At 41.4% G+C, this 288358-nt stretch overlaps 1 protein-coding gene across 2 annotated transcripts; it reads left to right on the forward strand.

Annotated features, from left to right (window-relative positions):
- Positions 1-63535: 63535 nt before the first annotated feature.
- Positions 63536-229895, forward strand: tafa5a (TAFA chemokine like family member 5a). 2 transcript variants are annotated; one of them, XM_030439818.1, is made up of 5 exons: positions 63536-64696; positions 161440-161589; positions 212289-212416; positions 222081-222296; positions 228525-229895. In XM_030439818.1, exons 1-4 carry the CDS (start codon positions 64594-64596, stop codon positions 222087-222089), a joined length of 390 nt encoding a protein of 129 aa, XP_030295678.1. In that variant the 5' UTR covers positions 63536-64593; the 3' UTR covers positions 222090-222296; positions 228525-229895. The 2 variants fall into 2 exon arrangements, with proteins under 2 accessions (XP_030295678.1, XP_030295679.1); XM_030439819.1 differs by lacking the exon at positions 63536-64696 and adding an exon at positions 120174-120895.
- Positions 229896-288358: the final 58463 nt, after the last annotated feature.

A 288358-nucleotide genomic window follows, 5' to 3' on the forward strand; every position in this document is an offset into this window, starting at 1 on the left:
CTGCTGAACTACATAATCTATCCATTTGGAGCGTAATCGGCTTTTCTTTTTTCGTGCTGAGCAACATGCCCGGCATACGGGGCGCTGAGTCCGGGGACCTGACTTTGAATAATGGTCCTCCACAGCTCCATGTAGATAAGACTGGCCAGAAACGTACTGTAGGGATCTATCTGAGCAGCCAAATGAGACACCCTAGTTTGCACAGTCACTGAGCTGCAGCCAGAAGGAAAATGTGTACTTTTCTGCAGCCACAACTTGCTAGAAACATTCTCACAAGGCGTCTCTATTATTAAGTCCTGCTTGTGGGGGGCTGTTATGTCAGTAATGATTAAATGACCTCCACAACGAGGTGAAGTTGAACACGTAGCCCGAAAAGGAAAAGACCAATTACATAAACAAAGCAAAAAAGTACAAATAAAATCTGATCTCGAGCCACTTTATGTTCACACGTAAATAAGTGTAATTCAAAATGTACCTTATTTTCTTTAAGATTTTATGGGTGAACTATGTAATTGTTTTTACTTTTGTTGCCTAAAAAACTAAATAAACAAAGTGACCTTAAAGGATCATTTCATACTGTTTTACTTTGTTTATACTTGGCTGACCCTGTCACCTTTTTAGCTTCAAACAGTGTTCTGGGGACCATAATTTCCTCTGAGCCTGTTTATTCAGCTATGGAATAAGTAACTATTACTGAGTTTCTATTATTACCTGATCAATAATGTAAATACAAAAGACTGAGTTTGAATTTCGTCTCCAAAACAACATAGTGTCCCTTTAAATGATGACATTAAAAAGAGACCTGTCTCTATATTTTGTTTGGCTGGTTAGATTTTTACATCCAATAAAATTCAGCTTTTAAGGTTGGTTTTCAAATGTGCGATCTGTAGTGCCTCAGATTAACAATCGCCTCAGCAGTGTTTGGCAAAAAAAAGTGTTTGAGTTGAACTGAACTAGTTAAATTCAGCTGAATTTGAAGCCAAATCCTCACAGGCAGTCACAACAAAGCACTGTGACTGGCAGAACACACCAGCGCCTCCAACTCAAATGTAGTAAAACCTGCTGAGCGGTTTTTCAGTCAGTGTGTCAGTTTAGATGCTGCAAACTGGCCTGATTACAGAGACCTTAGTAGTTCTGAAATGAGAGGGAAAAAAACTGAGAAGTTATGATGCGTTTACAGGAGTCTGTCCACAATTGACTATTTAAGGTTGCCATATTTTCGTATATTCTGCAGTCTTAATGACTAATGGACTGACAGGCTCTGATTGTTATTCTAAGTAACTGATAACGGCTGCTCTTTGCTAGCTATCTTTGGCTGTAGCTAGCTACTGTAAGCAGTTAAACTCATGGCTCAGTCAGCAATGGAGCCCGCAGATCCCGTGGATCCCCTCACATCCCAGGGGGAGTCGCTGTAGGTTGACGGGGCCCAACTCAACTGGATTTAGCCAGCCAATTTGAAAGTGAACACAGATGGACACCAAACTCGGACTGAACACAGCTTCTGAGACTGACTGAGATCAATTTGAAGAGAGGAGATACAGTACAGAGGTGATTTACAGTATCTTTGACCAAGGCTATTACTTGACAGGATGATGACAAGACACGACAGGCAGGGAAGGGAGAGGCACTTAGTGGGAGAGAAGTGACAGTGTGATTGTGGAGGTCGAATATTTACCCGTTTTGTCGAGTTTCATTTTGTTTCCTGTCAAATTTGAATGAAGTGTATTTAAAATAAGTTAATTAGGCCTGTTAACACGTCTTTGTTTGGTAAGTGAGAGAAACTTGAAGTCAGGAGGTGTACAGTTGTATTTTTCTTTGTTAAGCAAGGAAAACAGCGGATGAGAGCCCCCGCCTGGGGCTAGCTGATTAGCATGCTTATACACATCAACATCTTTGACATAATGTCAGAACACAAAATGAAGCCATAATTCTGGCCATGTCTTCAGATGCACCTTTAAAGCAACATTATGTATAAATTGGCATTTTGTGCTATTTAGCACCCCCCAAGGTCTCTGAGTGCAACACTATTGTTGTAAATACAATCCCAGGTCTGTAACGATTCATCAGACATAATGTAGGTGCTAACTGCAAACCAAAATTACGTCATAACAATGTTTTGTTGAAAACTTGTATGTTGAAGTAAACATGTATGTAACGCTGCGATCATAAACAAGTGATGGAGGGGCAGAGTGACTGAGACAGAGACACTGTACCATCAACATGATTTTGAAGCCGCTAAATACTGTTGCTTTAAAGGATAAACTCTAATTTGTTAAACTGAAAACAGCTGTTAATTGCTCTTTTCAGGGCCACAAGACTCATTCACAAAATACAGCATTTTATTCCTCGCGGAACAGTTCTGCTGCCTTCATGGGTCCATTTGTTTTTGCTGGTCTGCAACTTTTTCCTAATAATAAAGTGAATTTATTTCTGGTTCCGTCTATTTGTGGGACAAAACCTGCAATCACAATTTTAACCTGCAGTATGCTCTGGGAAATTATAATGATGACTCTTTCTTTGTCAGATTTTAATTAAGACCTAGGTTATTAAACACATTTGATGTTGTCTGTTTTAGAAATTTAACTTTTGAATCAAAGTTGATTTTTTTCTTCTCACTCCTCTGCTGGTTTTGCAAAAGTAACTGAAGCTCATCTAATAAATGGGTTTATGTGTCAAAGCCTCTTGACCCCGTAGCTATATACATTAAAACTATATCTTGGAATATTCGCTTAAGTCCCTGCCAAAAACCACCATAAAATGTAAAATATCCCTCTCTGGTGACAGTTCTGATCTCCCTTTAAATCATAAAAGTAACCTGGCACAATCAGCAGTTACCCTCCACAAACCGCCAGTGAGCAAGTGGAAATTATCACCATCTATCATTAATTTTGAAGCAATGACAGATTACTTTAACTGTGTCGTTGTCCACATCAGTGCCTGGCGTGCATTAACTGGTGAAGATACAGGGGGCCACACAGATGTAACTGCTTGGAAGGGGCCTGTGGGGTTTAAAATGCCAGGGCGGATTAATTCAACTCCTGCCATGACGGCCGCCCATAGTTTAGATCCACAGCCCGACAGCTGTCCTCACTGGCTTTGATATGAGAGGGCTGGGGGAGGCCGAGACGGACAGGAGGCAGAAAGAAGGAGAGGATGGAGGGAGGCGAAAAAAAGAAATAGAAGGAGGATGACTGCTTTCTATAACCAAGGACAAAGTCCAGATTGGAGGGGCGTGTGAATGATTGACAGTGCTTTGCTGTTGATCAGCCAGGGGAGAAATGGGATGGGACAAGTGTGTGTGAGCATGTGTGTGTGTAGCTAGGAGACAGTCCCCATGGAGACAGCTAGACTAAGCATTCAGTCAAGAGAGAGGAAGTGAGCATATATATATACTCACACACACACACACACGGATATATATATATATATATATATATATATATATATATATGTATATGTATATATTTATATATATATATATATATATATATATATATATCTGTGTGTGTGTGTATATCTGTGCACAAGTGTGACAGTGTTTGATCCTTTAGTTCTGGTCTGTGGGAGCCTGTTTTCGGCCGCTAATGGAAACCCAGTGCTAATGCAAATTCATACATACAGTATAGTGTACACTGTACATGTGGTTTTGCTTCCTGCTACATGATGTCTCAACCTGTCTCAGTATGTATAGTGTGCACAAGCCCAAACACTTAAGACCCACTGAACAACCAGCACAAACTACCAAAATTCCTAAACAAGTCTGTGTGCCATCACTGATGTTTCTCATTTGAGCCAAATGATATCCTTTAAGTTACTTAGAAACACTCTCCCAGAAAATTGCAACCTAAACATCCTTAAAGGATAGGTTCACCCCCAAAAATGAATATTTAGTCGTTATCTGCCAACCCCCATGCCAATGGAAAGTTGGATGATGAGTCGTGGTCCACAAAACATTTCTGGGGCTTCGTAAGTGTAACAGCATTCTCCTGAACAACTGAAGCAGAAAGGGACAACTGAACAAGATGAAACAAAACATAAAGTTGTTCTATACAGTCTTAGTCCGATGTATTCCAAGTCTCCTAAAGCTCAGAGATCTAGAATTCAATCAATCAATCAATCAATCAATCAATCAATCAATCAATCAAACTTTGTTTCTATAGCACCTTTGAAACAATTCAAAATGCAGTATAAGTGCCTCGCAATTTATTGAAAAAAAACAACAGGTTTAGAGACAGATGCACATCGATTGCAATAAAATTAAAAGTTAAAGAAAAGTAAGAATACAAGAAACAAAGCAACAAAAATAACATTTTCTAAATTGATTCGAAAGCATGTTATTTAAAGCTGTTTAAAAGCAGAAACCTTCACTGTACATCAGTGTTAGCACCCACCCTGTTGGAAGTGGGTGCATGAGCTTGAAGGCATGTCGAGGGTCTCAATCAGGGGTCGACCGATATGACTTTTTCAGGTTCGATACTGATATTTCGGAATCAAGGAGACCGATATTTGGACCCAATATACATTAGATCCAATAAAAAAAGAATGATAATGAAAATCTTAGTTTCAAAATTTAGAATAGCCAAAGATGGAATGTAACTAAGTAGGCTACAATCAAGACACATATAGTAACATTTCAAGATATTTTACTGCGTCTCTATACTTCCTCGTCACTGCATCTATTTGATAAATGAAGCCTGGCATTAGAAGTCCTACGCCCCCAGCTGTAATCAGCTGACAGCCTGCCAATCAAATCACCATTACCGATCAATCTCACGCCAATCACAGCTATTCTCACCACAAGGCGGTCCATTTAAAAACTTGTGATGTGTAACCAGTCAGACAGTGTTACCGCCAGGTCGTCGTGTAAAAGGATGCTGCGTCAGCAAAAATAACAATTAATTAGGACAAAAACATCATCAATAGCAATAATCTGAGAAATGCATAATATTGGCCCTGACAATCGGCTAGGCTGATAACTGATCTATTCCTAGTCTTAGTGTCATCTTTTTCACACTGATTTGAGATCTCTGGGCTTCCGTAGACTTGGATTACACCAGAAAAGCTGGATGGAGCCATTTTATAGGTCCAAGTCCAGATCTACTTCACGTGTTCAGGACAACGTCGCAACGCTGTTTTGTTGTGACGTTCAACAGAAATGTTTTGAGGACTCCACCACCAGGGGTGACGAGATAATGACTGAACAGTTTAATATTAATATGTCCAAACATTCACAAATGTGACGGTGTGCTGTTTTACATTTTATTCTTGCAATTATCAGACAAAACTACAACATTTTGAGGATCTTTTATCTACTTAATCAGTGTTTTTAATTCCTTTTGCTGGTGGCCTCCCGCCCCGCATGTTGTCACATGTTCCCCCTGGCTCCAACGCACCTGATTCAAATAAACGGCACATAATGAGCCTGAGTCATTTGAATCAGGTGTGTTGGAGCCAGGGGCAACATCTAAAAACATGCAGGGCAGGGGTGTTCCAAGAAACCTGGATTGTACCAAACACTGTACTTAATGAAAAAAAAAAAAGAAAAAGGAAAATAAAGCTGAGGTTAGTATCATGAGATCAGAATGAGCCTTTTTCCAACTGAATCCTTCAAAAGCATGCCTCCTCTAACCCTGCAGGGAAATCAATACACGATCAAAAGCCTTCATACACGCCGCGGAACATCCCATCATGCCCCCATCTCATTATCCATGCTGCTAAAAAGATGATTTGATCCCTGATTCGGTGAATCACAGGGCTGCTATACATGACACTGGGTTGTACAAAGGGGCAGAGCGACTTACAAACGCCTCTGGGCTCCCTTACAGCTACATTGTAGCAGCACATGCACCTTTTGCTTCAAAGTGCTCAAAAACAGGGATCAATAGTTCCTGTATCAGAGATGATGATGTCTGCAACACATCTATCAAACCTCTAATGAGACCTTTGATGGTTTCTAAATGATGTAACAGAAAAGAAAAATCTCAATTAAACTCTTGTGCTATAGAAGAATGGGCCGATACATTATTTATTCTGAAAATGTATTATTAATGCAGGTTAATGAATAAAATGGCTACAGCACATTTTAACATGAAATGCATGTTGGGTTTTTAATCTCATCCGTGGCAACGCTGGTTCCTGCAACAAGTTTTCTTTTGTATTTCAAGACAAGGACAGAAACAGCGCAGCACTGATTTGAATTGATTTTTAAGAAAATAAGCTCGAGGAACAATTCAACATCGGGACGCGACAAATGAACCACATTCATTATGCACGTCATGCTGTTTGATTGATGCGTGGATGGAGAATGATGAGCTCGACCCTCTCATTAATGCTGTTTATGGCGGCACCCTTTTTGGTGTGGTTCCAAAGGAGGTTGTTGAACAGGTGTTTAGGTTCCTATTTCTGAGCAGGGACCATGAAAGAAGGACTTCCAAATAGTCTTATTGCTCCAGAAATTAAACAACAAAACAAAACTGCTCTCTAGTTTCATCAGGTCTTCCACGCGTCCCATTCACTCCCCATCAGGCCCATATATTACACTTAACTGCCGTTTGGCAAAGTTTAATGCTGTGTCAGCAACTTGGAGTTAACAAAGTGATGGCTACAGGTAGCCAATTAAAAAGCAAAGACCAGACTGTGTTTGAATAAAGGGAGAATCCCATTTCAGTCAAAGTGCCAATGTCATCAACTTTAACCCTTCATGGCAATTAAAAAGTGATGTTTAATAGAGGCAGTTAATTCTGTGCTGCTAGGGAATGGTAATCAAGCAGTGTCCCTAAACTACTACTAATACTCTACACACACACACACACACACACACACACACACACACACATGGCATGCTTACGCAAACTTGTACATAGCATACTAAACAGGACAGAGACTAGATTATTAGTCCACCTGTTGGTCCATTGAAAGGACTAACAGGTGATGTGAATGACATTGATCATGCCATTACAATGCAATGCTGTCTTGGGAAGCTTTGGGTCAAGGCAATCATGTAGGTGACTGACCTGTAGTACACTTCCCCATGGAAACTCCCAGTTGGCAGTGCCCCCCCACCAGCAGGACAATGTGCCCCACCACACTGGAAAAACAGCTCAGGAATGAGCTGAGGAACGTGGCAAAAACTTCAAGGTGTTGACCTGGCTTTTGAATTCCCCAAGTCCCAATCCGATTGAGCATCCCTAGGACACGCTGGAACAAGTCAGATCCATGGTCCTGTAGGTTCCACATTGCAACCAAATGGACATAAAGGGTCTACAGCCAACCCCATGGTTCCAGACCACCACAGGGCAACCAAAACCCCTTGTGTCCCAGCCTCAAAAGGTCAGAGCACAACTGACTCAATGGACTCATTCTCCTTGGCTGACATTGGGTGTCTTTAAACTTTTAAAAAATGTTCACCAAAGTGAAATTTGGTTTTCCTGTATTTTGATCCAAATTAAGATCTTTTATTCTAAACCTAACTGAGTAGTTTTGTTTCCTAAACATCACCAAGTTGTTTTGTTGCCTTAACCTAGCCAAACTGTGAATGAAAACTGAAACACTGAAATACCAGATCATGTGCAAGATCCATTCATTCAGCACAACTGGATGCTGAAAACAGAGTTTTTCCATCTTGGGGCTTGCGTGGATTTAAACTTTCTTGGAGCTCTAGTGAAAACAAAAGATTTAAGAGAGCACAAAACAAATCCAAACAGCTCTACTTTTTTATCAACATGAAATTTTGTTCCCGAGATGCCCTGAGACTTTATTAACAATTTATTTGTTAACAGCGATATTTGGTGAAAGAAATAAGAAAACCCTTTACAATCCATATTCTTTGGGGAAGACCTTGTTTTGAATGTCATATACATGTGTGAGGCAGGCAAGATATATTACTGTTCTCCATGTACCCTTACATGCAGTGGTGGAATCTGGCTGTTTGAGGGGCATGCAGTTGGGTACCAGCACCCAGGAAGCTGTGCAGCTATGGTGAAACAGTTCCAAATCTCTTTTTCTAGCATGTTAGCATGTATGGCAGCTTGTATCATGCATTGCTTTTCTCCATTTTAAGGAAACCCATTAAAGACTTGCGTCAAGTTTTCACCAACGGCGGAGCGCCTTAGAGGGCACTTCATTGGGATTTCTTGTACATTGGGCCACTGCAGAGGGCACCTTTTAATTCCAGACTGGGAAAGCAAGAATGTATGTCCTTTCAGTATTTTCTGCATTCACAGTGCACCAGCTGAGCCACAGAAGTGAGAATGTGAATGTGAATAATGTTTTTGTCAAAGATAACAGTAAATCAGCATGACAGAAACAGAAACGGGACAGGAATGCAGAGACGAAAAAAGGCGACTGTGTTGTCTGTCGAATGTGACAGATGTGTTTGCATGGTAAAGTCCCCCATCTATAAACAGAACACAAGGACGAGAGTTGTAATCACTGAATAATTCAGGATGAGGCGCACCTCAGGCACACTGTAACATGAATTTTATACTTGGCATTATGTGTAGTAAAAAATTAAAACTACAAGGGGAACACTATGAATAAAGATAATATAAAGTAAGGCAGGCTATTAAGGAAGTATGAGCTTATGCTTGAAAGATTCCCGGCTCATGTCAGATCCTTTGGGAGGCTCGAGCTATAAGAACACAGGATGTCTGCTGCGTCGTCAAAGGTTTCTGTTCTACACTTTGGCTCAGCAAAAAGTCAGCTCCCATCGGACCCAGCGGACTCTCACTGCTTCAGACAGTGACAGCTTTTCGGACATGTGCTACTTTTTTAATTCAAGTGAAAAATGTTATATTTTTCCACACTTAAAATATATTCCAAACCCCAGCCAGGTGAACATGTCCAATTATTTCAATCACAGAGTGAGGTTCATTATGGTGATTTAATTGTTATGGTTTTCGTCAACTCTTTTGTCCATACGTCAGTCACTGATTTGTTATATAACACAAATTTCTTGCTCATTTTATCAGCTACTGCAGCTTTAAAACATCAGGCTGCCGAGCTGATTTATCAGCACCGCATGCAAGCCTCACACTTTCTTCCCCTTAAACACTCACCAGTTCTCCTCTTTGACTCTGACACTCTTTTTCATCTGAATCTGCAGCACTTCTTTCTCGCATCTTCACTTTTTTCTCCCACTCAGCTGATCTCCTGCTCGCTCGTACACACACAAAATCTTTCTCTGAACTCTTCGAGCGTTACCAAACTCTCCTGTAAAAGTAACCCAGTTTCGCCGGCTGCCATTTGAAACAAGTTCGAAACACGGCATAAAAAGTGTATCAACATAACACCTGTCGCTGTTTACCAACTTGCAACTTCAAATGGGAAGCCGGCATGGAATAAAACACTTGGCATACTGGCCTGAATTCCAATCATTTCTGCTTAAGGTGCTTAAGGGACAGATGCTTCATAACGTCTTTGATTGCAACCTTCTGCTTGTTAATTTTACAAGATATGTTTTCTAATGTAAATGAGAATTAGGCTTGTAGGAGGCGGGGGTGTGTGGGGGAACAAAAGACACCTCTGGGAATAATATGTTGGGTAGGTTGTTTATTGGATCAGAAAACACTGTATAATTTACCCTTACAACACTCCGTATGGGAGCAACCTGGCACCTGTGCTTTTTGTGTGTATTTTTTCACTTAAATATTCTAATAATGAGCTTCTCAAACAACATCATTCATGTTAACCATTCCGTGTACAAAGACAAGCTAGTGAAAAACTATTTCTGTTTCTCATCCTGCCTGCGATAATTAGAATCTTTATTATGGAGCAATTTTCTGAACCCACGTCACAGAGTCGTCCACACAAGACAACAACACAACCACCTGAATGTGTCTCAGACATCTCTTCAATTGTCATTTTTTGAAAGTAAACGTGGGTACCAGCAAACTAATTACTTAAGCACAGAGACGGCATTATGCAACAACAGCAGAAGAACTGTTGAATAAGAATGTGTGTTGAGAGAGAAGCCAGAGCTCACTAAAAGTGAATGATCTGTGAGGAAAGCACAGAAAGCGTTATCATTATTGAAGAGTTGGTGTTATAAGTGACTTGTAGGCCCAACTGCTCAGGAGTGCAATTAACTTTTAAAGCAACATTATGTAGGAATTCATATTTTGAACGTTTCGGCACCCCCCTCACTGCCTTGAGTACTATTCCTAGGTTTCTGTCACAGTTTGTCAGATGTAATGTTAAGTTACCACTGATAAAACTAGGCATGTCATAACAATATTATGGTTTAAAAATGTATGTCTATAAGTAAACACACATGCTCTGGCATTTTTGTAAGGGTTTAGTCAAAATTTGCACAAACCTTGTGCACAACATAAAACAGTAACGCAAGCTAACCTGATGTGATAATAGCCAGCTGACTTGTCTTATGATCAATAACTACCAAGCTGACAACCCTGCTACACAGCAATAAGCAACTGCTCAACATCTTTTTTGCAAAAGTCAAGTGTCGCTCTTGTCCAGCCTCTTGCTCAGTTAATCTTTCTTCTCGTCTTAGCATCCTACGTCAGCTTCCTCTTCGGTCTCTTCCCTTCTGCCTTGATGTTCATGGTAAGAATACTGAGCTAGCTTCTTCTTATAGCTCACTGAAAACCTGTTGTTGATGGTGTGTGAAGTAGAACCATGAAGTCTTACGCACTTGATGGAGCGATCATACCCGTTGTGGAGAAACCATTATTCTGGCTCAGAGTGTGGAGGAAAGTCCAATTATATCTTCAAAAAGGATTTTTAGTCGTGGGTAAAATTGTTGCATAACGTTGCTTTAATTTGCTGCTGTAGGTACACATGTTAAAAAAATGACCTTGTGGTCCCAGGCGACAGTTCTACAGTGTTTGGATCGATCTTCGTCCATATTCAGAGCAGGAACCCAGCAGAAAACACTTGTCACCACCCACATAGGTACAAGTAAGCAGTACTCTGCTACAGTTAGCCTACTCAGTTTTGTCGAACACAGAGTATTGAGGTTGTAATGCTTCCACTGCAATCAGTGTGCAGTCTGTCATGGGTTTGGTTTATATAAAAGACATGAGTGGACGTGGGAGGGAAACTAGGTAAACTCTGAGCAGGGCACTGGTTGGACTTGTTTGAGTGGAAGTCTTCCTTTACTGGAAGCTGTGTGATGTACTGTAACACTGAAGAGTCTTCTAACACTGAAAAATTGCTTAAGATTTGGTTGTACTGTAGCGACAAGTTCTATGGCCTTGAGCATATATGCAACTTTATGGTAAGTAATGTGGTTGATAATCTGTTACGACATATGATTATGCTGCTCTTGACATAAAAAATACATTAATTGATAACATAAAGGATGTGTTTCATTTAGTTGGTCCAATTTCAGAGCCCTGGTATTGTACATACTGGCCCACTGACATAGAAAATGTATGGAACAAAGTCCTTATTAATGCAATGAGTGAGACATCAAAAAGGTCTATATCTGTAATAGTGAAAAGGTGATTGGTATGTACATGTATATGTTATTGGAAACAAGCAATTAATAACCTTTGGCTCAGTTCCATGTCCTGGATAAGTTATTCCGTTGAGTTAGCATGTAGCATGCAGCTATCATTTAAGGAAAGTTCAACATTTTGGGAAATACTCATATTAATTTGTACACATACATATATATATATATTAGGGCCGGGACTTTAACATGTTAATTACGATGAATTAATTACACAAAAAATAACGCGTTAAAAAAATTAACGCATTTTAATCGCACTAATTTTTGCACCGTGGAACGTTTCTCACTGGATGAGTTTCAGGGGTACCGATTATACTGGAGCACCAACTAACGTTCATGCATAGCGTTCATGCAGTATTGGGCAGTAACGTCGCTACAACTAGCGGCGTTACTACAAGTAGTGGCGTTACTAGTTTAACTACATTTCTCAGTAGCGTGGTGGTAGCGTCGCTACTTTCTGAATGAAATAGCTTTTCAGTAGCTTTGCTCTTTTATTGACCAAGTAGCGCGGTAGCGTCCACATAAGCTACATTTTTATGAACACCTCTGAAGTTCAGCGCAGCGGAGCTTTCTGTCGCGGTCTGAAATGAAAGGATAAGTCGGTGATGCCACCGCCACACATGGCCGTGTATGTGGAGCCGACAGAAGCACTTGTAGCACGGTGACACCACGGACTAACAACGTGTCTGCTGCACAGACAGGTTAGCTTGAGTGAGTTACGTTACTTGATTGAAAGATGGCAGAGGGTGAGGAGGACGGAGACGAGTTGATCCCGAGGGATGCAAAAGACAAACTTGGATTATAAACAAATACAGTAACAGAGAAACATTACTCTGAATTGTTACTTTTGTAATTTTTAACCAGCACAGGATACAGCAAAAATGCAATTTCTACAAACCAAAGTATGGTGATTAGTCAAAATGATTAGCTTAACATGTAGATATAGCTACTACTACAGAGTGGGCTTAATAAAAATACCACTTTTGAAACTGCCAGTTATATGAGACACTGGTTGATGGATAGAGTACTTTATTAATCTCAAAGGGAAATTAAAGTGTTACAGCCACTTGACATAAATCAAAATCCAAAAACAATGAGGTAGGTAAAAGAAACAAATACAATTAAAGGCTGAATTATATACAATAACTAAATAGACTAACTCAAATGTCAAATATAAATTATAAAGCTAAAACTAGAAGACTAGAGAACCTTAACGAAAACTACAACTATAAACTATGAAAAAAAACAAAAAACAATGTTTTGTTGCTTAAGCTTCTGTATTCAGTCATTATTCAATTCTATACTAAAATCCATGTGAAAAAAATTGCTTCTCACTGTTCTCAGGTCAAATATTTATATGCGATTAAAATGCGATTAATTTCGATTAATTAATTACAAAGCCTCTGATTAATTCGATTTATTTTTTTAATCGAGTTCCGGCCCTAATATATATCTGCATCTTAAGTAGCTGCGAGTGTGCAGATTTGCGCTGTTAGCATTCTGCTTGCAGTCTTTATATATATATATATATATATATATATATATATATATATATATATATATATATATATGTATATATATATACATATATATATACATATATATATACACGAGTGTGCAGATTTGCGCTGTTAGCATTCTGCTTGCAGTCTTTATATATATATATATATATATATATATATATATATATATATATATATATATATATATATATATACATGTGTATATATACATGTATATATATATATATATATATATATATATATATATATATATATATGTATATATATATATATGTATGTATATATATATATATATGTATATATATATATATATATGTATATATATAAAGACTGCAAGCAGAATGCTAACAGCGCAAATCTGCACACTCGCAGCTACTTAAGATGCAATATGTTGTTTGTACTCAAACAATACACTAAGTTGTGGTTTAATGGGCAGTATATTTGAAGTTGTTGCTGTTTCCTGCATCCAGTCTTAATGCTAAAGCTAATTAACCTCAAGCTACAGTTTCATGGTTAAAGATTGATTTTCCTATCCAACTTGCAACAACACAGCGAGCATTTCATCATCAAGGGGTAATATTAATTTAGTTCATAATTAATTTTTTGAGTTGCATTTAGTTAGCTACCTGTGATAGGAAAGAACTTTATTTTAAAAACCTTTGATAACATCAGCATCCAAATATAATGTATGTGGACAAAACTTCATCCACTACAAGACACTGTTTTTTTCCATTTGAACTTTACCTTGCATCACCTTTCCAGCTTGAAAAGAAAAAATGTGCAATTTTGCCTCCCTTGTGGCAGTATCTTTAGCGCACGGCCTTGGTGCTGACATACGAGCTCCATTAATATCAACAGATGGGAATGGGCCTTGACTCCCAGAGTTTTTTCCTTTTTGAAGGATTTTGTCCAAGGTTAACCTGACCCTTTATTCCTCAAAGGGCCAATTCATTTTTTTCCCAAGAACTGCTGGAGCAGTGTTATTGTTGAATGGGGTGTGTGTGTTGGCTTTTACTCATTGTGGTATGAAAATTCACCATTCTGCTTAACAAAAGCTGTTAAATAAATAAAAAATGTAAAAAAAAAAAAAAAGAAAAAGAAAGAAAGAAAGAAAAAAAAACCAGCTACATAAAAGAGGAAAAGATAACAACCTTGGCCAGTGGTGGGGGCAGACAGGCATTGATTGGGATTGTGTCACTTTGTTGCTGTCATTGTGTAGTGCATCAACATAAATTCAAAAAGACAGGCAGGTTAAAAGAAATGTCCTCGTGCAAAAGAAAATGGGTCTTTTCACATGACAAAACATTATTATTTTATTTTTTTTGGCTGGTTTCCTGAAACATGGCAGAACTTTTTGGCCGTCGCCCTGTTTGCAGTGCACTTCTGTGTCTGCTGTCCCAGATGCCGTGTTTGTGTGACGGCATGATTGAGTGAGCATGTGCATGTGCCTGCGTGTGTGTGAAAGTTCATCTCTTTAATGGGACCCATCCTTTGTCTACCACTGACAAGCGTGACCACTGTCCCAATCCCCCTCAATGTAGTTTCATGCATGGATGAGACTAATCATTATGCATGTGGACACAGTGACAGTTTCACAGGAAACGATGGAGGATATTGGCGGTGGCATGAAAAAGAGAGAGCGAGTCGCTGCTCTCTATGTAAATGCCACATTTTAAAAATAGCTTTGGTTTTAGTCACTTTCAGCTCAAAGGATTAATTTTTCATTTTTCATTATGTAAGTTTAACTTGTGTGCTTGTGTAAATACAAAGGACTACTGTGATCTAACTTTACTCTAATGCTGTGTTTCCTAAAGTTGTATTATGAAGCTTAAATTTGATAAAATGGGAGATTGTTTATCCACAAGGAAAAACACTAAAATATCAAGAATAATGTTGGCATGAGATAAGCACTTTTCAGTACCGACTTTCAGACTTTATATAATTCTATAACAAGTCATTCCAATTAATGATTGAAGTATTCCTATACTTGCCAGCGCTCTCAGTATCTTCCCAGCTGCCTTTACCTCTACAGTCCACTGAAGTATACTGACATTAACGGGCGATTTTTGGCTGAGATGCGCTTTGCTTTCTTCTCTCTCCATGCTTGGCAGTGTCACTGCAGCTCAGTTTGCTATTTGAGTTTCAATTCAAAAAAACTTCCCAGTGGGACATCATGAATAACCTCGCATTTTAGAAGCCCAGGCTGGTGCTGATAGTGCTGCTGTCTGGCTAATGGCCAGGTGTTACTGGCAGAACAGCTAGCTGGACAATAAAGAGAGCTGCTTGGAGCCAACAGGTAGACTCAACTGGTTATATTAATTTATGGTCTTTTCGGGCACCAATTGTAATGGACCCTGAAGCACAATGCTGCAGAGCTTTTTGTTAGCATAGCCACTTGACCCTGGCCCATATAAGACAATGGAGATTATTCTGCTACTATTACACTGGCAGAAGTAGAGTTACTCACAAGTAAGGTCAGAGGAAGTGTTCTGTATTGCATTTGGATTTAAAAATGATAAATACTGTTGGTATTTTTTTCAAATTCATCCAGTTTTCCTCTGCCCTGACAAAGCCTGTAGAAAGAAAAAAAACTCATTTTATGAATGGCGTAGCGTGCTGTAAACTGTAGGGGGTTCATTTTGACCGCCCATAAACCTTGCATGACTTCCAATGTGGGAACCCCATGGATGTAGCAGAAAGCCGCAACACCAGGTTCCAACATGACGGCCCATTCGTTCCAATATGAGTCGCTCTCTGGGATGAAAAATCTTTTCAGGCTTCCTCATTTTTGGGCCGATAGGAGTAGAGATATTTTGGGGTTAAGCCAAAAAAAAAGCAAGGCTCCAGACTATCCTTTTAAACTGGCTGCAGTGGTGCGCCTAACCTTTTCATCTAGTTGCATCAGCACATAACTGAGGTGCACCCAATAACACTTTTTAATTGAATTTCTTAAGACATTATGTAATGCACACGCAACAAGAAATTGCAACAACTTCAGATGTTTTTTTAAGCTACTTGTTTTCCTTGACATTTCCTTACATTTTTCAAGAGTCCTGGAAAAGCATGAACATATTTTACTCTGTAAGACTTTTCAAAGTAAACCGGATCGAATGGATATAGTAGGTTACAAGATAAATGCATTTTTACTTTTTTAAACACAACTGTTAAACAAAATTAAACTTTGTCTGTGTCCGTTGTGCTGCATCTATTTAAATCTGCAGAGTTGAGCACTAACATAGGGGAGGTGCGACTGCCAATCAGTACTCTCTGAGGTCTGCTTGTGAAAAAGTCCAATATGTAGTTGCATAGTGTTGTACTCAAGCCCAGATTGTTTCCAAGTCAGCTACATGAGTGAGATGACATTGAATGCTGAGCTGAAGACAACAAACGGCATTCTGATGTAGCTCTTTCTATTCTCTAGGTGTGTGAAGACTGAGTGGAAGGCAGTGGATACGGCATCCTCAGTGGATCTGTTGGTTCTGAAGGCATACTGGCTAGGGTCCATGATAATAATGAGGATAAAGATAATCTTCTCAGGTGTCTTCTCAGTGTGTTTAGGTGTCTACGAACGAATAACGTGACTTTAGACTTTTGAATTGTGTGCAGTACATAGGTCAGAGTCCAATATTGTGTAAATATGATCCACCAATGCTTCCCATTTCCAGTAAGTTCTGTAAGAAACAGATGCATCCATATACCATGCATACAAAATTCCAGGTGATGTAGTATAAAGAGAGAGAATGTCTTATAAAACTTAGAACTTAGCAAAGAATCTTTTTATAAAATAAAAAAATAAATCCAAACAAACAGCCATGTGTTGATCATATCAGTGCTTTGCATTGTGGGATACAGTATACGGGAGGTAGACTGGTCCGATGCAGACTGGTGATATGTTCCAAATCAGTAAGACACCTAGGTATTTTTACAATACCGCAAATTTTGAATACTACTTGCTTTATTCAACATACAACCATTGAAGGCTGTGCTATGTAGTTTTGACATAATTTACCATATTTTATTTGCTGTGGTCCAGTATGGACTGGCATTAAAGTCATCAAAGTCAGAACAGTGTGGGCATGTTTTAAATAATTAGCAGGGATATATTCCTTTAGATCATCTTTCAAAGTGTAAAAAGTGCTTGAGAATGGAAAACTATAATTTATTACTTCTAGCTGTATTTTATGTTTGCCCTCGAGCATGTTTCACATGAGAAAGTTCAACTGCAGCAGGAGAAAAGCCATGGGGACAATATGACTGCAGTTTATGACAGCAGGGACATGATTGATGTGGCTTAGCCTGTTGGGAAGATTGTGTTCGACACAGTCAGATAATTACTACAATATGGATGACTGCATATAAACAAAAACATTAATGGGATATTCTTTTCGACCAGAATCAACACACAGTAATAAAACACAACATTTGTCTTTCAACAAAGCAATTTCTTATTTACCAAAAATATTACACTCTAAATTAATTATATTTCCTCCTGCACACTAAAAGGCAACATGAAAAATAGATTCCAGCTAAAAAGGTAAAGATTATCATAGGTCTGTTAATGACGTGCCCATATCTCTGACTGATTGCTCATTTCCATTTCTTGTGTCTTCATTAGGCCGGAATGGAACAAGTGTAGCTCAGCAACGTATAGCACACGCACAAACACGCACAATGCTGTAAGCACTTAAGAGAACAATGTTATCTTGATCAGCTATTTGAACAGCCGATGTCAGTGCATACGTGGCTAATGATAATGAATTGTGCTGTGAGTTAGTGCAAGGCTTAATGAGCACCACGTGTCATCACCTGCAGGCACATTCAAACTTACAGTTCGAACACTTCGAACAATAAACAATGGAAAGGTCAGTTCAGTGGATGCCATCATTTATGATTACTATGTGCAGCATATTTGACCCATTTAATGGCATCAATCTGCATACTGTGGTAAATACTGTTTATGCAATAAATTACAACGCCACTCTTTACATATCATAATTACACATTATGCAAAGTACAGGACGTCAGGAATGGAGATTTTCACCACAAGCTGATTAATTGCCATTTGCTATCTTTTTTAGAAAATGGCATAAACTGTGTATGTTGACTTCAAGCTGGGAATGCTAAAATTGTAGAAACCAGCAAGAGCAAGGTACATCTTGAAAGTAACCAACCAAAAAATCTGAAATATTCCCTCCAGATTAATTCTTCCAAAATATACATAACACACGTGTTAGAGGCTAGTTAGCTACATTCGACAAGCGCTTCTAGCTTTTTTAATAAATATAACATCAAAAAATGTTTTTCGATTAAATGCCACACTCATAAACACAAGCAAAAAAGATGACACAAATATAGCTCAGTTCGAAAAAGGCTAGCAATGCGGTAGCTAACTAGGTTAGTTGTTAAAATATGTAGCAGCTCTGTTCTTTTACTTGGGTTGTCTCCTTTGTGCTAGCTGAGTTAGCTGCTGAAAAAGTCTTTTGCTGTCCCAGAACGGCTCTGTTTTGGCTCAGGTGCTGTGTGCTTTGTGCGACTGAGTTGGTTACCTGCTCAACAATACATTCAGAGCTAACTGATTAACTAACTGGGTTAACTGCTGAAATCTGTCGCTACTTCAGCAACTCTGCTCTTCGACTTGGGCTGTGTGCTTTGTGCGAACTGGGTTAGCCACTGAAGGAGTCTTTTGCTTCTGCAGCATCTCTGTTTTTAAGAGGAGTGTTTGCTTTGTGCTAATGAGTTAGCTAGTTGTTCAGTGACATGCTCAGGGGCTGTGTACGGTGCATGCATTGCATTGTTGTCATTGCTAACCATATCCAATGACCTAATGTCTCACTCGTAAGAAAGTAAGAAAACAATTAACAATATAGTAATAGACGTTAACAATGAACACTTTCTTTTCCATTTTTGCGCAACTAGCACAGATAGGTAAGGTAATACATCCACCTTGCGTCCAGTCATTCACACTGAATGCATGGGCAGAGTAGAGACAGACAGGTAGCTCATCTCATTGTCATATCATACAGGTAAATTAGATGATTGGATGGGCTTATTAGAGGCCTGAAACAGCCACATATACTTGACAGTTTTTTTTTTTCTTGTCAGAGCATTTGATTCACTGATTGCTGACTGGATGTTAATAGTTTTTATGCAAATGAAGAAGAAAATGATTCTAACCCACCAATGGTTTAATGTATGTTATTAGCAAGTGAGAATGCATGGTCCCCTTTCTACACGGACAATTTTGCTGTTTGGTAGCTTGAAAGAAGCAAGCTTATGGCTGGAAAGCAGCTTTGTTTATTTTCTCCTAACCTAACTGGTTGGTGTTTCCTAACTGAAACTGTGCATGTAAATATGTAATAGTACTTTGTTCACTAAAATTCCAGTTCAGTACCTAGGAGCAAGACAATTAACCAACAACTGCACTCGAAAATCAAGACATTGTTTTTTATCTGCCAGGTAGCAGATATTAGTTTGGTATGCTGTTCCTTAACAAACCAATTTCTTTAGCTGTGATTGATAATATGGCTTTGCTATTTGTACATTTCTTCTAGCTTTGTGTTCTGTTGAAGAGCATTATGTTGTCAGCTGCATTGTACTGAGATATAAATGAATTTCGACCTCACATTTTAAAAGGTTTTCACTTGGCTTTATCATACCTCTCGCCTTGTTGTGGAGAGATGCCAGGGATTTGATCTTCATCACCTCGCATATAAAGAGCTAAAGCGCTTTCATTCATGGTATGTTGCCTTCTGTCTGTTTCTCAGTTTCTTTGCTTTATAGCTGCCCAGAGGTATTTGATCTCAAGTCTTTCTTTCTTTCATTCTTCCAGTTTTCTATGAATGGTCTTTCACTATTACATCTCCTAAACATTTAAATTCTTCCAATCTTGCTCTGACACACAGTCAAACAAACATGTATCCATGTGTGCACACACTCAACAAGCTGTGGTGAAAAATGAGTATTGACATCTTTAACTGAAGTAAATATAACATGAGATGGAGATTTTGCAGACAGTACCATCGGTCGATGTTGAAATCACTACATTTAGAAAAGAGAGCTTCGTCATCATGGTCACATCAATACACATGACACTGAGGTTATGAAACAATCGTGGTCATATACTTTGAAACACTAATCATTGTTGACCTTTTCTCATCACCTTACTTCTTCTTTGCTCCTGTCTTGAGGAAAATGGCCGCTGTCTAAAAACGGCCTCTTGCTGAAACAACTGATGCTGTCGTTCTACTGGGGAGTACAGTCTAAAATTACATATCAAAGCATAAGAAAAATGAAATGTTGATAGCGCCATACACCTCCTCACACTTGAGTGTAGCACAATTAAGTTTACTTGCGCATCCTCATGAAACAGGGTGTGCTAGGGTATAGGGAGTCCTCGCAGGTCTTGTGGATTGGATACCCCATTCATTGAGCCAGAATAACTCTCTGAGTTTCTTTCTAATTTCTCAGTCATCAGCAATTTTATCATAAGGATTGTGCATCCTTTCATTGAATAAAGTTACTGAGGAAGGGGGAAAAAGTTACTCTCAGCTCGCTAGATTGCTAAGTATTAGTCAGTAAGGTTGGTTGCTCATTCATACAGTCTATTGAAAGATTTATTTTCCGTTGACTCCTGTCTGTTGACCTTTTTCTCTTTAGGCAAGCAGTTTATACTCCACAGAGATGGTGGAGGTGAAAAAAACAGGATGGACCCTACGTTTTATAGACTAAATGTCCCTCTGGGTGATTTCTCTATTGGTCATACTTAAGGCTGCTGTGGTATGTGTGTATATATTATGTATAATGTTCCTTGCGAGTCAGTGTATGAGTGTCTGTGTGTCATTATGTCTCTGCGACTTGCATGTCTGTTCCATATCTTGTGATGCTTCATACTTATACAGATGAATCTTTGACCTCAGAATCAAGTGGTGCAAAAAGGTTCCATACCAGGATAAGAAAGACACGCACACAAAAACACACACATTTATGCTCATACATACAGACCTTTTCCGGCCCATTCCAAACAAAATCCTTTTCAGACCGCGGTAAACAAGATATGTGAGGGCAGGCTTTGACCTGTTCTGTGTTAATCCACTCAAACCACACACACACACACGCGCGGTATAGTTTCGATTCAGACCACATTCGTCCAATCTGATGCCGCAAACACGATGTGTTTGCAAAGCAGACAAAGAGGGTAAAGAGACACAAGCCAATAAGTCCCTCTGCTCTATTTGTATGGTCATCGGGCTCACTTCGCTAACTCACTTATCAACACTAAAACGGAGGCCTCCAAAGTGTGTGTGTGGGTTTGTGTGTGCATCTCTGTTTGTGTCTCTGTGAGCAAGAGAAAGACAGATGAAAGAGGGAGAGTCTCCCCATCATCCTAATTGTTGATGTTAAACTACATTTCTAACTACCAAGACGGAAGAGCCTCTGCCATTAAGAAAATTACACTTTTCAAATGACAACAACCACTTGAGAGAGGCTTTCTTTTGTCTGTGTGTGTGTGTGTGTGTGTGTGTGTGTGTGTGTTTTGAGCTTGTGAACCATCTTGTCATCCTAATATTTTTTTTTGCCAATTACCGTACAGCTCTCTGGAATGACAGGAAGAATATGTACTTGTTGGTAAAATGAAAACTTCAGTCCATTTTCTGTCTGGCTGTTATTTTCTTATCGTTCCACAATGTATTGGTTTATATAATATGAGGTAGCACAGCCCTGACTGTGCAACTGTGCGACTGCGTGTCTGTCTGTATCAGTACTCTCATGATCACTTTTAGACTCAATCACTCTAGCAAGCAAAAACAAAAAATAAAAAACTAAATTCAGCACATAATCTGTTTGATCTGTCAGAATTCAGTGTGTTGCCTCAGCAGCTATCTTTTTCTAAAGCTTGAATACAGACGACTATGGCGATTCTTCTGCAGTTGTAAAAAGAAGACAGGAAAAGAAACAATCCAATTTTTGTATCAATTATGGCTTGGTTAGCTCTTATATTCAATCAATGCATCATGTTCAGCACTTCCAAGACAAAACGCAGACACTCTGTTTGAATTAATTATCTCCCACAACAAGTCTTTTGTCTTTTTTTGGCATGAAAGTGGTCAGATCAGCTCCCAACACTTACCTGTAGCTGCTGGAGTTCGTACTGTAGAAAAGATCTATATTTGTCAGCAAAGTGGAACAGATGGCCGCTCTCTGTATGATGTATTAAATCCGGAACCAGAACCATTGACAGTTGCATCCGTCAGGCTGCTTAAAAAGCTCCTTTGTCTGCTGCCTGCAGCACTAAGCAAAGGCGAACACAGATCAACCCTTGAAAACTTGTTTGGGCTTTAACGTGTTTCTGAAGTAATAAAAACAAGTAAATTCAGGTTTAATTCTTTTCAGGAAAATAATACCTAAAGAGACCTTTGATGGAACCTTTTCATAACATTTTAAAATTTGAACCATGTACAGTGTTGCAGGGGTTTGTGAGCTAAAGTTAGCATCGCACTGGTTCTCTTGGCTAAAATTCGACTGGATTCTTCAATCGGATTTTGGATATTTGCAGACAGAGGAATGCGCACTGTGGCAAACACAAGGTCTTGACACTTGACACGTTTAGCTCAGCAAGACAATCTTCATAGACGAACACCGCTTTTATGACTTTTGAAGCCTAAATGCAATCACCAGAAGTAAAAAGCTAACATTAGGCTGCAAACGAACAACATTAGGGCTGCGTAACTTTAAGGTCCCGCTGCTATCAATCAATCTTCAAGATGTTAAGTTAAAAGTAGTAGGAGTTTTGCAACTAGTGAGTAGATTGGGTCCCTGTACCCGATGTGTAATGATATACATATCCTTGACAACTTCTGTAATCCCATTTAGCCACTTGTTAGTAATTTCCTCTTTCAGACATGTAGTTTAAACACTTGATTGAAAACATGGGGTATCTACTGACATTTTATGTTGTAGAACAAAACTTGAAAATCTCTTATACTCGTGGTAACCACATACCTTATTTCAGGCATTTAATTGAATCTCATTAAAAAAAAACCCATTGACTTCAAGAAGAAGTAGCTGGAAGTTTAAAAATGCTAACTTATTTCCAGGTTTCAGGACTCATTTCTATATAACACATGGCCAACAATACTAGGACTGAGCTAATCGGAATTGAAAACAAAACATTTCTATAGATGGTCAAATGGGAACCTTTGGTATAAGATAGCGTGAGGTATAATAGTCTTAGACAAGATGTGGGGTAACTGGGTCATGTCTTGGTTAGAATCAAAGATTGTGTTATTGTGCATTCAGTAGAACTGTTATTTGGATGTGAATAGGCATCTGGAGCTGACATCTCATGATATGAGATTGTGCAAGGCTCAACCTTTAGTGCAGAGGGAGGAATACGGAGCTCTGCATGGGTCAGAGGCAACTGAGATCGGCTTAGACATGGGTCTTAAGGAATTGCATGTCAATTAGCACAGATGCAAGGCAGAAATTAAGAGCAATCGAGGTAGATGTAATTGGATTTAATGACGTCTGGAAAGCGCATAGATGAATGTTGCTCTGTAAGCGTGTGTGTGATGGAGAAACCTGTTCCATGTGTCTTGGGGGGGATTGAGTGTAGTGTGTGCAGTCAATGCCAGTGGGCCCACGCAACAAAAAAGAAGAAATCCTGCTTAAGGTTGATTAAAAGAAAAAAGTGGAACAACTTGCATAACCACCACACGCTATCCACGTTTTCACAGAGGCTGCAGACCGTCTGTCAAGATGGTAACAAGAGGTGCTCAGAAGGCAAGTGATTGGAATATGGTGCAGCAAATGTTAGGTTGAGTGGTTTGATTATAACTCCAGGTACCCATACCAAGAATAAACATGTGGCAATGTCTCAAAAATTGGCCACTAAAATTCAGAGAATCACACCTCAGAGCCATTTCCACATACCAAGAAGCCTGCCTATTCTTATGTCTTTGAAGAAGACCTCGTTCCTGTGATTACGCTCATTGTCAGAGGCGCTGAAGCAGTCTTCAAGTGGTTTGATTACAACACACAAATGGAGGCTTTTAGCAAAATGTCATGGAAAATGAAGACATCGCAGTCAATTTCAGTCAGATCTCGGTTTCTCAGATTGACATGCAGCTTGCTTTGTTGGAGATTTACATATGTGTTTATCTGAGCGAGTGGTGTGTTGTTTTTCAATGTACTGTATGTCAGCTTGGACAGATTTCGGTGCTATGGTGGTTTATACTGAACCCTAGGTAAATTTCCGCTTTATGTGATTTATGTGGCATACCCCCTTGAGCATTTGTTGGACTGACCTAAACAACTGATGTACTGCTCGCTCGACTGTATAAAAAAAAGATTAAAATGGAAGTGCCTTAACCCAGCTCGTTTCTTGTTTTTATGGTCAGCAGGGGGCGAATTTTCCTGGTGTCAAAAAGAAGTCTGTTTGTATGTAAGCTTATGGGAATTGACCTTAGTTCTCAATTGATTTATTACCTCAGTAACTTCACTAATGAGTTTAAGGTCTCAGTCCCCACTTCCTGTGACCAAACATGCCAGTGGAAAAATGGATGACAGTTTCAATCTAGCTCGCTAGTCACTTGACATACTTTCTTTATGGCATGTCACACAGAGTTGAATCATTTATGGGAGCATTTAGGCTAATAAATCAGATCCGACTATACATTTTTTCTCTCTCAGATTTCCGATCCAGTGATTTTGGCCAATATAGGACCGATACCAATACTGGATATCGGATTGGCGTATCCCTAGTATAAACAAACCTTAGAGTGGTGCTGTAGAAAAAGGTCAATAAGATCCATCCTCCAGAGATCATGAATCTCTGCAGATAGTATGTCTTATAAACATAAGAACTCATGAGTGCAGATTTTGAAGGATTTTCTACAGTATTTTTAGATGGTGTTCTGCTTTGAATTTGTTCAAACCCTAAAAATGCAAGCTACACTTGGTTTGGTGTATTCCTTCCTGAAGCTGCTCTAACATGGTTTCATATATTTTCCATGACTTTTATTCCATCAATTTCCATCCATTTTTGATCATAACGCAGGGCTTTCAGGTTCCCAGACAGGAAGTCAGTGGGGCTGTGCAACAATGCTGGTGCAGCAACCAGAGCCCTCCCCTGCATACTTACCGACTTCGCCATACAGTTTGTGCGCACACATGAGACCAGTCATACACCCAGTGGTTTAGAAAATGACTCATTCTGACCTTAGTCTCCACTAACGGTGTGTAGGAGCTGCATGCCCTATAAACTGCACAATAGGCCCAGCGGCTGGCAGGTAAACACAGACGCACCGAGAAAGGTCATCCCATGCCGCTCCTAACAAGATTAAAAATGATTCATGAAACCTCGGTGATGCTTTTCACCCTCCTGCAGAGAATACTTCTTTGCTCCCCCAGCGGAGGGGGCGGAAGAAATATATATTCTTAAACTTTTCAAACACCAAACTATTACAAAGGTGAAGTGGTGGCCTGATTGCCTGGTAAGTCGATCTTGAGACAGACCTTATTGTAGAGTGTATTCACTGTGTGTAGCAGTTTTAAACCCGACCTAGAAGCAGATACTGACATATTCCTTCCTCCACTGCAATCTGTTCACATCCACCCCTTTCAGATGAGGCAGGTTTATGCCTGTTGGGCCGGTTTCAGTGTCTGCGCACATGAGCCTGTGAAAATATTGTCCTTCTTCCTATCTTCATGTGTCTGGCTGTGTGTGCATGTGTGCATACACTGCATTTGCATCTGTATGTATGAGTCCCGAGACTGCGGGCCATTTTATTATCTGAATGGGCCCAGGCAGCGCTGGGCTGGAACCAATCACACCAAGCTGCTATGATATGAATCCTAGGGGAAAGCATCAACCAAATTCCTTCACTTTTCCATCTCAAATGTGGCTCTTCTTTACTTTATATGCACATGAATCAGCCAAATATGACCATTTAAGATAACTGTAGTCATCAAATTGTCAAACAGAAGAACACCACCTGCATACACATTGTAGTGGAATATTCACAAGTACATTCTTACCTTGCATCTGCATCCAAACAGCCAATGCCTATATTGTTTTTACGGATTTATGTTTCCAAAATAGATAACCAAGCACGTCGACCTCTTAGCTTAACTGCCATTGCCACTAGAAAGATAAATCATCATGAAGACCAAGCAGTTCTTGCACAATTTGCTCTTTGATTTTCAAAAACTGGCATTTATTTCATCAGATTGGTTGTTAAAAAAAAGAAAAAAAGCTTTTTGTTTAGTTTGTTATCACAAACTAGGTGGTGTTTTTTTGCTTAATGCTAATGTCAGCAGATGAAATGCTGATGACTACAGATATAATTCTCACCCTGATCATTATGTTATTTTACGTGTAAGCATGCCAACATTTGATAATTACAGTGTACATAAACTACAGCTGAGGATGATGGAAATGTCATTCTTTTTTCAAGTGTGTATATTTGCTACCGCCAACTTCTTTTCAGTTATACACACAACAACAACCATCACTACTGTGTTAAATACTAATGTCAGTATGCAGATGTAATCCTTGTTTATGCTTAATGTGTTAGCATGCTAACATTTAAGTATTAAGTAACCATGAAAACGTGTCGGTAAACAGGAAACCACGTTGGCTACGTAAAAGAGGGGTACATAAAAGAGCAAATGACAACACCTGGCACAGTTGGCATAAATGTATGTCCTCAGTGAACGTACTCAATGTGCCTACTGCACAGAAGGAACAGAAAAAGCAATAGACAAGAGGTTAAGAGGTAACTGCCATAAAATGCCATGGCATGTTAAGCTACAGCTTCAAGCTAAAACTGGTAAGCCAGTTTGAGTTGGAGTAACCCCAAACAGAAGAGGCCAGCACTCTTTTGTTGATTCTTGCTACATTGGCCGCGAGCTGCTTTATACTGCCTTTTGCACGAGTGCAGATGTATTCCTAAGGCCTGTAAGCTACGTTAGTATAACTGTATGTTAAAGTTATGACAATCCACCCTGAAGAGGAAATGAATGTGTCTACCAAGCTTTAAGGAGTCATCACCTGTTTTTTTACATACCAGTCCCTCTTGGATCGCTTTGGATCAATTCTTAAAACTTATTAGAAAAAAATAAAAAAAATAAATCAAACATAGAGATTGTTCTGACACTTTTTCATACCGCGACTTTCTCACGCGAGATTATGCGCGAGGTTTTGACCGGTCCGGATGTGCATTGTATTAATATGTAATGAGGCGCGCGTTGATTGGCCGCAGGAAGGACAGAGCCAGAATCGGAGGCTAGTCTGCATGCACACAGACTCCAAAACATAAACAGCCCCCTGTCATGGCGCACACACTAAATGACGAACCTCACGGAATTCAGGCATATATGTACGAGCCGGAGTTGGAAACCGAACGGGAGAGTGAAGAGGCAGAGACGGTGGAAGAGACACATTTACTGCAGGATGTCTCTTAATGGTAAATTCTTTTTTTTTTCCTTCTTACTTTTAACACTCGTGTTTTACATGTAAGACCTGAGTTTTAATGCTGGCGGTCACGATGTATGGCGTGAAAATGACAGAGAAATAAGCAGATTCGGCGTGCTCACTCAGAGTCTGGCTGAGGACGACTGTGAGCCGATGCTTATGCGAGTAGCCTAAGCCTAAGCAGGGTCAAAATCTTGTGCTTTAGGAATGCGCACTATTGTGCGCTATCCCTGTTCGGAAAAAGAGCCAAAGCGAAAAAAATTAGCCACTTTCAAACTCCAGCTTTTCAGGCAAGTTTCAACAGAGGTCCAACACCAATATGCATGATTTAACGAGAGAAATTGCAATTTCCGGGTGATGACTCCTTTAAGACTTTTATTCTGGTACTATTTGTATGGGTGACTTATGTGCACTACAAGTTTCAACAGAGGTCCAACACCAATATGCATGATTTAACGAGAGAAATTGCGATTTCCGGGGGGTGACTCCTTTAATGGCAGCCAGCCCAGTTGTTGAGACATTTCATTATCAGCCTTATGGTGGGGCTAAAGAGAAAGTGTGTGGATCCCTAATGTCATATAACCAAATAAGCACAAACATAGACCTACAGCTGATTCCAAAGGGAAAACCAGTGGGGTCATCCTTTAGGAACCATGTTCACCAATAAATGCAAAATGTAACTCTATTCAATCCAATAACTGTCAAGATAATTCAATCTTAATTAAAGTGATGGGCTGGCCAACAGATCCACACTGCCATCCATAGTGTGGCTGGAAAACATTGAGTATTTGCAAGCCCCTTCTTCAGAGTCTTCAAAAAAGAAAAGAAATAAACTCCTACAAAATCTGTCCCCAGCCTTTGTTTATTACATTTACAATTAGAGTACACTCATGACATGCAGCAGCCGTATTACTCATTCCAATTTTAAAGTGGTTGGAAGGCATTAGAAGTATGAAAGCAGATTTCTAATCTCAATAAACACCTGAAAAGCTGCTACTTAGCTTCAAGGGAGTTCCAAATTATTCCATATTAGTAGCGATGTCGTGACTGTGTCTCCGGTTATGATGGGCTGAGTGTGTGGAGGGAGGGCTTCATGAATTTGTGCTTTGTTTGCTTTGCCTCCGCACATCGATTAAGGATGGAAACTGCACCGAGCAGTTGTGCTGCTAAATGTTTAATACGGCATGAATTAGGAATGTGAGGATCCCCAAGGGAAGACAAAATAAGGCAGGAGGATAGCGGGAGGAAGAAGCTATTGAACACTAGGAAGGCTGACGAACAGAGGTGTGTGTTCGTGTGGCTGTGTGGCCCCTGGGTTAGTTTTCCTGGAAAGCCTCGCATGCTGTACGGAGGCACACATGCAGACTAAATCACACACGCAGGCACACTTAGTTAAAGTCCACTCATGCATATCAGTAAAGCTGATGATCTTAAAGTGTAAGCCATCCTGAGCAGCAGCTTCGCTCCCATCTTCGGAGCTCATCTCAGAGCATGTGCTTCTCAAAAATGTATGCCGGGATCAAATATCCATTTAACCATGTTTTGAAGCTCCTTAATTCGAATCAATAACACAAAAAGCTCAGGAAATCTCCACAGGCCATTTCAGAGGGCAAGAGACGAAGCGAGAAAAGAGATGGAAGAGAGCGATGGGAATACTGCAAACAAAGAAACCAAGTGACTGGATCAAACTTTATTCAAGAATTCACGCTCCGGCACATCTAAGGAAATCTTTGTGAACACCAGGGACATTTCCCTTTTATCTAATTCAATTAAACTAAAGTGAAGTGGTAAAACACTCAACCCCTTCACCCGGTACAGTGAGTCATGTTTGCTATCACGACATTGCATCTTGTAGTCAGCGTCAAGGTTTTTAACATTTGAGCCCATGACCCTCAGTAAAACTAGAGCTTTATTTAATGCCTCTGTGTCTCTTCAGGTCATGTCACACTAAGGTATCACCTTTCTTGTTTATAGACAACTGAACCACCACTAGGCCAAGGAGAGAAAAAATACACTTGATCTAAATGATTGCTGAAAGAGTGGGAGGATTGGGCTCTCCAGGAAAGTGGGCTTTCTTTGAATTCAGTCAGGGAAATGAGTGTTGGCTGTAATGGGTTCATTAAAGAGTTTGCCAGCAGCCCGCGCTCTGGCATGGCTGCTCAAATTGTCCTCCTTTCAGTGAATTCCGGAGAGTTGCTTTTCATTGAGAGGAGTGGTGAGCGCACAGGGGTGAGTCTGAGAAGACAACCAGGTGGCGCGAAGAGGTCTGTGGAAGTGCAGGGACAAACAGGCACACAACAGGCAGGCGGAGAATTAGCTCCATGATTGAATTAAAGTCGGGCAGTAGATGGAAAAGATGTCTGGCACGGTAATGCACCTCTGAGATGCAGAGGCTGAAATCCAAAGGAAAAAAACAAAAAACAAACATGAAACAGCTTTCACACCGGCATTTAAAATGCCAAAATAGTTTTGCAAAATCTTTTCATCCAATCTAATTCCTGCTTTTACTGGATCGACTAATATATGTAAATTATTTGTAGTTAATAATCAGTATCAAAATGACATCTGTCTTGCAAGGCCCAATCCCAGTTTCAAGATTTACCCCTACCTGTGACAGTTTAAACAAAGGGGACGCTTTATTAACACAAATTTGCAGTCAAAATGCAATACATCCGGGAATTTTTCAGTGTAAATACCAGCTAACGTGCCGGTCCAAAATCTCCATAGCATCATTTGCAAATAATTTTCACACTCATCAAACCATCTCTGTGATCCCTCATTCTTTACCGCACTCTTTTATTCAAATCTCCTTTAATTTGACTGAGGCTTAATAAATCCTTCAAAATCTAATGACAAAATGCATTGTAATTTCCCTGCAGGATGACACACATGAGAATATTTCCTGATCTGCCCACACTACCTGCAGGGTGACATTTTTCTATGCCCTCCGAAACAGAGAAAAAAAAAAATGTTTTTAATCTAACACCTCTACAGTGAGGATTAGTATTGGCACCGCAAATGATTTGTAAGAGCATGGTTTGGGTTAAAGTAACATTTTTTATTTTTATTTTTCAAAGTTATTGAACGGTTGCTGTCAAAGTTGTGTGGGCTTATGAGAGTTGCTGTCTTCAACAAAACCACCATTGCTGATAAAAATCTATCAACATGACTCAGGCAGAAATGTTCAGGCATGAGGTATTGTTCTAAAGTTGAATTTAACGTTTCCTCCTCCCTCTCTGGCACAGGAAGGTACTGTTTCCTAGAGTTAAAAATACAGATTTCTCTGGATTTGAACATTGTAGGACAAATTGGGATTATGTAAGCACACAACTCAACAAAAAATGCAACAAAGGTTTTTCACATTGTAAAGCATAAATGTTACCAAACATAGTTTACATATTTATTAGGGCTGTCAAAGTTAACGCGTTAATAACGCGTTAACGCAACATCCTCTTAACGCCGTTAATTTTTTTAACGCGCGATTAACGCTCGGTATAAAGAAACAAAAAACAAAACGCGCATTGAAAGATTTACGGCCGTCAGTGGCACCTGTAGTCTTGATCCAGAGGGTGGCAGAAAGGGAATCAGAAGAAGATGCAGCAGGGTTGGCGGTTCGGGAAAAACACGGTGGACTGAAAAATGAGGAAATTGAGAAAGGACATACCGTAAAATACCAAATAATAGCCGGGGGGTTTAGTTGTTTCAATCACTTAACAGACCAAAAGGCAATTTGGGACAGGCGTTTAATTCCTTCCTCACAATAATCCTGGATGAAAATGTCACAAACTTCTCCAGCTTCTCGGTGAATTCTCTGGCATCCTCCTGTAAGTGAAGCTGTTGCGGCGGAGGAAACGATTCAGCCAACCAGCACTCGCTGCAAACTCCTCATCTCTGCTGTCACTCACGGTGGCGGACATTTGTTTCTCCATCGTCCTGATCATTCTGCGGGACACTCTCTCGTGGCGTGCCCGTTTGCTGATAACTCATCCCCGCATGTTTATCTCAGGCTCCTCGCTAGCCTTCTTCCTCCCTCCAGCAGGCAGCCTGGCCCTGTTGCTGTCCTCCTCGGACAGACGCTCAAGCTCCGTTTCTCTCACTCTCTTCTGGTCGACAGAGAAACATCTAGCGGCTGCTTCTCCCGAGTTTTCCTCTGCATATTTTAACAGAAAGTTTGAATTTCAAGTGGTACTTTTTATTGTTTTGCTGCACCGGAGCCATGGCGATCATCACTGTGATACTGACTGACAGAAAGCAGCACACTGCGTGAAAAAGGCGAAGAAGAAAAACGTGCAGTGTCAGTGGACACCTCTTCTTCCTTAATTTTTTAAAAAATAAAAAATTAGACCCGACATTTATTTGGAACCGGCGGTTATTTACCAAAATATACATCTGCACCGGCGTTTAAAGGGACCCTGTGGATAATTGAAACCCGTATATTATTTGGTCATTTACGGTATGAACGGCAAACTACTTTCGAAACACTGCCAGATGGTTCGGTCGATAGGACAAAAGTTATCTGCATGTACTATCGACATGAAATGACTTACCATCGAAGTACATTGAGTCTCAAATATCACTTGCAAGCCAAACACAGGGCAGATGCAGAGAGCCCCCCCCCCGCCAAAAATGTTCATAATGCAAGCATATTTGCCCTTTCTTATGTTGTTAAAAGTATTAAGAACATTAAAAAATACATCAAGGTACATTTAGAACAGAAAAAAATGTGCCAAAAAAATTGCGATTAATTTGCGATTAATCGCGAGTTAACTATGGACAAAATGCGATTAATCGCGATTAAAAAAATTAATCGTTTGACAGCCCTATGTCTTCATATCATTTTGTTATGGCAATAGCAATACTTGCAGATGCAGCCATCAGCAGCTTCTTAAATTTCACTAATGCCAAACAGCAAATTTGTATTTTTTTAATTGTATTGCTGCTGAAACTTCCATCAGAATTGGAGAAGAAAACACATATTTAGTAGAAGAGCAATGGACTCTGAGACAACCACTGTCCAAAGTATCCATCAACCACCGAACCTGACCCCGACTCCTGGCTGCTGAAATGGACAATGGGAATGGCTGGTTAAGCAACGGGAAATCGGGGAGCGCTGTGCCTACATCTTTACGGAGACCTGTCTCAACATCACATATCAAGCTGTTGTACTTGATGGGCCTATCGAGTTCAGAGCCAACAGAGCGCAGGACATGGAGGGGTGGATTTATGTTTATGCCGTCAACACTTGATGCTCACACGTGTTTTTAACTTGTTATTTTTTTTGGCATTGTTCATGAACACGTAGAAATCCATCACAGGATCCCAGGTCAAACTGTTGCACTTGATCTGCGGGTTGCGTTACAAGCCGACAGAGCGCAGGACTACAGCGGGACGAGGGGAGGTGCAGTCTGTGTTTACATTATTGGTGCTTGGTGCTCACAGCCAAAGTTGACAGACAGTGTTTACCTGATAAACATTTAGTACTAAGATGCCAACTACATTATAATCACCATCTTGTTTCCGCTCTTTACATACCCAGAGATGCACATTTTTTTAATGTACTACAGAATAATTCCCTCCTTTAATTCAATGTTTCAAAAAAAATTATTTTGTTATGCAAGCCTGTGTTGCATAATGACCAATAAATCATTTCAACAAACAGCAGTCTACCATGTCCAAATTCAATATTTTCTTGGGTCATAATCTCTACGACAGGTTTTTGTCACTGAATCTAAAAGTGTTTCATGTTTGTGCATTCGCTGAGACAACTGCTGCTGTCCGTCTTTGAGGGAGGACAGTCATTGGTGCATGTCCAAAACACACAATGTAGGACTGGCCTGCTCTTTGAATACGGTGCTCTCATATGGCGCACACAACCGGGCATCTTTGGAAGGGGGCATGCAGAGACACAGTGTGTCATTTTAGGAAGTCTTGCAGTCATTCATTCATTCCCCATCCCTCCCCAGCTCCCCCACAGATGCTCTCTATAAACCAATACTGAGCCCGAGCAGCAGAGTGGCTGACTGAATGCCTGTCTGGTAGACATGCCGACTGTGCCCAGTGGTGGATTAATGTGGTTACTATTGAATATCCTGGTTAGGAATCGATCTGTCCGTTCGTGTCATGAATGTGTAAGGAGGTGGGATCAGCGCTCTGGGGTGTGTGTGTGTGTGTGTGGATTTCTCTTTGTAGCTGCAAGTATGTGCACAGTGTAGTGAGTCTTTCTTGAGTCGTCATGACCTTTAAACTGCTCTTGTTTGTCTGGTGTTGATGTGCGCATTGATTTCAATACACTGGCTCGTTCTAGTCTTTCTGTTTTTGAAACGTACTGGCTCTTTGTTTTTTTTCCCACAAGGCCACCTCAGCATGTGCGCACATTTTCTAGCCTCTCTTGTTAATTGTATCTGTGGGCCATGTCTTTGCTGATCACCTGTCTCCATCTGGACGATGGACGGAGGGTTGATTCCGCGATAGGTTTCTTCATTGCCCGATACAGCTCTATTAAATCTAGTCTAATTTCATTTTCCTTGGTGATTTGGCCACATGTCTCCAGCGCACAGGTCTCAATGAGCTCCAGATTGAATTGGATCAAGGCATATCAGGCTCTGAAGAGATCAGACTTAGCCTTAGCTCCATGGCAGAAGGTGTGCGGTTTTGATCTGATTTTGCTAGGAGGTATCTTTTTGTGTGTTTTTGTGTGTTGTGATGTCCCAAAAGTGGTATATTTGTTATTTCTGCACCGATATTAACAATTTTTTTTATGCCCAGTTGCAAAACCAGAATAAGAAACAGATCAAATTAAGCATACGTACTGAAAAAAGGGAAGAATGATAAATGGTTGTGGCATTAAATCCACTTATAATTGTGTTTTCTCTGTTCTTTTAGTTTTGCACCAGCTGTTTTACTTGCACAGTCACCTCGGAGTTACTTTATTAAGATTTCACGCTTCATCTTCTCAGGTGTTCTGGGAAAATGGGTCACACTCTGTGGTTGCATCAAAATGTGAGCTTCTAGATGAAATCAGTCCTAAAATCAAATGAGCTGTTTGAAAGTTTGAAAACCAAGAAGAAGGGAGAAAAAATCGAGTCCTATCTAGTGTGTTGAATCAGAATGAAATATTACCAGTGATAATGGCATTTCTTTTCATTTATTGTTCAGTGGGTTAATTATTTTGCTTGAGTCCATTGTAACTGGGGCAATCAGACTGGCTTCCTTTTATTTATTCAAATGTTCAGTTGGTCATCAGTAAAAATTGAGGGATAGGCCTCATTTAGGGGGCTATAACTGGTGTATATAATTGAAATAGCACGAACACAGACAAAAAAAGTTTTAAACCTAAATATATTTATATCTAAATCTGTATGATTTAAAGGAGACGTATCATGCTCATTTTCAAGTTCATAATTTTATGTTGGCTTACTAATACCATAGGTTTACATATGTTATGCTCAACAAAATGCATCAGTTTTCTCATTCTGTCCAGTGCTGCAGCTCTGTATCACCCCTTTATCTGAAATGCCCTGTTTTAGCTCCTGTTTCTTTAAGGACACCCCACCCTAACCCCCCTAAACACCCAGTCTGCTCTGATTGGTCAGCTCAGACACACCTGAGCCAGCACCACTAACAACAACAGAGCAGCTGAGCTAAATCGATTATTATGCGCCAAATTAGCCACGAGTCATTAATTATGTTTGACATGGTGATGTAATGTGATGTAACAAAGTCACGGAATTAAAGGCGGGGCCACTTATGAAGCCTTTCAGCAGCAGTGTGTTCTGTGGGATAGAGGAGCTTCTGTTGGTGTGGACTCTGACCTTTTTAACTTTCAAGATATTTTACATATACAAGAACAAATCTATAACACTGAGGGGAAGGAAAAATTGGGCAGAGCATACTGGGTAACCTTTAATATGGATTCTTGTTATGCAACATGTAGCAGGTAACTTCTGTTATCATGCACACGCACACACACACACACACACACACACACAATGATACACCAAAGATACAGTGCGCACACACACTCACACCCCTACAGTGATCCTCAACAATTTTCCCCCAAATTACCGCCTCCCCCTCTTGCTCGCCAGTTATCACCTCTGGTCTCTAAATCAGCGCCTTCTGGGTGCTTCCTTCCTGCCTGCTGCCTCAGTATCTCCATGGGTGGGTTCCTTTGACTAAGACCATGCAGCAGCATGCAGCCGTTGGTGATGGATTGTCCCATTACTCAGTGACTTCCCTGCTGTTTGCCTGTGGTCGACCACAGTGTTCAAGTGGATTGTAGAGTGTGTGTGTGTGTGTGTGTACAGGCACATTTATATTCCTATAGTTATGGGGTCCAAACATCCTTATGGGCATAAAGGTATGAGGAAAATCTTTCAGAGTAAAGACGTTTTTTAAATCCTGGTTTGGTTAACTTTACATTTAGACTGCAAATGTTTAAGCAAATAAATATTTGGCACATTTTTTTCTGTTCCAAATGTACCATAATGTATTTTTTCCATGTTCTTAATACTTTTAACAACATATGGGCAAATATGCTTGCTTTTTGAAAATGTTTATTCAACACTTCAAATCATGCAGTAAAATAAAAGGCTCAAAAAATATCCCCTCACCCTAAATGGGATCAAAACATGGTGATGTCTGCTTTTGGCGAGGGGGGGCGGTGGGCTCTCTGCATCTGCCATGTGTTGGGCTTGTATATAATATTTGAGACTCGACGTACTTCAATGGTAACTAATTTCACGTCTACAGTACATGCAGATAACTTTTGTCCTATCGATCGAACCATCTGGCAGTGTTTTGAAAGTGAATTTGCCGTTCATAAGTCCTTTCTCCATTTCCTTTCCTTGCTTTTCAGTCCACTGTGTTTTTCCCAAACACCAACCCTGCATCTTCTTCTTCTGATTCCCTTTCTTATTCTTCTGCCACCCTCTGGATCAAGACTACAGGTGCCATCGACGGCCGTAAATCAAACAATGCACATTTCTTTTTTTTTAAATACCGAGCGTTAATCGCGTGTTAAAAAAATGTACGGCGTTAAGAGGATGTTGCGTTAACGCGTTATTATATATATACATATATATATATATATATATATATATATATATATATATATATTTTATTTTTTTTTATATTTTTTTTTTTTTACAATAAGTATTTAATAAGTGCATTCCTGCCCTGTTTATCCAATCAGGAGGAAGAACTCCATAAAGATGCTTGTGATCGCACACAGAGCAGGATCCTCCTGTTTTCTGCTCTGTCTGGCGATTGCAGCTCTGCATAAATGTGGCGAAGAAGAAAAGAGAGAAGGGATTGCTAACAGCAAAACGGACAGGAAGTTAGCAAAGAGGATGACAACACTTTAGGATGACAGCAGTTTTAACCTAATAACCAGCACTTACCTTCGTAAAACCAGCATTCAGTTGAAGTTACTGTTGTGGCAACCTGAAAAATATGAACATGTTTTTTTTTTAGTTTGGTGCTGATCAGATGGGTTTATGTGTAAAACAGAGAGCCGAAGTAATAGTCATAGTCCATGGTCATAGTCACATAACGACACATGACGTTTGCCAATTTAAAAGATAATTTTGCATTTGTTGTAAAGATAGTAAAGTAACATTTATTTTTGTGTAAAACAGCTACATGAACTACATCGTCTCGCTCGCTATACACCAACATGGCCGTCAGCTCGGCACAGAAAAAGGATTTTAAAAATGTGAAACTCAACATGCAGTAAGTCTGGCCATATTGACAGCTTAAGTAATTTGAAAGGAGAGTTAGCAAGTTCGGTGAATTAGCTAACACGCTAGACTGGCCCTATAAGATTTCCGTTATGGGTTTCCATGAACTTTTAATAAGATGTCACTAAAGCGACTGCTGAGTGTGTCGTCTTTCTAATTATGTATTTTCACAGTCTTCAACAGCTTTATGACTATCTGCAACATTCTCGACTTTAAAAACTGTTTTTTAAATGGACAAACATCATATCTGTAGTTCATGTGACAATTCAAATGGGATCACAAAATTCACTTCCATATATTCCTATACGATAACTAGACTTCACGGCACAGATAATATTTGTAAACATTAAAAATATCACAGTTTTAAAATTATCTGCCAAATGATCCTGTTTTTGATCAAAATTAAAATAAATATAATAATTTATTTTACTTGTTTTTAGTGCTTACTTACACAGCTGTTTTCATGTTCCGTCCCCATTCACCATTTCTTAACCCAAAAAGACAACAGCACCTCACGTCTGAATTCAACACATGATTTGTCTGCACATGTGTAAATCAAACAATGTCAAGGCCGTTGCTATAGCCTATGAGTCATAGACGATATTCACTGGCTTTGATGCCTGGGGCTATTTCTGACTGGACCCGTCATCAGGCTCAGAGTTAGCTGTCACACACAAGTGAAACTCTTTTCTAAAGAGCAGGAGGCAGAACCCGGCAATGAGTACAATAATTGCCTCTCATCCTCATGAAAATGACTATGGCATGGGCATAAGTGCATTTAGAGTGTGCGTGAACATGTGGTACACTTTATGGTTCCGGTTTGGGAAGTTTGAAAATATGCTCACCCTATTATAAGAGTGTTATTGCTGAAAACAGCTGCGTGCTGCGGCTGTATACAAGGCTGATGTGAGCAGAAAAACTTGGTTGGGGATGATGCTCTGTGGTTTGCCACTGTCATTGACCTGTTTCATATTACACAGTCTCTTGATTAATCCCTAATGTAAAGTTTTATGAATAAGTGCAGCTTTAAAGATCAGGGTTAAAGGTAAAGTGTGGAATTGGGATTTATCTTGTATTACTATGAGAGTAAATTACATTCATGTCCAAGTGAGGATACATGGAAAGTAAAGAGCTGCACATGTATAGTAATTCAAATGTGTGTTTGAACATCCATTATGTAAGTGTGTGCACTACAGGGGTGCTAACTATGCTAACTATCTAGGATAACAGAAACTAATAATTCACTATAAAGGGAATGTCTGCGCTCGTGTGCCATTAAAACATGACCTTTTTTTGCAGGAATCAGATCGACAGCGAAATTACAACCTGTCTGAACACGCCTGAGCACGCAGTAACGCACTAATCTTCTCCTCCATTGTCTTTGCTGTATTCCATCTTCCGGTTTGTGTTGGAGTAAAGTCGCAGGTCTGGTTTTGAACGCTGCACACATCCCCTCTGTTTGATTTTTCACCATAGCAGCCCACACTCATCGGAGTGATTCTCCTACACCCACCCACATCCACATCCACTCGCACCAAGTCCTCCCACCAGCCGGCACTGTCAGATGTCATAAATTAAATGTTGGCCTTATTGACAGGCTCTAATGGACATCTCAAATGCTGTTTTTCCATCAGACAAAATCAGCCCTTTTTATTCTCCAGCTTGCAACAACTGTGCATTATGAGGTGCCCACCTGCTGCTTGAGCAAATAAGCTGTGGGTTCTGCACACCGGTGGGCCAGCCCACCCAGCAGAGATGTCTTTTTCACTCTTATAAAAAAGGAGACAAAGAAGAACAGTCCACAGCCAAAAACACAATGATTTTTGGTGCCTTTTAGCATTTCCATTAAACTGGAGTGCAAAAAGAACAAGTCAGCTCAGTGGCTGCCTCAATCTCTTTGTTGCCCTTTGTCAGTATTAGATACTATGACCCTAATACTAAACTAAAATTTAAATCATGTTACAGACACTGAGAAATGTATAAAATTATCCTTAAACGCCTATCCGAGTCAAGCCCAGAGTAAATTCAAAAGCTTTTGTTGAAACATTTGCAATACAGTCATGGTTTTGGGCTCTTTTTCTTTGAAATCTTGACTTGAAATGATGACTTGCTGGCTGTTTCAGACCACAGGGCAGGCATGGAAGCTTCTAACTGGTCAAATGAGGTGTCGATCAATGGCTCAGAGGTTGGCTGCCACCTTAGGCAACTCTGTATTGCAGTTAAATTGTTTTTAAATAGTCCAAGTTTTTGACAGAAAGAAGCATTCTGGATCGCAGTTGATCACTGTTTCATCGCCATTTATGCATGGAATACTGTGTTTTTGACTAAATGTTTTACTGAAATGGATCTACTGGACATTTGAGAATAAAACAAAACAGCTTCTGTTGGAGTTTGGAACATGACTCAAACACCAAGATCCTCCATCAGTGAGTGGCCAGAAATGTGTAAATGCTTGCTTGTAGGCCAGTTGGTTTGTTTGTGAGGTGTTAGCCTGTTTGCAAAGCATCGTCTGTATTCTTTGGCAAATGAGACGACAAATGGTATCAGGTCAAGAGCAAACACCTTGTTACCATTAGGAGACGGTTGGTAAATTGGACCCAAAAGCGAACACCAAGACGGGGATTAGCAAGGCAGCATAAGGAACTAAAAGTAAGATTTCTTTAACAAGAAGCTGAGCATCCAAAGAAAGCAAAGAATCCAAGACGTACCAACACAAAAGCTTAAACAAAGTGGCAACCAAAAGGAAAGTACAAATCTCTCTCGCTAGACTCTCTCTCCCAGTCGATGACAAATAATGAAGAAGCAAGGATTCTACACTTAAACTAATTTTTTTTGACTTTTTTCACTTTAAAATATCTGGTGGGTGAAATCAAACCTCACGTCAGGCGAGCTGGTGACACTTCAGACAGCTCTGCCCTAACAACGTGTCAACAATGTGAGATCATTCAAGATGAACTGACATACTGTACTTCATCCACCCTCATCTGTTCCTCCATTCATCACCTTCTCGGCGCCCCGGCTGGTCTCTATTCAAATTTCTCCCTGCTTCTCTTTATAATCTTATCGGCTTATATCTGACAGGAAACTCCCCCCTGATCTGGTCCCATCAAATCGAGTGAGCCTAAAGCCTCCACTCCTCTCACTTACTCGCACAGGAAACCAATCACTAATCATCGTTTCTCTTTATCAGTCAGCTTAGCCGCACACATACAGCACGGCTTCCAGCTCCCGGTGCTAATGCAAACACCCAGCTGTGTTCAGATTCATATCACTGCCTGTTCTTCTCACCCGCGGCACACTGCTGCTGTTAAGTGCTGTTTGCTGTGCTCTGTCATCTTTTGTAACGCCAGTGAGTAAATCTCCAGGGGCACCGCCTTCAACCTCGGCGTAAACCTCTGCCGTTGAATCCTCTCTAATGCAGCAGAGATGTCTCTGCCTCAAGGAAGCTTGTTAAGGAAATTGAACTGCTTGCACCGCACACCCTGCTGCTGTTGCTGCAAATAAAACAACTTGTTGCTCACAATGTTCAGAAAAACCGAGCTTGATTTGTAGTTACAATCCTACGACCCGAAATCATGCGGCGGGGCCTCTCTGAGACTTGCGAAAAAGTTCCAATTTAGCTTTTATATTCAGTGCTTTCTATGCATGAATCAGTGATTAAAAATACAGCGTACCTGCTACAATAGTCATTCTGACAACCAAAAAATGTGTTTCTCTGCCATTGTTGCTGACTCCGCTGTGGTGTTTTGCCCAGAGGCAGAGAGAGAGAGAGAGAGAGAGAGAGAGAAAGGAAAACTTATCTCAGCCAAAACCCCCGTCATTCTAATGCCATCCATTTTGTGTGCAAATTCGACCATGAATACATCAGTGGATGGATGGCAGAAGAAAACTAAGCTTCCACAAGCAGTCATGGTGGGGGCTATGAACATTTCATAGCTGTGAGTCATACACAGAAATAGAGAGAGGCGGGGATAGCTTTTGTCAGCTAACCAGAGAGTCAGCATAGCCCTGATCGACAAAACGCCTATGGGATGTTTACCTGTAAAAAAACACAAGAGGGAGAGGATGAGTCTCTGTGTTCAGCATATGGCGTTAAATGGTCCCGTATAACCTTTAGCCACTGGTTAGCACAACAAACACTGTTCACAGCTGGGGTATTTACTGATGTACTTTCACTTTCGATTACCCATTAGGCATCTTGATCTTAAAAAAGGCATAAGGGCAGAAACCTCGATTAACGATAACTGCTTTTGGTGCCAGGGTGTGCAACAGTTTTTTCACTCTTTACCCTTAAGGCATCGACCCGGAAAACCCATTCAAAACACCTATCAACTAAAAAAATGCTAATTAATACCCTGGTTTTAGGAGTCCTTCATTAATTTCTGTTTTGTCTCATTTGTGACATCCCCAACTCGACCCATGAAACAATTAACAGCTCACGCTAGCTAAACCCCGTCCACTTTTAAAAAGCAGGATGAGCACAACACAGTGCGTCAGAGCCGCCAATGACTCAGCAGGTGTTCAAATGCCACGGACAAAAGGAAATGCGTGTTGAAAATCTGTTTGAACATGAGCAAGCTTACTCACTAGCCTTTGCTTTCTGAGTTGAAGCTAATTAGCCTAGCTTGCTAGCTTTGACTTTGCAATTAAAACACATCATCTGTGTCATCATCTCCCATGTTAACCTGCCGTTTCTCCCTTTTCATTAGCTAGCAGCAGATCCTTTATCAGACTGACGTTTGTGCAAGTTACATTCCATAGCCCAAACCATGATTCTAAGACCAGAAGAACCAGTCTGCAGCTGGTTAGTCACAGGTGAATGAAATTAAACGGGTCCATTCTCCCTGTTAAAAACAGGACAAATGTCTTGTGTTCACTAAATCTGAAAATCTTACACTTTGTTTCCACAGAAATGTCCAAAAAAGAACTTAGCCTTGCTGGAAAAAAAAGGAAAAATTTGCACCTTAGGTAAAGTATCATTATAGTACTTCCCTACGCAAAAAGTTGATTTTGTTTTTAAAGATGTAATATGTAAGAATTGACCACCATTAAAATTCATACTTCAAACAAATAGGGGGCAGCATAATGGCAGAGTTACTGCTAACTGCTGGTAACTGTATCTGGTGTTAGCTAAAGTAGTTAGCTTAGTTTGCCGTGCTGCTAGGGATCCTGATTGGAAGCTTGTAGTGGTATTATGAAAAATGACGTGGCTGTTTAGCAACTTCAGCAGATAACTCCGCAACACAAGATGTGTAAGTCTGCTAACATCAAAACTGTTATTTCTTCAAATTCTGTTCATTATTTTGGTTATTTTTCAAGTGTTTTAAACTACAATTCTTGAATGTGGTTTTGGGGAAGAAATTTTGATTGATGACTCATTTTTCATACCTAAAGAAACAAAACAACAGAGGAAAGTGAAGAAACAAACTGACCGTAAAGGACAACACAATTTCGTACTGTTATACTTTGTTTATGTGGCGGACCCTGCCACCTTTCTAGCTTCTAACTGTGTTCTGGGGACCTTTTTTTCCTCTGAGAACAGCTTGTTTATTCAGTTATGGAAAAAAATATAGCTAAATTTTACTGAGTTTGTATTATTACCTCATTAATGTTAATATTTAAAAAATTCTGATATTTAATTGATCCTCCAAAACTACATAGTACCCCTTTACAGAAAGAAAAAATAAATTACTCATAAGTTGTACCACAGCCTTCTACGCAGAGACAAGGTAAAGTATTAAAAAAACAAGGAGCTTTTTCCTTCTCTTTTGGATGAGATGATGAGAAATAATAATTGCATGGAAACAGGCAGTGAGTTTCGAAGTGAGGATGATGAGATGGTGGCGAGAAACCGGCGGCTCACTCACACAAAGGTTCAACCTGTGATTGGTGACCAGAGTGAGAAGTGTGGCGTAATGATTGGGGAGCTTTTTCTACCCGTGAGCTCAGCCCAGGAGAGTAATGGCACGGAAATATAGACTTTCTTTAGCTTCCCGCTGTGGGTTTCTGGCTCGGGAAAAGGCTTTGCGGAGTAAGCTCCTCAAATATTTGGACAGTGACACACTTTCTTATTATTTTGGATGTGAATTGACAGAATTGCTGCTGACTGCCAGCTTTAATTTCAGGGTATTTTTTTTCTAACGCACCAGTTGAAAAGCAGCGAGCTATTAGTCCTTATTTTCACATCACCCCTTATTACACTGTGCTTTGGAAGAATTTGAACAGATTAGGATGGCGATGAGTTATCAGCTATCCCCTCTTTTTTTTCCTTTTTTTTACTTGTCGAAATACTTCATGTGCAATAACTTCTGGGAGAGGAGACGGAAAGGGAAAGGCAGCGCTCAAGGTGACGTGCTGAAAAAAACAAGCGATGCGGAGACTAAAATTAGAGATGGAGCGGTGAAGGGCAGAAAAAGACAGATAGGCAAAAAGAGGAAACACCTGACAGCTCTAGCCCTTTCACTCCACTCTGCCAGTGGGAAGCTTTACACATCTGCAAGATATGCCCCCCGAAAACAGCTCCCCCCGTGGGCTGTCAGCCTCGCCTGTGTCCCTCCTCACACCCGGACGCTATCCACTGCCTGACAGGTGTGCACAAAGCCAAACAAACAGGCAGGCAGGCATACACAACCACAGAAAACTAGTACACAGGTATGCTGTCAGGTATGTGTATGTCCCCTGATGGGTGAAAACACTTAAAAAAAAAAAACCCACGCAGATGCACTCATAAGGCCAAGCGAGGTGTAAGATTCCCGTCAGCCGTCCATATACAGATTGAGGGAGGCTGGATCCTCACCTGGGAGATGCAAACACACACACACACACACACACACACACACACACACACACACATACAGATGCAAACTTGTCACTTTAACAGCGCTAACCTGCTGAAGCTTGCATCTGATGGTGGAATGCGGATGACAGTCTTCACCCCCAAGTCCTCCGCTGCTTCGGTATACAAACAAACAAGCGAGGGTGAGGTAAGTGACAGTGTTGCATTACAGTAAACCACAACCAAAAAAAAATAAAAAATCAGCTGCTGGAGAAGAAGGATGAGAAAAACAGGCTTCTCCAACTAATTGTCTGAATCGATTGATCTCTGTGAAAATGTTGTACAGGCAGAGGCAATTTCAACCCCCCGCTCATTGTTGATTCATTAAATGAACGAGCAACTTACTGAATGAACGAATCAATCACATTTTGACTGCCGTTTGGTTAAAAGTTGGCACTGCCTGACAACCCGAAGATCTCACTCCGCGCTGTACAGTGGGTGCGCAAGCGATTTATGCCTGAATCCGATATTCTCTCTCTCTGAGATCGTGTGTCACCGAGTGAAAACGGCGGCTGAGCGGGAAGCGTGATAATTCGTCTTTGTGACTGTGTTTGATTAAGCCCACTCTGGTGTTTTTGGCATTTGGAAATAAATAATGAACACCATGCCCAGTCAACAACAATATGCTCCACTGTTGTGCCAAATTGTGTGACGCAGGAGGCATTATTAATGCAATTATCTCCTCTCATGCACAGGTTACAATTTTCTGCATTATTCCACTCAGATCAAATCTAAATCTGGATGTGAATAGAAACATTGCCAAAATGGGAAAACACGACTTATTGTCCATTCTGACATCGATCAAACAAATAAAAGGAAATGGAACGACTACATTACTGATAAATAAGGAGAATGAGGTATTCAGGGACACAGCAACACAAAAAGTGTAGCATGATCTGTGTTGGCTTCCTGGGGAGTTGAAAGGAGATAACCTATAGAGCCTAAAAAAGAAGGAAGGTTCATTGTGTCACTGAATCTCGCTTTGGGGCCAGACAGTGGTGTCACCCGTATTGAATTCTAGGGGACATGCATGGAGAAACACACTGAAACCCACCGTATCTTCGTCATATCGACTTCTGATAAAGAGCACACCTCAAGAAAATTAAAGAACCCACTCCTGAAAGTAGGTTAACCACTGATTTGTTCCTTCAACATGATTGACAGGGCTGATAATATTGTGATCAAACGGGGCAGGTCCGACTGATTTCCACTGATGAGACTGCAATCGCGCCGCCAGTGGGAACCTTTCCAACACAAATTCGAGGGACGAATAACATGTTGATTAAAGGAGTCATAAGATGTAGATATGTAAGGTTTTGGTGTGTTTACCCCATTGACTTCAATACAACTGGCACCATAGTCTGATTTGGTGATGTAATGACTCTCCCTTCTTTTTTAGGGTCCTTGAATTAACCCAGGAAATCTTCTTTGGTGGTTATCAAGGTCTTGGGGAAAAGAAAAAGAAAACAAGGGAGATCTATTTCAAGCATTGTTTACTTTGTTTAAGTCTGTTTTACTGAGATACTCCGTGCATAGAGAAGCAGGCTGCTAGTTTGACTGTAGATATAAGCATGCTAATAGCATAACGAGTAGTCTGGTGCTACTTTATAGAAGAAGAACAACCTTGGTTGTATCACTTACAACACCAGATGATGTACAACACAGTGAAACTGCTGCTCTGCATTCCAGGGAAGCAGTGAGCAGCCAACGACTGCCCAGGGACCGAGTCCAGATCTCAGCCAGTGCTTTCGACAAGGACACTGACCGGAGAAATGACGGTGGGGGAAACCAGAGCACCCAGAGGAAATCCAGGCAAGCAAGGGGAGAATATACAAGCTGTGTTTCGAACCCCGGAGGCAACAGTGCTAACCACTGCACCACCATGTTTTTCCTGGGCCTCTGTATGCATCTAAATGTATCTGAATATTGCAATCTTGATTTTTTAAAATAAACTGATTCAATACTCAAATAACAAAAACCTCATCAACTTAGTTGGTTGCCAGCAGCATGCTGATACACGTTGTTAGCTGGTTGATAGTTGTTGGTTAGCATATTGTAACCTTTTGAGAGGTTACAACATGCCAAAGGTGACAAGTTTCAGCACCCCTAAAGCGTATGATTGACGCATTTAATTTGACTGTCTCTTTATTTAAAGCCCCTGATAGTAGGATAGTAATAGTGTTGCTTTTGGTTTCCCAATTTGCCAGATATTGACGCTTATTACACGGCTCTTCTTAATGCTGTAGAATGCTCCATTCACTTGAATGGGCCACCCCAATGTTCGGTGGTCAGTTATTTTCGTATAATGGACCGCTGCTAAGCATATTTGACCGTTATCAAGGAAAGTGGCCTTTTTGCCTCTGATTCACGTATTTCGTAGCACTCCGCGCTCTAAAATCTTTGCTCCGCAAGTAGTCTGGTCACTTATCACCCCAACATCTTCGGTCACTAAGTGACGTCAACTGATCCATAGTCTACTTCATATTGGAAAAAACGTACTCCTAGGCCACTAGTATGGGTGAGTTTCACATTAACTGTAATATTCTTGGAAAATACGATGATTTCACCTCTTGGAAAAAGGCTGAGTTGAAGAAAAAGAGAGGAAAGCAGCGAAGAGGGAGAAGCGAAACGGCGTCGGTTTGGTGAACTATATTTCTCTGCTGAAAAACACTATGAACGGTAACAAATAAATTGTAAAAAGACACACTGTGTCAAGTTTTTTTTTCGTGTTGGCAAGTAACATTGTAATAGGCGGGATAATGTATAGAACGGCGGTCACTATAAGGAAAATAAGTCCTGACAGGGATAACCAAACCCCGATGCGAAGCTTCGTGTCCTGTCGGGACTTATTTTCCCGATAGTGACCGCCGTTCTATACATTATCCCTTACTTAGGGATTGTAGAACAGGTCGGCCGCCAAAAGCGAGTTGGGGATGGGACTCAAAAATCATCTCTCTCACCTGCAGAAGCTGAAAACTTCTTAAAGTTCTCATGAAGTCAATCTCAAAGACTTTTCCTGCTGGGCTTGTTGCTAAAGTGCTTTAGTTACTAGCTGCTGCCTCAAATAAGTTTACTGCTTTTGGCTATGGTAAACGGCAATGAATATTCATGACCAGTCCCTCCTTGGCTGACTGTTTTTACGGGAAACTGGGAGCTATGCTGAACAAATGGCATTCCACTAGCCAGGGTGTCAGCTAAGATAAACTTACAGCTATAAAAAAATATATAAATCCTGTTCTTTGACAGTAAATTACTCCGACAGAACACGAGCTATGAGCTACATTTGAATTACCAACTTTCAGAGCACATACTGCACAGTTTAGCTCTGTGACTCACCACAACACTCCATTTAACCAATTTTGCATGAAACAAACAGTCTGTACTGGCTTTCCAGAGACAAACAGTAACATCAGACAGTCGGCTGCTACAAAATAGGCTTATTCTCTTCTGCCATTATGCACAGCGCATCTTCCCATTAGCAGACTGAGGTCCATACAGTTTGAACAGGATTGCCAACTGTGGACGGACATAACAGGAATATCAATAATCCAGGCAAGACTTAACAGCAGCTCCGACGAACTATAAGCTCATCTCTCAAGCTATGAAAACTCCTGATAGCGGTCATTAATCATTTGAGTAATTACAAGATGGAAGAATAAACAGAGGGCGTGCGGAGCCCCTTCACTCTGGTCATCTTTCTGCCATTCACTTAATCTCATCACTCCTTTGAGTATCACGTGCACAGGTCTCCTTCATCCCTTCTTCTTGCTCCCACTATCACTCACTTATACCCCTCGTCTCCCATTCTTTCTCATCCCTGCCAGTGCATTGTTTCTGTCTAAGCGACAGTGAAGCCATTGGCAGGTAATTTGAGCGAAAAAAAAGTGCCTCTGTTCTATAGACTCATATGCCAAAAGCGATGCTCACCAACTCAACCTTCCCTAATTACTTCCCAGCCAGATGTAGACACTTTGTTGTTTTACTTGTGTGTGTGTGTGTGTGTGTGTGTGTGTGTGTGTGTGTGTGTGTCTGTCTGTTTCTTTGTGCATCCCTGCTGCATTGTTCGCAGTTGGGCATTTTTCACCGGAATGGGACTTTGTCTCCAGAGCTCAGTGGCTAGCTTTGAGCCCGGGCAGTAAAACCCATTTGGGGGTATTATGGACTGAGCAGGAAAGGTACTGTGAATGGTCGAGTAGATTATGGTGCGATTCCCTTGTGCTCTCCTCCGCCTCTGAACATTACACAGCTAATACACACAGGCTCTGTGGCATTGCTTGTCCCTTGGATCAAACCAGGTTTTTATTCAGTCAGCTGGGAGCCTGCCAATTCACACTGCACTCAACAGCATGGCTCGGCAGACTCTTTTGCCATGCATTTACATTTGTTTGGCCGTCAACCAATTCTGGCACAATATAAGACCAGGTTAGGACTTGGCAAGGTTAGGTTTTGTTGCACCACAACAGGAAATCACAAGATAATGCTCACAACTGCAAACACTCTTGCAGCTTTCCAATCCTAAACAAGAAATACCCACTGAAATATCAATTCCTCCTGCATGCTTTCATCCCCTGTGTTTACAGTATATTGCTATTCTAGCCGACTGAGATTGTTAGATAGCTCAGACACATATCCCATATCCCCGGATCTCTTTCGGGGGTTATTTTGTATTTAGCCTTCTAGTGGCTGGTCTCACATGGCTGCACGAGCCTCTTGCTCAACGCTGCACCAAGAATCCATAAAGCCACCCCGAGGAATCAGGCCTGTAAATTCGTGCTTTTTCCCAGAGAATACTGAATTCTGCCCTTCATGCTTCTTCTCTATTCCTCAGTCAGAGGGTTGAGGACAAACTGAAGAGGAAGAAAATGTGTAAAATGAGCAAAAGGTGCTGAGGACTGCGCCAGACAGACGAGGAAGCTGTGGTGTGAGTTCTAAAGTGCAATTTGGAAGAGAGTTCCTCCAAAAGGGCCGTCCTGAAGTCTGACAGACAATATGGAAGATAATATGGAAGGGCGCAAAGTGGAGGTCAGGGGATACTAAAACGCTGTGGGAGAGATCTGGGAGCAACAGAATGGAAACGTCTGAAGTGTTGTGTGAAGAGTTGATCTAGAAACACGGCATCGGGGTTGGAAAAAAACAGAGCTCGGATTGGAGATGGTGGTAGGCGAGGAAGGAGGAGATGGGAAAGGCTCAGTCAAAGGGTTTAGGAAACAACTGAAAGACAGAAAAAGAGTAAAATGTGCAAGAGACTGGGCCAAGACAGATAAGCTGTCAAACTCCAGGACTGCTATCCTGCAGTTTGACCTAAAATATAGGAAGGGTGTGAGGCAAAGGCCTCTGATGTTAAAATGCTCGAGGAGAAATCTGGAAGCAACAGGATGGACGCAGTCTGTGATGTGTGGAGGAAAAAGTTGAGGTAAAAGCATCGTTGGTTGGAAAAACGCCATGGAAAGGGAGTGAAAGTGGTCAGGGAAGTAAAAAAAAAGTTCTCAGATTGGAGATGGGGGGAGAAGGGAAAGGCGATGGCCGGAAGAGAGATTAGACCGCTGCCTGCCTGTCTAGGATTGATCTAATACACAACAAGGTGGCTTTTCCTGATAGAATATGGATGATGAGCTAGCAGATGGCCAAACAGCCCAAAGCATGGCAGGAAAATGAAAGAGAAAAGCACTTCCTCTCCTCCACGTCTTTAGCCTGGTATTTGTTTATGATCTAATTCAGAAAGTTCTTAACCCATTTAGAAATCAATCATGTTTTCAAAAGGGGATTTGTTTTCACCGGGACACAGTGTTATTACAGCGAAACAATACCCTCCAGTTAAGCTTCTGTAAGGAGGCACACTTTCTCGTCTATAAATGGCCCCTTTTACAGGCTTCAGACCGAGCTTGGCAGATTTAAACCAACGGGAAATGTACACACAATGGCTTTGATTAGACTCTTGCTTCACGCTCACCTCCTATTCCCAGACTTCTGTTTCCAAGTCTCTCAGAGCGTCGATTCCAAAGAGCTCATGTGGGATCGTTTTCAGATTTCCCAAAGAAATATATTCATTACCATGCAAATTAGTTTGGGAATCGTTGACTTAAAGCATTCGCCATACTTCATTTCAGAGTCTGTAAATGCAATTAATGGGACCTCGTTCACAAGAAAGAGAATCGCCTGCAGATAATCGTCATTGTCTGGATCCTATTAAAAAGTTCCTCCCTCCCCGTAAAACATATTGAGAGGGAGCGCTAGCCGCCGCGTCACTGCGACATCGGCCCCATAATGGGATAATAAAACCTCCATTCATCCGCTGTGAATAGAGCGATATTCACAACAAAGCAACACAAAATGATTTCCTGACATGATTTCTGAGAGCACTCCTTTCAATTACCATTCCTGAACAATCTATGCAAATGGGCTACCTGCGGCTCCCAGATGCGACGGGTGCCGTGTGAAATCCTACTTAGCGACTGAAGAGGGATTGAGGAGGAGAAAATATTGAGATGGTGTAGAGACATAAAGGGATGTATGGAATTGGAGGAGGGAAGAAATTCAAAAAAGGAAGGATTCAAATGCCGCACAAAAGAGGAGACAGTGTTACTTTTTCCGAAAAACAGCTTGTTTCCATGTTGAAGTGTCAAATCTTGAGGAGGAGCAGCAGAGAAAGGAAGAGACGGAGGCTTCACGTTTAAATGCGGTGCAACCAGTCCATCGCTATGGTGATAATCTACAATCTTGTGTGACAGGGGTCAGACGCAGGTGACAGACAAAAAGCCCAGAGCGAACACAGATAGAGTCACTGGATGCATGTTGTGCATGCCTGAGCTCGGCAAATCTTTTTTTTTCCACCGAGGGCAAACAGCACATAAGCTGAGATATTCTCTTACATATCGGTTGGAAAGTTGAATAAATTGGAATTATTGAGTCATAAGATATTGAACACCAAACTCTTCAGCTCATTATTTTGGTTTTGGAGTAGATTTGATGCATCACCTTTTCTTGCAGAAACTCTGTTTCCAGCAGCAACAAGCTATCTTTTTACACCAGGCAACCTCTGATAAAACTGACCATACGCTCCCTACCCAGTGGTAAACTGCAGAGAGAGTTGGTGAAACAGAGTTTAACAAAAAAGAGTAAAGTTAGATTTCTAGGCAGTGACCCTCCACAGTAACACTTTATAATTGTTTTTCGAGAATAAATGGAACTCAGGATTTTAATATTTACAAATACTAATGAGATAATTATACGAACTGACATTTAAATTATTCATAATCACCATGCAGCCCCACCTATATGGTGGCCCCAGCCAATAGGAGGCATTCACATGAGCCAGATAATGACATGCCAGGTGAAACAAACTCAAGTTTCAATGAAGCAATGACATATCAAATAGACACAAAAAGGCATACAGGCTTAGAAAATACAAAACAGAAACCCAAATATATTATATAATACCACAAATAAGCTGTGAAAAAAGGAGGGGGAAGCCCTTACAGAAACAACAGATTACAGGAAACATGTGAAATCGATGTCAGAAGCATCCAGTCTGTGAATCCAGAGAACCTCCCTTTGGTTGGTATTCAGGAAGCTTGCTCCACTAAAAGCTGCTTCACCCTGCTTGGTAGTGCATTAAGCATTAAGCGAGCATACACTCTCACAGACAAGTTATATTTGTATGCAGGGCTGATAAAAAAGCAGATATAAAAGTGATGTAAATGCTACTTACTTCAGTAATGTGTGCTTTCACATCCGGAGGCTGCTTGAAAAGGAACGTGGAGAAGCTGTTGGGCTGTTTGTATTCTTTCTTCGCGCTGGTGATTGACACATCTGGGTGATGCTATCTAATATATGTTAGCGTGTTTGACATGTTTCCACCCACTACCAAAACATACAACTCTCTCACACAGCTAGTTAGAAAGTAGTGAGGAAGAAGTGGGGCCTTTAGCTTCACGTGTAGTCTCTCGTAATTGACCACATCGCATCACGGTGTCTTCTTCTTCGTCTTCTTCATTTATCGTGTCTCCTACTTCTTCTTTTGTTGTTTATTTGAGGTTGGTAAACAGCTTCTAGCCACATTGGCACCAATTACTGGGTTGGAGCGTCACCCAGAATGGTTATAAACTCGCTCTAGCTGTTAAGTTTAGTTATCATAAAGTGTAACACGTAAACCTTTTTCTAGCCAAGAGTGAGACTAGAGAATTGATACTACCAGAATGAAGCTGCAGCCAGCTATCATTAGCTTAGCATCAAGAAACGGTGGGAATAATGGTTTGCCTGGCTCCAAAGGTAAAATCTCCTTACACAATCGTATGTATTTAAAAAAAAAAAAAAAAAAAAAAAAACATTTTAGTGATGCTGGTCAGACTGGCATGTCGCTTCCTGACTTTGTGCTAAACTAAGCTTACCATTTTCTGGCTGTAGCCTCACAGGGAATGGGGAGATATGAGAGCAGAATCAATCATCATCATTCTCAGTTACAAAGCTAATTAAGCCTTTTTTTGCAAAATGTATTTCAGGTCAAGGACCCCTTAGCTGAAAGATAGATGGAGCAGATCAAAGTGGGCCTGCACTTACGTTTAGGGTGAGCTCGCAGCTGTTGTAGCATGGCTAATGTTAAGCGCATTAGCCTCCCCCTCTGCAATTTCTTCGGCGGTTTATGAAGTGGAGTGTAGGTCACAACAATGCCTGTACACTTGGAATCCTAATACAGATAACTGACCAAAAAGTTTCAATGATATGTAGCTAGCTGAGTAGTTTGCCTTTCTGGATAGGTGCCGTGAAGTGACTTAGCATATAGTTACGTTAGCTTGCTCACGTGAAATCACCAATGTTGTATGGATTAAATGTTTTGTTTTTCTTATCATACTTATCTTTGCTAATAATATATTAGATCCATGCTAATGTGAGTTTTCAACACATTTAAATTCTTAGAGATTAGAAATGTGGTTTTTTTGGCAGCCCCCTGCAGTAGCGCCAAGGACCCCCTGGGGCTGGCAGACCCCCTGCTGAGGACCAAGGATTTAACACAATGATTTGTGAAGGCTGTGTGGCTGTCATTTTGTTCTGGAGTCAGCCATAAATTGATCAACGCAGGGTTGTGTTGCCAGTGTTGATATTTCACTGTTAAAAATAAAGCTTTTCAGGCAAGTATACATGTATAAATTTGCCAACACTCTCCAAACTTCATCATTTGCAGCAGCACACGGATCATTTACATGCAGTCTGCTGTTTGTGTGTCCCGTTTTTCAGGGTTGTGCACCCTTTGCTCTGTGTTTACTTTCTTTTTCTCCCTCCCACAGTTTCAAGATTTATTTTCAGTTTACCTTTCACCTTGTTTTGCATTTATTAACGCTGAAAATATCATGTGCCGAGGTAGTTTTACTGCTTCAAAGGAAAGTAGAAAATGTAGCATGAGAGTCAGACAATCTAATGCTGATATTATAATATTTTCTTTCCGTTCAACCCTTGCCCTTTGACAAAGAAAAAAAAAGATCTGTCTTTGTAAGTTTAGAATTGATTTAAACAGTATGATGGCAAACTTGGAATTGTGTATGATTAAGTAACAATGTTTTCTTGATTCTAATTACAAATCCAGCCGTATGTGTTCCTCTTTATTGAATTTCCCTCTGGCTCTGGGCAAAGAGCCAAGCCGGGAGGCAACACAAGCAAATGCACCTGTTAGCCATTTGTAAATGACAGCAGAGAGCTCGGTGCGGGGAACAGGTGGGTCACTCTGTTCCCGCCATGTTGTTTACCTGGGATCAGCATCCACCCCTGCTGCTGGAAGGCTTTTTATCCCTTAGCTCTCTTTCCATTAGTCAAATGCTCGTGCTGAAATGTTAATTCGCTGCGAGAAGAGAAGCGTGGGCAAGAGGGGGTTCACCGGCTCCCGCACTCCGGTCATCTTGACTCATGCAATGGAAGATTGAGGAGCGTCGGGAGGGCGAGGACATTTATCTCATGCGTGTAATCACCGCTGTCAGCATCATCATCTGCGGAGGTAGAAATTGATTTTTTTCCCCGTGTGGGAGAAGGTACATGCGTGCCATCACACGTGCACATGCATTCCTCGTACGTGGCCGCTCCCTATGGGATCTCTTGGTAATCAGAGATGTCAGCGAAGGTCCTGGAATGGAGCGTACTTTGATTGTAGTTGCACATCTCCATTAGCAGAGCGGGTAATTGCACTCTATCATATCATCTCAAAGCTGGACGTTCGGTCAATGCTGTGGCTTGGTTATGGGCAGCTGACAGAAAATGTTAACACTGAAGTGAAGAGTGGACAAATGATGTTTCAATTCTGCGGCGTTAACGCAGCGGCGCGTTACGTGACAAAAACGATAAAAATTCTATTTTTCACAGATTGAAGCAGGATATTGAGTACTAGATTGAAAAGTTTAATTATGGCTCTGGCCATAAAATTACTTTGTTTTTATGTTCTTTTGAAATGTATCTCCAAAGTTGGTGGTAGTATAGATTTCCTCTCGCACCACAATGAGACTGAAATTGGTTTTGAGATAAATGTTTCCTCAAGGATTGGATTGATTGCCAGGAAATTTGGTACACACATTCCTTATTTATCTAAAACTTTGGTTTATGACCAAAAACCTTCATAGGACAGCATATTAGGTTTATAATAAAATCTCCCATTTACGTTTCCAAATATCAGTTGTAAATTTACAAGAAAAAAAAAGATATTCTCTGGGATTAAAGTGGGACATTTCTGAGAAAAAAAACAATCACATCATGAATTTACTACCTTGATCTTGGACATTCAGAGTTTTTAACGGTGTTGACTGGCAAATGTCCACATGCTAACACCATAATGTTCAACGAATTTAGCCCAAACCTTTTGATACTGTGTCGTCGTCCTTTGGTTCAGATAATATTTTTACCCCCAACGAGTTGGAAAAACCGTTGAGGTAAGTACTGGATTTATGAATCCAAGTCAGTAAAATCGGAAACTTTCTGGAAGCTGGAAAAACTTGGGGAGAACTGCAGAAGTAGACAAACATCTCAGCCTGGCACAATTGCTATATTCTTGGCTACAGGCGTTTACAACAAATACAACTCCAGTGTTAACACTACCACTATCTGTTCAGATCATTTGAAAGCAGCCATACAGTTTGCTCCGTATCTGCTAACATTTTAGCATGCAGCTCAAAGAACTGCTGTGCCCGATAGAGAGCAGGTACCATAGCTGTTGCCTCTCAGTCAGGTTGGGGGGGGGGGAATGCATTATTGAAGGGAAGAAAATCTTACTTGACTTATTTTGAAATTGCTTTTTAAATTCACTTGCTCCATTCAAAGGAACAATGCTGCTGTCAGAAAAAACCCTGACATTTTCCTTTTTGTCTGTAGTCGATAAGCTTTTCTGTCACACTGATATTGTTTTCATTGAAAGTCTAACTGAGAAGAGAACGTCTTTGCTGAGGGGCCGAAATGAGCAATATTACCATTATGCTGTACTATCAGAACAGCGATTAACTTGCTGTCGAGCTCCAGTATTAATTCTACGATCTCTTTCTTCCCTCCTCTTGGTGGTGAACGACTGTCTCGGAGATATTCAGAAAGCTGCTCAGCTTCCTCTTTCTCTTAATCCACGACAGTAGGAGAGAGAGCCTGCTGTGGCGCCAATAAGAAGACTTTGTTCACTTAAATCACCGAGCGGCAAGCTAAGTTCAAAGCCCCCCTTGGTGGCCCAATAAAGAGGAAGTAGCTTGTGTCTGGATGGATCAAAGGGAAGAGGCACAGAGAAAGGTCAGGTCTCAGATGCTTCTACAATGAGAAGCTCAGTGCAACGCTGCGAAAAGGAGAGGCTCCCCACCACGTTTTCTATTACTGACACATGGCTGCTGCCAGGCTCAAGCTAGGTGATATGTTATTGTTATGTGGGCCTAAGTCACCATTGTACAAAAAAGAGAAAAATCCACAGCAGCACAGCCATGGCTTCATATGTCCTGATACTTAAAATACATCTTTATTTATTGGTTCCTATGTCAAAGTCAGAAAACAAAATGGTGCCACCGTAGAGACAGGCCTCCTGTACCCATTTATTTAGATCTCACTGATTCACCTTGTTTCATCAGAAAAACAACCATGTAGGTAGACTGAGAAAGCAGCTTCTTACGACCAATATTTACATTTCTTGTTAAGCAGCAACCTCTAGTGCCCATAGTTATTATTACTAAGTCCTCAAAGGAGGAGGTCAGGGGTGAATGGTTGAATCAGATGAGCAGAGGACTTTTACCCAAGAGTATGCTGTTCATGTCCAGTGTTAAAGCAGATGTAAAGGGTTACATATGGCACATATGTAAATTACCCACATAATTTAGTCATTTTAAGCCAAGCCACAATGTTTGCCTTAACCTAACCAAGTAGTTTGGTGCCTAAACCTCACTAAGTAGTTTTAGTGTCCAAACCTAACCAAGTAGTTTTCTTGCCTAAACCAAAAAGTTTTAGTGTCTAAACCTAACCAAGTAGTTTTAGTGTCTAAACCTAACCAAGTAGTTTTAGTGTCTAAACCTAACCAAGTAGTTTTCTTGACTAAACCTAAGCAAAAAAATTTAGTGTCTAAATCTAAGTAGTTTCCTTGACTAAACTCAGCTAAACTGTGTGCATACAACAAAGGTCAGTGGTACACTGTAAGGCTCATGTTGTTATGGGAACAGTGATACTGTATATGTCATTTTGAAAATCATGAGCAATCGAACCTAGTCAGTTGTTGAGGCATGAAGATGTGTTGAACAGGAGATCCTGACCGCTGTATCTCCCTGCTGTTCGTATTGTTAATTGGCACATGTGAGAAAGTATGCTTTTTAACATCTTGGAAATTCTGCGATGAAAGGAAGCGTATGCCACTAAAGTTTAAGATTCTTGGATACAGCTTGTTGGGCACAAAGTATGCAAAGTGGTGTCAGTTGCTTCCCCATATTAAATCATGTATTGCAAGAATCTTGTGTACTGGCTCATACCACCAAGATAAAATCAAATCCAGGCTTGTAACTATAAGAGCTAGAAGGTCAGTCAGTCAGTCCCATGCCTTCTTTCTCTATTGTAACAGAACACTATTATGTTAAGTTTTTCCCTGCTCCTCTCCTTCACCTTAAGTCCGTTTGACTGACTTGTGAAATTTTTTTAAATCAATAAAACATGGTGTTGACTACTGCCAATAAACAGTAAGAGTGCTGTCGCAGGAGGCTCATCAACGGGGGAGGCATGAAAACTGAAGGAACTAGCATGAAATGCTAGTTTTGCATTAAGATCTGGAGCCCAAAAGTGTAAACAGTTAAAAACTAGGCCTGCCAGGACCTTGTACTAAAATGCTGTTTTTGTTTTGTGTTATTGCTGCTGTTACTGTTACTATTGTTATTGACTTTTCTATCATTTTTGATCTATTGACCTGTGTCTTGTCTGTATCACTTGATATCTCTGCATGCTCATGTGCTTTGGTCTATCTGTTCAGTTTAACTTCGAAATCCAATACGAGCAGTTGAAACAAATAAAACCAACACTTTGCTGTATTACACTGGGTGCCATGCTACTTCTTGGTCAGGACAAGTTGCCAAACCGGTCGAGACTACAGGAAGATACTGTTATTTATTCATTATTGAACACTGCGTATTAAGAGAGTGATTGATGTTCACAGTCCCGTAGCCACTGGAAGCTTCTTGAACGGGGAATCTGATTTCCCCTGGGCGAGGATTTTTTTTTTAAGCATTTGTTAATCATTAAAAATTACAATGAAAAATTATGGAAATATTGTTGGATGGAGTAGAAGAAGTTAATTAAAATTTGTTAAAGGCCTTTTCATCATGATCCTTATGCAAAATAAAATTTTCCTTTCAATGCAATTCCATTTTGTTAATTGAATTTGTTCAAATTAAAAACTCCTTACAGCTGCACTTGATTACACTTCTGTGCAAAAGACTTTGCCCTCGCAAATTTGTCAGTCACATTTTGACAGTGCTGTATGTTTCAGTGTATGTTTTCAATATCACGTGTGAAAACAGCTACATTGACCACACTGTTGTCATACTGTACATGACAACATGTGTTCAACAGCTGCTCTTGGTTGAAAGTTGCGATTTGAACTATATTTTGTCCATGATAAAGAAGCTAAATCTGGTCCAAACCTTCCTGCAACAACAGATCGAAATGTCTACAGACAAGGCCAGACACATGACACAAAATATTTCAGGAAAGATAGCAATAATCAGCGCCCTCAGTACCTCTCCTTCCCATGGTTGGTGTGTCTGTGAATCTCCACAGGACCATACGTGCACAACGTGTTGATTTGCAGCTGCCAGCAAAAACTTGAATTAAAAACCCAAATACATGTTTTATGCACTGCAGTGAATGCAGCCATTGTTAATAAACCAACTTCTTTTTCTTTGTATTTGAAAATGAAGTTTTGGGAGGTGAGTGGAGCATTAAGGGGGCGACCCTTGACGATGGGCCCTCTGGTTTCACATCCTTTGAAGACTGTGAAGAATTGAAGGTCATTGAATAAAAACATTTTTTTTTTTTTTTTTATGACAAACTCTTGGAACAGAAAGACCTTACTGGTCTGATTTCTTCTTATTACTTCCACAAAGAAGGTTGTTTTAATCTGTATCCATTTGCTGGTCAGTCCGTTGGTTTGTCACCAGGGTTACACAACAACTACAAAGCAGACCTTCATAAAACTTGGAGGATGGCTCTCGGCCCAGAATAGACCCCCTTAGCTTTTGGAGCAGATCTGGATAAATAGACTGGTCTAGGACGATTGCCGGCCTTCCTCTTAAATTGCGAAATAGGGCTGTTTTTAACATTTCTGTCCCATTCTCAGGGAATAATACAGAGATTTTCATGAAAATATGCGAACACACTTGATGCAGATCCTTCTAGTTGATTTAAATAAGCTTTTATAGCAGGCAGTCTTAGCTCTACGGCAAAAATAAGGACAGGGACCTGCAACTACACTGCTAAAAACGGAAGATCTCACCAAGTGACATAGTCTTATATTCAGTTTAAAAATGTCGTTACTCTCAATTTTAAGTATAAATGGACAATCTAGTGAATTGTCACTTGCCTTGTCTTGACAAGCACTTTGATTTTTATTGATTTATCATAACATCATTATATTTTCCACTAAGTGAGCTAATATTATATCTAGATTTAAATCTGCTCTGTCTTCTTTATCCTAATTATTATTTTGGTCTTTTAAGGCTTTATTGTTAGGACAGCTAAGAGATGACAGGATGGGCGGGTGACATGCAGCAAAGGGTTGCAGGTCGGACACGAACCCTGGACCGCTGCAGTGAGGACAAGGACTCCCTGTACATGGGATGCTTGCTCTACCAACCATCCTAAAAGGCTCCTCCTGGTTGTGGGTCCAAATCCCAAATTTTGACATGTTCTGGTCCTGATTTAAGATATTTTTCTTAGATTAAAATTAAATTGTGAAATGTGAAATTTTATGTTTCTGTGGCCAGATAATTTTGCTTAATTTAAGGAATGTTTTCCCAATTTTACTGCTCTTTGTAAAAAGTGTAAAAAGTGTATGAGTGTATGAGCTCCACTGAGTGCCATTCTAGTTGCTCACCTGTTCAGAGATAGTGATTGTTTTAGCCCATGGCTTGATCATGTTCAACAGGCTGCCAGGTCCTGATCTGAACTCTCCTTTTTTGGTGTTCCAAATTTCCTTTTTATTTTTTACTTTGGTACACTTGCATCCATCTGGATTCTAAAGATGTATCGCTTATACATAAATCTCCCTAATATTTATATTCTGGTACCTCGGGTGTAAAGGCTCAAATGAATCTGACCAAATGTAGTGTTTTTTTCATGTTTTGTTATTAATTCTGAACTGTTTTGGGTCATTGTCTAAATAGATTAAAAAACATGAATTATCCAGCTGTAATAATTTGACATTTCTGAAACTATTGAGCGTCTTTCTGTTTTTTTTCCCACCAATTTCTTTATTAAACGCCATCTGTTGATTTCATTTGGCGTGAGTGCTCATTTTTGTGAAAAGGAGGTTTCGGCTTAATTCAAGCTTGAATATTGCCATTGGAAAAAGCCAGTCTCTTCAAAAAATATCATTAAGAAGCAAGTAAACACAGAAAAAAACAACAGCACTCCCCTCGCTGCTGGCGTATCTGTCTGTGCTGCATTAGTTACAGGTATTGTTTGCTGCCTCCTCTATGCTCCTCACATTCTCTACCAAAGGAATATGTTTATCTGATTTCTCGCGGCTGTTGCGGTCGGTGTCAGCTTGTGAATGTTTCACATGGAAATTCCTCATCTGCATTCTTGTAACACAATCTAAACTCTGCAGATATTTGACAAATCCATCTGAACTCCAGCAGAGTCCAGAGCCCGGGACACTAAGCGCCAGTGAACACAGAGAGTCGGCGCAACCGGTGCCACCAAGTTGATTCATGTAGAGAGGGTATAAGATGATATTTTATTATGGTTCACAGCCACAAAAAAAAAAAAAAGTGAGTCAGCCACTGTCTTTTTGTTCAACTTTGAAGGCTCTGAAGGGAGGGGTTACATCCTCCAAAATAGCAATATCCGAGTCAGTGTTTTCATATCTTGTGAGCTGTATTCTGTTTGGAGTTTCAGAAAATGTTATGTAAAAGTGAAGGAGGGGGGATAACATATGTAGGCCACGGCTCAGGAATTATATCTGAGCTGAAAGCAAATGGCTGCTTTTGTGAGTGTGAGTGTGCGAGAGAAGAACAAATAAAGACGGAAGAAAATGGTAAATATGTCGCTTAATTGGACAATTTGCATTGAAAGAATGTGAACTAATGTGCGTGTGCAAGGGCCTGTGTGTGTGTGTGTGTGTGTGTGTGTGTGTGCGTGCGTGCCTGCGTGTGTGCGTGCGTGTGCGGAGGCTTTGGCCTTGTTGTACAGTTGGTGCCACAGACATTGACACAACTCCTTGTAGGAGGCAACCTGCCAGTGATTTCCAACCAGGGCTTTAATTGCCTGTCTGTGTAAAGGCTGCTGCTTTTTAAGATCAGCAATGGAAACGGAGAGAAGGCAAGAAGAGGGAGGGAGGTAGATGGGAAAGGGAGGGAGGGGCATAGATGTGTTTTGTTTGTTTTTTTTTTGGGGGGTGGGGGTGTCCATTGTTCACATCACTATGAACATAAGTTACAGAATAGAGCAATTAAAAACAGATTTAGGGGTTTACGAGGACTGATAGGGACACACACAGTAATTAACCATTTTATTAGACCCAGTATGGTTTACAGTCTGGTTTACAAGAGCACCAGTCTAGTGCACATTACTATGGTACAGCAAGGCTAAGCAGGGATAACTTGGAATCTACATAAAGGAACTTGTTGGAAGTGACAGACTGGCTGACGGAGAGAGAGAGAAGCAGAATCTCTGGCTCGGACTTACTCATGCCTATTTGTTCCCTCAGGAGCACAAGATAGTGTGGGCACAGACTTTGTGCTTCATATGCATGGCGGGGTGTGCTGAGGTGAATGCACACAGGCCTCCAGAGCCTCGCTGCCAGCAGACAGAGCCAGCTCCAGCCTGACAGGAGCAGCCAGAGTGCGGAGCTCTCAGCGGTGCTGTCCGTGGTACCAAAACCCGCGGCTGAGCCGAGTCCCTGGAGCTGTCTGCGGTTGCTAGCGTTCAGTGGCGCTGTCCACGGTGCTGGGGTCCAGGCACTGGCGCTGTCCGTGGTACCAAAACTCCAGCGTATTAATGACGGTCCTGAGCCGAGTCTGGAGCTGTCCCTGGTGTTAACTCTCAGTGGTGCTGTCCACAAGGGCTGTCAGTGGTGCTGAAACTACATCGCTCACTTCAATGTCCACTGGGCTGTTAGTCACCGAGCCTCATTATGTTCGTGCAGCACTGAAGGAACTGATGTGTATAAACATTTACACTTGCTTAATTAAATTAAACCATGTCCTTGTTTGTTAACAGCTAAGTAAATATTACTTATTAAGTAATTATGTGTTACTTACTTGCGTAACTCAAACGCTACCTGAACAATCACTTTCCATTAACTTCTTTGTTTTTTGTAAATATCTTATTTTTTTCTATTTATTTTCAATCTAACTTTATGCATATTTGTTACTTAAGCCTGCGCTTTTTAACTGTTAAACACAACACAGATGTGAACTGATATGTTGAATATGTACGTATACAGAGGTTACAGGTTGAAGCAACACCATCGTTCATTCCGAGTTGTGTTTCTGGCCCTGTGGTTAGTGTAAGTATGTATTCATTATTCAATAGTCTTTCAGCTGTTTCTGGGCTCCCTGGAGGAAATATTTTGCTCTTTTTTGCCTCCACCGTGTTAGCAACTAATTGCTAACTGTGTCTGTGCTCTTTGATGCTGAGCAGGTCATGTACAGTTGGATTTTAAAACATTTTTTTTTAAAGGTTTTCCACTTAAAACAGATGCCTGCTGTGATCAAAATCGATGCAACGAGAGCGAAGGAGAGTGACCAAAGCAGACCGGACAGGTAATTAATGAGCTGAAACTCGCCTTAAAGCAGAGAGGAGCTTAAATTTCTTGGCTGATAATTCTCTGTGGGTTCGTCTCTATGAGCGACCCCCCTTGTTTTTAGCATGTCAGTTAAGACATTGTTGATATATGAATGTTGATTATAAGATGAGATGAGACAAGATAAGATGTTCCTTCATTGATCCCCTGTAGGAGACAATCAATTTGGCACAGCAGCAGAAGGGAACGAACAATGAAAAGAGGAGCATCACAAGGTATGACTTACTTAATACTTAGAGAGGTATAAAAAAAAGTACTAAAATAAAAAGAGTACAGTACAATATGATTGCTATATCCACTAGATTGATCTGTGTGCATGTATACCTATGCAATGTTCATGATGATATTAAAGCATATAAGCAAAAAGTATATTAAACTGTGCTGCAGTCTAGTTTTAAAGGGGCACTACGTAGTTTTGGAGAAGAAATTCAAACTCAGCATTTTAATATTTACAGTATTAACAAGGTCATAATGCAGAACTATTTATTTTATCCATCACTAAATAAACAAGCTGTTCTCAGAGCAAAATAAGGTTTGAATCTAGAGAGGTGGCAGGGTCCGCCACATATAAACAACGTGAAACAGTATGAAAAAGTGTTGTCCTTTCAGGTCAGTTCGTTTATTTATCCAGTCATGAAAACTGCATAGTGCACCTTTACTTTACTGGGCATAAAATGGCAAGAAAGCGCATTGAACATTGACTTTAGTGCTCTTCACGATGGTTATCGTACTATTCATTGACGTACACACTGTTTTTATGGATTTATGAAAAAAAAAGAAAAATGGGACAAACGCCTGGTGAACCTACAGAAGAAAAAATAAATAATAATGATGATAATAACAATAATAATAATAATAATAATAATAATCAGGATTAACACTGATTCTGTGCATGTGTGAGTGAACTGTGCGTCTGTGTCTGGTGGGCTCATGACGCTCAGCCACCATCGACTGATGTTAGGAATCAAACAAACATACATCATGCGCAATATCAAATCAATACTGAACACTGCGCGTCTCGCCTCACGCTGATCTCCATCATGTAAAAACCATTGATTCGGTGTTCAGCGGCGCGCCGTGCCGAATTCACTGAGAACCGCGACCTCAAGTGGCACACTGCTGACGTAATATCGATTATCCGAATGTTTCACTTTGGACAAAAATCACTTGGAGTCGCACGGTGCGCACTTTTCCTCTCCCACAGCCTCTCCAGTCTCCATCCTGCCTTCTTCTTCTCCTTCTTCTTCTTTTTCCTCCCCACCTCCTGCGAGCGTGCAGTGATCCCCACCTACTTCGTGCCCAAACGGAGAGCTTAGAGAGGACTTTTTCTTTTCCTCCTTCCTTCCTTCCTTCCTTTTTTTTTTTTTTTTTTTTTTTACGACCAGATTCTCCTTCACCCACCCGGGAGTCCACTCCAGCGGATTTTAAAGGACAACCCCCACGTTTGTGTCATTTTGATTTTTATTTTCTTCCACGCCGGTCTTCGGGCTATGCCGTCGGGGCTAGAGAGGATCGAGGGGGAACCTACCACAGGTGAACGGAGGCTCTCTTTACGACGCTGCGGTATACGCGGCTGAACACTTGGAGCATTAACTCTCTGTTTCCGCGACACGCAGGACGGGGAATTGAGGTGGACACACTTTGGCGCAACTAAAAAATAAGGACGTTTGCCAACTTGTGTTTTTGAAGATATATAAATATACACTGTGTTATTTCCCCAACCTGGGATTCCAAAAGGAAGATGTGACCTTTTTTTTTTCTCTCTCTCTCTTTCTTTTGCGCACCGGCAATCCGACTGAAACCTGAGGAGCACTCGCATTTCTTTCTTTCTTTCTTTCTTTCTCCCCCCCCAGTCACTTGCTCCATCCTGACATGCCTTTTTGTGGGATTACACGCGGAGATACGAGCACTGTCAGAGACCGAGCTGGATTGTGAGATATTTGGCTTTTTTTCCCTCTCTCTCTCTCTTTATTCGTCACCCTCTCCCCCTCCTTAGAAAAAAAAAAAAAAAAAAAGAGAGAGAGGAAGTGCTTCTGTTTTGTGTTCAATGGCGAGGTTGTCAAGACGCAAAGATGCCACTCGCTGGCCGAGGATGTCGTCAACTTTCTGGGCTGTGCTGCTGCTGACAGCGCTGCTGCTCCTCTACTGCGGTAAGTCTCGCTTTTTTATTTTCCTCCCTCGGCGGCGTTTTGCGGACGCGTTGGAGACGGAGGTGCGCAGCGGGGGGAAGCTGGTGTGTGTGTGTGGGGGGGGACGACGACTGTGTCATGTGGGAACGCTTTGACGGCGATGTTATGCAACTGGTATTGGCAGTCGCTCCTGGCGTATTGATCTCACTACTTGTGGCCCCCCCCCCCCCACTCGCGTTCCTATGAATTATTGGAAAACACTGCGCGTAAAACAAACAAACAAAAACAAAAACAGAAAGACCCACCTTTAATCTGTCTCTTCCTGCAGACACTTTTGCAGCAGAGAGGGGCTGGATAAGGGATGTCTGGTGGTGGAAGTGGGAACACTTTCCTTGAATGGGAGGCTGAACTGTGTCCTGTCCCACAGGCCTAATTAAGCCTCCTGTGACTCCTTTTAATTCTATCTCTCTCTCTCTCTCTCTCACCCACACACACATGCACACACACATGCGTCTGGAGGGCTATGTTGCTGTCAGACTGACTTACCGAGGTCAGACAGTCATGTGTCTGTCATATTGACTCCGGTTTCAGGAGGCCGTTTAGAACCAGACTCTGTTGATGTGAATGAGCCCGGTTTAGTTGGGCAAACAGCGAGTCTTACTCCAGGCTGTCGCCCCAGGATAACCTTATTAGGGAAATGTATGCAAACACACACACACACACACCCCTTCCCCCCTTCTTCGTCTGAGGGCGACTTCTCTCGCCGAGGGTGTCTTTTCGTTTCTCCCTCTTCGTCCCTGGCACCCTCACACCTTCCCTCTCCCCTCTAGCCTCCCTTCCCACGCCTCCGTCTCCTCCGAAGCTGCTTCTGACTCACATGTGAAGGGAGGAATCCAGCTGGCATGCTGCGCTCCAGTCTGCTACGCGTGGAAACACACACAAAAAAAAGTCACCTATAGCCACGATAAGAAGCCCATTAAAAAGAAGGAAGTGGGGGTTGGGGGGGCTATTTCATTAGCCGCTGAGCTAAAAATGAATATAATCATCTTCCAGTTTTTCGCCTTACAGCAACCGCAACCCTCTGCTTCCATCGTCATCTTTTTACCCCCGCCTCACAGTGGACACCAGATTGAGTTTGCTTTGTAATCACAGCAGGTTAATCAATGGGGAGGGTAGCGGTGGTAGTGTGGTGGTGTGGGGGTGGCTTTATATGAGGGAGAGCTTCTGGATATGGGGTCTTTTTCTGCTTTTATGGTGCCTTGACCATGTCGATTGATCTCCTGCTTGTGTCCAATCAATGCTGCTTGGATGTTTATTTCACTCAGCAGTCTTTCAGTGCCCCCTCCTCCACCACCACCACCACCGCAACCGCAACCCCCAGCACCACCTCCAGGACCTCGACCTCCTACACCGGCAACACCTGCAAAACGATAGAAGTAGCGATTCTTTGATTTCTTCTCCTTTATGATCTCTTCGCCCCACGCTCCCAATCGTTTGGTCCCCGTGATTTGAAAGAGAAGGTGCTATTTGCGCAGTGCTGAGGCTGAAAAAATCGCTGTCTTTTCTTTGAGTGTTTGAACTCTGTGGAAAAATGACAGCAGCCAAGTGAAATAACACGACGTATGCGTATATATAGTAAACCGAAGCCCCAGTGCCTTGTCGCTTTCCTCCTCTCTTCCCATTTTGTCAGGCTTGCGCTTTAGTCATAGCTGGTGGTCTTTTCGGGGCTGATGAATCAACTGAAAGCTGCAGCTCAGAAGATTTCACCGCTCCCTCGTTTAGTTTTGTCTTTTCTTCTCGTCCGTTTCCATTTTCTACGACCTTCCCTCTTCAGTGCGTGTCTTTCTGTTTTGTCCTTTTTTTTCATATTTATCTCACCCTCTCCTCCTCTGCTTTGTTCTCGTGTCCTTCGATGTCCCGGTCAGCTGTCTGCTACTGTTCTCATTTCTTATGTTCTCTTTATTTGACTTGAATTCTTGTGCTCAATTTTGATGATATCGTGTCTTCCTCTGTCTTTTCACTGACTCTCCTGACCCTCGTCTCCTCACTGGCAGCAATGGAAGTCTTATTCAATCTGATGGCTATTGAATAATTTTGGATTTTGTGAAAAATTAGGTTCAGTTTTACATTTTTGTCCTTTTATGTTCAGAGGTCTGTATATTTAAGGGCTGCAGCTAACTTTCTTTTTTGTTGCATTTAGTGATCCACCTATTATTTTCTCGGTCAGTCCATTAATCCACTGGTCTGTCATCCAGCAGAAAACAGCGCAAAAAAAGCCTGTGAGTGACAGCGATAGCTCATCGATCGTCTCGTTTTGTCCGACCAACGGTCAACCGTGGTGTGTTGTAGAACAAGGGAAAGTGGTCAATGCTCACATTTTCAGGAGCTGTTACTATCAATGTGTCACGTCAGCTCATTCATTTATTGATTTATTGATGAATCAGTTTTCTACACACAACATTATTGAACGTGCCTTCACATTCAGATCCAAACACTTATTGTGTTTTCCAATGTCCTCTTAAGTATAGTGTCATAAATCAGTGTTTGTTTTTTTTGTTTTTTTACAATTCTACATACCATAATGTTATATGGAGGAAACCCATGTAAGCTGAATGGACCAATGAGTTGGCTATAAAATAGAGCTGCATTGAATAATCAATTAAATGCCAACTATTAAACATAGCACCAACTATTTTGGTAATAAATAAATCAAGAAAAGTCGCCATTCTTTGATTCCAGGATGTTAAAGGTACATTATGCTGGAATTCTAGTTGAAAACCCTCAACAATTAAAGCTGCTGTAAGTGATTTCTTTGAATTAAATAATTGTTAAATTGCTCTTCATTCCAACAGTAATTGATGTTATGGAGTATTGGGTATATATGTCTCCCCTCCCCCTTGCTCAAGCAGTAAAAGAAAAACAATATCTGGTATCCCTGCCCTCCTCATCCAATCAGGACAGAGAACTCCAGTAATTGCCATTTGTTTTCAAAATCGCTTAATCGGTTTGAGTAATTCTTCAAGAAAACAAAGCCAAAATTATCTTATTAGATAATTAGATAATTATTAAGTTCTTATGGTTGCAATATGTTGGAATTTTAAAAAAGAAAAAAAAAAACTCAAATTCCTCAAAATTATCAACAGAATGTGAAGAAATAACAGTCTGACATTCTGTCCTTTGTGTATTTGGCTGTATTTGATTTACTGAAGTTAGCATGCTAACTAGCTAGCAACAGCACGGTCTGCTCCAACATTCCTATGCTAGCGGCATAAACATTAAAACTCAGTGCTCCTAGCTCTCAGTCTGGACCACTAGATGCACCGCTATCAAGCTAATGGCAGCTACAGGTTACTTCGGTGATATGCTGCCGCCTATTTGTTTTAATTATGATTTCGACATGGTGGCCAGCTCTTACATATTTCTACTTTAAATAAGAGTATTTTCTGTGCTCTTTTATTATAATTAAGACAGTAAAATCTAAAAATCTTTGGGTTGTGGACGAAACAAGACGTTTAATGTCATCACCCTGCGTTATGGGGAACACTGATTGACATTTTTCATCATTTTCTGACATTTTGTAGACCCAACAACCAAATGATTAATCAATAATCTAAATAATGTTGTCATTAGTTGCAGCCCTACTATAAAAAGCCATATACATATGCACTTTCCCAGTACTTAGGCATACATATGGCCAGAAAAACAACAACTTAGATAGATGTATTTGCACTTTTCACCCTTTTTGAGGGACTCCCTGTGGCATTCCAGTCTGTGAGAGAGGGAAACAAATACTGTACGTATTTGAGACATTTACATGCATGGTGTGTACTGTATAGCTATTGTTTGTACCGAGGGTGCTTTTTGCTTTGCTTTGCTGTGTTGCTGTGTTGTGCAGCCAAAGGGGGTAGGGTGGGGTGGGGTGGGGGTGGTGGCGGTGGTGTGTGTGTGTGTGTGTGTGTGTGTGTGTAGAGGGGAGCTCTGTGATTATGGCTATGACTCATATGGTGCCTGTCACCTAGAATCAACATCCAGCTTCACACGATCCGCCGTCCTCGCTCGGGCCCTTCTGAGAGGAGAGGACGGGAGAAAGAGAGAGAGAGAGAGATGTTGTTGAAAGAGGTGAGAGCGGGAGGTGGCTCGATATCCTCCGCTAATGCCTTGGTAAGGAAAAAGGAGGTGAAGGGAAAAACGGTAGGGCGAGGGGGTAGAGGAGAGGAGATGAGCCCTGCTGGGGGGTGAAGAGGAAGGCGAGGCGGGGAGACGTGAAAAAGCAGGGAGAAAAAGAAAGTGAAAAGAATCCAAAAAGAGGGCGAACACAAACAGAGAGAGTGGAGAGAGAGAGGCTCAAGATAAATGGCAGCGGCTCGACAGTTTAACCGTTCATACCGTGTTGGAAACTCTAATCACACGAGAATGCTTCAGTACCCTCTGATTATATTACAAAAGAGGAGAGAAAAAAAAGAAAAGAAAAATAATAAGAGCATTGTATTCTGTGCACTAGCTCCCTCGCCTGGAAGCTCTCAGCCATGCATTCTGTTTGCCGACAGCGCCATTATGTATTCATGAGGCTGTAGCCCCTGCATGTGAGCCCGCAGGAAAGATAGAGCCACAAGGCTAGCTAATCAGTATGCTAATCTTAGCTTCGGGAGAGCTGAGGAATGTTTGCCGCGGCTGTGGTCCCGGTCTGAAACTGCAAAGGGGGGGGAGAGACAGAGGGCTGGAGGAGGGGGGTGGGGGGTGTATATAGAGGAAGAGGATAGGAGGAGAGGTCATGTGCGACTCCTTTCTTACAGCAGCCTTCAGCGTCAAAAAGCCATTGGTGATTCACTCCAGCCTTTTCGGTGTAATCCTGCGTGCACGCGCGCACGCCTATATGCTCAGACGGATCTACACACTCAAGGGCAAACACATACATTAGAGATATTAATGAATATAACATCAGAGCAGACACACGGTGCTACATGCGAGCGCCGGTGCATCCTGCGTGACTCAGGGTCACGCAGGAAAAAGAAAACACCCCGTGACCCACTTGCACATGCATGAACATTACCCTGCACAGATTTTGTTTGAGAATGCAGAAAGGTCTCACACACACACACACACACACACACACACATGCAAACATGCATGCGTGAACACACACGCCGCTCCTGCCGAGGACGAAAGCGCCAAGCCGTTTCCCCCATCAGGTCGGCCTGCCTCTCAGCGTGGTCTCCCCTGTTCCCCCACCCGCCTTGTTTGTTTTACTGAATCGATGGATTGTTGACTGTTACGGAGAACCGCGGCTCGGGGGCATCCGCGGAGAAAGAGACAGTGCGACATGCCCTACGAAGGGCTTGAAAACACGTAATCACGCACGGGTTCACCCGCCGCACATTTTTTTCTGACTTACAAGCTGAGAAAGTGGGACTTGGCTGCCACCTGAAAAAAAAAAAAAAAACGCAAGAACTTGTGGCTGAGCACATGAACATATTTGAATATCTTATCTTATTTTCAGCGTAGCCTCGAGCCTCTTTTCCTCTGCAGGGAGGGAGAGACGGGGAGTTGGGCAGCAGCAGAGGGGGCCGCCGATGGCCCGGGGATGTAAATTCATAAAAGGAGTCAACCTGTTGAGTTTTTCCACTGAGGAAGCAAAGAGCACCGTTATGGACCCCCGGAAATGGGGCCAGAGACTGCATACATATTTGAGCAGCTTTTTAGAAAGGCGGCTTTGCAAAATTTAAAGACCCTGATGAGTGTCATTTGAAGAAGGGGGAGTGGCGGTATCGCTGTTATTGCATAATGAACACGCCACAGATGGAAAGCGTCGAGTTTTGTAAGGCAAAGAAGGAATAATAAGAATTTTGCGACCGGCGACATGAAATATTAAGCAGCGAGGGGATCATTTTCAGTCTGTGCAGGGACCCATTGACATTAAATGGGAGATGGCATTGTGGCCACAGGCGCTGTGTTTTTCAGCTCAGCCTGCACTCATGTGTCAAGCCACGCTGCTTCCTGTCATCTGGCAGTGAGTGAATAGAACATTTTTTGAATTAAGGGAATGCTTGATAGGGATCTTCAGGCATATGGTTGCTGCTCTTGGCTCTCGCCGTGAGGCAAAGGGCATCCATCATCCCAGAAGTTTCGAGAATGTGTTGATGTTGCATTTTGGACTGTGGACAGGCAATTACATCAAACCAGGGACGCACAGTGACAAAGCGCTATGGTTGACAAGTGAATTGCCTCCTTTTGAACAACACTCTCCAGTTTTTACAAGGAGCATCTGTTGAGTTTGCAAAGGTTTGCTGACTGAAATACCGTCATATATCAACTTTCGATGGGTTTTCATCAAATTTTCTACCGACAGTAGTTGTACCCAAAAGGACGTATACTGACTTTTCTGACTCATGTCCTGAGTTTTTGCAAGTTGGCACTTTTTGGTAACATTTATCAACTTTTTGCTACAAAATGCTGTACTTGTGATATCCTTTTTGTGATTTGGGATATTTTGTGGTCACTAACTGTAGTTTGTTCGATTTCTTTCTCAGCGTTTGCATTCAATAAGTGAAAAAATCTCCTCATACCATCGCTACATTGAGTGTTAGCCTATAGCTAATAGCCTATTTAAAATACAGTGCTTATATAAGCTAGTTTTGTACTGAACTGTTGGGTTAATTGCCCATTGGGCTGTCAACAAAGACAGATGTATGTTTTTTATGATTTCTGAGGCTTTTGTGTTCTCTCTTTCAATAAGCCGTTTCCAGGGAAGTAAGGTACTGTGTGTCATGGCTTTAGCTTACAACATGAGCTTCGTCACCAGCGAGGGAAGCTCAACTGCTAAAAGATGCTGACTGCAGCAATTAAATCAAGTACATTCAATTTAAAAATGTGCTGTTGAAGATTTATTTGCACTTGCACTGACAAGCTCTACGTATTAGCAAGTATTAGCATGCTAACAGGCTAAATTAATATGATAAACATGATAAACAATACACCCGCTTAATGTCAGTATGCTAGCTAGTTTATAATTACCATTGAGCTCAAAGCACAAACTCAGTCGCCAAGATAAATATATCTCCATGCAAACTTAACATTCCTTTATGTTGTCAATTTCAATTTCAATTTATTATTATTGTAACTTTATGTTCCTTTCGGTTTGGGTTAACATTTTACATGCACTTGCTGTGATGCTATCACCATCTCCATCCCCTCCATCTCTTGACACAAAACTCAGCTCATATACCAGAAATACGGAATCCAAAAATGTAGCGGCAAATGGCAGATAGCAAAACAGGAAAACCAAGCAACCAGCAAAACAAAGTAAAAGCCAGAAATAACGCATGGAATCCAAATGCCTGGAACACACGACGGGAAGATGGGACAGGGACCAACAGGAACGGAAGGGCAAAACAGAACAGATGAACTCGCAAAGAGACAGGGGAAAACAGGGACTTAACAAGGGATGATAACAAACAGAACACAGGTGAGGGGTGAAGGAGGCGGGAAAACAGACAAAGGGCGGAAATGAAAAGTAAACAAAAGACACAGACCTTCAAAATAATACCATGACAGGTAAATGGGCTGAAAAAGCCTCGGGTGGCTGCACACTCTTGGTCTTGTTCAGTAATAGGCCAGAGTGAAGATAAGCAGCTCCTGCAAGAACCCTGTTGATTCACACAGAAACACAGAAGTCAAGCAGAATTATTTTGAAATTACATCGAACACGGTGCATTGTTCTCTGGCGCCTCTCACCGAATCAATGAACGCTGGCCTTTCAGTTGACAGGCCTAATACACACAACACTTATAAATGCAGGTGTGCAATCAATTACAGCCTCAGTGCCTCCTGTTTCAGTATTACAGCTGTGCGTGCCTCTTGTTAAATCTATTGATTTTAGGTAAACACATGAGGAAAGACTGCTTAATGAAAGAGGGATGTAATGCCAAAGACCATATCACACACAATATACTCTTGTGGCGTGGAGACAGTGGAGAGTGCTTTAGAAAGTATAGTTGAGTTGTTGTATAGCTTTTTGCTGTACTTTACAGTAAATCCTTCCTGCCTGTGTTGTGCAGTTTTGTTATCGCGGCTTCATCTGTGGTGAAACAGCACGCAGCCTGTTCCTCCGCAGCTGCTCCACGGCCTCGGAACAGTTTACAGCTACAACAGTTGGCGCACTTGTTTACACCGAGCTGCAGTAAAAGTTGCATTAAAGCTGCTTTCCTGTCTCACTGACTCTGTTTCTCCCGTCGTTTCGTCCTTTCCTGTTCCCGGGTTTAAACTCATCTCTACCTCCACCTTTTTCTCTAACCAGAACCCCACTGTGTTGAAAAAAGAAAAGAGAAAACATTGATGCCATAATAGCATGCTAATACGCTCTGACATTTACTTAATGTGAAAACAAATTGTGAAGCGCTTGGAGTTTGCGGCTAGGCGAAGTATCGCCGTCGCCCGCCTCCATGGCTAATTGCACCTTAAATGCTGCGTGTCCCATCATGAATTAATTTGGTGTCAATGCGACTTTAATTACCATTAAAACTGCATGTGTAATATTTACATATCATATTCCGAGTGGTGTATGACTGCGGAGCTCAACAGGTCTCAGTCAGTAGACGGGCATCAGCCATGATGGCATGCAAATGATGATACAGCTCGGGATTTTTCTGATTAAAAGGAAGAGTACAAACAAAATTTGAGATTCAGGAGCCTCATTTGGAGCCTGTGACAAAGAAAAAGTGATTAACGTTGGGGCTTTGAAAGCAGCGCTGTAGAGTGTGCGAGACGGCTTAATTGGGTCGGAATCCGGACAGTCTTGTGGTGCGCTCCCGCCTCGAGAGGATTCAGGGATGTGCACTTGTGCTTGTTTTGCCTAGGGCCAGTAAGCCCATTCAGAGAGAGATGCTAAAGCTACTCCCCCTTTATTACTGCAAAAAGCAATTGCTTGGAAGAAAATGCCAGAATGGTGCTTTGAATTCCTAGAGGGGCCCATCACCGAGACGCGGCCCACAGAGCTGAGACAGCTAGCATCTGGAGCAAAGACATGGCGGTAAAGTGGAGGGAGAGACAGAGGGAGAGAGAGAGGGAGAGCGGGGATGGGAGGCGGAGGTGGTGGGAGGGGAAGCAGGGAGGGATGGCAAAGAGGCAATGAGAATGAGAGAATAGGAGAGGGAAGGGAGACAGACGGAGAGCACAGGGGAGGCAGAGAGATGTTGGAAAGGGGTTGACGAGGGAGCAGTGGAAAGAGCTCGCGGAGGGAAAAAAAAAGGACAGAGCAGGCAATGAGACAAAAGACAGACAGACGAGAACACTCAGACGGTCCACCAATTGACAGGCGGTCGGGGAATAAAGTCAGCTAACACAATGAAGCAGTCGGCAGACAGACTCGCCGCGGAGTAGCCGAGAGGCTCTCAGAAGTAGAAACAAATATTACATTAGAAGAGACAGAAGCCATTTGTCACAGTGGGAGACCTGAGAGGTAGTTAAGCTGCAGAATATCTGGACCCCATGGCCTGGTTGATACACGTCGCCACGAGGAGGAAATTGTGCTGAAGTCAACACCGTTCAATCAATTGTCTGGTGTCCTTCAACGACTCCGGCACTTAACAAGATGACGCTGGAGCAAAGTTTTACCAGCCTAACTCTTGAGAACTTGTTACGGCGCCTTCAGGGCCTCCCCCTCGCTCCCTCTCTCCGTCCATTTTCCTCCCCGCTTTCATACGCCGTTCTCTCGCTTCCTGCCAGTTCCTGTCAGCCCTCGGCACCTCCACATCAAGGCCCGGTGACATGCATGCTGACAGCCGCGATCCAATGTTAATGTTCCTGGAAGATAACTTCGTCAGACAGGTATGGTCTAAATGACAGCTGCGCTCTCTTTGCGACCGTGGACGTCAAAGGCGGTTGAGATTCTGAAACCGTTTCAAGGATTGTTAGAGTCAGTCAGTCAGTCACCTGGTCATCAGGTTGGCTCTGCGCCACAAGGTGCATTACCTGGTCCCGGCATTTCAAATGCGCTTCATTAAATAAAAGCCGGCGTAGATTTTTCACAACAACAAAAGCATCTATTTTCTCTCTTTCTTTCCTCTCCCTCTGTTTCTCCCCAAGTTAAGCCCCTGACGCCAGCCGTGATTGATATGGAAATTACAATGCGCCTGCCCTCATTTATCTTGCACTATTGCTTGTTGCTGCTCCAACAACCATTTTGGGATGCAGAAACGATGAACTGATTTGTGGGCTGCTGTTGTGGAGAGCAAAAGGGATATATACTGTAAAGATTCGATTGGAGACACGGCACAGCCCACAGGATGAGGACGGCTTCCTGATTTAATGGGAAAAAAGCAACCGGCGTGCACCGCGAACAATGCTGTAACTGCAGTAATTTCTAGAGGCACGTATGGACTCCCAGAAGCTGCGTCACTAATCGGATAAGTCAAATGTATACTGAATACATGAATAAATAATAGAATGCAGTTAAATAATTTAAATGTATGCATGTAAGATTATAAAGCCTCCCCAACATTTACCCATGACTATGTAATCCTTACATTTTATCTCCTCACTTCCCCCTGTTTTGCAGGTCATTGGGTTAGGGTGATGTTCAATCTTTTTAATATTGTGCCAATGCAACATTTTCCGTTTTCCTTCTTATTTTATATTTTATGACACATCAGTGATGGCCAACAGCCCTGTAAGATGAACTCATCATCATTCAATTGGTATAACGTGTAATCACTTTATCTTCCTAAATATTTATCTCTTTACAACATTTTCTATTCTATGAAATTGGACAAGTTCAGATTGGTTTGGTCAAGTTTGCATTTACACGTTGATTGACTTACACTGGATGTCACCTTGATTTATCCATAACTTTTTAGCTAATAATGTTAGCCATGTATCCATTAGCCTACTGTTATCCTTTTCAACGTTTATCCATTATGTTGAGCAGATGTTTCAATCGTTTATCAGTGTTGCCATCTATTTGAACCATTTACCAATTACTCCTCAGCTGACTACTTCAACTGTGTTAAGATAGTCGGCCTACTTTTGGTGGACTATTTTAACTGCTTGTTTATCACACATAGCACATCGTTAGAGCCATTCAGCCATTACTTTAAGCAAACTATTAAAACTTTTCATTCATTATTAGTTAGCTAATTGTTTGAGCCATTTATCCATCGGGCTACTTTTAGCAAACCTTTTAAACTATTTATATATTACAGTTAGCTAACCTATTGAGCCATTTACTAAAAAAACTGTTTGGTTATGGCAGCTAGCTATCTGTTTGAATCGTTTATCCATCAGGCTACTTTTAGCAAATTATCTAATCGGTTTAGCCAACCATTTGAGCCATTTATCCATTAAGCTACTTTTGGCAAACCTTTTAAACTATTTATACTATTATAATTATTTGACCCTTTTCAATCATTTATCCATAATTTTTGCAAACTTTCCAGACAACTCTACTAAGTTGCTAACTAGCTGTCACGCAGTCATGCAGTGTTCAGGTGTTACAGCGGTCTTAATATGTGGATTTGTTCGTTACAGTTTAATTAGCTGAGCTTCTCCTCTATCTTTCCATGCACTCCCTGGTAAACGCAGAAGTTACAACTACTTCATTGAGAATCACCAACATTTACGTTGTATAGTGTCAAAAGTGTCGATACAGCTGTAGTGTGAGATATTCACCAACGTAGAAAACCACCAGTCAATAGCTATAGTAAATTATTAATTGTCTTTTAACCTTTAAAATATGTTGTATTATCTCAACTTCTTTTTTTCCCATTAACATTCAGACGTCCAAGGTGGTGATGCAGCACAAGTGGAAAAGTTTATTACAATAGGGCCAGGTCGGCTATAATTAGCAACGAGTTGATTCTGGCATAAAGAAAACTCAGTGAAATCACTTGTGTTACATTCCCACTGCATTGACGATGTCGAAGGAAAAGTTAAGATTAAAAATCCTTGAACTGGATAAGCCTGATCTTCACGGTACAGTAGCAGAAAGCAAACTGGCATGACAGAATACAGTGGAGGAGGAGGAGGATGCCTGGAAAGACACAAGGCAGTCGGATGAAATAAGTAGCTTAAATAAGAAAACTCCTGCAGTGTCTGTCAGAGCTTTAACATACACTCACAACAAAATTCTCTCTTAATTTGGTAGATGGAGTGTGTTCATGCTTCATCAGCCACCACTGGTTTTGATGCTGAAATAAAATGCACAGATAAGATTGGTTTGTACAAGGTTGTTCCAGGAAATAGCCAGTGCCTCAGACTCTGACCTTTATTAGCTGATACTTTAAAGGGGCAATATGTTAGAGTTTTAGTGTCAAACATTAAACAATCAACTAAAAGATATCAACAGAATGTGAAGAAATAACAATCTGACATTATGGCGGGGACATCCATGTGTTGTGTTGCTGAGCTATGTGTTGAAGTTAGCACGCAAACCAGTTAGGCTCCAGCCCTAGCTGGTGCTCTGAGCTCCCTGTCTGGGCCTACTGCTGGCTGCACAGCTAACTGTACTCGTTAGCTAACCGCAGCTAACGTTTGAAGCAGTTAGTGTTTACTCTGGTGCCCCCTATATGCTTGGAGTGTGAATTGAGGTAAAATCAATGTATTTATTTATAAATGTATTATTTTGTTATTTAGTTTTGATCTGGGCAGTTTCAGTCCTCTGTATTTTTCTTGATTATTTATTATTATTATTTACAAGAAGATTCAACAGGATTGATCATTGACACTTCATGATTTCAATATGTTGACTACAACTAAATGACAGACCGTCAAGCTGAAATTGCTTCTACTCCCTTTAAAGTCATCGTTTTGGCATGCCATCCACATTTTGAACCCAATCCAGAATCCAAGAAAACCTTGGTTTATTTAAGGGTCTGTTATATATACAGAGGCAACATTGCAGTCAAACTTCCTGGCTATTCTGAGGCGTGTTTGTCATGCCTTTTGTCAATGCTCGCCTCCTGGGGGGCTTTGTCTTCTAAAAGGGGGTGAAGATGATCCCTGTCCACTCTATTTCTCTTTACCCTCCTGACACAGTCTGAGGGAGAGAAAAAGGAAACCACATGCAAGAACACAGGCAGAGATGCAAGAGAGAAAGCCAGACGTAGACTGTCAGAAGAGAGGGTGGGACAGAAGGTTAGCGCTGCTGCGAGGGACACAGTGGGAAATGTTGCCTGAAAGTGCTCAGCGAGCTGCGGCAGCGTAATTCCACTTGATACTCCTCTACATGCTGAAACATGGCTCGGTTATGAATGCATGGCAGGCTGGAGGAGATTTTTTATTTCTCTCGTGCTCTCACGCTATCTTAGTCTCTCTTTGTATACAGTATATACTACTCTCCCCCCCGATCTCCCCAGTGCATCCCACTCACACTCTCTCCCCCAAGCCTTTGGCAGTGATAAACCCCTCCATTGTCACAGTGACAGCAGAACATGCAAGTTATGCCTGCCTCTTTGGGGTTGAAGAGCTCATTACGTCTTCTCAGCAGGGACCCTATCGGCAACAATATATGTGATGTGCATGTGACACAATGAGTAAAATTCATGCAAATGCACACTGTTATGAATTATACTGCTGGATGATATGACAACACACACATTATTGCAGGCGAACCCCATATTTCACGTGGAAACCTCCATTTTACACAGAGCCATGTTACAGGCAGCATATTCAGATAAAAAGACAAACGTGGTTTCTTTTGATTGCACTGCATTCCTACATTTTCTGTCTGGCGTCCTTCCACGCATGAAATCATCTTGGGATTTTTTCAAATGGTGCAAGTGTCTGAATGTAGGATCTTGGTGCCATTTGTGAAAATGACACATTTCCACTCAGGTAATTGGATCTGATATTGGACTTGAAGAAAACACCATCCAACCTCAGGCGTAAAACCATAACATTATCCATCATTATTGTCCATAACAGACACCATCTACACATTTTCAGTACTGATGCAGACACGATGGACTGAATATGACAGTGAAAAAATATTAAGTTACTCATTGGTGCTCAGCTATTCAGACAGTATCTTGTTTAATACACAACAAGTTGTCCTAACCAGACACAAGTTTAAAAGGGCGAGTTCATCCAAAATATAAAAACCCCAACACATTTCTAGTAGTATGGAGCCATACAGAGTTTTGCTTTCATTCCGAGGTTGGTTCTTTGTAATTGTGATTTCTCACTGTTTTCTGACCTTTTACAAACCCACCAAGCAATCAATGGATTATCTGAAAGTAGAAAACGCCAACACATACCCAATGCTCCAAACTCACAGTCTGGGCAAAGAAGGCTGATAAAACTGCTCGCTGCGCTGTTAACTGAGCTTACTAGCTGAAGGCAGCAACATTTAGCATCAATTCTTCATTGCTGTGGGGATACGCCGCCCCCTGTTTGTTTGGAAGGTGGTCAATTCTTACATATTTCACCTAAAAGTAGATTTTCACAATGATAGTCCCATTATTTTGAATGCAGGACTTACTTTAAATGGTGTCCCTTTTTTTAATTGTGTGGTATTAAACCTTGAAGGTGCAGTATCTAAGAATTTCGGGGGAAAACTTTCAAGACTTTACGAAAAGTGATCAACAGAATGGAAGGATAACAGTTTTGATGTTGACATCCATGTATTGTGTTGCAAAGTATAGCATGCTAACAAGCTAGCCCTGGCCCGCTACTGTTCTTGCAGTTCTAACTGCATGGCTAATTGAGCTAACTAGTTGAATTTGCTGCTGTAACAACACAAATCATGATTTATTTTTCACAATACTGTAAATAGAATAAATGTCGGTGTCAATGATTTTTTTCATGTTCATTACAAAAAGTTACCCTGCTATGTTGGTGAAAAACAGAATTTGGGCGTAATATGATATTTTTCAAGTGTATTTGCTGTCGCAAATTAGTGTTCTAACTGGAGACTGGGATAAATTAATTACATGTTTTTTTGTTTCATTTTGGTAAATTGCTACTTTCTAAGACGGAACATTTACACTCCAGGACATCTCATGAATGCTTAATTGGCCTGCCTCCACATTGTGTATTAACTGAAACATCAATGATGAGGTATTTCCACAGATTTTGTCTCATGTCTGACACAATAATTAACAAATTGCAGCATGTTTCTTGTTACTTACTTACTCTTAAATGATGAATAATTGTTGGGGATAGATTTTAGCATAAACCAAACTGTATGTCATCGGCTCAGGGCTGCATTGATTTCTGTGGCTTATATCGGGCAGTGATTTCATTTTGATATCACAGGAAGATGCATGTGTCACCAGCTCCCCAATTAAATCAGAGGCTCTCGGTAGCAAGTGTTTGGCTGATGAATCAATCCTACACACTCACATGAATGTAATTACTTAATTTGTCAACGTCCAGGGAGACCACATCGAGCTCCATGTGCCCAAAGCCTCTATCGGAGAAAACGAATAGACAGAACTCCTCGCCATTTTGCCCTCCTCTTCATCTCCTGTAGGGTCCGTCCCGTACAACTTAATCACAGCTATAATCATTCCGTAAGAGCAGAAGTTATCATTTCATCAATTCCCTTTGGCCCGTGGAGGACATTACAAGCAGGATATGGGTTTCAAAGTGGATAGTGCTTCCATTCACACACACACTCTACAAATTATTGCTGTACAGTCCTTTCCTGGAGAGGGGCATGCATTATTCAACAACATGCTAACATCTATTAAAAAATTAGTCTTTTTTTTTCTTTTACCTCAGAGCTATGGAGGTGATGGTGGAAGGTGGCTGACAGCTGTTGTGGGTGCTGTTGCGGATAGAAGGTGATCAGACGATGGGCGTTATTTTTTTTTTTGTTTGTATTCTAATTCCATCTTGCATCGGGAGGACAGATGTTGGCAGGCTAATTAACAAATCCTTGGGCGATGTCGAAGTACGTCTTCGCATTCAGAGGCTGTGGGAGGGGAGGGAGGATGTTTTGTTGGATCATACACAGTCAGCATCTCAATGCACGAGAATGCACGTATCACTAGACTGTGTGTGTGTGTCTGTGTGTGCATGCAGCAACGTTCACGCTCTCCCTCCTAATGCCCTGCTTTTGGCGTGCTACATCCTATCTGAGCGTGTGTGAGACCAAAGTGAGGTGGGCTGACTCGTTTCTCCGTTTCCTGTTGACGTGATGTGTCATCAGCAGCCGTCAGCAGCCATCCACTGTTTGCTATTTTATGTGCGATGAGGCGTCATATTATTGCTTTGATAATTCAGATAAAAGTAACTACTGAATATTTCAACGATTTTTGCATCAGAGAAGTATGTAATAATTATGAATCCAGTCTCTCAGCAGTCGTAAATACTACGTTTTAATTGGAACATAACTGCAGATTGAGCAGTTTAATTTAAGTTTATTATTTATATCTAACTCCAGTGGCTCAGCTTACTCGTCAAGCGGCAGGGAGCAGCTCGAGGATAAATGTGTGTTTCTGCAAACCACAGCGATGTTGAAACTTTATATTTTCTTTATGTTGCAGATTCACATTTCGTTAGGTTCAGTTTTCTCTATGTTCTGGCAACGATGTGTGTGTAATCAGGTTCGGTTTAGGCATAAAAACAGAATAAACAAAGCTTGAAAATGTCCCGATGTCTCCTTAAAGTTACCCAGAGGTTTCACGCTTGCAAATGTTGAAAACTTGCCTCAAACAGCGGCCTCTCGTGAATTAATTGTATCGCTTTGTTTCCACTTAAACAGCTAGAGAATGTCCCTATGTCCGTTTAAAAATAGCCAGCGGTTTCACGCTTACTAATACTGAAATGCCACCTTGAACAGCGGTCTCTCGTTATTAATTCTCCGGCTTTAATGCCACTTCCAGGCTTGGAAATTGTCAAGACGTCTCCTTGAAATACACAGTTTTTTCTACCTCAAACAGTGGTCTCTCATTAATTAATTACCTGGCATTGTTGCCGCTTACATGGCCGGGAAATAGCCTGATGACGCCTTCAAATATCTAGTGGGTTCACGCCTACAAATGTTGAAATGCTGCCTCGAACAGAAATCTTGCATTTATTAATTATCCAGCTTTGTTGACACCGAGACGGCCGGGAAAGGTCCCAGTGTCACCTTAAAGATATCCGGCGGTTTCATGCTTACAAATGTTGAAATGTTGCCTCAAACAGCAGCCTTGTATTTAGCAGGCGTCTCGTCTAGTTGTGATGTCATACAACACATCTTTTAAAGACATGTTGTGTGTTGTGTTTTCAGAAAATGTAAAATTCCAATGCTGTATTCTAGTGACTGGGCTGTAATGTTCTGTGGATTCATCACTATGAGCAACCCCCTTCACACTTCAAATGTCATTTGACCCATTATTATTTTAATGTGTACATGTGTAGCCTATTAAGCAGGCAGGGGAAGTCTTTAAGAATGCTGAGTTGCATTATGGGAAATGTAGGATCAAGCAATTTTTTAAAGCTTGAGCCATTCTGGGGACTAAAAAATGCACATCATTGCCCCCTGCTACATTGATTTTGACTAGAATGTGTCAGTTGCAAGCTCACCGACACTGAAGAGATGTAGTACCAGATGAGTCATTCGTGTAATTATATTGTCGTTATTTGTTTGTAATGGTTCATCAATGTTTTATTGTGTCTTTATAAACTGATAATGACTTTCGTAATGAAAAAGAGTAGCAAATCATGAAGCTAAGCTCAACCTCTTCTATGTGTGTCATACCGCACATGCAGCACTTAATATGATTAAAGATCCGTGTGTGCTGCATTATGCTCGGTCTTTTAAGTGCTCTACCAAACTGTATGTTCATGAATAGTTAACTTAAAACAACTTTTTCAATAATACAACTGCTCAAACGTCTCTTAAAATGTTTTTCTATCCCTCTCTTTCGCTGCTGTTTACTCGCACTGCCCTCTGGGCTTCGAGGTTAACACCCGCTTTTAACGCTGCACTTCAGTTGCCTCAGCTGTGAGCACCTGATCGCAGGGCTGAACCTTCAGTCACCCTCGCCAGGAACCTGGGGATGCCCTTTTCGTGGTGGGGGCTCACGGAACCTAGAGCATTCACACTGAATACACACATACTGTATGTACACATTCATGCACGTAATCATTAGGGACGCTGGAAGTCATTCACAGTTGGAGGTGCTGCGAGTACAGTCTATGTTATGGCCAGTGTTGGGAAGATTACTTTGGAAATGTAGTTGGTTACAATTACAAGTTACCCTGTTGAAAATGTAATAGTAGTGTAACTATTTCAATTACTTTCTCAAAGTAATGTAACTAATTACATTTGATTACATTATGATTACTTTTCTTTATTTTGAATGAAATCTCTCAACTGCTAACCATTTTCACATTTTAAGACCTATAGTGTGATTAACCTTTCAGTTCAAAGGTTTAACCATATATTATGAGTCTGACCTTAGGCCTGTACTGCAAAGGAGGCTCACTTCCTCACTAAATGGAGCGACAACGGGCTGATTTCGGCCAAGAGGAGCAGGTTGTTTTAATGGAGAGAGTATGAGCGATACAAAAAAGCCTGATCACAGCCTGAAGCAACATTGTTGCTGCAAATATGACAAGAGGAGGCTGATTTAAATTTCTGACAGCTCTACATTGAGCTGCTTTTAAATATGAAGCTTTAGAGCAACAACAACTGTTGTGTTAAACTGTGTTTTATATTGTTTTCATATATTTCACTGATCGCAATTATAAAATGCCAGTGTGTGTTTTATTGAAAGCGAGGCAGGGTGTGCGTATGAAAATAGGTTACAGTGGGTTTTTTAGGTGCTGTAGCTACAAGCAAATCTCATGTTGTCTCTGTACAAAGACCTTCTTAAATGTGAGAAAACAGAGTAGACCTACTCAAGATTTGCGTTTGGGCAACACATAACAGGCGAAACAATGAATGTATTCATGGCCACGTTAAGTTAAATTATCTGTCCTGCTGCGAGCGCACAACTTCTTTCAGTGGTGACTGACTGTATATAAAAGTAAATAGGCTATAGCCTAATAAATGACCTCCTGACGCGAGTCGGATCAACAGCTGAGCAGCGTTTCCCCTCAGCTGAACATCTGTAGGCGGAGACGCTCAGAGAGAAAGTAAACAGCAGCGGATCAGCGCGATCTCTCCCTCCGTACAAATGCTCCGTTCTGATCCAGCTCCACTGGACTTTCAAAGTAAAGGTGACGCCAGTTGTAAATGAGTTAAATAGTGAAACAGCGGTGCTTTTATAGCCGATTTTATGATTAAACTCTGAACAGAACCTGGTCGGGACCAGGTTATGAGCTAAGCATAAGTTACCATGGTGATCTAGCCGGGTTAAAAGAGAGCCACCTTTGTAATACAGGGAAGCCTGGCTTCTGTCTGTATGAAGTGTTTTTTGTATTTCCAGCCCAGGAACATCTTGTGCGCCACCGACACTGTTGCTGCTGAGTCTGACTGCCGCCGTGCGGTTTGTAGGTTGAGTCGAATGGCACATGACTAGACAGAGCCAATTACAAGCGTCAGTTTTGGCAGGAGGATGTTGATATGAAAATAACTAAAAACAAACATGAATCCAGGGGGCGAAAAACTATTTGATAAATCCGAGCTTTTGCAGCGATTTTTCAAATGTAACTTAAGTTGTAATCATTGAAATTTCCAAAAGCAACTGTAATTTAATTACATATTTTCTCCCAGTAATGTAACGGATTACAATTACGTACATTTTGCAATTAAATTACGTAACGTCGTTACATGTAATTCGTTACTCCCCAACACTGGTTATGGCGTCACAGTAAACTGTGCATGATATTAATGATTCTGTATTCATTTGAATGGCTGGGAAAACTTAAATCTAATACTGAACAACATGATACAGCACTGAGCAAACCTGAAAACCAGCGTACAATAGGTCAAAGCAAAACAAATTTTGTGAATTAGTGAGTTAAATGTTGTCAAACCCTGACTGACAAATTCTTAATTCTTTGGGCTTTTTAGTAAATTTGACCAATGACCAGAGGAGACGAGCGTAGACTTGGATCTGCCTGCATGTTTGTAACTGTTGAGTCCAGTCTGCTGTGTAGTTCATACACTTGACTGATCAACCACATAAATATAGAGTGACTCTAGGCTTCATGATCACATAAAATTTTTCATGTCATGTCGTCACTTCTGCTCATATTCTCATGCTCGCTCTGTCTCTGCTGCAGGTCTGTATCATAATTTTTAAATCAATTGATTTATTTTATATTGTTTCATTTTAGGGGGCTGCCACAGCCCCCTCTGCACCCCTGTGTCCATGGTAACGATGCATCTGTTGACACCCACTTGCTCTCTTGGCGGTCCTCCACACAAAACATGGTACACTTCACGCGTTACGTTAGCCTGCCTATTCTTCTGACGACACTGTTTGAAATGATGTTAATATTCTGGAGGTTTACCTCGACCTGAACCTAACCACACTTTTAAACCCAGCTGCAGTCTTTGTCCTTACAAGTACAGCCACCACAAAGATTCACACACATACACACACACACACACACACTCACTCATCCATATACGCAGAGTATGCAAATTTCTAAGATAGTGAGGAGAGGGTACCAAATAATGAATCCTCTATTGCGACTCCACTATTGCAGGGAGATGAATGGCCAGGAGGGTGGAAATAGAATTTTCTCGATTTCATAACCCCGTTCTTTTGTTGTATTGTCATCCTCCGTAACGAGGTCACCTCAAATCGCTCCTCACCCGCTGGAAATCAGGGAACGGGAGTATGTTAAGAGAGAAAAGAGGAGTGAAAGAGAGCGAAATGTGATGTCAGAAACGCGGGGGTTTCTCGAGGGGCCAATCTTAAGCGCGTGGATTCAGCGGGGCGAGCGTGTTGACGCCTTTGAAAAGCCACCGTCTGGATATGAGCACGAATTGTGCTCCTCGTTTTTAATGTTGAGTTTTGTTAAGGCTCGCGCTCGGAGCGTACGGATGTGTCGGACGACTGAAATGAATTATCGAGAACGCCCTTTTGAACACACACACCTCTGTCCCGCACAGACGCACGCCTCCTCCGCCCTCCGACTACAGCCACAAGGAAGGGGGCCGCTAAGTTCTACTCCTCTGGGAACCACCGAGAGAGATTAACGTGAGGTATTTCTCTCCTCCGCGGTGGTTCACTTCTGTAGCGCCGCTAATCTAATGCACACATTATTCAGCGAGGCCCGGCATCTATTAATGGAGACCGCGGCCAGATTTATCGCCCAGGTTTAACTGTATAGCAAAATAGCGCATTAAGCAGATGATATCACGGCACATATGAAATGATTATGCGGGCTAGCAGATAGAAAGAAGAGAAAAAAAAGAAAGAAAGAAAGCGGCTGAGGGGACCTGCTTAATTAAATGCGAGGTCCACTGTTATACATCACTGGTTTTTAACGCACGCCGACCACTTAATGTAAACTGCGAGAAAGGAAGCTCTTTTAATAGTAAAAAGCTGATCTGCAGTGTTTTATCCCTCCTCCTCCTCCTCATCCTCCAACTCTTTATTCTTGTTCTCTGCTGTGTCATCTTGAGAAGCTGCTGCGCCCAAATTATGCCTCCAAATTTCCTCCTGCCTGCCGGATTTCCACAAAAAAAGGGGCCAAATGGCCTCCTCTGAGTCTCATTCCAGCGGCATCTGTAATCTCCTCCTCGCCACAAGAGAATGTCACTTCAAGTCCATTAAAACTCAAGAAATCTTTAGTTTGATATTTTTAAGAGCTCAAGCTGACGTGTTATTGACAAAAAATGGCAGTAATTACAGCTCCCGCTGGAAGCTGCGACCTTTCCCACGAGGACATGCACTCCGCTGACCTCTTCCCGTGCTTTTCCAATGGCCAGCCACACCCCCCCCTCCTCTGGCACAAGCACTTCTGCCTCACAATCCGACAAAACATCCCGACCACCGGCGTCACACTTAACAATCTGCTGCGCCGCTCTGTAAAGCGCTGAAGCTGATCCCTCACGGACATGCAAAATTCAGGTTCTGTTTGGGGAAAGACAGATTCGAAGCATGATGCAGCTGCCTTTAAATAAGCCATAGATTTCTTCCCCAGTTTCTTTTATCAGGGCGAGGACGCAAACCCTGGGATAATTCAGGCAGAACTGAATGCTTACTCTATTCCTTTCCCCGTCCTGCTCCTCTGCGCTCCCGCAAGCTTCTTTATTGAATAGCCGGAGATGTTGTAAAGAGGTCGAAAAGTGGGAAGGGACCGCCAGCGCTGCCAAAAATGCAGCGGTGGCTCCGGGGCTGAACCAGTATCAGCGTCTGAAAGTGCACGCGAACTGTACTGTAAATGATGAAGTGAGTATATTATATTAAGTGCAGGTCTTATGCGATTTGTAGAGCATACATAATGTGTCTGAGCACAAAGTTAATGGCAACATGAGAGTTTTCTTCTCCCCGTTCGTTTACAACTATTGGGCGTCCCAGTACCATTACTGATAATAATATAATCATTCAATATTGATATTGTGTTAATAATACACATGTGATAGTACAGCAGATTCTAGACCTGGTGGATCTTTTGTACATCAGTCACCATTCATTAAGTGTAATTGTTATTTTTGGACCTTCAAGTTGATTTGCCTAACCTAACCTGTAAAGTTGTGTTACTTTGGTTACTTATGTTCCTATTTCTTTTTTTTTCACAATTCAGTTGTTGAAGTATAAAGATGTGTTGAAATAGTTAAAATAGTGGAGATTAATTGTCTTCCGATGGACTGATTGATTAATTGATCATTTGAAAAGTAAAAAAAGTTAATGGATGTACTCTTATTTAGGATTCATAAGTAATATACAAAAACACCCTATTTTTTAGTTTAAAGCAGATTTAAAAACATGCTCTAGTTAGGTCTCCTAAAAGCAGCCTTTTCACCTGTATATCCACCATCATCCCCTTCCGCTCCCGATATGGAAGTCAGTTCATGAACATATCATACAAATGTCAACATATCAAGGGTTGCGTAAACCTTTCACTGCTAACATTTTATTCTGTAGACTGGGTTGAAACAAATGATATCATCCTCTAAAGACATATTTTACACTCAGAGACTGTCTGGGGGCGCCAATCGTGCAAAATGCTAATTTCTACATAGGTGGCCAACACTTAAAATTCATACTCCAAACAAATAGGGGGCAGCGTTACACCATTGTTAGTGCTTACTGCTGCTAAATATAATTGCTGTTAGTTCATTTAGCCATGCAGCTAGTGAACCAAACTGCAAGCTCAGAGTGGAATTACGAAAAAGGGCAGGAGAGGGCTAGCTTGCTCGCATCGTAATTTCAGTAAATATCTCCGCAACACAATACAATGTCAAAACTCACGTCCTCTTCATAATTTTACTTGGTTAGGAAAATACTGTAAGGTCCCCAGAACACTGCTTGAAGCTAGAAAGGTGGCAGGGTCCACCGGATATAAACAACGTCATACAGTGTGAAAATGTGTTGTCCTTAAAAGTCAGTTTGTTTCGTCAGTGTATTCAGGCATTAAAAACAAAGAGTTTGTTTATTTAGTCTTTTTTTTAGCCATAAAAAAAAACAGTCATCAAAGATCCTTCTCTTCTGATTAAAATGTCTTACCCGAAACTAGATAATGCACCTTTAATATTCCCCAACAACTTCGACTTCCTTCTTCATCTTCTCTTTTCCTTCTCTATGTGTCTACTTCTGTCCTAGTGCCTAACAGGGCACCATCAGCAGCAGCACAGCCATAAAGTACTTTATTTTACGGTAAGCCTTCTGGCCCTGAACAACTCTCGGACAGTTTTGCCTAGTCATGCAGTTAAAATCTGTGTCACAATTGCTGTCCAAAAACATCAGTTCCTGTCACAGGCAGCAATTTTGATGTGATTTAAATGGTGAGGAAATGTGTACAAAGGCCAATTATCGCTGTGTGTTTTTTTTCACACTGAAGGACCTAAGGTGTTCTCCCCTTGTCTTCCCTTTCTGTATTTATCCCTTCATCCAAATCATTGGAGGAAAGAGGAGCGGAGAGTTGATAGCAAGAAAGTGATTGTGAGGAAGATAAGAGAGGAGTAGAGGATTGGGGAAAAAATTGGATTAAAGACAAATAATGTAAAGAAGACAGAATTGGATGAGAAACAGAAGACACAGGTCGATACAGCAAAAGGTGACTTCTTGGGTTTACAAAACAAGGTTGCCAATTGGCCGTTCCACTTGTTCAGCTCAGAATCAGGATGAGCCCATTCATTCCTTTGGGAGCATGCTTTGCACTGAGTTGTTCTTTTACTGTTTTCATAAATGCACCATTTTCTACACTCTCTAGTTCTGTTTAGGGGTGTGAAGCAAATCCACTGTCTGTGTGGATTAAAGAGGTGGGTGTGTTTATACTGAAAATTGTCAGTAGTGCTTTATTTGCTACATGCGTAATTTTCTTTTTAGGTGTAAAGTCTATATAAAGAAAGATCAGGCAAATACAGGTCATAATAGCGGTTTTCAAAGGAAATATTTGCAATTTTTCATAATAGCTCCGGTCTCTTCAAGGCCCCTCTTCCAAATACCCAGTTTCCTCTGATTGGTCAGCTTAGCCAGCCCTGCTAACAGCAACCGAGCAGCTGTGCTAAATCAATTCCTATGTTGCGGACTACTGACGAGGTGTTTCATGAGCAATGTTTTCTGTGGGAGAGAAGAAATTCTGTTAGTGAAGACTTTGGCCTTTTTAACTTTCAAGATCTTTTACGTGCACAGGAACTGAAACAAAACAGTGGACAAAAGAAAACCAATCAAAAAACATAATAGGTCTCCTGTAAAGGAATACTGTATACATAGTAGCTTATTTGAATGCATTTTTGAGATGGTACCTATCAGCCTCCTCAGTGTCCTGTCAACTGTTTACCGGTTTAGTGTCTAATCATGAGGTAAAAATAATGCCTGAGCACCAGAAGCTTAAGCTTCATCCTAAACAAATCTGCTAAAAACAGATAAAAAAAGCTATTAAGCATGAGTGTCCCTGAAGGTTTGCATATCATACTACAAGACCCACAGTTATTAGTTTACATTTTGGCATCTGAGTCATGAAAAGTGCTGCTTCTCTGGCTACAAGCGCTCTTTGTCCCACTGTTCAAGGTGCTTTATTATGAAAAAAAAAGTTTGAATATGAAATATTTATTTTCAATTGGATTTATCGACATTGTGATTGGATGTCAGGGATCCTGGTGCCCATTTAAAGACTTAGAGAGGTGTGATGTGTGTCATAAATACAGGTAACATTAAAACACATTAATGTTGGAACATTGCTTTAAGAATATCATCCTGGCCTTACACGAATCGTCCTTCACCTGCCTGCCATACAAGAACAATATTACAGTAGAGTCAAATTCATTGTCTTATTGGTCAAATAGTGTACTGTCCTCCCAAAATATTTAGAGGTGTCCTGGCAGTGACACAAAGATCTTGAGTGTAACAAATCGAAGCAAGGCCTAAAGTCCTGGTGGCCTCCAAGTGGCCCAGTTAAACAAAGCCTGCCAAAAACAATGACTGTAATGGCTGATGTCAGTGTCCCTGAGATAATAGAGGAGATGAGGTACAGGACAGGACAAAGGAGGAAGGTGTAGGAGAGGACAAGGAAAGAGAAAAGGCTTAATTTTATGGTTTTTGCCTTGAGAGTGTCCTTGCTTTGCATATTCATGATGGTGAGGGGACAGGTAGAAAATCAGAGTCAGGATTTAGAATAATTCCCTGTTGACCCCCTTGGCAGTAAAATTGTAATAATCCAGAAGCCATTTGATATTCAAAGGTATATTAACTGAGTGGGTTCACTGTCCCTCCTCTCAGCAGCTGACTATCTCTCCAACTGAATGACTGACTGTGTTTGACTGTGCTGTTGCATAACCTTCAGTGGAAAGTGGAAACACTCATTTTGTCGTATTTAACATATTTTAGTTCATTTCTATTTCATTTGAGCATGGTGATGGTTCTTGGCTTCCCAACCATACACTATTGCTTTACCTAATCAAGGTAAGTGAAAGTGGTTTACAAGAGACAGAAAGGCATTAGGAAATAATATTTCAAAGAAACCAACATGATCCAAAAACAGATTTTTAAAAGGTTAATGGAAAAAAAGATAGAAAATTAATAACAGGCTTAGATAACTTGAGAGATGGAACAGACCTCAAGTTTGCTGGGAGTAAGATAAAAATAAAAACTGAATTCTCCTCTGTGTTGAGTTTTGACCCTGATAACAGTGAGCAGACCTGTCCAGTACCATCTGAGTGACCCGTAAAGACAAAGCTACAGTAGTCGAGCCTGCTGAAGAGCTGAGAAAGTTGATTTTCGAGTCCCGTTCCCAACTTGTCAAATATGATCCTTTTGGGATTGCAACCGACCCGATCCAAAACTCCAAGCATCGATATTTGATGAGCTGGGAGAAAAAGCTGATTGTTGGCTGGCTTCTGGCTAGGTTTATAGTTTTTTATGGTGTTGTGCTTTCTGTTGGATGCACTTACTCAGTAATTGTTTGGGACTGTAGTCACCATCATGATATAAATCTATATGTTGTCTACAACATCATGTTAAGATTCTCTAGTTGGGAATGATACTCAAAAATCAACTGTTTTACCAAGTAAACCTTAAAAGGGCGCAAGACCAATTTAAACCTTTAACCTATCATGGAGAACTGTCATCTTGTCAAATTTTCTTGACAATGTCGCTAAAGAATTAGGTACATTTATTGTATCACTTCAGTGGTGACTGACACAGGAGGGTTTGTCAGCCTGTCAACAATAGCAAATAAAGCAAATGCATTTTTATCGTTCTTGGCAATGATGTCAGAGAAGGGCTGTCTACGAGTGATATAAGATATGAATGCAAGTATATGATACATTTGCAGAATTACTTAAGTGCATTTCAGTCATTCCCGACCTGTCAAAACAGTGACCTCAAAAGAGGTGGTGTTACAGAATGTGCTTGCTTGGCGTGAAGGCTTTTTTGTTGGATGTGGCAGTGACCGTGAGCTGAATTTAATGCCACCATTAACCAGGACTTCCATTTTGTCAGTGAATCCCAAAAGGGGTGAGGCAGTGGCAAGGGGAAAGTGAAGGGAGGAGGAATTAGGACACTGATCCATGAGCTGGTTGTCAACACGCTGACACCGAGGCTGTGATGTTCGGTCTTTATGGGGCCGAGGCTGATGTGTGTCAGGTTGCACTATCGGAGGCCTGGCTGATGGGTGTTGCAGACTGAACCAGAAATGGTCCATCGGTACCTTAACTACAGATCTGCTTGGGTGGAGGCCATCAGCCCCAAAAAGATGCCCAGATCCCCAGAACAGATTGATGTTATTAATGTGGTTGATCCCTTTCAGACTCAGGGTTTTGCTGAGCGACGTGTTCAGTCCTAAGAGTCTCCTGAACCTCTTGATCCCAGTGTTAACCACTAGTAAAAAGCTGGACTTTCTAGAGAGTTTGTCAACAGTGAAACAGTTCAATGAAATCCTTATTTAGACCGTCTTATTGCTCAAACATCATTGCCTCCCATGTGTAGAATATGTTTTGTTTTACCACTCATGTTTCAGATCATGAGACAGCATCTCCAAAAAGTTATATACAGGTTGAATACTGTCTTTAGATGACATTTTCCTGTTTGTGCTCTTTTCGGTCAGCTGGCACTCGTCATGATACTCCCATGTCCAAATTTATCAGTGGCCATCTCCACTTCTGTCTCATGGATATGTATTAAAGGTTTAAACCAGTTTTTCGAATGTAATGTCTGGGTTGACTATAGTTCTTGTTTATGCCCCCCTTGGCTGAGCTGAATCTATAAATTGTGCCTCATGAGAGTGAACTCTCATCAGGTAGAAATCTCATTCACGCCACATGACCTTACTGGATTAGTTCCAGTGAGTCTTGGTAAAGGCATGGTGTCATTTAGAGATAGTGATCCGGTTTGATCTTGTTGAGTTGAATACAATACCAGTTTTGGTCACCCAAGGTCCCAAGGTCTTGCCAACTGCATTGGTGTTGCAGACACCGGCACAGCTGGACGTATCCCAACGTCCTTTAAAAATAACTGTTTCTTGTCCCAACAGACATGGATGGAAACTGTCTCCAGGTCTCTTTATAAATATCCAGTAGTGTCAGGCTTACAAATGTTGCGGTCACCAGCTTGGCAGCCTTCTCGTCTGTAACCCCACCAGCGTCCAGATATTTAAGTCAGTCCACAAACATTTAATGTGAAAGTGAATATAGCCCATTACAGTTCAACAGAAATCAAGGCCTTTCCCTAACCTTTACCATAGATGTGGGTGTATGCACACCATCCAACCTAGCCACAACTCCAGGACTGTGCATTTTATCCACTCAAAGAAACATTGTCCCTCAACACAATCCATCAAATAAGTTTTTTGAATTAATAATGAAGAAATTAAATACAAATGGAATTTCTAGGAGACTGGATAGGTAGTTGACTCTGTTACTGTTTGGGTTGTGTTAATGTGGTAGCAGAAGGCACTTCAAAGCCTGGAATTGTCAGATTATCCTCTAAATGATTTAGTTGTTGTCGGAAATCACCTTAAATGTGTTGTACTTTGAGACAAGAAGGAAAAAGTTGCATTAGGCAGAGAGCAAGCGAGCAGAGTGTCTGCACTGTACCAAAAACAAGGAAGGAAGGCAGCAGAAACAACTCTAAGCCCTTTTGTGACATTACTGGGTCACACTATTAATATACACCACAAGGGGCTTCGTTGCCTCATTGTCTACTTCTTTTAAAATATTACTGAAATCCAAAGAAAGCTATTTTTAGTGAAGGTGCCAAAAGCAGTGTTTGTCAGTGACCAAATTATGGCGGGTTATGCCAAATGGAGCAAGCTCATGTTTGACTGCTTGGATCGCACTCAGGGTTTTCTTAATACACACTATTTTTGTGCTAAAATTGAACGTAGCCGCAGACATAATATTTATTCAGTACTACCGGAGCGGGATCCTGAAGCTAAATTGCTCGCTGAAAAAGTCATTCAATTGATATTTCTTTAAAAAAATCTAAACGGTCTGACACATTTACGTCACATCAACATCATTCCTCTGCCTCATCAAAATCCCCTTCAAACTAAATCCCTGAGCAGGAACCTGTCAAGCAAACCACTGAGGAGTACAAAGTGCATTGAAGAACCTCTTCCCTCGTACAGATCAATTTTCTTTGTGATCAGCCGAGCCTGATGAGATAAAAGTGTTTCAAAACGTTTTAAAGCCAAAGCTGTTTCCCTCTCTGTCTCCCCAGTCAGCCACTTTGAAGGCTTAGGGCTCCTTTTTCCCTCTTTTCTTCTCTTTTGTTGACTACACTGAGGGTGTAAAAGTGGGCTTCTCATTCCGCGAGCACAGTGTGGAGCAGCACAGGGCCGCCATGCAAAATATCACACTTAACAGTCATTGTATCAAACACAAATTTCAATTTTTGTTAAACATTCAAAAAGAAACCTTAACTGGCAGTTGTTCTTTTCTGTTAACCATGTTCAGATCTTATATCAAAGCACTGATTCCCTCCCGAAATATTATCCTCTCTAATTCACACATATTTTCCTGTGAAGAGGGAAGAGGCTGGATTGTGGCATCACAATGTGGTTCAGGATTTAAACCTGCCCGGGTGGTGGCAGTCTGTGCAAGTGCCAGGCTCTGGTGTTAGCTGCTTGCTCCTGCCAAGCGAGGCCCCGCCACATAAACAGGATTTCCCCCTTGGCGGGCAGGCTGGCATAGCGGGCCCCGCGGCCCCTTTGAAGTGACAGGCCCCCCCGAGTCCCCTGGGAGAGGCTTGGGATGTGATCCCTCTGCTCACCCACACATGCCAGGAAACAAACACACACATATTTGCGTATTCGCATTTACGCTAGGCGCACCCGCAAACACATAATCTGCTCCCGCTCAATCAGGCACTCAAAAAAATATGATCGGCCCCCGTGTCCGGCAAATACACACAAGTTGCAACACACAAAGCAGACTTACATCTATGTAGCCAGCGCTGATAAAGGGCAAGCAGGAAGCTCCCATAGTGCACCTGGCTCTGTGTTGATAAAGGAGCAGGTCACAGCTCCCAGCATGCATCCAGGGTTGGGCTTAGAAAAGGGGGATGAGTTGACTGACAGAAGGAGAGAAGAGCAACAATAGATTAAAAAACAGATTCATCTTATCCATTTTCTAAACTGAGTTATTTATCACTTTCATTTTCATTTTTATTAAAGTACTCATACACATTTTCTAATGTCTAGACAGATAGATTTGGTTTTGACTTATCAGTCTCTGAGCTTTTAGCCTCCATCACATCACATCACACAAGAAACGTCTCTTGAATTTAATCTCTTTTAATCCAAACTGTAATTGACGAAGAGACAGCAGAGATATTTTGACTTTGCTTAATATCCATACTGTATGTGGCCAACGCCAACTGTGTTACATTCATAAACCTTTAAAGGTGCAGTATGTAGGTATTGACCACCTGTAATATTCGTACTCAGAACAGCTAGGGAGCTAGTTAGCTCAGTTAGCTGTGCAGCTAGCTGTCCAGATTGTGAACTTGGACTACCAGGGACGTATTGGCTAGCTGGTTGGCATGACATCATATTGTCAAAACTGTTATTGTTATTCTGTAGTTAATTTTCTTTTTTTTAATGTTTTCAATTAAAATTCTTAGATATTGCACCTTTAAATGAGACCTACTATGCATATTGGATTATTTTTCCCTTTCCTTGAGTGTGTTATATATGTTCTGCATGTAATTGATCTCGAAGGTTACAAAGGTCAAAGTCCACACCAACAGAAGCTCCTCTCTCCCACAGAAAACATTGCTCCTGAAATGCCACGTTAATAGGCCCGCCCTTAATTCAGTGAACCTGTGTCATCACACAACATCACCATGTCAACATTTGCATAATGTATGCCTTACGGCTACTTTGCCATGTAACAGTTGATTTAGCACAGCTGCTCTGTTGTAGTTACCAGTGCCGGGTCAGGCATGGTGTGAGCTGACCAACCAGAGGAGACTGGGTCTATCGGAGGCCGGCCTTAAAGAGACAGCTGAAACAGAGCGTTTCAGACAGAGGCGTGGATACAGAGCTGCATCTCTGGACCGTATAAGAAAACTGATGTGTTTTGGGGCATTAGAGCATGAAAACCTGTTGTAGTAGTAACCCAAAACAAAACAAAAAATGAACCTGTATGATATGTCTCCTTCAATGTGTAACAACAAATCATTTTAAAAGCAATGTCATTTAGCCTGCATCACATTTTTATATCAACATCATTAGTGACATCCAATGACATTCAATCGTTTTTCTATCATATCAGCAACTGAAGAATAATTGAAGTTGTTATGGCTCTTTTTAGGCGCACAAAGCATCTGGTTAAAGGGGAGTCATAAACATTCTTCTAGTCATAATGGATCATGTGACTCTGTGTTATGTGGAAGGGGTCACTAATGGTGGTGAGCCCACAAAGAATTATTACCCTCTGCAGAATGGTTTATTGCCTTTCAGCTCATTTTGGGGGTTTTCCAGCCCACAGCATCCCTGTTTTAGTTTAGTCTCTCTGCTCTCACCAACCAGGCACATCAGCTAGCAAAAAATGTCTAAAAACAAACTGTATACTAGCAGCCAAATGGCTGGCAAAAAAAGATAACCACTTTGCGACTGTGTTGACAAAGTGGAGCATTTAGCAGCTAAATAGCCAATGGAAACAGTAACACAGCTACAAAGAGAGTGATTAGTGGACTTAAATTTGTTAGATGGCCACAAACATTACTCCCAAATGAATGGTGATGTTGCTCTGTGTCTGCTAGACTTTCGCCAGCTGTAAAGTTGACAATATGTTAGTGTTGTTTTAACAGGTTTTCTGCTGCCCCAAATGGTCAAACAATTTGTTTTTGCTGTTTAAAGGTTAAGAAAGACCACAATGTTGATTAAATATCTAAAGGGGACATGCCACACTAATTTCCGGGTTCATAATTCCATGTTGGGTCACTACCAGAGTAGGTTTACATGCTTTATTGCCCAAAAAACGCATCCATTTTCTCATACTATAACTTTGAGGCAGTCTGCTCTTATTGGTCAGCTCACACATGCCTGAGCCAGCACTGCTAGCCGTTTCTTCGGTCAGTTCTGTCTTGTTTTTAGCTTCCAGTTAGCGTCACTTCTAGTGCCAGTACAGGCAAGATATATGCAAATGTGTGACATGGTGATGTAGTGTGATGTCAAAAACTCACGGAATCAGAGGCAAGGCTACTGATGAGGCATTTCAGGAGCAGTGTTTTCTGTGGGAGAGAGGAGCATTTTGTCAAAGAAAGAGATTTTTTTTATGAATTAATAAACTGAATAAACAAACTGACCTTGAAGGACAACACTTGTTTATATTTGGCGGACCCTGCCACCTTTCTAGTTTTAAACAATGTTTTGGGACCTTATTTTCCTCTGAGAACAGCTTGTTTGTTCAATTATGGAAAAAAAATTGTATTACCTTATTAATATTGTAAATACTCAACTTGACTGAATTTGAATGTATTCTCCAAAACTACATGCCCATTGAATCACACAATCTGAACCCCAGTCTCAGATGTCAAAGTCAGCACCTTACACAAATGAGTAACAACCACCCTGACCTTCCTGTGACCTCTAGTGAGTTCAATAATGCATCAAGCAATTACATTCACGCCTAAAAAAAAAGAAAAAGAAAAACGTTTTGCAGTCAATGATCGTTATTTTAGGAGAAAGGGTTATGGAGGCTCACCCACATGAATCTGCGCGTGCTGTTCTGAGCTTGAGCATTGCACACAAACACATCCTTTCAACTCCAATGTGCCAAACAAGTTGTTGGAATAGTTTAATTAATTGGCCCTCTCTGTCAAGTGTTTTTCCTACATGATTTAAACACTTCTTGGCCTCTGGATTTGCAAATTGACAATTATAATTATTGGATTTTGCCTCAGGGAGAAAGCTAATGATTTCAGCTCATTTTATTGGGATTAATTCCATTTATATTTTGAAGATTGTGTGTACTAATTGATTAGCTTTAATCTATCTAATTGTGGGAGTCACTTTGCTAGTGGCGGTGTGGATTATGTCAAGCCGCTGGGGGCTCTCGGTTGGGTTATTACGCTACACACTTCTTCTAAATCTGTTGAATTACTCATCTGCCCACAAACTGATAGGTGTTTGTTATACACTTCAGCGGAAGACAGTGAGATTGATTACGCCGCGAATGGTTGAAAAGATTAAGAGAGAGGCGACGACAGAGACATAAATAAAGACAGAGCTGGGTGGGAAATACAATTGAGGAGTGCACAAGAGTTAAACAGAAAGATAAAGGGAGGGAGAGTATAGAAAGAAAGGCCAGAAATCACAAGATAATCAATGAGGAAAGAGAGGCTATCAAAAGCTTTCAACTCAGCGCCGAGCTTTGAAAGGGACTTCATCAAAATTGCCCTCCTCCGAGCCCCCTCCTGAGCCACCACCTTTCCTCCTGTTGACTGTGGGGCGCTCCATCAGCCAGGGGCTCGGCGGTAGTGATGGTAATTGAGTTGCCTATTATTGATTAGCTCATGGCAGCCCTCCTTCATTCTATCTGTCACTATTAGCTCTGTGAGTGCGGGGACACTGGGAGTATGAAAGGAATGTGAAGTTTGGATTGAGATCTGTGAGATATCTTCAGAGAAGAGAAGGCGAAAATGGGTATATAAGTAGAATTAAAATGTTCCAAACAGTTGTTTTCTGGATCATTCCACAACTTCTGGTGCAGTTGTTTTGTTGCCCCTGTCCCAATATGTTGCTAGCATCCAATTCAAAATAAGCTTATATTTACAAAAATCAGTGAAGTTGATAAGGCAAAAGATTTAATGTATTGTCTTTGTGCTGTTTCCAATTGAGTATATGGCAAAAACAATATTATTTTGTGTATGCATGTTGACTGTAACAAAAAATAAATTAAAGAAAAAACAAAGCTGTGACACCCTCACCCCATATCCCAAAAGCATTAAGAAACACAAGAGTTATAACATTTAATAGCCTACAAGACCATTAACTTTCACAGTGTGCACCCCCGAGATGCACAGGAAATCAACAATTTGGGCCCAACAAAGCAAACATAATAAAATGAATCATCCCGCTTCCCAAATATTCATGCTGCTCTCTATGTCTGGACCAAAAGCTCCAAAATAAGCAGTTATATTAGTCATGTTCGGAACAGCAACACGAGTCATTTCCTTTTACTGTCCAACAAGTGAAGAATTGAAGAATTAAAACTTTCAGAATCGTATTGAACTTATGTACACAATATGAAGGAACTGTTTTACGATATGTCTAAGGCATTTAGTCAAAAATGTTTGTTGTGTAACAAAGATATCTGCGTAACCAAGTATGCTAACCAGCTAGCCACAGGCCTGAAAACCTCTTTCTCCCAGTGGTTCGAGCTCCTGTTATAGCATTGGAAACACCAACAATCCTCCAGTAGTCAAGCTAGATGCATGACAAACTGTGCTAACTGAGCAGCAAACAATAGTTGCAGTCATGGATGTATAAAAGAATACAGTCAGCATTTACTGGTGATATGATACCCCTATTGTTGGGAGTATGTAATCAACAGGTCACCAGCAAGACAGTGACTACAGTTTGAGTTAGAAATTGCTCAAGAAGATCTCGAGACAATGTCCAGCTGTGTTTGTGGCAACAAAAACAGATATTTTAAGGCCAATTCCTGATATTTTCCTTAGCCTAACCGAGTGGTTTTCTTGCCTAAACTGAACCAGAGCATGGGCAAAGTGTTGCCACAACATGAAATTGAAAATTGAGCGTAAATAAATGTAAAGTTGCAACAAACAGAAATATAAAGATTTAACAAACCTGGTGTTTGCAGAAATAAACAGTGGCAACATTTATTGTGACGAATGGGTCAGCTTTCTGTAATGGAAGCAACCACAGTTTCACATTCACACATAAGATCAACATTTGTTCAAACCAAAAAGAATGGCCACTCGTTCACTGTGATGACTCACAGGGGAAAATGAAAGCTATCTGTTGGATTTTCTTTATATAATACATTGCGTAGGGAAAGTAAATAAAATATAAATATGAACATAAAAACCCATCGACTCCTCTACTACCGAAAAATGAGGATGACCTCACTTCACCAAAAATAAAAATGACAATATCCTCCTCCTACCTGACCCTCAACCCCTCCCACCGTAATAATTCTCATACAGCCCCTCAAACAAGGTACAGTAGTGATATGTTCTCTTGGTGAAGTTCATGTTTCAGTGGTGCCATTATTCCCTACATAGTTTATGAGCAGTTTCATTTACTTTTTTGCCTTCTTATTTCTTTATTTTCTGTCTCCTCAACCTCACTTTTCCCTTTTTTTGACTTCACTTTCCTCTTCCCCCGCTTCCTCTCCTCTCCCCTGTCTCCATCCTCCATCTTCTCCTGTCTTGTCAGGTGATTGAGAGGCATGATGTGAAGAAGGGAACAGGAAGGGAGGGTGTAGGGGGGGTAATAAACCCAAAGATGAATCAAGCACTAGGCAGTGAAACCCACATCTCTCCCCTCTCTCTCTTCAGGCACAGAAGGGTGTGGTGATGAGGTTGGCAGCAGAAGAAGCAAGAAGTGCTGAGGACTCACAAATCCTTGCACCTGTTTTTATTTTTTTTTTAAAGTCGCTCCACTGTTAAACGCATGTAAATAGTCGTGTCTTGTAAGCAGTCCAGATGACAGGCGGCAGATGTTTACCCCAGGGCTCAGTAAATCACAGGTTAGTTACTTTGATTGTGGACCCTTGTCGGTCCCCAGGAGGAATAACTTGACAGGCTTTAAGGCAAGCCTGTGGCATGAATTATAAATAACACAGTTGGTAGGCTGCTGCTCTACGCAGTCATCCAAGTGAAGTATGAAAGTCCTTGCCTCAAGAAATTCAAGTTGAAGGTATATATGTGACAGATTTACTGATATTAATTAGCATGATAAGAATATACTTCCTTCCCTTGCTCCAATAAATGTCAAATATGTGTTTAACTACCCTGTCTCCTACAGAAGACATTTATCTACCATTCAATTGTTCAGCCACCTTCTATATGTTCTGGAGGTGTTGTCTCGATCACTGTCAGTGGGTTTTATGATCCCATAAATGTGATGTTTCTATGCTGCAGAGAAGTCACAGAGAGGGGGTTGTGGATGGACGCCCAGGTAGTCCAATGTTAGATGAGTTATGATGTGAAATAAATGATCACATGAGGAAATAAAGAAAAAAAAATCTTTTAATATCTAATGTAACTTTTCATCATGTCATTAATAATAATAATTCATGATAACAAGAAAGATCAGTTATGCAATTAGCTGTTTGCTAATAAGACAGAAACAAGTGAAAATCACGTTACCTTGTTGTCATAATGTTGTGGAACAACGGTGTTGTGACAAAAAAAGGACCTTTTGAAAGTAAAAACAGCTCAAATTAAATTAAATCAAATTACTGTAATAAATAAATAAAATTATAATATTGTTAGAAGAAGCAGGATGAAATTACATCTAGTAAAACTGAACTGAGTTTCAAAATATTTTTTGGGATTGTTTAATAACTTTTATGCTCTGCAGTCCATGTCATTTAATTTATGATCATATTTTTGTCTAATATTACCACTTTAGGTCTATATTTGAGGCAGATAGTTCGGGGGCATACGATTTTGACAGTTTGATGCTGCTAAAACATTTGGTCAAGATTAAGGAAATATTGTTTTTCCCTGTCAGCTTTCCAGTTAACTTGAATTGTTAGCTTAAACAAAAGCTTTTGTGTTGCTTAAACACAAATGTAAATCATGCTTTGTATGCTGTTAGTGGATACTGAAGGGAAAACCGCTGAATTAGTGGAAGACTGCAGATCATTCTAAACTTTTACCATTTAACAGTTGATGTCAACCTTTTCTAAGTGTGTTGCTTAAAAAATGCTAGCCTAACAGCATTGTGTTAGCTAAGAAACGTGCATGCCAATACAGATTTTTTGTCCATCTAGCTATAAAGCAAGGCATCTCTGTCTGTATGTGTTTAGCATATCTTGAGAACCATTTATCTGATCTAATACACACTTGCAGAAGACCCAAGGAAGTGTAGTTTTAATTTGGTGCAGTTTGGACACCCAAAAAGTTTAAAATGAATACATATTGAAAATACAGTGGACACCGCTCTACGTAGCAGCGGGGGTGTGGCTTCAGCCGTCTGGCTTCTACAGACTGAAGGTGAGCTCAAATTATAGGACTTTGACCAGACTCCTTAGATGTTCTTCTTCTTTATAATAATTCCATATCGCACACTACCGATAATATTATTGTACCAGATGGAGCGTTGCACCATCTCTCGTGACCTCATGGGAAAACTGATGCAAGCAATTCAATTCAAAAGCTATATTGGCATAAAAGTTTCAAAAACAATTTGGCAAAAGCAATACGGTAGAATACAGCACATAGGAAAATGTTTGCAATTAACAAATTGAAGACGCTGCTCAAGTTTATAAATAACAAACATGCATGAATTTTTGGAGTGGCCCTGATGACCTTGTTAGCAGTTCAGGAGGCTTCAGACTGAATTGGTAAACCCCTGACGTTGAGAGATAAGCTGTGCCGAACAGCATATTTTGCACTAGTTAATCTAATTTTTAGCAGACTGAGTTGGTGGATAGCGGGTGTTTATATTCAGCATGGATGTATCACTTGATCCGGTATTTTCCACATCATTTTTCCCAGTCTTTCTGTGTTTGACATGAGACCCTTAAAGCAGCCAGCGTTTTCCTCCTCACAGAAGAGCTTTCTGCTCAATAGGTGGTAGCACATGAAGCCAGTACAAAGTGCCCATGTGTGTGCGTGTGCGCCAGTGTTGTCTATGTGCATGGGTGTGTGGCAGCCAAGCAGGCAGTCAGGCATCACGCTGCCACTGTATCAAACAACAGCAGTGGATGCCAGCAACACTTCCGCTCCTCACATGAAAGGAGGCAGGATGGAAATGGCTGTGGTTCGAAGGGGGGGATGGGGTAGCAGAGATGGGGGGAGGGGTAGTTGGTCAGGTTGGAGCAGGGAGGGATGGAAGGGGCGGATGAATGGCCGAGCAGCCTGAGGAGGCTGCCAGGCACCCAACTTCCCTGCACAGATGGAGCCCAACACTGCCCAGCACGGGCCAAGTAGTCCACAGACTGTGTGTGTGCGTAAGATGCATGTGTGGGGAATTTTAAGGTAATGTGTCTCTACTATATGAGTTTTTTATGTGTGAATATTGGATTTTTAGCTCAGTGTCTTTGAGTGTGTGTGTGCAGGATTTGCTGAGATATGGGGAAGGGTTATTTGTACAGTACAGGAGGAAGGAGGGGTGTTTGGAATGCAGATGCCCTTCCGAAAGAGAAAACTCAGGCCTCAGCTCATTTTTATGCATTTTTTTTTACGCTTACTGTGCTCAAATCAATCAATACATAAAGCAAACGTGGGGAGAAGAGAGAAAAAAGAAAAAAGAAAACGTGCATTTGTGGGCAGAAAATTGTCGGTGGATAAATATGTAAATGCTCGGTGCCGCTGTGAAACATCGCCATTGCCCTCCAAGCATTTCGGGCCTACTTTAGATGCAAACACATGAGTGATCAGAGTCAGAGGCTTGCTTGATAGCGCTCCTCTCGAGGAAGCTTTCATGACATCGACTCTCTTTCTTCTCCCTCTCTTTCTTCTTAATCAGTTTGCCCCTCTCACTTTCAATTAATCAACTTCTCCCTCTCCTCTCTTTCAGTCTTCCTCGCTCACTCTCAATCAGTTCCTCTCTACCTCTTTCATACATTTAATTAACAAACCGCTTTCTTTTTTCAGGGGCCTGCAGATTCTGGTCACACAAACAGTATGTTGTTGTCATCACTCCTGCGGTTCATGCAAAACCTGCACCTTCCTGCACTAAGGGGTGTGTGTGTGTGTGTGTGTGTGTGTCTGTCTTAGATAGTGGAGAAATGTAGTGCCCTGTTGGCAATATTGACTGTGTCTGTGTGTGTGATTAGACCAGTTTAATTTACAGCATATGATCAGAAAGGCCTAACCAAACCAAACATCAAAGTTAAATTATCAACTTTTGAAGCAAACAAAGAAAGTCTTTTTAATAAACAAACTCTCATTAGGTCCCCTATGAGACATCGCTCAAGGATGCAAGCACCCTCTTGGCAATTTGTTTAAATACATTTGAAAAAAAACAAAAACAAATTTGCAGTAATATAAAAACGCCTTTAAAGCAAATTTTCTATTCTTTTTTTGTTTTTTCAAAATGACCGGTAAAACTGAGGTCCACACTTTGTTGGTGTAGAATGAGAGTCCATGCTACACTATATAGGGATGTTTTTGTGTGTTTGTGTGTGTGTGTCATATCAAAGTAAAACATTTGACTCCACCTTGACTCCTGCATGGATCAGCCTCTGCCATGAAAGCAAGACCAGACATTTGTGCCCTTGGCGGCTACAAAGAGAGAAGATTATCAGCGATTTAGGCGACGTGTTTGTGTGTGTCCATAAATACCCTATGTATACGCGTGCGTGTGTGTAGGAGAGATGTGATGATGAATATGTTAGAGGCCGCATTTGACTCATGCAGGATGCAACCTTGTGTGCCGCTGTACCTGTTCATCTGGGCGGGAGCGCTGATCTATAAATTCTCCCGTGTGTGATAATTCTCTCCTCACACACACACATATGGATATATACAGGCTGCAGGGGAGGCAGGCCGGTGAGTAAACATGTGGCACTTGCCAACACCCTGCAAAACTAATCTCATATCTACTTTTGCTGCTGGGAGATTGTTTGTGTGACGGCCCTAAGGAGAGCCGAGGCGGCAGCGAGGGGATAAAATCAAATCTAGCTCTTGTCACCAGCTCAATTCTCCAAGTGATGTGTGTGTTTGTGTGTGTATGTATGTGCAAAAATGACATTAATTCCATGCGGGAATCAACACGTGTGTGGGCAACACTTGCACATCATGACTCCTGAGAGAACCCAGTTAAATGTTTTCATTGCTATGCCAAAGTTACAGAAGATTGTGAATTAGGCTGCTGCTCGAAATGAGTGTCATCCATTCTCCGCTCTAGTTCTATTTGCCCTTCAACTAAAGAGCCTCTCGAGCCTATGAGAATGGGTGAGAGATTTTTTTTCTTTTTTCTTTTAAGGCCGGAGCTTCTATATACTCTGTGCAGGTGATGCCACACGCTGCGCAATAAGATATGAAGATGGAGCCCTCGCATCTCTATAGCCGCGGATAATGGGATTCCAGGCCATATTTTCATGGTGTAAAGAGACAAAGCCTGGTTGGAATCAGGGTTGATCCCCTTTCTAGTGCTGTCAGAGGGAGTCTGAGCCCCAGAGAGGCCAGAGGATGGTGCTCCATCTTTACAGTGTTTATCTTCATTCTCATAAATTCTCTCTTCCTCTGTCATTGCTCCCATTGCCCGTTTTTTCATCCATGTCTATCTGTTTCTCCTTCTTCCCTCTTTCTTGTTGGTTCTTTGCCCTTGTGGTCTATTTCTCACCCTCTCACGATATGCAGTCACACCTTTTTTTTCTCCCTGTTAGACAATCTTTTAAGGGTTGACCTGTCAATAAATAGCCAAAATATTAATCTCCTGAAGGGCCTGTCAAAAAGGGCCTTTATTTAATGGAGCAAACCAGTGTGCCTGTACAGTCATAACTGATATGTATATAACTGATCATTTTCCCATGCATGGGATTCTTCTTTCTTCTTCTTCTATTCATTCTTTAATGTCACTGAACACAAAGGTACAACTTTGTAATTACCATCATTAATAAATGGCAAATCTGTAGTTAAATGAAATTTATTAAATTGTTATTTTACTGTTAACAACCAATGAAATACTTTATATTTACGTTACATGTCATTATTTATAAATAGTGAAATAACTGTTAAGTAGAGTTCATTTATATGTTTTGGGTGTTTGTTGACCTATCTGGCAAGTTGCTACAAACAGACGCACTTGCAAAAATTTATAAAGTTGTATAAAATTGAATTGAAAGAGCTAGATTTCCATTCATCACGGTTATGAATGGAAACAAATGGATACCAAAAATGCTAAAATCAGCAAGCTAAAACTTGCAAAAAAGGGTTAGGGTTACACACTAATCAATACTTGTATATTAACAATGGATCAAATTTAAAATTGAAAGGGGTCATTCGTAGTTAACAAAACACACTCAGCTCTGCACTTTGTCTTAACTCTACAAAACAGTTTAGCTCCTTTAACCTCATTGTTTTGGTTTTATGGCCCTGAATTTCACTGTTTCAGTTCGGTCTCAACACTTTAATCTACCAAGTTTTCAGCAACAGTTGCCAGTATCAGTTCAGTTTAAAAGCTCTGCACACTACTTGCAAAACATCAAATAAGAAACGGACAAAAGTAATTACTTAGCAGGTGAATGAAATGGAGCGTTTAGCGGTAGTAATATTTTTCACTTTGGACTTGGTGGAGACCAAAACAGAGCTAAAAGCAAACTTAACACTGGACATGGTGTATATTCTGCAGATGGCATATAAAATTACAAATAAATGTTAATGTTGTACAGTATCTATTGGATGTTTAAAATAATCACCTGCTTGCTCACAAGTTGCTAAAGTATATTTTTTTTTATGGTGAAGTGACTTAAACATACTGCAGGTTGTAAATTAGATGTAGCTTCCCTTATACAGCACAAATGCATGAACACGGACATCATTTGCCTGAATTTTATGTGGCATATTTTGCATTGCAGAGGCTGTACTTAACCTGTCCTCTGACTTTTTATTTTTATTTTTTGGATATATCTTTTTCTATCTAATCTAATCTTTATCTATCTAAGGACGGCTGGCTTATTAGGCAATCAGCACAGAAAAAAACAGACAGACAAAAAAAATCTTGTATTATCTCTGTATTAGCTCTCTTGTCACCATTTTTTTATTGAGCTCACAGTGTGTACTCTTATCCCCGAACAAACCCTCTGGCTGCTTAACTGAGGGCCATGTGTCTACACTGAGGAACTGTGAGTGAGCAAAGAGGCGGTGTATGGATCCAATAATGTGTGTCCATCAGCAGCCTGTGGTGACAGACAGACTGTGTTAGTGTCTGACTCTCTGCTCGAGCGTTGCAACAAAATTGTGAATCATCTCAGCCTGCATGTCACTCTATACACTTTACTCCCTGTCTTCCTCGTGCCCTGAATGACAAAAAATTGTTTTTCTGTGTCTGAGCCCCCCTTCTTTTTTCCTCTTGCTCCGTTCTTTTTTTCCTCTCTCCACATGCCTTCATGTAATAATCACATTTCTTTTCATTTGCCTCTCCATTTTTTCCACTCATATTGATGCAGACGAGCCGGGGTGACTCAAAGACATAGCAATCTGGAGAGGAGACTGCTCCTTTTTTTCTCACCGTGTTGCCAGACAATGCTGCCACCAGATACTCTCATCATCTGTGCTATTTTCACAATTGGATTTTGTTTTGGTCAGAGAGGCCACAACCTCTCCTGCTTTAATGCCATTGCTGCTTTTCAATTTCCGTTGTATTGCTTTCCATCTCGTAGCAGGTGAACACAGAGCCCGCTGTGCATCATTTATTTAGAATGGGCTTCAAAGCCTCACTGAAATATACACAAAGCGTGCGGTAAATGACCCACCGGGCATAAAAAATACAAGACATGTTTGACATATCTGCTTTAATGTTCAGATTCCGCCTGACGTGATTCAAAATAAGGTGTCAGTACAGCATTTTCTATGTGATAAATATGCATGTCCTGCAAAGCACATGTGGAGTTGTTATTTATCGTAACTGACAAAGTGGCATTTTAATGAACAAATCAGTATGCAAGCAAATCGGTGCATGCAAAGTGGATACAGACGTTATGAATTTGCTATTTAAAGGCCCAGTGTGGAGGATTTAGGGGCATTTAGGGGTAGTAATGAAATATAATCTTCACAATTATGTTTTCATAAGCGTTTAATCAACCTAAAAATAAAATCATTGTGTAATTTTCATTAGCCTAAAATTAGTTTTTTATATTTCCAGAAGGAGTGGGGAAGTTGCCCCAACATGGTTGCAGAGTAGCCCACAACAGACAAAGTTTTGTGTGGATTTAATGGAAAGTGCAACAAGGGGTATTCGGCTGGTTGAAATCGGGACCTTTTAAGGATGATTGTGATAGTGTGACATTTCGTAAAATGCATGTATTTCCTTTCTTGCCAAGAGGTGGAAGTTATAGGCAGAAGGTAGTTGTAGTAGTAAACAGGGAAAGATTCCCCATGTTTCCCTTGGTTTTACTAAGCTAAGCTAACTGGCTGCTGGCTGCACCTTCATATTGAACTGCCGTTATAAGGGAGTTATTAATCCTCTAATTTAACTTTCACCAAGAAAATGATTACGTGTATTTACTTACACTTTGTTTTGCTTCTTTGTTCTTCTCCTGTTTATAAAAAATACATGAAACTATATGTTAAAAAATTCTGCAGTGTATTGTCATGCACAAGGTTATATTTCTGTTTTCAAGGATCCTTTGCCACGAATGCCATGGTACTCTGTTGTGTTTGTTCGAGGAAAACGTTGACTTGAATGTTTCATGACTGTCTCGACCTGACCCATTTTTTTATTGCTTTCACTGGGGCAAAGAGACATGCTATCACCTGAATCAATGTCTCACCTCTTTCCCTCTTTTCCCTCTGCCGCCTTTCATTTCTCCTTTCCATGCATACATTTTGCCGCCTGCCTGCACGCACAAACCCCTTGTTGTGTTCACCTATTTGCTCTGAGAGGAGCTCTTCAGTATGCCGAGAGCTCAAACAGAAGGCCAAACATTCTTTTCGAAGGCATCTTTTCTTTGTGCCTCTTCCCTCCGAGTGCTCTGTGAGCCTCAGTGATCTGTTCCTAAATGTGCTAGCAGGAGGTTTTAACCACATTTAACACCAGTGAGGATCCGTATATGGAAGATTGGTATGAAAATTGAGACTCTGGTCTATTAACTCTCTTTCACACGACTCAGAATCAAACAGAAACTGCGGTTCATTTAAAGTTGATAGGGTATTGATTTTTGATTACATTGTAACAGATTGAATATGACATCCTCATTACAAAAGTTGATCAATATTCAAATGATGGAGTCAGCGTTCTTCCCGAATCGCCTGCATTGAAAGCGAGCTGATGTCAGCCCGAGTGCGACTTCTGTGGTGACACTGAGGCGAGATGCTTTTGTGGACTCCATAATCAAGGCAATCTGTCAATGATGACAAGCGTTTGGCTATAAAAGCAAAACAAAGGCAGAATAGTTAATAATAGTGTTTGTGCTGCAATTTGGGCTTGACACTGACTGGAAAACCACTGTCATTTTAATCATTTATAAGGCATGATTAATATATTACGTAGCAACACTTTAATATAGATTTTCATCCTGAAAAAGATTTTTATTTGGTAAGCATGTAGTCAGTAAGGGAAATAACATTCAAATGTCTGGTCAGAAAAGTCTGTTTTAATATACTGAGTGCAGCTTACAGACCAATTCAGGCTGTAATGCATGAAATAAATTCCTGGGGTGTAGCACAAGCAGTTTTTCACACTTCGTCCAATTAAACAAACTCGTTTAGCAAAGATTGCAATTTCATAGACTGTGTTCACAATTTTTATTTACCCCCCCAAAACAATACGTACAAAAACTATAAAAGCAAGCAAGGATTCGAGCGGAGAGCAAAAAGGCTCTTCTAGTAAAGTTCCACTTTTGTTTATTTTGTTCTTTTTGATCGTGCAACACTTTTTTAAATTTCAGCCACATACTTTGTCCCCCCCGCAAGTGTCTTTATCCACAGCTCCCAATGGAAAACACTCTGCGTTGTTTGGTGTTGCTCGACTTTGTTGTTGAACATTTAATTGTCGATCCTGTTGCCTTTATTTGTGTTCTGTCCATTGAGATGGCAGATGAACAGGCAGCAGGAGTCCACTGCACAGCAAGACATGATTTCTTCATTAGTCATCCGTTTGGGGCTTTGTTTTTTTTTTTATCTAATAAGCATTTAATTGTTATCCATACAAAGTTAGTTTATTAACTAAATGGTATGCAAAATGTAGGAGTGCATTGTCTAAAGGCACACTGTAGGAATTTAACATTTTTAAAGCAATAAACTTTAAAAGTATTCTCAATTAGACTAACCAAATTACTAGAGTTTTTCATTTCAATTTATCAAACTCAGAAAATACAACTTTACATTTTCTTTTATTTTAATATACTCCCAAGTTCTGTACATTATACTAACATCTTATAGAGTATATTTATTTGAAGTTGTGGTGGATGCTTTCTCAATTTCCACCAGAGATGAAAGCGTATGACTCTAACACGTGTATAAAAAGATTCATAACAGGCAGCGGCAGTGGCTGTGACACACAGCTCCTGGAGGCGATTAAGATGCTTTCAAGCCTTATTGCTGCAATGATCGCCAAAAATCGTACTCCTTCTCTAAGTCATATTGCACATCATTATCATCAGTGTCAATCATGAATAAATGGCCCAAAATCTGCTTAGAAATCACATTTAAAAAAGACCCAGCTTAGTCCAGAACTTGCCTTAAGATCTTTACATTTTTAGTCATTCTTCAGTTGCAAAGCAATCCAGTGGCATTTGTCTATACACCCATGGGTACATTACAAACATGAACTACTAATATGTTACCCTGCATACCTTCAATGTTTCAATTTGACAAAATACGAACATATACAGGCTTTAGTTGCAGCCCATACATAAGTGATTGACCCAGTGATAACAGTTGCAACAGTCAAATTCCTGTTCACATCTACAAAATCCACCAAATTATGACAACTGTAGTTCCCAAAACTTAGAGGATGATTGCCCTTAGTCAAAATAAAAAAAAAAAATAGTTTCCTAAACTAAGGAACAATTAAGCAGAAACGTGTCACTTGTGTTTAAGTGACTACGTTAGTTTGTCAGCACAACTACTAATAGTGGGTCTATTGTACTACTAGTGCCGTTTTTAAAGTCAGCTTTGGTTTTATTTTTTCCTTTACTTAGCTTCAACGGCAGCAGCGACGTGGATTCACATCATTGAGGCTTTGGTACGAACATGCAACTTCAGCTGTGTCTCGAGTGACCACTTGTGATCGGATCTCACTTCCTCACTCTATATGCAAATGAATACCTACACCACTGGAAATAACCCATACCATGTTTGTACACAAATGAAGAGATATCTGCATGTATAGCATTTGCAGAATTCACAAGGGGGCACAAGTGGTTAAGAAATTGTGGTCGGCAGCATCTCACAATTTTATTAAAGTTCTGTTAACGCCGCAGCTCACAAAAATGGGCATTTTTTTAAAGGAGTCTGGGGAGACTTTCTCACGGGCATCAAAGAGGTTGCCTATATTTGTTATTGTTTACTGTATCTGTAAAAAATGTGACATGCTTACCATCAATGAAATGTCATCCTTTCATAATTTATGTGTAAATGATGACATTAGTTGAAACAGTGTGATCAAATGGTGTGAAGTGATGCACTTAAGACAGGGACACTGACAGGCTGGTACAGTGGTGACACTTTTTACAAGGAAAGAAACAAATTAGTGTAATGTATTTCATGCCAAATTTACAAGAAGTCATGAATTATTTTGAATTTTGTCTGTGCAAAGTTTCACAAAGTTTATTAAACTTCTCACTCAACAGCTCTCAAAATGACAATATTTGTAAGGAAGTCTGGCGATATTGCCGTAATCGACTATGCCTGTACTTGTGGCTTCTTCTTGTTGTTTCACAGAGGACATCAGTTGAGTAGGCGGTCCTTCATTGTGGCCATGGACATGGGGATGTACACACCTGTACTTGGAGCTGTGTGGCTGTGATCGGATCACTTAAGACAGATGGTGTCAGACAGCGTCTCTGACAGAACTGTTGATTCCATACTGTATGCGATACTTGCCTGGTGAAAACTGATGAAAAGGCAAATGAATTATTAATCAGGCAAACTAAACGTGGCCTATAATGCCAATGATTCATGGTGCTGCTGTAGCACTTAACAGGTAACTAATGGAATCAGGCCAGGTGAGCCTTCAGCGCCGAGGGATGATGGATGAGTGAAGATCGGGCAAATGGAGACTAAATGGAGAGGAAGCTCACCGGATGGGTGAACGTGGGAGCTTGTTTGTTTTTTTCTCCGACTACAGGAAATGTAAGGAGCTTAGTGGAGGACTCAAGAGGATGAGTCTATCGCCAGTGTTCTCCAGCTCAATATTTTGCATTTCCCATAATGACACTTAATTAACTGTGCATTTCTGTGTGTACAGTTAATAATGAATAATATAATGGCTTTGCTGCTTCAGTCTGTGTGAGTGGCACTGCTTGCAATTAAAAAGAGCATTGTATGAAATGTATGAATGTGTTTTCACATAAAGAATTAAAGCACATACAAATGTTTGACATTTTCCTCCAAATTCTTTCCATTTCGCCAAATCTGGCGAGGAAATGAAATTCTTTGAGACCAAATATGTGAAGGCTGAACAACCTTGATGGACACCTCCATAATGTAAATGTGCCATAAACTTTTGAAACCTTTTTAGATAAGGTACAATAATTATGTCATGTTCTCCCAGAATAGAATAGAACAGAATTAAGGTCAATTAAAGTAATCTGTCATTTCTTTTAGGCTAATAATAAGCCCTTCATAGAATTAAATGAGCTATAAATGACACTGTTATTTTCTTTTTATCTCAAGTATGTCTATCTTTATATTTAGCATTATATACTTTATGAAAATAGACAATTTTACTTAAAACCACCAAACTTTAGGATGTGGACAATTACCTGACACCCTGGCTATCGAATATTTCTTAAATACAAAGACATGACTGTGACAGATGTCTGAGGTGACATGTTTTTGATGGATTATTTCCTGTCAGACGCTTTGTTTCTGTCTTGTGGGTGTCAGGTGATTGACAAGGAAGCAAAAGGAAACACAATGAACGACATATTAAACACAAGAACTTACTGATTAAACAGTGAGTTTCTACAAAGCCAAATTGTTGCTTTTATGCTCTCCTGAAGGAAGATTGATCCGTGGTTTCTCTAACAATGGTGGCTGAGTGCAGATGGAGCTGGGTACAAAACTTGAGGTCTTATTAAGCTCATTTTCAGGTTCATACTTTTATTTGGGGGTCTTAGTTGAATGAGAGTTGCACATGCGCATTTCTAAATGGGCAGGATATAGCCAATCAGAGGCAGAGCAGAGCTTGTCATGTCAAGCAAGGTAGTGTGATCTAAAATAACACTGCTACAGCGATAGCAAATGTATGTCTGGTGACTGACTGGAGTGTATATATTTTATGCTATGCTATGCTTATGATGAATATATATTTGTATAATGCCAGTTACATAGTGACACACATGAAAGTAAAGGTTTGACTCCAAACCAGGTGTATCAGGCAGTGCAGGAGCAGTGTTTTCTTTGGGAGAGAGTAACTCCCTTGGACTTGGGGATTTTTCACTTTGCAGACCTTTAACAAGGACAAAAATAACACAAACACAATTTCCTTTCCTTTAACACAATAAAGGAAAGGCAAAAACACCCAAAAAGGCAAAAACACCCAAAACATTATATGACCTCTTTATATCACAGTCCATATCAGCCACAGGAATATATATATATAAAGTTTCTTCGTACCGAGCATTTTGATAGGTCATGTCTTTATATAAAGTTGCTGCAAATGTGTTCTACTGTTACTACAAAGCATTCTCTACTGTGCAGTCTGGGATAGACAGTCTGGGATATATATACATATATATATATATATTTTTATTTTTTTTATTTATTTCATTTTTTTTTTTTTTTAATAATGGCAGTCCTTAACTCTTCACAGCATATTGGCATATTGCTCAACTAATGATCAAATATAGACACGGGTGGCATACAAAACACAAAACATTCTCACTTCTGGTATCAATGTTTCAAACTCAGATATGACAGACAGAAATGTTGGACTATGCAATCCTGCTGCAAAACTTGGATTCTCCACTGGGTAATTCATGGACTATGACATGTTTATTCAATTATCCATCTATTAGGTCCTTAAAGGACTTAATTTAGAGTTGACCTCACCTCAGGGGCAGCCATCATTTCATGACAGACAGGAGCGATGTGTTTATCTGCCCAAAAAATAATGGCTCCACCTGACAGAAGACAAAGTGGCTCACAAGAGAAACCATACTGGTGGCTGCTGCATCAACTTTTATCTCTGATTAAACCATAAGAATCTTTGTGTTGGACACCCTACTGGACATGTGCCGTATGTTCCTGCTTTTCCCTCTGATTAAGCCCTCCTTCAAATTTATTGGCCATGGGAAATAATGGGAAACACAGCGAATGTAGAAGTTTTAGGCCATTACTCATGGATTTTATTGGCATGGGCTCTGTCTGGCACACAGCCAGTGACCTGCACAGAGGACAAAGCAAGCAACGCCTCTCCTGGCTTCTGGCAAGGAAAATCAGCGGTGAGGGGGTGGCGGTAGGAGAAAGTGAGAGAGGAGACGTGGCAGCAGTGTAGGTGGGTGGTGTGAGGATACAGGAAATAGTTTAATAATTTACAAAAAAACAGAGAAATAAAATTATTTTACAGTACGCCAAAACGTATCCCAAAACATATTTGATATCTCGTTGTAATAAAAAAAAGGGGTGTTGGAAAAAAATGAAAGCAAATCTGACAGGGATTTTTAATGGTGTCTAGACAGAAAAGTTTGTCCCCAAGGCAGCAGCACAGAATGAGCCCCTGTGTGCTTTGTGATAAAAGTTGCGAGAAAAATCGCTGGATATAATATACCAATAAATGGATATTTATAGATTTCCACAAGTCACATAATTGTAAAGGTAAAATAAAACCTAATTGTTTGGGGTCCTGGAGACCTGGAGCCTTTTTGACCAAACAGAAAGTACACTTAATATTGTTTTATCAGCTTGATACCTCAGGACTTTTGGTAATTGTAAACAGGATTCTGAATGGAGGAACACTGCAGAGATCATAGTGGGGCTGCCCAAAGAGGTGCCAATGTTGGCCTGTTATAAAGTTAAATATATATATATATATATATATATAAAGTTAAATTCATATATATATAGAGTTAAATATATTATATATAAAGTTAAATGTATATACTGTATATATAAAGTTAAAATGTTATATATATATAGATAGATAGAGAGAGAGAGAATATTATTAATGTTTATGCCTTTCTAATTTTTTTTTTCCTTATTTACGGCTCTGAAAACATGTAGGGACCTTAATTATAATTTGTTTTATTATCTAAGCACTGGCTGAATGACACTTTTTGTAGGAAGTCAGGCATTTAATGGAACTGTATTGGATCCTAGTGCCATTTCCCATCTTGCAAAACAATTGTTCTTTTGTTCCGTGGCCACCCATTTAGTTTACATTTTGGTCCCCCCAAGGGAAAAAAGTTTCAGCGCCCCTGCTCGAGGGGTCTAACTTATGGTCTGTGAATGACTGTATGGACATACATGTTCATGCATGAACATATAATAAATGATCAATTACTTCTGCATCTGATTCCATAACATGTGCTTTACAGTCCATTCCAAGTTTTGACAACTTCATCAACTGCTCAGTTTGTAGCAAAGAGAGCATTTGGCAGTTGAATATTTTCTACATAATAAGTTTAAATAAGGTTAGAGGAGAGAAAAAAGAAGACACTTGGTACGTTTTCACTTAATTAAACTTAAGTTATTAGTTATTTGATATCATCAGGGTTATTCTTTTCAAACTCTGGAAAACTCAAAGCTGCTACTGAACTGGAATTATTTTTGGAGGTTGCACATACAACATTGCAGCAACAATAGGGCAGAAAATCCAATGCAGAGAAGCATTGACTAATGACTAAATTAAATATGTGGACAGTTGTAACCAGGTTAATTGGATGTGGCTCAGCAAAAAGAGCAGGTCGTACTCTAATAATAAATAATAATAAATTTGACTTGACTTGACTTGACTTGATTCTGTGGATCAGTGTTTCGATCACCAGCTCTGGCTGCATGTTCAAGTGTCCTTGGGTAAGATACTGAACCGCGAAAATTCTCCTGCTGGCTGCTCCATTGTTGTGTGAATGGCTGAGAATAGAAAGATTGTGGGCTGTTCGGTGAGGAAGTGCTGTATCGCTCCTAATGAGCAGGTCGGCACTTTGCACAGCATCCTCTGCCATCGGTGTATGAATGTGCATGCAAACGGGTGTATTTGGCATTTGTCTGAAGGCGCTTTGAGTAAAAAGCACAACATTAACGTAAGTCTAAGTATACAACGGTAACGGAAGAATCCATGCTAGCCTGGTTTGCTGCTCTATTATCACTGCAAATTCCTGGTGACACTTGACCTATGAGGAAATAGCATCGACATGTAAAGGAAGCGGAGTGCCAGCAACGTTCACCCTGCGTCCTCTCTGTGCTCGAGTTTATACACTAAGCCAAAGACACACTGCTTGTGGGGTTTGTTGCAAGCCCAGTGAAGCTACAGCTGACTTAAAGGATAAGTTCACCCAGAAATGAAAAGTCCATCATTATCTCCTCCTACTGATGCCAGTGGAAGGTTGGGTGAAGTCTGCAAAAACATTTCTGGAGCTTCAGAGCAAAAACAGTGTTGCAGCATTGTCCTAAAAACTCGACGTAGATGGGGACTTGTTTTAAAAAAGAAAAAAAAAAGATGAAAATCAACCAGAAAAAAATCATTAAATGTTTTTTTTAACACGTTATTGACAACCTTTTAGAGCCAAAATCTTCACTGTAGCTGCTGAGCAAAAAGCGTTAGCGCCCACTCCGTCTTACGAAGGCGCACGAGGTCTACCACATGTCGAGGGTGTAATTTATGTGTTTTCAAATACATTTGGGACCGAGCAGATTCAAGAGACTTGGATGAGCAGTAGGGAGCCATTTAATGCTTTGTTTTTTATTTTATTTATTCCATTTTTAAGTCCCCATCTACTTCAGTTGTTCAAGACACTCTGTTAAACCGTTTTGCTGTGAAGCTCCAGAAATGTTTCTCCGCTGACGAAACTTTATCCGACTCCGAGGATGAGATGATAGCGACTTAATTTTCACCTTCCTGGTAAATATATCCTTTTAAGTGGGTGGCGAATGTCGATTTCTGCTTTATAAATAACTGAACAGAAAAGCCTAATTACTGGGAGGTGCTGCGTACTTTTCGAGTTCTAAATATTTCCTCACAGTTACACAAACAGCCATTGACACCTTAAATTGGTGTTAAAAAAATGACGTTTCCAAACAGTGTACATATGGTTCGGGTGCCTTGGGAGCACTTTACAGTTTCAATATGGCAACCTTGTGAATAGATGTAATTGGTTCCTCTGGCAAACTGTGCCATGCTCATCTCAGTTTTCCAAACGGTCTCTTAATTAGGCTTTATGCACATGCAAAGAGTTATGCGCAGCTCGCCACTCTTCTGGTGAGTAAAGAGTAGTATATAGGCTGAGCAGATGATACATTTAGACATTCACGCACATCCATACAGTCACAAGCGCACATACAGTCTTAATACTCCAAAATCCTTGTAGAGGTCAGGTCTCTGATAATTGCTTTCCATGCAGAAGATGGATGGATCACAGCTTTAGAGGAGGAAGCTGGGAGGTGTCAGGCCCTCTCCAACACACACACACACACACACACACACACACACACACACAAACACACACACACATTCACATCCATGCAAACTTGCTATAAAAAACACACACAAAACAAAAAGGCGTAGACATTCACAGCATGCGCAGTAAAACACATGCACAGTCTGGCACGCATGCCAGCCAACAGAGACTGTTATCAGCTAATTAGTGCTAGTAGCTGCAGGGGCCAACCTTATTGACAGTGCAATGACAGCTCTCCGGTTTGAGTGGCAGCGTCAGTCGCTGGACCGTGTCATTCTGATTCAATTATAAACACACAGATGCTGGGATCAAACTCGCGAGTGGCCCCCCGAGGTGGAACCGCAGCCTTGAAAAACACCGCCATCACTTGAGCGGACATATGGGTATATCGTGTGCAAACTGACCAGTCTCGTCCAAATGGCTGACTGACCGACTTAGCCGTTCAGTGAAGTACGTTTCAATTTGCATCTCTCGCCACGTCACACGTCAGCATTGAGATATACATAAAGCAGGAACAATAGCTTCGTTAGCGCGCAGCGGGAGTGGAAGGGGGGATTATACAAGCTATTGTTGCCCTCCTCCAGTCCGATTGCTTCTACTCACAAGATCCAGATACTCTTTTTTTAAACATCAAACTGAGAACAGAGCAGAGGAGGCCCTCTTTAAGAATTTGCAATGGCATAAATTCTTTATGTTTGTAAAATGATGAAATTTTAGGCTACATGTGTAATGGGTTTCAGGGGGTGTTGAATATTCTTAGAAAAGGAGCCTCAGGCCGGGCTACCCAAAGCTATATTGCTTGTTCCAACAACTGGGAGGCTTGGCTAACAAGGAGGTGCACAATTTCCTTACCACACATTTTACATTTTCTTTCTGCAGCATCCAGGGATGAGGTGCAGGAAATCTACAATTTGCATCTTTTTAAAAATATCTGAAATGGAAGTGGCCACCTTTTTGTTTTTATATCTTTATGACTTAATTTTAAAGGAGAAACAAAATGCTCATTTTCAGGCTCATTATTTCATTGTCGAGTTACTGCTAGAAAGGGTTTCACTGTGAGAAATGTCCCTGTTTGATTACAGTAAAATAAACTACAGCTTATAATTACTGTAAAAAAAATAGTTCTTGTGCGGCACAGACACCTTACAGTAAAATACTGGCAGCGTAAGTAACAAGCATGTTACTTAAGTGTTCCTACTGTAAAGTTTATTCATGTAAAAAAATATTTTAGCACTTTATTATGTGATTACTGTAAAATGTTGTACTGTATAGTGTGCTCTTTACAGTATAATGCTGCTAGAAGTTCATGCTTTAAAAAATTGGAAAAACACCAACATTTACTGTATTATACTGTATTTACAAATAGCAGTGCCTTACTGTGCAAAATGCCCTGTACTTTTACAGCAACTTTTTACAGTGTGGTGCTCAAAAAAACACATCAGTTACCTCAAACTGTCCACTGCTGCAGCTCTGTATTCCCCCTCTGTCTGAAACACTCTGTTTTGGCACATGTCTTTTTAAAGCCCGCCTCCTTAATACCTACTCTGCTCTGATTGGTCAGCTCACACACGCCTGAGCCAGCATCACTCACCCTGTCTCAGCCGGCGCTGTCTGTTTGCATAAATTCAGAGATGGAATATAACTAAGTACATTTTTACTCAGGTACTGTGCGTATGTACAATTTTGAGGTACTTGTACTACACTTGGGTATTTCTGGTTTCTGCTACTTTATGCTTCCACTCTCTAACAATTTGGAGGCAATTGTGGTACTTTACTACTCTACTGCATTTATTTGATAATTTTAGTTACTAGTTACTTTGAAGATTACATATTTCCAAAAGTAGTGCGTTTTTATCAATAATCAGTCAACCCTGAGTATACAGTATATATTTACATGTAAATATGTTTATAATGTACTTTCACTTTTGCTTTTGGTACTTAAATACAGTTGACATCAGATACTGTTAAGACTTTTACTCAAGTATTGTTTGCATGGGTGGACTTTCACTTTTACCAGAGTCACATTTTAACATGATATCACTCAGTACGACTCATGGGTACTTTGTACAACATTGCATATGCAAATGTTTGACAATGTGATGTCAAGAACTCACGGGGAACGGGCGTTTCAGGAGCAGTGTTTTCTGTGGGATAGAGGAGCTCCTGTTGGCTTCTTAATTTTCAAGACCTTTTAAATGCACAATATACAATAAACCGGGGGGGAGGGGGGGGATAAATAATAAAGCAAGTCCCCTTTAATGGAACAGGGGTTAGAACTGAACAGGCAACACTCTTACTAACTTAGTCTAGTTCAGCAGGATCACGCACCGTTTGCTCACTATTTATCAGTGGAACGATCCTTTAATAGCAGCACCATCTCATGCTTTGTGGCTGGAGGAGATTATTTGGAGGAGTTGTGACGTAAACTGGAGCTAAGCAGAGAGGAACAAAACAGTCAAACCCGTCTGAGGAACACACACAGAGGATGGATGGAGAGAGAGAGAGAGAGAGAGAGAGAGAGAGAGAGAGAGAGAGAGAGAGAGAGACGTGCAGACATTCATCACGCCTCCAACTGTTGTGATCCTTCTGCGCAGCCAGGTCTGTGCTCAGTCTGATTTGAGATAAAGTCGGGGGGAATTCATCCACACACACACGCCTCTGGTTTGGAACCCCCCCCCCCCCCCCCAAAAAAAAAAACAAGGCTTTTCAGGAGCTGTGACGTTCGCAGGGATTAAGCTGGAGATGCATAGTTTATGAAACTGGTTGTTCTCGTGCGTAAATGGCAAGAGTTGCATTGGACTGATTCAAGAGGGGAGAGAGAGGGGGAGGGAGGAGGGAGGGAGGGAGAGAGAGAGAGAGAGAGCGACAGAGAGAGGGAGGGAGAGAACGACACATAGAGAGAGACAAGGAGAGAGAGAGAGAGGCTGCAAGGCGACTTGGCTGGCAGTATTTCGCCTCTGCCTCTCCAGCAGTGGGAGAGATGTGCGTAACATGCAGCGGAGAGCGGTGATCATCATCTGCGCGCCGCATCGCCGTGGAGCCGCCGTGCGCACTCGAAGACGGAGACACGCCGAGGGGCGCAGCCCGCTCTGAGCCCGACGCGAGCGAGCAGCCGACACGCTGCTGAGGGGAAGAAGAAGAAGAAGAAGAAGAGGGGAGAAGATGTGGGGAGAGACGTCAAGCCTTCAGACGGTGATCGGGGGTTAACAGCCCTGCTGTTTGGAGCCACTCTGACGCACTCTGAGCGCAGATCCGTCGCTGTTAAACGGAATCCTTTCCCGCTCTGTCACATCTGAACCTGGACTATCACGGGAGGATCTTTCTTTTTTTTTGTATCTTTTTTTTTTTCTTCTTCTGCTTTTGCACGAAGGGAATGAATGCTGAATTTGGCCGGCAGAGTATGAGCCAGTGCGTGTCTGTGAGCTGAGGTGGAGTGTGTCTCTCCCGCCGCACGGCTGTCTCGGTCCGCCACAAGCCTCCCTGCGCCAGGATGCAGCTGCCCAGAGTTGCGTGGGCACTGACCGGAGCGGCGATCTGCTGCTTTCTCATCCTCCTTATCCACTCCCGCCTGCTCAAAGAAGGTAATCACTCTCAACTCCGCCTGGTTACACGCCACTTTTTTTTTTTTTAATTTATTTATTTTTGCACTGTTCCAATGCGCCGCGGCGGCTGTAGTTCCCATGAAGTTTTTCGCGGCGGTTAATCCAATGCGGAGCGTGCACGTCGCAATCGTTGAATTAAAATATAGCCTTTTTTTCTTTCTCTTTATTTTATTCGCCTTGAGATAAAAATCCAATCAGAAGCAGACGTGTGTGTGTGTGTATGTGTGTGTGTGCACGAAGCACAGGTGGTGATCCTGAGCAGCCTCATCCGCAATTTTCCTTATCAACAAGTCATTGAGAGGATGGTCGATTGATCAATGTTTTGCCCGATCGAAGGAATAAGTTGAAGCTGTGCAGGAGGGAGGGAGGGAGGGGGAGCGGTATTAAAAGCAGCAGTGCTTGTGTAGAATACTGATTTGTTGTAAACGTTCTCAATAGATGGCACTAGAGTCTTGCTTTAGGGTAACATTGAGGTCAAGCGGCTCTAATGTTGTTCCATTCACCTTCTGTTGTCGTTTCTGGCCCAAATGCGTTCAAGACGGGAGTGAATTTCAATCATACCATCCACGCAGCCCGACACACACCATCCACAGTGTGTCTGTCGCCGCAGCCGTGCTGTGTGGACGGCACAGCCTGCAGGCATGGCTGCATTGTTTGGGAACTGGTTACCGAGTTCAATTTGCTGACATTGGGATGAATCGAAGGGAGTCAGGTGTCGACCGATGATTCAGTGTGCAACAAATCATTAATTCCGCCTACAGTGTGGCATAATAAATAGGAATTGGTACCTGTCTGCGGGGAGACCTTCACGCAGAGGTTGAGTACACTTACAGCTCAAACTCCTCATGAAAGTCAAATGGTATAAACCTGGGAATTAGTGTTCTGTATGAACCTGGCACAAAAAAACAGCACTTAACTGCTCCCTTTCTACATGTATGCCCCCCGGGCGAGCAGAGCCTGTTTGGCACTTAGGAACTGTCATGGGCTTCCTTTGTGTCGGCTTGGAATGGCCTGCCATCCCCTCCCTGCCTCCGGCCCTGGGCAAATATTCAGGTCAAGCAGTGGCAAACACTCTCCTCGCCGCGGTGAGTCCATGACCACTGCGGGGTCGGAGAATGTCCAGTCATACTGAAAAGGGGTGGAAAAGAGAAAGAGAGAGAGAGACGGGTGGCGGGGGGGGGGGGGGGGGGGGGACTTGTCCGTCAGCCAAAATGGGAAACAAGGGGAGTTGAGGGGTTTTGTACTGGCACATGTCCCGAAGCCTTCCTTTGGAGTTTTAATTTACTGTGGCGTGCTAGCCTGCTCCACAGAGGTCAGAAAGAGGATTGTGTGGCCACCTAACAAACGGAGCAAAAAAAAAAAAAAAAAAAGTGCTGCTCGTGGCGGTGTCAACGCGAGGGGCTCTCATTAGATTCGGGCCATCAGCACTGTCAGGCTTGTTGACCGGCAAGGCAATATTTTTGACCTTCACCGACCGACTTGTTTGTCTGTATCATGTTGTGCTTTTTTCCACAGAGGTGTTTTTCCCCTAAGCCTGCATTTTCTTTGCTTTCCAACTTGACACCGAATAGCTTTTAACTTGGCGGAGAGGTGGGTGGGCTGGGGGGGAGGGGGGACGAGCCGCCCGGTCGGTCGCTCGGTGGCGCGAACATGCAATGTAAGTTCATTAGAGTTTACGGGGTCCCTATTGAAATGTACTGGAGAGAGGCGCACAAAGGAGGGTTGAGAATGTGCTCACTTTAGACGACAAGAATGGCCAAGGTCAAAGCCAGCTGTAAGGGCTAATAATACGAACTGATAAAAAGAATTCAAAGGACTGCATTAGTGACAGTCTTTTGGGGATGGGGATAATGAAAGGCATGCACAAGGGGCCTTATAAAGAACAGACCCCTTTTAATCTTGTCTCACATGTTCCTTCAGAAGAACATCAAGGTTGTGCAATGCAGCCCCCCTCCAATCACACATGCAGCACAAAAGGTAGAAGGGAAAACAAGGAAATGTATTTTTAGCCCTCTCTCAGATTAATCATCTGTATCTATGTGTAATGCTTGTGTGTGTGTGTGTGTGTGTGTGTGTCACTGCTGGTGGTATGTTGTCTGAAGGTAGGCTATCGACATGTTCCAGCAAAGGTGGGAGTTCTAGCTAGCTTCGAGTTCTAGGGTGGTGATTTCGGCGATGCTCGAGGAAAAAAAGAACCAAAATGTCACCCCCCTGCCTGCCCGTTAGCTAGCCGAACACGCCGGTGAGTGTACTTTTAGGGAGTTTGCGCACCTCATTGTGTCACCCTCCTCGCATAATGTGACACGGGATCTCGTGCGATGAGGAATGGGGATGCGGAGAGTGCGGATCGGGGCTGGAAACATATTAAAACACCATGCATAGGGAATGCGCGGATGAATTTTTGCGCCATAAATTTCTCACACTGTCCACTTCAATAATTCAGGCAATGGAGCAAATCCCATTTTGCTCTTCATTGGCCAAGATATTTGTCACATGGCAATAGAGAGTCTTGACAGGTTCATGGAGGAGTTCTTGGTGAGGGGATTCAGGGCACAGGATATGGTAAAATAAGGACGAGTTATATTCCAACACTTAGATATGTTACTCACTGTTACATAATAGTTGTGCATGAAATCGAGGCAGGCTGTGGGTTACGATTACAGTTATGCAGAGCAGCGTCTTTTGCCCTCAATGGCAGGTGAAATTGTGTCAAAATAGTAGAATATTTTTCCTTTCAATTAGGAACCTTATTTGTAGATAATTATCTTCTTAAGTGCTGTAAATCGTGAGGATATTCTCACGCCCGCAGACACGGAGGAGATAAATGGAATAATTTGGAGTGATTGATCTGTATCTGCTTCTTGATGTATCGCACATGGCGCCACAACTATTGTGCCACGGCTGACAAAGTGATCTTCATTTAAGATAGAACAATCTCGGCTGTTACCAGTGAACAATTTGTGTGGTGCTGTTGAGGCGTTACGTGAGAAACCATAGCCTTGTACGGATGGAACATGCAGTTTGATTTGAAGGAGATTCCGAAGAAGCCAGCCCTTTCAGACATGAGGTGTTATGAAAAGAATCTCGGGTAAATCCCTCCACTAAACTCCTTTTTAACTGTACCCATTTCGCTAGTAGCTGTTTCATACTTCAAAGAGAAGCATATTGCTTAAGCTGTCTCTGTGGCAATGACAAGTTGAACTGGAGTACCATCGCATATTTTCTTGTTATTCATTCATAAAGCCTTGTGTCTGCACGCCCAAGTGGCCTCCCGACGTCCTCTGCCTCCCCCAAAAACAGGCCGCTGCTCTGCCCGACGAGTGCAGTTATTGATCCTCAGGTAAAACCACAGGGTGACTCGTAATGGGCCAAAGTGACAGAGATATGTGTATTCATACACTGCGCCTGACATCTGGCAACCCAAATCAGTTTTCATTTACCACAGACAGACAGAGGCCCTGTCCGGGGGATCCTCGTTTAAAAAGATATGGATTCCAAAGGTAGTCTGTGGTGTGGCAGCCCTGCTCCGGAGCAGCTTCAGGCAGATTTGGGTCAAGCAGTGGCAAACTCTTGGTGTCATGCACGTACGTGGCCCTTGGAGAAAGGGAAGCCCTGTCATGTCTTAAGACATGAGTTTTGAAAGGAAGACACTTCATGTCTGCACGCCCAAGTAGCTTCTGTCTTTGACTGTTTCGCCTATATTTCCTAAAAATGGATAGGCGAAATTCCCTGTAACGAAACTTCTATAGTGTACATGTTCTGTACTTTGACCCATTGTGTCTGTGATCGGTGATGCAGCTTGTGCGTGGAGATGTCCTCACAGGCCAAGCAAGAGGTCATCCGGTGGATTTTTTTCTCAAAGAGGCTCCTGTAGAACATTGTCTTATCAGGTCACCTGCACAAAGCCCTTAAAGCAAAGCTCATGTCACTTCAGGATAAGCTATCCTAACCCTAACTCAAATGTGACATGCCATTAATTGCAGCCTCCAACATGTGACCCCATTGCCTGGCAATTCGTCCAGCCTTTTTTCCAAGAATGGGACTAGCTTTACAACTCGTAGAATGCTTGGCTCTCCGCAGCAGCGTGTGGTTATGTAAGGCGCTGAAGGGCTGCTACACAACTGTTGTTTGTTTTGTATGACGCTATGTTGTTTTGTCCTTTGTCTTATTGCAGCAATTTCCATCCGACTATTGGATTTCAGTGTACCATCTGTGAATGCTGTTTCATTTTCCATCAGAATATTAAATGTGTCCGTGCTAAAGCAGCAGAATGCTGAATACACTTTTAGCCGTTTGCCAAGCATTACCTGCATTTAAAAGATGAAGATAGTTTAATTACAGTCCAGGCCAGAGTGAGCTGCAGAATGAGATCTGACTTGAATATGACTCAGAGATACAGCAGCAGAGGTTTAGTTATTAAGTATTTCTTCCTTCTTAAGCATCTATTATTAATCTGCAGAAAAGGAGGGATTTTAGGGAATTTAGCCCCGAAGCACAGCTCCAGGCTCAAATGACATAAAGATAATATGAATGAATTTAATGCCGCAGTAATACTCGTTTAGCATACAGAAGCAATGTCACAATCGCCATGTTTTATGAGGCAAATCCTCGGTGATTTGCAAAGGTACACATAGGTAAGCAGAGCATTCCTGCGCATATAATCTGCTGTAAACCGATTTAAATTGAGCACAATTTATCTTTAATGGTCAGTATCAGCTGCAATCCATATGGGTAATGCACAATAATCAATTGCCTAATTGATTCATTACTTAAGGGTTTGTTAATTAATTCACTTCGATCACAGACGCAGCACAGACCTGCGGTGGTTATCAAGGTAATCTAAGCCTACTCCAAACAACCCCCTTGAGTCCTGTGTCCTCGGGCACTTCTCATCTATGTGTGTGTGTGTGTATATTTACTCATGGAACTGTTTTTCACCGTTCCTATTGATTGTGGGACAGTAAAAAGTGTGCACTATTGCACCCAGTTTTCCTAAAGTCCTATTGATTGCCTTTTGGCAGTGCTTTGGGACAATAAAAGAAGGCAGTGGTTGGAGTAAGACTCTAATGAAAAGCTGGCTGCGAGGGTCCTCCCTGGGTTCCAGTTTTTACTGGAGGGACTCATTGGCCTTTGGAAATAGTGATGTCAGAGAGACATCGACCTAACACACCTCATTCTTGCCCTTCCACCCATGAAGTGCCGCCTAAAACTCCCCGAGGCCCTACCAATCTGAGCTTAAAGACACAGAATTGAGCCACTGTGTAAAGCCTTGAATCAGCAAGGACATGCGATGCTACGTCTTACATCCGCGAGCGCATTATCATAATACAGATGCTGGTGATAAAACGTGTAACACAAGCAGTAAATTTTGGCACAGATCAGCAAGCAAGCACAGATTGCTAGATTGAGCTCTTCCTGGATGTAAGATGTGAGGAAATGCATAAAGGACTGAGTGGTTTTAATAACTGAAGCTGTATCTTTAATTAAAACCTCACGCAGTAGCCAGGGAACGTCTTCAGTGCGATAGAACTCGGCTCAGTAAATTAGTCATGTGAGTGTGTGTATACACACACACTTACACGAGTGAAGGAGGAGGTTTGGCAGACAACGCGTGCGCACACACACGCACACACACACACACACACACACACACTGAGGAGTAGAAGGAGGGCCGGTAGTTTGAGAGGTTAGAAACTAGCGAGGCCATTTGTCTATCGACTTGTCAGCTGGTGGGAGAAAGATCCTCTCGGATCAGCGTTTTACTCCAAGGAAGGGCGGATTCCTCAGGGGCCATTCTTGCAACACTGGCAACATGTCCATCATGACCATCTGTCAAAGAGAAGACCGTCCCTCCCCTTAGATGATCTAACCCAAGCTTAGAGAGTATTTGTCAAGATATACAATCTCCAAGAGTGCTGATTTAGGGGAACTGGGCCAGGCCCTCATGAGCTAACTCTTCAGACTATTGATTGCGTGACCAACAGGGTGCTCGAGTGTGATACATCCACACATTCTTGAGGAAATGATGGGTGGGAAGTGTGCTTACCCCTTCTGCGCTTACAATGTGTGTTTTCCTGCTATGTCAAAGGTAGAGATGAGGTCATACCTCCGTTCGATCAATCGCCATGTCTCTGTTCATCAAGATGATCAATAGCTACTTAAGAAGTTTGATCTTTGTGCGTGAGATCACAGTCGTTCGAATAGATTGAGATTCAAGGTTTTACCGCCTTCACAAAAGCTTGGCCCTAGAGGCCGTTGTGACACAAATGTGGTGTCTGTGATAACAGGCTCGGTCATGCTTTATGGATCCAGCGCATTTGAAGCATTTTTCTGTTTTCATCTGACAGAAACGCAGGTTTAATCTTGCATTAGGTTGGCTATAGTGCATTCGTTTTTTGTGTCAAAGGGGCAGAATATTACTGATGCTATGCTTCTCCACTGAAACAAATTGCGTGTTACTCTTTAGAAAACTAATGGAGGCTTTATCGATTCGAACAAGGCCAGCCACTTGCTTTGTCTCGGCTGTCAGATTGTGTCTAAAGCAATTTCATAAAGATCATTATTTTCTTTCTTGGGATGTCTTGCAGCTAAACAAGATCTTCCTTTCGTTCGTTCCTGCCTTTTGTACTGCCCACGGCGGCAGCTCTTATGGTCCAATTGAAAATGAATTAGAATAGAATGACACATAATGAAAATCACTAAAAAACATTGGCACGTCACATCCCCTTAGCTTGTTGCACCCTCGAATAGATTGCTTGTGGGGTTCCAATTCCTATTCTCGATCTAACTCAGCAAGAGAAAATGGGTTTAGCACACTGTAAAGGACAAGCCATAACATTATGGGTCATAACAAGCGGTGCCACTCATTTATCTTCTAATGGCATTATAGCGTGCGGGGGGAAAGGTGCTGACATGGGTGTTAGTCATGCAACAAAGCGAGATAACTCAACACGTTCGCTGCACTTATGGTGATCATCGATGACATAATTGATGTAGCTGGCAAGCCTCACAGAGTCACATTCTGATCCAGCAGGTCGCTTGAATAACATTATTGAGGTGATTGCATGTTTTATCTTGTTTACTCATTGGAACCCCCTTGTCTTCTGAAATTGTGAAGCATTTGTATGCAGAATCTGTGCTCGATGAAGTGGAACCTGCTTTCACACTCAAATTGATTGATGTGCCTTGTAGTACACAGACTAAGACTAACTCAAAGCATTAGCAAAGTTTTGATAGAGGAAAAACAGGCAAATGTTTTTTTGAGTTATGCTCTGGTGAGAAAAACTGAATGTGCTCTGTTTCGAGTCTTCATTTTGTTCAGTGATTATACAACATGTTCTCACTCCCAACTCATCAAATACAGCAGCTTGGTCAGTGGCCTTAAGCTTCAAACCATGACTCACTACGTATCCCTTTAGTGTTAGCTTTGCACATGAAGGGATCCGAGGTCAAGTCAGGTACAAAAGCTACTTGCAACCAGCCATGTAGCCACAGGTGTGCCCAAATGTGCCAGTGTCATCTAAATCTAAAGTTGCCACGCCAGAGAAAATTGTAAGAAATATGAGATAGCAGCAAACTAAAAAAAAAAACATTTCTCATTATTCCTTATACTGTTGCAAGTATTGGACTACAAGAGATACGTCATGTAATTTGTAACGAAAGTTCATAATGAGTCCATGCATAACTTGTTGCGCGGCTCCAAAATGGTCAGCAGTTAAGGATTATAACGGCAAAGGTGTCAAGACAGAGAAAGAGTGAAAGATAACGGCTGTCAGAAAAAAGCTGTCTAGGGAGGACGAAGACACACTGACATTGAGGATGCGCCTCACTAAAAGCTTCCTGCGCCTCTAAACCACAGCTGTCGACTGCAGCCACAGCCCCTGGACTCAATGCTGCTCTAACCATTACACATGTATTCGCAATAAATGCTGACAATGCTCGCTGACAAACATTTAAAAATATTATGACATGTTAAGACTTTCTGACTTCATGGTTAGGTTTAGGAAAAGATTTTGCTTTGTGTTGAAATAACTCACTCTGACTTAAGTTGCGTAACTTCTGTGAGTTAACCTACTAAACATACATAACCCAAAAAACAAATCAACATTGGTCACATAGAGGATGTGAACCCCAGTCTCCAGGGCAAAGGCCCTGTGTATGACCTACCCAACCACCCCACCACACCTACCTTGGAATTATTTATCCTACTACTCCAGAGGGTAGCTTCCAGAAATGGACTCTAGAAGTTTAACTACAGCGTCAAACTTAGCAAGCATAGGTCAACTGACCAGGCTGCTGTATTTGATGCACTGGGAGTGAAACCGGGCAGGATTATACCTCAAAATGTATTGTTTGTGCAGCTCCACAACAGTTTGACTTTTTGGCATAACCTCCTGTCTTGCGGAACTAGACTCACCCTGTGTCTGCAACTGTTAATAGCCCTTTTGTACAGCTACATTGCTGCAACATATAGTTTTATGCTTATGTTTACAGCTCTGTCGATACAACAGCAGGGAGGGGAGAAAAAATAAAAAGCAGCCGGCGATTCTGCTTCATCATAATCATTACGGTCCATTCCACATGGGGGAGAGGAACTTCATTATTGTACCTGCAGGGACTGTTAAAAGCAAACTCATGAATACAGAAAGCTTTCTCCTGTGCGGTGTTGTTTCTTTACAGTGCTGCTGCTGGGGAATTCTTAAAGCGACATTCTTGATTTAAAAGTAATTCATATAGTATAGACACATAATAATTCAGCATGTGTACATAATGATTCACAGGGTAGGCTGGATTCAGACGGGGTCTGCTAGCTGTCTGCTCGAGCTCAAATAGAAGGAACACATAAGGGGCAGGTGTGTCACTGCTTTTTCCTTACCTATAGTGTTTCATCATCTGAGAAGTGATGCACATTTTCCCATTTGGTATGCATTGATGTGCATTGACGTGACCTGACTGTAGCGCACATCTTTTCCCTTTAATAACATTGACTTAGCCTCCCCTCCTCACACAGAGTGTACTCAGGATTCCGTATCTCAGAGGTTATTATCACCAAGAAACTCACAGGGAGGGCATGAATCAGACGTACCCTAGATAGCATTTCACCACACAGCGTGGAACACAGAAAAGTACGGAAAAAAAGAAAATCATATTTTAATAATGATATGTATTCAGCAAATGAAATATGCCAGGCTTGCACATTTGCCTTGCTGAACAGACACTAAATTATACCTTGTGCATCGCCACCTAAGCCCAAGGATAATACCACATCCAATGAGTTGAAAGGAAATGGGGCTTGTGGGATGCAGGAAACAGAGTGCCCTTGCCTAAATCAAACGGCGGGGAGAGGAAACATTGACACCTAGGTCCTGTCGGTGCGATTTACCTCCTGCGTGTGTTTTTCCGCCGGGCCTCAGAGCATATATGCACGACGAGGTCGGCTTGTAAACACATGGCCTCGCTCCTTCTGCAGATAAACGTCGCAGCCACAAAACATCTGTGCGTGTCAAGTTAAAGGGAAGAGGTGTAGTGACAAATGCAGACACACACACACACACACATACACGTGTACGCCAGAGTGACAGATTGTATGCACAATCTTGTGTTTGCGTTCGTATGTACATTGCAAAGCAAATTCCTGTAGCTCCAAGTCTAATTCATCAAACAGACTGTGTGAGTGTGTGGCATGGTGTGTGTGTGTGTGTGTGTGTGTGTGTTTCATCATGCATTCCGAACACACACACACACACACACTCTTCTTCAAGATAGTGAATAAATGCTGCAAGCAAGTGTAGATGTGCACACACAGGCACAGAGGCAGCCGTGTATACATATGCCACTAAGGGTCACTTGCCCACACACACAGACACATACATACACACACACAGAGTGCGGCAGGTTCTTATTGGAGTCTAGAGAGGATGAAATATTGCTGCAGAGGCCACACATGCACACAGTCCACGTCTAAGCACACATACACAAGAAAATCAACATACACACAGATGCACACCTACATTACCAACAGTGGACAGTCATTGTGCACTAACAAAGTGTGGACCTCTGTTTCTGGTCATTTTGAATGAACACAAATAGAATGGAAAATTAACTTTTAAGGTCTTTAACACACACACACACACACACATTTAGGGATCATTGAAGCAATCTTGTCAAAGGTGGACAGTGTGTGGGTGTGAAAAAAAGCACCTGTCACATCGTCGTCTACATGTTAAGCATGTTATGTGTTGGGTTATCAAGTTGCTGACAGCTTGATAACCCAACACATAACATACTTACACACACACACACACACACACACACACACACACACAATATTAGCATCATCTGTCATGTGGTTGCCACACATTGACAGATACAGTACATTCCAGTTATTACCTCCAGACTTGATGTAATCTCTGGCTGACACACACGCACACACACACACACACACACACACACACACAATACGCAGCCCACTGACATGCAGGCAGACAAAAAGGCAGAGCTGACATCACGGAGGCAGGGGCAGAAGTAAAACCAGTGACATCTCACCCCTAATAGTGTCTGATAGGTAAACAGAGCATAGCCACCCACCTGCCTTTTGGCCCAGGTGGAACCACTTGAGCAAATTGCCTCCTTAATTGATGGACTTGAACCGGTTGCTGTGTGCTAAGCTCGTGTTTGTGTGTGTGCGTCTGGTGTGTGTGTGTGTGTGTGTGTGTGACTGCAAGGGGGTTTTCTGCCACTGCCTGTGGCTAAGGGAGCAGTAATAGTGGAAAGAGAAATCTGTCAGCCGGTAATGAAATAATTGGCACAAACGGTTACACATGCGGGCTCCCGTGCGCTCACACGCAGTTGCACTTGCTAATGCACGTAACTACACACATGTGCACGGATGCTGACATAGATGCAGACTCTCCTGTGTGCTCTCATACACACACACGCACACACACACACACACACACACACACACACACACACACACACACACACACACCGAACACACCTCTTCAACCATGAGTACAGATGAAAGCCCAGTGAATGAGCCTGATGCACCATTTCCTCTGGCTGTAGCTACAAATGAAGTAACCCAGTGGCCGAATATGGACAGACTGTGACAGCAAATGAGGCGGCAGAGGCACAGACGGATAAAATGTAGCGACGGAGGATGATGAGGGAGAGGAGAAAAGGACACTATCTAAATATATATATATATGTAAAGTGTGGTGAGAGGAGCAAAAGAAGTGCATGAAAGGAGGAGTTAAAGAGTAGAAATGATGACGGAGGAAGAGGGATGAGAGGATGAGACAGACAGAGAGAGAGTCACAGGTTGTTGCCGATGGGTTGCTTCCTGAAATAAATTCTTTTTTGGGGGAGGGTTACCATGGCAACCCAGGTAACGGAAGACGGGGATTGGTTGTGCTAGTAACCCGCACCAGCACTAAGAGAGAGAGGGAGGGAGAGAGGAATCATCCAAATTCTGTGTAGTTTCCGTCCATGTGAGATTCAAGCCACACAGTTTAGGTTTACCCGGGACTGTGATTTCATCAGAGGGATAGGAGCTTTTATCATTAGTCAGATTTTTGTAATTTCTTTCCTGTGCAAGAAGCTAATATACTGTTTTTTTTTAGCTTGGAGTTAATCGACACTTAAGATGATTATCACTGTCATGATTTTGAGAGTGGAAAGGCAGAAGTCAGCCATTTTTTGTCAAGTTTTTGACGTTAATTTGCTCACTGTCAAATTTCCTGCCGGCCTGGTGTCGAGCTGCGTGGCTCCCAGATGTCTGTAAAAGCGGTTTGACTGGGGCAAACTTAAGGAGAAGTCGTGAGCTAAAAATAGATCATATCCATATCTGTACTTTACTCTTAAACTGTGGAAGTATTCAGGGGCTTTATTTAAGCAAAAGTAGAAGTTTGCCCTGAAAATATCTACTTAATGAAAGTGCATAGATATTACTAGCAATATGTGCTTAATGTCAAACTTATAATAATGTGATTGTTATGCTATAGTAAGTTATATTATTTGATTATTATTATAGCGTAATTGTTGTTAGTTACTGACCTTTTTTAACGACTTAGTGTATGCAGGTTGAATGTAACCACTTTGTTTTGAATAAAACAATCTTACTTGAATTTCACAGTTTATCTAATGCTTAAAAATATATTTTACTATTGAAATTTAGGGGCTATGACTTGCATTGCAAGTAGCATTACAGTAATAAGTAAGTATTGCAGAAGAATATCTTGAATTTTTAATCATTTCTTTAAACTGTCCATAATGTTACCCACAATGCAACCCTGCTAAGTTGCCTGTAGAGACCTGTAAATACAATTTAACGTGTGAAATTGATGGAGCTGCCCTTTAAGTTAACTAGCTTTCACTTTTTATTCACCCTGGGCCGTACAGTACAGTACAGTCTCAACACAGGAATGTGCTGACCTGTCCTTTTTTAATAACCTGCATCACTCCGCTGTCATACGTTGATAATGCAACCGAATGATTGGCTAATTGCGTGTCACTTGTAGCAAGCTCCATTATCAAACAATGTGATAGGCTGTTTATGAGTTTGTGTCTGAGAGCAGATGCTGATTAATTTTACTTGAGTTGTAGGGGTGTGCATCTCTCCCTCATAAGAAGATTCAATATGCATTTAGATACATGGGCTACGATACGATTCAGGGACGATACATTTCAAATACGGAACGATTTGGTGCGATTTGATACCATACGATGCAATCTGACACAGTTCTTCACATTTGTTTAATGTAGACATTCATTTTCCATTATAAATTAAAATAATCAATTCTATAAAAGTGGCATTGCTTACCTTACCATGTCTCGAAAGCCATCACTCTCAACCACACTGTAAAGTTGTAAGTCCTCCTCAATAAAACGGGCTATAGATGCCATGATTACCTTGGACCTCACTGAGTTGTGGCTGGAAAAGTCTTAAATAGCCATGTCGTTGTCTTGCGTGTTCTTGCTTGTGCTAGCTGTAATGTTACTAACATTAGCATCCACAGACTCCACGTCGCCTGCGTAGTTTTTTCCATACCTTCTCTCAACCAGGTGAGTTTTCAGATTTGTCGTGCTACCGATGTAATTAATAGCTGTTCTACAGACCTTACATATGGCCAGACTTTTGTCCAAATGTCCCTCCTTCTTATAAAATCCAAATCTCTAAAATCCAAATCTCGTCGCATCTTTAACGTAAGAAAACGTTACCGTTTCGCATCGGTGAATCTTTACACCCCTACTAAGTTGCATTCCAAAGATGAGAATAAAAACAAATGCCAGTATGCTGAGAGAATTGTGATTTGTAATAATATGTGACTTTATCTCTCGTGCTTATGCCTGTGAGTTGTCTGAAGTTTGCATTGGTTTTGTGTGGCGTCAGGAAAGAGCCTCTCTTGAGAAACAATTCTCATTCCCGTAAGTGCCAATACTTCATCTCTGCAAATCACAGCCCTTCAGAAGCCTACATCATCTAGGAGGCATATAAAGACAGCATAATGTCTCATATCAAAATAAAACAATATCTAATCCTGAAAATGGAAAACTTGATTATTGCGTACCTTGAATGCCATCTTGTATTGATGTTTTCTGAACAATAAATCCCAGGCAAACATAATGTCCATTGTTCCTGTGCTCATTGTATCTGAACTGTTCCCCTGGACCTGTTGCTTTATGTTATGTTTTTGAATTCTGGTCACTAATTAGGCCTCCTCATCCTGCTATCACTTGTTCTGTTTCTTTAAAGCTTATCCCTTAAACGGTCGTCATTACCTCTCAGCCATGCTGCCACCACATTTTACAGTGCGCGAGGACCCAGCGTGTGTGAGCGCCGGCCGGTTTGCGTTTACTCAACGTCCTCAAAATAGCTCAATAATGGTGCTGCGCGAGTACACGTGTCTTCAAGTGTAGCACTCTGGAACTGAGAGGAGATAGAAGAGAGGACACAGGGAGACGGTGGAGAAGTGTGTGTGTGTGTGTGTGTGTGTATTATATGTGTGTCTGTGGATGCAGATGTTGGGAAGCTGCGCCAGAGAAAGCCTCCGCAGGGGGACTGTGCGCAGTTGTGTAATGTCTGTGCAAGTGTGTGTGCGTGCGGGCAGGTGTTCTTCTATGCCTTCCCTGTATATGTGGGCCTATAGTTGTGTGTCATGACAAGCCCCGGTCAATGTGTGCAGTCTTATAATGTGTGTGTGTGTGTGTGGGGGGGGGGTGGGGGGGGGGGAGAGCTTCAGCAACACAGCCCGTCAATAATTAGCACAGACAGCAGGGGGAAGACAATGAGAGAAAACAAGAGGGAAAACAAGACGGAAAAAAAAAAAAAATGAAAGAAAAAGAAAAAATAATAAGAGCAGCAAGAGTAGCTGTGTAACCCACCCACCCCACCACCACCGCCAACCCCCCAGCCTCCTCCTCCTCCTCTCCCCCCACCCTCTGGTTACCGTGGAAATCCAGATAAGGATGTTTCCTCTCTTATTCCGCTAACAGGGCTCTGCATTGGCTCTGACAGAGCCTGAATACCAATTACACACTGCCCTGGCACCTCCTCCGCTGGAGATAGAGACAGAATAGGGGTTGTGGGAGCAAGACGGAGTGACCGTGGTGGCGTTGGGGGGGGGGGGGTCGAAGTGGATGGTACGCAAAATGTCGACAAATTCCACCTCCACTGTTTACACACTGCCTTTCTCTTCTTTTTTTTGCACACATAGCGTTGTTCCTGTCACGTCCCTGCCCCTTGTTTTATTGCTGCATCGTTTAATTAAAAAGAAAAGAGAGATACACACTAAAGACAACAGAGAAAGATGGCGATGAATGGGAGAGCAATCAGTGCAGAATAGGCGCCTGCGGGGGGGGAAAAAAATGGAGTATCTGAGAGTTTTTGGAGCCACTCTGTCAGCACTCCCTCGGTCCACAACTTCTCTAAGGTGCCCCCTCCCCGCCCCTTTTCCTGTTCCTCTAAAGGCTGACCATCGGCTGGTAATAATAGCAGAGGCCTGATGATAGCTCTGGTGTTGGAGCCAATGAATAATTGATCATATATGCCGCGCCGCAGTGAGCACATAGTTTCCTTTAAAGCACGCTGACTGTCTGTGCCCCAGCTCCAGCCCCTGGCTTTATCGCCAATGCACACGCATACACACATTTATATGAGCACGCTCATAAAGGAGACCTTCCTCTACAGACTCGACTAGCTCGCCTCTTTTCTCCTCCTTCCCGTTTCTCCGAGTCCTTCTCTTTTGTCGCTCGTCGTCGTGGTGAGCGGTGCTGTTCCCTCTGTCGGAGCAGAGTGCGTTGGTAGGAGAATTCATGTTCGAGGGGGAGGAAAAAAAAAAAAAGGAGACGTGGATGTGCTCAGGTCCTCCGAGGAAGAGCAACAGCGCGGAAGGGAGCGCAGTCTTTAACTCTCAAAGCATTAACATTATGTCACTACTTGCTTGGATACACAATGCCCTCCTCTCTCTGGCCTCTATTTGTTTTTTTGGTTGTTTTTGTTACATTGCAGGAGCTACCGTTGTGACCGACACAAAGACTTTGTTGGTGCTGAAAAGCGGCAACCATCAACTCCTGCTCACCCAGTAATTGTGTGGACAGGGCACGTCATTGTCCTCGTCACTTGTACTTGAAAGTGCATTTCGAGTGTGGAGTTTTGTTGATTGAAATGATGTCAGCAGGTTTGCACACTGGTGGTCACTTCATGTCCACATTTTACTTACAATAAATGTTATAGTTTTTGACGCTATCTGATAAGATTGTGTTTGCATCCTTACTACAGTCCTGCGAACTCGGAGTAGCGTCTGCAGGTACAAGTTAGACAGGGCAGCCTGTGTCTAGACTGAGAGCTGTGAATCTGACTGTGAGGGCAATGTAAGTCCGGTAACACTCGCAACAGTTGCTGTTGCTTGTTAAAGGGAAGCTCCACCAGTTTTACAAATTAAGGTGTGCATACAGATAGAGTTCTACTGCATGCATGAAAAAAAGTAGCATAAAGTCTTTTGAGTCTTGAGAAGAAGCTGCGTGAAATCATACGTTGATTGCCTCTGTGTCACTCAGTGGCTAAATGCATTGTGGGTAATGTAGGTGGCAGGTTTTCGAAAGGAAGAATAATGCGCAGAATTGAAAAGGTGATGTCTCTGGTTCTTGTTTCGATGATTTTGATCATTTGTTTTTAAACGGTCCATAACAGTGATACAGGAGTGCAATGTCTGACAGTCGGACTGATTTTTTCAAAACCTGGAGCCTACATTATCCACAATGCAACTAGTTTCGTGAGTGACATCACTTGAGGCAATTTATCGGATTACACGCCTCCTCCTCTGCAGCCACAAAAGGGCTTTATACTACTTTAAAAAAAAAAAAAATTTACATACTGCAGGATCTGTAAACACATTTAAATGTGTAAAATAAGCGAAGTTACCCTTTAAGCTCAATGCTTTGCTCGCATGAGTGAATGCGACTCGGATAGGAAACAGCGGGTGGTAGAAAAATGGGCCTACATAGAGAGCCAGCTGTCTGTGATAATGAAAATATGTCTCATAAAACCAAGAGAGGACTCGAATGCTCCCTCACCTCTCCCTGGCTGCACTTCTAGAATCGGAAGTTATTTTGCATGGCTGCCATGTTTGATCAGCACTCTCGCAAAACATGGGGGTTGGTTTTTGAAAGTCAAATTTTAATTCCTCTGACATTTTTGGAGAAGGGGGTCAAATCGGCTGCCTCTAACAAGGTTACATAAGCTAAGTAAAATAATGTTGCAGTGACTCACGCGCATAAGAGATGAAGTTGAGCAGTTCCTTTTTTTTTTCTCCACAGCCGCGATGGTAGAAGTTTAATTAGCTCTGTCACATGCTTTGCAGAGATTTGCAGAGTACATCCAAATGCGTACACTTGATATTTAGCATGGTGGAAGTGAATATTAAGGTAGCAGCGTATCTGTCACGGTGCTTGCCATGCTGCCAAAGGTTCCTCGCGCTTCTGAAAAGAGCATTTTTGTTTACTTTAAGTGACCTCGTCTGCTCAGTCGCAATGCATTGAATATACTGCCAGTAACTGCAGCAGAACCGGAAAATTATAACTGTACACAACAAAACCTTCCCTTTAAAAACGAAATTGTACCCCGGAGGTTCCGGCATGGTGTCCGTGCCAATCTGCGCCTCTCTCCTGCAGGGAACATTCCAACTATTTCGCTATTTTTTTTCTTTACGCATCTCGTCTTCCTTCCCGGCTTCCCTGCACCTGAGGCACGAGATTGCGATATCTCAGCAACCACGGGGTGGGCAGTAAGGTGTGTTATCGCTGTTGACATACTTAAAGAGGCGCCACACATGCACGAATGACACGCACATACAGACAGGTACTGCACTGCACAGATAAAAAAAAAAAGATCATGACACTCTGCTCCTCGGTGAACCTCATGGGCAGGGGGAGAAACAAACCAAGCAGTCACACCCTGAAAATGGCAGAAATGTCATTCCGTATTATTTCCCACTTGCGCTTAAACTCTGTTTGCTTTTGTTTTGACTCAAATTAACTGTGATTTTAAATCTTTTTCCTTTTAGTTATAGACCAGATGGTGGAGTTAACGTCAACTACAATCATAGTTAGTTGTGCACGCGCCCTTGCACACGCATATGTTTGCCTCTGTTTCGCTGCGTGCATTCTGTTCATCTCACCAGTAGCCAGGTTATCTCCTCCTTTATCATTATCTCCTACACTAGCTCATAAATCTGTGCGCTGATAGCGCTAGCGCCGGCGTCCTAATGCATATTCATAACAGCGCCACCTAAATATTCATGAGCAACTGTCTGGCCAAACAGCTTCCCCCGCCAGAATAGTGAAATATAAGACACAGTTTGCCTTTTTATGTGCTTGTTTTCGCTGCTGTTTGTGGCAATGGGTGGGGAGCTTTGGAGGAGATGATGTATTTGCATGTCTCAAGGAGAATTATGGGCGCAGAAGTTTCCCCCGCAACTATGCAGACGACTTCACCGAGGTACTCTCTGCGTTTTTTCTCTTTTTTTTTTCCTCCCAAAATCGTCCAAGGGCTGGTAGTTGAAGGTGAAAAATGAGCAGACTAACAACATTTGAGAGGTTTATTTTGCAGCGATGGTGCACATTCATCACGGTTACATCCATAAATGACATATTATCATGCAAATTAGAGATGCATCAAGAGTGCTTTTTTTTTTACAAGCAAAACAAAACAGTAAACCGAATGTGTTTTATCAGCTGAAATCGAGTGTTGTGCTTGATATCTATCTGAAAGTCATTTTCTTTCTACATTGGAGATCTAAGCACTATGTGGTTTTAGAGAAAAATGTAAATGGACTTGCATCTATACAGTGCTTTTTCTAGCACAGTGCTTTTTCAAGCATATGTTTATATGTGGCAGGGTCTACCACATATAAACATAGTAAAACAGCATGAAATGGTGTAGTCCTTTAAGGTCAGTTTGTTTATTTAGTTTTTTTAGGTGTAAAAACAAAACAGTTTTCTTCCCCAAAAATACTTCACAGTGCACCTTTAATGCTTAATCACATCTACTTTTGCACAATCAAAAGTAAGGCAATCAAAGGTAAAGTGAATATTAAACCCCCAGCTGTGGCTTCTCTCTCTGATTCTCCTGACAGTGAGAATCAGACAAAGGAGAGAGCCACGTTCAGAGATGTCCTCAGATTGAAAAGAAATACAGACAGTTTGAAAAAAAGCATGTTTTTCTCTTTCATTCGTTCGCTTCACTTACTCTCCGGATGAGTAACTTGATAGCAGATTGATGGCAGGCGTAGAGAATGGAAGATGAGGAACGCCAGGATTGTCGCGCACAAGAACAGGTTGTCAGAGTCCCGTCATTCTTTTCATTAGTTACAAGTGTTTTGCCATGGCGCACTGGCAAAAAATATACCTCTGAGGTTTAAATATGGTATCCGCAATGACACGTCGACCTCACCGACAGCCATATGGTGCTGTTCACTGTTTCTCCGTGACTTTAACATGAGGCGCAATGATCAGTACAAGGTGTAAAGTTTGTCAGCACTAGAGCAACCGCGTGTTGCCAAGGAAGCCGACTCGGGATTCATTCTATTTCTATTTCTCTATTGGAGCGGTTCATATATTGAGACTATATTGTTTTATGGTGGTGTGACATATCTGTTGTCTTTTTCCTGGTTTTAAAGGCTTCATTACAATCAAGTGATGCCATTTTCTGAACTTACCAGGCTCGTTCTAATACTTGTCTTTACCCACTTTGTCATTATATCCGCATTACTTATGACTATTTATCAAAAATCTTGTTATGCTTATATTTTGTGAAAGGTGTGTGTGACCAATAGTCGTGCCTACGATATTGTCGGTACATGGATATCAAGGGATTTGGTCAACAATATCGGGCAATTTGATTTTGTCGCCCAGGCATGGCATTTATAAAATTCCTTTGGGAAGATTTTAGAATTTCGAGATATACAGTAGATGTATATAGCCCAAAATCTCTATATAACAATTAAAAAGGATAACTTCACATTCAAGAATGTCACGATCTACTCAGCCCCATGCCAATGGAAATCTAGGTGGAGTTTTCGTAGTCCACAAAACAAACTGAAGACTGGGATTTTATTTTAAAATGTAAAAAAACAACTGCAAAAAACCCCCATAAAATATACATAAAATGACTCCAAACAGTTTTTCCAGTGTTATGAACTTCACAAAAACTCGAGATCTCAAACTGAATTGAAACGATGTTATTTACAATATTTAAATAGCTGAAAATCTTCACTTTAACGGCTAAGCTAACAGTAATAGCTCCCATAACAACTCAATTATACTGGCTTGATAAGCACGTCAAGTTTGTCAAAAATGTCTTTCCAAATCAATTTAGGATCTCGAGGCCTCTAGACATTTGGATTGCGCCGGATGTGTTAAATGCAGTCTTTTAATGTTTTTTGTTGTTATTTTATTATTTTTTAAAACAAGTCCCCATCTACTTCACTCATTTAAGAAAATGCTTTAATGCTGTTTGTTTTGCTGTGAAGCCCCAGAAATAATATGCAAACTGCAAAACTTTAACCAACTTTAACCAACTTTCCATCAACATTGGAGTGTGTAGATGATAATAGGGTTTGGTCCGACCTTATTCTTTAAGGCCATATCACCCGGTCCTACTTCTGATTGGCCTGAGAGTGCAGTAGTCTCGGGGAAATCAACAACTGCAGCGATCGTCTCCTTTTCTTCAGCATCTAAAGTTGTACTCCAGCTCTTTGTCTCAGCTACAGCAGAGGACATTTACACCCTGGTTATCCTGGCCCTTTTAGCAAACCTGGTGATTCAAGCTTAGCTGAACAAAATGACTGTGCTTATAAGCTCAGGGTAACACTATTATATGTGCTGTGAAAAAAAAAGAAAGCCTCGGGGGAATTCCCTTATTAACGACAGCTTCCCTCCTGATGTTTCAATACACCGTGAGTTTTCTATTTCTTGCAGTTTAATTGTACTTGCACCCCGAACATCAAGTTTAATATATACTACACAGTCATTTACAGTGTTTGTAATTCATTCAGTATAATATCATTACGGTAACACATTTTAAGAAAACCTTAGCAACTACTACAAGTGACTCATTAAGGATTTACACAAGTGGCTGCTGGTCCGCACAGAGCTCTGCCTGAGGAACTGTATCACAGTTAGCAGCTTCATGCTCACTACAGAACCTCGTTGCTGTATTTTTTATTTATTTTATTTTTTTGTACATTGCAGGCTACTGATTCCACAGACGGTACTGTGCTGCAGTGTTGTTTGATAAGGTGTCACTCAGTGAAGCTTAATCACTTCTCCAGGTAACGTGATGGGATGAAACAAGATCCAAATTTCATAAATGCTCCAAAAAAAGGTCTTTGGTGACATGCAAGTTAGAGACTAAGTGGGTTGACAGAGGCATACGCAGGGCTTAAAGTCCCCCTCCGCTCAAAAATGTTGTTGCTTTGATTTATTGTATGCGTTTCACTCTGTAGATTGATCCATGTGCAGAATTTGACACCAGACAGCTTTTTTCAAATGTGTCTTCTGAAGAGAAAAATGTTTCCCTTCAGAGTAGGATTGTGTGACATCACAACTAGGCTGGAAGCCATGTTGAATTATTTCCTTAAGGCAGATGACGTAAGTAAGTAAGTAAGTAAGTAATTTGACCTTTGAATGGAATAAACAAAACAAAAAAACACATCGGACCCAGATGATTAATCAAAGCATAATATACAAGTTTAATATTTTCCAAATCTATGCATTATGGCACTCATAACAAACACTTAATGCTTCCTGATGCACAACATCAAAATATGTGTTTTTTGATGTTATGATATAGTGTAGGCCTCTGTATTGTGTTATCTAATAAAGTCAGCATGATGACCAGCTAGCGGTGTAAACACCAACACTCCCCTGGTCCCCGAGCACCCAGTCTGAACTGGTAGCTGCATGGCTAACTGAGCTAACAGCAGTTTAAGTTTACAGTTGGGCAAAAATTATTACATATTGCACCTTCAAGTAGCCTATCTTAAAGAAGCTTTTCACTTGTGGCGAACTACAGGTTGAGCGACACACCTCAACAATTGAATGTCGTGAGGACCCACATGCTGTAACAGTCCATGCAGTATCATAAGTTATCATTTTGTGTGTTTAGTGAAATAGATACTGATGTATTTATAATACTGTATGCTTCACAATATCTTTTTATTGTTGTTGGCAAGTGAAGTGTACTGCACTTTTGTGTTTTAAAAATAAGTTCATACTTCTGGTCCGCCATAAGACTTGAACTTATCACCCGTAATAAGTCACATCTATGATGCCTTCGCTGTCAGTTTAGTGCATCAGAAAACATTGTTTGATTACGAGTGCAGCAGTAAAGCATTATGATTCACAGAAATGGGTTATTATTGTTTTTATTTTAGCTGTAGCTCAATTTGAGGGGCTCTCTAGAGAGCAATCAGTGAGCAGGTAGGAGATCAGCAAGCGCGCAGTAGCTGTTGCCAGGATGAAATGTGACCGCCCTGTAAAAAAGACACCTGACAGTCTCTTCTCAGCACATTGCCACATGATCTTACTTTGTTATTGCACCGGCAGATGCGCAGCTCCCCTTAACAAATTGAGACACGGGACTGTTGTGTGACTGTGCCAAAGTGACAGACAGCTCTTTCCCTTCGTCCCCTCACATGGCGTTCCACAAAAACAGGCATCATACGGTCACCAAATTATTCATCTGTGGAACATTTGAAATGGAAAGAAAAAGAGCAGACGAACACATTTCCCTCCCTCTCTGTTTTACATCTTTCAATCAAATGGCATTCCTGTGTCGGGGTAATTCAGTTTCCAACAAGTTGAGAATGCGTCGCAGGCACCGACACGCAGCTCCGAGGGAGCGTAGCATGTGCGAGCGTGAGCGCGTGTACATGAATGAAAGCCACCTCTAACAATGGTCCGACATGAGATGAGCTGTGCGCTTCATGCTCCGCGCGGCTGTCTCATTGTCAGTCAGTCAGCTGTCAGCGGCATTACTGCGATGATTAGGAAAAAAGCCTTTTGTTCAGACGAGAGAGCGATCTCTGCTCGGCTCATTTGGATTGGAGGGGAGAGAAGTAAGGACTGATGAATCCGACTGAATAACCCGGGTCATACAATCAGACCACACTTTTTATTTTTTTTTCACTGGTTTTCTGTCTCTTTCGTGTCCTTTTCGCTCTCCCTCCCTCACTTTGTCCCTCTCTGCCTCATTTTCTTCCTCTGCGTCTTCATCTCTAACTCGCCCTCTCTCTCTGTCCATCGTCTCCTTCTCCCGCTCTCCCTCTCCGGCAGTGACAGTCCACACGCAGAAACGCAAATTGCAAACTTTGAAGTCTGAGTGAAGTGACAGCTGCAGGCTTTCTCACAGTCCCCCGGGGCTTTTCATTGGCACTCTGACTTTGCCCCGATGGTAATGGGGCGAGCTGCTAATCAGGCGTTACTATGACTATTTTCAAGCGTGCAGCATCTGAAAGAGCCTGGTAGTTGAGTGTTCACTAAACCCGTCCTCCCCTTCATTAGCGTTACTACGCATGTGGATCTTACTGTTCTCGCATGGCACACGTTCAGTTAACAATCACGGCTCCTCATTTCTAGCTTGCTCTAGCCATCAGATGGCTGACTGCTGTTGCTAACTTTGCTATAGCTAGCTAATTAAGTTAATATTAGCTTCATTGGATGGTTTAAGAACAAGGGCTGAAAATCTTTCTCAGTGCTATATGCTATTTAACTTACATACTTAGATCCACTCAAGAGAAAGACATGATGCCAATGTTAGCGTAAACTAGGGCTGGGCTAATAGGAAATGCCAATGGCTCTCAGTCTTCGACTACTGAGCCCCAGAGAGAACCTAAAGATAGCATCTTGAACATCTAGGAGAGAAAAAGAAAAGAAGTTTGTCAGTGTTCAATGCGTTACATCGTCATGAGTTAACGTTATTTCTCCGCCTCCAGTTTATTGTTTTCTAGGTGTGAACCCAGGTCAATCGCGCTGCTGTAATTTGTATTTTCTTAACTTAGGTTCCCCAGCTAGCTAACAAGCTAAAATAGTTTTAAGCTTCTAAGGATGAACAAGGCTAAGATGGACTGAGACAAAGACACTTTTAATGTCAATATGTCGGACACTAGCCTGTGAGCTGATCTGACTCTGACAGGAAAGCGTGAGATCAGTGAGAAATGGCGTTATCGATTACAGATGTGTGCCAATGAGCAAATCCTGCCTCACAACAACTCTGAAAAGACACGTTATCTCAAGTTTAAGATGTCACAGCCCATAGCAATGTTTCACAGTGGACAACTTCATATGCAAATTCAGTTGACATTGTCCAAGTCTATTCTAAACTCTGATGTCGTCCACGACCAGCCTCCAAATTACACACTGATGTGCTACTCATCAATGAAAGCTAACGTAACCTATAACCCGACAAACAAATGTTGGTAGTTCATGATGTGATCCTTGGCTTTGAAAATAATGCTACTACTGGCACTTAGCTGGACACCATATTATGTTACATCAGATAAACACACCGTTTAATCCATTGATCAAACTTTTTTCTCTTGTGTTTTGGGTTTTCTAAAGGCTACACCCTCCCAACCCTTTGAATGCAGAGAATCACTCTCGCTACAGCCCCATTCCTTTGAATTCATGTGCTCCACACATACTGACTGGCTACACGGTATATTCAAAGCATTTTCCAAAAAAAGCCAGGCCCTTCTGAAATTTTTTATGCAGCTATCAGCTTCACCCTGAGTTTCACTGCTTATCAATGCAGACGCTGCTGGAACGGCTCACCTGAAAAGCAGCCAAAAGCCGAGACCCATCAGCGAGAGTGGAGGTTCTGATGGGTTGCGTCTCTCTGTTTTCATCTCCTGTATCCCAAGTTGTGCTTACGGCCTCTTTTTCCCTCCGGGACACAAAAATATTAACTTTCAACCTGCTGTGGCTGCCAATTCCCTGCACCTAACGGCACATTCTGCCCGTCACAGGGACTGCAATAGACGGGGTTCTGGCAGCGTTAGCCTAAACAAGGAGCTGCTCTTTCGGTTTCTTTTGGAGGTCAGTCACCTAATAGACTAATTCAACGTGTTACACTGAACTTGCAGGACTTTCAAGTGTTTTGTCCAACAATGCACGTTTTTTCTGTGAAATGGGATACCACTCTTCTCTTCACTGGGTGATTGCACTAAACAGTAGACCTTTACTCCCTCTCTCTCTCTCTCTCTGAGAGTAGTAAATTAAAGAGGCGCTTCCTTCCACATTGGCCGCAGGAGCTGTTTTCCTCTTTGTGGGCGAGAAGTGCGGGGCTACCTCCTCATATATTGACTCTCTGCCTTTAAATAATTAAACACTCAAGAACCGTTATCTCTCCCCATGCTTGCTCGGGTCACCGTCTTCAGTAAACTGGATTTTCACAGACTGACTCACACTGAAAAGGCACTGAAATGGAATGGAAGTCTGCCACGCATTGATCCCAATGTTAACTTTCCAAGCATTTATGAACATTTGTGTTCCTCGCCTTCACCTGCACACCCTGGTTTGTTTGCTTCCATTGATTGGCCACCAGTAACTTTGAATATATAACCGCCAACGGGCTCCAAACACTCGGCAAATCTGACCACACAAAACAGTTCATTCTTTGTTCATACAAGTACAAGTCGGGAATAGGAAGGGTTTGGATTCAGAATGCAAGACAACATTATCTTTCCCTGTCTCGTGTTTCACTTCTCCTCACGGGCTGGTTATGAATTAAACACTTGATCCCACACCATTACACTTTCACCCACTCCGAAACATTGTTGCATCAGGAAGCTTTCTGAAGCCGAGTCATGGGACGAAGCTGTCTGCCTGAACCATTAACCTGTATCAGTTTTACACCAAAATAAGCATTTATGTGCAAGTTTTTTAAATATGGGTGATATCACTAAACATAGGTGATTGACTCCTTTCACTTTCACCTCTTTGAGTTTATTCCCCAGCAGATAAACCGTACACATCCTCACACTGACAAACCAGAATTTTACTCATTCGTCCTTGTGATGAAAAGTTCTTATTTCCCGACTTATATCCCGGCTCTCACAGCAAATTGACCTCGGCTCGCACCCTGTTTGTTGGTTATGCAAAATGACATGAATGCTTTGAATAAAATCAACTTATCTAGGATGTCATATAAATTATGCAGAAAACACAGTTTCCTTCAACACCCGTTTGCCATGTCGACTGAAAAGTATTTCTACGCAACCTGAAAGATCGATGTCATTCCATCATCTTCCAATGCCGTGGCTGTCATCAATCCACAACAGTGAATGAGGCTCAACAGTTAATGGAACCTATCAGCTCGTACATACAAAGCAGCAGAGCTACCTGTAAGTCAGAAGATAATTAAATAGAGCAGAGAGAAGCTGCAGATTAAAAAAAAAAGGACACTGTTTTATCTTCTTAACACGCTCCAATTTACAAGGAGAGGACAGACAAAACAGGCTTTTTACAGCAGCTAGAGTGTTTTTTTTTTTGTCGATTTTAATTCCTATTTAGGATCCTAATTATGTTAGACACAACAACACTTTTACAGCAAGAACACTGATTGGTACAATCACTTCTGCCTCTTTCTTCATATCACCCCGAAGGTCTAAATCTGCCGGCGGGGCGACTCCGGCACCAGGATGCAGAGTTCATTTTAAAAGGCGGGGAAAATGATGAGATATCAGGAGCGCGGATACGGCACTAAGGCGATCACTAAATCCTATAAAAGAGCGCTTTATTGCTAAAGATAACTGTAACTACAACTCAACCCAAACCACACCACTGATCTTATTATATGCAGTCTGCAATGTTCCCCTTTGGCTAGTAAAATAAAATGGAACATGCTCTGAAATTGGCATTGACATCTTTTTAAGCTACATAATATCTTGAAGGAAAACAACGTCATTGCAGTGAGGACTCCATGACAGTTTGGAGCTTATGTTCATGGAAACTATGTCTTAATGTCTTTTTTTTTTTTCGTTTTGTTGAATGTATTCAGGTTTTATATACAGCCTTTAAGACTGACACAACCAAAAATAGACGAAAAAAGAACAACAGCCAATCAGAGACAGACAGACTGGGACACACACCAACAGAAAGACACAAAGATAAGACCGACAGATAAGACCAGGAGATGCTGGCAGACAGAGCGGTGTGTGTGTGTGTGTGTGTGTCTTTATGCCCCAGCTGAGCCTCGGCAGAGCCACAGCACAGAGGCCAAGTTAAATGGGGAGGGGAGATTAAAGGCAGTGCCGGGGCCTGCAGCCTCTGTATTCAATCACCACTCTCCCTCACACCTCAGCCTGCATGCTGATCAAGCTGCGGTGAAAGGAGCCATGCACCCCACCACTCCCATACACAAGTGCACAGATACACACTTGTGCCGTGGTGATATGGGGTTTTTGACCCGACTGAAAAATGTCAGAATAATGACAGCATCATAGTTTATTTATAGTATCAAATATTCGTCGTTGAGATTGTTTTACGGTAGTGTTTTTCTCTCTGGTACAAATGTCAACCTGGTTAATGTCACAATCACTGCAGCTTCACTTCACAACAAACTGCAACTCATGATGGATTTATGACCCTTTGTCAAGATGTTATAGAGGTGTGGGAGCACATTTATTTATTATTCAGTATCAAATTTCACCTGTTGATTCATTATAGCAGCACTGCAACACTAGATGGATGTCGTGTGTCATGTACAGTCAGAGGTTACCCTAAGTTTAAATGACTACTTTTTAGTAGGGCTGCACGATATATATAATATATATGTATATATAGATATATATATATAGATAGATAGATAGATAGATAGATAGATAGATATACATCTATATCTATCTATCTATATACATAGAGAGAGAGAGAGAGAGAGAAATTAGAGAGAGAGAGGGAGAGAGATGATTTTGACAGATATTGCGATATGAATCTGCCCCTTACTACTACTTTTCACCCATAACACATGTGTATTTAATTTCCTGACTGATTATGTAAATGACTGTTGACAGGAATTAAGGTGAAGAAAATGTTTATCTTCATTCAAATCACAGCACAGACAAAAAGAAATTTCAGTCACCAAAATATTTGTATACAAATATCAGGTGCACACTTAAAAATGTTAAGTTGCACTTATTCCCAGAGGAATGATAATGTTTGCATCTCAGTTTTCATTTTAAGTAAAACATTTTATTAAAATCATGATGATGTGGTATTTGTTGGGGTTTGCGCCAAACAGACATTCTTTTTCCCCTATATCTGAAGATTCATAGGCTGGTGCAGCTTCACTATTACGCTATTTGGTCACAGAGCATGTGTGATTGACAGTACGGGAGGGTGAGGGCTGAGTGTCACCTAGTAAATCAATCGCGGATGAAATGCTAAAATGGGTCACCAAATGTTCTAGACGGCTGTTAATATACCTGGGCGGACTGCCCAAGTAAAGTGTATGTGTGGGAAACACTGCCATATGTCACTTTGACAATATTTCATTTAATTGTGCAGCATTACTTCCGAGGAATATATATCACTCTTTGCCAACGATTTCTTGCCTTATATTTATTTAATGACTGCTGATAATAAGTCTTAAAAAAAAGAACGCTTACTTAGGTAGGGAAAACGCCAGCCATACAGAATCCTTAGGTCCTATGGCTTCAGTTTTTTGTCCAGGTGGTTATGTTGGCGAGCCTGACCATCTTTATGTTCCATCATACGTGTTGTTTCTGGTAGTATGAAGCAACTGGAGCATTGTTCATTGACATTTAACTGTAGCATCGGGGCAATGTTCCATGCTTCACCTGTTTAATGCCGCTCTAAAACCTGCCCTACTGTTCTGATTCGGCTCGCTTGCTGAACCATCTGCATGGTTTATATTGACAGTGTTGGCACTCAAATGTGTTCATTTCCTTGCCACACGGGTGAACTGTAAGCTGTTGTTTTAGCAATAAATTAATAGCAGAAACCACCACAGTGGAAGGGTTCCTGTAGTTATATTAGAGAAATTTAGGTACAGTGTTAATCAGGTGAGGAGAGGGTGTCTTTTTTTCACGTCTTGTTATCGGAAGGTCGCCGCTTCGATTTCCCCGGCCTTTATGTCGAAGTGTCCTTGGGCAAGACACTGAACCCCAAACTGCTCCTGATGTGCTGGTCGGCATCTTGCACGGCAGCCACCACCATCAGTGTATAAATGTCTGTATGAATCACTGTAAGTCCTAAAATGTAAATGTACCAAACGTCCCAGTATCCTGCATTTTCTTGGGAAACCAACAAATTAAAGTGAGGTTTCCCAGGAAATACTGGGCGTCTATTTCAGGTATCAAGCCGTGTTGTGCATTAATTATATATGATCACACTGCTCCATCCATTTTGAAACTGAGAGCGACAGACCGGAGAGGAGACATGTAAGGAGAGAATACCTGAGCCTCTGTTCAACGTATTCCATTTTATCTTCACTCAGCTTTGGCCTGACCAATCGCAGTCGTCGTGCTGCTCCATGTCTGGAGACCTAGTAGCCCCCGAGCTGCGGTTGCATTTTTGAAGGGCTTCACCTCAGCTGTGGCGGTCCCTCCAGCTGAGCTACAGAAGTTCTCTGACATCCTGATGTTGAGACATAAGTAAAAGATGTCAGTAGTCTTTACGGCATCGAAACTATCCCCAGAACAATGAGTAATACCTTTTTGAGGTAAGAACAAAGAGTTTCCTTCTTCTAAAACAAAAATGCTTTGTTCAACTGATATTTTAAAGGACCAGAGAGAGGTTGTAAATTGTGAACATCCCGCGCCCCCTGCTGAGTGCTTCTTGTTGGACGTTGGGAGTAGGGAGAAGGAAGGAACGACTTGAGGAAAAATAAGGCGCAAATACATAAAAAGCTAGTTCTAAAAGTGAAATGGATACCGCACTTAAACTAGCTCTCTCCTACACATGCATGAAAGAATCCAACAATGAAGGGTCACACAAACCCCCCCACACACACACTTGCAGATGCTTCATTATAGATTTTCACACATTCAAGCTTAACCGGCCCTCAGCTTGGGACGTACCTTGCTTTTCTGTCCCCCCCAAGGATGCAGAAACAGAGAAATTATTGGACTTTCATGCCTTCACCCAGGGGTCTTTAGTCTGCGAAATCATAGCATCATTTAAGGGATTTCACCTTATCATCATTGCCCTGTTGTGATGTATCCTCTGGGGGAGGAAAATGTGCTTAATTGCAGGAGTGAGGTGGCACGGTTACCCGCATGTGTGTGTGCGCGTAAGCTTTTTTCCCGTGTTTCCAAAGGTTACCAGGGTCATTTATTTTCCTTTTGCTCCTGCCGCTTTAATTGATGATCATTCATTGTTTCACGCCAACACCCTGTTATTAAGCAGAGTTCATTATTCTAAAACAGTAACGCTGGGGAAAAGAGGGCGTCCCGTGGGAAAACACTATTCTTTTCATGCTTTACACAAGGTCACAGTAGGAAAAAGGGGCCCCAGCTCCATTTTGAAAACCCCATTAAGGTACAGGATGTGGAATTTAGTTGAATCGTAAGTCAGTGCATAAAGAAACATGCGTTTGGTTGACGGAAGTACGTCTCAAAATCTCAATATCTTCAGTGGCGTTCTATTCATCTTTTGTTTGGTTTTGCTTCTACAAAAAGATCTCAAGGACAGTGAAATAGTAGTCCAATGCAGGTCAAAGGTAGTGTCCTCAACATGCCTGTTTTCTTCAAATACCAGCCCAAAAGCCAAAGATTTAAAGGAAGAAAAAGTCTCCAGTGCTCAGAAGTTCAAACTAATTGTGATAAGGGCGCTCTTTGGTCGAGAACACAGAAGTAAGAAAAAAGATCCAAGGTGCTCTGGCAAAAAGCTTAAAAAGCCTTTATTTATATGGATATTTCATCCTGAAATTCTGAAAAACATTGACAATGCATGCTAAAAACAATTTGAGCAACCCACGCACAACAGCAGAAACATTCTCTTCAGACTGAAGATGTTTTTTCAGAGTTTCAGTGTGGAAATGGCCCTCTGAATAAAGGCTTTTAAAGCTTTTTGCCAGAAGAGTGCCTTTGATCTGTCTTTATTGATTTGAAGATTTAAAAATTCAAAAGCTTATACACCAGAAAAAACAAAAACTATGCATCCTTAATCTGTTAGACTCGCTGTCTCTATTCAGTTTACAGCCGAGCCCGTGGCTCTGTGATGCTGTTGTTGTAGCAGGTGTTATTGTTGCCTCATTCACCATTCATCTAAGCTTTATGTGACAGCATTCTAACAATGGCAGCAAGGCCCATTAGCATTTACCGGTTATAGCTAAGAAGGGTTTAAGCTCGTACACCAGACCCGACCATCAAAACAGTAAAGCTTGCCAACCCTTCAACTAGGATGGATACGAATGGAAAGGAATAATAATAGGAATAATATTTGAAAAGATTATACAATAGGTGAAGTACACATAGCATTGAACAGGGTTAACTAAGTAGTGTTGAGCTAATGTAAACATTTTTAAACTGGTTTTGATAATAAGCCAAATACCTGATCAGCAATACCACATTTTTACCACTAGGTCTCACACATGACCCAGCCGCTACTGAGTAGAACATATCGAACGCCAGTGATTGAGAACATAGCAGCAATTCATCAGGACAACTGTGACTGAACTTAAGCACCCTGTGTTGCTGAGCTAATCCGCTATCATGAGCATCTGCTAACTAGCCATATGCTACTAGCTCTCTCCACCTACACCTAAGAAATATCTCGGTTTAGCTGGTTTGCACAGAATCAAACCTGTTTAAGCTAGTAGGGTACATCCGGCGGGCTCCAGCAAAACTGGAAACTTAGCCAACCGTTTCGCTAAGGCGGATGGGAACGTCATCAATTTGGACAAATAACAGTTAGCTCTGTTTTAGCCTGTGTGCTCATCTTGCTCTTTGAAATTGATTTTTGAGAGCATATTAGTAGCAGGGAATTATTTTCATGAAATGTGTAGGAAGCAGAACAAGTTAAGTTTTAGCTGTGGTTGCATGGCAACATTCACTTGACTAATATGTGTGTGTGTGTGTGTGTGTGTGTATGCGTGCGTGTGTGTGAGAAAGAGGGATAGAGACTCGGGTCTATCTTGAGGTTATATTTAGCATTTGTATACTGCATTTTTGCTTGTATTCTTTGATAAGTGCACGTGTTCATGTTTCAGTGTGTGTGTGTGTCGGTGCTTCTGTGTGACTGCTGCTTGCCCAAGCATTTTAGCAAGAAACGAAAGGGCAGAAAAGGAAAATCAAATCACTTTTCTGAGCGACTCCACAAAGCAAGCGAGGCGCTCAGACGAGCTTGCTTCACCCAAAATAGATCGGCCAAGACCACAGTTCTCTCTTTCTCTTCCTCTGCTCACTCCCTCGTCATGATGAGAGAGTGCTCCCAATGAGGATTGTCTCCAGAAGTTTTTCTGACTCATGGCAGCATTGGCAGAGTATTAATAATTTTCAAGGCTAGCTTTAAGATGAGTTCTTTGGTCACTCTATCAAGAGTTTGGGAGGGGGGAAATGGAAGTCTACTGAAAGTTGAGGCGGTTTGAAGGGAGTTCAGTTCTTTCCAACCGCAATCTACTGCATGATACAAGGTGGTGGAATGTTACCTGTAACTCTTTTATTATAATTTGTTGTCATTGTTGATATGTGGCGGACCCTGCCACCTCTCTAGTTTCAAAAAGTGTTCTGGGGACATTTTTTTTCCTCAAACAGCTTGTTTATGGAAAAACTGAGTTTGTATTGTCACCTTACTATTGCTAATATTACATTTCTGATGTAATTCATTCTCAAAAACTACATGAATTAAATGAGAGGATCATTATCACTCCCTGCTAGTTCAATATGAAGCTAGCAGCTGCTTAGCTTAGCTTAGTTGAAGACTGGGAACAGGGAAACAGCTAGGCGCAAAGCTAGCTAAGACAACCAGTTTCAAATTGAATTGACAGATACCAGAGCGTGACTATATTAATAGACCTGCCTACGCAAGCATTGTTTAGCCTTAGTTCTAATGTTGCCTAGTGGCCACTTGAGGTATTGCAGCACAACACGCATTTTCCCCATAGACCACCATTATAATTGAGACATCTGTAAAAATGTCCTCAAACCCAGTGATTAAAAAATCGACCTATCAAGTCAATGTACGATCTATTGGCAGAGCGGTACAACTAGTGGGCAGGGCTAACAGGTCAATCACTGCCATGTATACTCCACAAGCCACTTTGTATGTTTCCAAATTGTCAAACTACCACTTTACAACTAGAAATGGGTGTTGAAAGAAAACATGTGGGTCGCCCGCCACGCTGTATAAATCATACATCTGTACAGCCAACAAACCAATCAGAATGTATTCAAATAAATTCTCTTCCTCCTGCCACGGGAACACCATTCTTCACAGCTGTAAAAACCAAGGACATACACACTCTTCAAACTGCTGTCATCGATTTTCAAGGTCCAGACTCTGAATAAATTGAAGTTTAAGCAATTGGCTGGCATCATTGTTTCTGGACCTTGCTCTCAACTGCAGGGCGAGTTGGAGATTCCGTTGAAGCCCCACATCAGCAGACTGCTCTTTTACCTGAAGCTGTAATCTTGTCGGCTCCACTCTCCTTTCCTGTTACACCGCATGCTGTTCAGCTGGCTCTTCCAGCCTCTGATTAGGCTTGTTAAAAGGATTCATTTAAAAACTAGCCCGTCAGGCCTCAGGGTAGAGGGATGACATCAAGGTTCTACTAATGCAGGGTTTGGATCCAAAATGGGATTTCAGACTCACAGTTTTGGCGCCGGACTCTCCTCTCTCATTCCGAGCAGCTGCAACACTCTGGAGTGATATAGCATTTTTTTTTGTCTGGCAATGTACAGAAACACACGTACACACTCCGTCATCTCCAGCAGAGAGCATGTGATGCTAGTTTCCAGCTACATGGAGCTCCATCAAGGGATTGTGGGTTAAGTGGAGAATGTGTTGAAAAGGAACAGGCTTCAGCCATTACATGCATCATTCTGATGTTTAGAAAGGAGCATGGTCCCATGTTGGCATCCTTACATTTTAAATCACAGCCAAACACACATACACGAGTCATTCGGCTCCTCTGAGGCAAAATAACAGCATTGTTTGCCTTAATATGCAAGTCAATATATTATATTTCAGCGTTTAATGTTCCTCGCCTAACAATGCACATTTTTAGCCCTGCTGGCGAAAACACAGCTCTCAGGATGCCGATCAGTCGGTTGGTTGGCTCAAACCACGCTGGTGCGGTTGGGTCTAGGAAGCAGCATGGCCCCCATTTAAACGCTTTTGTTAACCCCTATTACTTAATTGTCCCCCATCTGTCATTTCAGAAATTAGGATTTGATATAACATTTCTTACCCAAGCTTTGTTTTTTAAATAGTTTCTTATATCCCCAAGCACACATGGTAGACGTTTTTCCAGGGACATAACCGAGGCTAAAATGCAACAATATTGTACAGACTGAATGGAAAGGGAACTCTAATGTAGTCTTTTTCCCGTAGGACATGACAAAGCAGTTTTAACAATGGCAGACATCCGAAAGTACTGTAAATGCAATCGTAGGCCTTACAGAACACTTCCATCTTCGGCGCTCCCTCCCCTTTTGACTCTTTCCTAACAGGTTCATTATCACAACCTTCTTTCCGATGTTTGCCGTTGTCAGAAACCATTGACTCAGAGCCTCTACTGGATGTATTGCTTACCATCCATGCACCATAAACGTCACCTGGACCCATGTGGGTAGTTGTTACGTCGTCTGAAATGGACGCATCTATTTTGGGATATAAACGGGGCATGAATAAGCCTTAAACCAGTAGTGTTGGCTAACTTTACAGGTTAGCCAACACTACTGGTGGGAAAGGAAATGATTAACAATTTCTGGATCCAATGCATCTACTATATCGCTGAAATCTGACGAAACAAAATATCTCAGGCAAATTAGGAAACCACGTAAGCTAGGCCACTGACATTTACTAAATGGTTAGCTGATGTTAAAACACACCGTTATCAGGATCAATACAGTTTATGGGTGTAACGTTACCATTATTTTCAATTTAAATATTAATATGCTAGGCCTGTTACTAGGGATGAATTCAAGATGTCGGCTGTTAGCTTTCTACTTCTTCCCTCGTTTGGCGTCAATGTCATCTGATGCGTTAGTTTACACTTTTAAGCTAAACCCTGTAGCCATCCTTATAGTTAGATCTACTTTATTTATCCCAAGCTGGGATACTTATAAGACAGATGATAGAATTACATTGATACATTGATAGAGTTTGTTGAATAAAACTATGATATTAATAAAGTTAATGAAATTAACTTTAAATGTGACTAAATGTATTTTAATATTGAAACTGATGTTAAACAGAACAAAAAAAAGAACTGGTTACGCAAAGATATTGCGCCCACTCCAAGTGATATGTGTATAATTTACTGCTTATGATCTTTGGTGGTGATTTACCATCAGTAAACATTTCTTTTCCATTTATTGGATGGGAGCCCTCATCTTTCTTATGTACGCTGCCACAAGTATCGCTGTAAAAATGAGGCATAATTATACACTCATTCTGTTAGACTGCACTTCACAGTCCTCAGTAAATTTCATGGCAGAGCACATTTTGTGTCCAATTCAGAAGGACACTCAGAAATACTTTGGAGGTAGCTGTTCCTTGTGCTGCACAGTATGCAATCCCAGCATGACTACAGCATACTGCAGAAGGACAAAAAAAGCCTGTACCTTCCCCTCCTTCCAAGCCTAAACCACAGATTTTTATAAATATCTAAGCATTTGATTCAGCAGATTGAGAATCTAAGAAGCAGCTTTTTGGCTGTTTTGAGATCTCTTTAGCAGCAAAAACAAGAATTTTATTCTGAAAAAAATTAATAAAAAAACAACACGCTCTCAGACATCTTGGCTAAAGATCGAAGGGAAAAGAAAGCCATCTTTTCCTGCGTTTTAGCTGTGCTGGACATTTGTCAAACGGCTGTGTGTGGCAGAACAATTGTAATGTGGTGAGGAGCGGGAGGAGAAATAATAAAGCATAGGAGCATGTCAATAATATTACGTTGTATTAAGCCGTACGCTCTGCCACATGAATCCATCTTCTGCCACAGTCAGAGCTTTCATTTCACTCTAGGGTGGCCACACATACATTTTAATCAGCCATTTGGCCAGCCAAGCTGACAACTGCTCGACAACAGAAGCTGATAAGGGTGATGATAAATCATAGCTATACTGGTACAAGCTTGGGGTTTGTTACCGAGGACACCTGCCAGTTTCAGATTTTCCCCGTTATTCATGAGGCTATTCCAAGAAACAGGATTACTTGCTTCTCTCTTTACAATCCAGATTCTTCACGGGATGACCGTGAAAAGATTAGTCTACATCTTATTTGCTTGTATATACACTGTATATGAAAAATTCCATTTTAATTCAGAGAAATAAACGGCTTATTTTTTGGACCAGACGTATATTCGAGCTTACTGCAAGCTGCCTTGTTGGACCTGTAATATTTTCTAACCTTTTTCTGCAGTTCCCTCCAGGCCAACAAAAAGAGGAAAACTTTCTTCTGTTGGGGAGTTTTGGGTTCAGTTCATTTTTTATTTTTTTTTTGCTTTGTTTGTTTAGTTTTGCTATGCTTAAGAGTGGCAATGTATGTGGTGTCCCTGGCACTGCGCTCTGGAGGCTGAGCCACAGGGATGCTCGGAGCAATTTGTTTTAGAAAAAAAGAGGAATGGAGTCGACTCCTGCTTTTTATTGGGGGACTGAGACTGGCTTGTCCTCAAGTTCACTCACATAATATTTGGAAAGACTGCAAAACACCTAGAATCCTTGCTGCTGAAACCAACTCGTTGAAAACTCTAATGCTTCTTAGCAATTCTCCGTGGATTGCAGCCTCTGCTATCTCAAATACTTGAAAATCACACCCAAAATATTAAACATAGGAAAGGCACAGTTAGCTCAGTCTGTGTGGGGAACTTGAATTGAGAGTCACGGCAAGATAAACCCAACCTTCTGGGTAAAACCAACGATACATATTTAGTCATAGCTTCTTATTTTTTGCTATGGCTCGCCCTGTTGGTGTATTGGTTGATTCATCAGTTGGTTAATCATATCACTACTTTTGTCCATAATTAACTATCACAACAACTGTTGTTTTGGAATTTGGTTCAAACATCCCATGGTCCTTGGAGGATGACTCCTACTGACTTTGGTGATCCCATTGCAGTTCTTCTAGCACCACCGCATTTGTCCAGTGAAATATGTCAGCATTTACTGAATGATCTAGCAGATATTCATGGTTCCCTGAGGATGTATCATAACGACTTTTGGCTATCCTCTAACTTTTCTAGTGCTGCCACCCTAAGGTTGACATTTAGGGGTTTAAGTGAAATTGAGTGACACTGGTTTGCCTCGCTTTTACGTTTCTCTCCCCCTTTTTTCGTTCGCAGTGTTGAAAGTTGTATAAAGTTGCCCCAAAAACACATCTCTCTACTTACTCGCAAGCTTTTGCCAAACAACTCCATATGTAGGCCTGCACTGAATAGGAGAGGCTGTATCACTTTCAGTTTTATTTATATTGCCTAAAATCAGAATCACATTGCCTCAATGGGCTGAACAATCTGTACACTGAATGACATCCTCTGTCCTTAGACCCTCAATTGGTCTAGGGAACATTCTGTTCATGCATTGCGGACGGCGTTGTTCTCTCAGATGGAAATACAATTAAAAGCAAATATTTCTATAAGGTGGCCAGAAATATAGAGTATAGTGGCTGTCAGAGTATATGTGTGGAAAACACAGATTTCAGCTTTGCGATATAAGTATACTAAATATAGTTTGCCATGTACCCTGTAAAGTAACTTAAGAATTTCAACAGTGATTTGATCCTTTTGTGAGTTTCAACATTTTCAAAATATAGTGATTAACAGCGCAGTTAATACTACGTAGCCCTTGCCACAGTGAAACATTTAAATTAATGCTTAAATGTGAAGAATTTCTTACAGTCCTACTGTCGATAAGGACCTATATACACAATGCCAGGAAATATTTCATGAGACAGAGCACAATTATTTTATTCTTATACTGGGTTTAAACAAAGAACAGTCTCTGTAGTCCCCTTGAAGAAGCCAGTGCAGCTGTATAGAAGACAATAAATGTACAGTACATGACAATGCAATGTCAACAACAAGAAAATTAAATTAATTCAGTTTCCCGGCAGCTACAACTGTGACAGTAAAAGCGAGGCCACCGTTTGATAGAATGTGGGCAATTAATGAGCTGCATCCGCTCAAGAAAGAAGAACAACAGAGAATCGCGATGTCACATCAGCCACAGTCTTTGAGCTAGTTGACTTCACACATGGTACCTCGGCGCCTCAGTGATCCGCGCAGTTACATAAGATATCCAAACAGTCTTTACAGCTTCTTGAAATGGAAGACTTCCAAAGAAAAAAAAAAAAAGGAACTGACAAAGAGAGGAAGCAGGAAGAAGGCAGCGGTTGAGATGATCTGCAGAGATGGTGGGTGGGGTAGGATGCAGGAAGTAAAACGCACATACGTACACACACACGGGAGCACACATGACAAGTCATTATCCAGCATCACCCGGAGAAGACAGAAGAGTTGCAAGAGGGAGGAGAGAGTTAAGTGGAGGAGAAAAGGAGGAAAGAGCAAGCGATGTATAGGAAGAAAGGAGGAAGGAGGAAGAGGGGAGCAGCGGAGGTGGGGGGGTGGTTTGTTCTTGATCTCCCAAGTGCAAAAGGCATGACAGATTGGATTTTGTTTTCATGCCTTTTCAAGCAAAGGCATCAAGTGTTACGACATCTTTCTGCATATTTTTAATCACTTCCCCTGTCTGCTTGGTAGAGGTTATTTATGGATCCATGCGTATACCACTAATGTATGGCTGCTGGCTTTAGAGCAGAGATGTAGATGGCTAAAGATTAGTGGTCTTAAACTTTTCGTAGTTGAATTCATTGGCCATTCAGTCTGTATGTGTGCTGTTAAATGCACAACTTTGTTTCACTCTCAACACTTGATTTTTTTTTGTTTTGTGTGGTATGTGTGTGTTTATGGACTGACAACAAATATAATGACAATTCCTTAAGCCAAACAACCAAAGTAAGAACCCTTCGCCTGATGTCAACATACATCGTCACGAATCGGAAAACTAAGGCTGGAACTAACAATATTTGTCATCGTCAAGTAATACGACGGCGATTTTCTCAACCGATCAGTGTTTCCCAAAGCTCAAGACGACATCCTCAAATATCTCATGTCTTGTTATATTCACAACCAAACTCAATGTCCCTGTATCACTCTTGTTCTAAACCATACATAACTACATAATAGTAGTAGCCATAATTAAAGAGTACTCAATCACATAGATCCTAGGCATCTATTTTTTTATTATTTTTTTTTATTAAGATTCATGCGTTATTCCCTGATACACTTACAAAGATATAAAAGAATAATCATGTGATTAAATGGAATCATGTGTTCCATTTATCTGCATCCACACCGTAACCCATCCTCCGTCCGAGTTACGTGGAAATAAGTTCAGTAGTTTCTGTGTAATTCTGCTGACAAACCAACCAACCAACCATCCAACCAACAGATAAGGGTGAAAATATAACCTCCTTGGCTGAGGTCAAAGGGAGGAGAAAGGTTATAATGGGGAAAACGCATTTATTGAGTGGGAAGCGGCAGCATGGTACTAAAGCTGCATTATGTTTGTGCTTTTTTCCCTCATGTTAAGAAGGGGACACACTTCTACATATGCAGACATTTCCTCCTTCTGTGGCCATGGCCACCACAGGTACCGGCATGTGGATGAATCCTGATAGATCCCTATTACCCCGGCTGTGACCCCTCGCAGCTCAGTTCATTAAGGCGGCCACCCAAGTGTTCGGGACACAAGTCCAGATTTAATCACAACTTCCATCCTCTTGCCAATCACAATTAGCTCCTGATAAGCCTCTCCAGGATGGCACCAGAGGGCCTCCACACACAGACAAAGGTTAATTTGCGAGCAGCAAGGGCCCGGCTACAGGGCCAAAGGTCACCTGATTGAATACATAGTGTGTGTGTGTGTGTGTGTGTGTGTGTGTGTGTGTGTGCGTGTGTAAGAGATGGGGGGGGGGGGGCTTGGCAGCAATTACAAAGTTCATCAGTATTCATGTGTTTCATCCATGGCTAATGGGTACATTACCTTCAAAGAGGTGTGCTGATAGGATGTGGCCCTTAATGGGAAATAGCTTGTGGGCAGTCTTTAGGTAGCTGAAATTTAAAACTCGTTCCTCTACCGACGGCTTTTAAAGACCCTTCACTCATGCAGTTCTATCAGTGAGCAGCTCAGTACCAGTAACCTCTGTCGGCTTCTGAGTAATTCATCCAGGACTGTTCTGGGTGAAGGGTCTGGATCTGCCAAACTTTAAGGAACCCATGTCTATTCTGGCATAAACGTTAACATTCAAAAACCATATCCAGTTTGGTCAAAGTCACTTTGATTCAAGTATTTGTTTATTTATAATTTTTTTAATGAGATCACGTTGTTTTTTTTAATCTTTACGCAGGTAAAACCTTACAGACTTTTTTCACATCTTATAGAAAAATAGGACTTTCAATGAATTACAGACACGCAAATACATTAAGTGGAGTGAAATGTCTTACTTGTGTAAATGTGCTTTTCACCACTGGTGTTGTTTAAAGATAAAAGTGCAGGCTCTTGTGTCAGTGCTTCCAGTGAGACCGACTCCTTCAAAATTTGGTAGTATTTGTGCCATGTCCTGCCAACTGAGCTACAAAAGGCTTACGAAAAATAACAGAGGGAGACCACTGAACATGTGACAGAGCACCAATTGAACAGATGAGACAGACTGGCTTATTTCTCCCTGTTTATGATTTCATCTCTCTGACCTCGCATTCTGTGGTGCAATGTCATTTCCAGGCCAGCTGGCAGCGGGGACATGTGAGATTGTGACGCTGGACAGGGACAGCAGCCAACCACGGCGGACCATCGCCAGGCAGACGGCCCGCTGCGCCTGTAAGAAGGGCCAGATCGCTGGAACTACAAGAGCCAGACCCGCCTGTGTGGACGGTAAGAGGAGGCGTTCTTTGAGGGGGGCCACTTGAGTTTAAACCACCCGAACGTTAGCGCGCCTTTTCTTTTTTTTTTTTCCTGAGGCGTGTCTGATTCCTACATTGATGTTGGTGCAGGAGCACGTGAAAAAGAAAAATTCTTCAATATCAAAGTGTTGAATCATGTCATCAGTCACAGGGCAGTCACAGTGCGGCGGGTTTTTAAGTAGAGGCTTAAGGTGGATAAACCTTCATTGTGGAGTAAAGTGGATCACAGGGCTGTCTTTGTGAGGTTAGTACAGCCCGCAACAAATCAATTTACAGTTGAATCATTTCGAAAAGTGGCTGCAGGGGGGCTTCTTAAATCCCCTACCAACAGATGGGCTTATATTTCATGGAATAGTGAGACTTTTTGTGGAATAATGTCCGCCAGAGTGCGTTTCTATTACAGCTCTGATTAAAAAAAAGTTGTGAAGCTGTGTGAAATGTCATATAATACTTAGGTTATAATCACTTGAAAATGAATGAATAAATGTAATAAGGCACATATATAAGAGTTCATAATATCATCATAGACACTTTTATTTTGAGAGAGAAAACCATGTCCATTATGCTATATTCAACACTTATAAAGTCTTATCAATGTTGATACGCCTTTAATTTAAAGATGCCTTATTATCTGTTAACTATTACCTTATCTTGTAAGGACTTAAAGGTACACTATGCAAGTTGTTTTACTGGCCTGTAAACAAACAAAGAGGCGGGGCTCTCAATGGATTGAAAAGCAGTTTGTGAAAGCTAACACGAGTTTTAGACACACTGTTAATTTCCCAATTGCTTACAGTAAACATTAGAGCAAAACAGGCCTGTATTAGAGACATGGTTTGGTAGGAATAAAGACAGCACATTGCCCATATCGAAGTCCTGCAGCTCAAGACTACGTGACCAAAAGTTACAAAGTGCACCTTTAATGTTAAGCATCGAAAAATAGTATTCGAAACTGATAAACTTAAGTGTTTTTGTGCTCATTCTGAATTCAGTGCCAGCAGCATTTTTCAAACAAGCTTACATTTCACACAGCGCTCCAACCTGAATCAGAATGCTGAATTGATTGACAGAAGATGAATTGAACGATCCTCTCAATTTTTGAAGTAAAATTTCATATCTATCATGGTTTCGGACATGTAGTCGAGCTAAGCTAAGCCTCGAGGAAACTGTGATGGCTATTTTTCACTCTTTTCTGACATTTCATCGGCCGTGACAGTTAATCAATTATTTGAGAACATAATCTGCATTTAGGAGTTCTGGAGAGGAATACACTGATGCAATGCTTACAAGATAGAGCACAACCTAAAATGCATGGATGGACATTAAAAACGGAGGCGATAACAGTAAATGTTCACCCTAAATGAGGAATAGTGGCTTGTCTATGCAACGCCTCATGCCTAGACTTTATTTTTGCCAAACAGTGATGATATGGAAGATAAATATTCCCTATGTTGTTTTTTTAATTTATTTTCCCCTCTGTTGCATATATAAAACGAGTGCATTTCAGACGAACATAAATAGACATAAATGTGTGCATACAATTGTCGAAACAAATAGCTCCTATACTTAGTTGATATTTAATTATGGTAAATTTAAATATCTTTTTTAAATATTTGGTGAAGCGATGTATTCATTTAGTTAATATACCATAAGTTTATTTGTGTTACATAAAGGTATTATTTGTAAGAAAAGTAGATTTTGAGTCCCATCTTGTCGTATACTGATGCTTTGGGATGGTGGCCCACCCGAGTTTAGTAAGGGTCCTGTTTGTAAGGTTTTTTCTTACAAATAGGACCTTTAATTACATCATGTATTCTCCGACACACCTTTCTGAATGCAAGTGTGCAAATTATTATATTTCCCGTCTAAAATACCAAAAATTGTCACTGTGCTGTGAAAACAATGTGCCTCCCAAAAACATTTCGCTGTTCATAATCTAAGAACAACGGCCCTGTTCGTCAGCTTCATGACAATGGCTTTTAAAGAAGCTGACAGGTTTATAAATGGTTTGTGCAGGCTCAGCGGCCAAAGGAGTCTCTCAGCCAATAAATTGGTGATGTGTAATTAAAATTCTCAAAATGACTGAAGTTGGAGCTGCGTGGTTTTCACAGCAGCGATGTGAAGACGATGTAGACTGTATATTTGTAATGTACTTTTGGTGCGGTGGACAGCGAAGAGTCTCATTAGATGTTGCCCCGGCCTCCTCACATACATCTAATGGAGGAGAATCCGGAGCCATTCCTCTGGTCACCACTCTGCCTCCATGACAGCTCAATGTATCTCGAGGATGGGGCTGAACGATGGTGTGACTCAGGCTCTTCTTCCATCTATTCCTGACATCTTCATTGTGGTCCCGCCGCCTCTTAGGGTGCCTGTCACCGGGCCTCTCCCTCACAAGATGTGGCCTCTAGCCTGAGGAGGGACGGGAGGGTTCATGCGGCAGGTGAAGGCAGACTAAACGGCTCTGTTAGTTAGGACAGACCTGCAGCGAACTGTACTTTTGGATGTCTTGTTTTTCATTCAACCGTGGCCTCACAGTTGTGTGTCGGATCGGAGGAGCTTTCGGTCCTCAGAGCGCAGTGTGACTGTTTTTTACCTGCTGGTCGTTTGAGGAGAAAGCTTTTCACCATGTGTGAGCGTACCGAAGCTTATTTATCTATTTATGTGGCAGGCACAGAGGACTTTGGAGACCTGACCTTTCTCCAAATTCAGTGTTTTCTTTCGGCCGCACTACTTCACGCTGAGATATGTGCACTTTGTCCGAGTCCTAGAAAGAAAAATCTGATCATGTAGACATGACCGCCAACGCCGTGGAGTCACTTTGCTCCCTCTTTTCGCCACTGAATAAGTTGTACTGATGTTGCATGAATCCACAGTATCCAGATAGTATCAGGAGGCATTTGTCACAATGTGGGCTCCATGGAGTGCTGTGGCATTTTGTGTAGGCCTGGCTCTTTTTTCTGAAGAGAGCTTAGGCTTATCTGCTGACTTGTTACAGACCTGCGCAGGTGGATGGCAGTGCAACCAACCACCCGACCGAAAAATGAACACGAAATAAAATCTCAAAATGATGCTCCTACAGTCGTTATGTCGCTACAGAGATGTAAGAGAGAACAATGGCGATTCATTGTATTAGCACGGCTACTTCTGTCATCATATTAGGGTTTATTTGTGTATTTCAGTAACAAAAGCCAGTCACTGTGAAATGCAGCTACAAGAAATTGGAAAAAACAAAACAAAGGAACAGGTATCAATAGTAGGTGATATAAGGAGGGATACAACCCCCTCTTTCTAAAAGAGTCAAAATGCATCCCTCTTGTTAATCTGCCATCCCTCCTCTCCATCCCCTGGTAGCATTGTGTGGTCATAGGGGTTGAATATCTCCGTTACCTTTATGCAACTGCGGTTTGCTCTGAAACCAAAAGAACAGAAAGACTCGGTGTGCACTTCTCGGGTGAGTGAAACGAAACGCGTCCACCCACCCCCCAGTAATAAAATAACAGTTGTCTCGAGGTAAGTGCCACGTGGATAACGGTGGTGCTAACTAACAAAATGCTGATTCTCTCAATGACAGTTTGGACTCTGTGGACAGTGATCAGTCTAGTACTGAGTGACCTGAGAGGCCGAGAGAAGTGGTGCGGTAATGGAGAGTCAGAAGTATTTTGGTCCTGTCAGGTGTTGAGAAATATACAGACGATCAGTTTTACGGCAGTGTAGAGCCTTCATTAAGATGGATTTAGGTCATTTTAAATGACAGTGATGGAATGTTACAAAGTACATTTACTCAGGTACAGTTTTTAGGTACTTGTACTTGACTTGAGTATTTCCATTTTCTGCTTCATACTTGCACTCAACTACAATTTGGAGGCAAATGTATTCTACTTTAACCCCGTTACATTTATTTGATATATTTTGCATGCTGCATTAGAGCCAAAGTGGCACATTTTTTATTGTAATGTTTTTTTTTTCCAATGAGCACAACAATGCAGGAAAAAATTTAGAAAATCTGATCCAATAATTAGCAAGGTCGTCAACTGGTTGATCGATAATATGCTGCATTTACCTTACCTTACTTCTTACCTTAACCTTTTTACAATGCTAATGAATTACATATTACAAAACATTGTGGCTGAAGTGTTTTTTTAAATGTTTTTATTGCACATAATTATTCCAAGTTCCAGACGTTTAATTAATTAAAAAAAAAAATCTGAGAATATAAAACACTAAAAACCTCATACTGCAGTTGTATTTGATGTACAGAATTTCCTTTAGTCATAAACATTCCCAATAAATATTTTATTTTTAAGTATATTACATTCATGGCTGGTAGTTGCAGTGCTGGTGTCAGATTCAGAAACAATCTACAAGGCCAAATACAGTCCTTCATTCCAGACAGTGTACTACCGGGGTGAAGACAAGCGCTGTCTTTAGGATAAACTCAAAGATCAAAAGCCTCTTCCCGTTGCTGTTGTTTTCATAAAAGGTTGAGTTTCGGAAAGTACTAGCAACTAGCTACGAGCTCGCAGCCAACGTTCAACGGCCTTGCTTCCATAGGAGCTCCGGAATGGACAAACCAAACACAGAGGGGTGTTCAGTTGGTTGCAAGAGGCAGCCTCACCACTAGATGACACCAAATCATGCACGCTGGATCCTTAAGATACTTTCAGTTCTACTCAGGTGTTTCCATGTTGTGCTTCTTTATACTTTTTATACTATCCTTATTAGGCTGAATGTATTTGACAGACTCTCATCACTTTGCAGATCACAACCATAAGCTATAAATGTATGTAGACGGAGTCACTTCTGTGTGTGCGAGTGTTTTCCTACGTCGGATTGCAATTCACCATTTTCCTCATGTACTGCCGCACTGCCTTGTATCGGAAGAAAACAAACACCTTTATTGCTGTTCATATTACAAAATCCCAGAGCTTGATATTATTGCCATGCAAATCTGAGATGCTTGTCTCCACAAATGCAATCTTATTTGTTTATTCAGACTCAGCCTCTGCTCACTTTGGGGACAATGCGCCAGAGAGGGAGGGAGGGAGGGCGAAAAGAGAAGGCTGACATAAAAGACCCCAAACGCCACAAATAGGATTTCAATCAGTTTTAATCTACTCCAGTCCTTGAGGTCTGCTCTCTGTTGTAATACGCCTTTCGCCTTGGCTGACACGATCCGTGTCCTTCATGCTTCAGACTCCGTGTCCCGTCCATGCAGGGTAATCCATAGCTCCATCGGCGGGTCTCACCTGGCTTCCAGGATGGCATGAGGTAATGAAAACGGAGAGCGTCAGAGTGCCGTCGATCCCAAAGAGTCAACTCTTTGTTGTTGTGCGTTTCCCGCCTTCAAGTCGCTCCGCGTGTTTACTGCTTTAAGGAAGGGAGAATGCGAGCTAAGCTGCCGACATGATATGGTTTCCAGCCGCGCTTGTTTGATGCGCGAGTCCACGAGAAGAAAAGAGAGAAAAAAACACCTCGAAGAACCGCGTCTCTGCCGCATGAAGTGCCTCCTTCCACTGACCCTTTCACTTTCTCCATTTTATTCTATTTTACTCTCTGCTTCTGCTCTTATCCCCCCCCCCTCTTTTTTTTCTGACTCTCTCTCGCACTGCTTTCACTGTAGTAGTCATTTTCTCTCTCTCTCTACTGTATGCCGGCGGCAGCTCTACCCATTTGAGGCCTATATCGCAGCCTAGTGTTGCATAAGTACACCTTCTCCCATCTGCAATTTCATGCTCTTGAGCCTTTTTACCTCTGTGCTTGATGACTTTTAAGAGAGCTGATATTGATTCTTATTAGGAAAGTGAGAGACCGAGAGAGACTTTCAGGGAGATGGAGAGAGTTTGACGACTCCTGCTTGCCGGCTGCAGGAGAGAGTGTCAGAGCTGCAGAAAGGAGGGGGGGGGGGGGGGGGCACTCCAGAGACTTACAGGAGCTTGTCGAGGGTCACTGGTTGTGGTTGTGATAGCTCAGCGGGGAGTCCCTGTGCCCGAGGTGAATGTGTTTGTGTTTGGTCACCTTTTGCTTGGATGCTGACATTGATGAAAGCCTCAAAGGTGACCGGTTTTAGGAGGCTCAGGCCCGCAGGTAATGCCGCGGTTGCACGACACGGCTCTCAAAGTCATCGGATCGCTGTGCTGGTCACGCTAGACAACATTCTGTCTTGTAATCACACAACATGACTGATCAGCGACAGGGGGTCACACATTACAAGATCTGTCACCAGGAGGACTCCCTGATGAGCCTGTCTGGCAGTCAACTCTGATCTCATTGGCTCCAGATCACGGAAGCATGCTGATATTAGCACGACTTCAGAAAGAAATACCAGCATTGGCCCGAAATGAACATTTCTGCTGATATGAAAGGATTGTACGATGGCGCTTAAATTATGCGTAGGCGACCAGACAATTTGACAAAGTGGTGACTAGGTAATGAATAAAGAAAAAAACAACAGTATGTGCATGCTAGCTTGTGTGTAAAATTCTTGTACTATTTAGAGGTATTTGTAGTTTGCTCAAGTACTTCTTTTTCTTGGCATTTCAGAGGCAAATATGGTACTTTTTACATTTATCAAGTCACTTTGCAGTATGCAATTTTCCAAATAAAATGTGATCTGATTATGAAATATATGATAAATGGGTTCAGTGCACATCATGTTTTGTCTTATCAAGTCATTTTAGTTGAAGTGATTGAGCCCTACAGCATGCGATTTTTGATTTTTTTTTTGGTCACTTGGCAGAAATAAATAGTGAACACAACATTGGCCTATCATCGAAAAACTTGCTTCCGACATTTAACCTGGCAAATACATGTCAATATTCACAGCCTTGTTGCTCTGTCTTTGGTCTCTACCAACTTGTTATGGATACAACTTATAAATACTCTTCTAACTCACCAGCTCTATCTGTTTACAGTGTGTTATTTAACATTAAAGTTGTGGCTCGAAAACCAAAAATGTGGGCTGAAAGATGCTAAAACGCTCCGTTAAGTTGAAGGGAGCTGCACATTCAGGTGATATCTCTCTGTAGGTTAATCACCATCAACAACATTGTCATATTATCAGTTTATGCATTGTTGTAACAAAAATTCGAGCATCTTTCATAATAGTGAAAACATCTGACAGAGCAGCGAGAATATATTTTTTAGAAAGTTTCAAGTATCTGTATTTATCTATACTTGATTAAAAGTAGGTTAAAATCTGATTAAAAGCTGGTCTGACACCATATTTGTGTTTCACAGACTTATCACTTGTTCAAAGTAGTTAAGGTTGTAGATGTAGATGTAACGATGTAATTATATTCACAAAAGTCTTCATTAGATACATTTACTTTACACATTGATGCATTTATTATCCTAATCAATTTTGCTATATATGTATGGACAATAAAAGTGAAAGAGTCTTTTTGTCTGTGTATTTTTCCTTTAATACTTGAGGTACATTTCTGCTGACTACACTTTTGTAAGGTTTTGAATGCAGGACTTTAACTTGTAATGGAGTAGGAATAGTCACATCTGTAAAGCCGCACTGCAAGCTGTAGAAATGACTCTCATCCCGCTAGATGCACATCCCTGGGTAGCTCGCATATGAGGAATTGTTCTGGTGAATCAGGCAGTGATAGAGACAACAGTGTGCGTCAGGCTCTGTCTCTGGGCTATTAGACAGTACCAGAGCTCCAATCACACTGCATCAGCCCACTGGTTTGATTTGATCCAGGGAGGGGAGGAGGGGGCCGCGCTCTGTTGGGGAAACATGTCATGTCAGCTACGGCAGCCAGTTAGCCGGCTAGCCGCTACCACAGCACTGTCCAGAGGGAGTGGGAGTGGGAAAAGACGGTCCGGTGGTGAATGTGTAATGTTGCACCTTCTCCCTATTTTCTCTTTCTCTTTCACACACACACAAACACACACACAAACACACACACACGGACTGAAGACTGATGACTACAGGCTGCGGCCTTGTCAAAGGGAGAGGAGGAGGGAGAGGCCAGGCAGATGGGAACCGCAGCCTGAGGTGGGTTGCTTCTCCTTGGGTGTGCTGGTTTGGAGGCTGTAGCCTCTAAACTGGAGCGGGACACAAATCACATGGATCTTTTTATATACAAAACACACCCAGGATGCGCAACTCTCCCTCTGAGTCTCTTATGCATTGCATCTTTTCTTATTTGCATCGGTGCTGCTCGCAAAACAACATTTGTTTTCTTTCCAGAAATCATCAATTTAGATTTAAGCATTGCAAAAAAAATCCAATTTGAAATAATAATAGGTTTTCAGCTGTGTTTTGATTGTTGTTCATGTGTGAAAATAGATGATATCTTCCAATATAGTCTAAGCATCATGTGTAAAATGTTTTTGTTCACCAATATTGTTGTTTACCTGTGTTTTACCTTTTTAAATCATCTTGTAAAAAGTGCAGTTTTTCCAAATAATATATATATATTTGTTTGTTTTTCTTTTATTTTGGCATTAGCCTGATGTAAAATAAACCATTATCTGTGTTGGGGATATGAATCATCTATCAGCATCCTGTTTCCTATCATCACCAAATAAATTCTACCAAAAATAACTGCCGTCTCTGGTTATCACAGCAGACAAAAATGAAATAAATGATAGCAGACCTATAATGAAACAAAAACCATTACACATAGCTGCATGTGTAATAGTCTGGTTTTAGGGGTTATACTGAAGGCAAAAGCAAAAACTGTTGCTGACATCTGCTGCCACAGCTTCGGTTCACTGTGCTGATGTGACACTGTGACACCGAAGCTGATGGTAAGGGTTAAAAATAAAAACAAATCTGGAAGGGGGGGGGACATCTATATTATATAGTCTGTTTGTGAATTAGGTCAGAGAATACAGTGTTAGAGTGAGATGAAGAAAAGGTCTGGCCTCGCTTCCAGGCAGTGATATTTAAAGATTTTATTTTTTCCGCCGGGCTTTAATATAAGAATTTAGTACTCAAAGTGCTCCAGTTATGTTGCATCGTTTAAACCACAATTTGTTCAACTTTTATTACAACGAGCTGCTCCTGCGTGTAGGTTTTTGTACATTTTCAGTGGGGGGCATTTCATTTCTACAAATTAAGTCTGTAGTGCTGTAATTATGGATGATGTTTGTAGCATTTGAAGAAGGAAAAAAAAAAAGCATTTAATTATATTGTTGTTGCGGTGCACTTTTACTGTTTCACATCATAAGACTTCATAAGACTTTGTAAGAAGTTTACAAAACCATGCACATCAAACACATTCGAGGTGCACTATGTAGTTTTGGAAAGGACATTTTAAAACGAAGAGAACGATCTCCATTGATTTTATTTTTATGCCTGAACAAACTAAATAAACAAACCCTCTTACTTTCCATGACTGAATAAACAAACTGAAGCAAACAAAGGAAAACACAAGCCTTTACTGTTTTACTTTGTTTATATTTGGCGGACCCTGCCACCTTCCTAGCCTCAAACAGTGTTCCAGGGACCTTATTTTCCTGTTTATTCAGTGATGGAAAAGATAAATATTTCTGAGTTTGTATTATACTACGTCATTCATGTTATGAATATTAAAATTCTGCTTTTGAATTTCTTATCCAAAACTATATAGTGCCCCTTTAAATACCGTGTGAAAGAAAGTGTGAGTCTGCACACTAGAGCATTTATTACCTATATTTATTAGTATATTTTAACCACCTTAATGTACCACGCCAGGATGATGATGATTTGGCAGCGCTCACAACCCATACGCTGCTGTTTTAGTTATCCGTTTTAAAATGACAGGAGAATGAAACAAAAAGTGTCGAGTCAGAGTCCCGTCGTTGTTTTCCACACACTCCCTGAACATAATTGAAGCGACTCGCTCCAGATGACGAGCCATCGCCTTCACACAGTATGAACCAAAGTCCCAAACGAGTGTCTGTCTTTCCTCTTTTTTGGGCACTCAGAATTTTTGGAAATATTAATGTGGAGCTCTCCCTCCAGAGCGACTGGTATCAAAACAGCTTCGTTGTGGGTATACGCACAGAGAAACACTGAGCCGGTCTGTGTTTTCCTATTGTGACAAGCCATGAAAACATAATACAAAGAAGGTTTGTGTTTTCCCCCTCGGGTGAGAAAAAGCTGACGAGTGGTGCACATTAGCATAAAAATAATGCAAAGTGTCATGCTCTGGCTTTCATTCCGAGTTACAGCAAGTTTTCCACCCATTAACCTTGCAATATGTTAGTCTGTAGCCTCCCTCTCTGAAGAATTCCTCAATAAAGAAAATCCATTTTCATGGTTCTCTATAAAATGACCTGTTTTTAAATTAACTTTTCTTTAAAGGTCTCATATTATGCTCATTTTTTTTAAGTTCATACATTTCACCTAAGGTGTATACTTATATATAAATAATACAAATAAATAAATTAATATCTAGATGCTTTTTATGTTCAAAAAAGCACATTATTTGTCTCATGTTGTCCATTCCTGCGGCACTTCTATTCGCCCTATGTCTGAACGCTCCATTTAAGTGCCTATCTCTTTAAGCCCACCCCCAACATTCCTGAAAAGCCTAGTCTGCTGTGATTGGTCAGCTCTCACAAGCCTGAGCAGGCGTCCACCATTTTTCTTTATCAGCTATTGCAAACCATTGCTGTGGGCATGGCTTAGGGTGGTGACTGTACTTGTGACATCACTATATTGAGGAGGCTGAGTTCATTTAAAGGCACAGTCTCTGAATGCGGACTGTGTTAAATCATTAAATCAAGAAGTTAGTCAATTGCAATTGCAACAACAAGCAGTGAGGCTGATATTGACAAATTGAGAAGCCTAAGAGGGAGTGGCGGACCCTGCCACTTCCCGTGAAATCTAATACATATTATGTAAATACATTTAATAACTATTGCAGAAAAACAATGGGCCTCATTCATGAACCGTTCTTACGAACAGATTTGTTCTTAAGTCCCACTTAGGAAGATTTTACGAATATTGTGGCATTCATACATTTTTTTCTTATCCAGGATCCAGGATCTTAAGGAACCTCTTAAGAACAACTTAAGAAAGAATCTAAGAAGATTCTTAAGAAGATATTGGGGAATGAGGCCCAATGTCCTTAAATAATCAACTTTGACTTTTGCTTTCATAGAAATATTATAACTCATAACTTTAACAGAAAAATCCTATCTGAATAATGGCCTGAGTTTGAGTATATTTGGATTTTGGATGTGTACATTGCTCTGCGGATTGAGTGTCTGTACTATACGGTATTTATATTGCACCATTCTTTTTAATAAAAGGAAGATCTCGGAAATATACTGAATGAATTATTTTATTTTTTTTATTTTTTTATTTTTTCAATTATAAGCCTGCATGAAAGACACCTGGTTAGATTTCCCTTTCACATATGGTGATACACTTAAGGTTAATTCTCATTCAGAAGTGTTGCCACTATGCCAGCACAGGCCTAAAAGGCTGATTACTGATCTGCTGTTGTTCATCATGTCTTACTTTGATGCCCACGATCATTTTCACAAAAACAGATTGCTGCCTTTTCCCTTTTTCTCTCCAGATGACGGATGTTAATGCAGCCTAAGATGAATAAGCGGTCCACTGGATGTGTGTGTGTGTGTGTGTGTGTGTGTGTCTGCAGGAGTAATTCCATATGCACACAGTGACTGTAAATATTTAATATCCCAGATGATATAGCTCATACAGATGCCATAATGCATTCGGGCGAGCCGTTATACTCTCTCTTAATGAAGCTGCATCATCCACACGTACCCCCCCCCCCCTTCTGCCCGGAACCCGTAGCACTCTGCCTTCATAAATCTACGGGCGCGAGTTGATGAAGTGGACCCAGGTGTTCCAAGGTTCTGAGTTGATGATACCGTCAGAGGTTATTGATGCCCCATTGTTGTGCATCTTGCTCTCTGTGTTTTATTATAATTAATTCGGCTCAAATGAGAAAGAGGGCCTGGTTAAGTTCCTCTTGAGAAGTGCATGAGAAGCATATGTGAACGCGATGAAGAGCAGTCACATTAAAAACCTGCATTCACCTGAAGCTCTCAGACGCTCTTCTGCTCTTTTCATGCTCTGCTTTTTTATTCCGAAAGCAGAAAGTTAGTGTTACCTAAGCAACTGTGACTCACCGTTGATTTTGTTCTGGAGGGTGGGGGAAAAAAAAAAAAAAAAAAATCATTTATGTATCATTCTTGTTAGTTTCTATGCTGATTCAATGCCAAAGCATTCAGCTGAAGATCAGCCCCGCACTAAGTGTTTATGAAGAGGGATGCTGGCTCGGTAGACTGACTTCATGTGCTGTGTCTGGCTTTCAAATGAGCCGTCGGGGCTCTTGTGTTGAAGTATTACGGGGGCTCTTCATAGAGCGGGATTCTCAGCGAGGCCAGCACACCAATCACTTGGTAAGCCCATCAGAGTCATCCTAACATCTCGGCCCCATAAATCCTTGAGCGCTAATTTGTCTCTTGCTCAGCTGTCACTCACTCCTGCCTTGTCTTCTTGCGTCCGCTCAGAACACAGGCTCACGCAAAGTGAGACGTAAAGCGTGAAGGCTGGAATAAAGAAATTAATCAGCACTTGCAAATTAAAGCCTCAGCCAAGGAGTAAACAATGGGGTGGGCATCTCCAAAATGTATATAATATATACCGTAACTACAGCCCTACATGAAAAAGGCAACCTTTTCCCATTTTATTTTATTGTGATTAAAAAAAACAACAACAAAAAAACAGTACAGATAACCATCCACGCTACCCTGCTCCCAGATCCAGGCCACTTCCCCAATAGGAACCCCGTACTACACCTTTGAGGTGTGCAGAAAGCCAGCCCCACGTCTTTGCTCTCACTTTCTCAAATTCCTCCTTTGTTTCTCTACATCTTCATCTCTGTTCCCGCCCTGGTCAGCGGCCGAGGAGGCCCCGTGGCAGCCCTTCAGCTCTGCAGCACGCCTTTCGTAAGCGCCTGCCGCCTGTCCTCCCCGTGTCCCACAAGTCCGCTCGCCGGCACTGTCGTGGTTGATGGTCCATGCCGTCGCCCTCTCCACTTCGCTGGTCTAATTGGAAGAGAAAAGTTCCTCCGCCCCGATCACATGTCCAAAGGCCTATGTCTGTCCAGGCTCCGGGCTACGAACAATTAATTGATAATTACTGCTTCCACGGACTCCCTCAGGGTCGAGGCTACGATTTACAGCAGGGAGGAGGGTGTCAAGAAAGGCTGTAGATTGAAACATTGTGATTGCGCAGCAGTCTAATTGTCTATGTGGAAGATCCTCTTGTTTCATCTCGGTGACTAGGAGCTTGGGTGTTTTTGCACCGCCTGTTAATACCAGTGTCCAGTACTATAAGGTGATTTTCCTTGACATTTCTTGCAGAGGAATTAGTGTCCTGTACCATGGTGGTTGTATAATCTCACTACCCAGTACCTCTTTTTCTTGCCTACATCAACATTGGAAATATGACCCACCATGTTTCTGCAGCCAAGATTTAAGACTAAACTGTAAAAAAAAAATAATAATTAAAAAATAAAACATGATTTAAAAAAAACCCCACTAAAATAATATAGAAAAAGGAATAAAAATACTTCACAAATGACTGAATGAATTACTGTGTCACACATACAGCTAGGCCCATATCACAAATTCATAGATCCACAATGCCATACACACATTTTCAAACACAATATCAAGACAGTAAATAAGTAAAGAAAACCAATGCGAAAACAGCAAACATCAGCTTCCACAAACCAAAGTTTTAGATCCTCATTTCTACAACAAAACTCATAAATCAAAGACACAAACAACCAATGCGAATACTGATTAAATTTAAACAGACGATCTTCTCTTCTCTCGCTGGCTTCTGAAACAAGTTCAACACACACAAAAAAAAAAAAATGCAAGGGCAAACTCTGCCGGCTCTGCTCTGTGTGGAGTCAGCGATTTTTAGCTCCTTTGAAGCCCCAAATCCCTGTCTTGTTTATCACGTACAGTGTGTGACTGTGTTATGTCATGTCAACAGACAACAAAGGGCTCCAAAGTCGACGCCACTTTGTATAATGGAGGTCAAAGATCGCCGCAGTGTGAGCTCAAGTCACTGGTAGCAGCTCGGTGATGCAATGTCCGAGTGCTGGCAGCACAACCAGCGACTGATGTGCCTGTTTCCATGATTAAGTAAATGTACGGCAACATAATGTAACTTTTTACCTCAAAATAACATGTTAAAAATCCTGTTGAGGGTACAGTGTGTTGTAACAGGGAGAAGGGTGTCTGTGTCTCAGCCACTCTGCCCCGCATCACATGTTTCTGCGCTGTGTAACAAGTTTTCAACAAATAACACTGTAATGATGTAATGAGATTTGTTTGTAGTCAACATCTGAGAAGTAGTTACAGACTTGGGATTTGTGATTACGACAATGGTGTCACACTCAGAAACTGCGAGGGGGGGGGGGGGTGGTAAATTGCACAAAATTCCCATATTAACACAATTTCGCTTTAAATATCGTATACCCTTTTGGCCAGAATAAAACCGTAGGAATTAATTCACTTCAATTTAAATCGATGTTTTTGTTTTGTTTTGTTTTTTTCCTAACAGATATGACACCATAGTGAAAAACCAACAACTTATAAATAAAAATGTGTGAATGTTGTATGAAATTAGTCCAAACAGATATGTTTGTGGAAGTAAATAGGGGTAAAATAAATAAACATTGGCACAACAAATTAATAAATGATTATAAAATAATTAACCGAGGTTAAACACAATCAATTTATGACACATTTTATTAATTAATCATAGCCTACATTCACTTTTAATATTACTTCTGGTGCATTTAATGAAATATCTGTTTATCCAGCTATTTCCGTAGGTCTTTATTTCCGTTTGATTTTGCCAGCTTTACTCCTCCATAATTCAGCTCACGCTTGGCAACAATCTTTAGACATGCTGAAATATTTGTTATCTGTGCATGACTAACCAAATGCAGCAGTCGTCTGTGACTGAAGAGTGACTGCGTTGCTTCTTCTTACTGTCATGTTGCATTAAATGTGCGTCAAAACATCCTTCTTCCTAAACTTCCTAAAAATCTATGTTGATATGGGAGATGTAAAGAGGTTGCTATGAAGCAGGCGCCGTTGTGTCACTTCATTCCACAGGAAAAAAATGAAATCACTTTGTCATCTACGAGCATTTCAGACATCAAGGACTCTTGATAATGCCGTACACCCCCCCCGGGGCAAACATCCAGACGCGATGTGTAAAAAGACAGCTTGTTCTTCAGTAATTCCCAGTATTTGTCTAAACGTCGGCCCTACGCAAGAAGTCGTGGGTGAAACATGTCTGCGCTTGGATCGCGTCGCGGCTTTTATTGCCAACTCTTGATGGAAGCTCGTACGGGGTGGGCCAATCATCTCCAGAGTCCCCCATGCCATTTGATTTCTGCTGCCAAGACGGGCTCACTCGTTCACTCGCTCGCCTGCTCACTCGCTGCTCCCAACACACACGAGCCCATCTGGCACAGAGAGAGAGAGAGCGCTTTCCCTTTTTAACCCCCATTACTCACGAGGTGCTGATTCCATATGATGGGTGTCAGAGCCCTGCAGTGTACATCTCCACCACTCTCCGGCACCCACTTATCTTCCTTTCATCTATCCTTGTGATTACAGTTACTTTTTTTTTTTTTTTTTTTTAAGAGCCCCAGGAAATCAGATCAGTCGGTGCTTCCAGTATGGATTGTCAGATTTGAGGATGTATGGATGGATGTATGGATGGATGCAGGGGTTTGCCTCGTGATGGACTGGCAACATGATATTACAGCTCTGCTGGGAGTCAAGGATCTGTGCTAGCTTTGACTGCCTGGGACGTGAGGGGAAAGGCAATAGGGGAGGGAAAAGGGGAGGAGAGCTGCACTAGTCACACTGTCAGAACACAAGCAACAACGCAATGAATGCAGTTAGCCGTTGCCTCGTGTCACGCTAGCGAGCTCACGCCGGCTAATTGTCTACACAAAAACAAACTTGGCGTTGTTTTTGAACATTCTTCTACGTTGTTACATTAAAAAAAAGAAATAAATGAATGAGGCTGCTGTGCACATGTGGCCTTCACATGACTGGGAGTCGGTGTGTGTGTGTGTGTGTATGTGATGCTGCAGCAGGAAGCAATTTGGTGGTCGTAGATGTAAATATAACATGGTGTGATTATTCTTTATCTTCCTCATTAAAGCAGCAGAGGAACAGCTGCACGAGTACACTGGGCAACTAAAGAAGGGAGGCACTCTGTTGTGACTGAAATGATAAAATGCATAATTAGGTAGTCAATGTTGTGTTCCATCTCTCTCTTTCTCTCTCTCTCTCTCCCTCTCTCTCTCCCTCTCCCTCTCTCTCGCCTTGCCTCTCTCTGTCTTGCGCTGATAGGTGCGACTCCGTGTTTCCTCTCCATTTTCAGAAATGATGTTGTTCATTAATGCAATGCAATTTTCGGGGCAGGGCCCCCTCTCTTCCCCCGCTGCCGCATTTTGTCTTTGGTAATTTACCTTTATTGGCTGGCTTAGCAATTCCATCTGAACATGGGTTCATTTAATAATGTATGCGTCTTGTTGTTGTGTACCGTTCCAAACGGTCCCACCTGTAATTGCCATGCAGCTGGGTGCACTTGGCTGGATGGATGCACCGGCTGAATGCGGGGGACTCGGTGAGGGAGACAGGAGAACAAAGGGGGAGGAGGGGAGCGCTCTGTGCATGTTGCCGTGATCTGAAGATAGGTAGGGCATTATGTGTCAAATTAATTGATTAAACTCTATTTTAAACTTAGTAGATGCACACACAGTTTTTGATACTGTCATGTAGGGGTGGGCGATCTGATGACTGAACGTGGCCACAATCTACTTTGGCAAACCGTAGAGATTGTGGTATTTAACGTCCTCTTTCTCCTGTTTCCAAACTTCACATAACCTGATCTGCTCTGCATGAACAAACTAGATAGCCATGCTGATCGGATCTCGCATAGCTCCACCATTGGACAAGGTAGCAGCTAGCAACGTGGCTGATGAGCAGCTCGTTCCACAGAGGAACTTTAATGCAATGCTGTGTTTTAATTGTGCAAATTGAGAAATATATAGTCAACAGGGCACTGAAATTTGACAAAAAAAGATTCCACCACTGATCTTGGATCGTGACTGCTAGAGCCCAACAGATGTACCAGATATCCTGCCTCCGTTACATATCTTTGTTGAAAGTGTATGACAGTCAGGATCTTTAGAAAAAAAATGTTTTATCGGCATCAGATGTTTTTTACTTCCTAATATCGGTATCAGCATAGGCCAGCAACATTAAAGGAGAACTTCGGTCGATTTAAACATGCAGCTTCATTGCTCAAGCTACCCTTGACTTGCCAGTACCGAAGACGCGAACAAATTTGATCCAGCCATTACAGAGCTCCGTGAACGGAGACGTAGCATTGAACGCTAACAGCATGGGGTCAGAACTTTAGACTGTGTTTTAAGCGTCTTAACATGCTCCACATCTCACACCAAAAGTTATGCAACATCAGCAGACACCTTAGCACACAGCACTGTAGCGTGTATGACTCAAAATGAATAAAAAAGTAGTTAAAACAGTGTGTTTGTGCAAGGAGCTACTTACCTGTTTGTTGACATCCGTGTGTTCCGGTAGCTAGACCAAACTAGCATATCCATCGAGTGTGCACTTAACAGGCTTAACAGGCTATTGTAAGGCTCATGGCTCATAACAGGCTGTAACATGGACATGTACATTATGAACATAAACACGAAAATGCTGGATTACGTTTCCGTCTCCGCCAGTGAGGGAGTAAATGCACGCTCGACGGATCAGCTAGTTTAGCCTAGCTACCGGAAGACGCCGATGTCAACAAACAGGTAAGTAGCTCCTTGCACAAACACACTGTTTTAACTACTTTTTTATTCATTTTGAGTCATACACGCTACAGTGCTGTGTGCTAAGGTGTCTGCTGATGTTGCATAACTTTTGGTGTGAGATGTGGAGCATGTTAAGACGCTTAAAACACAGTCTAAAGTTCTGACCCCATGCTGTTAGCGTTCAATGCTACGTCTCCGTTCACGGAGCTCTGTAATGGCTGGACCAAATTTGTTCGCGTCTTCGGTACTGGCAAGTCAAGGGTAGCTTGAGCAATGAAGCTGCATGTTTAAATCGACCGAAGTTCTCCTTTAAGTATCGGTCGGGCTCTAGTTTTAGAATTCACAGCTGCATCTACTTGACACAGACCGAAGAACACTTTGCACAATGAAACATGCATTAGGTTTGTATTTACTGACGAGGCGCTTTCACTTGTTGCAACAGAAGGGCAACCATGTAAACGTATGGCTAACTCTGTCTGTGCTGAAACAGATTATTAAACTGCGCTGATGTTGAAACATCTGGTTGTTGACAGTTCATAGCTGCGTGGGGGAAACCTGTTTTTTTTTTTTCAACAAGCAGAGCGATGACAACTTTGCAGATGAGGAAAAGAAACACGTGAAAAATGTTTCAATCCCGATGTAGCTGTCATAACTTGTTCTGCTTATTGAACGTGTCAATGCAATCATGTAACTGTGTAGAGCAGCACTTTGTTAATTACCACATTATATCTCAAGTGCTAAACGACAATTAGCATATTTTGGTCAGGGTCAGTAGCTTCCTGGAGTCTCCGCTGCATGTCTAAATAAATCTGCAAATTGTTGTTTTCTGTAAGTCTGGCTTTCTGTTGTGTTTGGTGTTTTTTATTCATTTTTCTTCACCTTTAGACAAAACCACACTAGCTGTTTTCCTATTTCCAGTCTTTATGCTGAACTAAGCTAACTGAGTCCGGCTGCCAGCTACAGTAAATATTTACCGCACAGACGTGAGAGTTGTGTCAATCTTTCCATTTCACTCTTGGCAAAAAAAAAAAAAAAAAGCCAACAAGCATATTTCTCATTTCCTTAAATACTGGCTTTTGCATCACACGTCTACTTCAGTTTAGCCTGTGTCCTCATCTGTGCTGTGTGCTTGTATGTGTGTGTGTGTGTGTGTGTGTGTGTGTACTGTCCTGAAACGCAACTGCAGTCACCCTCCACTCCCATCTAATTGTTCTGCAAAGCCCCGCGAGGAGTACTGTGGTCACAGTTGTCTTTGTCCTTGGGTTGGAGCACCACTGGCTCACCTTGCCAGTAATAAAAAGAAAAAAAAGAAAGAGAAAAAAAAAAAAAAAACACGCCAGGCCTTCTGTTAAGAATGTGCGTGTGTGCACATGCGTGGTTGTTAGCGTGTCCCTCGGTGGGAGGACAGACATCATTATCCCCACCCTTCACACCATCCTGTCCAGAGGAAACCTTTTAATCTCCCCTGTAGAAAAATAGAACCAAATCAGATGAATGAAGTAAAATGCAGCCCCTCCCCCCGCTCGAGGTGCATCATCCTCCGCTGTCGCATGGGGCCAATTTTTATAAGAGCCAGTTATGGGGCATCACATGGCCAAAATAATATTAGTATGGTGGTGACAGGCATGTGAAGGCAAGATGAATCTAGGATAAAAATAAAGCAAATGAATACAAATGGTGTCTCCTTCACCTAGAGGGGCGAATAAATCACATGTGGACTAATGTGCCCACGCTCCCTCTCTCTCTTTGTCACTTTTTTGTGTCGCGCTCTCCCGTTCTCTCCCCCGCCTCTCTTTTTTTCCCGTCGCTTTTCATTCTCCAACTCACTTCATCTGATTAAGTTAGCTGCAAAGTGTCCTTCTGTATTAATAATCCGCTCAGAGAGGTGAGGGCGAAAGCAGAGGTGTTTACTGTAGGTGTCAGAAATGTCAGTGCAAGAAATGCAACAGACCATGCTACCCCACTTATGTAAGTGGGATGCCAATTTGTGATTACGCTTTTAAGTGTGTTTGTTTCGTCTCTATTTCTGTACTTACGTGGTCAGCTGCTAACTAAAGCACAGGCGCACACAAATCAACCTTCCAAATCACTGATGTGTGCTGAAGTGCTCTCTTTCTGTAGGCCTACTACTCTCTTAGTGTTTATCTTTGACATTTTAGGGGGTAACACCAATTATTTATCTGATTAAACCCTTCAACATTAACATTAGTTGCAAACTGTGCTGTCCTTCAATATTTGCCAGCATTCACTTAAACAGTGCGCTGCACTTATGAAATGAAATATCATTATGTCATAGAAATATGCATGTCTTCTAACTATTTTTCTCAAGTTCACCGCTGCTATGGTTGTGGCTCTCTGTTTAGAGAGCAGTTTTTACAGATCATATTCATGGATTCCTTTTGGCGCTAGTAATCCATGCAGTAATCCACATGATTCCCCATGTCCATCTGCCAGCTTTTGAGTAATTCCAATCATTCCTAAACTCCATTTTGGTCTCCATCTTGATGTTTGCCAGGATTAAAAATCTCCTGACTCCACTTTGAACATGCAAACATGGAGCTACAAGCCACCATGTGTTATCAGAAATCGAAACATAGGACCAGGATAGACTGGACGAATTGTAAAGATCGCGGTACTTGATGTCTTCTAACTTCTTTTTCGTGAGATTCAAATTGTGTCTTTGACTGGCAGATCAACACATGCACATGTCAGTAGCAGAATGATGTAGGCAATTAGATGGCTATGCTGACTGGCTGACTTACTTCACATTTCTTTGGGCGATGTAATACATGGGTTGGGTTACCATGAGTTATAGCTATAGTGGCATGGTGAATGAAGAGGTTGTGCAAGACAAAGATCTATGCAATTTTGTGTTTTAATGGTCCAAAATGGAGAAATTCATAGCTTGCCTTTAGTCTGGCTCTGAGCGACAGGGCAATTTAACATTGGGAACAAAAGACCCATATTTTGTGCAAATGTTTCCCTTTCTGTCCCAGCCCCAACTGTTAACCACATTCATCTTATATTGACATGTTGGCTGGGTATACCACTGCTGCCTCTCTGGCTGTCATATGCATTCAAATTGCAATGACTGAAAAATACATATCACATCGAAGGTTACAATCTTAACGTAAACTTTTTGAAACATTTCCTCTCTGAACAACATAAAAACGCTGCAACTGCCTCCCTTTTCCCTGCCTGAAAAATGGATAAACTGTGGTGTAATGGGACCAGGCTAGACTGATTTGAGGGTGCAGAGGGCACGTCCCGATTGATAGATGGAAGAGGAAAAGGTAAAGCCTCCCATCAGGTGATTGTGTGTTGCATGCACACCCGCAGGCAAGCAAACCCTGTTCCCTTCAAATCTCTCTGAGTCTAAACTGAGGCCAGAGGTTTGGTCTCATGAGGAACAACACTTTGTATGAGCACTTACCGTGGATATAGCACTTTAAAGGCCAGGGCTGTTGAAATGTGTCGTGTACCAAAATGGGTTTTTGCCAAAGTTCTGTATATTCTCTGGATTTGTAATGGACCACTGCTGTGAAACTAATTATATTGTTAAGGTGCAAAGTGAAGATGCAGTTAGTCTTTGTAGAGTGTTCCTCCGATGAGCCGAAATAGATGTTTTTGAAGTATATGAATGTGCTTTTATTGCATTTTAAACATCAGTGTTTTATTGTCTATGAAAGTGAGATGCTTCAGTACCAGAACACACTTTTCATTATATCTCTTTGACAGTACTTTTCTCAAGTGAACATATATGTTTAATTTACTTTCATGGGGCTTTCACTGCAGCAATTTTAAAAGAAAATTGAAAGGCTTTGTGCACGAGAATCATACTTTCTGTTTTGTGGTATAAAACAATCTGCAGAAGAGCAGGCATCCAAAATTGCAGGCCTCAGGACACAGAGTCCTGCTGGTTTTAATTCTAGCCATCATATCAGAGACCGTCCTACACCTGGGATGTCAGGTGAATTTAATTAACTATCATAGGCTAGAAAAATTAGCAGTACTCTGCATCCTGTAAGCCAAGACTAAAAGCCGTAATTGCCATAAAGTGAACAGATTTCCCCTTGAAATTGTAGCTACTGCCTCTACTTACAATGTACAGAGAAGCCGCCAATTTTCTCAGCAAGGCTTTGTTATTTTACCTGTTACTAAAAATGGTTTGGTAATGATTTATTGATGTCAACCACTAAAAATAAAGGTTAGCACAACAAATCATTGCGAGAAATAAAAATCCACAGTTTCTTTGAGTACAAGGCCAAAAGTGTTGTGTCTGCTGATAGTCGAGCAAAGACACCAAGGTGACAATTCTCTTCAAGTCATTGAAAGGTGTCCTATTTCTGTATTTGTTCTTCAAATGACGGAAAAAAGCAGCACCGGCATGCCAATGGGCTCTTAAAAATCTCAATAGGTCTCTAGTGTGTAAATTGTGGGGAAGTGAATCACACTCTGCAAATCAGCTTTTCAACCGCAACAGCTCCAAGACAGCTCAGACAAAGTATTCACTGAGCCCTGTGCAATTAGAAAATGGATCAATAACTCTTGCATCTCCTCTGATCTATCCAAAATGGCCTCTCGTTCCACAGCTTTAAGTAACTTCACCTATAGAGAAGGTTGAACCGTGAAAAAACACATATTCTCGTACGTGTATCCTTATGGGGACCCTGTATTGACAACAATACAATTTATTCTAAACATAACAAAATCCTGATTCTAACATCAAATCCAAACCCAGGAATCAATTCTAATCTGAATCAAAAACATGTTTCCACATATCTTCACTGTAAACACGACAACAGAAATAGTGAATGCTGCTAGATGATGTTTTTCTGTGTACCCTGTGTGCATGTTATTTTTGAGACACTTCTGCTGCCGATATTAGAAAGAAAAATGTAGCCCTTTAAGGGAAACACAGCCATTTAAGCCTCAGATGACTATGCTTTGAGACTTTGTTGGATGTTAGTTTATTATGGTAATACCCTATTTACACTTGAAAACGCAAGTGCTGATTAGAGCACCTCATTTACGGCCCCAAAAGGCTGCCAATTGTCATTCAACATAATATGTATTACGTTTGTAGTAGTTAATCAAACAGGGATGAAGTTATTTCAGGTGAGAACCAGCCTAAACAACATGACTCTGCAAAAAATATTGAGTTTGAAGATCTGAAGATAAAAAACGTCCTTACAGGGATGCAAGCACTTCACAAACACAGACAACGGCGTATCAGTAAATAGGTCTTATATAATTATGTGGAGTCCAGCTGTGTAGGATGGTGCTAATGAGGGAGCCAGTGGGCCTACCCCCTCATCATTGGCACTAATTACACTCATTAATATTAACCAGCTCATTTACATTGTGACAGAATGTATGCTATTCATGAGCTGCATGTTCATGTTGGAGATGGTGGCGAGGATAAGTGAGTGAAGTCCCTTAAGCTATAAACAAAAGAAGTTTGCCCACGCCTGTACAGTATATAACACACAGCAGTACCTCACAACAGCCATCGTTTGGTGTTATAAAATCGCTAAATTCCATGTTATATGTTCCTCTTTTGTTATTGCTTTTATCTATTTTTTTTGGGTGAAAGATTATTTTGTTATTCAATTCATTAAAAACAGTGCTGACCTATGAAGACGCAGAATGGTGGAGAGTCCTAAAAAGATGCTAACAGATTAGCTCACTGTTATTTAACATCCTCTGTCTCTTAAAACTATTTCAAGATGGTTATGATTCCAGAGTAGAAGGTACAAATTCATAATTTGAGTAAATTGTGCATCCAGCAAGCAACTGAGTGAAGCCATCAAGCTAACATTTTTGCTGACTGACTCTTAGCAAGCTTGTTAGCCTGGAGCGTTCACCTCCCTGATGTTTCCAAGAGCTATTATTGTTGATTCCACAGTTGCAAGATGAATGAATTCTTTATTTAGTGCATAATGGAGACACCAGAGCAGATAGAAATGATGCCAGGCTGCCAGCCTGACTCAATTACAAGTCAGCTGTCATGTTTCCAGGAGATTTTGTATCTGGTGGCCAATAAAATTGCATTTTGAAAGGGAGGTTTATAGAGAGCCTATATAAACGGTGACGGTGTCATAATTCTACAGCCAATACATGTGCAAACAGCATTTACTTCATAATGATGTGGTTAAACCAAAAATTGGCCATTGCCTGAACTGCAGAAATAAGCTATTATGACAAACTCCCTTTTTTGTGGCCCTGTAATGAATGAGGGCAACACCTACCTGTGATGTTTGTTATAGTCAGAGGTTGAAGGGACTCATGCCTACACCTACAGAGTCTGCTGCAGCAATGTTTTTTCCACCTGTTCAGCATCTAAAGCAGACATTTCCTTTAAGGCAGGCTTTAGATAACACAGACTGCTTCCTGAGAAATGCACATGTTGAATAAATAACACACACCTTTGTCTGGTTAAGTCAAGCTGATGCTGAGTGTTTTGCTCAAGGGCACTCAATAGGGGAACGCTCGCTGACAAGACTTACAGTTAGCTGCGTTAAGTGAAGAATTGTACCTGTGCTCTACAGGCTTAACTGTTATTAGTATTAGTAGTATATTATTTAATATTTTATAAACATACAGTATAAGAAATTGTTGGATCCTTTATATTTGGTTAGCATGGCCGAGATAAAATAATTGATTTAGTGCAGCTGCTCTGTTATTGCTAGCTGTGCTGACTCAGACAATGTGTGAGCTGACCAATCAGAGCAGACTGGGTAATCCGGAGGGGGGGGGGGGGGGGGGGGGGGGGGTCCTTAAAGAGACAGGAGCATAAACAGAGTCTTTCAGAAAGAGGGCGAACACAGTGCTGCAGCACTGTACTCTATGAGAAAACTTAATATTTTTTGAGCATTAAAACATGTAAACCTATTCTAGTAGTAACCCAAAATACATTTATGAACCTGAAAATGGGCATAATTTGTCTCCCTTAATGTAAATTGATTATGCTACATGTTATTAGCTGAAACACTGTGGTTTTTAAAATTGCTGTGATACAACATGCAAATACTATAACAAAGCCATACTGTAAGTGGTTTGATATTCAATCCAGCAGGAATTTATTTCCCCTTTGTATGTGTGTGTGAGAGAGAGTGTATGTGTGCGCGCGTGTGTGTGTTTGCGATATGCGCATGGGTGCACGTGGATGTGCATAAAAAGTGTGCTTCCTCTGGGAGACAAGATCATCTCCTGAGACAGGACAAAGTCAATATGGAAAGTTAGACAGAGTCCACTGGGAGCAGGCCACCAGAGGCTGGCCTTATACCAACAGATAAAGACAAGAGAAGGAGAGAGAGGAGATTTTACTGTATATATATATAGGATGTGTGTGTGTATGAGGATGAGAGAGCGAAAATGCAAGGACAAAAGAGGTTGAAAACCGTTCAGTTTACCATATATCCAGAGCTCTAACAGCGGTTGGTTTATGTTAAAAAAACAGCATTACACACAGGAGTGGAAGTGTTAAGTTCTCTTTTTCCGCTGAGTTGTCATGTATTTAATGAAGCATTTGAGGGATGTGACTTTATGGAAAGATATCATTACATCATCTGTGTGTGCTGCTGTACAACCCAATACCCAATACGTATAGCACATTGTGGACAACAAAAAGTGTCCATTATTTTACATGCATGTCTCATAAATGTGCTTTTTTTATGTAAATGTATCATGCAGAAGATTTGATTCATGAATAGCACTTTACATTAGCCGTTTCACATTATTAGAGAGTTACTAAACGTAAAAGGATTGTTAAAAGGTGTTAGGCTTTTCATTTATTCATTCATCTCATGATTTACATGCACTTAAAGCCACCTCTTTGCAGCTCATTATGCGGAAAAAAGAGACACAGTGCTGTAACCTGTTCTGTGAGAGACTCTTTGAGGAGAGTTTTTATTTTAGGCATTTATTTATTGTCTTTTTGTATTGATGGTGATTCAATTTTACCAGAGTTAAAGTATCATTTAAATTCCAAATATCTTTAAATATGTAGTAAATCCCAATTAATAAACAACAACAACACATGTAATTTACGGAGGCTGTATGTGATATGCATATATTCTATCCGAAAAAAAAAATTAGTGGGTAAGATATCCAATTTTAAACAATCTTCTGGGGTATATGTGAAGTCAATCAGACTGTCAGTCAACCCTCCTGTTCAAATTGCTTGTGTGTCTTGGTACAATGTGGGTGTCAGTGGTTTGTGCAGATGTGTTCTTAATTTTTTTGGTAATTTTGCTCTGCTACAGCAATCACTCTGTGCTTTTGGACTTAAAAGCCTCTTGTTTGGGCGATTCACTCTGAGTGGCCCATTAAGTCTGCCTCACCATGAATCATCTACAATGCTAAAATAAAACCTGTGTGCCCTCATCTGCCTGGGCTTAGGTAAAATTTTTTAAAGGAGGATCTTTGGAATTGTTCTGTTCTTAAAGTGTATTTTTTTCCCTACATGAATTACATTAAAGACATTTTTAGTCATCATTGTTTGAGCTAATTCGATGCTCTCTTAAAGTCATCATCAAAATGTGTTAAAGTATTGTTAATTCAGATTAAAAAAAATTCTCACAGGAGAACAACATGTGATTTGATTTTATTGAACTTGACTACTAGAAGATGTACACGTTCAAAAAACACATTTTTCTCATACTATCCTCTGCAGCTCCTCTGTTCACCCTCTGTTAGGACAAGATGTTTGGGTGCCTTTCTCTTTAGGACCTCCCTCCTGAAAAGCCCAGTCATTGGTCAGCTCTCACAGGCCTGAGCCGGCACCGCCCACTGTTTATTGGCATCAGACCTGACTCTGTTTGTGCAACCACAGCCATACTAAAGGCATGGACTGCATCGTTGTGACATCGCAACCTTACGGTAGTCCTGACAGCTTGTGTATAGGCAATGTTTCAGAGGCAACACTGTGTGCAATTCATATTTATTTATTTGTTTATTGGACAGGGACAGTACACACGGCAGTATAAAAACAGTTGCAGGACAACACATAATAGGCAACATCAAGAACAACAACAACAATACCTCTGTGGAAATTCTACATATGGGGCCGTTATCAAGAAATTAGTCAAAAAAATTATTGCAACAGTAAATGGTAAGGATGATATTGACAATTTGAAAAGCCAAGAGGGAATGGTGGGCCCCACTGCCAACCATGAAATCTAATATTTGGAGAGGTAATTGCAAAATGTAAATACACTGAATGAGTATTGAAGAAAAACACCGGCCATAATTACTATCAAAATTGGGGTCTGCTTTCACAAAAGTACTAACACTATCAACATCATTTTAACAGAAAAACAGCCTGTTTGTTCACCTGCTTACCAGAACATTCCCACGCTGAAGCATCTCACTGGAATCACATTGTTTCGTCTCGCTATGATGAGAATTTCTGAGTATCTTTGGATGTTAGTAGTGTCTAACACTTGTTGCGCGGCGTTCACGGGTGAAGAGACCCGAGAGTGTTGCTGCTTATCTTTGCTCGTCACTATCACGCTCATGCACTGCTACTTGATCTCGGCCCGCGCGAGCTCTCACGCAGATAGCCAGGCAGATGCTCAGAGCAGAGTGGAGAGAGCGGAGTCTCGTTTTTTTTTTTTTTTTTAACAAAGCGAGGAAAGAGGAATTCAGCGGGAAGTGGAACTGGACAGGTTGCTTAACTCTCGGCGTACGTGTGGGCGGGTGCGAGTGTATTAGAGAGCGAGAGGGAAAAGATGTCCGCCGCAGGACTTGCGATGAAACTTGCACTGCCTTAGGAAAAAGAGGTGAAGAAACGAGGGAGTGAGGAGGAAGACGGACCAAGCCTCACTCATACCTACTTTCTCCCATGGTGCCTGGTTGTTGGGCTGCCTTTAAATTTGTCCAGGGACAAAGCGGTACAAGGTATAATCCACCTGCCAGTCCCGTTCAGCATCAGCAGCAGCCTGGCAGGAACATTCTGCCCTCCACTTAAACACAAAATACCATCAGCGCGGAACAGTAGAACCTATTCTCCTCTTCGCTCTTTCTCCTCCTCCTCCTCCTCCTCCTCCTCCTCTCTTCTCAGGATTACAAATGCATCACGGGAACGCGACGTGGGTGGTGTTGTAGAAAGGACGGGAGAAAGGAAGAGACAAACTCGGAGAAGGCAAACAGACAGAAAGATGCTTTAGAAGGCAGAGCGTGTATTAGTGTGAGCGGAAAAGAGATGAGCGGGGAGAGGAGATAAGACGTGGGGGAAAGAAAAATGAGTGAGAAAAGGGAGGCTGAGCGCTTTTCTTCCTCCGCTCCCTCTTCACCCCGCTCGCTGGTGGGGAAGGCCCCAGGAGAGGGGCAGAGATTGATCGGTTCATTTGGATTGGAAAAGTGGACCCCCCCCCCCAAAAAAAATAAAACTTGTTTCCCTCCAAACCAAATGACAAATGAGCCCATCGATTTGTTGTTTACAAACGGGGGTGCACTTGGCCCACCCCCCTCGGCGTGCATGATGGACCTCATAATGGCTGGGTCTCTGAGGTTTACCATCAGCGCTCGCCCGCCAAACTGACAGCTCTCCGGGGCCAAGGAACGCCCACGACTGCACCGTATGTGCAAACCCTGTTGTTATGTCAAGCACTCGGATGCTCTTACGTGCTCCAAGTAAAATGACAAACAAACTCGATTTTTATAGGAAGTAGACTCGCGCTTGGAGGAAAAAAAATGGGTCTAGAGAGAAGAGGGGAAGTGGCACAAACACTTGTCTCCGGTAGGTAATGGTCCCCCTTCTCTTTCTCTGCTGTCAGAAAGCTAGAACCCTGAAACTGTTTGCCATTTTTATTGAATACGAGGAGGATGTAAGGATCAAAACGTCCCCAGTATCTTTCCATCTGTTGCCGCCGAACATGATATACCTCTCATTCGATGCAGACGGAGAATATGCTGTAAAGACGTCTGGCAATCGACAGGTAAGGAAGGGTAGACTTCCTGTAAAGAGCGTTGCAACAAACCTGAGGTTATTGTTTCACTGACCTTTGCTATTGATCCTTGCTGATCCTTGGAAATGTCAAGTTAAAAACTCCACCATGCCTCAGCCACACACACAGTGCAGCGCCCACACACAAACCGAGCGAGGGAACAGACGAGGGGAATCTTTAAACTGATTTCATTGTGAAACGTAATTATAAGACAACATTATTGTGTGCCAAGCACATCTAATTATGATAGTTATTGGTGTGTTGCATGATGTCTGCAGATGTGAAATAATGCATAAGCCTTGTAATCATCACTCTATTCTTCCGTGTCTTCCATAACACTGTTCATTACCATCAATGGGCTTCTGCGAAGGAGATTACTTTATTGGCCGTTTTACACGAGACTGTGTGAAATGGTCTCAATCTGTATTCCTCGTACATGCACACACATACAACACTGCCTCATTTGCATTCAGGGCTCTCAATAAGGTATTACATGGAGTGTTGTACATTTCCATATAAGTCTGATCGCCAGGCTCAAAGGCACCGTGTAGGGGTTAATAATAATAGTGAGGTTTACACCCCAAATTAGCACAAATTCAAATGAACTTTCAGAGAATCTGCCAAAAAGAAATTGCAAAAATGCAAATGAATGAATGTATTTCCATCTACTGATGTTTTAAAAATATCAGGAGTTGGAACTTGGTACACTTGGTAGAACTAATTCTCCATTTGGGTACCATTGCCAGTGCAGAAGAAGAGGTCTCAACCATATGATGTCATTGAAAGAGCATGAGCAGGATCTCAGAGGAATCCAAATTGAATGGATTGAAATGCATTTCAATAAAGGACAGAGTCTCGACACAGATCTGACCTTCTACTCTGGGCTACCTGCAGAAAAGAGACAACGACAGGGGCCATACGAGGTAAAAATGCATCAGAACTTGAGAACGGGGAAAGTTCCGGTTAATCTAAACCTGGCAGTTTGATATAGAAAAGAAAAAAAGATAGCATCAAGACAAGAGGCAGATTGGCCAGATTTTGATCTGTAACTCAGCACTTTTCTTGCAAAGAGTGAGGGTGCGAGTGGGGTGTAGGAACTGTGTAGGCATGAGAGGTAGATTGCTTCCCCAATGCGGCAGCCACACTGCGTCTGGAGGAAATGACATCAGGCATGGAGCGGAGGGGTGGGGAACAGGCAGAGGGCGGGAAGAGAGGAAGGCAAAAGGGAACGAGAGGAGGGAGGTGGAGGATGGATACAGGGCTCAGCCAAGCACTACTCTAAATACATAACTAATGTTCCTTGCGGTGCAACTAGAGTCCCGGCTCATTTATTGTCTCAATAAAGCTTGTCTGACGGCCACTGCATCGGTTATCAGTCACAGAACCGTCTTAACTGGGTCAAGACCGCTGGGGGGGGCGGAGGGGGAGGAGGGAGGGAAGGATCAGTTCAACCGCCCCCGCCCCGCCCCCCCCCCCCCCCTCTGTCTTTGGAGTGGTGGTGGCACAGCTGGGGCCCCGTTATCGCTCACACTTAATGGAGAGAGGTCTTGGAAATCCAGAGTAGCAGGACAGATATATTTGGAGCATTTATCCTTTGAAATGCACACATGCAGCCGAGTGAAGGACACCTGGTGCATACTGGATGCGCTTGCGTCGGCACCCTCCATCCGAGTCGCCGTGTTGTGCGTTACTAACTTGTAACATTGCAGTTGAACGTGCGTTCAGACAGGGGTATTTAACACTCAAGGCAACATGTTAAGAGGCCCTTTTAATTACATTGCGATGAAACGACAGTCCTCGACAGCTGCTGTTTCTCAGCTCCGATTTTTTTGTGCACTCTTCAACTATGAGCACCCTTTATTTTTCTGGCCTTTTCCTGTGCTGAAATATGCCATGAAATGAATAAGCGCTGCATTGACTGAACAAAAACTTCTGCAGGAGTGGAGGGAGACAATAAAAAGCTCAGTTTGAAAGTAGGTAGAATAATGAAGCCCGAGAAGTCGTCATTATTGCAGGAAGAAAAGAGCTTTTTTAAAAAAAAAAAAAAAACAAGTGAATCATCGGAAAAGGTGGCATGCAGAAAGTACAATCAGAGGCAGCGTTAAGTAAACCAAATCACAGTAACATCAGTGTGAGTGCAAGGGAAAATAACTTTTCTTAAACGCAGTTGGTTATGGAAAACTTAAAGGTAATTTGTTGTCCCTTCGCAGAGTGTTGCTGCGATCTGTAAAATGCCAGCGCAAGCATTCAGAAGACCGTACAGCCCCAAGTAATGCGCAGTATTTCAGAAAAAAAGACACAGAGGTGTGGTCTGAAATAAGAGAAATCAGACAGATGGAATAAAAAAGAAAAGAAAATGGATGAGAAAAGATGAACAAACCAGTGGCGGACTCGGGATTTTTTAGGGTCAGGGGCAAAATGAATGAAAGGGGCACCACGTGTATGTGAGGGGGGCACCAGTGCACAGAAAGTCTTGATATAGGCCTGTTAATTTTATAAGAAAGTATTTCTGATTCTGATTCTGAATAGTGTGGAAAGGGGGGACCTCACTACGTTCTGTCCCCTGGAAGGTGGACCGATTCCACCGGTGGAACAAACAAATAACAGATCATCTTTGCTTTTAAACTTCTTTACCACCTATCACCCAGAGCTTCTGTTCAGCCGTTCCCACATCTCCTCCTGATAACATTTAAATTCATCACCCCCCATATTTATTTCTCCAAATCAAAGCTTAAGATTATTATGCGCGCGACACGTTGTGAGCCTCCTTCCTTTTCTTTTTCTTTTCTTTCCTTTCCTGCCTAGGTAATTATCTGAGGCGGGGGAAGTGTTTTGGCTCAAAACATCACATATTCCATTAGTATTTCATTGTGTTTTCTTGCTCTAATTATTAAATTATCATACACTGTGGGAGCAGAATAGTCAATGAGTTCTGGTGGCAACATGAAAAAAAAAAACAAACCTGAAGGCAGAGAAGTTTAGAGAGCTACTTCGCAGCTCGTCCCTGCAGCCAGAGTGAAAGTGACACCACGGGCTTCAGGCGGAGTGTGATATTAAATATTTTACATTCCATTTATGGCGTTGAGGTGACACTTTAAATGAGAAGAAGCTGTAGTGAGTGAAGAGCTTTGGTCTAGCGCAGAATTTCTGCAGATCTAGAAGTGATGAGACTTGGCGCTGGAAGGTATTCAGATCCTTTAAGTTATAATCCTACAGGGACCGTACAAACATTATTACACAGGAGGGGCTCATTAAAAGGAGGTTATGAATGTTAACTTTTGATGAAAAGTCAGACCGCCCTCTGGTCTGGCTTTTTCTGGAGAGCGGTGAAAGGTCTTTTCATTTCATTCTGATCCCAAATTAATATTTCAGCCTCCTCTTGTGTAATTAATTAAGAAAACAAAAACAAACAGGGATCAAATGGTTGGCTTAAGTGTGTGCAGTGGTTCGTACCATTTATTTATTGTGCCCATAACAGTAAGCGAGTCCATAGAAGTTTTTGCTTTCAGCTCCACCATAAATGACCCCCATCCTTCACATAAGTCTACAACAGGTATTTTTATTTAAAAAAAATTCAAAGAAGTTTAAGATGAGATATGTTGGAATAGTATTTCCTTTGTTTTACACAAACTTGAAAGTTCTTTCCAACGCCTGCAGTGGTGAAACTAGGTTTTCACCACTTAATTTCTTTAACGCGGTGCCTCTTTAAGTTATTAATAGTAAAACAAGCTACGTTTCATGGGGAAGGGTTCCAAAAACTGAAATAATATTAAGGCAACCTAGGGTCTTTTTGTGAATGTATCTGAGTCAAACTTTGGTTTGAAAGCATAATTACAACGAAAGCGCCACTTTTAAGATTGACCGTATTTTTGTTTCCGGGTCAAAATCATTTTCAGTGGGACTGCTAGGGGGCAATTCTATGAAAGCATCAAAATCACTCTTTTTAAAACACTAAGAAGGCTCGACACAACATGAAACCTTGCTTGTAGTATCACCAGGGTCTCTACACATGAACTTGGGCATTGAGAACATTGTTTGTGTACACAGAGTTTACTAAAAAGAGAGTTTTTGAACAACTCACGTTCGCAGTTGTTTTGTCCGCTCGCTGCCGTCTTGCCAGTCGACAAGTATTGATCTCCGAATGCGACGTAACATGGATGAGAGTTGAGGTGGACCGCTCCTAAAGCTTAGCTCCATATAAATGCACGGATAATTTGTTGTTTTGTCATTAATGGAAAACAATATTGACCCTGAAGTTGAAAAAGCACTCCCATCGAAAATGATTTTGACAGATGTTCAGCAGATTAATTAAAGTGAACATAGAGGAGTGTGGCCGAGTGTGAGAGTGGCATCAAAGTAAAATACTGAAATATGAGTACAAGTTCCCTTAACATTATACATAAAAACAGTAAAGTAAATGTACTTTCCAACTCAAACCACAATAGCCCATTATGTCACTGCAGAAACATTGTTGTCGACGTGTACTTCAGCCAATGAATGACAAAGATTAGGACAGAATCTCCAAAGATGCGTTTTGAAACGGTGTCATCATTCTATAGTTCGTCCACCAGAATTCAAATGTGCTCTATTAGTCGTTCTGTAACATAGCAAAAAAAGGGTGCATAAACAGGGATGCACACACACACACACAAACTCGCTGCCAAGTATTCACAAAGACCAAATGACGTGAAAATAATACACGCTAACCAGATTGGAGGGAAACCGAACAGTCTTTTATAAGCTGCCTTACACATAACAGCAATGATTATGCCCTTATCTGCTTTGGGGACGGCACAGAGTTGAATTATCATTCATGCTGTATTGCTGTTTTGCTTAATTGGAATTTGTTTAGTGGGCTTTGTAAGGGAGCAAACAGGGAATAAACAGATTTATGGGGAGCTCTGCCAAGTAAAAGGTTATGCATAATTTAAGGCGGATTAGTTTGGATGTAGAGGTCAATAAGGCTAAATAGACAAGAATCATCAACATCCACGGAGGAGAAGCTGTGTCTTGAGGGTCTGGGCCTCCACCAGCTGTACAAACTCTTTATTAACAGGGCGTGCTCACATGCGTCCAGGAGCATGTGTTGGCTTACATTAGCACACTCACACACACATACACACACACACACCTTGCTCTTACATCAGTACACACATGAGCAGTTTAAAATGAGGCATACTACACGTGTGCAAACTAATTATATATGTGTGTTTATTTTAGTTCGCAGCCCGAGGGCATTGTTCTACTTTAGTCTAAGTATGTCACTGTGTCATTCATCATCAACTTCAACGTAGTCACCTTCATTACTGCCGGCCACATCGCGATCGCGACTGTCATCACAACCCATCATTACGGCTCTGCGCTGTCCCGCTGCCGTGCCCGACCATTTGTCACATTTTCCACTTTGCGTTTGTTTACGAGTTGTTCACTCATCTGCTGATAATGACAGTGTAAGCAAACACTGTTTTTTTTTTGTTTTTTTTTCTTTTAATATAAGTTGTCAGAAAGCAGTTCCCCTCTCGGCACATCACGCAAGGCAGTGAGCTTCCAAGAGGTGGAGGTAGGAGAAAGAGAACAGATGATAGCAATGACATGGTGACGGACTGAACTGCTCTGTGCTGTCACAAGTTTAATAGAACAACTTGACATCCAGTTTTAGCTTGAAAACACATGTCACGGATTCAATAAATGCCCTTGAACCGAGAATTTTAGTTGAAAACATAAAAAAAAAGAAGAATCGTTTTGAAGTTAGGAATTTGTATGACTGTGTATTGTGTTGCATGTATATCTATTGAAGTTAGCATGCTAGCATGTTAGCAAAGCAAACATCAACTCTCCACTAGCATTTGAGGCTCCCAGTTTAGGCCGCTAGATGAATGGCTAACTGGGCTAACTAGCCAATTGCAACTACAATTAGCAGCACGTAGCAGTAACCCTGGTGATATGCTGCCCCCTGCTTGTTTGGAGTATGAGGCGCTAATCTTTACACATTGCACCATTGACCTCACCCCACCTACTCCACTTACCCTCCTCCAGCCTCTATCAAAGTTCTGTCAAATTGGTCCTCCGATGATCCACTGCCTTTCCCTCTGACTACTTACTTTAATGTTTCAGCTATTTTCAGCTAATTAATACCTAAATATTATGTATATAAATATATTGCACAAGTAACTTCCATTTACTACTGTATGCACCCACCTCAGTTCCTCATACTGACAGAGAGGGTAACCTTTAGTGTCCTATATGATATCTATATCTGTGCAACTGCTCCACCCAACATAGTATAGACAGTGTGTCAAGAAGGGTGGAGGTTGCGATTTAGTGGAGGGTCTCGCAAGAAAATTTCATCCAGGAGCTCAGGGTTTGCATTCATGTGAACACCAATGTGCAAACAATCTTTTCCTCAACGTAACCAAGTCATTTATGTGCTGTTTGACATCAGGCACGTTGCTTTCTGGCTCTTTTGGAGACGCCAAGGCATCGTAGGACAACCTGTGATGAGAGACTGCTGGTATACCGGCAGGTAACACCCTTTATGTTTCACCAGCTAAAACACAGAGTTGTTAAAGTGAATTCAACCCCCTCCACCACAGAGCCTCCATTGCTACTGATGGCTTGCCTAACATGCATTCAAATACTGCAAAAGCAATGGAGTCACAGTGCTGATGTCTATGCAGTTTTTCTAGGAGGGGCGCAAGTTTAGAAAGCATTATTACTAGATTGTCTACGGGAAAAGGAAGATCACACTGCAACACTGATAACCACCGCAGAATGGGAGGGACCGGAATCAGTGATAGCAACATGCTGACACAGAGTAAAATGCCTCCGCACACCAGTGAAGGTGCTACCCTGAGCTATCCAGAATATGTTTCAGAATTGTATTGACCTTTGACCTTTTGGATATAGTAGACATGTGTAGAACGTTGTCATAATCACTGCATTGATTTTCAAGTAATGGCCAAAATTGTGTTGTATTGAGAGGTCACACTGACCATGACCTTGACTTTTGACCCTTGTCCTCAAAATTCTATTAAGTTCATCCAAGTGGGTGTTTTTTGCCAAATTTAAAGAAATTCCTTCAAGCTATCCTCCAGCTATTGCATTTACAAGCATGGGACAGACGGTTGGACGGATAACCCCAAAAAACGTGATGCCGCCCTCCAGCCACAGCCATCGCCAGCGGAGGCAAACAAAGTGGATTCAGTGTGAAGTTACTCTTTAAACTCTGAAATCCACGAGCCATAAAACCATTATTCCATCTGCATGACTGTCAGTGATGTCCTATATACGTGCTTGACATTATGTGTGAGAAAAGTAGTCGGAGCGTTTCAATATGTATATGTGGATGTCTGTTGTGTAGGCGTGTATGCATATACTCGTGACAGACTTTCACACTGTGCACTTTGCTGCACATCACACGGAGCAAGTGAGCACTTTGCTGCTCGTGTAGTCGGGGCACTTTCTGTGCTGCTTTCACATTACTGAAGGCGTTCTCTTACAACAGTTAATGTTTGCAGAACAAAAAAAAAAGAGACCATTTTGAACTTGCAGCTTGGTTTGTATTCTGTGAATTTCTGATCTTTCTTTGTCCAATCCCAAAACAGACTGTGACTCGTTTTAGTTGTTTTCCTTTAATCAGTTCATCGATAGCTGGAATTACATGGTTAAAAAGATCGAATGCAATGCTAATGTTTTCCAGTGTGGGAGTTTTGAAAAGGTAAATTGTGTTCTCCAGATGCTTCCAGGTGTGTATATGTCACTGCTGATGTACTGGTGTCTCTCCAGACGCTGGTGTAAAACGATCTCCTCCCACAGACTCCTGTTCGAGCCGACATTTCCTCCCCTGGCTCGCGATGCCTCTGGGCTCTCTGTCTTTGAATGTCTGCTGGACGCATGTGCACGCGCGCGAGTGTACGTCCACAAATCCGGGGTTGTTGTTGGCGTTGGCGAAAGGTGGAAATGTCAGAGCACATCTGCGAATGAACGATATCAGCCGTACCTGATGGCCTGTACACACACACGCGCGTCGGCGAAAACAAGCCCAGTGCAATGGCACGCCGCACAACCTGCCAGTTATGCACCACAATGGCACCTAGCATGAATAGTATTCAGGCGAAGGAGGATGTAGCTGGAAGCGGCACCGTGGCATCTGGACTTTAGGGCTTGGACAGAGGAAGACTGGTGTGGCATGAGTGTAAGGTTTTCATAATAAGAGTCATAATCCATTCAAGTATCATTCTATATACCGATCATAATCATCAAAAACTTTATCCAAACTAGGAAAGTAGGAAAATGTGTCAAATAGGAATAGCAATAGAAATAGAGAATACTTTCTTTAAAGACTCAATTTTTTAAAGACGCAAGGGACAGGGCCATTAGCCTAGCTTAGCACAAGTGGCAACACTCATGGTTAGATCATGAAGCCCTAAAGCCCCTTAAGAGCTAAACACTGAAGTTTCTTGGAAGTCCACTTGAGGCTGACTCCAAAATGAGTCAATCCCCTAAGAGCCCCATATTAAAATGGCCACCATTGTAGCAGAAATGGACATTACAGTCTGGTACAAAAATGGTTTTGGTCTCTTTAGTTCATTTCACAGTTTGTTTCAAACTGTACAAGGGGTGAATTAGTATTTAACCTCACTTGTTTAAACTATATAAAGGCTTACACCTATGCATAATTAAGGGCTTGTGCGCCAGATAGTCGCTAGCTGTCTAGCTAGCTATACTTATGTTTTTTCAGTCTGCTCTGACCTTTCTTATATGTGGCTGCAGTGTGATCAGTCCAGTCCACTCCCAGCTACTTGTAAGATGTCACCATCTCAATGGTCGTTCCCAGGATGTTCACCAGTGTGCAGGGTTGTCTGTGTCTGTGGAAATCCACCACCAGCTCTTTGGTCTTCCCGGCGTTGAGCTGGAGGCGGTTCTGCTGGCACCAGTCTACAAAGTCCTTAATAAGTTCTCTGTGGGCTCTGTCGTCCCCGTCCCTGATGAGGCCGACGAAAGCAGAGTCGTCAGAGAACTTTTGTAGATGGCTGTGAGGTGATTGGTGGTAGAAGACTGTGGTGTACAGGATGAACAGGAAAGGGGCCAGGACTGTTCCCTGCGGGACCCTGTACTGCAGACAACTGCGTCCGACACACAGTCCCGATTCCTCACTATTACTATACTGCGGCCGGTTGGTGAGGTAATCAAGGATCCAGGTTGTGAGGTGTTGGTTCACCCCTGCAAGCTCCAGCTTGTCCCCCAGAAGTGCAGGCTGTATGGTGTTAAAAGCACTGGAGAAATTGAAGAACATGAGCCTCACAGTGCTTCCAGGCTTCTCCAGGTAATCAAGCTAACTAGCTAACGGCAGCTACAGTTAGCGGCAGGTAACAGTTACCCTGGCGACATGCTGCCTCCTGTTAATTATTTGATGTATGAATTCACCCCAGTGACCAATTCTTACATACTGCACGTGAAGTCACAGCTTGCCTGGCTCTGTCCGAAGGAATCAGAATGCAGCTAACAGAGCCTCTATTGCTAATCGTATTTATGTAGTCCGTATCTTAACGTAGCCAGGCAACCAGATTCTGGCCAAGAACTAGTCATGCACATATCGCCCCAAGATCTCACTAATTAACCTATTAATTAGTGAGCTCTAATGTTGCCAATTTTCTATATTTTCTGTTTAGCAGCAGGCAGCGTTTTTTGGGGGGGCAGAAAGAAGGGAAAAAAAGGATAAAGAGAATGAAAAAAAAGACGTACAGAGAGCAATAATCTGTTAACTTTAATTTGGAAATTGAGAAGTTTAATTGCAGCCTTGTAAAGCACAGCTCTCTTTTCACTTTAAAGATGTTCATTTAGCACATCAAACGGCTGAGAAGAAGCATTTATATGTGTTTTTGGAGAATTTTTGGGATGAATGAGCTCCACTTCCTCTGTCTTTATTTTTCAAGATGAAAAAAGTGTGTTTCATGTTTGTAATATCAACGTTTTCCACATAGCACGTGCACAAAAGAGGCACGTCACACGTGTTCTCACGTGTTCATTAGCATATATGTCACATTCATGCTGGTAAAAGCTTATTAGGTCACTGTCACAAAAAAAAGGAAAATGGAGACGCCCACACAGGCATACATGCATGCAAACAGACGCAATGGCTGAGGTCTGGAAATGTCAGTCTGCATGCTATCTCATTATTTCTGCCTCTTGAAGTTTCATGAGTGCTGAGGAGCTATTTGGGACACAAATTCACTTCACCCAAAAAAAGGGAAAAAAGGAAGGGAAAAAAAAACCTCAGGCTTTTTTAAAAGGGGGCTTGACAGCTTTTAGTGTGCAGATACTCATCAGGGCCGCCAAACGGGTGGAATAATCTTATGAAAATCAGGCGAGCCACTAGACTGGAAAAAGGAACAAGCACGGGGGAAGGAAAAAGAGGTGATGGGAGGCAAAAGCAGAAGAAAAGGAATGTAGAAATAGAGGGCAGGCAGACGTTAAAAAGTGCAGAGGGAGAAAATAGTGGTCGTGAGGAAGCGAGGGCGGGGGGGGACAAGGGGAAATTAGCTGAGAGGAGATGAGCTGCGGAGGAAAAAAAAAGGGGATAGAGAGCTGGTGGCTAATTACAAAGCGCAGGGATTTATTTCTTTGCGTTGGGTTTTTTTCTCTCACATTGCGCTGAGCCTCCTCCTAATTCTTGCTCGGCTCGATGCAGGTTTAGGGAACGTCTGCCTATCCCGGCAGGTCAGATAGTACAGTTAATTATCCAGATAGTAGATCCACTGTAAAAGGAGACATGGGAGGGGATTTCCATGATGAAAGCAAATCCCAGAGTCCTAATGGCACTCAGTCGAGCTTTTATTCAAGCCGTCTTTTTGTTTGACTTTGTTGCCCGACATGTCGGCGCGGAGATTATTCTGCATGTCTGTGTGTGTGTGTGTCCCTCTCTGTATAGGATAAACGCTGGTTATACTTCGGCGCGCATGTGTGTGCTAATGCGGACATCCTCATTCCCAGCGATTTAAATTACATGCGGTGCAGAGGAATCTTTAATTGCCAGATCACCAACTGTAAAAGCAAGGCACTAAAGGAGAGGGCAAGAAGGCTTATTTTCGGTGCGTGCATGTGCCGCAGGGGCATTTGCACAGTTGGAGTGAGATGAACTACACAGGGAGAACATCCTGACGGATTCATAGAACTCCTTTTGTGAAACGAAGACACAGTGAATTTGCTTAAAAGGCTATTTGACTCGCCATTACCGGAGATGGGGAAGCCCGAGCAGCACGCCGATGCATTAGGGAGGTGAAGGTGAGCCAAAGTGGCAGCGAATTGACAAAGAGCGAAAGAAAATGCATACAAACGCCAGTGTGTGTGTGTGTGTGTGTGTGTATCTGTGTGTGTGTGTGTGTGACTTTGAGAGAGCTGCATCCGGCTCATTGCAGTGAATCAGGAGTGATGTTGATTCACCTCTGTCAGACAGCAGTTCAGCCCTCGCACGGAAACACACAGGCACCCAGAGTGCTGTGCACCACCATACTAGTTGATGCGAGGATCCTGCACATGACTGACTGAAACAAATATGAGGAATAATCACATCGGGTCTTGTCGCTGATTGCACTAGAAAACGTAAGCTCCTCTGCGTGTGTCGGTACTTTTGTGTGAGCGCGAGGGCATCGACGATCACTGCCCAAAAAGTAGCTGATTACTAGCAGGGGATATGGTTTTTTCACCCAGTAACAATGATTCAGGCTTTTCAAGAGCAGCTCATCAGTGGCGGACTCAGGATGTTTGACGGCCAGGACCAGCTGTGTGGGGTGAACCCCCCCCCCCTTCAGAGTCCACCAGTTTGCATTGTGAAGATACTTGAAAACATGTGTAAGAGGCTCTTGAGCAGTGATCTGATTGGACTAAAGCTTAGCTTGAGATGATTATTGACTAAAGGTACCAATGCAACTGTTTTCTTGCAGGGTCAGCAAGAGTCTTTTCATCTCCCAAAGCCTGGAAGTCTTTTTATTTACTGTGCCAAGGGAGGTCATGTTTTCACCCATGTCCATTGGTGTCTTTGTTTGTTGGTTTGCTGGTGTCTTTGGTCAGCAGGATATCTAAAAGACTACTAAAAGTAGCTTGAATCCAGGATAGTGCGCTGCCTAGAATAGCCCCTATTAATTTTTTATGTGGATCTAGCATTCTTTTCTCACTCTTTTAACATTGCAAGACTACATTTTTGTTACTTTCTCATAAAACAATGCAATGCATCTTGATGAAAGAAATCAGTTGTATTTAGGTTGCTGGTATCCATCCAGCCTTGGCAGAGGTATGAGTCTTTAGAAGGCCATCTCAGGAGCTTTGGATAGTCCACTATAATGCATTATGATGTCAGTTGTTTCTACACAGGCTTAAATCACAGATGAACAATTAGGCTCTAACAGCACACATGTGGTTTCGATGGTCGAGGAGTCGGTTGTTCTGTGGAGCGGGTTATTAAAATTGCCCGGAACATCTCTAGCGAGCATCAGTGATACAGGTGAAGTGAGGTGTCTGCACAGAACCAAAAAGAACAGTGAAAGACAGGACCTGTCCCAGCCACAGTTTGTTCAACTTGCCACCATCCGGCAAAAGATACAGAAGTATCTGCTGCCATACCACCAGACTACACACTACCGCACCATAAAGAATTGTTTGTCTTATGTTACATAATCGAGCTACATCTTGCATTTCGTTGCAGTCCTGTGTTGTAAAACGATGTATGAAGGAACCTTGAATCTTTAACCTTGAACATGCACATGTTTTAACATGTTTTAACATGCACATGTTTTAACATGTGCATAAATTGAAAATGTTGCATTTTTCTAAATAAAGGTGCAGTGCAACCATATTTGGGGTCCAACATCAGCAGCCCTTGACACACTGCTGATTCAGCCGCCTGCCCTGGTCATATCTGATGTGTACAGTCTGTAATTATCTCAGCCCATCGTCTTATCTGGGGATTGTCTCCTGAACACCGCTGCACTGCATTTATTACACCAGATCTGATCTGTCTTTAGGTCCACTTTCTGGCTTACTTGACTGCTTTCTAACCATCTTCCTGCCTTCCTTTTCCCTTGTGCACTACCTCCCTCTCTCTCTCTCTCTCTCTCTCTCACACACACACACACACACACACACACACACACACGGACACACACAAGCCCATCTTTCTCCTGCCATTGCAGGCTTGGCATGGCATTAGACAGAATTTATTAGGCCAAGATGCTGGCTGTTGACATGAGTGTGATCTACCATTTGGTGGGAAGATAAGTGTCCCATGGAGGGTGTAATAACGTTCTCTCCCTCTCTACTCCTTATCTCCCGCTGATGAAACCACGGCCGATTCCCTCCCTTGCACATAGCATCAAACCGTTTGTTTGTGTGTGTATTTATTTCTGCCTGTGCTCACTGGGTGTGTTGATGCCCGGCTGCCTGTGTGGGTGTGTGGATGCATTTGAGGGATGTTTTTATTTCATATCACCCACGAATCTTTTAAGTTTCAACACAAGCCACTGCCCTCACACCAGCACCACGACGATATGGTCCAGTGGTAACAGATAGTGTCACTATCGCCCAAGATGTTGCTGGGAGATGAGTTTAGTTAGCGACGTGAATCCAAATGTAAGAGGCTAGGGGCTGCATCCTAACTTGTCTTTATGGTTCCTGATTGCTCTTATGAGTAATCACAGTCGTTGGACCGGTCGCCTGTGGGCAATAAAAACCCACCGTGCTCTTCAATAAATGGTTCTGTAAAACTGTGGTGTCAGCATGGGGTGTTGCATTTCCAATTACTTTATCTGGCTATGGAGTCCGAAGCAATACAAACAAATGTATCATTGATATGAATAAATGTTGGGAACCAAGTAGCTGAATTGGTAGAGATGCTGTAATCGTGCAACTAATGGTAGCCACATCTTGTGAAGCTAATAATTTGTTTTCACACCATTATGAGTCCCAGTGCTTAAGTTTTTGGGCTTTTGAACAAAATTGGATCTGCACTTGAGTAAGGTAGCGCCACAGCTGGAGATTATACGAGACATGTTGTGCCCAATTTCATAATTGTATTTTGGGTAACTACTAGAATAGGTTTACATGGATTTCAGCTCCTGTTGCGCTACCGAATACCAAGTCTCCCCTGATTGGTTCAGCTCACACTGCCTAAACCGGCACTGCTAAAAACAACAGAGCAGCTGTACTAAATCTATTCTTACATGCCTAACTAGCGATGCATGAATGCAAATGTGTGACATGTTGACGCAGTGTTATGTCAGAAAATCTCAGAATTAAATTATTAAACGAGGCGTTTCAGGAGCTGTGTTTTCTGTGGGACAGAGGAGCTTCTGTTGTTGTGGACTTTGACCTTTTTAACTTTTAAGATCTTTTACATTTCATTTTACATCTCTTTTACAACCTATATTGAACATTGAAGAAGAGGAAATAAAGGAAAAAGTATAATAAATCTCCTTTATAATCCCACTATAAAACATATGGATAAATAATCAGCTTTTGTTTTTCTCTTGCACGGTTAGCTTTTTTATAGCTATACTTACCAATGTAGTGTAGCCATAATTTGGTCACAGTATAAGCATTGGGGAAACACTGAGCCCGTGGATGGATGTCAAAGAAGTGGATTGTTCTGCCGAGGTAGTTTGAGAAGTTTGATTTTGATACTTTCATTCCACTGTGAAAGTGGGTCACTTTGAATCCTCTGTAACTGCTGTGAACCCAGGCTAACTACAGCCGACATGCACCAACTATTCAGGGCCACCATTCAAGTCTACAGATGGTGAGCATTTGATACCTAAAACACGGAGTGTTCCTTTTTAAATCATCGAAATTAAGTGTTGTGTTCCACAATAGTCAAGTCAAGCATGTGTGCCAATTATGGATTTAATTACAAATCACAGGAGAAGGGAGATAACAGAACCTGAACGCCCCAACTTGGGAGGAGTGTGACAAGCTGTGTATACAGCATTAATAAATGTTGGCCAATACCCCAAAATGGCTGAAAGGTACTCATATTTCGAGGGCAACTGCAGAGTTGGACAATAATTCTTTTAACCATTATTGAAAAAATATTAAGGCTGCTTTAAAGATGCAGTATGTAAAAATTGGCCACCTGTCGAATTAATTCTACAAAAAAACTGAGGGCAGCACATCCCCAGGATAACCACTAACTGCTGCTAACTGTAGTTGCTGTAAGCCTGTTAGCTCGGCTAGCTGAGAAAGCCATTCATGTAGTGGCACAAACCGGGAGCTCGAAGCACCAGGGCGGTGTTGATCTTTACACTGCAAGCACAGGAGCTTTGAACTGGGACTGTCTGGGGCTAACTGGTCAGCATGCTAACTTTAGCAGATATTCCTATAACAGTAAACATAGACATCACAACTTTAAGACGGTTATTTCTTCAAAGTTGGCTGCTAATTTTGGGGAAGTTGCAGTAATATAACCGATATAACTTGCTGAAGCAGCACAGGTCTTTATTAATTATCTCCCAGACTATATGGTAATTGTTCAGTCAACATGAGCTGTCTGTGCAGTTACATTGCAGTTCATCTTAACTTGAACTTTTTCTCAACTTTGAACTGTGATTAACTCTCCATACAGCAGCAGCTGTAATGGAATCAAAACATTACATTATGCTCGCTGTTTTACCACGAGAATGTGAAGGAATAGATGCAGAAGTAGTCTGATCAATCGTGTTTTAGCTACAGTAGGTGGTTATTAAGTAAAATACTGAGAATGGAGCCATCACATTTCAGTCAAAAATAACATCTTTTAACACACATGCAGTGAGGAGCACTTCATTCCCTCATTACTGTTATGTACTCGCAGTGCTATACATCTTCATCAGCTGAGGGTCACCTCACTGGATGGTAATTCAGAAGCGAAACAAAACCCGTTAGTGAATTGTATAAGTGACCTTGCTGACAACATTCATTACATAAATTCCACAGTAATGGATTAAATAAAAAAAGGACGGGAAAAAGATGTTGAGAACTCTGCCAGACCCTGGGCTATCAAATCTGACAAGTTTATTCCGTTCACCTCAGTAAATGGTGTGTTTCCAACATGTCCTCTAATTTTCTCTTCGACTCTCTTGCTTCTGTTTTGAATTCACAAAGCCTGCTTTACATCCTGTCCCCTACGTTACCGCCACTGAGGTACAGCCAGTTGTAGATGCAGATTCGGAACGCTTTCTTGTCCTCCAGATTTACATAAAATGGAAATTCGTCTTTGGCGCTGGCATACTTCACACAAACTTCAGGACAAACGACACAAAAGACAATAATAAATAAATATGTGATAAAATGCTAAAAAAGATAAAATAGGTTACTTTTAAAGGAAAAGACGAGGGCGAGAGGAGTCAAAGCCTGTGTGTGTGTTGGCGGGAGTTCTTAAAAGCCAGTTGTAAAGAATAGTCACAGTAGCTCGAATGAAGGATTTTCTTGAACTTGGGACTTAGAATGTGTGTGGCTTGAAGAAAGCATTTGGTATGCTAATTCACAATACGGGCGGGTTCATTGAGTGGATTGTCTTTTTTGATTGTACATTGGTGCTGCAGTGGAGCCATTTGTCGGCACACTGGTTGTTTTGCTTGAAATTGATGTTTCCATACCATGAAATGATGAGATATGAGGACACTTAATCAATGATCTTTGGTCAAATTAGAATATTTCTACTTAAGATTTTTTAAATGCATTCATTGTTCTCTCAGAGGTGAGTTTGCTCCAGCTTACTAATGCCTGTTACCAGCTTTGTTCCCTCTTCTTCTATGGTGATGGCCATGTACTGTAGGTAGAACTGACTCTGTCTACCCTCATTTTGTCTTCTTGACACAGCTCCTTGTGTCCTTTGTGGTCTAAGTAGGGCTCAGTTTCAAACTTTGATATTTTTATGGCATCGACCATCAGTGTCAGTATGCTTGTTGTGCCAATATCTAATAGTGCTGGTGATTTGCTGTCTCGAGGCATGCAGTAACAACACTAGGATATGCCCAGAGATGGGGCTCACCACATTTATCCGTAAGGTTATCTTTTGCTAAAACAGATTTCTTCAAATTTGAACCGAAAAAAGTATTCTTCAGGAACCCATTTTGCAGTCCAGGTATCAGTGTTTTTTCATTTTTGGACAATGCCCAGCACTAGGCCTAAGAAGACTTTACGATGTCAGTTTGCGCCTTGCAGGCAACCAGGAAAATACAGTATCTTCAGCATGCTGGTAGACCATAGATCACTGTGGTTACAATGCATATGATTTATTTGTAAAGAGATTAGCTGGGGAGCAAAAACGTGTTTCTGAGGAACACCTTTCGGGATAAGCTTGTATATTTTAATGGCTGTTTTAAATTGCCACACTCGAATATTTGTTCACATAAATTAGTTTGCAAGAAGAGTTGTTTTACCGATTGAAGCATCTCTAAATGTGTTTTAAATAGAGCCTGGCATATATTGTTGATGTATTTGTTGTCCAAAATCGTCCAATATAAAACCTTTTGGTTCTTCAAAAAATAAGGCACAACAGATACTAGGGGTTAAACATCATTCTTAAATTCTGAGAAAAGATTACCGTTTCTAGACAATGAAGTTTATTGTTAATCTTTAAAAAATCTTGCCCCCATTAATTTCTTTGTCACAAGTGTTTGATAACCACATTAACAGGATCACTCCAAAAAATGTTTCAACACCAATATATGCCAATATATCAATATCAGAATATTTGTACTCACTAATATTGGCATTGTTATGGGCACCAAAAATCACTTATTGGTCATACTCTAGTTTAAAATGCCACACTTGAAGGACTTCGTGAAAAGCCGGCCATCAATATTTTTTTAGATAGGGATAATGATATGCCTTTGGATATTAGTGTTGTTGCAATTGTTGTGGATAAGAAACTGCCTGAAATACTAAAAATATTATAAATTTGAGGGAAACTCAAATGCTGCTAGTTCCTTGCCCACCTTTTTCAGATAGCTGGTTTGGGAAAGTTACCAAGATTGTCAGACACTGCTTTCTCATTTTGATGTGAGAAAGGAGCTTGTTCATTTTTAAAGCATACTGAACCCCTTAGGGATGGAAACCTGATGGGAGAGTAAGAATCCAAAGGCTGACACTGAAGCGCTTACCATTTCTGGGTGTCCAAAACAGAACATCCAGTGATCGGCAGGAATCGGCATGGGATTGTGGTCATAGCAATGGTACGTCTAGTTTGTGGCTGATCATTGGAAGACATTTATTTTTATTTTTTTTTTGCTGACAACACTTAATAGTTTTCAGATATTTGAGCCACTTGAAATTGCATTGTTCCCTACGTGTAACTTTGTCCCTGAAGGGGAAAATATTCCAGTCACACATGTTTTAGATGTTTGTGCAGCTAGCCTTGAGGCGCACCACAGTAGCGTCAAGTAATTCAACCTCAAGCAGCGCGTCAGCAAAAAGCACTCGACAATAACAATGCTTTACACTGGTGTCAATTTGGAGCTCACCATTTACTGTGCTGACACAGTCTTCATGGTGCTTTTTATTATTTAGCCGTGTAGTGCTTGAGAGGGTATACATATTTCATGGATTGATTGATATATAGATATTGTTTATGGTGAGCAGATATTAGCATTGGGTACAGTGCTCACTTATGATCTACATGTAAGGTTATGACAGCTACTGAAGGTGCCCTTAGAGCAAATTTATAGATATGGAACTGAGCAGAATTCCCTTATGTTTTATAAGAGACCGAGCATGCCATGAACACCGTGGCAAAAGAATATGATGTATGTATGCCCCATAAATCATTCCCCGAATTCACTGTTATCCATTAAAGATTGCTATTTTCCATCCATAAATGCATACCAATATGAGCATAAAAGTGTGTATCTGTCTTCCTTTATCTTGCTCATTTTCTTGTAGTGGTAAAATTTTTATCTAGACATGCTTTTCCTTTGTCTTCACCCTCTCTCCTTCTATCTAGGTTCATCGCTTTTCATTTTTATGTGTTTCTGATTCACATATTGAGGTGGACATGTGTTCCTGGTCCTTGTTTTTATTCTTCAGTCCTTCTCGACGCAACTTGTGATGCGATTGAGAAGATTGTGAGTCAACCCGAGACGCAGGGCTGTGATTAAACACCTCATCTCATCGTCTTGTTACTCCAAAAAGTGCCTCATTACGCCACTTACATAATGACCCTGAAATTCGCAGTCTTTTTTTCCCCCCCAACAGCCATGATTTTCATTAACTCGTAAAAATATTTTTTGTTTTCAAAATTAATGTTTGTTTACAAAGGAATCTCCACATGGTGCCTTTCATGTCTTAGAAGAGACAAGAAGAATGTTTTTGTATTTCTAGTTGTGCCTCCATTCCGACTGTTATAATGTAGTCTAGTGCATTATAACAGAGACTATTCTTAAGGCCTTAGGTTGAATGTAAATCTATGATCCTTTGACATCTGTTTCAATTGCTTATTGATGATTCATTCTGCCTCAATGTAGAGGCAGGTAACAGAATATATTTTCACAGGTTTTTCTTTTGCTAGTCCTCTGCTGTTGAAATGGATGATGTGGAAATTGTCCCAGTTGTCTGCATATGGCTGCACGATGGTGTGCAGCAGTATTCTTGTCTGACTTCCCCCTCGTGGCCCTGTCAAGATGAGCTTATCAACTTCTGGGTTGCGAGTATCCCTGTTTGCGACAGGTCTAGTGCCTAGTGTTTATCACTGGACGTTAAAGCCAACCCTCCCGCCAGAAATGTTTAGTTCCTCTTGCTCCTACAGTTGAATGTATGAGTTTCACTATGCAGAATGGTGTATGTGCAGAGTTTGTCTCCAAAAGGCTGTTTTCACCTTCATCGCTGAAAGTACGAAGTTTCTCTGTGCTCACAGAAAATGTAATTTGAAGAGGCGGGTCTACGGACATGATTTGTGACATCACAAATAGCGGAATTTTTAATGAGAAAGGATTTGGTGCAATTTCATATACTGTTATGCCTCTCCGTCCGTCCCATCTTGTGAAATTAATATCTTACAAACACCTTAAGGGAATGTCTTTAAACTTCCGACAAATATCCACTCATAAATGAACTTAATGGATTTTGGTAGTCAAAGGCTAAGTTCAAGGTCAATGTGTTCGGCCGTAACACATTGACCTTGACCTTGACCTTAACCTTTGACTGCCAAAATCCAATTAGTTCATTAGTTCAATAATAATGGATGCAAATAATCATCTAGATATAATAATTAATAATTAGACAATCATTTAAACACTTCCGTTTATGCAATTTGTGCACTAAAATTGTCCCAGTTGTCCTCGTAGGGCTGTCCCAGTTGTCTTTGTGGTACAGGATAAAATGATGAAGTTCTAAAATGTTATGCAGTATGACATCCTAATTCTGCAAAAACATTATTTAATGTCATAGTTAATGAACACAAGTGAAGATTGTGACCATATTTTACATTTGGTCAGAATCTGAATGCCATTACTCTTGGGTGCCCACGTTAATCTCAATCTCAACATTGTATATTACAAAAATCTGGACAGACAGATATATAATGCAACTGGAATGGTGCATGGAAACATACAACAGCGAGGCAGTCATAGTAGTTTTGTGCAAAAACCATGTCAGACACAATTTTTTACTCATACAGTACATATACATGTGTGGAGAGGAGGGAGAGAGAATGAGAACCACGCTTTCATCTCAAAAATGATTCATGTTGACATGAGCAAGGCAATTAACCACAATATACTTTTTTTCTAATGGTGCAAGTACACTTAAATCATGTAATTGGATAGTTCAAGGAAAAACACCAGCACGGCGATATCAGACTGACTGTTGACTGTTTTTATGTAACGTTTGATAAATAACAGAATGTCAGATGCATTTTAGGAAGCCCTTTGATTTCTATAAGCGTCCAAGCACAGTACTTTTGGGTTTTGTGGACAAAAACAAAAAACTGCACAGATTATTTGATAGAAGGAGCCTAACAAAATTATTTTGAATTGAAGGATTGCACTGCAGCTGCAGCATCTCTTTTTCTCAAACTGAAAAACTCACATTTATTGTCACTATATTTATCATTGTTATCATTATGGCTCAGTCTTTAAGTGAAGCCTGTACAAGTGGGTGTAATATCATCCAGCCTGGGGCTTTTTTCTGGGAAATGTAGACGCTCACTAACTGAAGTCTGGAAGTGAAAAACAGCCGAGCAGACTGAGAAAATGACAGAGCTCGGAGAAGTACAAATTACAACATGTTGTTATGGCAAAGTATTTTGGAAGGCATAAATGTCAGACATTTTTAAAACTTGCGGTAGGAGCTTACGCACATGGCTTACAAAATATTCCATCCTGTTTGAAATGTCGCAGGATGCAAGGAGGGGGCTGTAAACCTGCTAAATATCATTTGTGATGTTGGAATTTATTCACCTGACTGATCGCAGCCCGCTCCATCTCTCTCCATCTGTCTGATTCCCTCCATCTCCCCCCCCCCACATCTCTCACTGTCATCCCCTCCTCTCGTATTTCTCAATTGTCTCTCCGCTTCATTGCTCTTCATCTACCTGCATATCCCCCCTCTCCTCCAATCCATCCCTCTGCATCTCCCCATCTTTTCTACTCCATTTATATGTATTTTAGCTCTCCCCCTTTTCCATCATTCTCCATCGTGTTAAAATCTTTGCCCATATCTGCATTCCTCCATCTGTCATCCCGCAACCCACTCTCTCTATTTTAATCGCGACATCTCTGCATCCACCTCTCTCTATCATTTCTCTCCATCTGCTTATTCCCCCCTAATTTCTCCTAACCTCTCTAATCGTCTCTTTTTTCTCTCTCTCTTCCTGTGTTTCTCCGCAGCTGGCATTGTTCGGAAAAAGCAGTGGTGTGAGATGGTGCCGTGTTTGGAGGACGAAGGCTGTGACCTCTTAGTCAATAAATCTGGATGGACTTGTACACAGCCCGGAGGCCGGGTCAAAACCACCACGGTAGGTCTGGTCTCCCTTTCGAGCGCCAGCCCCCGGGGGTTACGCAATCCACTCGCAAACCAGTAGGTGTGTGCAAAATGCGTGCACTCGCTGCACCAGTGGCACCGAGAACAACGGGACTCCGAGAGCCCGGAATGAAGCATTTGCATGGAGAATCGATTGTGGGTTAAGCACACATTTTATTTAATTTGCGAAAAATGAAAATTAAACAATAATGATTAAACAGTTTTGCTCTCCAAACAATACAGTTTAAAAAGACATTTTTAATGAGCATCATTATACGCGGTTATGGAGAAACAATTTGGAGCAGTGACTCACATAAAAAGCTCTAATATAAAGGAATAAACACAGTTTAATAGTTTAATTGCTACTACTTAATCTGTGACTTAACATTTGAATCCTCTATCTGCCAGAGTGAGATATCAATAACAGTGTATATCGCTATCATGATATGAAACTATTAATCTTCTTAGATTTTGGATATCACTACATGGTGAGTGTTGTCTTCGTCTGCATTACAGTAAAGTGATGGCATTTTCTGAACTCACCAGACTGTTCTACTTGTTCTAATACTTGTCTTTACACACTTCATAAAGTCATTATATCCACATTACAGGATACATTATCTCGTTAATCTTAATCTCGTGTTAAAAGTGCCAACTGTCAATAGCAGTGATATTGATTTTGTCGCACAGTCCTAGCATTTATGAATTGCTTCTGAGGATATTTCAAAACATGGAGACATGAGTCATGAGCCGCACAACGATGTCGATTTATGCAGACAGACCATAGTCTCCATGGTGATCAGACACCACCCTCCAACCAGCTTGTTTAGTAGCATCATAGCATCCTATTCCGTATATGTATCCATCTGAAAATATAATGATGTCTACAAAATAACATAATTTTCCATGTATGTAACGTGAACGGACAGTACTAGGGCATGGATACTGTTCGGGTCAGGTTGACTCATGACAACTGGCATGGTGCTTTCTGTGAAAATATAACAGTTACTGCTTGATTGCGACTCTGTTCTGTAGGAGCATGTGGGTCATCATAGATATAACATATATATAGGTCTTATTCTTACAACAACTTCTCAGTGTCATCTATACTGTAATCATGGGAAACAGGGAGGCTATTACTATGATTACAACTGCCTGACAGGAGGACACCACACTCAAAGATTTATATTACATTGCAGACAGAAGTCCTGTCAATTTCTGGTCGGGCTCATTAACTACTCTCTCAAATTGGTCAGGGTCGGACACAAAAATGGGTCCCAAGCCACGGTCTAGTCATCAAATAAAATTTAGAGAAACATTTCAACGGATTCATTAAGAAATCTGGGAAATAGAGCAGATCAAACATTGTTAGCCTTCTTTGGGAATAATTTTTCTGGCCACCTGATGGAAACATTCCAGCCAATACTCACTCCTATTTTGGCTCTGTTTTGGTCCCCACCAAATGGTATAGGAAAATATGGCTCTTTATCCGCTGGATGTCTTACTCTGATCAACAGCTAGATGAGAGTGATGAGACTGAATCAAACCGGTAAAACTCTGGGCCGTTAAACCAAAACAATGAGCTGAAAGAGGCCAAAAATCCCAAGTCGTACGGTGGCTTGTCACTGAGAAACAACATACTCAGGAGAATCTTGTTGCGAAAAGGAAACTGAAGGTTGCATTTGTGCTACTTTAGTGGAAATGATGTGGTCCTGCATCATTAAACCACACTGTGTTGAACCACATGGACTCACATGGCCGTTCGAGTTCGTGATTGCACCTTTGAGCACTGTCTCCAACTGCGGCCACATTGCTGTATGTCGGGGGGCTGGCTTGTCAGCCACGAGCACATTGATAACAGCAGAAACCCAGTTAGGCATTCACTCCACAATCCCTCCAAAATGTTTCCCTCCCGCCCTCCTCGTCTGCGGCTCATCTCCACAAACTGTACTCTGTTTGTTTACTTCCTCGTCGCCGGCAATTAGCCTGAATTAGGGACGCTCTTAATGTTAATGGTGGCAGCAGATGGGGAGCCGCCGCATGTATTCGCCGAGGTGCCGCCCATTCATTCACACGCCCGTCCTTCATACCCTCTCCAAGTATCCTCCTCTCCTCCCCAGCACCGACACGCACCTTCCCACCGCCTTCCTACACCCTCCCACTGCCCCCCCCCCCCCACACACACACATACACATACACTTTACAAGAGACGTAAACACTGCTTGCTCCCCCGCCTGGATGCGCATTCTATACTGTAGCAATTAAAGAGGTCTCAGTTGAGAAACATGTTACACAACACACGCACACACACACACACACACACACACACACACACACACAGCTGCCCTATCTGTGAATGTCAATGGGCGAATGGCGAGGACCGGTGGGGCATCATTAATGCATCTGTCATGATTTAGTCATCAGCTGACTAACTTGTTTACGCTTTCCGCTAAAAGACAAACACACATGAATAGCAGACGCACACGCCGAATGTTGAGCCCAGATGATATGGTCGAGCAGACAGCTGCTGCCCCTGTGATCTCGCTGTGCTTTGAGTCCTGTGTGTGTGTGTGAGTGTGTGTGTGTGTGTGTGTGTGTGCGTGTGTCTCTTAAAGGCCTGACACCAACCCGATATACCTGGTTGTGAAGACAGTCGTTACATGTTCCACCTATAATGTAATTTGCTATCGGGGCAGGCAGAGAGTCCACACACACGCACACACACACACGCACACACACACACAAAGCTGGATTCATTTATTATATTTTACAGGCATAAGACCTAGTGTGTGTGTGTGCATTTGTGTGTGGAGTATGCAAATGAGGTGGTCACGCCGTGTTCGAGGGCTAATAGACCTGATTCATGCGCATTCTCACGTGGATGTTAACATGCTCGCGCTGATGTCCGCCGGTGTGTGTTCGCAACTGTTTGCATATTCATACTTACATGAATATGTGTCCCTGCTTCACGGCGAAGTGTGGCTCCTGTACTCTTTGGCCTACTTTTTACGTTTCATACACCGCTTAGGATGTCAGTCAATGTACCTCTCATCGGCTTATGCTGACAATATGTGGGACGTGACAGGTATTCCTTTGCTCGCTTCATTGGCTACTTTAAGCTTGGTGACAGCTAGTCAAATGGCTGGACAGCTATGTGCACTCATCTGTGCCATTCCGTGCCGTGTGTGTGTGTGTTTATGTGTGTGTGGGTGTGTGCGCGCGTGTGTTTAAGCAGCTTTACACTGTCAAGGATTCTAAAACTGGCAATGGACTCGGGTCATTGTTTGAAAGTCTTCTATAATATTATGTGATAAACTGTCCTAATATGACCGCCCCGTCAAAAGAGACAAGGAATGCTCAGGTTTCAGGTTTTGAAGTGCCCAGTCTGCTCTGATTGGTCAACTAACACATGCCACATAACAATAACAGAAAAGCTGTGCTAAATACATTTTATTATATGAGAAAAAAAGCAGCTAGACATAATTCATGCAAATGTGTGACATGGTGACATAGTCGACATCACAAAGTAAATAAACAAACTCTATGAGCGAATAAACTGAATAAACACAGTGATCTTAAATGACAAAACAATTTCATACTGTTTAACTTTGTTCATATGTGGCGGACCCTGCCACCTTTCCAGCTCCTAACAGTGTTCTGAGGACCCTTTTTTCCTCTGAGAACAGCTTCTTTATTCAGTTGTGGAAAAAGTTTATATTTCTGTGTTTGTATTAATACCTCATTAATATTCTAAATATAACATTTCGGAGTTTGAATATATTCTCCAAAACCATGTAGTGCCCCTTTAACTTTCAAGATGAGCAGACATGAATAAGAACACTACAGAAAAAATGAATAAAACAAAGCAAAGTCCACAATAATAGGTCTCCTTTAACTCTCAGGCGAGTTGAGGGAAGTCGGGACCACGTGCGTAACCTAAAATTGCCTAAAATGCATCAAAAGGTTTGGGCCGAGTCTCCAGAGCGAAATTTTTTTTTTACATAAACCTCTTGTTATCTGGCGACCTCAGGGAGAATCAAAACAAACAATTTACTCCTCAGCCTCCCTCTGGTTAACTTTGAACAAATGGCCCCTTTCCCCGAGGCTCTTCAAGGTTAAACCCAAACTGCAGCCGCACCGATATTGCCTAAGGATGAGCGTCGGCTGTGCACAGTCCAGTGAGCATGTCCGACCTGTCTGTCAGGTGTTTGTGCGAAAACATCAATGCAGACAAACAGACACATCCCTCGGGGGCATTTGACTAAGCCAAGTCAATCTGACTCAGCCACCGTAGCCGCATAAAGGGCTATTTTGGACAAATGTCAGGAGGCGGTTTGCGCGTATTGGTCAAATGTTTTCGAGAGTTTGTGTTTTTTTCTCTGTCAGACAGAAGGAGAGTGTTGCTCAGGATGACACCGCTGACCTCCGCTCTACCTTTGGTCGGCTCCGACAGCGTCGCGAGGTGGATCAGATGTACGCCGCGTGTTTTTTTCATGAGTGTCACTCATGTCAGCGGCCACCATTCGATGCACTCCTGTTTAAAAATAACTCCCTCGCCTACTTTTCTCGTTTTCCCTCAGCTTGACTCCTTCTCACTGAGGTTTCTCTCTTTCCACTTGCTATATGTTTTTTTCCACATTTGTCTTCCTCCCATCCCCCTCTGTCCCCCCTCTCCACGCATTCATCTTAGTCTGACCCCAGCTTTGAGGAGTACATGTTGTTCCTGTCAATAAAAAGCACAATATGGATTTTTTTTTTCTGGCCGGCTCCAGAAGAAACATATGAAGATTGATACGTACTTTGGTTATTGTTGACAGCGACGTTCTGAGCGAGGTTACTTTTATTAGCGGCGCACCGCAGCCGCAGCTGAAAAGGACACATATCAAATAGAGGGTGCACTCGCGAGGCACATAATTTATTTCAGGATCAAAAAGCCTCCCTGATACGGGGGACAAGTTTCTCCTCTAAAGCGTTGACCTGACAGAAAATGGAATCCTTCAGATGGACCGTATCTAGCTCAGAGACTGTAAATGAGCTCCGGCGGTTCACTTAAGCGTGTTAATGAAACAATAAAATGCACGTGGACACTCAACTGCAAGTCCATCAGTAATTATTTTATTTGGTTTCTTTTTTTTTATCCGACTACATAAAAGCAGATGTCTGCCAAAACGCATACAATGAGGACATAAAAATGATAGAACATCACTTACAGAGATATGGGCCTGTAAGATCTGTCAAAACAGGCCTGATGTAACCAAACGTCCAAGTGTTCTGGCAATTTAACGTTCAATGAAGTATGACCCTGAACAGCAATTGTCCAGGCGCACGCAGCTTGGCAATAGCATAGCTGAAAAACCCAGCCTTGAGCAGCGAATGACATCACCAGTTGTCGTCGAGACTGTTTCTTTGGCTTCATTTTTGCACAGCTGGATGAAGTGGAGATACATTGTCCATCTTACTAAGACCGATGCATTTAATCTCAAGAGTTTGAAGCGTAGCGTCTTGTTTTAAGCCTTTCCAAAATCTAAAACACGAGAGCAAAAGTAAACGGAATGGATTTAAACTGTTTATATGCTCTATAGGAAGCAAACATTAGCATCTCCTGCTAACTAGGCTACTATCTACAGCAGTAACCTAGCCTTAACTCCAAAAGCAAAGGGTATTGAATGAGCAAACTAGCCTACAATATTTAGCGGGCTTACAGGTTACTTCAGATAACTCTTCATGGTTGTAAAGTTGTTTGGAGTATAGCGATAGAGTAACATCATTAGCATTATGAGCGTAACCTGTGTCAGACTCATCAGTAATGTCTCATTCTTTAGGCTAGTTCTTTTCCTCCACAAAAAAGAATTACATATAATCTTTGGTAAACAAATCATGTAACAATTAAAATCAATTTTTATTTTGCAATACTTTCATAGGCTACGAGGGCTAGCCAGCACTAGCTCCTAATAGCTATTGCATGGATCATCTGGTGATGATGTCAGCTGCGTGGTACACGTAGGCTAGCTCTTAGCGTCAGTCTGTTAGCATTATATCACACTCTGTAATTGTAGTCATCACGTGTGTATTTTAGAATCTTTGACAAGGATGACATCTTAAGCTGAGGACTAACGCTTGAGAGGTTTAGCAAATGTAACTACCTACATTACCTTTAGATGTAATTTAAAACAGTACATTTATATGAGGTCTGCCTCTTGTAGTCTATGGTAACAGAGCAACAAATGTGATACCAATAAACAGCAAGAAACTGCTGTTTTCTGACCCACAGTGCTATAGCAATATTTACATCTCGGATAAACTAATACATGATGGTGGCTGGGCAATATTCACAGCGTCCTCACAGCGCAGCATTATGCCACGGTCCACAGAAAGCCCATCAGCAAAACTCGCCAGATGAAGGGACATTTTGGGGTTAATTTTCCCGCTCCTGATATGCTTCCCTCCCTCCTTGATGTTAAGTGATTTGAATATACATTTTATCACACAGTCAAATGCTGCCTTTGCTGCCGTTCCAAAGCGCTTCTCTTTTTGGCAAAGCGATATGTAGTCTCAGCAGTCATCTCCTATACCTCCTTGCCTCACTGAAAGGCTTGCTGCTGTCTCCCTCCAGAGAGGAGGATGCTCCGCGCCGTGCCCTCCACCATTTTAGACTGGCAGATGAAACGGCAACGAGGAGCTCTCTCGCTGCGTGTGCCGACGCGGGGAGCTCGGGCAAGAGCGAGGGGGGAGTGAGTGCGCCATTACAGGGAGAGAAAGCGAAATCACCTCAGGTTATCTGACGACTTTTTGTGACAGCCTGATGAGGTGGGATTCAAAACAGAGATGGCGAAAAAAGCGGCGTGGGGAGGAAAAAAAGAGCAGTGCGAGTGAAAGACACTGAAGCAGTCAGACAAGCAGTGGCATAAAACATTATTTAAGTCATTTTCAGCTGGCGTGCATCAGGCGGTGGCTCTTAAGCCTCTAAGTGTCTGTAAGTTTGAAAGAAAGGACGCTGCTTTGAAAAGTAAGTTATAATTGCTGAAAAGGCAACCGTCAGGAGGACTTTTTTTTTTGTTTAAGGCCGCCATGCTGGTTACACGGCATCCAATAGTGCCCCCATGCTGTAGCCAATGTTTTTTAAATCATTTATACCTAGCAGCTCGCTGAAAAAAAAAGTCTGTTATCCCGAAATCCAGTCAGATGGATGTCCTCGTCTTGTCTTGCGCCTCTCTCTACAGCACAACATTTTCGGAAAACACAGGAAACAGTCGGTCGGATTGTGGGAAACACACCTGAAACAACTGAGATGACGGAAAATCCTTTTAAATGTCCAACTAGGTCTTAATCATACGTTTCATTAGGTCAGCCCTGATTGGGGGTATTTAGCCCATGAATGGAGTGCTATGAGCAGAAGTGGCACCTACTGAGAGAAAGACTGTGATTACTGTAATCAAGTTGTTTTCAGCGTGAAGAGAAGAGACGAGAAGAGAAGAGAAAAAGGAGGACAGTAAGATAAAGACGACAGGAGTAAGGATAGAAGCAAGATAAGAGCACAGGACAATGTATACCTGTAGGCCTCCAAGTGAAGACGGAATACGGAAATTACTGCGACTGAGAAAAGACTGCGATCACTGTATCAAGACGTTTTCGGTGAGGAGAGAAGAGTAGTAAGCAGAAAAACAAAGGAAGAAAAATAAAGACGACAGGAGTAAGGGAAGAAGAGCAATAAGGGTACAGCAGGGACAATGTACTGTACACTGGCACCTCTGCGAGCGAGGACTGCATAAAGAAGCATGTTTGAACACGAGTGTAATGCTTGGTAACATGAGCTTATGTATGTCCATATGCATATTTCATACACACTGGAGGTATGCGCTCGGAGATGAAGGCTGTTATCGTCCCCCCACACAAGCAGCCCTCCTCTACAATGTTGCAGTTTACACGTAACGATCCCCAGGCCCGTCTGCGTCTCCCTGTAAGCTTCCTGAGTATTTACCCCGTTTAAACATCAGCCGGTGACAGCGTGTGTTCGGCAGAAACATGAAAAAAAGCCCTTTCGATCAGGGTTTGTAAGCCAATCCTGAGGGCCTCCCTTCCCTCCTCCCATCACTTTCTTTCCACCTCTTCTTCTTCTTTCTCCGTGGAGAGGTTGAGCACGATGGGATCCCCCAAAGCCCCGCCATCACCACGTCCCCCCCTGCAGTTCTGGGTCGGTACCCGCCTTGGTAATTGATCCCTCTGGGCCCTCTAGGCACATCCAACAGTGGGCTGAACAGAATCACCGCTAAGAAGACAGCTGCTTGGCCACCCCAGACAAGCCGAGAGAATGGGAGAAGAAAAAGAGGCCCTTTCGCTGTTAACCATTAGCTCTGTCTGCCAGCTCCCTTCTAGAGGGAGCCAAGTCAGCACATCATCTCTGCTTGCAAAATACCAAGTCCTCCATTTTGAGAACTTTGGGAAATACAATGGGATTTGTACCAAGAGAGACTTTTCGCTAGTAGTCTGTTTTTAGATTTGCATCAATATCATACGAGCTTGTTGGATTGATCGGCTAAATGAGCACTGTTGCTAAAACCCAAAAGCTTCTGCTTGCCAACGAAAGCGGCCCTACCTGTGTTTCATCCCAAGCGTCAACACTGCCCAGTTACAGAATTTCAGCCATCTCCATGTGGCCAAACAAGCCAGATGATTTCATAAAGCAGGGAGGGATTGTTGGCTCTTTCTCGCAGCTGCAGATTTATTCCAACAACAGATGCAAACATGCAAGGACACTGTGCACACACACAGTGTAAATACATTATAGTGTTGGTGCCGTATCCAAAATGGCAACGCTTCAGGGGCTAAGAAAAACAGCACTGTTTTGAGCTTTGTGACAATCTCTATTTCACATAATACAATGTTTCTTAAAAGGTTAATTTAGCTTTAGAAGTAGGCACATTTTGTCAGTCCATAAAAAAAACAAAAAAAAAACATCAAAGTCATTGGGATTCATCATAGGAACCACGAATACCTGTACAAAAGTTTTAATCCAGTAAATGTTGAGATGTTTCCCTAGATAAGTGTAAATGACCATGGAGCCACAAAGAAATTATAAAGGATCACCAAAGTCAGCAGATTTCATCCTCTGGGGACCATGACTGTCCAAATCTCACGTCAATCCATCCACTGTTTGTTGAGATATTTCATGTTTGACCAAAGTGGTGGTGGTGCTTAAAGAGGGTATTCTTTGTTGTTACTGTGCTAAACAATAGGACATTTACCTACACATGATTTAAATAATTATTTATTATTAATGCCTCTATTGCTGTTTTATTCCATTTAACTGCTTAACAAGTCAATGTTCATTAAACAAAATCACTGGAAAAACACAAGGCCTCTTTGTGTTTTGCTTCCATGTGGGAATCCGACCCTGATTTAATCCCACTCGCCTATATTTACCACCGCATGTCTCCTTGTGACAAACACAAGCACAGAACAGCTCATCAGGTTTGAACAAAGCCAGAGAGGCACGTTTTCAAGACACCTCAGCAAGACAAATTGCTGATGACGGTGGCGAAACTGTGTCTAAATCTGTAAACAAAACAACACAACTCTTAAAAATAAAGCGCTGCATCCTCATTATGAGCTTGATAACCATACTGCCTCCCCCTCTCCTCCCTCCCTTTTCCTCCCCCCAGGCTCTATGACGCGACAAGAGTCCCCCTCGACACTCTTGCACTATGGAGAGCATTGACGACCCCTTGACAGACAGCCAAAAACCATCTTGCAACACCACCAACACCACTCTACCAACACCACCACCAACATCACAACAACTCCACCCAAACCCTGGTCCCGCAAAGGCAGGAAGCAACACAAGCAGCTACAGCACAGCACCTCATGGAGGCAGCAAGGTACAACAACAACACCCCAAAGTTTATCCAAATGTGTAGGATTTAGGGGATGTATATCTATAGTATTCATAATTATGTATTATGTTTTCAATGTGTTTCCATTAGTGTATGCTCACCTGGAACTAAGAATTGTCGTGTTTTCATAACGTTTGAATGAGCCCTTCTAGCTTAGCGGGCGTCCTCTGCCACAGAGTCCGCCATGTTGTAGCCCAGGACGGACAAACCAAACACTGGCTCTAGAGAGGGATTTTTGTGTTGTTGTTTTTTTTCTGTTTTTTTTTTTCCCACATCTTAGGCTGTCACCAAACACAATTGCTATTCTAGGGGATAATCAGTTGGTTGCAACCTGCAACAAGACCACAAGATGGCACTTAATCCAACTCACTGAACCTTGAAGTAATCTTTCAATTTGTGACAGAGGTCCTTACAGTGAAGATTTTGCAAAGTGCCTAAGAAGGGAAATCAGTGACATTTTGTATTTACCATCTTTCATAGATAAAGTATAGTGCCTAAACCTAACCAAGTAGTTTAAGTGCCTAAACTTAACCTAGTTTGAGTGCCTAAACCTAACAAGTAGATATATTGCCTAGACCTAGACCTAACCCAACGACGACAGTGTTAATACCATTCCGAACGTCATAATATGTGAACCATTTGTCAGCTGTCTTTATTTCGTTTTTGGTTTTTTTTAGTGCAAACATGATGAACCATAAGGATGGTTTATCTATATCATTTATCCATTAGTATTTTTCCTTATATGGTGGCTGATAAATTGTGTAATTAAGAATCTTATGGAGATCATTAGCACCAATGTTACTAGAACGCAAACACGTCATCCTCCGGCTTTAGCGCCACATGCAGACAACAGGAAGCACACGAGCACACACATAAATCCAGACACAACCGTCTGTTTGTTTGATATCTATCCTTGGCTTACTCATCTTTCCATAAGCTCACCAGCTCCCCAGTGTGTGTTTAACCAGAGGAAATCCATGTGTGTAGCAATACCAGTAAACCCGCCGGTTTATTTTCAGCTTGTTTTCGCTCTGCTTTATTGGCACGCCTTGTATATCGTCTTTAAAGTATTGTGTCAGATGGCGTCTGTGTGCTGGAATAAAACAGGGCGCCAGACAGACTCCCTGATATTAATGCATGTGATCGGGAAATAGAGAGCAGCCATGTAGTAAATTTTAACGTACAGTGCAGTAAAAGGGATGAGGCCAAAGTCATAAAAATGCCCAGTCTCATAGAGTTTCTGAAAACCAGGCTCTTCTGTCGGTCAATATTGTCAACATTTATGGCCCGTGTTATCATTTGCTTTTGAGTGGGGGGTGGGGAGAGAAAAAATCGGATCCTGCTGCTTTTCAGTCTAGACAGCAAGTCTTCAGCAGATTTGAAATAAAAACAGACACAGGGTGGAACGCACGCTGTGGCCTGAAATCCTCTCACAGTGCATCACAGAGAAGATTGCCTATTTCCTCACAGAGAGGATTGAGTTTGAACATTTGATCCTATAATGTGCTTTTCTGCAGTGATAAAACATCCGATCACATTTGCGTTATACGTTGCATGAGCAGATATAATCTGTACATCAGTGTGCACTGACAGACATGTTGCCTGTATCTAAAACAAATCAAGCGACATTACTCCTCTCTGATGCCACCGTCGCAGAAGTGCCGTGTTAAATCTGTTCGGATGTTCCCTCTCGAGCATTAAAGTTCTGATCATATTGTGGGATGCAGATAGTGAGCAGTGTTTGCTTTGATGTTCTGAAGAAATGCAGTATGAAAGGGGCTGATAATGACATAACACCCCAGATAGCTTTGAACTCTCTCTTAATGTGGAATGGGGCCTAGTGTCTGGAGGCCCGTGCATACATGTTCATGTGTTTTGATCTCTGCATCTGCTCCAGGCATTATCCGACTTCACAGCATGTAATGAGCGATTTCCCTTGCCTTATTAACCTGTGAATCATTCCTAACCTACAAGTTCACTTATGAATATTCATCCGGCAGGCTATTGTGCGGGCTTGCGTGCTCCGATCCGAAAGAGCGCTTGCTCGGCTGCACAAGACTTAACATTAAGCGGCGAGGGCAGGGGACTAGTATTAGAAACAACTACGGCGAGATGATGCAAGGAGCAGCAGCACTCCGGAATGACAGATGAGCAGAGATGGCTTTATTCCATTAGCTCAAGTTTTTTTGGCAAAGCGCAAAGTCATTCAATCATACATCATTTAATCAAACTCCTGAGATTTTTGCATTATTCACCTCTGTCGCAGGCTCGAGGAGGAGTTTGGAGAGGCAAAGTTGATCAGTTTTCCTTCACACGCGCCCGTTCACACGTTCAACGCGGTTCAGCGCGGGTCACCGCACCATGACATTTCGAGGGGAGTCAGTGAGAGCCACACACACACACAGGAAATGTCAAGCCTGGGCCATGTGTTGGCCGCCTTTGCTTTAACTCCCAGCTGGAGAGCGACCCCATATGTATTACTTTCTTTACGTGCAGCAGATGTGGCCGCGAATGCACACGCAGAATGCACCGGAAAGCCGGCGCAAATACATGTTCTCATTTATACATCAAAGCACTCCAGCTTTGCCTAGAGACAGGAAACTCTATGCAGTGTCCATAAAATCAAATGTTTTCCTCATCCTCTATTGTGCACCGCTGGGCACGTATCAATATGTATTGAGTGGATCTCCCGCTCGCTCCGTAGCAAGAGAACTCTGCACAAATTAGATATTAACACAGATGGATTCTCTCCTTCTGTCACCAGTGCACCTGCAGCTCTCATCAGTGTCACTCAGATTTGTTTAAAGGGGCAGAAGAAATTCAAACTCAGAAATATGATTATTATATTTTCCATAAGTGAATAAACAAGCTGTTCTCAGAGGAAAATAAGGTCCCAGAACATTGTTTGAAGCTAGAAAGGTGGCAGGGTCCGCCAAATATAAATTAAAACGGCATGAAATTGTGTTGACCTTCAAGGGCAATTTGTTTGTTCAATCAGCTCAGTCATGAGAACAAAGAGAGTTTGTTTATTTAGGCACAAACAAACTCTTCTTAATCTTCTCATTAAAGTTTCTTCCCTAAAAACTACGTAGTGCTCCTTTAACCCTCCTCCTGGTCTTGTTTGATCAGCCGCTGTGCTCACAAGTTTGTCCGCATGCTCAATGGCCGGCCGGACGCACTTCCTTCAACTTTGCATTCCTCCAGCACAAAAAATGTAAAGCATTCTCTCGCCATTATAAGATATAAAATAGAGTAATATGGTCGTTTGCTGATAAACCCGAGGTAATAATCACCCAGGGCCTGTGAATTTTATTCATAGGGCAAATTCATCTCGTATTCATCTGACATTCGTTCCTCTTTTTTAATAGAAGGCTTGCATTTTCCCTGAGATGAGATTTGTGTGTGAGATTTATGGGGAACCATTTGCCACCGTGTGGGTGTGAGAGAAAAGGGAGAGGAACATAGAGAGAATATTACCATGGCAGACACAGACTACGTGGTAGCTTACATAAACAAGACGACCGTGCCAGACGTCTATTTCAATTCGTGTGTGTTCGTCCCTCTCGAGATTTCTAGGTTTTCTGCGCTGCCTCCATTTCGTCTGCGACCACCCGGCGATGCTGCGATCTCACCGTGCCCACTAGGAGGCGTCGGCAGAGGGGACTGCGCTGGGATTAAACACCTGCTTTGGGCAGCAGTCACAGCCGAGCTGTTAGCGCAGTCACGCCCGCGCTTCAAGCTGTTATACCTCTGGGTCATTTCATGCCCGGCTCTGACAAAACCATGACATTATCTCCATTAAAGCCCCAAGCTCCATGAGATGTTTATTATTCCCACAGTGTCAGACATTGTCATCTGTGATACATGCGGGCGCTCCATACAACACCTGCCCCTTTCATGGCAATTTGCACCCTGTGAAATTATCAAGAGTTCATGATTATGAATTAAGCTTCAGCGGTATTCTTGTAAAGCATCGGCGCCTCTATCAAGTTGGCTGCGTGACTGGCGGGGGCCAGATGGCGAGGAGGCTTCCAGATTTGTCTTTCCGTGGTAGATTAATTGTTTCTTAGTCTCGGCGCTGTGAGACCGGCTTTGTTATTGGGTTGCACCCGCGGAAGAATTCTAAATATTTGACTGGTGAAAAACACTTGATTTGACAGAGAGTGAGCTCTACTTGTGTTCCCTCTTACTATGCTAGTAGGGCGCTGTAATTATCACCTCCATTTGGTAAGGAGCAGTGGGTAAACTGAATGCTTACAGTGAAACACAGGATTGATTCTTCCCTAAAAATAGGGGTTTCTTCTTTTTAAAAAGGTGTTCAATATTTTGGGAAAGATGCTAATTTGCTTTGTTTCCAAGAAATGGGGCTATGTCTGTTAAGTATGAGCCAACAGACAGTTAGCTTAGCATAAAAACAAGAGGCTAAACTTGAGAAATGAGATACAAACCATTAGGTAGTGAGCTCTAGACTTGTTGGTAGGCAGACTTTTTTACCTTCAGACAAAGCCAGGTTAGCTGCTTCACCGTTTTTACGCTGAACTAAGCTAGTCTGAGCAGGCGTAGCGTGTTGGTATGAGCCTGCTTTGGGCGTCTATTTCAGGCAGCGTTCTCCTCCTTTCCGCTGTCTCTTTGATCCCTGTCGTGACAGGAAACAACAACCACTTCTGAGCTAGAAACCTACACGCTGAAAATGACAATAACCCGGTCACTAACAGTATGAACTTAACAAGCTAACAGCTCTTACCTTTCCTCTTGCTAACTGTCTTGCGGATGTAGTGTTGCATTCAGCATTCAGAAGTAAGAACGGTATCAATCTTGCCATCTTGCTCCCGGCAAGTTTATTTCCTAAAAATGTCAAACGACTTTTTTAAAGCATAGAGAGCAAGCACATCTGAGGTTACTGCAAGAAAAGCTGTTTAGCTTAGCATAAAGGCTGGAAACAAGAGGAAACACTGAGCACTTAGCAAGTTTCTCCCTGTTTCCTGTCTTTGTGCTAAGCTAATTGAAACATCCCCTCGCTCTAGCTTCATATTTAGGCTACTGGACAGACATGAAAGTGTATAAATCAGTCGTCATATCACTTTCAGCAAGCGAGCAAACACATTTATTCCCTAAAATGACGATTTATACTTAACTACTACTAAAAGGTATGCTTATTCACAATTTTGCTGTGAGTATGATGATGTATGCTAAATATATTAGCATCCTTATATGCCATCCTTATATTTAACATTATATTTATGTGTTAAATATAAGGATAGCAGCTGGTTAGCCTGGCATAAAGGCTGGACGCTAGAGGAAACAGCTAGCAAGACTCCAGCCAGTTTACTGTCTTTAAACTAAGCTAAGCTAGCCGTCCCCTGGCCCTTGCTTCACATTTACTGCACAGACACAAGTAGTATCAATATTGTAATCTATTCATGAATGATTTTTATTTCATCCATAAAATATCTGTTTTTAGCAGTAGAATAAATGGACCAATTCATTAATCGCATAACGTGATAAAGACGTGAATTATGTGTCATAATAATCATCTTGTTTCTACGAAGGTTGAACGGCTTAAAAGAAAAGCACAGAAATTGAGAAAAAAACAGGTGTGTTCAGACTGCAAAGAGACATTTAATTGTAAAAGAACTAAAGGAATTGTTCAGCATTTTGGGAAGTGTGCTTATTAGCCATTTTGCTTGGATGATATATTCTAAATATAAAGCGACAGCGGGCAGTTGCTTAGCTTAGCATAAATGCTGGAGACAAGAGAAAACTTCTAGCATGACTGTAGTTTCTAGTCCCGCCTGTCTTTATGTGGAGCTAATCCATCCGTCCCCTGGCAAGAAGCAAATAAGTGAATTTCTTGAAATGTTGAACATCTACTTAATATAAAAGGAAATAATATAAGAGAGAGAGAGCAGGTGCATTCATACTGCAGACATTCTTTAATTCCAAAGACTTAAGTAAATGTCAAATTTCCTGAATTGTTACACCGGAGATTTTCTGTGCTGCTGCATGAAGATGACAGCACATGATCGCATTTTCATATAAATGGTGTAGAACACGATACAGTATACAGGCAGTACAAAGACAATGCAAAGAAGTTGTGTTCCTGAAAAGCCTTTTTTTGCAGATTTGGCTTCCATCAGGAGCTGAGAAGGCAGTGACAATGGCTGTGCGCTATAACAGTCGTCTCATGTTTGCTCTGTTCTTGTTGATCCACAGGTCTCATAACACAGTCGGAGACGGGAGAACCAGGGAGTGACTGTTTGAGGGAGCAAACTCTCCCCTGGACAAAAAACACTGTAAAACACTGTCTATTTCCTGTGACCGGCTCCTCCGGGCTTGTGACTGCTCCCTCCTGCTATCTGTCGTCGGGTCAAAATGACGCATCCACCTCCTCTCCACTCTTATCTGCCTGCTCTGTGAAGTTAGCAGCGCCTGCTCGTGCCACGGAGGATCGGACACCTCAGAAATCCCATGAATGGTTTTCGCCTCATTGGAAGTCCTTCTGTTTAAAAACTGCTTTGAATGAGGGATTTCCCCACATCACGTCACCGGCCACTGGACGCAGGAACTCCGGAGCACAGACCGGATCATTACAGACCAGACCCTGTTGCTTCTCGGACCACCTCGCGAGGCCGTTAAAAAAAACCTTAACTGAGTGCGCTCTGCTGTGAATAGGCCTTCTGCTGGAGTGAACCTCCCATATTTTTATAGACCAAAGAGCAAAACAACAAATACGATCATGAAGACGGAGCGGACGATCTGGCAAAGACACGCGGAGACTTTGTGAACTTGCCCTCTGTGTCGCCGCCGGCTGCCCCCTCACAGAGACACGGTGCACAAGTGGACCGATGCAAACTGAACCTCGCATCTGGGGGGACAAAAAGTACCGTACACAATCAAAAGGAGTACTTTTAAAACTTTCCAGACATTTTTTTTTTTTTTTTCTCAGAACTATGCCCACCACTGTATTTTGGAACTGGAGATATAGGTACTACATACGTATAACTGTGTATCAAAAAAAAATTTGCATTTTTCAGTAGCTACGGTTGGGACAGCTTGCAGGATTGTCGCGTTGGTCACGGATTGGGGAGCGCAAATCATATCAAAGAGATGATAAATATCTACAGAGAGTATAAATGCTGTTGAGTCTGAAAAGAAGGAGTAAAGAAATGTCATTAAATGTATTTTGAAAGGCCCTAAAAAGTTATATATTTAACAGTTTTATATGTTGTACCTTTGTAGAGAAGCTTATTGGACTTAAAAATGTGGTCACAATGGCAGTTTAGTAGGATGTGAACAAATGCTGTTGTTCTCATTACTGCTGGCTCGTAGTCCCAGGTTTTCTGTTTCACACCTCAGTAGCCGCTTTCTTTTCATGGTCATCAACGAGTCATTGTCTATCAGATCCATAAATGGGAGAAAAAAAAAAAAAAAAAAAAAAAAGGAAAGTGACACAATTTATTGAGGACTGATCTGCAGCCAACTGAACATTGTAAATCTATGGTAGTCAGTGGAAGCCATTGATATCTGCTAATTTGCTATGATATTGTATTGTACACGGTGTGGAATACTGACTCATTTCCTCTCTATGGGTTTTTGATCTCTTAATTTATTTTTGTGCTTGTGTTTGTTCGCACAAATCCGGCCTCTCTCCGACTCACGGCGAGGAAAACACAACGGGGAGAGAGCAGGAGAGAGAGAAAGAGAGAGAAAGAGAGAGAGAGACAGAGAGAGAGAGAGAGAGAGAGAGGAAGCCGAGGAGGCGTCGCAGAAGTATTAGAGTCATTTACATAAATTTTTTTATCATGAAATATTTTAAGAATAAATTAAATACATGAAAAGAAAAACGTCCCCTGCACATTCAGATGGTCTTGGTGTTCAAGGTCATCAAAGGGAAAAAAAAAATCCAAATGATCTTATTCTGGTTTTTGACTTTCAGTGACTGGTGTGTGTTCTGTTACGAACATGAAAGGTTCCTTTTCATTCCCAGGTGATCAGGTGGGTTGATGACCGGATCATTTTCCAGGCTTGAAGTCCTACAGTAGAAGCTCAGTGGGAGAATGTTGTTATCTTATTGCTCTGCTTCAACAGCCAACAGCACTTGCAGTTGTGCAGAGCTCACACAGATGTCAGTGAGGACATAACCTTAAAGCCGGAGGCTGCTGGGAAACCAAAATACACTCATCCATCCTTTAACCCCTTAATACCCCTACGAAGGAGTAAAAAGTAGAGGATTTTTTTTTTTTGCTCTTTTGGTAACTCACAGAAAAAAAAGACAAAAGTTACTACATTTTTTTGGTTTTATACCTGAGCCTCTGATAAAGCACCAAGACGTTTACAGCAAAAGCAGCAACTGTTTGTTGTCCAGTGTGTTGGTTGCAGATTTCAACCAACTGAATAGCCCTCGTCTGAAACGCCACCGGTTGCTAATAACAAAAAAAGAAGAAATAAGTTCTAACAGGCTTCAATAGAGCCATTGTTTGGTTGGTCTGTTCTGGGATACTGTAGAAACATGGCAGTGCAACATGGTGGACCCGCTCCCTCTGCAGATCTATGTATCAATTCTGCAAAAAATCCTACACACTGGACCTTTAAAGTGAATTATAATACACATCCAAGAGCTCTGGCCAACGTTATCCACTGGCTGCACTGGTGCACCTCACTTTTTCATTTAGGTGCACCTATAAGAGGAATATAATTGTACAAAGGCAACTGTTAAAAATGTTATTCAAGGCATTTTTTTTGTTGTTGTTGTTCTGACCTGCTGAATAACAGGCAAACAGCAAAAATGTTCAGTCAGATTTTCAGGTGCATAAGCGACCAAAATAGTCGCACCCCGGAGCCCTGCGTCCTCACATGAACAAGAGCAATGTGAAAACCTTATGACCTACTGTAACTTTTTACATGAAACACTTTCAAAGATGAATGGACACAGTAAAACTTAACTGATGGCGATATATATAAACACACCGAAAAAACAAACTAGATCTCTCAGGTTAAGGTGACTTTATTGTCTCCCACCAGAAAAAAAATATTGCTGCATCAAAACCAAGAACCACAATAAGAGTGCACGTGCACAAACATTATCCTTTACAAATCTAGCTCGGACCTGCTCAACTCTTTATTGGGGGGAAATCAATCCTTGTTTTGTGGTACTCTACACAACTTTGCTGTCTTGTATTTAAACACAGGAATACACATGGGAATTTCCCATTCACTTCAATCTGGACATGCTCTTTGAGCAGAAGCTGCGGTGCCCCTATGACCTGGGCAGGATCTAGGCATAGGCATTCTTGGCACGTGCCTATGGCCTGGTTGCCACGGGGAAGCCAGACAACTGCTGACATTAAAAAGGGATTAACATACATTTTAAAATCTAAAAGTATGCCCAGTCTTAAACTTGATATCAATTGTCCATACATCAATTTATTCATTCCTACGTATAAATATACACAACGTTAGCTTAACTTTCCTAGAAATACATGACCAACAAATGAATACGAAACATAAATAGATAAGCTAAAATATATACCTACCTAAATGAATGAGCATAATAGTAATTGTGGCATTGGAGTCATCTTATTTGTTTACCACATATCAAAATGTGCAAGCAGCAGGGCCCGTAATATGTCTGCCTGATACAATCTTTACCTTTAATCCAGCCCCGCAAGTGATTACAGTGAACTTTTACTGTGCGTATGATGAGAAAAAAAAGGGTCAATACATTATTCAAGGCAAGTCAAGGCCAGTTTATGTGTATAGTCAAATGCTACAAAAGGACTCAACGTGCTATATTGGTCTGCACTAGCAGTGGTTTATCATCCAGCACAACGAAGAATAAAACAGTATATAAAGCATTTCAATTTAAAGAAAAGACTTGTCTCTTTTATTATGCTTTGTGGCAAAACGTCAGTTATAAAGACGAACCAGAGCTGCAACAGTTAATAAGTGATTAAACCATGAAAGGCGCTCCTATCATGACTGACAGAGGCTGAGAGGAGCGCCACACAATAACAGATCATACGAGAGGGAAAATGTCAGCTGAAGGCATTAATCCATATAAGCACGCAATTATACATTCCACAGAACTATTTTGTACAATGATGAATGCTGTCATGAGGTTTTCCAATACAGTTTTCAAGGGCTATTGAGTTGATGACATCGGCGGATGACACTCACAGTAATAATGGCTGTACGACTACAGTATAGGCTCCATAGTGGATCGGGGCTCATTATGACGAGCAAGCGGGCAATTTAGCTTCAGTGTGAGACAACTGTAATGTATTCCTTTTAAACAAATATAACAATTTGAATTCCTCTTCTTCTGATGCAGCTACATTTTTCAAATACTATGCAGATACTATAAGACACATGCAGCCTCTACATGCGTTCCACTAAAACAGCATCAATAAAATCCGACTCTCCAGGGGAAAGAAAGATGATCGTTGAGTCTGAACCGCAATTGTCAAACACTGTGTGACTTTAAAGACCTCCGGACAATTTCCAGCTGTGACTGTGGCGCCCAAAGCAGGTATTTTCAGCCAAAACATGATCATGTCCTGACCTTAACCAAGTGTTTTTCATGCCTAAACCCAACCAGACCATAAGCACAGAGTTGTCACTACATAACACAGAACATTTAAACCTGAAAAAATGTAAAGTACGATAAAAAATACATGTAAATTGCTAACATTGCTAACATTCATTGCAAAGTGTCACCTCAAGTATTTAATCGCCTGGGATTGAGTACGGAAGCCCTGAAGGCCAAATGAGGAAATGTATTTTCCGGGGATACAATCTGATTGAAATTGTTTTCTCTCCATAAAAATAATAACCTTTCTAAGTTCTTTATTTTCTTATAATCTGTGAAAACACATGAAATACCCTCCAGGGGATTTTTTTCAAGAACGTTACATTTCGTTGTTTTAATGACTATTTAATTAAGTAAATTATCCTGTAATACTGTTGTACTGCGAAACTCTGGATCTCAAACATGTGAGCTGAAAAGAACAGCCCCGATCTGGGCTCTGTGACAATGTATTTTTGAGATACTCTATATCCATATACTCCATCTATATAATATAAGACACATAGTTTTCACAGGACGGCATGACAGATTATAATAATCTCATCTAAAGAGTCTAATCATGCGTGGATCGTCCCAAACTGGTGGATGCAATTAATCACGCAGGTGTGCAGCAGCTCAGCAGAAACAGGGAAGCTGGTACACAAATCACACTGCAATAATGTACTGCGGTACCGGTGAAATTTAAAACACCCCCACCCACTCAAAAATGTGTATCGCTTATGACTTTAACTGTGCAGAATGAAGTGTGGTACATTAAACTGCTAAATCTGAGTTTAAAATGTGCATATACGAGCAGGATTTTGTGACATCGCAACTAGTTTATGAGTTTCTCAGTGAAATGTGGAAAAATATTCACATATTCATCTGATGTGGACAAGGACAGCATTTCATTTTAAATCGCTAGGTAAGAATTCTTGTGGAATGAAAAAAAATGTACCAGAGGCTAATAATGTCTGACCACATGTGGACCGGTTCTTGCAAGGGAATCATTGCCTTTTAACCTCTTGGTGCCCTCCATGTTCAGCCTGAATATGCCTCACAGAGCGAATGTTCAGATGTTGTGCTGTGGCTTTCTAGAGGTTCTGGGCTGCAACTGCATAATTACAAGGGAATTTTCACTCTACAAATGCAAAATTATGTTAGTCAGAATTGAAGTTAAACTGTATTTATACTGTTAATTCCCTGCGACCCATTAAGATCTATACTGATGCTTACAATTCTACTGAAATCTCACAAGTGCTGCCTTTACTCTGGTACCAAGATGGTTCTAAAGGACCCTGTACTTGCAGAAATATTCTCTTTCATCATTTTCAAAGAATTTGGATTTTCTTTTTGAAGGCCAGTACCCTATTAAACTGTGGAAATACCATCAGTGGGAAAATATGACTTTCTATAAAAGACAAAAGATGTAGAGCTAAACTGTATAACTGTATAACTGTATAACATAATAAGAAAGTGAGTCAGAAAGAAATTGATAAATGTATCGCTTTCCTATTTAATTTTAAAACACTCAATTGTTTTTAAAATAATTCCTTAATTCACTGATTTAAATGTATATTTCAAAGCGACACATTTATCCTTATAATGTCTACTTGTCACACAGGGTTTTTGTCATTTTCCTTCCTCAAAACCCAACATGACGGGTCTTTGAGAGTCCTCTCAGATTGAAAACTGAAACCTTGAGGCTCAGAAGAGGGTTAACAGTTATCTCACAGTACATCCTTCATCACTCCGGAGTTCGACGGGCAACGCAGACGAACAGTGTCAAAAACTTCCTGCTGTCAGCCTCCCTTGAAGTTGCCTGTTCCCTCTCTCTGACCTGCCAGACATCACAGACTCTGACAGGCAAGCCTCTGCAACATATACACATCAGTGGTTTTTCAGAAGTGAGTACACACTGCCCGCTTGGAGGGAAAGGACTATAGGCACTATAGGCAGGTATGTGTAAGTATCTGCTAGAAGTATTTCTTGTATTACACTAATGGGAATATTTATGAACCTCCTCAAACAAGAAGCAGAAAATCCATCTGAATCCCCTCTGACTGCACGCCGGAAACAGTCTTTTCATTCCAATATAAACACAGTGAAGCAAAGGTCTTAACCCCAGCCTCCCTCGCTAAATCCCACTTTGAACCATTACGCTAGAGAGAGCGAACACGGAGATCCGGCTGGATCATCCCTATGGCTCCGTGTACGGAGGAATGTCTGGAGACAGAAAGTAAATGTGGGCTGGGCGTGTTTAATTACATCAGATTGAATTCCAATAATCTGCTCCATATCCTTGAGGTTTTTTTTTTTTTTTTTCCTGACAGCGTTCGGAGTCATGTCTCGACACGTTTTAATTTGATTAGGGCGGGACAATGTGGGGTTTCTCCCGAAACCACGACTGTAAGCAGGTGCAGTCAAAAGAGGAGCCCTGCGGAGGATGACGACACAATCGTGGAGCCGGATTCGGGCGACTATCATGGAGTGAGTAGATTGGTGCCTCAGGTGGGTTTCTTCCTGCCTTTTTTTTTTTTTTTTTTTTTTTTTATCTTCAAAGCCTAATGTATCTGTTTATTTCTCTTTTCCAGGAGTGCGCCTGTGTGTTCCCGTCCCTGTATGTTTCTGGTCGATGCGTCTGTCACTGAGCAGCGCCTGCAGAGACGACTGAGCAAGCTCGCAGCTCCACAGCCTGCAGTAAACCCTGAGGGTAACAGATCCTCCTCCTCTGCTCACAGCCGGGATAAATCCCCGAAAATACCAATACTGCATCACGCCGCACAAAATATTATTATTCGCTTTGATGGATAACATTTACCTGCTAATTCAAATTTCATACTGTGAGTCTTTGTTTACAATATAAATCTAATTAAGTGCGGCCATCACAGCACACGGCGGATCGATACACAATATGGCCAGCACAGCTGCTTACCTCACAAGGATGCCTTCCCCTGCCAATATTTTTCAGCCCATAAAACGGTGCTGGTTTTCTCAGTGCAGCCAATAATCTGTCAAGGTTAGGGCAACGAGAGACAAAACATTACCTCAGTGGGTGACACGCCGGCTACATAAAAACGAATGACTAAACCAGAGTCATGTGGTTTTAAGACAGGGTTGATCCATCATTTCTTCGCCGTTAATGGCAGCTAATGGAGGTTTCACCTGTGGTGTTTTCATTTTCTTTTTATCACTTGAATTTAATAGTTACATTTTAGTAACAATGAACCAAATAATTATGCACAATGTGAAATGTGGATTGCTGGTGGTTGCAGTCCAACAGATCATCACCCATCTCTGCAGTCCTCCTTGTCTTTATGGAGCGTTTTAGCCTCTTTCAGGCTTAAATTTGGCTTTTAACTCTACTATTTTGGTTCACTCTCAACAGTGTTGTATCCGGCCACAGCAGGCAGCTCTGATAAATCCACTTTACGCTACCTGCCCAGCACAGATAATTAGGGGTGGGCGGATCGAACCAAAAATATCGATACTACCGATGTACTCCTTTGGTAGATCAAGGGATCAGTTTTTGTGCTTATTTGTTTATATTTCATCAACAAGCAGAGCTGTCTAAAAATGTTCCTCTGCGTAGGAAAGCTGTTCACTACTGAGGCAACACCACTAATGTATCAAACACATAAAATAACATGACAGAGAGAACATGGAGCTGCAGCAAGGAAGAAAGGAGGAGGAGGGAAATGCCTCATCAGCACCAGATAGAGGGAATATCTAGGTATGTACAGTAAAAGAAATGTTTTATTCAAACTGATTGAATAAAGCATACTATATTCAGATATCTGAATAATAAATTGAGCCCATTGGAAATTGTTATCTTGATTAACTATTTTAATGAAACTGAATAAAAATATATAAAAATGGCTAATGTATAAACATTTTTAAATATAATACATACTATAATAATAATAATGATAATACAAAAATTATAATAATGATAATAATAATAATGATAACAATAATAATTATTATTATTATCATCATTTTTATTATTATTATTATTGTTATTATTATTATTATTATTATTATTATTATTATTATTATTATTATTATTATTATTATTATTATATGCAATAACCTTTTTGTATGTACACACTTTCACTTTAATTTAATAAAATACATACTTTTGTTATTTGTCTTTAAAAACTGTCCTGTGTTTTCATAATAAAAAATATTTGTATTGATATCTGCGATATTAGTCCTGAATTTGTTGGTATCGGATCATAACCAAACTTTTTTGGTATTGTCCACCCCTACAGAGAATGCTCAGTTAACCAGATATTTTCTATATATTTCCTCAGGGGTTTGTGACGAATGAAACACATTTTAAGGGGGCGCTGTTTAGCTCAGTTGGTAGCGTGTCCCATGTGTCGAGGCCCGGGTTCGACTCCCGGCCTGGGTCCCTTTGCTGCATGTCACTCCCCCTCTCTCTCTCCCTGTTTCCTGTCATATCTTCAGCTGTTCTATCCTCCTGACTACCAGGAAAAAAAATGTTGTCCAATCACATTTTTTTTTTAATTCCCCAATCTTTGTAAGGTAATTAGAATACTGAAAACATTTTCTTTGAAAAAAAAGCTTTTATTTTTAAGATATCATATGTCCATGTTACGACCCTCTAGTAACAGTCCACAGTGGACATCGGAATGCCATACATGTGAAACTGAACCTTGATGGCAACCAAGGTGCTTCTGAGAATGACTCTCTTTCTTTTCATTTGAAAAAACAGAACAAAATGGAGGAAATAACTACAAATGTCCACTACAGAGGACATTTTTAAAAACTTAAATACTATGCTAAAATACAGTTAAAAAATTCAGACAATGTTTTAATGTGTTGTTAAGAGACTTATATAAAATATGCAAACAACATTTCAAGCCAAAATTTGCTCAATAAAAAGTATTATGCGCTTACTTTTCCTCTTCCCATAAAATGTGCTTGCCATTTTCCTAAGTGAGGAAGAGAAAGGTACCAAAGCCCCACCCCTTCACATTTAGTATCACTGAAAAGCCCTAAATGTCCACTGTAGATAGCAATAGGAGTTAATTTAGTAGTATGCAGTGGGTGGGAGATATTCAGGTTTAGAAATGTCCTCCACAGAGGACAAATTTGAACTACTGGTAGTCAGGAGGCTATCAATAAAGCCATAAAAGGCCAAAAAAAAAAGAAGAAACACATTTTAAAACAGAGTTTTTATTTACACGTTGATAAGGTGGCCAGAACATGATTCCAAATCAGTGCTAACTGTGGGCTAATAACTTCCCCATATACCAACTTAAAAGGTGACATCATGTCGCTCTATGTTCACAGCTTGTTACGGTCACCCCTGTTTCTATTGATTAATGCTACCTTGTAAAGAAACGCTATCATTACACGTATCGACCAGTCTGTGTGTAATTCTCACCACATTCCAACATCTTTATTTCTATTTATTACAGCGTGTGATTATACCATGATTCTATGGTGACGGCATCATTTGAGAGGCTCTATGGTCTGTCAAAACACTCTACCCCTGATAACTTGTATATAGTTATTATAGGGTGTAAAAATCTGCTCCCCATACTACGCAAATAAAGACGTCATAATACAGTGAGAGTTCTACACAAACAGCACTCAATTCAAATTTTGCAGGTTTAACTAATTCTTTGTGTATACTTGCAATTTCCATTTTCCATGAACATGCTGTTTTCATGTGCACATGTTTAAACTTGCAATTCCCTGCCCCTGAAAAAATGAGGTTGTTTGGTTACACTTTAATTGCAGGTCCCTGAAATTACGTTAAGAAGGTGGTAATTACCAAGCATTTCCTTTTAAATTACCCCCACAATTAACACAAAATTCACCTCAAAACTGATTAAAAATTACCACACCATGATTAAGCAATAATATTCTGCTGTTTTCCAAAAAGCGGTTAATAAATGCCTAACTTCTTTATCACATCTCCAGGAAACTCTCAGCTGTTTTCTGCTGAAGGTGCCATTCGTATTTCAAACTAGTTTCCAGCTAAATTCCCCTCAGCAGGCCAATCAATTTAAGGAGGTTGTTGTAGCTTGAGCCTGGCTTCTGCAGGTCAGTAAACTGTGGTAGTTTGGTTGTAATTTAAAATAAGATAAGATATGTAGTTCAGTATTTACCACCTACTTACCATGACCTGGAAAATGAAGACTAACCAGCTCTTTCTGTGAACTGATAGTTTTGAGATACTGAGGCAAAACTGATATGTAGTAAAATTATATTTTATTGGTTGACAGTTAATTAATAAAGACAAAATTAAACCTACAATGAAACGATTTTTTAGTAACGATAAACCAAATAACTCTGCGCAATGTGAAAGGAGGATGGTGGTGGTTACAATCCAACAGATTATCACCCAACTCTGCAGTTGTCTTTGTCTTTATGGAGCGCTTTAGCCTCTTTCAGGCTTTGTTTTGGTTCCACAGATTGTTAATAACCTGACAGATAACCTTGTCTCACAAACACGTAGTAAATATTGTGTAGTTAGTCAGACAAACCCTTATAACACTAGGACAAGGTGCTCGTCTGTCATCAGAGTAGAGAACCCTGCATATGCTATGAACGCCGGTCATGATCAGACTCATCTGAATACCTTTTATCAAACATGAAATTAACATTCTGTAATGAGGTGGTTTACTAACAGAAACATTTAAAGACCAAGCCAGGATCACTTGGCGTCAGAACTGTAATTAGTGTGGCAGTAGTGCTGTCGACGCCTTTTGCTCCATTGGTCGCCGTGCTGCTGTGCTGAGTCTGACACATGAAGTCTCAGGTTGAGCTCCGAGCCTGAGCTCTGCCTTTACTCCCCCTGATCAACCTCTCCGTGGTGGATGGTTCATTGTCAGCTGGGTGTTCAAGCTCCATTTAACTCTAACTAACTGCCTTTAGTCATTATCGCTGCTCATTAATGCTGCACTGGTACTGCTGAGCGGCCCCGAGAGCATCTGGGTGAGGTGACTGCACCATGCATAACTGTTAAGACGACGCAGGAGTTCTGTATTTGCCTGTGATAGTTTTATTGTTACGCAATTAATGGCATAAATATAATCCTAATAGCGTGTTGCGTGGAGGTTATTTTGCAAATATAAACCTTCGTTATAATGAGGACTCCTATAATCACCTTAAGAGCTTGTGTTTATTTCCCACTAAACAGGACAGGAACAAATCTTTAAAGCTGCACAAGAAAATCTTCTGTGCCAGTAATTTCCCAACCAGGGGTATAGTACTCTGCACCTGAGGGGGGGTTTCTGCATTTTTCCAACTCAAGTAATCCAATAAAAAAATAGAAATTGAGATTTCATTACAAAAAATACCCACACACTTGTCATGAAGAGGAAAACTCCAAATAGAAGTACATGTTGGCAACCTAATCAGTTAAACGTTAACACTTAGGTGCTCGATTGCCAATAGGGACCTTGAGACGTACGCCCAAATGCACATTTGAGGAAAATTGCCACCCATCCATACAAGTTAGACTCTGTGAGAAGGAGGAAGCCGTTATTGTACTTAGTGTTGTGGGGTACAACAAAAGAAGATAATACTCTGCACTCTGTGTGTGTGTGTGTTTGTGTGTGTATGTGTGCACCATCCTGTGAAAAGAAACACCAGATGCAAAGGAGAGGCAGACAGAAACAGGACTGATAAGATGCGGGTTTGAGGTAAGCACCAAGACATTGTATTCCCCAAACAAAACCCGCATAACAATAATGTTGGCAGCATGCCGTGTGTTGTATTGAGGTTTATTAATTCAGAGTTTGTCGAGGGTGAAGTAAAGGAGTTTGAAGAACTTGGCTTGCAGCCAACCTCCATGTGGCTAGCTTTTGCCCTGAGGTCTCAGTGTTGTGTCTCTAAAATTAACTTTGCTGATCCTGGATAACCGGTATCATGAAGCTGGTTAACACCTGTCTCTGTTAACACCGGGTGTGAACTACTGGATATTTTTAAGGAGACCTCCCAATGTGTTTTTTTTTTTTTTTTCATGATATTTTTGATGGGCAGTGTTTGTGACGACAAAGCCAGGTGTTTTCAGCAAGACCTTGTATACAAAGCATGATGTTTTCCTAACCTTAAACTAAGTGGTTTCTGTGCCTTAACGTAACCGCAGCATAGGCACAGCACAAGACACATATGACAAGAACACAATTGAAAATTGAACTTAAAGAAGTGTAAAGCTGCAACTTAAAAAATATAATGTTTAAACTTATCTGTGGTTTTGCAGAGATGTATTTCACCAACATTTATTCCGCTAAGGGTTGTAAAGACAAGGAGCTAGTACAGGTACAGCCTTGAAGTCATTAGCCATTAGTCCTTTATTCTAATGTGCTCATGGCTGTTTTTTTCTCTTTTCTTTGTAGGGTGCCACTAAACTTTCTTTTAAATAACCTGCCGCATTAAGGCTGGCTCCTGTGTCTGTTTGGAGTGTCGATTGTGCACATCCTCAGAAATTAACTCTACGCGTACACAAGGTGCAATATGCACATGTACAGTACGGTCAGGAGTCAATAAGCAAGTCAGCAGCAGCAGCAGGGAAAACAATGGGACAACAAGCTTGGAAGTAGCCAGCATGCAGCCGGTTGTTTAAGCCAACATGTGGTTCAACAGCAGGTAAATGTCCAGCCTTAGACCCATCTCACCCCACAGTTGATCCCCCAGACGTCCGACTAAAGATTATGCCCATGTTAAACTTACGTGTCACAACTGACAGGGAATAAAAAATGAAGGTAAACGTTGATAAGCAAGCCAAGTCACTAGTAATAACTAGACAGTTGAATGAAATGAAAAAAAGAGTCAAATTGTTGGGGTGGGAAAATAAGCTAAAAGTATAGCTACACAGCTTTACTAAAAACTGTTGATTCAATTGGCTAAAAGCAAACACTTGGAGTTAGTAGGTTGATAAAGAGATTAAATAGTTAGCTAGAAGTAGGCTTATAAATAAACAATTTGAATGGTAAGCTAAAAGTAATCCAGGGGACAAACAGTTATTGTGCTAAAAGTAGGCTAATGGATAAAATCGTTTTTGAATAGTTAGCTAAAAAGGATGAATAGACAGTTAAAATAGCTAGTTGTTTAAATGAGAAGTTTGAAAATGAGCTAAAATCTAACCTTTGTTCAATCAAACAGCTGGACAGTTAGCTAAAAAGAAAGATCAACAGTTGAAATCACTTTCTAAGTGTAGGCTAATGGATAAACATATGGGATGGTTAGCTTAAAGTAAGCTGGGAGATGAACAGTCATTCATTAGCTAAAAAGTAGGCTAGTTTGAAAATAGTTTGAATGTATATGTTTCCATGCACACTTAAGTCAAGCTATGGTCACAGCTTGATTAAGCCATTTAATTGGACGACTGTCTTGTTTCCAATATACAAGCACCAGGGGAGAATCCATTAATTGACTGAAGTATGTCAAACTCCACCCTGGCAGGTGGTGACATGGCCAGTTATTTGAAAAGGTCACTATACTGCATTTTCCTTCAGTCCATTTACTCCAAAATGTTTCATTCCTTCAGCTGAGACAACATAAACTGTGTCTCCTCGTCAGTCCAACAATATCTGGGTGTGTTTACATGGACTTTACGTGGATTTAAATCAGACTAAGACAATAGGCCAGCTTTTTCAAACGTCATGTAAATGCAGTGAGTGTTCAATAGCAGTCAATAGGGGTGTCGAAAGAGTAGCCTAGTTGAGTTCATAAGTAGCCCAGGCTTCAAAGCTAAAAGAAAGGCTAGAAAAAACTGTTCTCTTTGCTACCTTCTACTCAATACAGAGGAAAATGGGCGGGGGGGGGGGGGGGGGGGGGGGGGGATTGACAGACTGAAGAAAAAGACATAAAGAATGTGCCATGCATCTTCAACCATATATGGCATTAGTAATCAAGGTTTGCTACTGTACGCTGAGTGCCCCGCCGTATCCCCAGAAAGGCAGGGACGCAGGGTGACAGCTGGGGACCGGGCCAACACACTGGACCACTAAATGAGAAAAATGACCAGCTTTCACCAGCTCTTTTAAAAACTCATTTACATCCTGTCAGATTCCATTATGGCCGGGGACCTGCACCGGAGCTGCAGGACAGGACTGAGCCTGAGTGCACCGACCGTGCTGGCCAGGCTCCTATCAGCCTGACCCGGCTCACCGGTCCAGTAGACAGCTGATTCTCCTGTGTCAAGGTTTTTTGGCTTCTCTCCTTTTTTTCTTTTTTTTTTTTTTCTCCCCCTCCATTTTATCTTTGGTGTGCTCTTGGCAAAGAGTGGGTGATTATCAGAGTGCCTGAAACCCCACTTTTGCTCTTTTATACAATTACTGTACAGAATGTGCACCTAAAAGCATCAGCAGAGAGGATTAGGCCTGTTAAATGCTGAGCCTTGAATAAATTATCTGCTGGGGGGATAGCTTTAGAAGACAGAAGGTAGGAGAGGGAGGGAAAGCGAAAAGTAAGTGGATTCAGCTCCTCAAAAAAAAAATCTAAATTACTGTACATTTAAATCATACTTCAATTTCAGCTAAGTGTTTCCCATTATCACGCAGATTAATATTCACCTCAGCATCCATCACTTAAGATTTTCATAGTCATCACTGCATCTTCTTTGGACCAAACACGGATGATGTTGTTCGCCAAAATCACCAACGTAGGAGGCTGGTACTCATCCAATTGATTGAGTGCGGGTTCAGAGGCTGGATCGTGTGGGACCAAAAATAAATTTCTGCTTTGTTAACATGGCAGCACGACTGCGGAGAGCCTCTTAGCAGTCACTGATGGATAACACAACCCACAGTTCAGGTGGAACAACTTTTAATGTCGAAATGTCAGCTTGAACCTGCGCATCTTTTGCAGGCTGAACAAAATGTTGTGGCTGAAGAAGAACACTGTGCAGTATAATCATACACATCACGGTGTTAATCATTAATTTTGGTTGTAAATAATTGCAATATTGGTAGGGAAAGTTCATCTTTGACCTTTCAAAAGTGATCGGAGGTCAGATCTGTACAGTAGCTGTTCTGGGGCATTCAGTCTTATTAGTTTGATATTCAATCTCAAATCTGAGGTTTTTTTTCGGCCTCCATTTGTGGACCAGCGTGGATGAAAGGTGCTTTAACGTTGTCAGAAAATACAGAAATTTCCATGACAACTCCATCGGCTCATGCAATTAAAAATTAAAAGCTTCAGAATTTGACCTTATGGTGACCCTGTCAACATTAAATTATTCGTTAAGTAAAGTATTAAAACCCGTAACAAGCCCCCGTCTCCCCCTCAAACAAGTGTGCTGCAGATCCATACTCAGCTCACGTCTGTGCAGGAAACTCTGAGAGCAACGTGTTTCTAAAAGTCAGTGTGTTCAGCCCTCAGTACCTCCGTAGCTTCCCACTGAATTTCTTTACTTTCTCTCCTTCTGTTTGTACTTTGAAACATCTGCAGTGTTTTACCGTCCACCGTTTACCGTTTTATCGTCTTTCAGCCGTTTCAGGTCATGTTTAGTGGTCGCTGATGAAAACATTACATTTCCTGTCATGCTGCATCACATTAAAAGCTTGTAAATGACTAATAATGCGGGGCATTTACTGTGAAAAGGTTTAAATGAAATATGTTTGTAACTTAGCAGAGCCACTTTGTCAGCAGGGATATTTGAAGAGCATCATTAGGTTTAGACACACTAAGCAGGTAGAACAGTTGTGATGGAAATGCCAATTCAGAAGTTGCATCTGGAAAAAAAAGTTTCTATCAATTGCCAGTGACTTCCAAAATAACTAACTGAAAACATGACGATAGCAGCATACCAATGACAAGCGAACCAGTCCTTTGTCACACCATCACAGTTTGGAGCGGTTTAGGCAAGAAAACAACTTGGTTAGGTTTCGGAAAGTCTCCTGGTTTTGGTTGAAATAATCAACTGGCGTACATCATTTTAGATTACTAAACTATGTTAGTAAGTTAAATTCATTTGCTGTCAACTTTAGTTGGGACACAGCACAGCGGTGTGCTGGGTGAAAGTCTTGCGCAAACCATCCTTTCCTGACCACCTCACAACATGGACTTTGCTGCTTTTATACTCCTTCGCCCTGACTTCCTCCTTTGCTGAGACAAAAGTTACTACATCCTAACGAAAAAATGTAAATATGGGTCATAATAAGTCAACTTATACAAAGAGGGGCTGGTAAAGAGGCAAGTGAATGACTCCAGAAAAAAACTTTTTAATGGTCTCCATTACTTTTTTGCTTTTCTTTCCCTTCGCTGCGCATACTCCATACTCCATACTCCATACTCCTTTGTCTTTGTGCGTCATCTTCACGTATTCACAATCCCGAAACATAACGCTTCAACAGTGCCAAGTAAGTGTTGGCTACTCAAACATTCTTCAAGTGCACTTTAAGTGCGAGGGCTCTACTATAGCGGCATTTTAAACTCACCAGGGTCACAGTCTGTGGACAGGCACTAAGCCACTTCTGTGTCTCATTCAAACTCCGAGCGTGTCTGCTATCTGATGCATACATCAAAGCCACGGAGAGTACCTCGGCACACACCAGGAGCTCCATCAATCCCCTCCGGCCCGCGGAAGCTGCCTTTTCCTACACAGTCGGCCGTCAAGGGTGACATCCTTGAGGAGGCAATACAAACAGCGCCTAATGAATTTTTAACGACGAGCGTTGCGAGCGGCCAAGAGAAGGGGAGCGGGGAACAGAGAGAGACCCCCGCTGAATGCATTACAGTGATTTGTGGGCTCACCTTTGAGCGGGAGTAAGAGGCCTCCCGCCTCAGATCATCAGGGTGTTAAGTGTGCTCGGTGGGGGAGCCTCTCGGCGCCGCATCACGGGCCAAATGATGTTTGAAATGTTTTAATCAAATCCTGTCTGTTCATTAGACTAACAATAGGCTTCATGGGGCGAGCGCTCAGCGGTTCAGCTCCTTACTCTCCCCGAGGGAACCCTCCTGATAGAGTAACTTCCCCTAACCTCCCAGCGACAATTTTTTAACGTGACTCCCCTCTATACATTTAAATGGGCCTTTATCAGCGGTGGCAGCTTGTCACGCAGTGTGATTTATATGAAAAAAAAAAAAAAGAAAGAAAAAAAAACATCCTGGGTTCCGGTCTCTATCTGTCTTCTTGAGCGGCACTTACATCTGTGGGAGATTACATGTCAACGCGGCGTCGCCAGGAATGTATATGTTGAATTGATCAAGAGGCACCCGATGACAGACAGCTCGTTGCTAATAGCAGGAGACCAGTTCCTCAGATAATCTCTTTGGCTTTCTGCCACTCAGGAGAGGTTTCGTCTGACACTCAAGGATATTGTTTGTGGGACTGTTTTCAGATGAAGACAGAATATGAGATTAGGCCCTTTGACTTTCCTGTAGTGTTGCTGTTCAAGAGGTTAAATAATAATGTGGGAGTAGATGTAAAGCTGCATCATGTAACCCTTGTTATTTATTTGTAAGGGACCGTGTACAATATTAAAGATTGAACGTGAAAGTTGCATTTTATATTGTCAGTGGACTCTTGCAGTAAGATAGGAGTCTGGCAATGACATAGAAGGGTTACACCAGCCTCCAAGATTGCGATGATAATGCGTTTTGAACCCACAATATACTTTCAGACATTCTCCTAGCAAGGATTTACACTGACATACAGTATGTTAGCAAGATTACTGAAAAAATAAAACAAAACCAAGAAATTAGGTAATCTAGCACACCACAGAATTAACATTGTTATGATGCATATGACTGTAACAAATAGTACTGCGATTATAAGTCTGTGAGGTTTTTATCTTCTATTTTGAATGGGCATGTTGCAGATTCATATATATATATATACATATATATATATATATATATATATATATATATATATATATATATATATATATATATATATATATATATATATACACACATATATATATATATATATATATATATAAACATACATATATATATATATATATATATATATATATATATATATATATATATATATATATATATATATATATATATACATATATATATACCTATATATATATATATATATATAACATATATACAATATACATATATATATATACATACATATATATACACATATATATAATATATATATATAGATATATATATACACAGATATATACACATATACACATATATATAACACATATATATATACACATATATATACACATATATAATATATATACACATATATATACACATTATATATATATATATATATATACACATATATATATATATATACACATATATATACACATTATATATATACACATATATATACACATTATATATATATATATATATATATATATATATATATATATATATATATATATATATATATATATATATATATATATATATATTCATATGAGATATTTTCTAAATTGTTTTGCTCTTGCTTGTTTGAGGCTGATTTGACATGGTGGATCACTCAAGACTGACTCTCAAACACCAACCGGATTTCATCTACATGAGAAAAAAGACAAACCATTGTCGTCTTTGACAATAATCACGTACACTTACCAAACTGGCCTTTTTTGGGGATGTGACTGCGCCTAAATGGAACGTTTCCAAGCGCCAACTGTGAATATCACCTGAGGTGAGCCCATTTGATCGGGCAATTTTCTCTGTGATCAACCTGAGTGCCACTCAGGCGTGACCTTAAGGTGGAACATATCCTCTTAACCCAACCTTCCACACGAAGAAGCACCCTTCAACGACATCAACCCACCTATTTCAAATTGACAGATTGCTTCTCAAATATCCCCCACATTAATCCTACAGTGGATGAAAATGTGCAGCCATTAATCAAGTTAAGTACTCAATTACAAATTATACGACAGAAATCTTTGGTGCTGTCTCTTTGACAATGACCCTCCAAAAAACATTTGTAACGTAAATGCACAATGTGGCCTGACATGATGGAACACCTTTGCTGTAGATATAATTACAATGAACTGCTCGGGACAAATGGGGACATTTTCCGGGAAAAATTAGGGTGTCTGCGATCCCATTATCCCATCTCTGCCGTGTCACACATGTGCTTGGTCAGACTAACAATCACTCCGAGATATAAAGTTGGATTTTCCAGCTTCATATGCAGCATATAAATACAGAGGTATTTTAGTTATTTATTACTGTCACCAAACTTACTATATTATTGATGATTTTGTTAAAGAACATCCAGTATTTTATTTTTCAAAGAGTGCCTGTCTGAAAGGAGCTCACTCAGGATATTCTCGACAGCGCAGACAGTGTGTGAGCTCTTCTTTCAGAGCACGATGCGCTAGCCTTTAATCTGAAGTATGAAATGTCCCCCACACACACACTAAATCTACTTTATTGTGTTATTTCAACCTGTCAGACCTATCGATCAGTGGATTAAGACAAAGATGATGTTTTAAAGCTTTGACCGAGGGTTTCATAGCTGTCCTGAAATCCAATACCAATAGGGGTTCATAGATCTTGGCCAGGATTTAGTGCTATAGGCAGGATTGATGACATGGAGCCCGGGCATAATGGTGGAGGTAGCACGAGCCCCCATCCTTCAGCCTAACTCGAGATAACAGTCTGCTTTCGATGCCTGTATTAGAGTCATTCAGCTGTCCAGTTATTTAAAACATGTAGCTCAGCAGGCTGTCGTAAATACCATCGCGCTGTCTGCTCTTCTTCTGGGAACAAAAACTTCTCCTAATACTTGAGTTGTATTACTGATTACTGCAAAACTGCAACCTATGAGTCGTATTACTCACAGTCAGCCATATAATCAAATTTGGATTATTTTACAGCATTTGTCGATGGCGCCAGCACAGGATTTATCACCACTCCACCACCTACAGCGTTTCAATATACACAATATTACATTTCAAGACGAGCGTGGCTCCTTCATTTGCTCTTTCAGCTGCAATCAATTGACACTGTCATATATATATATATATATACGGCTGTGCGGCACAAACACGGCATTCAGTAATGGCAAAAAGTAGCAGAAAACTTACTGACATTTAAACTTTCTTGAATAACGGCAATACAGAGGAGTATCAGCAAAACGACGCAATGGAAAAACAAAATAAAAAAACATTAAGAGCCGAAAAAACTAAAGCCTGATGAATCCACTGTGTTAAGAGTTGATGGGACTTTTCAAAAGTGAAAAACTATGAAGGCTCACAGCCCGAACTTTGCTTGATTTGAGGACAAAGCAGCCATCTTTAAACACTCATCATTTGTGTTTGCGCTCTAATTGCTTTTGAGACAAAACAGAGCTGGGGTAGAGAGGCAGCGAAGACATGTTTCACCCGAAAGCAACACTGCTGGCTTCACACATTGATGCAGTGTGGATTGTATGTTCACTAAAGTTGCTGGCTGCTGGAAAATTAAGGCTGAGACCAAAGTACTGTACTGTACTATCAGACTGTTTTCATGGTCTTTGGCCCAGGTTAGAAAGATTCTTAACTTGCGGCCAAAAATGGAGATTCGTGACCTTGTTGTCCGTATATGTGCTAGAAGAGGCTTTAAATTAGGCACTGAATGGTTCTTGGCCAAAGGGATCACAGCACTGTTCTTATAGTCTGTCGAAATGTGTAACAGTTGAGGGTTAGAAAGCAATATGTTGTGTGTTAGGTGGTAATATCAGATCTTTGCAGGGCCAGGTGTGTCTCGGGCTTGAACAAGTGCACCGAAATCTGGTTGAATGTCTGCAGTGACAGCTGTGAGGTGATGATCAGTGATAGAGGATCTGAGCACTGAGAGTGTCTGTTCACGTGTAGGTAGATCCAAAGAGCACAAGAACCTTCTGAGCATGCCTCCTCCTGTGTGAAAAGTTCTCCTCTTTAAGGGAGAGTAAATATCAAGCAGTAATACTGAAGTGCTCTGCCAGAAGTGTGTCAGACTGCCACAGTCCATGTCCAGACAGGGACGGCCAATGGGCCGGATGTGGCCCCTGGGTCGTATAACGCCCAGGTCTGCTGTAGAGGCTGCTGATGCTCCGCCCAATTTGGCCAAAAAAAAAGGAAAAAAAACAGCACTAATGTTATTGCCACTGTTGGGTCATTCTTGTTCTTGTGACAAGTCTCCCTCGTACAATAAACAAGTCTTAACTGTCAACATGGGTCAATAAGAGTTTGATTTACCGACTGCTGCTGGCACTCTCCTACTGTTGATCTGATTGGTTGAAGTTAGCCGAAGATAGACGGTGAAAGAGAGATGGTCTGTCCAATCACCTGCAAAGTATTTTTTCAAAGTGCCTGCTCTTTTACAAACCGTTCCTAGCGGCACCTTTCCAGATGGTTCTGTGTGTAACAAACCATCTGGAGCCTCAGGTTAGTTTAAAGGTGCAGGTCTGATGAATTAATATGTGAGGTGAATGTAGTGTCATCCATCTGATCCCAGAGCTTCAGGCAAGGTTGGGAAATCAATACGGCAGCAAAAATGTATCTGTATTCAATGTACAAACCATATATGAAACCTATTGGAAGAAGAGTCCTTCTTTGATCACATAACATACAATGTAAGATGTTATGTATGTAAATTAATATATTTAACGGGATTACATAATAAGTATAAAAAAAAGGTAATTATTCTGGTAAAGTTACAGAAAAAATATTGAATTAGATTACAAATACAATCTTCATATCATAGTCTCCAACCATGTCTATAACACTTCACAAGCCTCACACAACATGACTCTGGTCTGAGTGAAGCCAAATACACAAGTGTATATTCTTAACAAAACACATGCCTGTTATTAAGTTTTTCTTTGTATTTATTTTCTCTCGTGACTGGTTAAAATAAGTACAATAAGACTTTTGATGTTTTAATAGTGTGACTTTTCTATTCTTTTAAGGATAGGTTCTCAGTAATTCCTGCACCACTGCTGGCCCCTAAACAACAAAAGGTAGTTAGGGTACATATGGATACAGAACATGAAAGTCTACATGAATTCTTACTCGATTTAATTACCATATAGTGTCTGAAATTTAAGGGGGGAACATGCAGTCGACTGTCTTGACATCTAGAAAAGGGACTTTAGAGCAACATCTGCTATTTCTTTATTTAAAAATGAGGGGCCCAGTTTCAGCTGACATTGACCCACATATGTGAATTACAACATATTTCATGTATTTCTTCAATTAGGTTAGTTACAGTGATGTCATCTGTGCAGTCTCCATTTCTATAGAAAGCGGAAGATACTGTTGTATTTTAAAATGTTTTTAATGTAGCCCTATGTTCTTTGGCAGAAGAAATTCAAACTAAGGATTCAAATATTTACAATATTAATGAAGTAATGACACAAACTCAGAAATATATATATATTTTTTTCCAATAACTGAATAAACAAGCTGTTCTCAGAGGAAAATAAGGCCCCTAGAACACTGTTTGAAGCTAGTAAGGTGGCAGGGTCCGCCGCATGTAAACAAAGTACAACAGAATGAATCTTTGTTGTCCTAAAATTTCTTTCCCAAAACTACGTAGTGCCCCTTTAACATGAGCACAGCCCCTCCTTGGCGCCTGCCGATCACACACTTCATGTGTTTCCCGTGACACGTCTTTTTGTTTCAGCTGTCACACACATAAATAAAGATTTAATAGAGGGTCATAAAAGCTTCCCGCTGAGGAAAGCTAACATAAATCCCTGCATAGCTGCGCCGAGACCCTTAATCAAATATGTTATCACTTGTACAGTCATCTGATAACAGACGCTCATTTTTTATCGGTGACCTGATTAGGCTTTGTTCTAATTGGATCTCATTAGGTGACAACCTGGAATGAACAGTGCGGGCTGCAACGTCTTCGCTGCAAAAACCTCCTATTGTTTCTTCGAGATAACTGACAGCCACGTAACGTATATCTTGTTTTCACCTTTATCATTGAAAAGCACACACACACACACACACATTTTTTATGACTCGCTGTTACTTTACACCAGAGAGCAACATGAAAGTGAAAATGGAGCGAGTAGCTGAATGAAAGCCAACCTGGAGCTACAGCATGAGCGCTTTATTTCAACAGAAGTCTGTAAATCCAAGCTTCAACTGCTGCCAATAGTCCCCATGAGCAAGGGCAAAGCTTTTTTTTTCAAATCATTGTCACTCTCCAGTGTTTCCATGGGATTGAAGTTTGTTAAGACACTGTGAGTCATAACAGGGTCAGCGAGCTTGATGACGCTATTTCGGCGTTGTCAGAACCGGCGTAATTACTACAAAAGCACGCATCTTCTCATCATTTCCGCGGCATCTCGTAGAAGTCTCGTGTCATTGCGCTGGGGTGAATCTTTGCATTTTGTCTTTCTAATGGCTTACGGAGAAGAACGGCCCATCAGCCTGAGTTAATGGCTGTCTTCTGTCTTTCCACCAAGACTGACAGGCAGCCCGTGTTCTTCTTTGCCTGTGTAATCTTCATAATGTGCACATACGTTCCTCCTCTCCTGTTTTTGCCGCGCAGGAAATCTCACGTCGGACTCGGACTCACTCCGTTTGTGACTCTCTCCCCTCTGGACATTTGGTGGTTAACTGCTCATTCGGCACGATGTGTCCCTTAGGAGAACACCGCGGGGGTTTTATTCATTTGACAAAATAACAGAGCACAGAGATCCACTATCATTATCGTCGTCATCAGCATACCCCTCTCTGCTGGAGTCCGGCAGCAGTGAAGTAAAACACAGGGCCTATATGTAAAACAATTTGCACGCCTCTCTGGAAGTGTACTTTTCAGTCACTTTGACTTCTGATTGCTGTCTGACTTAATGGTTATCTGACTGTAATTCCATTTGCCGCGAATGATGAAGCCGAGTCGAGTTGGACCCGCATGCTCTTTAAATGTCATTTATGGTATTTTCGCGTATGCATTCAGAGGACGGGAGAGCCGGACACTTTTCGTCTGAACGGTAAAGCAGTTCCCTCCTCGTGTAAATTATTCTTCCCCCGCATGCAATATGGTTTCGAGAACAGGGAATGGGATGGGGGTCACAGTATTTTATTAAGTCTATGCACATGAAACTTCCACATCTTACTGACGATTAAAAGATTCCCTCCTAACATGCTTCCAACGGAGAAGCTGGTGGGGGCAAAATACAGTCAATCAAAAGATTATCTGAGATAAATGTAACTGAGCAGTTAATCAAATCGAGAGTTTCCATCTCGAGTTGCAACAGGATCCAAGTCTCTACACCAATCCTTACAATTTACTTTACTTGCACAGTAAAGCTTTTTTTTTTTTTTCCCCACGTTTTCCTAAACCTATCCAAGTAGTTTTGGTTGATAAATCGAACAAGGCGTTTTATGTTTGAACCTAACAAAGTATTTTTGTTGTCTGAACCTAACTAAGTATATTTTTTTCAGTGTAAAAATAATTAGCAAACTGGATTGTAATATGTTCTAAAGGGGATCAAAACCCAATATGTCTCAACCACAAACGCTGGATCTGTTTCATAAGTGAAAAAGATGGTCGTGGAATTACACTTACTATGAGGTTCCAGGAACAATACCAACAAAGCCATATGTAATAAGCCATGGATATATATTGCTATCATGAAACTGTTTGCATACATATTTAGATTGTGGATATTGTTCTATCCTGATATGGCATAGGTGTTGTCTGTTTCTGGTTTTAAAGGCTGTATTAGAGTCAAGTGATATCATTTTCTGACTGTTATACTAGTGCTAATACTTGCATTTATCTCTTTAGTCATTTTATCCACATTACTGACAATTACCAAAAATGTTTTTATTATTTTGTTAAAGTACAAATAGTCATCCCTACAAAACTGTCACAATACAAATATAGATATATTTGGTCATAAATATATAAGATTTGATTCCACTCATTTATGAAGAGCTTTTGAGGAAAATTTCAAAACATCATACTATAAACTGTTTATCACACAGAAGCCTAATAATATTGCAATATTAGACCAGTATTTGGATGCATCTGTGTTCCACAGAACTGAACAGGGTGGACTGGCCTGTCATCCGCACACAAAATTGGACTTTTTCATATGCACTGCATGCAATTGGAAAGTCTAAAGTCATGCTATTTTATACACACATCGAAGCCACTGGGCTTGCAATGGCGGGATAGTAACACAATTGTGAATAATTAATCAGCTAAACAAGACTGCACTTTTACCTCTCAGGGTTGCACGCTGGTCAGCAGGTTGGTATCTATGCATTAATCACGGTCGCGACTCTCCTATACTTTTATGCGGCCACCATCCGCTGATTCAAACCATCCCCACAAGACCAGGTGAGAAGCGAGGGGCTGCACCTCCTCCAGGAACTCTGCACCTTGATAATGGAGTGGAGCTGAAGCGATTAGCACACCAACAGCTTCACACAAGCGAGAGGGGGAATTCTCTTGGGGAGAACGACGGGAGACGGAGAGACTGAAAGGAGGACGTGACCCCCCACCAACACAACTCACAGCACGAGCGCCGGCGCAGCCGTGGCACCCTGACACCTTCTGAAGGACTCGGTGCCCTCCAACTGGAGGTGTAGATGCATCTACGGTCTGAACTTCCTGTAATAACAGCAGGTTCTATTATAAAAGTGATGCAAATGATGCATCAAAGTAGCTGTTACCTGTAATGTACGTGCAGCTGGCATCCAAGCGCAAAATGCACAAGAAGGGCAGGGGAAGTGGAATATAAACACATGGAGGCTGTGTTTAATCATCGTCTCCTTAGTCAGTCACATTACTCACCTCTTGCCTTTTTAACAGCCATGTCAGTCACCGTGACACATGATGAAAACAGCTCGGCAAATAAAGAGAAAAATGGCTATTGCTGACTGGGAGGTGTGGAGAGGCAAATATTTATGGCGCCATAAATTCAGGTGACATGCCATTTCAATTCAAGTCGTGTTTTCCACTTTACGCAAAGATGTGTGCTTTTATTTCTGTAGATAGCATCTCTGCAGTTTAATGACATAAATGCTATGAAGGTATAAAGCCTTTTAACAGCCAGATTACTTCGCCTTGTGTGTTTGTTTGACTCTTAAGGGCGAGCGTTGTATTTAACTGGCGTTTGCTGCCAAAACTGTGAAAGACAAAAGTTTGCTTAAGGCAAATTTATTCAAGAAGTCACATACATACACAATTATCCAGAGTGTTATTGTGGGGGAAAAAATATTTTTTTCTGAGATAATCAACTTTAAGTGGACTATTACTGTAACAATTTTTGCCGTATCAATTCGTGTCTCCAAGACAGACGTGATCATTGGAAGCTCCCGCTGGTAACAATGTATTTTGGGAGGGATACATAAAGAAGAAGACAAACAACTTCAAATTATCTTTAATATAAAATGTAAGCGCTATGTGTATCCCCTCGGATGTCGTGTCTCCTTCACTCCTGAGGATCTCTAAATCAAAAAATTTAAGCCGTGCAGAAAACCACTAATTTGATAAGCTTTATTGGCTCTGCTTTAAAAACGTGGGCTAAATTAAAGAAATACAAATGCTTGAAGGTCCGTCTAACAAGCAACTGTTGATGACGGTTGAGTTTAGTGAGTAATTATAGGAAAGTACACTCTGCCTAACAGAAATGTCAAGTGAGTTTCAGTAATAAGATATCTGCCGTGCCGAGTAACCAACCAGATTTCTTTGTCTGAAACAGCTGGGTGCAGCTTTTCATTAGCTGTGTCTCCTATCCTGTGAGACCCCGCTGACTCCACCGTAAAACACTGTACTGAAGCTCAAAGCCTGCTAACATCTGAAGTCAGCTCTGCCGAGACATTGTTAGCTAACTGTCAGTATGCTACGCTAACCGCCACTCATGGCTCATGCTTTTTTTTTTCCTTTGCAAACGATGCCTTTAGGAAGGGATAATAAGCAATATTACCAAGAAAGGAGACTGCAGCATCCTATCCAGAGTCTTTCACAGCTTGGACTTAATTGTGCTACATTCGTATACCAATCCATTGTGTATGTGTATGGCACACACAACAGTTTGCTGAAAAACCTCAGTCCGTCTCCGGATGAGTTATCAGACAAACATAGTTTAACTTCAATTAGGGTTAGTTAAAAATTATGTATATTCAAGTTAAAGTCCAAGGTCAATGCATGAAAATGACTTGGAATGTAACAGCAAATTTATAAATAAAGAATGTTTTAGAAAGGTTCTGATTACACACATGTTTTTTGGCACAGATCTCTTATCGTTTAGAGGTTGTTGAATGAGTTGCATGCAAATGTACATATAGTTGGTATACTTGGGTTAAAATGTACTGTAGTGGTGTGTTGTTTGCCTGCCTATGTGATAAATGAACATAGTATGCCAACACATCCTCATACCTGAACGACTGAATAAGGTCAGGGTCTCCCAAAACCTCATACATATATATGACCATTCCTAAAACAATATATCCCTTGAAGTGTACCGCCACAGTCAGCCTATATAGATGATTTTTTTGTCTCCCACAGCTCATGACAAACATTTTTGGCTCTTTATCTGATAAATACTCCAGCATCTTCACCAGTCACTCGATTGGTGTTTTCGGTGCTGGGTGGGTCGAGTTTAATAGGTTTTTAAGAGCTTATTTGTTGCCATTGTTGCAAAGAGATTAACGAGTGAACCCGAAACAGTAAAGTTACGGTGTGTGAAACCAAAACATTGAGCTGAAAGGTGCTAGAACGCTCCTCTGAGCTGAAGGGATCTGCAGAGTTAGGTAATAATGTTGTGTGGATTCGTCATGACAGTTGACTCCTTTAAAATCCTACCCAGCCATTTGTTCCTTTGTGAAAACAATAATACGGCAGCTTCTGAGAATATTTTCCCCATTATTCAGTGTTCAACAAACTGCCTTGGACATATAGTGAAGAGCTCATTTAGGTAATTTCCTCCTTGCTTCACCCAGAGAGACTATTTGACCTCACCATGACACAATTTACAGCTGAAGATGAAAACATGCTGTCCCTTCAGAAGGGTTTCTACAATAAGCATTTTGGTTTTATAACTCAGCATGTTGTTCAGATTCAAAGCTTTGAATAATAACACACTCTTTACCAATATGAGCGACTAAAAGCCTCATTTATGAGTCATTAATAAATATTATGTAAATTATTTATGGACACTGGTTGCACGCCGCTCGGGGACCTTTTCCGATTGTTGCCACATTCCAATGCTCTATGCCTCTCTTTCATCCTCAATCCGCTCCTGTCAGCCATGAACAATTGATAATCCATTGCGATCTTGGGATTTAAGAGTTTGAGTGCTCTGTATCTGTCTCATAATGATTAGTGAAAGGGTCACACTGCTCAAACCCCTCGGTCGCCAGCATCCGCCCTTAATCCTCCCTAATCCCCAAAACAATGGGCTCCTCCATGCAGGGGACTGTGACAGATTTTTATCATCCTGCTCAGGGGGATCAGTGTGCCTTCACACTGCCAACACAACAATGATAGCAGTTTAGAACTGCCTGCCCTTATGAGTGACAAGCCAAACCTTACACAGGCACCGACCAAAGAAAGGGCAGAGTTAATGCAAGACGAGACGACTCTATTTCAGGTGTGCTGTATGGGGAATCAGTGTGATTTGTGTTGCAGGGTTAACATGTTTACCCCGTCCGACCTCTCTGCTGCCAGCAGCCTCTCATCGTGTTTCATATGGAAGGATCAAGGCTGGCTTGTGTGTATAGCCAGAAGGGCTGGCTTTGGTCTTGGCTTTGGATTATGACCAAAGAGCTGAGGTGATTCAGAAGGAGAAAAACAGATGAATGCAACACAGGGACAAGATGACCACAATCTGAACACAGGTTCAGAGTGCTGCATTAAAGGAAAAGTTCACCCCGAAATGGAAATTCAGTTATTAACCACTAAGCCCCATGCTGGAAGGCAAAGCAGGTGATGTTTCGTAGTCCACAAAACATTTCTGGAGCTTCACAGCAAAACAGCATTCTCTTAAACAACTGAAGTAGATGGGGACTTTATAATGTAACAAATCTACCTCCCAAAACATAAAATGGCTCCATATATCTCGAGTGGTATAATCCAAGTCTCAGTTGTGTGGGATGTGAAGTGCTTCAGTGCATCCTGTTGGAATAACATAAAGTAAGTCAGTGTAGTTTGGCTGCAGCAGCAGCAGCAGCAGTGGATGGTGTACGGAGCTCATGAAGGCTGTTTTAAGTATATGTAGTTGTAAATTTAAGTAATCTCTTTTATTTTATACCAAGAGCATTGCAGCCTTAAAACAGAACAGCCAAACAGCCGACAAATCAGAAACAAAGTCATCAGTACCTGGAGCTGGGTTTACTTGGGACTTTTTCAAGTGATCAGTGTGTAATTTGTAAAGAATCACACAGCCTCTTGAGGCAAATCTGTGATTAAAGATATCGAGTGACAAATGAAACTGACTTCCCTTGATAAGTAGGGGTGTGCCAAACTATCGATACTACAATATATCGCGATATTTCATCTTGAGGTACGTTATCGATACACTGGTGCCAAATATCGATATTTAAAAATGTAAAAAAGAAATAATAATAATTTTTATTTTTTTTGGCCCACCACCACCACCCCTCTTCGGAGGACAGCTTTATCTTTATTCAAACATAGGTATACAACCAAATCAAATTTAAAAAATGGTTTAAGTAGCTCTGAAACCCACACATATAGATATTTAATGATAGCTGTAGTCAGTGTGTGTGTTAAGAAGAGACACTGTGCAATATACTCTTTGTTTACTTGGCTGTCTTTCATGTGAAATTGATTGACAATGTTTTGTAATTCCTGTGAAATGGATTCAGTGCAGTCAATAAATTCTGACTTTCTTCAGTGACACAGATATCGTGATGTATCGTGGATGAAATTTCTTGCAATATATCGATTATCGCAGAATCGCTGTATCGTGATATTATCGTTATCGTGAGCAAAAATATCGTGATAGTATCGTATCGCGAGGTACCTGGTGATACCCAGCCCTATTGATGAGTCCTGGCTAACAAATGCTAAAAGTGAGTATTTCAAAGAATACTTTGTTGTTGACCCCTGACAAAAAAACAACCAGCTCAGGACATGCCCCCAAAAATGTTTGTCATGAGCTGTGGGAGACAAAACCCGACAGCAAATATTGAACTCATAAGATAATCATCTATATAGGTTGACTGTAGTGGTACACTTCAAGGGATATGTTGTTTTAGGAATGGTCTTATGTATGAGGTTTTGGGAGACCCCGACCTTATTCAGTCGTTCAGGTATGAGGATGTGTTGGTATACTATGTTCATTCATCACATAGGCAGACAAACAACACGCCACTACGGTGCATTAAAACCCAGGTATACCAACTATATGTAAATTTGCATGCAACTCATTCAACAACCTCTAAAAGATAAAAGTCCTGTGCCAAAAAAGGTCTAATGGTCTAATGGATTTGATTTATCATCATCTAAAGACTGCACTCATTAAGTAAGCAGGCCACTGTAAGGATTATTCAGTTCACTGAAGCACGACCCTGTGCTGTAGGTTACTTGTTTGCCCTGAAGAATGAGCTGACCTCCCTGATTATCAATGTCGAACCCTACCCATACCATTGGGGACACATTCATAGGGTAAGGTAAAATATACTGATGGCCACAGTATGAAACAGAGTCAGAGTTTAAATCACAGACCTTAAAGCTGCAATATGTAAAAAGTTGGCCACCTGGTGAATTCATCTAAGAAACAAAGGATGGGGGGGCATATAACTAGTGTAACGTTACCTGCTAAACGCTGCTAACTTTAGTTGCTGTTAGCTGTTTTTACTAGCCATGCAGCTTGTGCCACCAACTGTCATGTTTTGAGTTTTGGTTGTGTCATTTCCAGTTTTATTTTAAAGTTCTATCCTCATGTGTCACGTTTTGCTTTTCATTTCCTCCCTTTGTCTGTTTTCTCGCCCTTCTCACTCCTCACGTGATGTTTTAGCTAATCACCCTTTGCATATTTAGGTCCTTGTCTTCTCCTCTCATATATATATATATATATATATATATATATATATATATATATATATATATATATATATATATATATATATATATATATATCCTGTCTCATTGTATTATAAAGCGCAGTGTAGCATTTTGGCTTCATTTAAATTCATGAATGCTTTACTCAAACTGACCTTCCTGGATCTAGTTTCATAGCCTAAGGGTTACCTGTAGCACACAAACACAAGAGCATTTTTGCTTGTTTTTTTTTTTTATTTATTTATTTTTTTTTATTGAGTGCCCTTTTTAAGTCAGAAATATCACTAATGATCTAATCTAACTGACCTACAAGTAAAAGAGCTTGATAAACTAGATGAGCTAAATGTAGTCGAACCAGAGTACGAAACCTCAGTCTACAGCACTGATAGATTTGCAACAATTATCATGCTTTAAAAAGTAATTCCACAAACCTGGAGTTATTCAGACGTGTCAGTGGATGCATTCATGCAGAGTTTACAAAGTCATTATGATTACTTCCCACATGCCTACATTATACAGCACCTATTGCCAGGCCTTTTGACCCACCTGGAGACATACTGTGAATACTCTAACACTGTATTTCGGATTCAGAACAGCTTCCACCCTTGAGCATTATGATAATCTTTCCAACCAGCCATATCGCTGAAATGGTCTATCAACCACACACACACACACACGCACACACACACACACATAAAATCACCCATTATGTCTGTATCAGAGAGTGCACATACATACTTGGGCACACACACAACGCAATGGAAGCATCCATAAGGAAACAGCAGCATCGAGACATACAATAACAGCCGTTATTACTTGGCATTTGGCAGTGACATCAATCAGAGGCAGCCATTCTAAGCACTGTGATGGTACATAACTGCTCAGCCAGAGAGCTGATTTAATAGAGCATGGTCTGATAAAGTCCCTGCAGAGATCACTTCATGGCCAATAGGTTGTTCAGGCAGCTAATTGGTCAAAAAATAAAACCTCTCTCAGGAATTGGATCCAATGTTATCACGGTGAGTCTGGCACACTATTAATGAGTTGCATTGGCTCCCTTTAGCCCCCTAACTATATTTCTGCTCAGGCTGTGCATGGGGACTTGTACTTGGGCATAATTATGGTGATGATGACCAAATGTTTACCTTATAAGCACAGCCTGTACACAGGAGGATTACCGCAGACTCCGTTCAGTTGCAATAACAGTGAGAGTAATGATGCAGCCACCCAGCCTCAGCTGCTCGGTTATTTCACAGCAGAGCACCCAACACTTCTTTTGATCCACACACACCTGTACCTATAGAAATATTTGTTTTCGATTGAAGGGACAGGATTTCCTCTTCTCATTGGTTTTCATTTCTGTACGGCAACCATTATTTAGTGTTTGCTGGGCATGGTGGTGCTAAAGGGTATCGTGGTCTTTACCCTGGCAATGTTTCTTCACATTTCGACCTACAGTACCACAACATTACTTTACTTTGACATGTGAGTTTTGTGCAGAATAGAACTGCACATTTAATCACATTGAGAACAAATCATGCTCTGACAGCCTTTATCGATATCAAGTAGTGGAAGGGATAACACTTTGATCTTCGATAATTATCTTTAATCTTGTCTTGTCATCTCACTGGCAAGTGGAGGGTTGATATCTGTTCGATCCGATGCGTTCAGTGGACTCACTGGTCCAGGATGTCCAGGTGGCTGGCGGTGTGGGCTTAGCCGCCACCAAAAGAGGAGAAACATGGCCTGTCTTCTCACCAAGTTTGCTAATGTTAGCCACTTGCACACAACAAAGGAATCACTAAGTTTCAATCAGCATTGGGGTATGTTAATTGCTTGTGACAACAGGATATTTCAAGTGCTGCTGCTTGCAATCAATAGAGTTAACTTTAAGCTAGTTGTTGATGGTCTGTATCATCTATCATTGACAAGACCCTAGAAAGAGTACAGAGGCTATGATTTACCACCTAAATAAGCCAAAGATCAGCTCTGGACAACGTTGCAAAGGATAATGCTTTGCAAGACAAATGATACTCAATGTCGGTCCTCAGCCGTTCTTTTTGATATGCTAACTGCTCTAATGTCTTGAAATGTAACTTGATACCATGTAACTTTTTCCACAGTGCGGGAAGATGACAATTTTGGGTAGTGGTTAGCTATCAGTGTAATGTGACTGTGGCACAAGTAGAGAAGATTCATTAAGTCAGCTAATTTACTCTGCGATGTCAGTTATACAACAATATTTAGTTTAGCTTTCCTAATATAATAATCTACCATAAGCTACCTCACCAAATAAGGCTGAAGCAGCGAAATCCTTCAGCATATGAAATTGAGCAATGAGGGTTTATTAAACGTTTTTGCATTCATCTTGATCTCATTTCTATGCAGAAAAAATCCCATGCAGCTTCTGTTTCTTACCATCCATACTCTTCAATTCAACCAGCAACATTTCTGTAGCACAACTTATTTTCATGGTATATTGGCTCATCCGGAGTATCTGCAAACGCTATATCTACTTATACTGCTGATCGGCAGCAGCACGAATGTCTGACATTTCACCGACAGTATCATCCTCATCTGCCTCTCCCCTCAGCACATCATCTCTCCCCTCGCCGTCTTTACGTCTCCATCCCCAGCTCCTCCCTCTCCTCTCCTCTCCTGTCTACCCCTCTCCTCGTGCCCACCGTGGCGTGACAGGTGACTGGCGACGCTAACAATAGTGGGTGCGGCAGCCCCTGCTCAGCAAAGCACAAGCCGCATGATAAATTACCCTCATCAGTTTGTTTTGCCAGCCGCCCACGCAGGTCACCACCAAGGCCGGTCGTGACATTTTGTTGCATACTGTATATGCAAATACCTGCCAATCAATTAGCACGCCACCCCCACCCACCCCCTCCTCTCCCCACATTGCCCATTGTGATTAAAATGAATTGATTGTGGGCTAAAATCAACACCAGCGAGCCTGCCAACGGCCGAGGGGTCAACGAGACGCAACGGAGGAAATGAGGGGAAAAGATGGAAGTGTTGTTTCCCCGCTCTTCCCTTCACTATGTTCTTTATTGCCACTTCATAACTGCGGGGCATAAAACACAGCGAAATACGCTGAAAACGAGAAAACTGCAATGTAAACAGACTGAGTAATAAATCTGAGGGGGGCTGTCACGGCCCTCTGAAGATCAGGTTGATATGTGAGGGGAAAACGAGGGTGGCAGCAATAATGCGAGCAGCCTGAAGCCTCCGGGTTATCTCAGCATGCTCACGTGAGTTCTGTTTATGTGTTACTGATAGAGAGGAAGGTGTAGGTGTTCAGGGTTATTGGTTAGCATCGACAAGAGTGATGGACAACGAGCATGCACTCTGCAGGAGTCGCAAGGAAAAAACAAAAAAATACAACCAGCTTTTTGATTTAGTATCAAGGGCTTAGAAGGCGAGGTAAACAAGCCGCTGATGGTTTACGGAGAGACTGATTAAAGGAAGCACTTATCATTCAGAACCATGCCTGCTTGCATAAACAACGTTAGCACAGGAAGAGTGAAGAGGTAATAGAGGGTGCAATCGGAAAATGACAGCTTCCTTCAAAAGCGCCATTTTCTGTGAATTTGGAGTGATTTACACATCTTTTTTTTTTGTCTTTCCATACAGCTGTTGTACAGTTACTTTACAAGGGTGAAGTGAATACTGCTTTTATGAGCAGCTCCTCTAACACTTACCTTGCAAACTAATTTAAAAGACATTGTCAAACAGGTGCTATTGACCTCTTTAGCTGTTTGGCCAGTCTCCTAATAACGCAGAATGAGCACAAACTTAGATTTCATATGCCCAACAATGCTCATAAGAGATGAGATATAATGGTAAATCTGGATGCTCAGATGGCCTACGCTACAGGTGTTTTCAGCGTGTTGACCGTTGTTGAGGACGAGTATGAAGACAGACTCAGCCACTGCATGACCTTTTACTGAACTATTTACGTAATATAAGGGGAAGATTCCAAACAAGTAGCCAGAAAATCAAAGTAGACGACTCAGTAGTGGCGTACGTTCAGGCAGGAACAGCCAGGGAGTGTCAAATGCTGGGAATAAATGTCCCTGTGGACTTGTACCTTAACAAGACACAGATCATTTAAAACCTTTTTAGCTAATTTGGCAGACTTGTCGGCAGATTGTTGCCAAATTACACATATAGTAGATACGGTGTAACAATGCATTCTTTTAAAATAATGTTTCTTCCCATCTAGCGAGCTTAAATCACTTGTTCGGCCCTGCCAACCCCTGAGGGAAATAATGAATACTGTGTTCACCCCCTTGGAGCTAACTTTGTCTGCTGTTTGAGTCAGGTGGTGTACTTAGCATTAGTTTAGCATCTAGCAGCTGCCACATGTGGCCAAAGAACAGCACTGATCGGAGTGTTGAGATCAAAACAGTAAACCTATAGAGTGGGGCTGAAATGTTTCGGAGAGTGAAGGGAGTCAAAGTCTTGGACTGTGGTCATCGACTTGGCATTACTACAAGTGACCTCCTTTGTATACCAGTAGCATGCGATCTGTTGTGGTTATGAAAATATTGATTACAGCGGCTAAGACTTGACGGGGTCCTGTGTCCTTTCTCATCCACAGTTAATTCCCCTGTTTACAGCAATGTACACGAGTGCCGCTCAGGGACAGTCTGTCATTACTTTTAAATAAATCACCGCCTGGGTTGACATGTCTGAGTCACCGCTGTTTCTATACAATGCTGAATGGTACTGCTGTTAATCCCCTGCCCATACTAACCTGAAAGCTTCATACAGGTATTTAAGCATCTCTCCAGGATTATGGTTTTAGTCTCTCGGTAGTGGATTATCGCGTGTGGGGCATGTTTAATGAAAAGAGGTCGCTCATTTTAGACGCGCACATGGGAGCATCTATTCATTAATAGGAGACACGGGCGTCTGTTGCTTGGAACTCGGGACAAACATGAAGCCCACTTCCTGTCTTTTGTCACTTACTGTCGTTTAAGGTCCAGAGCCCAATAATCGCCCTCCTCCCGTGTTATTTATCATGTATAACTCGATTGCAGTTACGGCTGGCGTTGCCTTTGAATTGGATTTCGCTAATACTGCCGCTTCTGTCATGTCCACCATCTGCTGTGGGGATCTAAATGTCATTAACCCGACAGAACCTCCAGCCACAGTAAATATCCTGCCATTTGCACTGTATTGGACAACCTTTGAGATCAAACTCCCTCTGCCAAAACAATTTTTTTTATAGCTCTAAAGTTCAGTTAAACGGAAATAAAGAAATAAATGAAAACAAGCTCGAGATGGGAAATGAAAAGCAAATATTAATCATCCGTGATCCGTATTAATCCTACCTCCTCGACATAATCCTTGACGAGTTGAAAACATAACGCTACAAACTTTATTTTTTTACGAAACTCTAAGCTAGGCAGAGAGATTCCCATGCTAGAGCTCGATGTAGTGGAGAGACTGGACGGCCTGAGGGGAGCTAATCCTTGATTTTCAAACCTGATCATGAAAACTTTTCCATTTCCAGTGTTTTGTCTTTCACTGATGTTGGCGAATTGATTTCCATCCGATATCTGAGGTGTATATATTTGCATCGTTCTTTAACGCATCTGTCGTGAGAAGCAAACTTAGGCTGCTGATGAAACTGCATATGAAAGCAAAGTCAAGTTCTGTGGTGTTGCACCGCAGTCCGAGTGATACTTCCTCTGTGGATTCCTCTACCTGGGCAGAGTCTGCAAAGATGACGCAAGGATGGATTAAGATTTATATCATCAAAAAAAAAACGGTTCGGGAGGAGGAAAGTGAGAGTTCATGGGAAGGGCCTCAGCGACTGCCTTGATTGCACTTCTCACGGCTAAAAACACACTCTCTCGCTCCGCTTTTGCGAGCCAGCCGCTAATTTGAATGTTTGTGCATTCACAGCGTGGCTGAGCTTGAGCAATACTCTGTGGGTGTGTTCCTCATGTTAGGATGAACAAGGAAATTTGGCGATTGGGGGGGGGGGCTGCACGGCGTACAACGGTGCACAGCCCATGCATAATTCATAGCCCTGCATTGAGCCATAATCTTTGCTCCGTGCGCTAACGAAAGCTGCAGCGCTGCATTTTTACTGCATGCAAGTCAGGCGGACTAGATAATGTGGCAGGAAAGAGAACACCGCATCATGACTGGGTACACTGACTTTCCTCCCTCCAGACGCTTGCAGCCGCCATAACCCAGCAGTCCATCAAATGTCACTGGAGGCTGGAGATACAACGCAGCAGACTTTTATGGCTTCAAAGCTGGAAGAGAAGAGGGGGGGAGACAGTACCCTTAAAAAATGAAAAGGCGGGAGGCTCGTGTGGCCGTGGAGAGGAGAGCTGTAATGCAGTGGGCTGTTGTTATAATGAACGTGCTGCAGCAGGTAGAAAGGATCTCCAGCTGTCAGCCAGGCAGAGGTGTTTTCCTTTCAACACCGTTCACATTTCCCGTCCAGCAGGACTCGCGAAATCAGCCGACACAGCCACATCTCACGCCGCCCTCTAATTCAAAGTATCTTGATGTTTATGTGATGGAATAATGTGCATTAGGCAGAGCGGCACATCATTCGCCCACCTCTCCCCTCTCTCTCTCTCTCTTTCACTCTCTCTCTCTCTCTCCTCCTTTCTCCTGTTTCCCTCCCATCGCCCATCAATTCCACAGGCTTGGCTCATTGAGTGCGGCGGAGTGAGACGGACGCGCATGGTCGCGCTCAATAGCACCACGCTGCTCAGCATGGGGATATTAGTGTACTCTGCCAGACGGTTTGGATACAGTCCTCTGACCTCACTTGTACAGAATCAGGTTTCTATCTGTCAGCCCGTGCGCTGTGTTTTTGTGTGCCCGCGTCCAGAGGTGTCCAGGCGGGGTACATCCAGAGGCTATAAGTGGCTGATAAACGCTGACAGCGGAGAAGACACCGAAATTATTGAGTCGAGAGGAAAATGACAGTGAGGGACAGTTTTATATAGGGCGAGTCGTGCTGCGAGCGCGAGATAGAGAGGACGGGCAAGAAGCATGACAGCTTATCTGTGGAACACATTACATTTGTTATACTCCAACATCGCTTCCTTATTCAGTTTTTTTTTCCATTCACCAGAAAAAGGACAGGGACATTCCTGTGTTTAAGAACTTAAAGGGGCAGTAAGTAGTTTTGCAGGAGAAATATTTGCAACATTATTGAGGTAGCGACACAAACTTTTTCCATAACTGAATAAACAAGCTGCTCCCAGAGGAAAATAAGGCTCCCAGGACACTGTTCGAAGCTAGAGAGGTGGCAGGGTCCGCCACATATGAACAAAGTTAAAAAGTATGATGTTGTGCTGTCCTTTAAGGTCAGTTTGTTTATTCAGGCATGAAAACAAAGACAGTTTGTTTATTTGGATGGTTTAGACATAAAAAAAAAAAGATTTTCTTAAAATCAGTCAATGAAGATCTTCATCTTCTGATTAAAATTTCGTCACATAAAACCGCACAGTTCCCCTTTTAAAGGATGAATGTTAGTAAAAAGCGATCAGCAGTTCCTGCCCACAGGAGACTGAATTTGAATCACTAGGAATAGCTCCAAGGCAGAAGGCGACTGCGAGTCTTGTAGGCGTACTGGTGCTTCCACATTAGTCTCACTGCAGGCTTCACACGGCTGGTGCGATGTCTCTGAAGAAAGGCAGGCACGGTGTCATCGAAAAATAGGAACACGTTAATTATTTTTACCAGAGCAAACCAGCAATTTGCGCTTTCGTTTCAAATTTGAATTCCCAAAAAACAAAAAGGAGTTTCCTCGGCGTCTGAGCTCACGCGACCACGGGAGACGGCCTCATTATTACAGTGAGCGGCTTTAAAAGCTCACCTAACACCTCGCCACCTGAGCTTCCCTCATGGGTGGCTTATGTCAATCGCCTCGCCATCTATAAGGTAGGAAGACTTCAGAGGCAGCTCATGCATTATTCCGAGGCAAATTCCCTTTCCCCTGAAGAGAAAGAGGAGGCCACGAAACATGAAGAAGACTCGTGGACTCGAAATGCAGCAAGAGATGATTATTGAAATTTCCAATTCTCTCCCAGTCTGTGTTTCCTTATTCCTCCCACCACGTCTGTTTTTGTTTCTTCCCTCTCAGCTTGACTTATGCCACCCTTGTTTGAAAAACTGAAACGCAGCACACTCCTGCCTCGACTAATAATGCGTTCATCTGAACTCGTGTCACACCACGCTGCATTGACATCAGCACGTGTCATGAAAAAGACGCTTTAAAAAATTAAGAGTAGGTTTAAGAAGCTGTCGAAATACTCAATAAGCTTGGCTTGTGATTCAGCAACATCCTCTCTTCCAAGAATATCTCCTCAGAGAAAATGAAGATTGGAGTACATGCTGCCGAGTCATTGCCTAAAAGGAATTTTTTTTTTCCTTCCATTTTGGATAAATCTTTTTGAAAGTCACTGAGGGTTTTTCAAAGCGCATCTGTCGCTGTGTTGGCACATCCTCACCAGCCAAATTACTTCACATGAATTGTTGCTAATCCCCTTTGTCATCTTTTAGCGTAAACACTTGAGACTGAAACTTTTAAATATTTAGCTTAAAGGCTAAATCAACATTTTGGGGGGTATACTGACAGTACTAAAGAGTTACATGAGAAAACTCTCCACGGTACACAAAATATGGAGCTAAATCTGGAAGACAGTTAGCTTAGCCTAGCACAAAGAGCTAGAATGGCTCGGTCTTAAGTTACAAAATGGATAATAATTAGCCTCCCAGTACCTCTTAGGTTCACTTATTAAAACATACTTTTCCTAAAATGGATAATGAAACCAAGGAAAATACTTCACACAGAAACAAGAAAAACAGCTAGGCTACATAGGCTAAACATCTTTCTGGCATGACCCATGTTTCATATTAAATGAAATGTCAAAGGAGGACGTTCAGTGCATCTTCTTTCCACCTAACAAACAGTAAAAGTGGTTGTTTTGACATTTTTTGACTGTTTGTAATGTGACTATGGAGCTTTAGCTAGGAGACTGTTAGCTTATAGGCTTTAGCTAAACAATGGGCACAGGGGTAAACATCAAGCCTGACACAGTGCAAAGGTTTTTAAAAAATCTGCAAATGGCAAACACTACAGCTAATTATTTATTTTCGCTATAAACGTTTTAGCCTCATCTGTATGTGTGCTATCTAGGTACGCTAACAACAAGACACTAGAAAATGATCACTCGGACAACCAGAAGATTTAAAGTCAGAAGGTTTTACCTTCGATTTTTTTTACACAATAAACAACAAATGAGATACAACGTGTTAATGTTCTTGCTTCACAGGTGCTGACAGGCATTTTGTTTTACCCTCAGCTAGAACTAGTCAGCTGCTGAGCTAAGCCAACTCTCTACTCGCTGTAGCTTCACACAGAAACAACAGATATTAAAGGGGCTCTATACAACAATTTGTAGCAATTTACATCTATTAATCACTTTATTGGCCATAAGTGAGCAGATTGCAATGTGTTGTGAAAAATGAGACCTTCCCCGTCTGTATCGGTTGTCTATACAAGCCTGTGGATGGTATATTTAAGTTGTTTAATGTTGCTGGACTGTGGATTAGAATATGTATCCAATTACCAAACTATTCTTTACCTGTTTGTTTGAAAAGCAAAAAATAAAAAAAGATCATTATCTTGATTAATGTGATATTTCATATAATATAATATATTGTAATACAGATTTTTAGCCTATGCCAAGCAACTTTTACAATACGTTTCTTTGTTCTCTCAAATGTTTAATGTTTCCCTTCCTTTGGATTCCTCCAGCCATATTAGGCCAAGTATTTTGAGCTGCACACAGAGAGAGACCCTGACCTGATCAAGCTGACCCACTGCTTCCTCTGCTTCTGCAGCGCTTCATGGGATGCTTGGTCCCTGCAGCAGCTGTGTTCCAATTAGAGAGCCCTGACTTATGTGGCCTGTATTAGCATTTCATTTAGGCTCCCCTGCTCCTCACCTGGCTCCCGCGGTGTGGTGGTCCGCGGCAAACTGTCGCCGGCTCTGGCTGCTTGGCTGAGACTGCCCACCAATCCCACTAATTGACTCCTGATCTTCCCACAGCGCACAGGTGAGTCCACACCGCATTAGCTTGGATTTAACGTGCAATATGGAGTGGAATATCATCTTAACGTCCCAGGCTTTCCCCTCTTTTGGCGGGGTAAAAAGGAGCAGACCCAGGGCGAATTGTAAAGATGCAAAAGAGAGCTCGGATGGGGGCTATTTATGAAATCTGCAGAGATTTTGAAAACCATTCTTTGTTCACTCCAAAGATGTGGGGTCTTGATGGCAAAATTATGTTCATAATGCTTACTGACAGCGAAGGAGCAGCTGAAAATTTCATTTTAAAGCAAGATAAAATCAAAAACCACAGGTCCCTTCTACCTCTGTGTGAACATTAAGGATTTCCTGCTGCTGGCTGTGACTGCAGAGGGGTGCCCTGCAGAGAATAAGAGATTCCTCTAATCATTGTTTTCCCGGGGTGAAGGCTGCGGTCTTATCTCTAGGAAACATGCCACGGTGACTCACGCAAACACATGCAAGCACATACGTGCACATGTGACTCCTCCAGGATGGTCCCTTGGCATGCAGCTGAGATATTCAAAGGCATGACGGCACATACAGGCAGCACTCGCGGTGCGTGCTGAATTATCTCAAGTATTCAAATAATATTATATGCTACCTTTTTATATAAAAAGGATCCCTGGGCTGCTATTGTTGAGACGATTTTTGAAAGAAGTGAATCCTAAGTTTATTTCCCAGGCTGCTGCAGGATATCATAGGATTCGAAAAAGATCTTAGGAAAATAAAATATACGCTTGCATAACAAGGCAAGACTTCATTTCCATTCCGGTTTACATAAGTTATTGGAAATGTGTTAATAAAAGTGGAGACGTTCAAAGCGTGGAGCCACTGGGTATATCCAGAGAGGGAATGTATTGTTCTCTAATTTAATTAGCAAGGCTGCAATCGAGAGAACCATCCACTTGTCATCTGAACAGACAATTGGTTTTATTTTTTAAACGATGGTACGGCTCCTGGTTGTATTCCCAATGGCTTATCAATTAGAACATATCGTACAATAATCATACAATATACATAGATTGTGAACGACGCAGTACATGATTTATTCACTTGGGAATTCTTACGTCATTGACCATCAATTTCTGTCATTATGAACTAAAACCTTATTTTCTGACAAGAAGTGACGGAACCTTGTTAACAATGGTTTTAGAAATAAGTCCTTATGAGATTCTACCCTACAATTTTGACAGATCTTTAAAAAACAGTGAGAAGTGTCTTGTTGTATCTGTTGCTTGTCACCACAGTGCACCTACATTTTAGTGAAAAATGTGTCCAATTCCACAACGTTATGGACTGCTAGAGCTGAAAGGAAATAAGAGGCTTTCCTCCACGGCAGTTGTATAAACAGCTAATTAGATCAGTTCTGCTGCACATCAGTCACGGTGACTGGTCAGAATGTGTCTGCGTTTGTGTTTGTCTACAGTGCGCATGTATTAAAATAATATGTTATAACAATTTAATGTCACGTACCTTGTGAGATTTCCTGGAGTATTAGCAGTAACACTAACTGGTGTACCCCGCCACTTGGCCAGTGTTAGCTTGGATCGACTCCAGTTCCCCACAACCCTGTGACGAGGATGTGGCTACAGATGATGGATGAATGGATGGATGGATGGGTGGGTGATTGGATGACTGGCTGGATGGGTTGTTGGATGGATGGATGGATGGATGGATGGGTTGTTGGATGGATGGATGAATGGATGGATGGGTTGCTGGATGGATAGATGGATGGATGGATTGTTAGATGGTTGGATGGATAGATTGACTGTTGGATGGATGGGTGATTGGCTGGATGGATGGATGGATGGATGGATGGATGGATGGATTGACGGTTGTATGGGTGATTGGATGACTGGCTGGATGGGTTGTTGGATGGATGGATGGATGGATGGATGGATGGATAGATGGGTGGGTGGGTTGTTGGATGGATGGATGGATGGATGGATGGAGACTCAATAATCAACTAACTTCCTGCAGAAAGTTACAAACTGTTGCTCAAAAAAGATATCATTATTTTTCTGCATATTAAATGCTAATCAAGCACAGTTAAATGTCAAAATCTGTCGCTAAATGATATCTGACACTGGCTATGGTCCTGTAGAATCACTTAATTTGATGTTAATTAAAATGATGCCAGCAACGAGAAAACGTGTGCGTTGTCTCTCAGCTCTGAAGCTCCCCAAACCACAGTACATATTTATCACCGCCTCAGTCTCACCACACTCCCCAAAGCTGCGCCCGTCCAAGTTTTTGTTGCATCCATGAGACACCCTGACAAGAAATGGATTGCGGTGCTTTCCCGCCCCAGTAAACAGGCTTCCTGCTTGTGAAGGTATAGATGGGTTTGATATAGGATGCTGTTTAACCCAGAAACGACGCCGTGGCCCCCGGGACGGCCCATTCCTCACACTGCACATCCATCATGTAGGGCAATCGAATGAATGGGATACAGGGCTTACCCGAGGGAGGGCGAGGAGAAAAGGAGAGAGGAGATGTAGAGGAGTGAGGGGAGAACAGGGTGTCAGCTTTCACCCATGCATGTGGGTGGAGGTAACAATAGGCCCGCCTTCCACATTTTCCCACTTAGGGTGTTCAATTTTTAACGGCCTCTTTTGTCAGGCTCCATCATGTTCTGACTGCTAAACAGGAGAGAGGGGATCCGTGGGGAGGCCAGGTGAAACGCTGGGGAAATCTTCTGTTTAGGCCTGAAACACAGGATCTAGATTGGTGTAGTCGGGCTGGATTGGCGGTGGCTGTGAGGAATCTTCTGTGTTTACCAGCTCATTTTGATGTGCCAGACCTTGTAACGGCTTTTAGGTGCCACAAGCCCCACCGGAACTATATTAAAAAAGCACACAGCGGTGCTTCGCCCATCACGGTGTGACAGCCACATACTTATCAAGTCTGCGGAGCTTGAGTGAACGAGCCGAGGCCGAGAATCATTAAAAAGTCACCTCTACATTCACTTCTGTCACGCTGATTTTTGGTCAGACTGTATTAAATTCTTTATTTCACCTTACAAATTAGCTCATAAATCACACGTGTATGCTTATTTAGTCGAAAATATAATTATTAGTTGTACCAATTTTCTGCTGTGATTGCATCCCTCTCAGCCTTGTTTGCTCTTTCCTGTCAGTCTGATCTGTGATTTGAGCACTTCATGCGTTAGTTTGTGACTCTGCCTGTTAGTCGTCTTGATTCAACGATGATTCAGAGTAAAAAATGCTTCATTATTCTGGAGCTAAGAAGTGACCCATTGTGTATTCATGTCCTCGCCCGGTTATTGTGCCTCTTCGTGACTGGGGTGTTCATCGGTGCAATAACATACGTCACGAAAATGACACAGATGGATTTGTACTTTAAAGTACACAGTTCTGACATCACAGACCCAGGGGAGCCTCCAGAAATGTGCCATCGGTAGGAGGGCCACTGATAATCTTGAAGCGGCCACCAAAAGGCATTTTATTTTAATTATTGATATACTCTTAATAAATAGCACAGAATGTAAAATACCAGAGGCAGCTTATTATGCATACCATACTGAGAACTGAGAAGCATATTATATATATGCAATTCAGGAGGGTTTTGGGAACTTGCGGAGGGGTCTGGCTGATAGCAAGTGGGGTGGTTGTAAATTGAGTTCCAGTCCAGTTATGTTCTGTCAACACAACTGGTCAAAACAAGAAAGATAGCTAATGCTAACTAGGAACCTTCCTTTGTTATATAATGCAGGATGAATAAGTGCAACAGAGTGGGGAATGAATCCACAGTTGTTGAAGTAACATTAATAAAAGTAAGTAGTAGTAAAAGTAAAAGTCTAGTTGGAATAAGTACTAATGATAGTGGAAACTTGTTAACATTTTGACTGAAATACAGATTCCATAACACATCCAGATGTTTATGTTCTTATTTACCGACATCTAGCAGTGGCTAATTTGCAGTCCATGTTCCTTGTTAGACTTTTGAGGAATAAAGCACACGATACAAGTGTAAATAGCTATATATACATAACCAACGCTATATGCTATTTTAATATATATTGTTAAAAAGAGAAAAACTGTCTTGTATCAACATACATAATAGACCACAGGGCCAGTGTGTGGTCTAGTCCACATGAACGTGTTATTTAGGCCTAAATGTAATGCTGCCGCTTAGCCTTGCTTCCAATTTTACCCAGTGGCCACTCGCGGTATTGCACAAAATTTTTTCCCTAAGGTCCAAGAAGCATTCTTCCCATAGATCACCGTTAAAAATTAAAAGACATACGTAAAACTGCTGACAATTATGACTCTTTTTATCATAACTTTTTAAACCATGGAGCTTTTATGTTTGTAAACCTTTTTCCTTGAGGCCAACATACCCAGGAAGTAAATTAAAGAAATAAAACAATGGTGGCCCCTCAAACTCCAGTCAGACTGCCATTAAAAGTGCCATTAAAATGGTTTATTCTCCTTTGAAAAATAGAACATTGAGGTCAACATCTGCAGTATCACTAAGTCATTCTGCAGACTTTTTAGTTTCAGCCCCTTTACAGGATTTTTATTGACTTCTTCCATCAATTCAGTAATTAGAACACTTTATCTCATAATCTAATCATCTCACTCAACAGAAATATCACAAGCGCGCACATTTTATTGGACAGGTGACATCTCATTCCAGCGGGGAGCGACTGTAATAGCACATCTGATTGGCTGAGACATTAATTATGCACTTGGCTTCCCTTGACCGTCTCCGTGTCCCCCTCGGTCCCGACTCTCTGCTGAGTGCTCATTAGTGAAATGGATTACTAATGGATTATTAATCTAAGAGGAGGGAGTCCGCGGCGACCCAGCTCCGAACACCTGGAAAGCAAACAGTAAATAGCAGTTTACACACACACACACACACACACACACACACACACACAAATACAGTGCATGAACACAAACACACCCTCATCTGCATACATGCTCGCTGGGTGTTAGTTACAAGTCTTTTAGGACAAAAATAGCTTGACCGTTTGATTTATTGGTGGCCCAGTAAATATAACGGATACATCTAATTAGCCGTAATTAATTGTTGCACCCTCTCTGTTTCTCCAGGTTCTGGCCTCCAAACGTACGGCCTCTGCTGCGTCCTCTCCGCCCCGCTATCCTTACCACCGGCAAACAAATGGCGCCGCACGCTGAACCACACACAAGACACAACATATATCTTTTTCTGTATCCGAAGCACCATTACGTTTGCTTTTGTCACCTAATTATTCCTCAGGAGAGGCAATTAGCCACCGCGCAGCAGCTAAGGCTGCATGATTTCGAACATACTACACACAAACACACACACACACACACACACACACACACACACACACACAGGTGGATGTGAATGCACTTAAAGCATGTTGCAGGGCAGAAACACACACATACACACACCAGGCATAATCACTCAGGAGCGCAGGGTCCAGGGAGAGCACAGTGCACTTCACAGATAAAAGAATCTCGGAAACAAATCAAGGCGTGTATATTTAGACGCTTAATTTAATCGGATAAATGATTTTATTTCATATGCAGAGATAACCATAAATATAAATCTATGTATGTGTTCTCCATATCAAAGACAAACTTCAAAAGAGGAGCTGTGCCTTCGACAGCCTTAGAATGTCCATTTGGGGTTTGTTCTTTTTTAAAAATAATCACTGGCCTAAGCAAAAGCTTCACAAAGGAAATAAAAGTGAGGGGAAAAGTGTAAAAGTTGCTGAATCCTCGTTAGGGAAGTTTGCGGGGGGAGAATTAGTTGCTTTCCGTGACAGTTGGGCCGAACGACCGGTGGCACCTTTCCTGTGTGTTTTGCCCTAAATGTGTCGAGGAGTCGTCAGTTGACTCGCTGGGCGTCACGTAAAGACTCAGCGCTTATCATATCTCCCAGCTACTTGTTCGGATGTCACTTCCAATCAGAGGCCAATTACAAGTTCCAAATGGGACCAAACCGATCCTGTTTAAAAAAAAAAGAAAACCTGACATGTCGGCGTCTAACTTTGACTGTGTTCTTCATTAAAAATGAAGCGGACAGAGTGAAAGCTCTGACAGGCCCGTCTGTAACAAGCCTTAAAAATACCTCTGAGGATTTCGCTTTCCGAGACTCTGTTAGTCCCAAGTAGCATTGTTTGTCCCACTTAAGCTGCCCTGTAATTATTCTATTATGAATTCGGTACACATGACATTTATTTCCTGAATGATCTTATTTCCGAGGAACGGCTCAATTGTCTGCTGCTGCTTCATCGTCTTTTTTTTCCGATTGTAACTGTCTTGGGAGCTGATTAATTCAGTTGGCCTCTCCGTGTCTAGAAGAGATACAAGTTTAGAGAGATACGAGGGAGGTCTACAGCCCTCCATTTTCTCTGATTGCTTACAAAGGTCTCCCTCTCGCCGCTGCTATCTTGGCCAAGATCCTCGGCCAAGATAATTTGGCACTCGCACACAAACTGCGTACACAAGCGCGGAGCCGTACACGCTGATGTGGCGCGGGGGTACGGGCGACAGCCTCCCGGTGCACTTAATTTGGCTTAACACACGCGCACAAATAAGCACGCATCCACCCCCGTACTCCACGCGCAATGTTGAATATTAGGGCGCAGTGTTTTAGGCATGCAAGGCAGAGCAGATAGAGAATTTGAATTCCTGGCAGGACTATCAGTAAAGGTTATTAAGCTGTTGTTGATGCATCCATTTGTCGTGGCTGTATCCAGCAGTGTGACATTTATCAAGTACGTCCAGCTAAATGTCACAGAGAGAGGTAGCTCGCTGTCCTGTCCCTAATTAGGACCCTGAAAGTCACACTGAAAGTCCCTCTCATCCACTCTTCTACTTTGGGACAACATTGATCTCTTTCTCTTTCCCTTTCGCACTCGCGCCAGTAGCCTCCGCAACCCCCCACCCCCTTTTTTCCTACGGCATAGCAGGGAGTGCATGTTAAGCAAACTTTGGGATTTAACAATTGATTCCGAGATGGGGATAAAGCGCAGACAAATGGGGAGGGATGTAGGCCATCCGTCACGGACACAGGACTCATTGTTTGCAGATTTTAACCTATGGGAGAGCTAGCTTCTTCCCCAGTGGGCTCCACAAATCATAGGCAGGCAGGGGAGTGCAGCACAGTAGGCAGGCCTGGCCTGGGAATAGCCTGAAAGCAGGACGGGAGACTCAGCTGTAGTGAACAAAATGCAGAGCTTGTACTACTCACTCCCACTCCCTGCTTACCAGCCCCAGTTTTACCGGCCAGACTTAGAAATTGATTTAAGGGCGAGGGTTACGAAAATCTTAAAGGACAAAGAAATGTGTAAAGGAACATGTTTGTATGGCCTGTGAGGTTGTACTTAACAGTTCAGTCCATAATGAATGTGAATTTAACAGACATTTAATTCTGGTTCCTTTCTACTAATTAGTCCAGTACGGTTACTTATGTAAATACTTGTGAATGTAACATTATGAGTGTAATGTAGATTGTAAAGACACATGATACACATAGGGGGATAGGTACATTATGCGGATGTGTGAAATGGTCATGAAGTGAGTCGCTGGAATAAAGGCGGGACTACTGGCGAGGTGTTTCAGGCCCTTCAGGATCTTTAAGACCTTTTACATGCACACAAACACATATCACACACTGAACGAGGAATGAACATAACAGGTCTCCTTCAAACCAGACTATACATCAGCCACGGCCCCACAGTCCTCTTGAATTTCATCAAGCCTGATCCAATATCAAGCTTCATGTCCCTAAGCACGCACAACTGCTTAACAATAACTAAAGTTCAGTAGATAGATAGATGGATAGATGGATAGATAGATAGACAGATAGATAGATGATATGTTTTCTGAAGTTTTTGTGGAATCCTGCTGACAAACCAACAAACGAACTTGCAGAGTCAACCGCGAGGCATCCATAACTGTTGTATAAGCAGATGATGAATGATTAATAAAACACCACTGCAGCATAGCCGTGATCATATTTAATGATGTGTGATTACACAAGTGAAAAGAATCCGTCCAGTGTGGTGTTACTAATTCGTTATTGGTTAACTCTTCAGACACATGTGCAAATCATTCACATGCGGATTTAGAGCCGTTTATAACTGTGTTCTAAGCTAATTTAAACATGTGGAGCATGATTGTTCATTCTTGACCTTGGATAAAGTGCTATAATAAAAAAAAATATATCAACTGAAGGTCTACTTGCTAGTTTTTGTTTGGGGCTTTCAGCTGCATGTCATGACATTTGTCAACGAACGGAGGTTGCTTCAAGTCATGGAGTTTGTATTTATCCATGTAGTGTTATAATATATACTTCTGATACAGCATGATAACAGTGTTGTCAGTACTGGTTATTTTAGGTGGAATTAGGAATGATACATTTGTCATTAGATAAGGAGAAATATCTGTGAAAGAGTAAAACAGAACTATTTACTTCCTAACTATTCTGTTGGTACCAATCAATATAGCGACAGGATAACAGTTACCCAGATAAGATGACAAAATTCTGCACCTAAATTGAATGATTTCATGAAAAAATGGGTAGTTGACATCAAAGGTCTTTGCAGAGGTGGCCTCATGGTGTGGGCTCAAAGAAGATTTAACCACGCTGAAATGCAATTTCTGACACAGATTTCTCTTTTCACAAAATCTGCTGCTGGAAGCACTTTAAACACCAGCCATTTCAGAAAGTTATATTTGAACTAGAAAATCATGAAAAGCAATTTGCTCAAACACCATCCTTCTTTTGTGTGTGTGAAAATCCGACCCTGATCAAACCCTGGCAGATTTTTAGCGTAGATAAATCATCTATTTGATGTCTGAATCTGAACATTTGTCCACACATCTGTATTCTATCTACTCGGTAATCATTATTCAACCTTTACCAGAATATGAATCATATACGTTTCATTTCCACCGCAGGAATAACCTGCTTGATAATTACCACGTGGCCACGTCATGCCATTTCAGTTACTTAAAAGTTGCAGGAAAAGAAAAGTTTCCTGGTGTCCTCAGTTGGACAGCACAGCAGAGAAGGCGGACCTGATTTGGGAATAGTCTACTGAAAGCAGGACGAAGCCTCAGCTGTGGAGAACAAAGTGCCAAGCTTGTACTACACCCTTTATTACTCACCGGCCCCATTTCCTCTGGACCCTGTTTTTTTTTTTTTTTTTTTGCACCGAAGGTAAGGAAAAAGAAAAGAAAAAATTGCAGTCATGCAGTGAGGAGGAGAGCAGCCTTTGAATCAACTGATGGCAGGGTTCAGGTGCTTATGGTGGCAAACACCTGCCCTGCTGGATTGTTTACCTCCTCCGTGACCTTGCTGTTGAGGCTGCGTAGTTAAAAGAGAGTTTCAACATCAGTATTCATTTTAAAATAATAATAACAATGTTTAATATAGACCTAAATATTGTGCCTTTGCAAAAACGTAAAAGAAGCTCAGGTCCCTTTTGACACATTTTCTAATTACTTAAAAGCAGATCCAAAATCAGAAAGTTCCCCACTTGACAAGTCAGACAGGGGAATGAATATATATGAATTTAAATCACTGGCAATAGTTTTACTCGCATCGCACATTGGGGGTTGATTTATTTTTGTTAAGTAAAAAGTGACAGCATTAAACACTGTCAGATTAAAACATAAAAACCTAATCTAAAATGATGTCATGCTACTTTAATTGGCCCGTGTTTCAACCAGACATGACACACAGTTACATGTTAAATCTTTGTGTAGCATTCTTTCATAAACTTGCATTAAAGAATAGCATCAACAAAGTGTTTGTGACCTCCTATCAGCAACTTAAAAATTCAGGAACACAAGCAAAGGTAGCATTTTACAAAAATGTAAGCAAAAGTGTAGCTTACTGTAAAGTGTTGCTCAACAATATATGGTATGGATATATATGGTTAAAATACATATGTCTAGAAGACCAATCGACAATTTGTCAAAAGTCAATTTGTGAACAATTACATCTTAAATCTTTGTTTAGTGATCTATTATAAAGTTTCAGTCAAAAATAGCATTTTACTAAATGTTTGTGACTCCATATTGCAACCTAAGATGTAAAGGTATCATGGGTAGGAAAGATTTACAATAAGGTAAGCAAATATGTGAGTATTTAAGGAAAGAGTGAGGAATTATTCAGTCTTACTTCCTGCTTAGTTACTATATATGTTTTTGTTTAGTTTATTGTAAAATGTTGACGCAAATATATAACTACAGTGATAGATGTCTGGAATACCTCTTATCCCCGTAAAATAACTCATTAGATCTCTTGCTTACGTAAAATAAGTAACACCACGATGATGCTTAGTTGCAAGTTAAGGACGTTCATTTAAGATTCTACCTCATTAAAAGTATTATCAGATTGTTTCTGAAATGGACAGATGTGCACAAGCCTTACATCCAGTCCATCATAAATGTCAAAGAAACAACCTCAACCCCTCCTTTTGCATATCAATACTTGTGGCGCTCCACCACTCATTAGACCTGTCAATGACGAAAGAGCGCCATTTTACCAATATCAGTGAGGTTCTCTAACAGGCGATCACGTACAGCTCTGGCTATTTATAGCACCCATGTCACTAATTCATCACATGTACCTGTGAACCATCGTCAGCTGCAATATCTCAATCTTCTTTATTAAACGTCAGAAGGATGATCAATGACTAATCTATAGAGCTCATATTGAAACAAACCCGAAGTGCTGCACAGCTCATGATCAAAATCAGAAATGATTAACGGGGAAACTATTGCCCAATTATAAATCAGGAGTGATAAAATTTATCAATTAAAATTAAGTTTAGAATTGTGCCTTAGGAGACATTTTACTAACCATGTGTGCGCCTGGTCTGAAGGTGTGAATATTCTTTTTTACATGTACTGGTAACGGTGTCTGCATGTTTTTTGTTCATACACATACACCTGCGTCCTTAAGTACTACAAAGACAAAGTTTGCGTATCTTGTGCTTACATTTAGAATCAGAATCATAAATCCTTTAATGTCCCGCAAATGGGGAAAATTTGTTTGTCCCAGCAGCCAAAAGACAGAATATTACAAAAGACAAAACCAATAGCAAAAATAGACAATACACCTAAAAAGGTAAGAAATAGAATAGACACATATACATATAAACATGTATATGTTTATATAAAAATTCATTTTGTACAAGTTGTTAACTTTTTCAAGAAAAAAATGCACACCACGCTTTATTTTATGGTGTGATACAAAAAAAAAAACAATATTACAATACTGAAAAAAAAGGACTGAAAAAATAGCAATCCAATGTCCAATGCTGCAACACAGTTTTGTTGTGAAAACAGTTGTTAAATAAACACTTGTTAAATAAATGTAGTTAAATGAAAAGTACAAAATGCTCCTTTGAAATACAGAGTGGCATAAAAACTACGGTTAAGTAAATGTACTTTGATACTCCTCACTGCAAGCAGGCCTACTGTAAAGTATTCATTCACCTGATGCATTTAGATGCGCTCTATCAGTCTGTGTTTCTCTTACTACATGTTGTGTGGACAGACTTGTATTAAATGAGGATGCTGAAGTGTCACAGGCTTAGTCCCCTGATGAACTTGGCACCAAGTCAATTTTTTAAATAGTTTTTTTTTTGCGACATTTAATCACCCGATTAATTTGGCACAATGAAGACTTCACTGTGTATCTCTCACAAACACTCCGACGCCGTTTCATGCCCTGATTTCATTCAAAACCACGAGCAGGCGACTCGGGTCACCTTGTTTTTTGAGAGTGGCCCACATAGGTCATCGGGTTATTTGTCAGTATTTTGCTCTGATAGGAAATGGTGAACCCTCAATCCTTTCCCCCCCATGTGAATTCCCGATGCTTGTTTTTAGCTTTGAAGGCAGGGTGGCGGTGTAAAACTCTGCACAGAAAGCAAAAGAAACCACTTGAAAAAAAAATCCCATGGGGATATCAAGTGTGGTCCTGGAACACGGAATATGCTTCAGCTGGCTTCCGAGTCAGTCTGCATTTAGATGAAAACACGGCACAGTCACAAACAATACATCTGAACGTCTTGTTCCGAAAAGAAAAAAAGAGAAAAAGAAAGATACGCCAACTCAAACCATGATTCACCCCCAGTCTGTACTTGTACACGTAGAGATTGGATGGAATTTTATAGCTGGACTGTAAGCTGAAGAAGAGGAACAGAGGCACATATAGGGCTCTTAATGGGGGAGTATGTTGCATTAATGCGTAGTGAGCTAACCCAGTGGTGAGTATCAGGAGACCTCCTACCTGCATGGAGACAGAGCCAAAAACAGAGCCATGGACTCAAGGGGGGAACGGCTCTGAAGCCTGAGATTGATGATGGTTGGGGTGTGCGTGTGCATGAGAGTGTGTGCGGAATCCGGCAACTTATTAAATATATTCTTAGATATCTGTTTATGTGTGTTAGGACTGTATGTTTACAGTGAATGTGCGTGAATCGGTGATGAGATTCTTGCAAATGTGTATTCCTATGTGGGTATATCTGTGCCCGAGTGTGGGTGTGTGTGTGTGACATCCGTGGTAAATGCTTGCATGTGCGTACACACACTCGACAAATCTGTGTATGAATGAGCGCTCCCATTCCCCTGATCCTACACCTTCTTTCTGTTTTTTGTCATTTAATTTCCCCTCGCTCGTTACCTCGGGATCCCCAATGATTCCCCCTGGTTCCTCAGCTGGCCCCTGGCCTCAAGGTTCCCTAACTGAATCCTGTGTTGTTCGGTCTTGGAGCTGTCTAGGGGCCCGCCTGGTGTAACGTAAATAATTCATTGAATTCCTATGCTTTGGCAGAAAGGTGATAATGCCTTTCTGGGTCTGTCTCATTCCCCCAGGGGCAAAGCAGCCCATCGCGGAGAGTATCAAGCGACGGCAGCATGTGAGGGGTGTTTGCATAACCTCACGATAAGCAGATACAACAGTAAACACATGGACAAATGTATGTGCGTTCACACCTGTGCGAGCCTGACACATAGTCTCTACAGTGATGTTATGATTCTGCTTTTAGAAATGTGCTTACACAGTGCAGAGAATGTACTTTAAAAGAATTAACCACAGTATCTACAGCTGTGTATGTGTCCATGACTTTCCTCGGGAGACTACTGGAAGTGATGGGTGGAACCTCCTGTGTTCGGGGGTGCTAGTGTATATAAACAAAGCATCATAATAACTGAGGCACCGACGCCAATTTGAAGGCTTTAGAAGCGTTAGCTAAGTGGGCAGTAATTACACTGTTGGTAGTATTCGCTCAATAACCTTGTTATTCATGAATGATAACACAGCTTCAGAACTAGGTTTAGCGTTTGCACAAGGTATCATGGCACTAAGACATGTAGTGTTCATTATCTTAGCTTTGCATGTTAGCATGCTAACATCTGCTAATTACCTTTCAAGGTAGCACACTGAGTGACCTCGTTGTTTACCGTATTTCAGAGATTGAAAAAAGAGGTGACATAAGAAGAATTTTTTATATAATTGTTGTTGCTGTTGCTAGCACAATCTATGTATGTTGAGAAGAATGCTGCATAACAAGCATCTAAATCTGTCCAATTTTTTAGCAGAAGAGGAATAAAACAATTGCTAGTGGAGCCTGAATATAGGAATTACCGCCAATATTACCGCCCATTGGTTTCAATGTTACAAGTCATAAACACAAAGTACATTTGAGGCTGTCAAAAATTTCATTGCAGATCTACACGGAAGCCTTCCCTGCTGTTAGCGCTACATTACTAGCTGAAAGAGTACACCACTGATTAAGCATCAAGCTCGATTAATGTCAACATTAATGAAACAGAACCAGATATCAAGTCTTTTTCATTCCATAATATGAATACTTCTGTGTGGCCTAAATTGCCCAAAATGTACAGTAACTTGATGCGAATGGTTCAAAGATTAAGATTTGGGTGCGTGATGCTAGTTGTGACTCATGTAGCCTGGAGCTGTTGGCCTCAGGCAGGGATGAGGATCAGACTACAGGGGTCTGGTAAGCTCACTTTTTTTTAATTCCACACCCGCAGATGTTTTTCATTTGTGCCAATCCATCTTGTTGATGTAAACGAACTGAGCTGGATAAACCAAAATGTTGACCCACTGGTGGCCCTGCAGGAAAAGTCAGATGATCGCTGAGATTCGTTCTTGACAAAATTTCTCTGCAAATGATCCAATAGTCTGAAATGCTGTAGTTTGGAGCAGTGGTGGACAAACCAACTGAGTGACTGCCTTCTCTAGAGCCAAGCTGCTACAGCTGATAGCATAGACAAAGATTGTATCTGGAACATAATATTCTGCATTTCACATTTATCTGCCAATGTCTTCTGGTATTCTGTCCTCCCGTCTGCTGTGGCCCAGGTATGTGTGTGTCTAACAGATAAACAGTGAATTCTCTCAGTGATCAGCACATCATAGAATATCATCTTGCTTCTGTGCCTCAGTTTTTGTGTCCTTTTGGGAATCTAGGACCAAGAAGTCAGAGGTCTGAATAAGTGGGCCTGCGGATAGAACAAAGTCAGTGGGTTTTCTCTGTAGCTGAAAGATGCAGATCTCTGTGTAACAATGACAAAAAATTGTAACATCCGCAAAAATTATGCCTGTTTAAAGGCCACGTAAATTCAACAGAGAAAGTAGTCGCCTACTTTGCTGACTACACATCCTATTTTGATGATTTTGCAACAGAGTTTCACTGTGGAAGAAAACACACTTTATGTCAAAGAAAAAACAAACACATGGCTGTATAGCCAAGATACAGTGAGGGGTGATGAGAAACTGTGAGAGTCGAAGATTAATTTTTTAAATTTCAAATGATGAGCGGGAAAAACTAACCTCGAGTACATCACCTACTTTGGCCATTTAATTGACCGTTTACTAAACTCCTCCTACATATACACAGTGATTTTCTCATCACAGCGTAGAACCAAAACTCCCTACATGTAGTTAATGAGTATAGAGGATGTTACCTATTGTGTTAAGACCTCTAAAAAACAGCAACCAGAGGATCAGAACTGTGGAATAGATTTAACAGTGCTGAAAAGTATGAGCAATCGTTAGCATGTTCGGCTAACTAGCTTACTACCTACTGTAGTAAATGAGCATGACTTCGTAGGCCAAGGAGCAGGTCATTAGCTGACAAGCTTACATTAGATTTAAGAGTATGTTTACCTTCTTAAATTTAAGCTGCAATTGTCTGATGTCTGATCTGGCTAACTAGCTTACTGTATCAATGCCTTGATTTACTACATTGAGTACTCAAAATGCTTTTGTGTGCACACAAGATATAAGTAATTTCAAGGTAGGATAAAAAGTAACTGTAGTAACTGACCGTGATTCGTAGGCAAGGGCACATCATTAGCTGACTAGCTTACAATTTCAAGGTGATGTTTTACTACATTGAGTGCTCACAATACTTTTGCCTGTACACAAGATACCATTCATTCCCAGGTTCTAATTTATTTGTCGGCACAAGATAAAACTCGTTACCACATTCTGATTAAGTTGTTTCCACATTTTGATTGAGTTGTGCACAAACAAAAAAAGTTTTATATCGATTTTAACAGTGGGGGTGTAAAGATACTCTTTGATTAACATTTCAGCCGATCGGTTAAACTGGATGTTTGACTAAAATGACAGCATTAGCTCACATTTTCCTTATCATACATGAAAAACAAATAAGAAAACAAGACGCTAACACATAGTTTAAGCATCCTCAGTCTTTTAGCATTATATCATGTATATAGTCACCAAGTGTAGCATTTAAAACTCCTTTTACATCACAAATTCAGCCAAATTTATTCAATCAACTTATGAGGAAATGTTTGAGCTGCTAGCTAGCTAAAGCTGGTTAGCAACAGTTGTCATTCCCTACCTAAAAATCAATGGTCCCTCGTTAGAAACAAGGCGCCTGCTTTAGTCTACCCCTAAAATCAAGGACCCAATGTTTCAAAAACCAAAGAGGATTAGGAGTAGTACATTTAATACTCTTAAGTGGGTGTATCAAGGCCAGTTGGCTTTGATACACCCATCCACGACCGAAGTTACTAAAGGTTACATCATAAGACATTGTAGCTTTATGCATTGATACAATAGCATGACACAAGCTGACTGAAAGAGCAACAAGTCGCATCAAAATGAATAAAAAAAAAAAATTAAATCTGCCACAGGGCTGATGATCAGAGCTGCTCTCTTTTCTCGTCTCGGCTTACATCAAAGATTTTCTGCATGTACCCGGCCAACTACATACTGACTGTACATCCTTTGTGGTTACAGTGGAATTATGTGCACATGCTTACACATGTACAAACACACACACACACACAGGCAGTCTTCATCAGTAGCCTCTGATGAATGAATCGTGGCATCAAAGACGACAGAAGGTAGAGTCCCACAAAGTTCTTTCTTCTTCTTTTTTTATGTATTTTAACCTAATCAATGTTTTCCGGGTGTCTGATCGTGAAGGCGTGCGCATGTGTGTGTATGTGTGTGTGTGTTTTACATCCAGATATGAAGCTCAGCAGGAAGCCCGTGTTAATAGAGCAAGAGAAAACAGAAGGGGGAGAGGAAGAAAAGAGACGAAGACAAAGATTAGTGTTTATATGAAAGGAACAAGATGCGACTCAACCAAAATACCAGTGATCAATCGGTTTCTGGAGTGCATGCTGGGAACATGGCGGCGCGCTTCCTCGCGGCACATCCTTGCTTCACCAAAGTCCAACAGGCGGGGGGAAGCAAAGTCACTACTTTCTTCTTTCCCTCCCTCCGTCGCCCTCTTCTTCTCCTCTTTGCTCCTGTACACTGGAAGCTCCCTAATCCTCTCTTTGCAAATTTACCCTCCAGTATTTTCATTAGTTATTAAAAGCTGTCAGGCCGAGGCCGGCCTTCACTCCATCATCCCCAGGAGTTCCCACATTTGGTGCAGTCCTGAGGAGAGTGGGCATAACACACACCATCTATTAAGCGCAAAGTATGTGGGGGAATTCTGCAGAATATTCACTCAGTCTCACTCTGTGCCTTTTATAAATTATCATATTACTAAAGAGGCAGATTTGCTATGTATGGTTTGTTGCCTGGGAGCTCGTTCTAATAGCCCTCTATAAAGCAGGAGGGGGGCTTTGGACTCTGATGTATGCTGGCCAGAGCCCGGTGTCAGTGGTGGGCCCGGCCATCATTTATCAGGTTTTTTTAAGAGATCTCCAGATGGGGAATATTAACAAGCATATTCGGCAGAGCTAAAGTCTATGAGAATCTTAGTGCCGTGCTTCACTGACGCTATACGGAGAGGCAGGGATGAGGGGGGTGGGAGGGTAGGTGAAGGGTTTTGGGGGTGGGGGGTGGGGGTTAATTCTGGATTGGTATTCAAGATCTTGAGTGGACGGGTGGAGAAAAATTATCCACACAATATGCCTCAGTCAATTAGCGTGTGCCATGTTGCCGCGCCGCATTCATACATCATCTGAGAGGGTTTAAATCGAAAAACTGACGTTGCCAAAGTGATGACATTTTCAAGCGGCCTGGAAATGCATTCCCACTTACACTTATTCCCGCCGAATAAATCCTCTGCATTGTCAAGATATAAAGCGACTCCATTAATGCATTATTCTAACACATACATATTCTCGTTGTGATGTTATTCCTGCTAGCTACTTGCACTGAGTGCGATTTAACACCAACCAGACCAATAACAACAATCTCAAGATGTAGGTTAACAGCTTAATACTGTCTGAATGTGGCGTTCAGGCACCCTCGAAGCTTTTACTTAATGACCACATGAAACTGTATGTTCAATAATGTTAAGCAATCAAAAATTTTTAAAAAGTCACATTATAGAGACTTTATAACCAATGACTTGAACGAGAACTGACAGGCCCCAGTTTTACTTCTTTTCTATGACTGAAGTGAGCAAGATTAATTCATAAGTGAGACTATTTCTCATGCAAAAGGACAGACAATGTTAAGATTACAGAAGCTATTGTTATACTTTGTGTAAGCCAGTTTGAGTTTGGTTTAAAGATCATGTGAGGCCACGAAACAAACCTGTTTTAAAATTCAAAAATTCAATTTTAAAGATAAATATCAGTCCTGAACAATTTAATCTCTAACTGGTCCACAAAGATGATAAGACACATGGACAACAATGTTTAAACTAGGGATGCATGATAGTTGTTTTTTTTTTTAAAAAGCTGACGATAACCAATAATTACCTGCTTCCCATGAATGATAGCAATTGCGTGAGCACAAGATACAATTCGTTACCACATTCTGATTAATTTGTTTCTACGTTTTGATAAATTTGATTGAAAAAAAGCTTTACATTTCATCTAATGGTATCTAAAGAGTTTTTAACCATTTTATATTAAATCCAAACGCTTACACTATTGGCTA

The sequence above is a fragment of the Sparus aurata genome, chromosome 14 (genome assembly GCF_900880675.1).
Source record: "Sparus aurata chromosome 14, fSpaAur1.1, whole genome shotgun sequence".
Taxonomy (NCBI): domain Eukaryota; kingdom Metazoa; phylum Chordata; class Actinopteri; order Spariformes; family Sparidae; genus Sparus; species Sparus aurata.

Coding starts and splice junctions, on each gene's coding strand:
- tafa5a (XM_030439818.1), top strand. CDS start 64,594: ATGGCGAGGTTGTCAAGACGCAAAGATGCCACTCGCTGGCCGAGGATG. Junction 64,697..161,439: donor GCTGCTGCTCCTCTACTGCG/GTAAGTCTCGCT, acceptor TGTCATTTCCAG/GCCAGCTGGCAGCGGGGACA. Junction 161,590..212,288: donor CAGACCCGCCTGTGTGGACG/GTAAGAGGAGGC, acceptor GTTTCTCCGCAG/CTGGCATTGTTCGGAAAAAG.